Source organism: Anopheles arabiensis, chromosome X, assembly GCF_016920715.1.
Source record: "Anopheles arabiensis isolate DONGOLA chromosome X, AaraD3, whole genome shotgun sequence".
Taxonomy (NCBI): Eukaryota; Metazoa; Arthropoda; class Insecta; order Diptera; family Culicidae; genus Anopheles; species Anopheles arabiensis.
In genome coordinates, this window is record NC_053519.1 from 2611554 (window position 1) to 2863042 (window position 251489).

General features: G+C 47.9%; 11 protein-coding genes across 27 annotated transcripts; 6 read left to right on the forward strand and 5 right to left on the reverse strand.

The window, feature by feature from the left end:
* Positions 1–354: 354 nt before the first annotated feature.
* Positions 355–16201, reverse strand: LOC120905885 (RING finger protein unkempt). The gene is made up of 13 exons (XM_040317181.1): positions 16085–16201; positions 12242–13594; positions 11679–11888; positions 5368–5790; positions 5083–5285; positions 4759–4991; positions 4372–4668; positions 4167–4278; positions 3432–3563; positions 3095–3347; positions 2695–3010; positions 1561–1722; positions 355–1463 (listed from the first exon to the last, which is right to left on the reverse strand). The coding sequence occupies exons 2-13, from the start codon at positions 12304–12306 to the stop codon at positions 1269–1271; spliced, it is 2601 nt and encodes an 866-aa protein (XP_040173115.1). The 5' UTR covers positions 12307–13594; positions 16085–16201; the 3' UTR covers positions 355–1268.
* Positions 16202–16224: 23 nt separating this feature from the next.
* LOC120905890 (max-like protein X) lies at positions 16225–18529 on the forward strand. 2 transcript variants are annotated; one of them, XM_040317187.1, is made up of 4 exons: positions 16225–16490; positions 16572–16636; positions 16754–16947; positions 17072–18529. In XM_040317187.1, the coding sequence occupies exons 3-4, from the start codon at positions 16938–16940 to the stop codon at positions 17794–17796; spliced, it is 735 nt and encodes a 244-aa protein (XP_040173121.1). In that variant the 5' UTR covers positions 16225–16490; positions 16572–16636; positions 16754–16937; the 3' UTR covers positions 17797–18529. The 2 variants fall into 2 exon arrangements, with proteins under 2 accessions (XP_040173121.1, XP_040173122.1); XM_040317188.1 differs by lacking the exon at positions 16754–16947.
* Positions 18530–19093: 564 nt separating this feature from the next.
* Positions 19094–21230, reverse strand: LOC120905886 (tRNA:m(4)X modification enzyme TRM13 homolog). Its single transcript, XM_040317182.1, has one exon. It carries the CDS (start codon positions 21146–21148, stop codon positions 19850–19852), a length of 1299 nt encoding a protein of 432 aa, XP_040173116.1. The 5' UTR covers positions 21149–21230; the 3' UTR covers positions 19094–19849.
* Positions 21231–22205: 975 nt separating this feature from the next.
* Positions 22206–23384, forward strand: LOC120905891. Its single transcript, XM_040317189.1, has 2 exons — positions 22206–22927; positions 22998–23384. Exons 1-2 carry the CDS (start codon positions 22733–22735, stop codon positions 23349–23351), a joined length of 549 nt encoding a protein of 182 aa, XP_040173123.1. The 5' UTR covers positions 22206–22732; the 3' UTR covers positions 23352–23384.
* Positions 23349–25358, reverse strand: LOC120905887 (aminoacylase-1A-like). Its single transcript, XM_040317183.1, has 4 exons — positions 24963–25358; positions 24241–24729; positions 23974–24161; positions 23349–23890 (listed from the first exon to the last, which is right to left on the reverse strand). The coding sequence occupies exons 1-4, from the start codon at positions 25078–25080 to the stop codon at positions 23456–23458; spliced, it is 1230 nt and encodes a 409-aa protein (XP_040173117.1). The 5' UTR covers positions 25081–25358; the 3' UTR covers positions 23349–23455.
* Positions 25359–30929: 5571 nt separating this feature from the next.
* Positions 30930–36873, reverse strand: LOC120905888 (DDB1- and CUL4-associated factor 7). Of its 3 annotated transcripts, none has more exons than XM_040317184.1 (4): positions 36760–36873; positions 35400–35744; positions 34589–35020; positions 30930–32608 (listed from the first exon to the last, which is right to left on the reverse strand). In XM_040317184.1, exons 3-4 carry the CDS (start codon positions 34777–34779, stop codon positions 31765–31767), a joined length of 1035 nt encoding a protein of 344 aa, XP_040173118.1. In that variant the 5' UTR covers positions 34780–35020; positions 35400–35744; positions 36760–36873; the 3' UTR covers positions 30930–31764. The 3 variants fall into 3 exon arrangements, with proteins under 3 accessions (XP_040173118.1, XP_040173119.1, XP_040173120.1); XM_040317185.1 differs by lacking the exon at positions 36760–36873 and adding an exon at positions 36627–36753; XM_040317186.1 differs by lacking the exon at positions 36760–36873 and adding an exon at positions 35824–36585.
* A 1990-nt stretch (positions 36874–38863) lies between these two features.
* On the forward strand, positions 38864–67638 carry LOC120905520. Of its 4 annotated transcripts, none has more exons than XM_040316369.1 (4): positions 38864–39183; positions 54573–56415; positions 59659–59998; positions 62474–67638. In XM_040316369.1, exons 3-4 carry the CDS (start codon positions 59929–59931, stop codon positions 63118–63120), a joined length of 717 nt encoding a protein of 238 aa, XP_040172303.1. In that variant the 5' UTR covers positions 38864–39183; positions 54573–56415; positions 59659–59928; the 3' UTR covers positions 63121–67638. The 4 variants fall into 4 exon arrangements, with proteins under 4 accessions (XP_040172303.1, XP_040172304.1, XP_040172305.1 ...); XM_040316370.1 differs by lacking the exon at positions 38864–39183 and adding an exon at positions 39212–39330; XM_040316371.1 differs by lacking the exon at positions 38864–39183 and adding an exon at positions 53797–53812.
* Positions 67639–69027: 1389 nt separating this feature from the next.
* LOC120905521 lies at positions 69028–76282 on the reverse strand. The gene is made up of 4 exons (XM_040316373.1): positions 76231–76282; positions 75846–76127; positions 73425–75749; positions 69028–71111 (listed from the first exon to the last, which is right to left on the reverse strand). Exons 2-4 carry the CDS (start codon positions 75978–75980, stop codon positions 69531–69533), a joined length of 4041 nt encoding a protein of 1346 aa, XP_040172307.1. The 5' UTR covers positions 75981–76127; positions 76231–76282; the 3' UTR covers positions 69028–69530.
* Positions 76283–78960: 2678 nt separating this feature from the next.
* On the forward strand, positions 78961–104835 carry LOC120905860 (protein FAM107B). Of its 4 annotated transcripts, none has more exons than XM_040317105.1 (5): positions 78961–79328; positions 94995–95118; positions 100629–100730; positions 100956–101226; positions 101328–104835. In XM_040317105.1, the coding sequence occupies exons 3-5, from the start codon at positions 100667–100669 to the stop codon at positions 101596–101598; spliced, it is 606 nt and encodes a 201-aa protein (XP_040173039.1). In that variant the 5' UTR covers positions 78961–79328; positions 94995–95118; positions 100629–100666; the 3' UTR covers positions 101599–104835. The 4 variants fall into 4 exon arrangements, with proteins under 4 accessions (XP_040173039.1, XP_040173040.1, XP_040173042.1 ...); XM_040317106.1 differs by having other exon boundaries at positions 94995–95113; XM_040317108.1 differs by lacking the exon at positions 100629–100730 and having other exon boundaries at positions 78986–79328.
* Positions 104836–121789: 16954 nt separating this feature from the next.
* On the forward strand, positions 121790–129637 carry LOC120905939 (transcription factor btd). Its single transcript, XM_040317293.1, has 4 exons — positions 121790–124175; positions 124320–124512; positions 124545–124713; positions 126064–129637. Exons 1-4 carry the CDS (start codon positions 124104–124106, stop codon positions 128144–128146), a joined length of 2517 nt encoding a protein of 838 aa, XP_040173227.1. The 5' UTR covers positions 121790–124103; the 3' UTR covers positions 128147–129637.
* Positions 129638–185418: 55781 nt separating this feature from the next.
* On the forward strand, positions 185419–215068 carry LOC120905938 (transcription factor Sp8-like). 8 transcript variants are annotated; one of them, XM_040317284.1, is made up of 5 exons: positions 185419–185547; positions 186924–187702; positions 209041–209408; positions 210570–211459; positions 211520–215068. In XM_040317284.1, exons 2-5 carry the CDS (start codon positions 187595–187597, stop codon positions 212308–212310), a joined length of 2157 nt encoding a protein of 718 aa, XP_040173218.1. In that variant the 5' UTR covers positions 185419–185547; positions 186924–187594; the 3' UTR covers positions 212311–215068. The 8 variants fall into 8 exon arrangements, with proteins under 8 accessions (XP_040173218.1, XP_040173224.1, XP_040173221.1 ...); XM_040317290.1 differs by lacking the exon at positions 185419–185547 and adding an exon at positions 185567–185694; XM_040317287.1 differs by lacking the exon at positions 185419–185547 and adding an exon at positions 186178–186420.
* Positions 215069–251489: the final 36421 nt, after the last annotated feature.

Below are 251489 nucleotides of genomic sequence, written 5' to 3' on the forward strand. Positions count from 1 at the left end.
ACACACTTACTGAAAACGAAAACCAAATTATTTATATGCCCTTTCCCTTGCTGCCATTACTTTATACTCTATCTGTATCTCTCTCGCTCGCTATTCCTCTTACCCTTTTTTTTCTTGTTGCTCTCACCCTCGCCTCTATCTTCCTAATCATTTTTTGAGATTTTTCTTTATCCGTTTCTTCCCAATCTCTACCATTTGCTCATCTGCTCCTAATAATGCTTTCTTTCCTTAGCTTCGCCATACTCCGTTTCATAATGTTTAGATAAATTCATAATGTATATATATATATATATATATATATATATATATATATATATATATATATATATATATATATATATATATATATATATATATGTGTGTGTTTGTGTGTATGTATATATTCTACGTTTGAACCCTTAAAGTATTATACTGGAATATTTTGTTTTTAAAACATCTACGTCATATATCATCAATATCGAATTTTGCCATACTATTATGCTATGATCATTCTCATCGGTGTAATCGGTTTTTAGTTCGGCCAGCAGGTTGGTTTTACGTGTCAAAATAATAATGTAAGTATCTCACACCCATGCTGAACCGTGTGGCATTGGCGTCTTGGTGACAGGATTTTCCACGAGTTCTAATAACCGCGTAACATTTTATTGACTCTTTCCTATGTGAAATGAACTAAATGTAATGGGAATTTGACTCTTACTGTAATGGGAATTTCCAAATAGCCTATCTGAAAAGGGTGCCATAGAGTCCAATTATCAACATATGAAGTTCATTGCCCATAAGAAATAATCAAAGAAGTGTCCCACAACTATGAGAACCCCTGGAAAACCCTGTAAGGGGTTCATTGCAAATTTGGGTCATTTTCTGTATTATTAACCCGGCATGGTTGACTTTAGTTTGCTTACAAGCGCAAAGAGAACGAGAAGGTGCGTAAAAAAATAAAAATCGCTAGCACGATTGTAATTGTCGATGTGAGCCCAGTGGCTTATATAAAAAAATTAAAAAATATGTTACTGTACACGAATGAAAGACTGCCGTTAACTAAATTAAAAATATATGCCTAAATACAGGGTAAAATCAAAATGCGCGCCTAATAGTTGATAGAGTACCCACACTGTACGTCTCACCACTTCGCCTCAACTACTACCGGTTTTTTTTTTTTTGCTGCTTTGTTATCTCCACTCTCGCCCATTTCAAAATACTCCACTGCACTGTTCTCCACTGCAAAATACATGCGCGGGTAGCAAAAGGGTGTTCCCGCATTGCCCCCATTACGCCTTCGGCGTGACGGGCGTCTGACAGTAAGGACACTCGCGCTGGGTCGTTGCGCACGTATCACAGACGACGTAGTGATTGCACGGCACGAGCGTAACCGAGCGATTCTTCTCCTCGCACTTCATGCACTTGTTGGCCGTCTCTTGGTATAATACTATTTCTACCTCCTCGATCTCTTCGCGCAGTTTCGCCTGCAAAGATGCAAAAAGAACCGGTGTGTGTTAGTGCAGAAAGTGGTACAGCAGGACGGCTTGCTCCGCAGCATTGCCACCTGACTGCGATTGCTACCTGTATGCTTTTCAATTTGGCCAGCGGCATGCCGCGCAAATCGCACGGACGATAGTTCGGCGGGCAACCGTTGTTGCCGGACATCTTCATCTGCTCCAGCTTTTCGGTGAGCGCCTTCACGTGCGACAGCGCTTCGTCGCGTTGCTGCTCGGCAATGGCCGTCTGAAAAGAGGGCAGAAGGGGGCGAATGAAAAGGGGCTAGTGCTGTAAAATGTCATGAGCATCACGTAATGTCAACGAAAACAATAAACATATCCGTGGTAGCTTGTTGCTCATTGCTGATACTCAATGAAAGTGCGTCATGACATGCCGAACACGACATGCGAATGCTTGAGTCCAACGCGATACACTGACTGACAAGCTGAGTTTAATGCTGGTGCAAGCATAATCATGATTGTGTCAGGCTATGAACAGAGCTGCCAAATGCCACTATTTCAATCACCAACAATTATGACTGAAACGAATCTCAAATCAGCTCACCCACACAACTGATATGATCACCTAACTCTTGGTCACTCACTTGGTCACGACATTTTCTGTCGGTGATAATTACGACATTCTTGTCATATACTTGGGACCACACGCCAACAAAAATGCCATTCTTTCTCGCTCTGTCTGCTTTGATTGCCTGTCTGGTCAAAAAGAGCGAGAAATCATGCTAATTTTGTTTCTTGGAATCACTCGCAAGCAACGCATATCTCCCATGACTATCAGGATGATCATCGACTGAAAATGTCACGAGCAAGTAACTGACTAAGTGTTGGTTGCACACAATGTCTCAAAGCATGTGTCGCAACAGCTGTTTGAGCCTCACTCTGATCATCACTCTCATGACGCTGCCATTATCTTGTTTCATCCGGAATTTATCATGACTATATCAGTGACATTTTTCAGAATTGATCACAGTTAAAAAAAATCATGACATAATGACTAACCAAGCGTTGGTCGGAAAAATGTCACGAAGCATGCATTGGTCACACCAATGGCTTTGAGTATCACCATTGATTATCACAATTGAGTTCGTGACGCTGACATGGATTTTGTTTCAGTCAGATTTTTCTATCACATTGACAGTGACATTTTGCACCACTGGTTGTACATATCTTGACAGTTTTGGGAAGCGGCAGAACATACCTTTCGGTTGCTTTCCTCCATTTGTGCTTTCCATGCTTCGCAGGCAGTTGTCGCCTGTAGGACGCGCTCTTCCCAGTTGATCGCTTGCTGTTGCTGCTGCTGCTGCTGCTGCTGGGGGACTTGCTGAGCCTGTTGCTGTTGTTGCTGCGAAGGAGTTTGCTGTGACTGCTGTGACTGATGATGTAGATGGTGCTGCTGCTGCTGCGAAGGAGTTTGTGCTTGCGGACCACCCTGATGGTGCTGACCGTCGCCGAACAGCAAATTCGTTGTGTTACTACTTATCTCACTACTGAGCGGATTCAGGTCCGACATTCTTCTGCGGAAACGGTAACAGCCGAACGCGGTGGATTAGAAAAGGTGAATGCCAGCCGGTTGTCTGGTCTCCCCATGCAACATTTACCTAATTTCGGGGCTAGCGGACAGACCGTCGCCCAGCACGGGCGAGATGATGTTGTTCGAATGGAAGAAAAAGTTATCGGTATGGTTGTGGCCGTACGAGTTGTTGCTGAGCTTCGGTGCCGAACCGCTCCCTATGTGATGCGTGCCGAACGGGTCGTGCAGGCCGAACAGGTTCGAGTGGGACGAGGGGCTAAAGTTGTGGCCGAGAGAGCTGCCAGGAATGTTCACCGGTGCGGACGTGCCTTGCAGAATGCCTAGACAGGGGGCGACAGAATGCAACGGTATGATCGTGCTTCAAAAACAAACAAACAAAAAAGCGGCTGCAGTAGATGCCTTACCGGAAATTGAATTGCCCATGGATGAGCCTGGAATGTTTACCGGGGCCGAGCTGCTAGGCAGTAGTCCCGAGGACATCAGTCCGGACATTGAATTTTCAAAACCATGCATATTGTCGCGCCTAGCTTGTTCGTCTGGGGGGGAGGAGGAAAAACAATAAATAAATAAGATAGTTGACCTTAACGGGTGCACAAATAATGTATAAGCATTATTTTGATGATTCATGCACGTTGTTGTTTACATTTTAATCTGTCATTGGGTATGTTGCAAGTGCTGATGTACTTAATTTTCCGATTTGCGAAGTTGTATTGAAGCAGATGACAAAAATTAAAGATTTAATTATGGGAGCAGTTCGTGCCGTTTTGGTTTTGCATCTTTTTGAATAATACTTCTTTTCTGATGAACACTAATCGAAACTGAACCATAAACTAAACGAAATCCCTAAAAAAGCAACAGAAAACTGTCCTTACGTTGTCTAACAGTTCTTTTCATTTCGCACCTCTTTTGATGAATATTCTATCATAATTCAAAAATGAGAAGTAATGTGCAAATAAAAAAAAATAAAAATAGCATAACAAACTAGTGATAACAGTCTGAACTGCTGCAAATGAGTAAATCCTCAAGGTGAAAAGTCCAACATTTAGTGAACAGTAAAGTAAATAACCGAACCGGTAAAGTAAATAAGCCTTACTGGGGCACCCTGTAGGAAAAGCTATCATGCATATGCTAAAACTTACACATTTCGAGCGGCGAGCCTACATTAAACATATTAAAAGTCAAACACGTCATGCGCTTGCGCTGTTCGCGTTCGATAGGATTCAGCGAGAGATCATTGTCGATAGCAACCATCTGGAAATTGGGATACAAATGCAAAAAAAAAAACATTAATAAAAGTGGTTAAGAAAAAACAAACCCATTCCACAGGCACAAGCCCCGCCGCACCTGCTTGGATAGGTCCGGATTAAAGTCCAGGTTGGAGAGCAGCGAGCTGGCGTTCGCGCTGCCACTGTTGGCACCGGTCGGGCCGCCGTTGCTGAGCAGCCCGAGCCCGCCGAGCGGATTGCCGGCACCGCCGTGCCCGTTGCCGAGCAGGGCGGACGAGCCGTGCTTCTGCTGCTGCAGGTGCGACCCGGGCGCCTTGTTGTGCGAGCTGTTGTTCGAGCCGAGGCTGCTGGTGCTGGCCGATTCGCTGCTCTCGGCACTGCCGTTCTGCAGCTGCAGCTGGAAGTAGGAGAAATTCTGCCCACAAAAGCCCACCACCCACATCAGTACGCAGCGCTACACGGTGCCAAGTGCTGTGCGTTTCGCAACGCGCCAAACCACACTTACCGCCAGATCCTGCGCATCCTTTTTGCTGTGCGAGCCAACGACGGCCGACACGAGCGGCCCGCCGGGCACGTTGCCGCCCCCAGCGCCCCCGATCACGCCGGGCGCAAGCACGCCGCCGACCGAGACGCCGCCATTGCCGCTGCCGTTGCCCCCGCCGTCGCCGGACGACAGCACCGACGAGCGCATGTCGGACAGGGCCAGCGCCTGCGGATCCTCCTCCATCACCATGTACGCTGGAGAGGCGAGAAGAACACGGATTAGGGTTAGTGCAATGCACACATTTGGCTGGTGGTGGGGAAGCAGAAGAAGCGCCTTTCCACTTACGTTCCACGTGCGCGAATGCACAAAACACCGAGCGGGGACAGTAGCCCGCCTGCTGCACATCGTTACACTTGGTCGATTTGTAGATCTCCGGATGGAACTGCTGCTCCGTGCGCGTGTGACAGTACTGACAGTTGTCGCCGGCCTCACAGTTGGCCGGTTCGCCCCACTCCTCCCCGTGCTTCACGTTCGGGCACGGCGTGGAGCTGTGGCGCGTGGAGTAGCAGAAACCGAACGAATACAAATTAAAATCAATTCTCAATCACACCTGCTGCAAGTGACACCTACCGATACTTAAACTTTCTCGGGCTGCGCCGCTTGTCCTTGCTGTTGTGGTACTGCGGGCAGGCGTACCCCTGCCGGCAGAGCCGGGGCGGACGCTTGCACTGCTCCGTCTTGTAGTGGGCGAGCACGTAGTTCGTGTCCTGCCACTTCGGGTCCTCGTTCATCAGGTTGCGCTCCTTGTCCAGCACGTTCGGCCCGTTCAGGCCGCCGTCGCCCGCGTCCTCCACGTTCTGCAGCGCCTCCAGCTCCTTGATGTCGTACACCGGCGGCCGCTGGTCGTGGATGCCGTGCGCGAACGCACAGTGATGCCCGTTCTTCACGCAGTAGCCGCGCGCGTCCGTATCGTGCACGCACATGCACGTTTTGTAGTAGCGCAGATGGTAGCGCCGCTCGGTATCGCCCGCCGTCCGGTGCAGAAACGGACAGCTAGAAAAGCCACAGCACACACACAAATTAAACGTGTGAACTCGAACAGCGCACACAGCCACGGTTGGAGCGGCAGCGCAGGCGACGAACCCGATGGGTTGGATGGATTTATTTTTATTTGTTTATTTTCCCTGTATCATTCTCTTCTTAACTTCTGTCTGCAGCACATGTTTTTATGCATTGAAATTGGAGGCAGCATTGCCCTTACTGCTTTGTTTTTGCCGACTGCTCAGACCAATCGTCTGTGAGCTTTGCCTAATTAAGGTCTTACGGACATTCTTACGGACTCCAAGCTCTAATGAGTTGAAGTCCCAGTGCATGCTGAGTTAAGTATTGATGCGAGCAGAACCGGAACCATGATTGAGCGGAGTATTTCGTCGACTTAAGTACCCTTTAACACCAAAATCCAAAGATTCAGCCACTGACATACTGCAAGGTGAGGTGTATATCAATCGGGAAATTATTACCTTAGACGACCCTACACAAGACAACAATCCAGCATCGTCACACACTCTGATGTCTCAATTAAAGAGCAGCCCACCAGAGCAAGTAGTCATCACGACGGGCTAATCATCCAAGGCACTTCTGAGCTAATCAATTTCCAGAGGCATCATATCGCCTGGGTCTTATCACGACGATCACTAACATCACGGTTAACAATACACCTCCAACTCTACCACCCGAAGAGCGTGTCACCGTCGCAGAGGTTGAAAGTAGCATCCAACGACTTCAAAACAGGCGAAGGCCCCAGGCTTTGATGGTAGCTTCAATAGTTCCATCAGACATCTGCAACATCGAGCAATGACTCTGCTTGTTCACATAAGTGTTGGGTAAATCTGATTCAGTTTCACGAACTTTGAATGAATCGTTGTAGTGATTCAATGAAGCTGATGCTCAGTTGGAAGGATTCATGAATCTCAAAGATCTCGAAGCTCAAAAGATTCCTATATCTGGAAAGATTCATAGAGCTTGAGCTTCTTCATGTTGGTAATCTTATTCGTAGCGTAATAACCTACGTGTTTATGCCAGCCTTTACAGACATGCGAGACTACTTGGTACCACGCAGCCGGAGAGTCTGTTCTGCTACGGGGATACTTCCATGCAAGACTTAAGCCCACGACGGGCATGTCGTGCGAGTTAACCACTGTATCATGGCATGGCGCAAATTCAATATTTTTGAAATAATACGTATCTAATGATTCATGAATTTCTGGAGATTTATGCATGGATTCTGAAATCCTTGATAATTCATGAATCTTGAATCCTTTGAAATTCACGAATCTTCACAGATCCATGAATCTTTGGAGATTTGATTTGAGATTCTTATCACTCATCGCTGAAGACTCATATGAATGGATCCAATAGTAATAGTAATTCCAATCCAATCCAATGGAAATTTAATAGTTGTCTCTCAATCAATACTTTCCCGCAAGTCTGGAAGTGCGCTAAGGTGATCCCGAAGCCCGTTAAGGACCCCGAAGGGTAGAATACCAGCAGAAGGCAGCGCCATTGGAGCTCAGCGTTGCTTAGACATCCTCCAGGGCTATGCTGCTGAATGGAGAATCCGCCTTCATAACGCCAAGACCCAAGCTATGATTGTCCCACATCGGCTGAGGCATCGGCTACTAAACCCGATTGTTTGTTGAATTTTTTCTTTGTTGAATTTCTTCTCCATTTTTGCTGTTTCTTGCTCTTTTTTGTACTACTAGTGTAAAGTAGATAAAGTTAGTGGTGCTGCAAAATGTCACTGTCAATGTCATAAAGAATGTCAGCGTCACGAGCTCTACTGTGATGATCAGAGGTGAGACTCAAACAGTTTTTGTGACCATCACATGCCTGGTGACATTTTGTGCAACTAACTCTTGGTCAGTCACATGGTCGCGACTTTTTTTTTTTTTTTTTGGGTGATCATCACGATAGTCGTGGGAGATATGCGATGCGTGCGAGACGTTCCAAGCAAAAAGGGGCATGCATTCTCGCTCCGTCTGACCCGACAGACCATCAAACCGAGAAAAGCATGCTCATTTTGTTGCTTAGGACCACACGTTAAGTATACTCCAAGAATGTCGTGATTATCACCGACAGAAAACGTCACGAACAAGTGAGTGACCAAGAGTTGGGTGCTAAAAAAATGTCACCAAGCATGTGATTGTTCCACCAACTGTTTGAGTCTCACCCCTAATCATCACAGTTGTGTAGGAGCGCTGATTTGAGCTTCGTTTCAGTCATGAGTGTTGGTTACTACAGCCAGAAAAAATCATAATTATGCTGGCGCCGGCATTAAGCTCCGCTTGTCTGTCAGAATGTTGCGTTGTATCTAACCAAGCGTTGGTTGCTAAAATGTCACCAAGCAAGTATTGATGACACCAACTCTTCGATCACCTCTGATTATCACAATTGAGTACGTGACGCTGACATGGAATTTGTTTCAGACAGATTTTTTAATGACATTGACAGTATCAGCAATGAACATCTGTGCTACCACGGATATGTTCATTGTTTTCGGTGGTGATGATCACGTGATGCTCATGACATTTTGCAGCACTGGAAGTTAGTTTTCAATGAACTGAAGTCGCTTCAAAACACGAACCATCGCCAATGCAATTGTGTAACTAGTCCTTACCTTACCTGCTAACTATTGCTAACCTTAGGGTACATTTGACCAGTTTCGTTGCTTGCCCCCTTTGTGCTTTACCATATTGTCCGCAACCAACGCAAGACCCTGAACGAAGCGCCTTGCGGAGTGTTTTATTTCTATTTATATTGCCTGTGACTGTTACTTGTTTTCGATTGCCTCATCATATTAACCCTGTCACTGACCACTCCGCGCGGTGGTGGTTGTTGGAACCTGCCATACCAGGTAATTTACAAACAGCCCAAAGGTGCTGGAAGCATAATAAAACAAATCGACGACGACGATCGGTAGCCGCGCGCGCGCGCAGACGCCGCAGTTAATTGATTGATGCCAGTGGTGGTGGTGATGGTGGAAGCAATCAGGCACGATTGTTATCTGCTGCTGATTTGCACATTCCGTTTTAGCCGGGGGTCACACCATCATTTCCGTTTTCATACATAAATATATATATATTGTTTTATTGCTTTTGCAACTTTATATCACTACACACATAGACACTTTCTGCTGCGCTGGTACGCTGATTGCCGGGCAGCGCGGAAAATGCGCTTTTCTCTTTTCTTGTGAGACGCGAAAACTTGCAGATCGCGATGTTGCTGTTGATTGTGGATGGAATTGCCGCCATTGCCCGTGGTTGATTGGTGACTGATCAGTGAAATTGGCACGTCGTTTGAGCACCGGTAAGAACACTGCACTTCACTGTACGGCGTCGAGGAGAATGTAACGCCACACACCACACTGAGGTATATTTCCCCCCTCCCCCTCCCCCGCTCGCAAGTTCCCTGCCGGGCAACAAGTGGCCCAGCCATCGCCACACCTGCCCTGTGTTTTCCTGAAGATTCCTGCCCAAGGCAAGTCGAGTCTGCGATTGCTGAAAAATGTTTCTGAACAGTTTCTGGGCAAATAATAGTTCATGTGGTTCCCTTTTGCGTTTTAGCTGTCTGTTCCTCGATCGAATAATTTGAACCAACAAAAAAAAAAACGAAAATGAAACTAACTTGTATTTATTTTCCTTTTTTTCCCCCATTTTCCAGCCTACAATCTTGGCCCTCGCTCGCTCGCTTATATTACACACGCTTGCTGATATTGATGGTTCGCATATTAAACAAAATGACAAATTTTTGCCAATATATTTTAACCTTGCCAACACATGTGTGTGTGTGAATTGTTGTTACTTCTATCGCTCCCAACAAATGCCAACAAACATTAGCACATTTTACGCATTGAGTTTTGGCATGGATTGGATTCTCTCGCACACACGCACACAAACCAAAGATGCACATTCAGTAATACGCCATTTACGGACACAAACACTCACGCACACAGCTTGCATTATTTTCTAACACTCTTCTAAACGCACACACAGAGAGACACACACAAAGTCAAGAGGTTACTTTTATCTTATTGTGTGTGTGTGTGTGTGTGTGTGTGTGTGTGTGTGTGTGTATGTATGTGTGTGTGTGTGTGTGTGTGTGTGTGTGTGTGTGTGTGTGTGTGTGTGTGTGTGTGTGTGTGTGTGTGTGTGTGTGTGTGTGTGTGTGTGTGTGTGTGTGTGTGTCTTCGTTTTTGCTTGAACCGTTGGGAAGGGAAAGGAAAGGAAGAGAGAAAGAGAGAGAGGGAGGGAAAAGAGCAAGTGCGTCTCCAAAACAAAGATTACAAAATTACAAATAACAAAGATGGCGCACGCACACACAAAGGAGCGAGCACGCGCGCGCGCACGCACACACACGTGCTCATGCACAGTCTTTGACACACTCGGTGTGTGTGTGTGTGTAATGTTACTGCTGGAAGGAGGGTTTAAAATAGATGGGTGGGGGGGAGGGATTTAGAAGGGGACGGGGTGGTGTCCCATGTTGCTAACGTCGCAATAATCGAAACAGACGCAAAAACGAAGGCACAGCAACAACAACAACAGCAAAAACAAAAAGTATGTTTAACGTTAAATTTTACTGCCCCCTCCTTCTGTCAGTGCTTCCAATTATGCTCTGCTTCGTTCGTATGTTGATTGTAGGGGGGAGGGGGGTGTAGACAAAACAACAACAACAAAACGCAGCAAATTAAAAAAAAAAGTCTTGGGGGGGGGGGGGGGTAGGACATTTTCGCAACCAACCCGCTTTTGTCGTGGATTTTTTGAATATATCCGCACACACGCACACAATTTCGCCTCGCCTCGTGGTGCAACAAACATATGGTTGGGTAAGGGGGTGGGGGGAGGGGTAAATGCGGCCGCGCGTTGCTGCAATTGCACGCTAAGTAAACAAATCCAAATCACGCTCATTCCACCATTGGCTCGCTGCTGTGTGTGTGTGTTATTATTATTATTATTATTATTATTTTTCATCAACAATATGGAATGGTCCAACAACGCGACATGGAGCGTTTAACTTTTTTCCGCTGCCAAAAGTGCAAGTGTACCATTGATCACCTCCCCGCACACAAACACATGTGTGTCGCACATGTAGAAACAAAAGGCGGCGGGGATGCCACAAGTGTGTGAAAACGCATCCTCCTCCCATCCCCCCTTTGGTTGCTGCTGACGTCGTGATGGTGGTGGTGATGGTGTGTGGCACACCAAAAATAACGAAACGAACCCGAAATGTGGGCGAGGAGCTTCCCAAAGCTGCTTTTCTTTTTTGTCCCCGAAAATTAACTGCATTCCATCAACGTCTGTGTCTGAGTGTGGTACGCTACGTGGGAAGCACAAACACACACACACACACATGGCATAAAACATACAGGGGTTTCCAGCAGTTCTCATAGCTGTGGGACGCTTTATTAACTCTTTCTTACGCGAATGTAATGGGAATTGGACGCTCTAGCAACCTTGTTGGACAAATGCAATAGGATTTTCCAGGGTGCCTGTCCGAAAAGGGACCCTATAGTCCAATTTCCAACATATGGAGTTCACTGCCAATAGGAAAGAGGCAAAGAAGTGACGCACAACTATGAGAACCCCTGGAAACCCCTGTAAGCGGCCGATTTTTCACGGCTCCTGTGTGTTAGCGTTTTTTCTTGTGAAAAGGCAGAATGCTCTGGTGTGAAGCAAGCATTTGGTACCTCTTGCACACAAGAAAATGCAATTTTCTGACTGAGTGTGTGTGTGTGTGCAGAACCTGCTTCGTTTCCAAACATTGTTCCACGCTCCCGACCTTTTGCCTTCCCGATGCGCTTTTCTGAAGCTATGTTTTGTGCTGTTTTCTTTTTTCGCTCCTGTTTGCTCCTCTTCTGTGTTGCGAAGGAGCAGCAGTTTACTTACTCGTCCCCGTCCGGACAGATGCCGGTCGTCTCGTCGTACTTCGGGCAGTAGTTGTCCGCGCTGTAGTTGAACGAGCCGTCCCGCCGGCGGACCGGGCGCCGCCGCCGCTGGTTCATAAAGTGCCAGTTGAAGCAGACGAACGGCCGGTGCTGATTGCACTTGTGCTGCAGAAAGGAGGGGCACTGCTCCACGCGGAACTCCTTCAGGTAGCTGGGAAGGAAAACAACAAATACAAAAGTTAGCGTTTTTGTTCGAACGGGTCAAACGTGGGTTTTTTTTGAAGATTATGCACATTCACACACATGCACACAGGAGGATGGAATGCAATATCTCCTCCCTCCACCCCGTGTTGTTCTTTTTTACACACACACACACACACACACACACACACACACACACACACGCATGCACATCGCACTTTTTTGGCGTTTTTGTACGTTCGCCGTTTGACTCTTTCTTTGTTATTGTATGTGTATGCGCGCGCGTGTGTGTACAACTATGTGTGCATTTGTGTGTGCCAAAAAACGATGCTTTTCACACACACACACACAGTCAAAACTTACGTGTAATGGTTGGGCTTCTCCGTTTGCGTAGTAAACAAAGATTTCGTTGGATCGGTTGACGCCATTTTTTTGGGGGCTTTTGCTTTGTTTACGCTGTAATTGCGGGGGGGTGGGAGAGGCGGTGAGTGGTGGAAAACGTTGCAATCACTGGCGGGGGCCGCTCCAGCTCCCCCACATGGTGTGTTTGTGTGTGTGTATCAATACACAAAAAAAAAACAAAAAGGCAAGAGCGATCCAAAAATTGCGTCTTTTCCTAAACGCTTCTTTCTCTCTTTTTCTCTCTCGCTCTTTCTCTTTCTCTCCCCCTCTAATATCGGTTCCCGTGCTCGAAATGATGGATGAGGTGGATTGGTAGCGGTGGTGGTGGTGGTGGTGGTGCAGAACGCTTGCGTCGTCGCTTTTCCTCGCTGCGCTCCTTGCCCCGCAAACACGCAAGCACAAACACACGCGCGTGCACGACACGATGCTGCCTCACACACTAGCGCTGCTGCTGCTGCTTCTTTGTCACATCAGAGAGACCGCCGCCGTTCGATTGGAGTTCGCACCAACCAAATGTTCCCGCAAATGCATCCTCCACCAAAGCGCACATCGATCCCACACGGGGTGTGTGTGCGTATGTGTGTGTACAGCTACACAGCTACAATCACACACACGCGCGCAGCGCACGCACGCACGCACGGGTCAATCACGGAACCGTGGTGAGAGGAACGGGAGGGGGGAAACGTGCTAAATGGCGTTTTGTTGTAAGTTCACCACACTTTGCCCGTGGCTTCCTTCGCAATTCAGTATATGCACGCACACACAGGCACACACGCAGAGAGTAACACGAGATCAGTTGCGGGGGGGGGGGCACACTTAGCCACACGCGTACACCGAACGCGAAACAAAAACATGAAAACACACGCACAAAAACTGCTGTTCGTTCACGGTCACAGAATTTCACAAATGCATCGCTTGCACACAGTTAACACGCACGCACGCACGTCGCGGGAGGGGGATAGAAAACCGAATGCGCTCACTGCGCGCTGGCACGTCCTTTATTCCGTCGTTTCGCGTTTACTCTGTATCACTCTGTCTCCCGTGTCTGGTGGAGACGCTACTGTCTCTCCAGCCGCAAAAACCTACTGCTCCCAGCTACCGATGTCAGACTAATGCGTGCGTGTGTGTGCGCGCGTGTATGGATGTGTCGCTGAGTGCCAAAACTGCCCTTTGGGAAGGCCTTTTTTCTTGTTTGCTGTGTTGCTGTGTACGAGTGTTGCCTGATGAACGTGCATGTGCTAGGGCCTATTCGGCCAAGGTTGGTAGAGGGCCGGAGCTAGGAGGGATCCAGTGCGGACCTGCTACACGCGAGAACTAGCCGAGACATCGTTGGAGCAGGAAGTTGAAAAACATTGGGAAGTTCAGTAACGGGTCGGCAAATTTTATATTAAAAAAAAGTCGATAAAAAGGCCCAAAGTGATCATTCAACAACAGGATTTGTTTGGGGTTGGGTGATATGCAGAAGAAAACAGGCAACTATATTTTAAAATATTACTTCTTGGTTTATGGTTTGATCTGTTTGTATGGTTTGATTACAGGCGGTCCCCGAGATACACTTTTAATGGGGACCGTATTTCGAATTTCTGCGTTAGTCGAATTTCACGGCTTCCAGTCATTTTGCCGTGTAATTTTGCCTGAAGTAATAGATGTTATCCAATAAATTAATTATTTTATATACAGATATTCCCCGAAATACGCCATAATCGATATACGCGATTTCGCTATACGCTACTTTCTAAATTTGACAGTGCTTCCAGCAAATTGTACTGATTTGACACATCAAATGTCAAATGCAAAATAAAAACTCCCAGCCTTAAAGGAATCTTCAATATCGATTGTATTGATACCCAAGCGCCACAGATTAAGCTTAAACGACTGGAAAATTGAATATCCATAGAAAAAAATGAAAGCTCCACAGCTTCATTGGTTTGAACAATAGATGGCGTATTACAACTCATCATTATATTGCTATCCTTTTCTTGCAATGTGTTTCGACCTATATAGCCTTCTAACTTTCTGAGCAAAAATCAATATGGATGGTCGTGTGGTCAGATACGTGGGTATCAACACCAACGACCATTACTCAAAACTCATTCGCCTCAGAGCTGGTGGTTTCCGTTGGAGTTTAGTATTTAAACAATCGTATCGCTGTTCTAGTTCTAGCGATGCATAACTTCAATGCGAAACCAAGCGTTGAAGCTCAACTCGTTGGCTATCCCATCAACAGAGAGCGCCACCAGCTTTTTCGCTATTTTTAGAATGCATGAGTCGTTTGCCGTCTGCTAAACGAAGTCTTTCTATATTCCGTTTAGGTAGAGAACTTGAGTCGTTTAGAAGCCGTTTAGTGGTCGTTTAGTGGATTTGTGGCACTTGGGATAGTCGTATAGCTGACCAGACGTATTTTTTAATTATTCAACTGGAGAGGTTAGGAATCATGCAAGATATTTGAGGCTCCTCAAGCGCCATGCAAAAGCAAAATGAAAACTTTGAAGTCTGACTGGATTGCTCAATAAATACTACTTTTTACTCACCGACCACTAAATGGGTTCTAAACGGTTCAAGCTCTCAAACTAAAAGGAATCTTAAAAGGCTTCGTTTAGCACATAGTACACGACTTTAATAAAGCAACAAAAAAGCTGGTGGTGCCATCTGTTGGTAGAATAGCCACACAGTGGAGCTTTCTTCGCTTTCAGAGCTTTCTTCTCCCCTCTGTACTGGTACTGATTTCCTCCGCATTGGAACTAAAACGGTGATACGATACACCCGACCATTCTCATAGATTTTTCTCGGTTAGAAGTTAGAAGGATACACCATAGGCCATTATTAGACGAAGATAAGCGAAACACATGAGTTGAGTTATTAAACACCATCGATTGAGCAAACCTGTGGAGCTAAAGAGCTTTCGTTTTTTTCTATGGATATTTGATTTTGCAGTCGTTTAGGCTTAATCTGTGGCGCTTGGGTAGCTTTAATAGCCTTCTAAATTTCTAAACAAAAATTAATACTAATTACTGATAATCAGATACACGGGTAATAACACCATCGACCATCATTCAATTATCATTTGCTTCTACACACGCAAAATAATATCAGAGATAAGTATTTAAACAATCGTATTGCCGTTTTAGTTCCAGCCATGCATAGCTTTAACACTCTGAGTGCTGGCATTTTGCATTAGCCTTCTGCCGAGAACACACTACAAAATAAGAGAGCGATGAGAGCGTTTCATTGGTTTACAATCGTTAACTCTCTTTCCGATCCTCACGTACGATGCCGCTTTTGCCATATGCGCTCTCTCTTTCTTCCCATTGCAATACGCTCTGCTGAGAGTTGATGAGAGACCAATCACAGAGAAGGAGAGTGGACAAAGCTGTGATTCCAAAACGAGCCACACAGCGCCCAGATTGTTTATGTGAGATCATGCAACAGTACAGAGTGAAGATGAAAGCTATCAAAGCGAGAAAAGCTCCACTGGATGGCTGTTCGTCAATAGATGGCGCCACTAGCCTATTTTCTATCTATTTTAATCGTTCCGGCAAACGGAGTCGTTTAAGATTCTTTTCAGAAAAAAGGAATGATTTGAAAATGAGAATTTGGTAATCGGTAGCAAATGTGAAATATCGTTGATTTTAAGTTGCTCGTTTGTAAACCAGCAGAATGATAAGAAAAAATTGGTTGAACTACAAATAAAGCGCACGTTCTGGTCACCCTGTGGTTGAGAATGTTCCGAAAAGGCCTTTTTGCAGCTGCAAGCCTACTGTGGGTAGAATCAATTTTAATTTTAATTTCTTTAATATATTTTACCATTATTCCCAACCACGGCGAAAACAGTTTGGTAAAATACGAATCCTTTTTTCCTGCACCATTTTGTTCCGCACCATTTACGAACCGTTTTTTTACGCAACAAGCGAAACAAGCGCATCACAACAGCCACACACACACGCACACGTTGTGCAATCCGACCCGATCAGCTGTCAACAGCCGTACGGCAGGTTGGGGGTGTGCAGAATCCAAAACAAAGGCACTTTTCACTTGTTTATTTTTCTCCGCCTCTGTTTCCTGCTGGTGCTAGATTTGCGCACCGTAAAAAAAATTAAAACAGCACGAGCTGTTAGCCGTGATTACATCGGATAGGAGCATAGCAAGGAGCATAGGTCGTGTGACAACACGTATATCAACACGTAAAGAGGAACGTGGAATGGTGGTTCTGGTAAGATGAGATAAAAATTCAAACATTTGCGCGAAGTGTGTACCGTTTGCTGCAGGAAACGTATTTTTATTTTATTTTTAGTGAATCACCAATCAGTCGGAAGTGCCGCGGCAGCATGTAAGACAGAGCGAGAGAGTAAGAGAAAGGTAGCTGTTTATCAGCCCTTCATTGTATGCCACAAATAGGCAACCGTCCGTGTGTGTGTGTGTGTGAGTGTTTTTTTTTCTCACTCTTTCCCCCTCGGTGCGCACACGTCTTATCAGTTGTAGGGCGCCATCATTGCGTCGCCGTTCTGAGACACTGACAACAATCGAGGCGGTGAAAATTCATTGCTGCGTGATTATCGCACCAAAAGGTAACACTACCTGCAAAAAACCAGTGCCTGAACGCGGCAAAGCCTTCCGTCACGCCACACACCGAGGAACGCAGGAAAACGAAACGGTCCAAATGAACGACAGTAAGCTTGTCCGGGGCAGAGCTGCACAACACGTGCAGGCTGTTATCGTACACACACACACACACACACACCATACCATACGCTTTACTTTTCATCCGCTTTTCCCGCTTTGCTTCCCGCTCAGATATCAAGTACGAGATGGACATGAAGATGGAACCGTCCAGCCCGCCGGAAAAGGATCGCAACATGTACTCGCGGTGCTCGAGCGCGGGCAGCATCCACACACCGACCTCCTCCGCGCACAACTCGGAGGACGAGGAGGACTCGGGCGACAACAAGAGCAGCACGATGAGCTACAAGGAGCGCCGGCGGGAGGCGCACACGCAGGCGGAGCAGAAGCGGCGCGACGCGATCAAGAAGGGGTACGACTCGCTGCAGGAGCTGGTGCCGACCTGCCAGCAGACCGACGCGTCCGGCTACAAGCTGAGCAAGGCGTCCGTGCTGCAGAAGTCGATCGACTACATCGGCTACCTGCAGCAGAACAAGAAGAAGCTCGAGGAGGAGCGGGCCTCGCTGCAGAAGGAGGTGATGGCGCTGCGCATCATCAAGAAGAACTACGAGCACATGCTGCAGCACCAGCAGACGTCGCCGGGCCGGACCGAGGCCCGGCTGAGCGACGATGTCAAGTTTCAGGTGTTCAAGGCGATCATGGACGAGATGTTCGTCACGTTCGAGCAGCTGCCGATGAGCGACTTTGCCGAGCTGACGTCCGGCGTGATACCGTGGCTGGAGGAGCACTGCAAGCCGCACCTGCTGCGGGACGTCGTCAACCGGATGCTGGCCCACATCACCGCGAACTGTACCGCGGACAGTGGGGCGCCCGACCTGGGCAACCGGGAGATGAACTGAGAGAGAGCGAGCGAGTCATCGCACATTGGTTATTATGCACTGTTTGCTGTTGTACATGTTTTTTTTTCTCCCTATATCCTTTTTTTTTATTTTGTTACTCAATGCTCAGGAACAGTATTGGACGTGTCTGGGCGGATATATCTATACATCACAAACGTTATACGTGGGAGGGTCTTAGCTGCCGAATATGCAATGGGAAGAATAGATTGGTTAATATATACATATATATATATATATACAAACGTAAATCGCAAAGGATGTGGGATTTGGTATTGTAAGCTCAGTTGCAAGCGTTTCAATTTTGTGCGATATTCATTCTTAATAAGTTTAGTGTGTTGGGTCTGGGCTTAATAATAGTGTCGGGTCAATCAGATTCAGATTCATGGATCTTTGAAATGTTTCAATGAATCTGAATTGCAATTCCAATGGGATCATGTGAGATTCATGCAAGATCATCTCTACAGGTTCATGAATCTCTGAAGATTTATAAAACTTAATGGATTCCTGAATCTTATAGAGAATCTTTTGGAGATACATGAATCTCTACAGATTTCTTTGGAGATTCAAGAATCTTTAGGAATTAGATTCGAGACCCTTTCCCTACAGATACATACATAAGATACATAGGGTGTACTTTGTTTTTGTAGCACCCCCTCTTAGACCTATCGCAAACGGTTGTTTCTTAAAAAACTGATGAAGAGAACGGTTTCATAAACATGTCCACAAGTTGGTATTCGCTTAGAATGTACTTCTTTTGTGTTCTTCCATTCTGAATCCATTCATGAATGAAGATGTGTGAAATGCTTAGGCTCCAATGGAGTTCGTTATTCTTTCATGTTGGGTTCAGAGGTCCAGAGTTCTTCGATATCATCGATCGGAAATAACACGACCACGAAGATTTGAATTATGTTTAAGGAATACGTTAATATCCGCGACAAACGAAGTTAGAGACGTCAAGAGCCTATAATCTGATAAGTTTTGAATGTTGCTCTAAGCTTAATTGGTCACGACTGACACTAACTGAAGCTGCCTCTGTTATATCCTTTCCATTCGTAATTCACGTTCGTTCATTTAAGCTGTAAGGCAAGTGTTATAACGTTCTGTCCACGTGGTTTTTTATGATTGATCATCGCGCGAGGTCATCTTTCATGTCTATCAGACATATTCTATTCGTACAATCGAAACTTTTGGAAGTCGGGTTTGAAATATTGCCGGGTATAACCATTTCCTGGCGGGAAATGGATTGATAACGATGTGTTGGTTCTTTTGAGAAAAAAAATGTCTGCCATAAATGATGTTTCCTGATATGTCCGACTACTTCGGAATATTATACACAGATTCTAGTTAAAAGTTGTTTATTTGGAGTTCAACTTAACGGCGAGTATGTGATGAGCTGTCGAGCTGCTTATATACTCTGTATGGTTGCTATGAGATACCATTGCCTATTCGTTTTCCATTATCCCTGTGGTAACTGGGATCCAACATCTCCAAATCAGTTAATTTGATAAAGAGAGATAACCTTTAAATTAGATTGAAATTGCTTGTTGTTGGATCTCCGAGAGTTGGTTTGGCGAATTTGTAGACTACTGCGATCCGCGTAATGTCCATCTCTTTTGATGTTCCTCATCAGTCTTCAAAATTATTATGTTATTGCTAAGAGTAATGGAGAAATCTATTACGCTCACAAACTATTTCTCCTTTGATAGTTTAAATTATGAAAGGTTTTCAAATGATCTTAGCCTATAGACATGTTTAAGTATCGTGGCCATACATGTTCCGGCAACTCAACCATTATGCGTAGGCAACTTTTGTTAAAACGAGTTCTTTAATTTAAACTGTTAAACGTTCCCAGCGACACTGAATCTGGTAAATAAGACCACAGATGTCTTCAGATGATCTTGGGGATTCATGTTGTATGGCGCTAGCAGAAACACTGATTTCTTTAATCGCCCGCTCTCCTGACTAGTGAAGCCTCCCCAAGGATAGTCAGCATGACCAACAGTAACAATTCAAATGTAACCGTAACCGTTTTTTTAGGGTCGGCAGTACTGTTTTATTTCTTCACGCACACCAGACACACATTCTCCAGCGTCACGTCGCTCGTCACGTAGTACTTGAGTGACGCCTCGTACCCGTGCCGCTCCATGTACCGCAGCCGGGCAATGTCGAGTAGCCGTTTGCAGCGCCGCCCGATCGCTTCCCGCTCCGGCCGCGTCAACCCGCACCGGTCCGGCCTGTCGTCCTCCTGCTGCCGCTCCCGGCTTCGCCCCGTGCCACAAACGGCCCAGCTCACCATCCGCACGATGCTCTCGAACTCTGCCCGCGTAATGCCGCTCTCCAGCAGGAACCGCTTCCCGGCGAACGTGCGCCAATCGCACCGATGATGACAGCAGAGCGCAAACAGACAGCCCCGCACCGTTGTGCCCCTCGTGCCGCTACGTACCAGGCAGCGCAGTGCCAGATCGGTAGCCGCACCGCACAGATGCTTCCCGATGCCGACGACGCCGGACCGACCCGCCCCGGCCTCGACCAGCTCGACCCGGTGCAGCTCCAGATCGGCAATGTCGGCCCGCACCCGCTGCACGATTTCGCGCGTCTCGATCTTGTTGTCCTTCTTGTGCCGGTGCGACGCCCGGTCGACCAGCAGGACGGCGGAGCGGGCGAGCGGGGCCGTTTCCACGATCCGCGCCAGCCAGTACGCGACCTGGCCCTTGCCCGCGCCGAACTCCACGAACGTGGTGTCGGGCCGCAGAAAGTCGCACTGCTCGGCCAGCCCGAGCAGGGCGGACGACTGCACCAGATGCTTGAGCGTTTGCGGCCCGTACCCCTCCACCGTCAGCTCGTCCGCTAGGATGCTGTGGCGCGGCGACTCCTCCTTGATCAGCGGCCCGGCCGACTCGTACAGCGCACCCACCTTGCCGATCAGCTCGAGCAGCTCGCCCGGCGGTATGTCGGCCAGCTTCGTCACCTTCTCCTCCCTGCCCGCTGCCTCCGGCTGCTCGTCGTCCGAGGAGGTACAGTTGATGCCCGGCACCAGGTACGGCTTCTGCTCGGCCGGCGGACGAGCGTTGCATATTTTCAGATGCTTCTCCAGCTTGGCCGCCGACACCGAGTGCTTCGGATCGAACGGGCAGGGTATGCGGTCGGCACCGGAGGCGGCCACCGGCTCGGCGGCGGTCGGCTCGTGCTCCCCGCAGTACTCCTTCCCGGTGCCGACCGTCATCTTGCAGTAGCGCTTCTTGCGCTGGACGAAATATTTACACCGCACGGCTGATTGGGGCTGGTCGGCGGTTGATTGGAGTTTCGGCCGCTTGCTGGCCGTCGGGTCCGACTCCGGCCCGGTGTCACCCATGGCATCGAGCGGGACACACAGATCACTAGGAACACAGCGGCACGGGAACGTGTGTTTTGGTTGGCAATGTTATGACGTTTCCGCCGCACTGATCCGACTAGTGATGGGAAAAAGGGAGCTTTTGGTCGGAACCGATTCCGGCTACCTTCGAAGTTTTCTGGAATCGATTCCAGATAGAAGGTCCGGAATCAGTTCCCGGAATTGGCTTTGGAATCGGAACCGACAACGAAATTGGAATCGGATTTGAAACCTTCACGAATATAGCTTCGTTAAAAAGGACGTTTGAATCCCATTCGCTACAAATTAAGCTAAAACGTGCACTGAATTGCTCTACAGATGCCGTAATTTAATCATCGACATATTGCTGTCCTTTTCTTACAACGTGTTTCGCGCCTAGCCTCTTCGATCATAACTTCAATGGCCTTCTAACATTTCGAGCAAAAATCAAAACAAAATCATGATCGTGTGGACAGATCCCAAGCGCTTTAACGACTGGACCCAAATAACCAAATTGCTTAAGCAGCCAATTTTGGCAAGCTAAAGATCGCTGATTGAATTCGCCTTTTGCAGTAGATAAACAGCATCAAAGTTCCAGGTGGTCCATCTAAATAGCGCCTAAGCAGCTTCCTTATGCCAGGGCGCCGGGGATTATTTTGCTTTGTGTTTTATTTTCAAGCAAGACGTCATTATTGAAATAAACAACACATTTTTGGTTTTTGTTTTTATGTGCATGTTTATTTGTGAACTGTAAATGTTCTTAACGTTCACAGAATTTTAAATACTTCACAGTGAAGTCAGAACCACTTCACTTAATATTATTATTTCAAATAACTAATCTAACTGAGGCACAAACCACAAGACGGCGTCTGTTTTTGACACTTTGGCAAGAGCCACCTTGTACCGATGTCATGCAAAAGCTATAAAGTTCCATAAAGTTCAGTACGCTTTCTTAACAAGCCTTCAAGTTCCATCGTGAACGTGAACACACACACAGCAGGCTAATCAGCCGCAAAGTTCCAAAGAGTACCATGTGCCTGTTAAAAAGCTCCATAGTTCCGCAAAGTACTTCTTATCTCTTTATCAGCCACAAAGTACGACATCGGAACGATTTGTCGTTAAACAGCCTCAAATCAGCGATAGAGTTCGAGCTGGCTATTTGGGATGGATTTGTGGCACTTGCGATAAGGAAGCTGCTTAAGCGCGTTTTGAAAGACTCACCTCTGATGCTGTTTAACTACTGCAAAAGGCAAATTCGAGCTGCGATCTTTCGCTTAATTAGCTGCTTAAGCAAATGTGGCTATTTGGGGGAATTCCTCCCCCGTGTAATAAGCCCATCTTAGCAATTCGGCAATAGAAATCTACTCCGGAATCAATCCCGAACACGGTAGTTCCGATTCCGAGATCCCCACCACTCCGATCCGATCGGCATTTCAAAACAAACGCGAACAAAACTGACAAACGTATAAAAAAAGCCGGCAGGCTCCGCTTTTCGCGCCCTAATCGCGTGAGACGCTAAACAGTGAAGCATATTTCGTTTTTTGTATTTCGTACATTCCAAACAAGATCACACATAGCACGCTCGCAATGACCACAGGCGACAAGGGCAACCCGGACAAGCATCGTAACGTGGAGCTGAAGGCAAGGCTGGGCGGCGAGGAGGGCTACGAGCGTCGTGTCGCGATCGCGAAGCAGCTGACCGGCACGGACGGCACGGTGATCACGCAGAGGGATGTCTTTTTCCACGCCACTACCGGCCGGCTGAAGCTGCGCTACCTGGAGGTAAGCACAAGCGAAACGAGCCAGCGAAGCAAACTAATGAAATCCCCTCCCTCCCTTCCCAACAACGCAGGACAAACCGTCCGAGCTCATCAGCTACGACCGGTCGGACGTGGCCGGCCCGAAGCTGTCGCTCTACTCCAAAATGGACGTCGCCGAGCCAGCCCTGCTGGAGCAGATCCTCGCCGAGACGGTCGGCGTGCGAGGGCGGCTAAACAAGCGGCGCCTCCTCTTCCTGCACGGCCAAACGCGCATCCATCTGGACGTGGTGGAATCGTTGGGCCACTTCATGGAGTTCGAGGTCGTGCTGGAGCCGGAGCAAACGCTCGCCCAGGGCCAGTCGATAGTGGACGAAATGAAGCGCCTGTTCGAGCTTTCGGATGCGGATCTAATGACCGGTGCATACATTGACGAGCTGCTGAAATAAATGCTGGCTCGCTGGCTTCGCTGCTCCCTCCCATTCGAAGATTCGTTTATTCGTTACGGTAAATGCTGTGGGTGAAGGCAAACAGACGGGAAGAGGAACGAGCGCTACGCGTTCGCTACGTTCGCGATGATTTTGCGATAGATGCGGATGCCCTCGAGGTACGTGTCCGCTCGGAGAAACTCGTCGTGATCGTGCAGCAGCACGGGCGTGTTGTTCATCGGCGAGAAGCCGATCGCGGGGATGCCGATGCCGCGGATGTACCGGCTGTCTGTGCCGCCGGGGAAGATCTGCGGCTTCACCTGCAGCCCGAGCTCGTCCAGCGCGTCCTTGAACGCGACCCAGTAGATGTTGGAGCCGTCCAGCTTGGTCGGCTTCACGTACGGGCACTTCTGGTCGTACTCGAGCTCGATGCCGCCGCCCGCCTCCCGGCACCAGTCCAGCAGCTGGTTCTCAAACTCCAGATGGTTGACGTCCACCGCCAGCCGAATGTCGAAGCAAACCGACAGCTCCGGCGGGACCACGTTTTCCTGCACACCGCCCTATTTGGGGGGAGGGGAAACAAAACGAGACGGTGTGCGGTCAGTGTAAGACTCGCTTGCTAAAGCTGGCCACCCAAACCCACCTTCATGAGCGTGATGTTGACCGTGGTCACATCGCCGATCGTAAAGTCCGGATTGTTTTCCAACCGCTTCACCTCGTTCTCGCGGAACCGCATCAGCTTGTCGATGATGTAGTGCGCCTTCTGGCCCGCCGTACCCTTGAGCAGCAGCGACCCGTGGCCCGGCGTGCCGGATATGTTGAAATACACATCTGAAGCGAAACGAGGGGAAACAGGAAAACCCTATTTAAACTGCCCGTTCGACCCAACGGCGCTCGCCACTCTGCTTACGCCACACGCTGCGCTCGCCGTAGAACAGCGGGTAGGTTTCGCCCTCCCCGGCGATGCCCTCGTCGATCGAGAAGCCCGCGTTCAGCTCGCGGAACGATTCCTTGTGCACCCACTCCATCATGCCGAGCTTGCCGCCGATCTCCTCGTCCGGCACGAACGTGGCGTGGATGGTGCGCTTCAGCCGCACGCCGTCCCGGCGCATCGCCCGGATCGCGGCCAGGAACTGCATGCCGACGCACTTCATGTCCTGGGCGCCCCGGGCATAGATGCGCCCCTCGTGATCCATCTCCGCCCCGAACGGGGGGTGGGTCCAGCGCTCCGGGTACACCGGCACCACGTCCATGTGCGAGTTCAGTATGATCGACTTCTGCTCCGGTGCCGTGCCCTCCCACGTGATGATCACGATCGGTTTGCGCGGGTTCACCTCGATCACGCGCACCGGCAGATCGAGCGACGCCGCCTGGCGCTTCAGAAACTCAACGCACTCATCTGAAGTGAAAGAGCGGTTGGGGTAATAGTTTTTTTTTTTCTTCACAACTCAATTGCTACGGAACGAAGGGGAGAGAGCGAACGGCACTCCAGAGACGCTCACATCCGCTCGGAATTGTTTTAGATTAAGCGAATTAAGTTCAATTTAGCTTGCTGTGTGATTTGTGTCAATCTGACGGCCTTTGGAGTGCCGTCCGCCCACCTCTCCCTATTCCACCATGTGGTCCCCATACCGTAGTTCACATTCGGATGCACCGTTGGAATGCGCAGATATTCGCGAAACAGCTGAATCTCCTCATTCGACTCCCACTCCTGATACTTCTTGCTACAGTCGGAGCCGGCCTCACACATGGCGAAGAGGTTGATTGATCGTGTTTGATATGTTGCAACTGTGCACTGCTCTACTTTGCGGCCGATCAGCTACTAGACGGGTGTAATTATTAATAGAAACACAACAAAACACGGCACTGTCACCCAAAACCAGCTGAGCTGCGGTGATTGAGCGCTCGGCCTCACTATCGGCACCGAGAGGAAAACTGCAAATGGTCTGGATCTGGTCGGTGCAAACACGTTTTATTGGACGCAGCGTGAGGCGACACAATCCCTCTATCCTCCGAGTGTCTGCGATCGAGGCTCGTTATCTCGTTTTTAGAGCTAAGCGCTCCCACCAGCACACACCGTACCCACAGCGCGCCTTTGCATTCTCAAACAAGTCCTCCGCTGCTCTCGCTCACTCTCTCGCCTTGCAATCGTATCGCGCGTTATCTCGGGGAGCGTTGTTGTTTATCTGTTGTTGCGTTGGCGGCTACCCGCTTGCGCTACCCATTGCTCTCGAATTCTCCTCTCTCATCTGTTCAGCAGCAGTAGCAGTAGAAGAGGGGGTCCGCTGAGAAGCTGGAAGAATGAATCGCCCATTTTTCATGTGAGTGTGTGGGATGCTCTCCATCGCAGCTGATAGTAGAGGCACGGCCAGTACCTAGACTTTCTCCGTCCTCTCTCTCTTCATCTCGTTTACAGGAGACCTTACAATATCACTCGTTTTAGTGGTTTCGTGTGCAATGACGGTTACGGGCAACGTGGCGAGAGTCTCAGCCTCAGATATCAGATTGTATTTTTTGTTGTTGTTTCTGTTTGGCTTTGGCGACTTGCCTACCCGCTCGACCCGACCAGTGTTGGAGATTAAATTGTTTGAAGATATGCACGAATCTGAGGAAGCTAGTACGTGGTATCATGGTACAATCACAACTGGCTTAGGCTCTGGTATTCTGAACTTCACCAGAATTGACTCTACTTGAGCTGTGGAGCTACAGGCTAAACTCCTCCAATTTCATGTACAATATTATCTTCTCAGTCCTACCATACTGTATAGTACATGTAAGGATCTGAATGATCAGGAACCTTACAGAAACTATAAGATGAGGAAAACAAACCAGTAAGAAAGCAACAGCTTTACAAAAGTTCAGATCCTTCCAAGAATCACGACCTGTGATACCTTTTAAACTGTATTGCGTGGTTCCAGTCAACTTCAATGTCCTTGGTAGACGTGATGCTGCAAGGCTAATGTGTATCCCAAAATCCCTGGAGCCCTTCATTACTTGTTCCTCGTGCATGATTTCATTTATCCGAACCAAACCTTTTCGCATTGCCTTATCAAACCGCTTTAAATAAGTGTCAACGGATTGCTTCACCTATCGCCATGCAGATAGCGGTAGAACCGACGGTTCGTTTGCTGGTCATGATACCATCCCAACAAGCTGTATCTCATCCCACTCCTCCCGGCAGTCCCCAAACTCTCCCCCCCCCTCCCCTCCCTCCGGTGTGATTATCCACTCGCAAATTGTTGCTCCGTTAAACAAATGATAATCCACGCCGGACAAGTGGGGACATCTACACGCAGTAATCTCGGCTGATAAAACGCGTAACCACGCGGGACGGCCTGGGGGGCGCATATGTCGCGTAATATGTGTGTGGTGGCCCTCAACAGGCCCGGCAACGATCGTGAGAATTCAACGATCGTGTGAAATCGTTGTAAAAATGCATTGAGAAGACGAAAAAGTCACAAGCAACCAAATCAAAACAAAACCACAACGGATAGAGCGAAAATACAAAACCACAAAGTTGGAAACGGCCTTTGCTTTATCGCAGAACGGAAGGAACGATTGCAAATGAAGGTCTAAAAATATATATAAATGTATATACCTCGGGGGTCGCTATACACGCCCCACGGTGTGTATGGCATTCCGCCGCATCACACGCAAGCCCGTTGAGTTGCATTAAGAAAATCTTTATTTTAATCGTAAATTGTTACTCCTTGTTTTTTTTTTCTTTTTGCTCTCTTTCGCCCAATGTTCGTCCTCACCGTTTAGAATGCATTATTTTGTTTAGCCCTACCGTTTTGTGTTGTTTACTTTGTTTGTTAATGTTGTTGTTATGTTTTATTGCGTTATCTCTCTTTTTGTTTTGTTTTCGTTTTGAAGGACTATAGTTTTGTCTGTTTGTTGTTTTGCTTAGTTTTGTAAGTGTTTTTTGTTTGTTCTTCATATGTTTGTTTTATTTATTTTGTTATTAATTTGCTTACAAGTACCGGGTTCTATTGGTTCCTCTTCGTACCTACTTCTGCACATTATAAATTATTATTTGCTTGCCTGGTTTCACATACATTCAAATTTCTTATATTGCTATGCATACTACTGAGTGAGGGTTTCCTTTTTTTTTTTTCGTTTTCTTCAAGTCGGTTCCATATGTCAATGTTGGTGGTGTACTACTGATTTTATTTTAGGCAATGTACGAACTTAACATACGTTCCCTGGTGTGATCGTTAGCATCATATGTATGCATCATGGACGTGACCGTAGAGAAAAGGGATCAACTTTAGCAACAACAACAACAAAAAATCCACACGGCAAGTGGTCCAAAAAGCTGGATCCAGCCAAATCAGCTGTAGACTAGACTAGAGATTTAAGAGAATTATGACTTAAAATAGCGTCGAGGGGAAAACCGAATAGCCCACTCGCAGCGTTACGAAAATGGTTTGACGAAATGCGTACAAATGTGCCCTCTTCTCCCCACGTGAGGTGCTGTGTGCTATCGGTTAGATTCCGAGCGCCAGTACAGTTTGCTTGATGCTGTGCGCATTCCGTGCTCCGTGGGTCTACTAAGTTGTATAAGCAAAAGGTTACAATATTTGCTGACCACAACCACATCCTCACTGGTCACGCTTCGTCCGGAGAATTCGCCGCAATCCTTCCCTATCGTGCGATTGCCAGCTGCCAATTCCACTCTTACGGAATCTGGTGAAGCGGCACAGTCAGTGTCTCCTCTGTTAAATATTGGTAAATGACAAAACTGGGTAGCACAAAAATGCGTATAAACGATAAATACAGCGGGTGGAGGAAATCATCAAAAAAAAAAAACGGGGTAGACATGAGGGAGTCGTTGATTTCAAGATTAGTTTAAAATAACGGAGCCCTCATAACTCCTTCCAAAAAGGAGAAAGGTACAAACACTTTGACTAAAACACAGACTGTGTTTAAACGCAAAAAAAAATGTCAGTCAGTCAGTTGATGACAACAGTTATATGTGAAAGTACTTTCGCTACTGTAATGTAACTTTCAGCCCGGGGCCAGTACACTATAGGTATATGCAGGAGTACTTGTGAGTGAAGTGAACGTGAGAGAGGAAATTGATGACGAATGTGTAATGTCCTTGTTTTGCAATGTAAAGCCAACATTTGTAGCTGGTTCTGATTGGTTTGTTGTTTGTTGTTTTGTTTTCTTCGTTTTTTTCCCCCTATGTGTGTGATCAAAACGATGCCACCCCGAAAAGCATCATTGCTATACATTTAAGGCATAGAGCGCCCTTAGGTGTGCCCCTTTACGTTTTGCGCAGTTTTTGCTCGTTACAGTGTTTGCCCCTTTTTTCGAGCCGATTCGCTTGTATTTCACAACGGGTTTCTTCTTCTTCTTCTTCTTCTTCTTCTTCTTCTTCTTCTTCTTCTTCTTCTTCTTCTTCTTCTTCTTCTTCTTCTCCTTCTTCTTCTTCTTTACACAAAATCGTCCCTCTCTTTTTTTGTTGTAAGTTTTCTTTTTTCGTGAGTCCGTGGGTGCACAAAAAGCTGGCTCGTCATACTACCACCAGCATTGTGTGTTACCATTACACTTAAAGTAATCTTAAATAATCCACAATTATATGTATACACATAATCAGCTAGTATGTGTGTGTGTGTGTGTGTTTTTTTTTTTTGCCATCCTATTATAGCACAACACCTTGCCCACGACAGTATTATATTAGGCTATCCTTTAGGTTCCAGACCAGAGGTTGCATATCTGTGCGATGCACGGCATTACAGTGCAATAATAGGACGCTCTGGCCTTGATGGTAAAAGTAAAAAACAAAAAAGAAATATATTAACCTACAACACCCAATACTAGAGAAATATAATCCCATCGTTTGTGTTTTTTCTTCTTCTTCTATTCGTATTACTTTTCTTACGTCCATGTTTAAATAATTGAGTATAATGATACACCTTTACAGGGGTTTCCGAGCTACTTTCCGAGATGTGCACATCATTATTCGCCGCCTCCAAAATGTTTTTCAACAGCAGTCACATTGTTGCATTTGCTTCAGAATAGTTTTTCGGTTCTTCCACATGATTTTCAACACATTTTCAAGCTGGTTTGAGTTTGACAGTTCTTGGTGATGTGTTGAAAATCAAGTGTAAGAACTGAAATTTTGTTGTAATTTTGATACAACATTTGACAGCTGTTGAAAAACATCTTGAAGATGTTGAATCATTATGTGCACATTCGAAAGTGACTTGGAAAACCCCGTATGTGTGTGTGTGTATGTCCGTCCATCGAGTAGATGCGCTTATTGTTTGCTTCAGTATTACAAAGTGCAGTATTATACGAAAGGTACACCGTTTTTCCAAGTCACTTTCGAACGTGAACTTCATTATTTTACCGCCTCCTAGATATGTTTTTCAACAGCTGTCAAATGTTGTATTTCCATCACAATAAAGTTTCAGTTCTTCTACATGATTTTGAACACGTCTCAGCAAGTTGCATTGAGTTTGAGACAGTTCTCTTTGTAATGTGTTGAAAATTGTGTCTTCTTCTTCTTCTTCTATTTGGCGTAACGTCCTACGCGGACATGCCGGCCTACACAGGCTTTCGAGACTTTAATCATTACCACACACAGTCGGGATAGTCACATCCTTGCTACGGGGGGACGCGGTCCCCATTCGGGGTTTGAACCCACGGCGGGCACGTTGTTGAGTCGTTCGAGTTGACGACTGTACCATTGGACCACCCCTCAATCATGTGTAAGAACTGATGTTTTATTGTGATGTCGATACAATATGTGACAGCTGTGGAAAACATTTTGCAGGCGGTGAATAGATGGATGTGCACATTCGAAAGTGACATGGAAAACCCTGCAAGGACAGAACAGGGAGGATGAAACACCTGAAGCATCGAACCAAAACGGACACGTTTCGCTTTTACGGTGTGATTTTTCTATCGCTAGGCCGTCGAGTAAAGTATATAGCTTCAGCAGGGGGGAAAAAGCCGTTGCATTTTTCTGTTGTTTTTGGTATTCCTCCAACACTATCAACACACAGGCCGTTCTGAAATAACCCCAAAGTCGCTCAACGGTTTTTTTTTAAAGGGAGCGATTTGGCAGGTTAAACCGTTCTCGGCGTTGTACCAGCAGGCTCCACGTACACGCGTACTGGGGGAGTGCTGCCCGGGACACGCGATTGTCGAAAAATAGGAAAATAATTTAAAACAAAATAGCTGCCTATGCGCTTGTACAGTGGAAAGGTCAATTGTTTTCGGTGTTCATTTGCGCCGTTCAGTAATTGTAACTATTCCCTAACTGTACTACACCACGAAAAGAGGGCGGGCAAGGATATATGGGAATTTTTGCGATAAAAGTTGCACAATTTAATAAGAAAGTATGACAAAACATTTAAAAAAAATCCTAAACATACACCTAACAAACTATGCAGCGGGGGTAGCACAGTGAAACCTGGACTAGAGAGAACCCCCGGAAAACCCCTGAAGGGGGGCCAGTTGGTTCTCCTTTTTAGCACTACAAGGGAAGGTTTAGCTACGACTCCTGATTGCAGGAGTTGTTTTCGACAATAGAGAAATATCTCCATTTAAACAATAAGTAAGTACATAAAAAAAAGAAAATAATTACAATTGAAACGACACCCCCTTTGGAGGGAGGGTGCAGTGCATTTTTTCATACCTGATTGCGTATTCTAACTGTTGCACGATTATTCAAATTAGGCTCGTTTGAAGGGTTCACCGTTCGTCAGGTTTCCAGCGACTGCGGTATGTAAAGCTACCTCTGCGAATTATCGCCCTTGCCTTCCGATGCGTAAATGATACAGCGCAGTGTGTTGGAGGAGGAGTGGAAGCGTGAAAGAATGCTTTCCCGCCCAGCTGTGTAAAGCTAGCGCAGGAAGCTGCCTAACCTATACGTTCGTTCGGACACTCCGTGTCAAACATGTCTTTTTGCGTATTGATGCTGCGTAGCGGGGTGCGCGCATTGAGTATGTGGCGGTGCATGGCATGATGCCGTTGTTGGGTGTAAATAAAAGCTACTCTTTTCCAACAAACAATAAGTCGCATTCAAAATCATTAGCAGGTAAGTTCGAATCTCTCGCTACCAAAGCCAGACAATGGTGACACGACGTTTGTGCGCGCAGGTTGGAGCCTGCTGTAGCGCACAGGGATAGGGGGGGGGGGGGAAGGAATGGTTTAGACTCATCAAACCAAGCAAATGTACAATTTTCGTTCCAGCACCGCGTGTGTACCGCGGCGTGGCTGTAAATTAATCTAGCGTAAACTAACCAAAAAAAAAAATCTACCTACAGCATAAATTGGATAGCGAGTGTTTGGGGTTTGGGCTGCCCCGCTGTACCTTCTGAGCGTAATGAGTTTGCAATGGAAAAAAAAATTGTAAAAAATAAAAAAAAATGTAGAAAATAAAAACAACCGCTACAAGCCTAACAGAGGAACGGCCTTAGACGCGCAGTATTTCGCACGCCGTTTTGTAGCAGATCGCGATCCAGTCCGGTTGGGTGGCGCCCCACTGTATCTGGTTGACCTCGCCCTCGGCCGCGGTGTACGCGAGGATCGGGTCCTCGATCGGTCGCGGCATCTGCTGGATGTCCCAGATCAGCGCCTGGTGGTCGTCGCCCGCCGTACAGATGTGGCAGGAGCTGTGCGGCGCCCACGCGATACCGTTCACGCACGCGCGATGATTGCTGAGCCGGGCGACCGGGGTGCACGGGACGCGCACGTCCAGTATGATCACCTCGCAGCTGTCCATCGCGACCGTCGCGAGGTAGTTCGGGTCCTGCTTGTTCCACGCGAGCCGCAGCAGCGGCGTGTGGGCCGGATCCTCGTAGATGATGGTCGAGTGCTCGAGGTGGCGCAGGTCGAACATGCGCACGCTGCCATCGGCGCCGACCGACGCGAACATGTCGCGGCCGCCGCCCGCCCGCGAAAACGCAATGTCGTACACCTCCTTGTCGTGCGCGATCAGCTGCGTCTTGACGTGGCCGGAGACGAGGTTGACGCGCCCGAGCGGCTGGCTGGTCTCGAGGCCCCAGATCGTGCAGGTCGTATCGATCGAGGACGTGCCGACCAGGTTCAGGTCGACCTCGTTCCAGTCGAACGAGGTGAGCGGGGCGCAGAAGTCACTGTTTTTGTTGTTGTTCAGCACGCACTCGAGCCGGGTGTCGGGCTCACCGGCCCGCCACAGCCGCAGGTAGTCGCCGCTGGTCGCGAGCAGATCCGGATACACGCCCTTCGAGTCCGGTATCCACATGATCTTGGTCGTCGGATAGGGATGGTCGAACGTGCTGGGAGAGAGGATGAGCGTAAAGCGTAGATAGCAATGTGTTACAGATACAGCAAGATAAAGTGCTTACTTTAATCATTATAATACAATATACATTTATGATGATTTCAGTATCTTTATCCGCCTTTTTTAGCAAAGAAACAGTGATTTCGTGATTCAGTATCGAAACTCATTTGCCTGAGCGATAATCAAAATTACAGAAATGTTCAATGTTTCAAATCAAAACTCCTTTATCTTGTTTATGGCTCATAGAAAAATTCTGAAAAATTAATACAATACGTGTAACATACAGTTCGCAAAGCTTTTGGAGCCATTTTGCTGTGAAAATTTTGTAAAGTACTGAAAAAAATATTTTTCACATTTTATAATTATTTTCAAAAAAATCCTGCCAACTTTGAAAAGCTATAACTAAAAAACGGTAGCGAGTTGAACCAATCTATGCACAGTTATAGAAACTGCATTAGTTTTTTTAATTTTCATCAGAATATTGCATCAATATTGGATTACGCATTCAAAAGTTATAAGCTTCCAAAGTTGCTGGCTACCCGGGTAGCCCGGTTGCCTGGAATAGGGGTATTGAAAATTTTAATTCTAAAAAACAGTTTAATTATACTCAAAAAATTCTACGAAAAATTCCAGTGAAAGATGGCTGTGGATTACACACATATTCCAAATTTCAAGTCAATCGGATTCCTAGAATCAGAGAAATGAGCAATCAAAATCGATTTGGCTACCCGGGTAGCCGGTTGCCTGGAATAGGGTTAAGGCATTTGTCATATCCATCTTCAAATATCGTTGTTATTACGAAAGGATCACTGTTTTTATTGTTATTACGAAAGGATCACTGTATACAAATATATTTTATCCAATCCATCACAATTCACAATTCGGCTGTCCGGATTTAACAACAATAGAAAAACATCTTGTTTTGAGCTCTGGACAGTATTTAATACGTGCTTTAATGAAATTCAGAGCACAATATGTTAAAGCACAGTGGTTGTCACGTTGATTACTACTTCTGCCATGAATTTCGATGCACTTCAATGCATAGGAAGCAGATTAATAGGAGTTGTGGTACGGCAAATATAGCTACCCATCACAACATGATGACAAAGGTTAGGCAAAGATCGGATTAGATCAATCCGGATGGGATTACAACATGGAACAGGGAGCTGGGACGATGGACCATCTCTATAAAGAGGCGACATGATAAAGCAAGTTTGATGCAGGACGCGGACCGAGACGGACGAATATTAAGGGTACCACAGGAGTTATCGAAGCAAGAATGCCTGACGGCGGTAAAATGCCGACTGGATATGAAGATATTCAATAAAAACACGACGAGTGTCCGAAGTTAAAAGCTGTCCGTTATATGAATCATAATGGTACAAATGCGTCAACTTATCTCAAATAAAAAAAAAAGTTATATTCAACCACAAGCAAGAAATCACTGAGAACAGAGGCAAGATAAGAATATACGGGGTTTTCCAAGTCAGTTTCGTATGTAAACGTTGTTATTCACCGCGTGCAAGATGTTAATCCACATCAATCTGATCTTTCATTTCCATCATCATATTTTCTTCAGCATGATTTTCAACACATCTCAAACTGGATCGAGTCTGACAGTTGTTTGCGATGTGTTGAAAATCATGTGTAAAAACTGAAATTTCATTGTGAAGCAAATACACCATTTGACAGCTGTTGAAAAACATCTTGAAGGCGGTGAATAATGATGTGCACATTCGAAAGTGACTTGAAAAGCCCTGTAATGCAACTTGTTGGTTGCCAAACCGCGACAAAAGCTCGATGGAAATGCAAAAGAAAAAAAAAAAACAAAACATCTTCTACAATGAAATCATTTCTCTAAACGTTCTATTGCCTTTGTTCTATTGCTGGCCAAATGGATTTTGCACTACACAGCACTACAAAACAAAACAAAAACTCGATCGACCGCGTGTGGTGTACGTGTGTGTGTGTATACCTTTTCGCGCTGAACTCGCTCGTGTCCTCGTCCAGGCTGATGATCTGCACCTTGTTGTTGTACTCCTCGACGAAGCTGCCGAGGGCGAGCCGGAAGCGCTTGTCCGGCCGCACCGACCAGTTCATCGAGTAGAGCGGCCATGGGGCGAGATATTTGTAGATCTCCTTGCGCTTGCCCGTCGTGCCGGACATGCTTCTTGGCGGCGCGGGCCGTAACCGGTCGTGCACGGTTGGCTGCTCCGGTTGCTGCTGCTGCTGCTCCAGCTGCCGGCGGGCTTCTTCGCCCCGGTGTGCGGTAAAGCCGGAGAACGAGGACGGGGCAACAACCGTCCTCGGCGCGGAGGAACGGATGATGCTCCCACTCGCGGTGGTGCACGCGTCGGCTAGACTGCCCGGTGCGTCCTCCTGTACCGCCCCGTCCACCGGAAAGTCCCTGGAAAGATGAATGATACGTCGGAGGTTATCCATTTGGAAGGAGAAGGCTTTTTTCTGTTTTTTTTTTCTTTTTTGGTTCTAAAGCGAAAACCCGAGCCCCGATTGCACGACGCGACGTGTGTCACTGTGCTGCAAATGCACCCAAATTCCTCGGGTGCAATGTACGCCGCGCGTACCACCCAAAGTGCATTCGAGTTCGTGCATGTGTGTGTGTGTGTGTGTGTGTGTGTGTGTGTGTAGGTGATTTTCCTGCACTCCCGCGATCTGATAACTTTCAGGTTTTTCATCGCAACACAATTAGAACTGAAGGGGCAATGAGCGGGGAAGCGGGAGAGGATATGACGGAAGAGCAGAACGGTTCTTTTTTTTTTACTCACCCGGTAGCGCGCGCAAACCTATTTATATCGGGTTTTTGCGATCGGTTCGAACTTGGATTGGAAGCACCATAAATATCTCAACAACAAAAAACGGACAGACACACACACACACGCTCTCTCTCTCTGCCACGGCACGTCTCGGCTGCCCTCGGCTCCGCGGGTTGGGGGGTGTGTTTGTCAGGTGGGTGCGCGTGGTGATGTTTCACTGTTTCCTTTGCTCCCGTGCTGCTGCTGACGCATGCGGTGATGCCTACGCTTGCGGAGCGGTACAAGCGACGAACGTACAGCCGACGACCGGGACCGGGACCGAAAGGAGCAGGAAAAGCTAACCGGTCACGCTGCACCCTTGAATAGGAAAAGTTGAAAAAAAAACAGAGTGGGTTAATAATGGCACTGGCTAGAACAACAATCTTTGCATTTTTACAATATAATTCACAATGACTTGACACTATACTGTGCCACATCGAACGTGCAATGTCAGACGGACAGGAGTTGGTTACAGGCGCTGGGGGAGAGTTTTCCTTAAGTGCCTAAACGCAAGCAAGGGAACAAAATGTGTGCAGTGTCCGACGGCTGTTTCCTTTAAGCTCGACGGCAGCTTCGTTTGGATGCCGCTTTCCACCACCAACCAAGAGACGAATCGAAGCGCCCCAAAGTCGCTAGAAGCAAAACAAACAACAACACCGACCACTAACTGGCAACTGGAAGTAAATTCTCCGCCGGGCAAGAGCAAGCTGCCCCGTAGGACGAATAATGCAACACACATTGAGGGTGGCCAAGATGGGGATGCATGGGGTGGGGGTTTCACCGTTGATTCATCTTGTTTTGATCGTGCCGCCTTTGTCGCACACACACAAAAAACAACAACAACACCTTCACCAATGCGCTTGGTAACCGCGTGTGTGTGTGTGTGCGTGTGTGTTCGGTGGTGTTGGCTGATTGATTGTGACCAATCGGAGGAGGCGAGCGGGGTGATGGTGGAATTAGTTTTGCCGTTCTGTTGATAGTGTGAGAAACGTTGTCTGCCTGCCCCAGGCCAGACAAAAGACAGCCGAGCCGCAATCGATTCGCACTCTTCCCTCTCCCGGCTGCTGCGGTGGCGCATCCTCCGGGCGCATCAACCTCTCTCGGGCTGTCTCTGGCCGTGGTGGGAGCGGGTGGTGCTGGTGGTGATGCGTGTGTTTTCACCTTCCACCCCGCGGGGCTTCGGGGCAGGGCGGTACGTACCGGTGCGGAAGGACAGACACTGTCCCGGCGGGGGGAACGCTTGCACGCACGCACGTGTGATAGTTTTCATTAACTAAAGTAAGTTTTTCACTGACTATTTGGTTCCCTTTTTTGTCCACCCCCCTCTTATTACCTTTGCGCTCTAGTATGACTTTACCCAGCCGTACCGTGTTTTTGACAGATTTCGCAACGCTTGACGCTTCGCACGCAGCGGGCAGTGGTTCCGGGGATCCGCCGCTAGGGTGCGCGCACACCGTCTGCCGAAGCGTTGCCGTGAAGCGTTCGGTACGGCCAGGTGTGGTCACACCGATACGGTGGAGAATGAAGGGCCTGCTACAGTGCAGAAATGTAGCTCTGGGACTTAACCGTTCAAATAGACACAGAGCGACGACATCTCGCGCGACTTTTCTGTTTCATCCGAAACAAACGTATTATCCAGTTTGCTTACGACCCAAACTAATTTAAAACTCAGAAACAAAAATAATAACACATTTTGTGTTTTTAAATTAAAAACATATAGGTTGACTGGGTCCAATGGGGAGCTACTTTGATCTACGCGGAGTGAAAAGTTGAGCTACTTTCCCAAGTGACATTTGCTCCAAATTGTTTTCCCATATCTGCTCGATTAGTACTGGATACGCCTGAAATTGTGAATTTGTGTGTGATCAAGTGTGTTCAAAGCGCCAAGATTTGGTGTGTTTGTTAATTAGACTTTCTCCTATCGATGGATCATGCCGTTGAGCACATTTTTCATTCATAGCTATAGTTTTTTGATGAAAAACAGAAGCTTATTTTGTGTGACGTTATTCTATAAAAAAGTGGTATTTTTTAAGTATAAAATGGCTACATGACCAACTATAACGATAGGAAACATCATTTCCGAGCGAATGTAGAAGAAAGTAACGAAAAAGCCGCATCACAGTAGCCAAATTTCAAAGGACTTTTTCTAAATTCCCTTAAACTGGTGCAGTTTAAGGGAAGTTTAAGGCTCCAATTTAAGGGAATTTGCTCGAATCCCCGATTATTCGTGCTCAAAAATGTCAATTGGGTTTTTGTCACGCGAGACGTTGTCGTTCTATGTCTCTTTGAATGGTTGTCTGTCATTGACTTGATTTGACCGAACGATTCGCTCGAAATGTAAAACCGGGAGGAAATTCTGAATCTGGAATGTAAATCCCAATCGTAAATCTGGCAAATGTGGTTGCTCCAGAGCTGCGTGGGTTAAAAGTTACCGTAGAACTTCGATAAAGACCCTACTAGACGGAGGAAAATACTCTAATTTCTCGATTGGTATTTATCTGGCCGATTCGATTCATATTGCAACTATTTGGATGATTTTTAGAGTTTAACATTTATTATAAAATGCACATCCGACGTTATCTGCCAATTCCATAAATCAAAATGACAGCACATCCGATAAAATCCCTTCCACTTAAGCACAGACAGTACCCTGAGTCGAAGTTAATAGTTTCTGGTTAAAATATTACTTAATTTTGTGTAATTTTACTTGAAGTGATAGATTTTCGATACGTAATCGATAATTTGATGTAATTATGTTCGAATAAAATTGTATAAAATATATATAATTCAAACAGAAGGAAATATTTTGCATTACGTGTCAAATCAGCACAATTTGCTCAAAGAACTGTCAAGCTTATAAAACTGCGTGTTTCCAAATTCGCATTTGAAGGCACTATTGGGCTGGAAATACACGAATCGAGTTTTTCGCGATACAATGGATTGTCCGGGCTTATCGGGACTCGGCATCGCCCGGATACTTGAATCACACGGATAATGAGTCAATTTAAATATTTTATCACAAATTCCGGATTTAAAAAAAAACTTGTATTATGTTTTGGTAAATCCTAGCCAGTTTTTATTAACTTTGTGTCATTTCTATGAGAATATTTAAAATGCGACATGAATTATAGCGTATTTTGTTATGACAAAATGCTCTGGTAACCGTTATTTCAAATATCCTTCTCATCACGCATTGTCAGCTATGTATTGAACTGTCATTTCTAAACAGCACAGATAAACGGACAGCCGGATAAAAGGTACTCGCACAAACGGCGCTCCACTGTAATTAATAAAATGTAAAACAACCGGTTTCAAATGCAAGCGTAAAATCACAGCAAGCACTGTCTAGCGTCTGTCTGTTTCGTTGTGCCAAATGCCCGACCGTCCATCACTGCACCGTGCGCGACGTATGTACCAACCTGCCAGTAACGGCTGAGCCATTCCACAACGCATGACGTACGGTACCGCGTACGGAACAAGCGAGAAAGGAACAGTCCGAAAATGAAAAGCGTGTCGAGCATCTCGCTGCAGTAGCGCTCCGGTAGGACACGGACATCCCTGCGTATATGTGTGTAGTTGTTTCTCTGTGTGTGCGTTTGTGTGGTTGCAAAATTGAGAAGAAGCAGCAGCAGCAGCAGTCTCAGCCTCAATGCAGCGCGTGTGCAGCACCTCTCTGTTCCGCCCATAGTGCGGCCGTGAATTCACTACGTTGCAGCAGCATGAAGCAGCCGTGTGAGGAGTCTGCGTGAAGGAAGATGTAAGTGCTTGCTGGTGTAGTATCATTTTGTTGTTGCAGTTAGTTCGTTGTGCTGCTGTTGTTGTTGTTGTTGTTGACTTTGGTGAAATGAGCTCAGAGTGCTTTATGTGTGTACGTGTGGTTCGGTTCGGCCAGTCGGAGGCGAAGGTAAAAACGGGGAGAGAAAAAAAGAGCGGAAAAGGAAAAAGAAACGAACACCATTTTTTATTCTGCCTCGCGCAAGAAGGCTAGAAGAGGGCTCGCACACACCCGTTCAAGGTGCCAGCGAAGCCTGTTTCTTTTTGTTTTTTTTTTCTTCTCTGTGTATGAGTGTGTGTAGGCTACTTTCGTCTTTTTCAGCGTTTGCTTCTCTCTCTCCCTCGCTCTCTCGCTCTCTCGCTCTCGCTAAAGTGTGTAAGTAAAGGAAAAGTGCATGCTAAATCGTTCGATCAGCGTTCCCATCGCATCTGCTTTAATCCGTGCGTGTGTGCGTGTTCGTGACTTTGTAACATGGCTGTATGTGTGTGATGTAAGTGTGCATGCACTCGCCTTGCACACCGTGTGTGTGCGTGTGTATGTGTGTGTGTCACAAACTGAGCTCTGGGGGCTATTGTTTTCCTTTCGCTAGCCAACTGTCGATGACGATCGCGTTTGGGCGAAACAAAAAAAAAAAAAGAAAAAAAAAGAAACCCAAGAAGCTGAAGAAGCGCACCAAAACCCTTGTCTGTATGCGTGTGTGTGTGTGTGTGTGCGCAAGCCACAAATGCTGAAACAAAACGCCATCTGAACTTTCCTGCGCTGGAACGTCTTTCAAACACGCGCATACACGCACACAGTCACCACGTTGCAGTCGAGCTTTTCGTAAGGGAACACAATGTCCATCACCTTCGCCACCGCCGCCACCGACCGTCCCCCTTATTCACACACACACACACTCACGATCAACTATTCGTTCCGCTTCCCACTAGTGATGGGCCGGTGCGCAACAGAAAGCGCAACAGAGGAATCGAATCCGAATGCTTCGCTGTTCCGGAACTGCTTGCGATCGTCGCCGCGGGCTTTACAGTGAGGGGGGGGGGGAACCGTGTACCACTGGCATAGAGGTGGCATGGTTTGGAGGGGTTGGAAGGATCACATCGTGTTACTAGTCGAGACTTTGCGACTTGCGACCAGTGCTACAAAATGTCACTGTCAAAAAACGAACTGAAACAAAATCCATGTCAGCGTCACGTACTCAATCGTGATAATCAGAGATGATACTCAAACCACGATAGGTGAGATCAATGCATGCCTCGTGACATTTTTGGTCAATCACTATGTCATGACTTTTTTTGTACTGTGATCAGTGCGGCAAACTGTCACTGATATAGTCATGACAAATTCCGGCTGAAACAAAAGCATGTCAGCGTCACGTGCTCTACTGTGATGATCAGAGATGAGACTCAAACAGTTGTTGCGACCATCACATGCTTGGTGACATTGTGTACAACCAACTCTTGGTCAGTCACTTGATCGCGGCGCCAAGTATGTCCCATGAATGTTGTGATTATCACCGACAGAAAATGTCGTGACCAAGTGAGAGTTGGGTGCTAAACAAAATGTCAACCAAGCATGTGATTGATCCACCAACTGTTTGAGTCTCACCTATGATTATCACAGTTGTGTATGTGACCTGACTTGAACTTCGTTTCAGTCATAAGTATTTGTGGCTGAAACAGTGGCATTTAGCAGCACTGTTCATAGTGTGAAAAAAGTCATTATTATGCTTGCGACCGGCATTAAGCTCAGCTTGTCAGTCAGTGTATCGCATTGGACTCAACCATGTCATGACGTGCTTTCATTGAGTATCAGCAATGAGCCACGGATGTGTTCATTGTTTTCATTGGTGAACATCTCGTGATGCTCATGACATTTTGCAGCACTGCTTGCGACCGAGCATTTGCGCGCTTTCTCTGCGCCCAGGATTCACTGTTTGGGACGGGAACTGAACTGGGATCTGATCTTACATCTCTAAGTCGGAACTGCTTGTCGATTGCTTGCAATGAAAAGAACGAACCTCTGTGTTACTCGCTGCGTTTGTCCATCGCCACTTTCCCACACAGACACATACACACACACATACACACCAGCTTGGGAATGTGATCGGTATAGCGGATCGGCAAGAGACCACCCCACAAGAACGGCCACCCACAAGCCAGACCTGTTCCCCCTCACCCCTTCACCGATCGAAGGAGTGTTTTTTTTCTTCAATTCTCCTTTCTTTTTTTAATTTTTGGTTTCTACCAGCACCATGCACCGGAAATTTGTTGGCGCAGCGCGTGCGTCTCGCGTGCCTTTGACAAGAGACGACACGAAGCGCCGGCAAAGCGAGAAATTGGGGAACGGTATGTCCTTTTCGGTGTGAGCGTGCTTCCAGGCTTGCAAAAAAAAAAAAATACAAAAATAATAATTAAAAAATGCGCGCACGTGTCTTCTTATCGTTTGCTTGCTTTTTTTTTCTTCTTTCTTCACAATTTATTGAAGGAAGACACATACACACACACACTTAACACAGCACGCAGACACCATGTTCACCGTCGCCCACTTTGTTGAAGGGGGGGATCATGTTGCTCAAGCCGCCTGCAAGTGCGCGCGGAATGGAAAAAAGGAAATGTTGTTTTGCGCACAGGAAAGTGCACCCTTCATTGGGTAGCGAGGGGGAAGGTAAAGTGGGAAAAGGGAAATTGAATTGTGAGCCACTCCGACCCCTCCACCCTCCCCCAGCTGGAAAAAAATGATCCTCTACACCCGCACAAAGCGACGAGATTGTTTGTAATATGCGCGTGCGCACGCGCGCGCACATGGTTTAGGCGAAATGTGGTCGTTTGGGGGGGAGGAGGGAGAGGAAGGTGGGAAGCGACAGACACTGTTCGAGTGAAAGATTCCGTTTTCATTTCTTTCTGTCTTTCTTTTCCCCTGTTTTTTTGCACTGCACAACAACACATTCCGTTCCGTCCCCCTTGCGGTTCTCCGTGTCCCGTGGTTATGGTTAGGGGTAAGGGTAAGGGAATTTTTGTCTGCACCCTGGCTTGGAGGGGGGGAGCTCGGCCGACACTGTTTTTTTGCATGCGGGCCCCTCCCGCGGGGAAACGAAATTAACGCACGTGCGTGAAGCCGAAAGATGGACCAGACCCCAGACAGGCACATTGTTCGGGTCTTGCAACGTACGTAAAGGTTTTTGGGTATGTTTTTTCTCCCAGCTTCTTCTTTTTCTTCCACCTGACACCCACGGCTACCGGGAAACGTGTGCAATGAAGAAGCGAAGGGAAACAAAACAAAAACAACACGCGTGCACGATGCAACTGTCCAGGCGAAAAGTGTGTCCAAAGGATTTGTATGCACGATCAGGGGAAATGGGATGCTGTGAGGCAGCAAATAGTGAGGCGGTGATGCTCGGTGGTGGTCCGTGCTGCTATCATCGTGTCATACACATCTTACACACCCATACAATTATCCTTTGCGATCAATTCTGCTTGCATTTGAGGTCGTTCGTTTGTTCCTGGAGATAGTTTCTAGCAATTGTCAAGCTCAAGACGAAGCATGCCCCGAAGTGCAATGCCTTTCGATGAACGTTCAACGGGAAGGCGGGGCAAAATGACACTGTTAGGAATATTTGCATCTGTATTCCACGGATTCTTCATTCTACGTTGATTTTTTTTTACGGCATACGACTCTGGACGACTCCGGGAAACTTCGGACAACTCCGCACGACAACTCTTGACGACTCTTGACGACTCTGGGCGACTCTGGACGATTCCAACTCCAGGCAACTCCGGACGTCTCTCGGCGATTCCAGACAATTCCGAACGACTCCGGAAAATGCTGGGCGGACCTACCTTCCGGATTTGGTTCCGAAATTATCGAAGTTGGATCGGAATCTACTCCAGATTTGTGTCATTTGGACGACTCTGGGCGACTCTGGACGACTCTGGACGGCTCTGGACGGCCTTGAGTCGTCCTGTCGATCCTGAACAATTCTGAATGACTCTGACTCCCGACGACTCCGAACGACTCCGAACGACTCTGAGCGACTCCAAACGACTCTGGAATCGCCGACAGACGTCCGGAGTTGCCTGGAGTTGGAATCGTCCAGAGTCGTCCATAGTCGTCCAGAGCCGTCCAGAGTCGCCTGGAGTCGTTCAAAGTCGCCCGGGGTTGTTCTGATTCGTGCGGAGTTGCCTGGAGTCTCCCGGAGTCCAAGATGTCCTGAGTTGTCCGAAGTCGTCCGGACTCGCCCGGAGTTGGAGTCGTCTGGAGTCGTTCTGATTCGTCTGAAGTCGTCCAGAGTCGTCCAGAGTCATCCAGAGTCGTCCAGAGTCGTCCAGAGTCGTCCATAGTCGTCCAGAGTCGTCCAGAGTCGTTCAAAGTCGCCCGGGGTCGTTCTGATTTGTCCAGAGTTGTCCGGAGTCTCCCGGAGTCCAAGATGTCCTGAGTTGTCCGAAGTCGTTTGTTGTCGTCCTGAGTCGTCTGGAGTCGCCTTGAGTCGTCCGGTCGACCCTGAACAATTCTGAATGACTCTGACTCCGGACGACTCCGAACAACTCCGAACGACTCCGAACGACTCCAAACGACTCTGGACGACTATAATTTTTAGGTACATCAGACATTTGTATTCGATGTGTTCCAATCATTAAAAGTCAATTTAAACGTGCTAATTTGCCAATACTGCAGGTGACCATTTTACTCCGCATTCTCTTATAAATGTTTTTTTTTCTCAAGCTTTTTAACCTAATCGCGCCTCAGTGACACTGCGGTTTGCGTCATCATTTTTTGTGGTCTTTAAGTGAATGCATCATGCACCGCTTTCTGTACCATGGTAGGGCTAGCCTATGTCTATGGCCTGTTCGGTGTAAAAAAGTGTGAAAGAGCAACTGTAAGCGAATGTGAATGTAGAAAAACGAGCAAATTCACACACACACACACACACAAACACACGGAAGGTTGCAAAGGGCTGGGGCTGGGGTTTGTTTTTGTTTCTGTGGCGTGCGTTTTTTTACTGTGCGCTATTTGATGCGAACCTGCAGCAGCTGAGTTCTTGGGTGGAGAGACGGGCGGCGCGCGCATCTCTGTGCCACGCACGCAATGATCGCGGGCGCTTGCGTGTGTCTTGCGCGGTGCTGAGAATGCACTTTAAACTCCCTTTACAAAATTAAGAAAAAGGGTACAGAGGAGGAGGGTACACACAAACTCATATGTTTTGGAGAGAGAGAGAGGAGCAAATTGCTATTTTTTTATTCTTTGGACATTTTTAGGCAAATAAAGCTTACCTCTTTGTGGCGTTAAATGTTGAATCCTTTAAGTTGAAGAAGTCTCGTTTTCTTCATTGTATTTTCACTTTTTTATATTAATTAATTAATCAAGTCTTAACAGGTTGAGTCGAAAAAGGCTTTCAAGTGATTGACGGGATCTCTCCTCTCCAAGATGAGGAGAGATTTGATCCCACGACCTGTCGGTTAGATGGACCGTGTGCAAAACCACTGCACCATGCGAGCGCCTACCAATCGAGCGTATAATAGTCAGCAAGGTTCAGCCTCGTCCAGCAGCCGTCCGTTGTGTGCGAAACAAACAAAAAAACTCTCCTTGCTGTAAGGGGCGAGTGTGTGTGTGGTTTATTTTCAGACGGTGTAAAGCGTTCTTGCCGATAGCAACGAAGCTAGCAAAGCGTTCTGAACCACTCCAGTTACTAGTTAAACACCCAGTAATCGACCTAAAGGGAAATAGAGGGATAGAGAGAGAGAGAAAAGGTTAGAAGGACAGAGAGAAAAAAAGGCAAGCAGCTACCGTGGCCATGAAGGAGCATCCGACTAGTGCAATGATGGACTCTTGTGCATTACACACACACACACACACGGGCCAAAAAGCTTTTTTTTTGCGCCTGGAGGCTGACCAGGGGAGTCGCTGACGACCCAGTGGCGCGCGCGCGTATGTGTATGTGTGTTGTTGTTGGTGTTGGAGTCTCTGTAGCGCTCTGTGCGCTGTGTGGTATGGTGGTACTGGTGGCAAAACTCGCCCGGCGGTGGCGCAACCGTGGGAAACCAAAAACTCACCGTGCACCCCACCCCCCCCAGTCCACGACCTCGGGGAGGCCCACACGCGCGGGGCCTATGGGAACGACGGGCGGTTTTTCTTTCGGTCGTTTTTTCCTCACCACTTTTTTTGTTGTTGTTTTGGGCAATCGCGGTCGTTATACGGTGGCGACTGCGCGGCGGGTCGTAAAGCGAAGCCGCGCAGGGCAATGGTTTAAAAGATGCCTTTTTTGTGGAGAGGGGGGAGGGGAGGGAGGGGGTTTACTGTCTAAAGCCTCACACGAACACACCGCGCCAGGGCGCAAGAAGGGTGGCTAACGAACGTCGGACGATAGCCAAAAGACGCAAGCGATTTTATGCCCTCCCCCCCCCATATTCCCCCTTTCTATACTCCATCCCCTACCCATCCTCTTCGCTCGTGTCTCTCTCTCTTTCTTTCTCTCTTTCCTACTGGTTCGTGTATGCGTGTGTGTGTGTGGAAGTGGGAGGCTTGGGCGCACTGCGGGATGACCCGTTGATATGCCGTCGTGAGAAGCAGCGGCAAAAGCATAACACAGCGGCGGCACAACACACACACACACACACACAACACAAGACCCACAGATGGAAAAATGCCAATTGGATGATGGTGTGTAATTTGCGGCGGGTCTTAACCCAAAAGGCGCTGCAGCAGTCCACACATCACCACCAACCCACCATCCACCGGCAGTGGGATGCATTTATCCCCTCTCGGTTGGGTTGCGATGATGCGGGTGGATGAAAGGGAAACCTTTTTCTCTCCCCCCTGCTGCGTTGAGCCTTCGGTGCGGACTTCCCGAGGTAGAAACGGGCGGAAGGAATCGGAAATGGGAACTGGCCACGGGACGGAAGACCATTGTGTGTGTGTGTTCGTGGGTTTTGCTTCAATTTTTTTCTCGGTTAATTTGTGTGTTAACAGCGCACATTTCGGCGTTGGCGGCAGCGACTTTAAGGATTGCGGGGATGCTGAAGGTGAAGCGGAGCTTAGCCACCACCCTCCTCTCAACCGGAGCATCTCGTGGTGCGGTTCTGCCTGCGTTTGTTTTACCGTCTCATTATTACTCGACTGCCTATTTTTCACCCATTTTTGCGTTTTTTTTTGTGTGTTTGGTTATAATCGTTTCTGTCTATTTTTGGGAAGATTTTTCTCCTAATTTTTCTCACAAAAAGGAAATACACGCTGGTTTGGTACATGTTTCGTGCCTTTCTTCGGTTGTTTTTTCTTTGTGCTTTACTTTCTCTACGCATCACGTACAACTGCTGTGCTGACGGGACGGGTCCCTTGCTCTGCTTGTTGCCATAATGCTCTTTGGCTCGGTTGTTCTTCTTCTCTAGTTTATCTTCCTTGTCTCTTGCTCTTTTGCCCCTTTTTTGTACGATCGATGTGGGTGAAAGAGGGTGAAAAGTCACATTCTGAAAATTGACTTCAATGTTTGGCAAATGACCTTAGAACTCGGTACAGGTTCGTAAGTAATGCCAGGCCTGTCAAAATACACACTTGTTGACTTCAAACAACACATTTTTCTTCTTCTGCTGCTGCAACGAGACAGGTTTTACTCTCCCGTATGACAGTTCTATCATTTTTAGTACCGATCTGTTCCCAAGATTCGTGCGAAACCCCACGCTTTACACCTGGCATTTTTCTTCTCATTTTTATGATGAGATTGGTAGGATTGTGACCTCCTATACAGTCCGTTTCACGAGTTGTACATTGAGCGGTGTGTGTTTTACGTTGCCTAAAGGTACTTGGTTGATGACATCTGTCACGAGAAAAGCGTTACGTAAATAATGCGGTTGACAGCTGTCAAGATGCTGCCATTTTTTGACATCTGGTACAGGGTAAACAATTTTCCCAACAATTGCACCTGTGTCATGTGTGCAGGGGTTAAGTTGACAAAACACACGGAATCGACTCTGGAGAGCACGTCCAGAGTTGTTTGGGATCGTCTGGAGTCATACGAAGTCATTCGGAGTCTTGTGGAGTCCTCTGGAGTCATCCGGAGTAGTCCGGAGTTTGCCGGAATCATTCGGAGTTATTCAGAGTCGTCCGAAGTCATCTAGAGTCGTCTGGAGCCGACCGGGATCGTCTGGAGTCGTGCAGAGTCTTCAGGAGCCGATCGGAGTCGGAGTTGCTCGGAGTCTGTCAGATTCTGAGTTATCTTGAGCCTGTCGGAGTTGGAATTATCCGGAGTCATCCCAATTAGTCCGGAGTCATTTGGAGTCGTCTGGAGCCGTCCGGAGTCGTCCGGAGTCAGAGCTATCCGGAGTAGTCCAGAGTTTGCCGGAATCATTCGGAGTTATTCAGAGTCGTCCGAAGTCATCTAGGGTCGTCCGGAATCGGATTGGAGGTGGAGTTGCCCGGAGTCTGTCAGATTCGGAGTTATCTTGAGCCTGTCGGAGTTGGAATTATCCGGAGTCATCCCAAGTCGTCCAGAGTCATCTGGAGTCGTCTGGAGCCGACCGGGGTCGTCCGGAGCTGGAGCTATCCGGAGTAGTCCGGAGTTTGCCGGAATCATTTGGAGTTATTCAGAGTCGTCCGAAGTCATCTGGAGCCTTCCGGAATCGTCTAGAGTCGTGCAGAGTCTTCAGGAGCCGATCGGAGTCTGTCGGATTCGGAGTTATCTTGAGCCTGTCGGAGTTGGAATTATCCGGAGTCATCCCAAGTCGTCCAGAGTCATCTGGAGTCGTCTGGAGCCGACCGGGGTCGTCCGGAGCTGGAGCTATCCGGAGTAGTCCGGAGTTTGCCGGAATCATTTGGAGTTATTCAGAGTCGTCCGAAGTCATCTGGAGCCTTCCGGAATCGTCTAGAGTCGTGCAGAGTCTTCAGGAGCCGATCGGAGTCTGTCGGATTCGGAGTTATCTTGAGCCTGTCGGAGTTGGAATTATCCGGAGTCATCCCAAGTCGTCCAGAGTCATCTGGAGTCGTCTGGAGCCGACCGGGGTCGTCCGGAGCTGGAGCTATCCGGAGTAGTCCGGAGTTTGCCGGAATCATTTGGAGTTATTCAGAGTCGTCCGAAGTCATCTGGAGCCTTCCGGAATCGTCTAGAGTCGTGCAGAGTCTTCAGGAGCCGATCGGAGTCAGAGTTACCCGGAGTCTGTCGGATTCGGAGTTATCTTGAGTCTGTCGGAGTTGGAATTATCCGGAGTCATCCCAAGTCGTCCAGAGTCATCTGGAGTCATCTTAAGCCGTCCAGAGTCATCCGGAATCATTCCGAAACGGCAGGTGCAATATTTATTCTGGTCAGGCATTTTATCTGCAACTCCAACTCCGACTTCTACTAACCACGGTCGACCCAAAGCGCTATTCCGAGAAAGAAAAGACCGTTGAAGAAGTGCACGAGCAAAGCGAAAGACTTCAACTTCACCTACTTCGACCCACCTCGGACGGACCTGAGCAGGGGGGGTTTTGGGACATTGCTTTACGTAAACTTTGACACCTGTTAGAGGTTCGTCGCCTGCTGTCATAATTGAAGTCTCTTTTCTCGATAGTGCCATAGTACCCTGGGCTACCATTCCAGTTTCTCTCTCTCTCTCTCTCTCTCTCTCTCTCTCTCTCTCTCTTTTTCCGCCTCTCTTTTTCGCTCCGTCGCTTCCCTTCTTTCTCAGTGCAGCAGCATCCTCAGCGTGTTCCGGTGTGCCTGTGTGGTCCAAAGCTCGGGCTCCGAATATAGAAAATATTGTTAATTGCATTGTGTGTTTCCCAGCGGCAGCGGCGGATGTTTCGTTTTTTTTTTTTCACTGCTGCGCCCCTTTCCCTACCTAGTTGTAGCGGGCTTCCCACCTTTAGCCCACAGTTGCCACGGTCAGGAAGCTGAACGCCAAAAATTTCATTCCACCTTCAACTCGAATCACCTGTTTCTGCCCTCCTCCCCCCCCCTCCCCTTACACTCAGCCCTGGGAGGAGGGCGCGGGCGGCAAAAGGCTGCTTTTAAACTTATCGGGGCAGGCCCCGCTAGTTAGCGTAATTAGGTTGATTGTGATCGATTTGGCGGTGGTGGCATTCCCCTTGCTTTGCGGCGGTGGGGTGGGGGAGTTTGCTTTTCATTTTTCCCGATTCATCTTCTCCCCTCTTCGCGTCGGCTCTACACACTCGCCCCTCGCCAGTGTGTGTGTAATGCCGTGCAACAATTCCGAAACGATGCCGCCTTTGTCGAAGAAGTTTGCTTTCGTCCAGGTTGCGCGCACCAGTATTTTCACATAATGCTTTATTGTTTGGAGTTTGTGGGGGTGCGGGGGAGGGGGGGGTGAGTGGGGGTAGGGGTGTAGCCGTAACAGCACCAGCGGCAGCAAAATTTGCCAGATAGGTATCTGCTCGCGCCACGAACGCAACACGCCCCACTCCTTCCCACTCCTTTCGGAGGAGAGTTTATTCACTTGCCTGTTTTCTGTTTTATTTTTAGTTTTCTCGCACATTCACAGACACACTCCGTGTTCCCAAGAGATCATCCCCTTCCCCTTCTCCCGTTTTTTTTTTTTATGCTGCAAGAACAAGCGGTGTGCCGGATGGGGAAGGAAGGCGGGGGCTGGAGAGAAGTTATGGAGGATCCAGCGCTTTTTCCACTTTTTTTTGTTGTTGCTCCAAGTTTCTCCGAGCTCCCTCCCTGGTAAGGGTGAGAAAGGGGATTGTTGGAGAAGACACAGTGGGAAGGGGGGAAGGGTTTGTGTTGATTTGCTTTAGGGCGTTAAGCTTTGGAACCCCTTTTCTCTGCTGCTGTTGTTGTTGTTGAAAAAGCTTCGCAACTGCAACCTCCACCGAGTGACTTCAAACGTTCTCTTTTTTCTCTCTCTATCTCTCTTCTCTCTCTCTCTCTCTCTCTCTCTCTCTCTTCGTTTTATTACACTTGGAGCGTTGCGGGATCTTGCTTCCCACTCAACGCAATACTCCCTCGCAACTTCACCCTTCGCGACTCCCCCCCCCCGCTACCCGCCCCAGTTGATCGTGTCTCGCTCCTACACACACACACACACACACACACACACACACACACACACACACACACACACACACACACACACACACACACACACACACACACACACACACACACACACACACACACACACACACACACACACACACACACACACACACACACACACACACACACACACACACACACACACACACACACACACACACACACACACACACACACACACACACACACACACACACACACACACACACACACACACACACACACACACACACACACACACACACACACACACACACACACACACACACACGCACACAAACACAAACACACACACACACACACACACACACACACACACACACACACACACACACACACACACACACACACACACACACACACACACACACACACACACACACACACACACACACACACACACACACACACACACACACACACACACACACACACACACACACACACACACACACACACACACAAACACACACACACACACACACACACACACACACACACACACACACACACACACACACACACACACACACACACACACACACACACACTGGTGTGTGCAGTGTTTCTGTTTTTTCGGGCCCACCAAACTCCCGTCCTTCATCTACACTCCAAAACCCTAACCCCACCCACACCCCGATTTACCTCCTTCCCTTCCCCTGGCGCACCTCCTTTCGGTCGGGTTGGTTGTTGGTACCTCTGATGCGTGCCGCTTACTTCCCATTCCCGCTCCCCCCTCTTCTTCAAACCCTCCCCCCCGCCCACATCAAAACCACACGGTGTGTGGCAGTGTTGGCGAGGGGGTTCGTCGTCTTGTTTAATTTCCTCTTTTTTTCTCTTTTCGGTCAGTTCTTTCGGTTTTGTGGTGCGTTTCTTTCTTTAATTTCAATATATCCATTCTCTCTCTCTCTCTCTTTTTTACTTCTTCCCTTTTCTACTGCTTCGATCCCCCCCTTCCCCCCATCACATTGGTTTGTTTCTGTTTCTGGTCTCTTTTCTTATATGTTAGTTCTCATCTTCTTTTCTTCTGTTTTTTTTTTCGGACCGATTTTTCGGGTCTCACGTTCGTACGCGCGCTTTGATCTTACTTTTTTTATTTCTGTATGTGTGTGTGTGTGTGTGTGTGTGTGTTCATTTTAATATTACTTTTTCCTTCCTTTTTTCATCTCTTTTGCCCTTTTTGGTTGTTGTTATTGTTGTTTTTGCCTTTTTTGGGGGGGGTTTTCGGTGATGTTTTAACGTGCTGCTGCTAGCGACTCTTCTTATTTCTCGATTTTCTTACTCGTTACTCGGATGCCGGCTTTTATTTCCTTATTTTGTTTCCCTTTTTTTCGTTTTTTTTTGTTGCTCCTCGCATTTTGCGTTATATTCATTCGTTCTGTTTCCCTTCCCTTCCTTCCGTTTGTTTTCCCCCTTTTCTTTCTTTCTCTTTTCCTTCCCCCACGCACACACACACACATACACACACTCAACTGTGCGCATCCCATTACGCTCTGCGCCCGTCTTCGTCGCTGACGGCGGCGGCTACGACCAACGACCGTGAATGGACCACCAGAGGAGGCCTTAAACCAGCCCCGGGGATAATACCGTGCCGTGGGTAGAGGGCAAAACGAGTGACGAGAAGAAGAGCGAAACACAGCGAAAGAGAGAGAGAGAGAGAGAGAGAGGCAGAAAGGTACAGTAAAGTATCGGTCCCGAAACACGACGCTCCCTGCGGTGCTGTGTGTGTGATGGCGAGGGCGAACGGAACAAGGAAGCGTAGGGCGCAGCGGAAAAGAAACGGAAGAGAACGCGGGCGGGTGTGGGACGCATGCTGTTGCGGATCGCGGCAGCACACACTGCGGTCGGATGCATTGGATGGGAGCAGCAGGTTCATGCCAACGGTTAAGGTAGCTGTGAGCCCGTTGCGGAGTGGTGTGCATGGTTTGATTTAAAGACAGCGCAGCACTGCACACGGGTCTCGTAAAACACCGACATTTTTGGCCAGTGGAGAGTGTTGTGTGTGTGTGTGTGTGTGAGAGAGGAAGGAACAAAACAGGGGCATCTCTTTCGCTCTCGGGGTCGGTTACTGGCGAGGAACCCAAGAACCCCTGGCAAGAAGGAATCGAACCACCGGACACACATCGACCATGAGGTAAAAGGCTGGATTGTGGGTTGCATTTCGTAGCAGAGGGCTTCAAGAAAGGCACATTGTGTGTGAGAGTGTGTGTGGCGATGTGTATTACGTGTGTGGGAAGAAGCCCGAGCCATTTTGAGAGGGGCAATGCCTCACGTACGGAGGAGAACACTCCCGGAACAACGATCTCCGCGACATGCATGTAGTGTAGTTTGGGAAAAAAGAAGAGAAGGGGAGAAAAAGAGAGAAAGAGAGAGAGGTGAAAGCATGAGACGGAGGGACTCGGATTCGCCAAGGCACGAAAAATGTAGCGCAAAACACGGCTTCTTGCTGTGGAAGTAAGCGCAATGTTCCACCGGCTGTGTGTGTGTGTGGTGTGTGGGCCCCCAAAAGAAAAAGGTCTCAAGCAATCGAAAGAAAGAGAGAGAGAGAGAGAGAGAGAGAGAGAGAGAGAGAGAGAGAGAGAGAGAGAGAGAGAGAGAGAGAGAGAGAGAGAGAGAGAGAGACAATTCTTCCGACTTTGTGTGGGGTGGGAAAGCGTCGAGAAGCGCGCGGCGGGAGTGCATTTTATGGGACACCGGGGCCTTTTTTGTTGTTGTTGTTGTGGCGGGAGGACAGGAGGAGCGCGCAAGATTACCGATCCGTCAACCCGTCTCACCCCCCCTCAGAAGCGTAGGATCGTCGTTGGCGTCACGACGGTCTCATCATCGCCGTCATCACCAAAAAACACTTCTCGCTGGGGGAAGAGTGGCACAGAGAGCGAGAGATAGAGAGAAGGAAGGAGGCAAAAGGCAAGGCGAAAAGAAGGGGCAGCGAGCGAGAAATTGGCAGCAGCAGCAGCAGCAAAGCGGAAGAAAACAGAAGAGTCAGAGTCTGTTGGCTGTGTATGGGTGTGCGAAGCGAAAAGGCGAGAGGAAGCGAGAAACCCGAAACCGAAGTGGGTGGTTGGGAAAGGGAGACAGCAAACAACAACAACAACAACAACAAAACGACAAGAAGGCAAAGGGGAATCCACACCGGTCCGGGCCGAGTCCGGCCCGGCCCTGGACGGGGAAAACGTTAAGCGCGCGCGCGAGAGGCTGAGAGTGAGCGTTCGGGCTGACAGTTTTGGCAGCATTAGTAGTGCCGGAGCGACCGAACCTGCAACAATTCAATTCGCCCGTGCAGCAAGGCCCGTCGACCAAGCCCGCTCCCCACTTCAAAACGGCCGGGTTTGCTGGCGCACGCAAAAATACACGACCAGTGCAGTAAACAGTGGAGCTGGACGCGAGCGTAAGCGACGAACCCACCTTTCGGGTCGTCGAGAAACAAATTTTGGCCACTTTGCAGTGAAGTTTTGCTGTTGTTGGTGTTGCTGTTGTTGTGGTATTTGTTTGTCTGTCTGTTTCTGTGTCGTCGCGATGTGCAGTGGAATCTGTGGTGCGTGAAGGCGGCGTTCAAACGCCGCACAGCCGAACGCGTAGTGGCAATCGGTGGGTTAATAAGAGAGAGAGAAAGAGAGTGGTGAAGGGGGGGAGGCATGGAAAAGAAACAAACGGAACTGAAAGTGTAACACACACAAACACACACAAATCTTGTGTATCGTCATCTTCAAAATGACCCACACACACACACACACATACACCCCCAATTCCACCACAAAGGGGGGGGGGGGGAGGGAGTGAGCCAGAGAGCCATTTTTGTTTTGGTTGGGGGAGGAGAACCGTGAAGAAAAACGGAAACAGGAGGGTGGGAGGAGGTGGGGGGGGGAGGAATGGCTGGTTTCGCTTCTTTCGTTCTGTGCGGCGACGGCGCCAAGGGTCCATCTTTGCCTTTTTTTTTATTGCTGCACACCCCTCCTTCCCCTCCCCCTCCTACCCCCCACGCTTTGTGCTTTCCCACGGTCGGTGAATAATGCACCGTAAGCCGGACTACGAACATCCTGCACCGGGCCCCGGGTGCTTGCAGCTTTTCCCTAAACGACTTGGTGTGTGTTGTGTGGTTGGGAAGCGACGAACCCCAAAAAAATAAAAAATAAAAAATAAACTCAATCGAAACAATAAAAAATTTACGTGCGTGTATGTGTGTGTGTGTGGCGGTGGTGTTAGGAGCGAATGCCCACCCGAATGGGCACTATTTTTGCATGTTTTTTCTACATAAAAAAGCTATAATAATTTCTTTTTCTTCTTCTTCTTTCTTTTCATCCTACGACGTGTTTTTGTGTATGTGCGTGTGTGTGTGTGCCGCTTGCAGTGATTCCGTCAGTGCGTGAAGGATAGTACCGTACCCCACGACGGTGGGTGGGCGGTAGTGGTGGAGGAGGAAACAAGGGTTTGTCCAACCCCCCCCTCCCTCCCTCTCTCTCCCCCCTCGTTGTTTGCTACAACCGCAACAGGGGGGCAACCGGCGGCAGCAACAACAACAACAACCGAAAACCGCCAGAAAGAAAGAAAAAAAAAACGCAAAAGGAAGCACGCTGCAAGGGAGGAGGGCCAACCCCGAAAGGACCGAGCACCGGAGCCCCCTAAACAAGATGAAAATACAGCACCAGCGGGTACGGTTTACGAGCAGCGTATTGTACGATCACAACTTTCACGACATTCAACACCAGCAGCAGACGCGCAAGCAGACGGACGCGAGCTGCCACGACGGAGACCGCTACGAGCAGCAGCAGGAACAGCGCCACCGTTGTTGTCGTCGTCGTCGTCGCTGCAGCGCGTTGCAGCAGCGGCAGCAGCTGCCGGTTGCGAACCGCCGTCGCCCGGGTCCGTTCACCACCACCGCGTCCGGTGCACCGGCGAGCGGCCATCATTAAACGCGCTCGCGAGACGCAACACAGCTGGTGCTGTGGCTGACGGAAGGGGGAAGCGTCTTTTCTTCCTGTGTGTGTGTGTGTGTTTTTTTTCTCAGTCTCTCTATCTCTCTCTCTGTGGTCGGTGTGTGAACCCGCCGGATCCTGTCCCCTTAAATTCCCTGCCCACGCACACGTGTGGTGGTGTGACGCTTAGTGCGAATTGAAGGCGAGAAAAATGACTCTGCCCGAAACAGTTTTGTTGTGCGCGGTACGAGAGCAGCATCAGTGTAGCGACCGTGCAGGCATCTGATATCTGTGAAAAAGAAGAAGAAGAAGAAGAAGAAGCAAATCGAAGGGAAACCCCTAATCCTTGTTTTTTTTTTGTGTTAAAAGTGAACTGTTGTGTGCCGCTCTGTGCCGCGTGTGTCCTGTTGGCGGCATCAACAACGTGTGCTCCCGGGGGAAGCCTCAAGAAGCAGCAAAAGAAGCAGCAGGTGTGTGTGTGCGCGCGCGCAAGAGTGTGTATGTGTTTTGCGTGCATTTGCACCAGGTGGCAGTGTCGTATCGCCGGCAGGCTGAGCGGCTGACGCGTGCCGCGTCTCTTTGGCGTCGCGTGCGTCATCGCCGTGTGCGCGCGTGCTGTCGGTGGTGTGCCGCGTCCCCGCCACCAGGTGTGCGCTTCTTGTTGCATCAATTCAACCTCTCCCAATCAAACAGCAGCAGCAGCCGCCGTCAGCAGAGACCTCCCTTCTGTGTGTGTTTTGTGCTTCTTGTGCCTTACCTTTAACACTGTGTGGCCTTTTCCGTCGAGCAGGAGGAGGAGGAGGAGGAGGTGCCTTTAAAACCCCTCTCCACACACTGCAGCAGAGGTTCCAAACATCTGCGCTCGATCGTGTGTGTGTGTGTGTGTGTGTGCTTTCGACACAAGAAAAAAGGAAGAGAAGAGAAGCAAAAAAAAAAAAACAGTGAGTGAAAACAGACACCCGTAAACCCCGAAACCGCCGGCCGCTCTAATCCCCGCACTCTGTCGCAGGGAGGAGAGGACCCGAAGGCGTTTGTTCTCTACTCGATCAACCTGAAAAAGAAAAGCAAAAAAAAAAGTTCTACTCCAATAACTCAATCGACCGAGGGAGCAGCAGCAAAAAAACACGGTGGCACGCTTGCCTCCTGCCACATCAATCAACAGGTGCAGCGTGTGTGTGTGGTGCTTCCTTGCGCACTTACGGCAGGAGGATCTAATATTGCGAGACGTTAGACATTCCGAACCAGCAACAGTCGTCGTCTTTTACACGTTCGAGCGAGGTAAGCGTTTGGGGTTGGTGGGCAGGAGGTTACCAGGTTTACGGTAGCGCACCGGAGCCGGCTCGATCTGTGACCCCACCCAGATGGTGTGTGCCTTTATTTTATTTCATTTTTTGCACAATCAAATTACCTTCTTTGGCAATGTTTAAGGAGCGTCAGCCGTCGCCGTGAGTTTTAGGGATGCACAAAAGTGTGTACCATCACAGGACATGTGCAGAAAGCGGCGGGCAGCCCATATGTCATCCAGCATTATGGCAAGAATTAATCCAGACGGTTAGCTCCATTTATTTGGTGATTGGTGACACAAGCTGCTGTCTCTTGTGTGTTGTATTTCTGCAGTTTTTGCTGTAAAGGGATACGAGCGTAACGAACAAAACCATGCTGAGCTGTCGCTAAATCCTAGGAGGCATCCTAGGAGGGGTTTGAGTCTTTAAATTTCAAATCTTGTCGGGCTCCGACTAAAGTCGCAATCGAATCTTCACTTCAAGAGATCCGATCCTGTTCCAATCCGTCAAGTGGGATTGCCGATCCGATTCGAATATTGCTAGGGACTGAATCTTTGAGTCTTCCAAATCTTGTCGTGAATCGGAGATTCAACGAAGCCTAAATCTAGATGATCAAACGAATCCCAATTTTATCTCATTTCAATTCCAATTACATCGGAAACGAATTGGAATCGTATCCCAATGAAATCCTAATCTCAATCCCAATCTCGATCGAATTCCAATCCCAATCATATCCCAATCAAATCTTCACAAGAGATCAGTACCTATCCCAATCCGTCAAGTGATCCTTTCCCCGATCCTTTCTAAGGACTGAATCTTGAGTCTACCATATATTGTTGGGATGTTTGAATTCGGAATTCAGATGTTCGAATCAAACGAACCGAAACTCGATCGATCAAACCAATCCTAATTTAACCTCATTTCAATCCCAATTAAATTGGAAAAGAAACGTAATCGTTTCTCAGTGAAATCCTAATCTCGAACCCAATCCTAAATCCGATCAAATTTGCCATCGAATTACAATGCGAATCATATCTCAATCGTATGGCTTACTCTGATTCTCAATGCTCATGAATCTCTGAACGAATCTTCAAAGCTTAGGCCGTCTTTCAGTATGTATTAATTTAAATCTTCAGATACATCGACAGATCGCATTAACATAAAGTGAATCTTTGAATCTGGATCTCAAATGTTCAGATTCACGAAGCTCCAATGATGATACAAGAACCTTCAAAAATGTAGGAATCTCCAAAGATGCATCAATCTTCACAGATCGTTGAAGATGTATGGAATCTTTTTGGATTCATGATGGATGGATTTACAATTTCACAGCTCTCCAGAATAGGTTTGAACAGATTTTGAGATAAACCGTTACACAGTTATTTTGCACCGCGATTCTTGCCTTGTTGATTTTGTGTCTTAAGATCGCCTAAAGATCACATCGACACGTGTGATGGGTGTTGCTAACGTTGACGTTTTAGATATTGATTAATCTGTAGAAGCATATGATGAAATCTCCCAATGGTGTAGTATCCTCAGCGGGAATTGTTGCTTTAGGGATGACCGTTTCCAAAGTCTCGTCATATTCCATACATGAATTCTATAAACTTTACACACGATTTGTCTATCTCGATTCTTGGAGGGGAAGTTTTGAGTGACAGTTTTAAACATTGAATTGAATACTTCATGGCAACACGTGATTGGTTTTCCGTAAGATGCGAATTTCGCTAAGCTGTAGGTTCTTTGAAGATTAGAGCTTAGAGAGTTCACAGTACATCTATTCTTTGGAGATTCAATCGAATATACCCTTGGGTAAAGCATTGAAACACGGGGAGCAAACCTGCTCTGAGATCCTGAGAGCATCTGTCAATACCCGATGTATTGAAGATTCTTCCAAAGCCGTAATAACGTGAACTCAAATGATTCCTTGGAGATTCCTGCAGTTTTGAAGAATCATATTGAAATAAATCTTTAGTATTCACATCAGAGTCTTTAAATTATCAATTACTGATAATTGCAATCAGTGCATCCTTACGAAACATTCGTAAAAGCACAACACTCGCATAAATGTCTCATTTTTAAAATCTCCATACATGCAGTTGGCAATTGAAATGTCCATTGAAATAAATGGCGTTTTGCGGAAGACATGATGGCAGTTCTGTCCAAATCTGTAAAAGCGCAGCTGCTACGTGGGCTTCGCTTCAACTGGTCAATCTCCCGATCACCTTCCCGGCGCACTTGCGCTTAGAATACTGGCAGCAATAAAATGCATTCTTAGCATCGCTCAATATATTTAATCTCCGTTCCTCAGGGCCCGGGGTGGTCTCCGGACCAAACGGTGCGCATTCGAGCACTTTAACGTGGTCCGCGATCCAGTTCGTGTGGCGCCTTCGTAAGCCGCTGAGTCGTCCTGTGTGGAACCATAAATCGCATCATTTGCACAACGCTCAACTTCCTGCCGAGCAAAAGAGCTGTGCCGCTGCCAGCGAAAACTTCTCCCGGAGCCGTTTTGCATCGATCTTTCGTGTCGGGAACGCGCTTGGCGCGGCGGTACCTGTTAATGAGTTGGAAAATACCATTCGTGAATTTCGATCCACCAGCCCCGGGTCAGCCAGGACGCGGAGGCTGTAAAATCCCTCCACCCTCCCGCTAAAGCTCGCTCGTAAAACGGATCGGCCCGAACCCCGAAAGGGTCAACTGCGCAGTAATAAATTGGAATGTTCGGCACAAGCGGTGTTATTGCAGCGAGGCCGATTTACGAGGCCACACTAAAGCGCTCCGCCAGCTAAGCCCCCGTTGTTGCACCGGTTGGGTCAAACCGTAAACAAATCCCTAATGGGGGGGGAGGGGGGGGGACCATAACCGTCACGCCGGTGAGGACAAAGGCACCTCGGTCGGCTCTCGGTCGTAATAAAGTTCTCCCGGCGCGCGTTCTCGCGCACACTTCTTGGTGCCGTTTGGCGGTGAGCTCATCGTTCGCCGCGGGCGCCTCCGGGCCGTATTATTCAAGCGGCATTAAACCGACCCCGGTGTGTGTGTGTGTGTGTGTGTTGTGGTTTCACAAAACAAACAAACGAAGCAACAAAAAAACATTGCCAGCACACGGCCGGTTTAATTAAGTTTCGCTCATTACCCAAATTGCTGCAAAAAGCCCTTTTAAATCGCCCCGGTGCAACGTTTGCTGATTGCATTTCTCTGACCAGCTTACCTGATTGTTCGTTCGCTTCCTTTCTTGCAGATACGTTCCAGCCGTGTTGGCGGCAGCGTGTGCAGCGACACCACTCTCCTCGTCGGCCGACCACATTCGTTGAAAATCTTCTAAACTCTACAGTACGCAAAGCAAAAGGTGTAAAGAAAAGCAAAGAGCGCGGCAGTGAAGGACGAAACAGAAGGAGCAGCAGGACAAGGAGCGAGAGAAAGCAGGGGCGCCTAAACCAACCGTCCCAACCCCCCCCCCCCCCCACCCTGCGTGCATGATATACCGGCGGCAGCAACACACTTGGGAGCAATGAAATCAAGTGCAGTAAAATTTTGTGCTATACTATTAATTATGCTGTCATCAGTTGTGGTTCACACAGGTAAGTGGCGCGCTCTGTGGGGCTGCGAGGCATTTTTGGGGGAGATCAATTAGCCCATCCCAGCATTTGCTAATTGGGGAATTTTCTGCTTATTAAAATTAATACTAAAAATCAAAAACAATTGAACCGCAGGCGAAAGGTAGAGGGAAGCTTAATAAGTATAGGGGGGCCGTTCAATGTGTGCGCTCAGGTAGGCCCAAGCAAGGAAAAACGAAGGCCGGAAGTTTTTTTTTTGTTGGTTTTATGTTGTGCCCGGTTGTGAATTTTTGTCGGCGGCCGCAGCCGCCGCATCGATCTTGTTTGCAGATTAATTAACGATAGAAAGTAGGCACAGACCAATGCCAGGGAAGGGCTGCATTTATGCTGCTGCTGCTGCATCGTAAAGCCTTGTTGTCTCTCCCCCCCCCCGTTTTAGAGTGTGAAAAAAAAACCATCGGAACGGTGCCACGTTGCTTAAACTAATTTGTCACTGGTTTAGCGCGGTGGGCAACGCACCACCCTTGCAATGGCTGCCCTATCGAGTGGAGAAAGATTTTAATTGGAAGAGAATCGGTAAATTTGTTTGTGTCGCCGAAACAATGGTGTGATCGTCGTTCCCCGGCCGGTTCCAAAAATTCGTGGCGACACGCGTGTTTTGTTTTTTTTTTGTTTTTCGACCATCGGAAAGGAGAAAGATGGAGAAATTGGAGTTAGAAGAAGCTAATTATAGCAGTCCATCGTGTCGTCTGTAGCAAACGGGATTTGGATGGAATTGTGCTTTTAATTTTTTTTTAATTTGATTTTTGCCGCTCTCCCTGAAGCGGGTGGAAAAGAAATGTGAACTCTCCCCCGCGGCAGAACTGTGTCGCAATTGTGTGACCACAACCGATCGACAGACTGCAATCAACATAATCAACCCATTGCTAGTTTTCGGGGGGAGACTCTAACGGCCAAACACGATCGATGGGAATGGAAAGGGGTACTTTGAACGGTGGGAGCTTCATCGTGGGAACCACCGTGGGGGGGCAGGAGGCCGGTGGGAATCTCGCGGAGGGAAAAAGCGGGACTGGGGGGTTTTCACCCTCTTTATTCGTTCCAATAATTTGATGTTATTTTTTGGAAAATAAAGGTGACGAAAACCAAACGCTCTGCAATTGAGGCTGAATTGACTGAAGCTGTACAATAGTTCGATAGCGATTTGTCACATCAGTACAGTATATTTGGACATGAGGTCAAGCGTCTATGCAAATAGGCTGGCGCGCGAGCTCAACGAGATGTTTGTTGCGTCACAAATCAGTGAAAACGATGGCCAAAATACATGAACAAGGGCTACAGGGAAATGCTTTCCCACTCACCGTATGCTCCAGACCTGGCTCCCAGCAACCTATTACCTGTTCTCAGATATCAAAAGGATACTCGCTGGGAAGAAATTTTCGATGGGAAACTTGAAGTTTTGGTCGGAATCGATTTTGACTTGCTCCGTTTTTTTTGTGGAACCGATTCCGGATAGTAGGTTCGGATTCAGCTGTCGTATCGGTTCCGGAATCGAATCCGAAATCGGCTCTGAATTCGGACCTGGAATCGGCTCCGGACTCAATTCCAGAATCGAACCCGGATTCGGCGCGGGAATTGAACTCGAGGGCGGCTCTGGAACAGTATCCGGTATCGGTTCCGGCATCGGTTCCGGAACAGTATCCAGTATCGGTTCCGGCATCGGTTCCGGAACTGGATCCAGAATCGGTTCTGGAACTGGTTCCGAAGTCGGCTGCGCAATCAAAATCGGCTCCGGGATCAAATTTTGATTTCGTCATCTTCATGGCCATAGGCGTTTGGGTCCTACGCAGATACGTATGTAGACGATTCATTCTCATGGAGAATCTAGGACTGATTGCGTTTCTAAATCTTCTGATTTCAATTCAAGAACTGTATCTGATTCCGGAGAAAAAATTTCATTCTGATGCCGTAGCTGATTGCGAGATCCGGGTTGATTCCGATTCCGGAATCAGAGTCGGCTCTGAAATCTACCCTGGAATCGGATCCAGAATCGATTCCTGGATCGGATTTGGCTCCGGAATTGATTACAGAATTGAAATCCATTCCAGAATCAGAATTGACTCCAGAATTGGAATTGACTCCAGAATCGGAAATGATCCCGGAATTGATTCCGAAACGACTTCGGAAGCGGATAGTCCTATCATTAGTGGATATATGTTCAATAAGCGAAATAAATTGCCAAGAATATGTGTTTTACTATCACAGGCCAAACAATGTCCAGCCTACCCGTTAGATCAAGCACAGTAATGTATGTATATTAATACCAAAGCTACGACGAATGTTACAAATTTGATGCACAAATACGTGTTTGCTATAACACGTCGTTTAATTGCTGCCAACCAGACAAAATCCAACATTTTCGAGTTTGAGTTTGCAAATTAATAAAAAATTTCTTCGACCTACCGCTGATACTTTTCTCTTCTTCCCGTTCTCCTATTTTAGACTGCTGTTCTAGCAGATCGATGCCAAAATCAAGACCTCGGCCAGTGTCACACTTTCGCGGTGTGATGACGTCCGCCACCACCACCTTCACGGTGATCCGGCCGGATGCGACCTCCTCGTCGAACAACCGGGAACCGCCGGACACGGCGTCGACGGGGATGGACTCGCGTCTTACCGGCAGCGGTGGCGGACCGGGCACTGGCGGCCTCGGCCGTGGTATCAGCACAAACGGCGGTAAAGCGAACGACCACCAGCAGCAGCAGCAGCAGCAGCAGCGAAACGGCGACGGCACGGTGATAGAACCGCCGACCGGCCGCCGGGACGACCCGAGCGGGCGGGGCAACGAGAAGGACCAGCTGCTGATGCGCATGGGCAAATGTTCGCAGCTGTTCGAGGAGAACTACTGCCTGAACGGTGGCAAATGCTACAACTTCACGATCGCCAACTCGACCATGCCGACGTGCGAGTGCGCGGACGGCTTCATGGGTGAACGATGTGAGTCAAAGTACCTGGATGGGACCTACCTGAGCATGCGCAAGCCGAAGATACACATCGAAACGGCGAGCATGTATTACGGGGCATTTCTTGCCATGATGGTAGTGCTGGCTGTGTTCTACTATCTGCACTGGCTCAACCATTGCCGCTAGCGCACGCCGACCGTGCTGGAGGTGGCCGGGCGGGGTCCCCCCTCCCGGTCCCCGATGCGGCGGAGCGCGCGCACGCACGCCCTCCCTGACGGCGGAGCGCGTGCCGGCCAATGGTACCTACGGAGCCTAACCTCGTAATTGGTATGTCCCATCCTACCCCGAAAATACGATAAAACGCGGATTGCGATCAGAGAGCTAGATCGTGTGTGTGTGCGTGTGTGCGTGTGTGTGTGCGGAGGCGTGGGCGTTTGAAACCCGTCCACGGAACGGATTTTCCTTCAACCACCAACACACACACACACACACAACCACACACGGTCGAAACACAGCGTGGCAGTTACATACATTTGCACGGATTGATAATCCGACGACAAAACAAAGCAAAAAACAAACAAGAAGAAGAAGAAAAAATGCAACACTTAAGTCGACTTTATGGAGATGGAGCAGGCGACGAACCCCTAAATCCCTTCCAACCTCGAAACTTACTTTGCTTTGCTTGGCAAGGGGCTTTACCCTACACCACTTTTCGCCACCCGCGCCCCCCGCTTCATTGTGTGGCTGCACGTGCGTACCAGGAATGGGTTCGAATTGAGCGACGGAAGCTGTGCAAATCAAATGGAAATGGAGCGGAGAATGCAGAAAAGCGTGCGTGAAAGAGAGAGAGAAAGAGAGCGACAGCGATAAGGATGTTCCCAACTCTTCCGGCAGGCGTGTGCTGCTGGGTGGCGGGCGTGATTGGCGAGAAATGTACGGTGTGGCGCAGCATCGTGGCGCGTGAACGCCTCGAACGGGATCTGATTTAGAATTAACGCTAATATATACATATATACATATATATATATATATATACATATACAACACTTTTAAGCTAAGGTTAGTGTAAATACGCCGTCGCACCCCTCCCCTCTCCGCCGACACCCTTCCCTGTGGAGGGAGGGTGATTTGGGAAGGGGGCCTCCGCAACACGGGCGACAACGCGAAACAATTGTGTAACATATTCGAATGAGAATTTAGCTATTGTATAAGTAGGCAAGAACTGTGCGTGTGTGTGTGTGTGCAGCAGGCAACACGTGACGAACATCCCATTTGTTCATTTACATATACACACACACACACACACACATACTTTATGACGAATCTGTAATACGAACCCATAAGCAACGCAAAATTACACGAAAACTCGGAACGAAAGTGAGCAAAAAGCAAAAGCAACAACAGCGTTCCTGCCAAAAACCAAACCCGAAGGTAGGGGGGGGGGGGGGATGAAAACCCGCTCGAGGCAGGAAACAAAAAATACAGAATGATTCTACATCCAACATCCAACATACAAACACTCTCATCGATCACACACCTAACACAACATTTTCGAGCAGTATTTATTCGCGTGCATAGAGAGATTGAGAGAGAGAGAGAGAGAGAGAGAGAGAGAGAGAGAGAGAGAGAGAGAGAGAGAGAGAGAGAGAGAGAGAGAGAGAGAGAGAGAGAGAGAGAGAGAGAGAGAGAGGGAGAGAAAGAGACACAGGAAGAAGTTAAAAAAAGTAACAAGACTAAATATTGGCTGTGTTTATAGGAGCGGGTGGGGGATGGGCGCCTCGAGCTCGTTTTTCTCTCTTGCTCGGTGTGCGTGGCTTGGCCCGGAGTTTTCCTTCTGCATCTCGCTGCCGTTTTAAGTGTGCCCAAGTTTTAGCCTAGCTGGCAGACACTACACGAGTTGCCTTTTTTTTTTGAAGCAATTTCTGCTCTTCTCTCACTTTGGTCTGGCTCTGGTCTGTGGCCCGTTTTTTCTTTTTGGCATGGAATTTTTGAAGCAAATTTATTAAACAATGCAACTCTCCTCCTAAAGCTGCAAGGTGGCAAGCCACGTTCTCCCATTCCCCACCCCTTTTGTCTTATCATTCATCACATACACACACTCACACACACTCATACACACACACACTCACACACACACACACGCAAGCTTGCCGGCTATCGAAACCGAGTGCCTCTAACGAAATAAATACAGCAGTGCCTCTACTAAAACCGAAAAAAAAAATACGGATACATTCTGCAACGCAATGATTAGCAAACACTGCACAGTTTTTGCTCTCTTTTTGTTTGTTTGGTTTTGTGTTTTTCGATAACAACAGCGCTTAGGACAAACACACAACACGTAGGAATGCTGTGGAATGCATTGAAACATTGATGCTAGCTAGAATGATGCGAACACGCTGCAAAAACAAACAAAACACAGGGAAAACCCAGGTGCTAATTCCAATGTTTTCGAGCGCCCTTCCAAGCGGTCTTTCGTTCTCTTCTAGCTTGCTTTTTATTAAAAAAAAAAAAAATAAAAAATAAAATAATAATTATCCAATTAGATTCCAATTAAAAGAAACGAACGTGGCAGTGTATTAGGCTGTCGAGCCGTTCGCTTCCACCCTCTCGTCCCGTAAGCGAAGGAAACAGTCTGTTGCTAGACGTAAAAAAAAACACACACACACACACACACACCGTGGAAAAAGTGGAGAGGATCGTGAGTAAGTGTGTTGTGCACTTGCAAATAAGGCTGGTTTTGTTTTCGTGCGTGCCTCCCGAGGAAGCGCCCCTCCTGGCTTCCCTGATTAGAGTACGTTTTAGTACTTGCGCCACACGGTGTGCTGCTCTCTAAGCTCTGGGGGAGGTAACTCCAATTTGCTCTCTCTCTCTCTCTCTCTCTCTCGCTGGCTGCAGCAAAGCGTCCGGCAAACGTTTTTTTGTTTTTGTTTTAAGCAAGGCCTTATTAAAAAAAACGACAATGCAACCGCCTGTGCTGTGCCTTATCTTGCAGAAGGAGAAGCACCTTAATTCGAACACACACACACACACACACACTACTCATAGACACAAAACCATTCCAGCGCAGCATTGCATGATAATGACAATCGACAGGCGTGTGACAGACGGGATTGGAAGCAGGCGGGGCCCACACTTTGGAAGTGGAGGGCCGAACATAGGACGGAACGAGGCGGCGTCCTTTGGAAGAAAAGACATTGCGCTTTTACTAGCTAAGAGGGCAAACGGGAATTTCGCAAATGAATTGCCGCACACGAAAGCAAACGGAAAAGCAAATGGCATAATCACACATGGATAGCGACCGAAAGCGGCCGCTAAGGGAGGAGATGTATGATACAAGCATCAGTATTATTAAAAAAAAAACACACAATATACAATCGTAACGAAATGTAGCCGGGCGGGCGTAAACTATAACGAAATACTATACACTTACATATATATAAAGAAAAATGAACGGGAACGGTAGAGCTAGGTGTGGGCGCAACCGTCTAGGAAAAGGGGGTGTGGGCGTTATTACCACACCCGAACAACTCTCCCGCCTTACCCCAACATACACATCATTACCCACACAAACAAACACACACACACATACACCCACACTGCAACAGGGAAACGGCTCCATGTTTTCCATTAATTACGTATCTTATAAGAATCGCACCAAACACCACGACCTCGATGGGCGAAAAGACTGGAGTAGTGGTACTCTTGTACTCTTTCTTTCTTTCTTTTTTTTTTGTGCGTGTGTATCTAATCCATTAGAGAGTAGAAGAAGAAGAAGGCGAAGAGGAAGGAAAAAAACACGCAAATGTTAAGAAATTGCCTGCAAAAAAAAAAAGACAAACAAAAGACAAAACAAAAACCCCGCAAAAGCAATACAGGAGGACAGTTTTGTTGTTGTTGTTGTTACTGTCCCTGCTACTACTGAAACATGATAGAGAAGAGAACAAAAAAAAAAGAAGCAATCATACCATACCAACGGTACGTATACACACACAAACTCATACACATACCCTACTCGGAAGAAAGCGGCCTTTAAACAAAAAATAATGTACGTCAAATGCCATAATGCGATAAAATTCCATATTTTTTTGGATGACTCTTGATTTGTTTTGTTGTTTTTTTTGTGTATACTATGTACTTCCAAGGCGCTCGTATACAGGAAAAGAAAAAAAAAGACTACATGCGCTAGTAGTATAGAGGACAACGTAGAAGAGAAACAGAGAGAGAAAGAGAGAGGATGTTAAGAGAAATAGAGGAAAGTGGAGTTGACATAATATATAATGGCATTATTAATCTGTCCCGTAATGAACTATCTCTTATACGATCTAAAGCCTATCTAAAGCGACAACCGTACCCGAGGATGTTGAATTGTTTTTCTTTTCTTTTTTCGAATCGTTTTCTATTATATAAAGAAAGGGGCAAAGCTTATTCTCTCGGCGGTATTATGGCAGTGTATGATGGAAAGATGCAAAGAGGGAGGGGGGGGGCGGTGTGTACAGCTGAGAGGAAACAAAATGTGCAGCACAGGGACAGAATTGTAAGCAATGGCAGCACGCCGGACGTCCGGTAACGGTTAATTAGTTGGTTTTTAACATATTTTTCCCGCTTTTTTGTCGGAATTTATTAAACAAAAAAAAAAGAAAGCGAGAAAAAAACACTTTCACACCCCATCCTTCGGCGTTACAAAACAAGGGAGCAAAAAAAAAACAGAACTGAAATTATATTAAATAGGTGCAAATAAAGCGAACGACAGAAAAAAAGGAGTAACCCCCCCCCCCTTTTTTTATTAAGCAGCTGTGAAAAATCAGTGAGCCGCCTCTCTATTTTGCAAAGAAAATGAAAGCCACTCACGGCAAGTTGGTGCGACAAGCGACGAACCCCCGCTTTCCTATGGCACGATAAAAGCAATTGTCACTAGCAGGCGTGCCTTAAGGGTTGACTCCTCGGTCCTCCTCTCATGCTGACGCTTTCTTTCCCATACGCTTTCTTAGTATAAAATATAAAAAATTTAATTGCGAAACATATTTAATCAACAACGTAACCCAAGGTATTTAAAGCACGTGGCATTCAATACCAGCCACATACACACCGACACACAGATTATTCTCGTTTGGTTCCTATTGAAATGTTAAGCTAATCTTAATAATAGCCAATACTTAAATATACATCCGCACTTTTCCGTCTGAAATCACACGTACAACTTAGCTCCGTACATCGAGGCAGCATTATTTTTTATTTTATTTCTCGTGAGGTGAGTGCGTCCGCCAGGAGCACTGTGTGTGTGTGTGTGTGTGTGTGTGTGTGAGCTCCATGTGCAAAAAACTGCCCAAAACACCAACAGGAATGGATTTAGACTGAGCAATCGGAACAATAATGAGTGGAAAAGTGGAGAAAACGTATTTTACAATTACAATAAAGCCAGGTTCGTCGCTACAGACTTAGCAGCAGCAGCAGCAGCAGGTACAGCAAAGCGTCCATTGTTCCATTAATCGCTAACGATGTTGTGGGAAGTGTTTATACTTTAGCGTAAGAAGACATATTAATAAAGTCATACGGACAAACAAACCGCCGGTACGTTTGCGCAGCAGCAGCCCGCACAGTATCAGAAAGCACGTGAGAAGGTAATGAGTTTTTTTTTTTTTTTTTTTTTTTTTTTTTTTTTTATAGAGAAATTTATTAAGTACGTTTAAGTAGGAAACGGTAAAACAAACAACACAAAAATGCACTCTGGCTGGCTGGCGTTTTGTCGTTTTGAAAAAAAAAGTAAAATGCTACTAGCTTTCGTTTGCCTTTGTGTGTTTGTTCTTTTGTTTGTTTTTGCCAACCTTTAAATACCTACTGGTGGGCCCTATATGTGTAAACAATAAATACGCAATGGGTGTACGACGCACGTGCCGCGCGGCTAATTGGAAACTGTATGGTACAATTGGAGGAAAGTAAGAAAATAATCATACACCTAATGCACTAGAAATTATACACTGGTACCGCTACCGGTTCTGGCATGCTCGAGCGCTTGTCACTGTAATGCCGCGTAAAATGTTAACGCAAGACAAAAAAAAACAATCAACAATCCCTCCGCATACATTAAAACACATAAAATCGAACGAAATACATCGAAATAAATGCCACCAAAAGTCTATTAAACAAAGCGGCACTCAACTCGCGCGTTGGTGCATACTGCATGTTGCCCTCTCGAATATAACACCACTTCCCATCCCTGCTCTCCTGCTCAGGACCTGCCTTTATATGCCTATACATACACTCCACGCCGCGTAGTTGGCCGCGTGCGTGATTTAAATGTCGAGAATATTGCGATAAAAGTGTTTCCCCCACCGTCTGGCTTTACAAGCGCGAAGAAGGAAACCGGTACACTTTGTGTCAAGGATGATGCCCCCTAGGCAGATCCCCACCCTTCCCCCCCAATCAATGGTGGTGCGTGGGGGTGGTGGCTGTGTATAAACTGTTCAAAAAAAAAAAAAATCAAATTTAAAACTATTTACTTTTAGCTAAACTAGCTCGCACTCGCTCGCTGACTGTCTTTCATTCCTTCCCATGCCGTGCGCTTCCATTTGCCGTGCATCCTATCTCCCCAATCACACTCAGTCGTCCTCGGCCGCCTCGAGCGCATCCAGCTCACGGTCCCATTCCAGGCTGATTTCGTACGGCAGCGCGGTGGACTGGGCGCACGGTTCGCCGGTATCGACCACCGTCTGGTCGATCGACACGACGCCGGCAGGCGATACCGTGCAGGCGGCCCCGCCGTACAGCTGGTTCAGCTGCATCACAAGCACGGCCTGCCCGAACGCGTTCGGCGCGGTGCGGTTGAGCACGAGCGCCTCGAGCACGGGACTGTCGCGCGCGAACCCGAGATAGCGCAGCAGCCCGAGCAGCTCGGTCCGGTAGCGAAACGGTGCGCCGCCCGTCTCGTGGTGCCAGTGCCGCGACACCATCTCCCGGACGCGCTGCAGTGTGGCCGTGCGCTGGCTCGCTCGGTCCGTCTCGTCCCGCTGCACGTGGCGGCACAGCGTGACGTAGCGCTGCACGCAGGCCAGCACCGCCCGGCACAGACCGTGGCGAAAGTTGACGCTGCCGCGCGTACTGAACAGCTCGTGCACGAGCGGGTCGAGCAGGGCCGGCAGCTCGGTGGCGTAGTCGTGCAGCTGGGCGAAGCAGCGGGCGGCCAGCTTGCGCACCAGATCGTGCTCGTGGCCCAACAGCTGCCACAGAATCGCGCGCACCTTGCCCACCATTTCGAGGTGCGGCGGGCAGGGTGTGGTGCTGGATGGTGCGACCGGCTCCGGGTGGTGATGCTGGCCGTACCCGCGGTACTCCAGCTTGGACAGGAACTGGAGCACCAGCAGCTGGAACGGTATGGTCGGGCAGTGGTCGGGCTGCGTTCGTCGCTTGCTGCGCCGGTACCCGTTTGTCGGCGCCGGCAGCATCCCGTCCAGCTGGCGGATCATGTAGCGGATGGTGCGGGTCGCCTTGCAGGCCACCTCCTCGAACGCGGTGTAGGCCGGCGGCCAGTCGGCGCCCGGATCGCACTGCTGCTGGCCCTGCCCGGTCAGCTTCTGGGCGCAGGACGCGTACAGCTGCAGGGCCGCATTGCGCACGCACCAACGCGTCACGCGGATGTGGCTGAGCGCCACGATCAGCAGCTCGTCCAGGTGGGGCAGGATCGACTCGTTCAGGGCGGTTTCGCGCGCGATCAGATTGAGCTGGTGCAGCCACAGCACCTCCACCGTGACGCGCTGACCGCCCCGCTCGTGGTAAAGCGCACACTCGCCGAGCTTCAGCTTGTGGTGGAGCAGGTCGCGCAGCAGCGAACCCTCCCGCAGGTCGGTCGTGTCGTGGCGCAGGAAGCAGTGCCGCATCCAGATCAGCCCCCGGTTCTCCCGGAAGTCGTCCGGACTGGCCGGTGCGTAGTCGCGCCACCGGCAGTACACCTGCTTCACCGCCCGGTGCAGCGTCGGGTCCTGCTCCTTCAGCTGCACCGCGTGCCGCACGACCCGGCTGAGGCTGAGCCCGGTCGCCTCGATTGCGCCCCGGTGGCAGCAGCTCACCATGATCGCGACCAACGATGCCAGCTCGTGGCGGAAGACGTCCAGCTGCTCGCCGGCTGACCGGACCTGCCGGTCCATTATCCGGATCGCGTGCTGCTCGAAAAAGATGGCCAGCGCCTGCAGAAAACGCACACAAGAACAGGGATATGTTTAGTTATAAGTTTGAACGAATCAAGGGTATAAGCACAGGGGTTTACGATTGATTGTTTTGTTGTTTTGCTGTTGTACTGAATCAATTGATTTTTGTCCGGCAACGTATATGTTTGAGATAAAGAGGGTTTGGACAAGTGATGTGATCTCTGGAGCACACCCACGATTCTTATCCAACTCCGACGTCGGCAAAATGGGAACCACTAGTTCCGCGAGGAGTCGTAGTCTTCTCGGTCGGAGTCGTTCAGAGTCGTCCGAAGTCGTCCGCAGTATTTCGAAGTCGTCCGGAGTCATTCAGACTCGTCAAGAGTCGATCGGAGTCGACCGGAATCGGAGTTGGTCGGAGTCAACTGGACCCGTCCTGTGCAATGTTCATATTATCAGGCATGCGCGTGCACTTTGTATAAAGGCCTTTGTTTGGACTCCTACAGACTCCTGACGACTCCAACTTCAAGCGACTCCGGGAGATTCCGGACAACTTCGAATGACTCCGGACGACTCCGAACAACTCCGTACGACTCCGGACGACTCCGACTCTGGGCAACTCTAGACGACTCTGGACGACTCTGGGCGATTCCGGACAGCTGCTCACGATTCCGAAAGACTGGGCGGACCGATCTTCTGGTAGTCGGTTCCGAAATTATCGCAGTCGACTCCGGATTTGGGCCAACTTCATCCATCACTAGTTTGGAGCTCTTTAGGGTTTTGCCCTAAAGACCCTTTTGCCTCTAATAAGTTGTTTAGGTAACTGAAATCCTTCCAACCATAGGTGTATCAGACTAAACTGGCCTCAAGAAAGTGCTATTTCGAAACATGATTTGCGAACTGTCCAGCAAGCCTCAAAGTCAGACAATGGGTGAAAATATGAGAAGACCGACTTTAGGGTGCCGCCCCTAAACAACTATTAAACCACATGCTAAATGCCACCTTTGCGGTTACATTAGGAAGCTACTCAACTCTTCGTTAACCGAACTACCAAGACTGAAGGTTGAAACCTTGAAACCTTATAATCTACAATCTAATTCGGCTTTATTCAGATAACTGCCAAAGTTCTTCGCGGGTTGTATGTTTTACATGTCAAATGCAGACTTTCCTCATATATTCGAGAACTCTGCTCACTAAAATATGTATCCCCTATGGGAATTTCTTTTTGTTAGCCTTAGAAAGCCTTAGAAAACCTTTTGAAAGCCTTAGAAAACCAGAGGATGTGATCCAAGTCATGATAACCTACTCCACACCTGCAGGTCTTTGTTGTTACCAGGTTTATGTGCAGTCGAGACATCATGCGAATAAATGCTCTAGCTACAGCGAGTCCTCCAAATCATGAGGGAAGGGATACCTTTGGGGCTATCGCATATAAATGTCTTCCAAGAAATCATCGGTGTGCAGCGATCTTTGCCAGCGTGCCATGCAGAAGTTATTAGCCGTGCTGGTGTATTCATGCGCAAAAATTGGTCTCTAACATAGATCACCTCCTGCTACCGGTATTAGATGATATTCATATCAAACCAGATTCTGTTGTTAAATACAGGGTTTACCAAGTCAGCTTCGAATGTTAACGTTGTTATTCACCGCGTGCAAGATGTTAATCCACATCAATCTGATATTCTGTTTCCATCATCGCATAATTTCTAATTTCTTCGGCATGATTTTCAACGGTCAACGGGCGATGAATTCCGGCTTCAAATTTCGGTGAAAAAACCATGACAACAGACCGTTGAAGCGTTGAAAATCATACTGCAGAAATTAAAAATTATGATGATGAAAAGGAAATATAAGAGTGATGAGGAAAAATGTATTGTACGTGGTGAAAAATAATGTTTACATTTGAAAGTGTCTTGGAAAAGCCTGGAATGATCCCAGCACTTCCAAAGTTTTGTGTAGTGTTGGGTTTCGTGAATCTTTCGTTGAGATTCAATCATATGAATCATCAGTGATGAGTGATTCGAAGAATAAAAAGAATAAAAAGCTCAAGCTCTTTGAAAGTCTAGAGATTTATGAATCCCTTGAGATTCATGAAGCTTTCCAATCGAGATTCAGATTCATTGCATCATAGCCAAAATTGTACACAAAAGTGCTTGATATAACTTTTTGCTTTTGTATTCAAACTCTAGCAAGGCTTCAAAATTTGCGATTACCCCGGGGATGTTGCAACGGACAAAAAAGTGGAGCGCAAGGTATTCGCTAGAGGACAAAAATCGATTGTTGCAATACAAATTCAATCGCCAAACCCCCCTTAAACCGCTGAGCAGCTAAATGAAGCAGCAACGAGCAACTTACGCGTAATGTTTTCCACAGCGCGACCTGGATCTTCCGCTTGGCGAGGGAAACCTGCAAGCAGTCGGACGATCCAGCCTCCTCGGCGTCATCGGCCACCGTCCGCGTCCGGCGCCACACGTCCGACTGGTTCAGCAGCCGCTCCAGGCATCGGTCGAGCTGCCGGAAGTTCGTCTGTACGATGCACTGGTCGGCGAGCGGCGTCGTGGGACTGAGCGACCGCAGCATGAAGGCGCACACCGTGTCCAGGCAGCAGTGCGCATCGAGCAGGTCGTCCCCGCCCAGCACGGAGGAACCGCCAGCCGGTCCCGCAAACCCGAAACACACCTCCGTGCAGCGCTCGATCAGCCGGTGCAGCTGGCCGGACGGGTTATCCTCCTCCGCCGCGAGCACGGACGCGTAAAAGTCGCGCTCGTGGTCATCCAGGGCGGCCGCAAGCCGCGCGAGTGTCACGTTCAGCAGCAGCCGCACCGTGGTGCGTACCTGGTCCGGGGCGTCCGGTGTCGCTGCCGCCCCCGAGTGCACCGTGGCCAGCTGGCTCTGGAGCCGCGGATCGTAGCAGAACGCGCCGGCCCGATTGTACAGCATGGTGAGCGTGATCGCGCGTATGTCGTCGAAGTCGCTGCGCAGCAGATGCTGCAGCCCGTACACCATGGAGCGGAAGGAAGCGCCGAGCTCGGGCAGTGGCAGTGTGGCGGGCAGCAGTGGACCGATCCAGCGAACCGCCCCGTCCGCGCGGATCTGCAGCACGTACGGGCTGGTGGCGGGAAACTCGAAGCACTGCTCGACGAAGGCGGCAAAGAGCCGGAGCGCCGTCACGGTCGGCTGGTAGTCGAGCGGGGTCGAGCCGGCGGGCAGCAGGTAGCGATCGTACATGTCGTACGACATGAACTTGGCCAGGTGTGCTTGCGCGTCGAGCGGGAAGGATCGGTGCTGCTCCTGGTGCGTGGTGGCGATATGTGTGAGCAGCCGCTGGCAGACGGTGACGCACGTGCGGCAGGTGGCCATCTGGCCGGGCGCTTCCATCGCGCACTGGACGTGGCGCGTCAGCGCGACCATGTGCTGGAGCGTGTCGATGCGGCCCGTCGCCCCGCAAGCGACCAGATAGTGGCCGAGCGAGCAGATCAGCAGGTCGAGTGTGGCCGGCGCCAGCGGCTGCAGCGTTTCGGCGAGCGCACACAGCTGCACCAGCAGCGGTTGCAGCACGCCGCTCGACTGCACCTGCTGGCGGAAGAGGTACACTAGCAGGAACAGCTTCTCGTACCGGTTGGAGGAGAGGTACGGTGGCAGCGTGTCTCCGTCGGTCGGCCCGGGACGTTGCGCGAAGGAGGTGAGGATTGCGTCGAGCGCCAGCCGTTCGTACACGGTGCGGTACGATTTCGGGGTGAAGAAGCTGAACCAATACTTGACCATCGTCTGCACGATCGCGGCCGGCTCGGACAGGATGATGCTCGCGACCAGCCCGTACACGGTGTCGGCCATGTGCTGGTTGGTGTAGAGCAGCCGCACCAGCGTCTGCCCGCCCGCGTACAGATGCTTGTAGCGCAGCGAGAGCCGCAGCCCGTCGGCGAGCTGCTGCTCCGAGAGCGGCAACGCATCCCGCAGCTTCTCCCACCTGTAGCGATCGAGTAGCAGGGCGAGCAGGTGAAACTTGTTCCGATCCAGCCAGGACCAGTGGGCCCACTCGGGCCGCACGGTGCGCTGCGCGAACGTTTCGTCCCGCACGAGCAGCTTCAGCAGCGCCAGCATGTACTCGCGCGCCCCATGGTACGGCGACTCGAGGTTGGTGAGCGCCACGTGCCACAGCCGTTCGGGCCGCTCGTGCCCGTACAGGCCGGGCGGGCCCACGTGCCGCGCGATCGCCAGCACGTTCTCGGACGCGGTGTTGAACCAGCGGGTGTAGCCGGCCGCCGGCGACAGAAACAGGGCCAGATTGCGGTCCGCCACCATGCCCGCCAGCCCCGGTACGGTTTGTAGCGGCGTGAGGAACCGCGAGTGCAGCATGCCGTACAGCGCGACACTGTTGTCGTCCGGGTCGGCGAGATCGTGCACGCCCCACATCGTGTAGAGCGAGGCGCCGTCGAGCAGATTCTGGCACCAGACGTTGTAGTACGATTTGGCCACGATCTTCCGCTGGCTGTGCGTTTTCCTCCCGTCGAGCAGGTGGGCCAGCAGCCGCCGCGCCACGACCATGGGCGGCAGCTCGGGCGCAAACGTGTCGAGCGCGGCCGGATCGAGCGTCGCCGGTGGGCTCGGTTGCACCTCGGCCAGGTCGATCGTGCCGTACCGGGCGGTGGCAGCCTTCCGACCCACGGTGTTGCAGATTTCCTACAGAGCCGCACACGAACAGAAACCAAAACAGAAACAACCATCAATTATGAATGTGTGTGTGGTGGTAAAGGATGCAGCACATGCCATACACACCTTGCAGATGAGCGCCAGCCGGGTGAATGGCAGCTTCTCGTCCCTAAGCCGCTCGGCCCAGTCGTCGCACATCTCGTAAAAGCCATCCGGCACCTCGTCGTCGGGCGGCATTCGGTGGCCGCTCGTGTCCACCATCCTGCCCGCGTGCTGTTCACCGTTCAATGTCCCCCCAAAATGCACGGACACGCACAATGTGTTGCAACCCTCGCTATCAGACACTCGATCCCGCCACACGCGCTATTGTTTGGGCGGCCGGTGTTGTATATTGTTTGTTTGTTTCGCCTTTCGTTGCACATGCAAAGGAGGTAAAAATAAATGAAAAAACAAACACACACACACACACACACTAAACAAACAAATGCTAGCCACCCTGCATTACACCGACCGAATGTTGATTGTTTTTCGCGTGTTCGTTCCGCGCTGATAACAGGTTGGATATAACACGGTCTGGCATAACCGGGACTCAGGGCGAACGAACAACACCAAAACGCACATTTTTCCCCCGCTAGCCCTGCATTGTCGGAGCGTTCGGTTTACAGGGGCGAGTTCAGTTCTGGGCGGATCGGGTCGCGTCGAACGCAGGCGGATCCGCTTAGGCAGTGCTCTGTCGTTTTTTTCTTATTGTACCATGATTCACGAAACAAAAGCAAATGCAACGCAATAGTATAACGGTTATCACACACGGCTAAAAACTGCCTTGCCCGAATAAGTTTGGCTGTCAGATAAAGCTTGACAGATAAACGCCGCTCTGAAAATCGGAATTGGACTTGGACGATTCGGTTTTGCTCCAATTTGGTTTTTATCTATCGAATAGAATATTTTGATATGATGTCCCACGTGCCACAAATCCACTAAACGACCACTAAACGAGTTATATACGACTCAAGCTCTCTACCTAAACGGAATATAGAAAGACTTCGTTTAACAGATGGCAAACGACTCATGCATTCTAAAAATAGCGAAAAAGCTGGTTTCGCTCTCTGTTGGTGGGATACCCCAACCAGTTGAGCTTCATCGCTTGGAGGAGAGCTTTCTCATTTCCTCTGTACTATTATATGGTTTCGCATTGAAATTATGCATCGCTACAACTAGAACGGCGATACGATTGTTTAAATACAGGCGGTCTCCGACATACACGGTACCTCTTATATGCGGATTTGGAGATATGCGGATTCGGAGATACGCGGATTTCTTAGTTTGACAGTTCTTTGAGCAAATTGCTGATTAAGAGATAGACGGTACTTTGCGGAACTATGGAGCTTTTTAACAGACACATGGTACTCTTTGGAACTTTGCGGCTGATTAGCACTATGAGTAGGGTTCATAAGGAACTTGAAGGCTTGTTAAGAAAGGGTACTGAACTTGGTGGAACTTTATAGCTTTTTAATGCATGACATCGGTTCAAGGTGGCTCTTGTCAAAGTGTCAAAGACGGACGCCGGCAATAATCTCATTGCTGCTGCACAAGTTAGATTCGTTAATTGAAGAATGAATATTGAGTGAAGTGATTGTGAATTATCAGTAAATTGTGTAAAAATGTGTGTAATTCATCAATACAAAAGATTTAAAAATATACATATGTGTTTACACCAAACAAATCTTGTTGTTTATTTCATCGATGACGCTTGCTTGAAAATAAAACACAAAGAAAAATAATCCCTGGCATCGTGGCATAAGCAAGCTGCTTAGGCGCTGTTTGAAAGACCCACATAGAACTTTGATGCTGTTTATCTATTGCAAAAGGCGAATTAGAGCAGCGATCTTTAGCGTGCCAAAATGAGCTGCTTAAGCAATTCTGGCTATTTGGGAATGTTAAAAACTATTTCAAAAGCTTTGAAACCATTATATTCAGTCAGAATCATATGAAATAATTGAAAAAAGTGGCCAAAACGATCCCCTACTTGAAAAAAAAACACGAAATTAGTGCTATTTTGGCATTTTGGGAAGTCGTTTCCGGTCCACATTAAGCGTGTATCTCGGGGACCGCCTGCACTAAACTCCAATGTAATCTACCAGCAAATAAGCTAGTGAGATTTGAGTAGGGATCGATGGTGTTGATACCCATGTATCTGACCACACGACCATTCATAAAGATTTTTGCTCAGAAAATTAGAAGGCTATATAGCTCATGATTAGATGAAACTTGTCGAAACACATTGCAAGAATAGGACAGCTATATAATGATGAGTTGTAATACGCCATCTATTGAGCAAACCAGTGAAGCTATGGAGCTTTCATTGTTTGTCTATGGATATTTGATTTTCCAGTCGTGTAAGCTTAATATGTGGCGATTAGGAGAATGCAAAGAGATGATATTCGACTACAAGTTAATAGAGAGCCTGCTACATTTGCTTTTACTGTGCAGAGAGCTTCAATTTCCTCGTGGTTCAAATATTATATAGGACAGATATTGCAACAGTGGTGTGCTTACTGATCTGCTGGGTACTAAAATATTAAAAGTCTAAGATTTGAAGATAATATTGTAAAGGAACAGACTTTTCTATGCCAGTACTGGTACAATAGTTTTATTTTCGTATTGTTTCCCTCACATGATTTGCATACGTATGAGTATGATTGCCCTTATCATATCATTAACTTGTCAATCATGTGCCTGATGCGTTACGCGTTGCCATTCACCCACATATATCACATTTTCAAGCTCCGTTGGCTGCTCTTTATCTCATGTGGGTAGATGTTGAGATATTGTTGCGTATTTTTAATTCATCTTCAGTTTTACAGCGTATGTTGCAGTACCATACACACTTAAAACAGTATTAGCTAGACGATGTGTGTGTTTCTGAATTATCATAACTCGTCAAACTTAAATCCAAACATGATTTTTTTAGATTTCTTATATATAGATTCGCATGCGACCTCCACAGAAGGCTGCCGTCTAGAAACAGTATTCGTTTGAACATTTCGAAAATCAATCCTGTTTGCTGTCTCCGGTGTACACGGTGTACGGCATTCATACGCTTCCAACGCCGCAGTGTAAACTCGCCAATAGAAAGGCTTTATCGTTATCCCGCTCTTCCGCTCTGGGTGTAGCACGCTCACTCGTGCACTGGGTGCCGTGATTTCCAGCCAGTGTTCCAGCGATCGCTCAGCCTCTTTCCCTTGCTCTCATTCGTCGCTCACGCTTAGGAGAGCGAAAGAGAAAGAGAGAGGGACGAAAATAGTGAAAAAGAGAGAGAAAAAAGAAACATACACCGACAACGGCATCGCTCTTGTTGTGTTCACACGGGGCAACGTCAAACCACGCTTGCACACTTGTTCGCAGGCGGCATTCGAAGCGGTCGGACGCTTTCGCTCGATACGACAAAGTTAAAGTAAACCGAAAACAGTGCGGCGACCCAACGGACGGGGTCACAATTGCACAGCTACACGTTTTGTTACAAAGTGCTTAACGTTTATCGTGGTGTTGTTTGCAGTGGAGAGAGAGAGAAAACAAAAGCAAAACAAAAGACCGTGCTTTTGCCTGCAGGTGCGTGTGCGATTCTAAGATTTTAGTTTGGTTTGAATGCGTGTTTTTGAGTGTATGGTGACGAGAGTGTGTTCGAAAAAAAAACGTCTCCTCAGCGGGGGAGAACTATCTGTTGTCTGTTGGCGCTTAAAACCCCCACACACACACACGCTCACACTCGGCCTTTATTCAACAACTTTCCGCCCTGAAGGGAGGAAAAACTCCAATTCTCCAGCGCAGCGCTCGCCCCGGTCACTATCAACCGTCGTAATCAACCTTCTGCCTTAACAAAAAAAAATGTGTTATCCGTTTTCTTTTGCCCCGCGGGAACACCCGTTGACATCGTTGGAATGTGGCGCGCGCGTTGTGTGGACGGGGTTGGGGAAATAAATAGCAAACGTAAACAAATTCGCACAGTCGGACGGCAGACCTGGCATCCCGGGAAATAATCAATCACCAAACAGTTTTGTAGTGAAATATTTCCTCCAGCTGAAAAGTAGGGGATTTCAGTGCATTTTGTTTTGGCTTTAACATGTTTTTTTTTCTTTCTCTTTCTTTCTGGTACATTCTGCTTGCTTTTTTTGCCCCCCGGAACGGAAACCGAAATTTCAAGAACGTTTCAAAAATCGAACGCATCGCGCTTTTTTGCGTTCTTTCTTGCTTCCCCCGTTCCGTGATCTGCGCCGTTCGTTTTGGTTCTTTGTTTTCGTTGCACTACTCTAATGTGTGTACTTGTGTGTGTGTTTGTGTGTGTTCGTGTATTTGTATTGTCCTTGCGCATGCCACACGGACAAAAAACGCGCGCGCGCGCACACACACACACACACATACACAGGTCATTTACACGCATTTTTTGAACGGTTCCCGTACGCGCACCGTCATCTTGTAACGGCGGCGGCGGTGGCGGCTGCGGCAACCTGCCATGCTGGTCGATTCGTCCGGGGTGTCCGGGGTTCAGCGACTTTCCCGATGCCGAGGCGCGTTTGTTTGTGTTTTTGGCTTCCGACGTTCGGACGTTTCATGGACAGTGGTGGCCTCCCCATGGCCCCCGTTCCCCCCCGGAAACTAACCTTCTCGTACGCACGCGTATGGCGTTGCATGTACGAGTGTGTGTGTGTGTGTGTGTGGCGCGGATGCTGGAGGGATCCTTTAACGAGACAGAGGGGCAAAACGATATCGAATGGGGTACGGAGCGGAGGGAACACACACACACACACACACTCTTTGTTGTCTTCACAACCCGCTGAATATCCTTTTTTTTTTTTGTATTGCACTGTCTCTGTTCCTCATTTTCTGTAGCCGTGCTTTTGCTCTCCCCTATTCCTTTAATAAGTTTACGAGCTGTAACCATCATCATCATCATTTGCGTCTTCGGTAGGGCTTTGCTTGCCTCCGGGCTCCGGGCATTTCCACACTCGAAAAGTACTTTCAACTAAAAACGCAAACCACAAGTACCTCTGTACGTATGTGTGTTTGATTTATTACAGGGTTTGATGCATCTATTTTTCAAGAGGTTGTATTTAAAAAGCCAATCCAAATGTTGTTCAGTCACCAAATCATTGTGATTGTGAGGAAAACATAGTAAATATCATATTGCATTATTGTAGACATTTTTGCAACAAATTAAACAAAGCTTCAGAGGTGCATTGTCATGAAGAGTGTTGACAATTGACGGTAGAAAATAATACTACCCACAACATTTAAAGAACAGTTCAAGTCAACAATTAATATTTTGTTTTCGGAAACGATTGCGACAGCAAATGGTAAACTGCAGCGAACCCTGTAAGACGAAAAACATACGATACTACGCGGTGTAGCGTAGAACCGGTCCAGCAGCGCAGCATCTCACGTAGCACATCATCTTTTATAGAGAGCATCACGCACACACACACAGTCACACATACATACATCTAACTATAGATTGTGCACTCATTGCGCGTGCTGTGTTGTTTTTCTGTTTTGTTTTCAGCAGAAGAAGAAAACGAAAAAATAACAACAACAACAACAACAAAACCGGCCACATACACTCTCACACACCAATACCGCCGAGCGGACAATGAAGATAAGCGGGCAATGGATGGATGATGTGATTTAACGAAACGACGACGTGCTTCACATGGTGGTAGTGTTTTTTTTATTTAATTTTGCTGCGCTTCCGCCGTTGTTCCGGTGGTGCGCTGTACTTTTCCATTTGCGCTGCCACCTAATAGCACACACACAAACACACTCATACAGACGTGAGCGGTTAGATATCGGGTGCTGCCCTCAACCAGGAAGGATGTGTATGGGTAGCGCAAACAAGGGCATAACGTATGTGTGTGTGTGTGTGTGTGTGTGTGTTTCACTGTGACCGCGGACGGACATTGCCACAAGTGTTCGTCCTTGGGAGGGCTAAGGTCATGGGTTCAATACTTGGCCACCAAGTGCGCCGCGGTGCCACTTCTACGGTCGGTTTCCTTTGCTTCAGGTTCGCTCTTTACCCTTACCGGGTCACAATCGATCGTTTGGAGGTGAAGGATTTCTGTTGAGGTTAGAATCAATGTCTGGAGAATCTAACGCACCAGCTTTGTAGCATTACAGTCGACTCCGCTGGAAGAATGATGTGTTTAACGCAACCAATTTTGAATGTATTTATTGTGCGGTGCTTGATGCACACACTTCAGGATTTCAATATCTTATAAGATCTATCAACGACAGAAGATCCACAACGACCAAAGACTGGCGCAGAGACTGTAAAAGCTAGCCTCCTAAAACGTGACGCTATATTAGCGAAACTTCCTCAAACCAGAATCAGAACCACCTAGACTTCAATGTCAGATGGAGAACCCAAAAACGACGGAATGCGACGAGAGCATAGAACCCCGATTAGGGTCTCTGGAAAAAATGGAAATAGCTCGGCTTTGAAACCTTCCCTCAGTCAGGCGTGTTCAGTCGAGGCGAAAGCTCGCTGTGCTGTCTGAGTATGAAGAAGCTAGTCCTACAAATTTTGGATGTATATTTATTGTACGTACCAAAACGCAGACACTTCAGGATTTTAAGATCTCATAGCATTGGATATATCAATGACAGAAGATCCACAACGACCAAAGACTGGTCCGAGCCTTTCAAAATTACCCGCCGGTAACGTGACGCTATATTAGCAAAACTTCCTCAAACCAAAATCAGAACCATCGAGACTTCAGCGTCAGATGTAAGGCCCAAAAACGCCGTTAGGCTACAGTTCCAAAATACGGAATCCGTACTACGGAATGCGATGAGCGGCATAGAACACTGATTAGGATCTCTGTGGGAAAAAGCCCTCTGAAATAGAAATAGTTCGGCTTTAAATCTTCCCCCCCCCCCCCCCTCAGTCAGCCGTGTTGTTCAGACGAGACGAAAGCTCGCTGAGCTGTCCTCAGCGGGCCTGGTGATAAAAATACCTTTCCAATATTCTTTCTACCGCGTATCCGATTTCCTAGCACAAATGGCCTGAAAATGTCTTGCTCAGCCGCCCCTCTCCCCGGTGCCCTGCCTGCAACATCCTGGAAGCACACCAGACAAGACCAGGATGAGAGAGAGAGAGAATGAAAGAGTCAGATAAAAGGGAGAAATAGCTAGAGAGAAGAAGAGAGAAAAAAGCAACAAAAAACACATACACACTTCACAGCTCGTGGAACCGATTTCGAAGCGGATTTGAAAATCGAGTGCACTTTCCACGGCGGATCGGTGGCGATAAAGAGTAAAAAAAAGCAGATACAACTACGAGCAGAAGACGCAGGCGGCAGAAATTGGGTTTTGGCGTCGGAGCGGGGGTGGGTATCTACGGAACCTAGGGGAGCGGTGCGCCCGGGCCGAGCAAACTAATTTCCGTTCTGGTTATAATTGAAAATTGCATTTTCACCTCGGGATGCGCTCGAGACGCGCCCGCAGACAGCACGGGCTAAGCTTTTCGGGCGAGCGAGCAACGAGCTGGCTTCACTGTAGGTCGTGAAGTTACTTTTTCTTCTCTCCCTCACACACACACAGACACACACACACTAGAAAGACACACTAAGGTGTAGACCTTGGTGATGATGTTGGTGATGATGATGATGATGATGGTAATAATAACAAGAGAATCAAATTAGTGTAATTGAAATGTTCCAAAGGAGCTGTCGATGATGGACCAGTAAGCCCTGGTATGTAAAAAAAAGACGAGACCTGATCTGTCCCTGTGCGCATTATGCATAGGGATGGTTTATCGATTCGGTACGGGCTTGCAAACAATCCGTTTCTTCCGCTTTTTTCCAAATCAGTCGCGCGGGAAACATCTTCCGCTTCTGGTGGGAAAACTCTACAAGAAGAGGGAATCAATTCGGTGCGGATTTATGGGTGGAACGAGTGGTGGCATTTTCTTTTTTTTATTCCAAGATCTAACACAAAGAATCAATTAATTGATTCCCACAGCTCGCGTCAAGTTGTCACATCCGTTATTTGAAGCGTCGTAACGCGTATGTCAACTTGAAGAAGTTGAAATTCTGGGATGCAATTCATTGATTCTTTGCGTTTGAATCTTTGAATCATTGATATTTACCTCTTTCATGTCGAGCTGGAGGTTGAGTTATGGATCCGGCTGCTGCCCATGCCCAGGGTTTAAAAACAGATTTTCGTCAAACGCATTAAACTAGATGTGCCAGATTTCCGCCTCGAAAATCAATCCAGCAGCTTCAAACTGAACCATTACCACGATCCGTTTGATAGGTCTGCACGCCCAGATGTGTCCCCTGCGGTGGTCGTCAAACCGACGGTCGAGTAACTCCAGCAAACGCTTTGGGAACCTATTCACACACACTTAAAACCGGGCAGACATCACATCGAAATAATGTTGCCCGACCGTTGACGATTATGGCATCGTACAATTATTTCGATTGTAAGCCGAATTGTGCAAGCGAATCGCTGCAAAATATAGAAGAGTCAGCAGCAGCAGCAGCAGCAGCAGGCAAAAAAAAAAAACACGACACAACACCCCAGCACTTCTGTGTTAACACAATGTAACATGGGTAACGGGGTCCCACCACCAGCCTGCCCGGTTGGCTCCCCAAATGGATGGAAGATGATTTGTGTGCTGATCTCACTATTATTTCCCTCCCTGTACCGTATCGGGCCGTGGGGAACGCACTGTGAATTGCTCTGGGATGTATAATTTCATTTTTTTTTTCGGTATGTCTCCACCCGTAGATGGAATTGTTTGCCAGTTTTAGCAGCGTTTTGTTTGTACAAACGACCATTTCGAAGGAACAATTCTTTTCAGTTTTGCATGGTTGGCAGACGCTATGGCCTACCAAGAGCAGCAAAAAACACCCCCTGACTCGAACCTTTGCAAACAATCAAACGAAGCAGTCCCGCACACACACACACACAGCAACAAAATGGGAACAATCTACTACATCACACAACAAAAGAGAAATTAAGTATTGAAGTACAGTCATCTCGGTTTTTGATTGACATTTTAATGTGCTTAAAACTGGAGCACACTGCTGCCACTGCCCTGCTAGAGCCGGTGGCAGGGAGGGATAGGGTGAAGGGGGAAGGGGGGTTGCGGTCGTGTCAGCATTTCTGTCTCCATACATGCGGCAAGACATATGTTGGGCCGGCAGCAGCAGCAGCAGCATATACGTTTGGCCAGCTAGAAATCGCTGCACATCCTCTCCCCGTCCTCCCCCCCCACCCCCTCCTCCAACCCGCCCGAAGGAGGGTTAGGCGCTTTTCTTTTGCCGATGCGTTTCACTGCGATGCGCGAAAGTAACGTAAGCGCGGGCCGCACGCTGTCGGAGCGCGGATGACATAAGCGGCTCGAGGCATGCCTCGCTGTAGCATGTTTTCTTCATTTGGATTCCCCCCCCCCGCTATGATGGTCGGTGGCCCGCGCCACGGCCATGGGGTTCTGTTTTACATTAGCTTACGGAATCACCGTCCTCCCAATTGTTTTCGTGACACAGCAACAACTCTGCCGGCAGCGCCGGAGCAGTGCCCAAACATACTGCCCGTGAGATGACTGCTGTATGTCCGCCCTCCCCCCAAATGTCCAACGACTTTGGCCGTTTGCTTGCCGTTGCCGCTTTTCGCCCCAGCGTTTCCTCTTGGGGCACTCTTCGCGGGGCCATTTTTGTGCTAGCCTGGTGGGCTATTGTTGGCGAGGGGGCGTTATCAAGCGGTTTCTGGAGTGCGGGAAGAATGGTGGTTGAAAGCGGAGGTCAGTATTGTTAGGGGTACGTCGTTACCCAAGAAACGGAGCAGTTCGTAAACACCTTGGAAGAAGGCAGTCGGTGTAGGTACAGTAGTGTGTAGGGATTTGGGGGCAATCGAATGGTTCGACATGGTTTTTTGGAGGAGTTAAAACAGAATTGTGTTTAGATATTCTTTGCAGTGGAACAGGACTTATTGGAGGGTTATAGTCATTCGTATTGTTACTGTTAGGAACATACGAGAGTTATTTCAAACTACGTTACAGGCAGACAACTTTTAAATCACATGGAAATAGATATGTTGAAGACAAACTGTTGAACTTTGAAGGGATGGTGCGATACGTCAGTCAAACCTCGTTTTCTGATAGCTAGCCGAGTGAATATCTTTCGACTATCTCATATCTGTTTGTTTATCGCTCTTATGTAAGAAACTGTATGCTAATAGCGGTCAGACTAACAAAGGATCATTGAATTCTCACGTCGATTCAAATTATATTCCAAAATGTTTTGTTGATGTGATTGATAACGTTGCTATAGTGAAGTTTAAAACTGCTAGAACACAAATTACACTAGCTCTGAATAAATCAATATCATGTATGTGATAGTTGTACCTTAAAGACCAACGCGATCGAGTCATCCACATCACAAAACACTTTTGTGGTAGTTTTTGGATGCACCGCTGGTTGAAAACTGTCCCTGGACGTGGTATTCAGCTGGTCAGCTGTAACTTTCTACTGGTATAAATAATTAAACGTCATCCGTTTGCAGTAGACAGTAGCACAATGTACAAATGGATGTCCAAGGTTGCTCGCATGCAGGAACCTCTGAAGTGCCGACAAATTGACGAGTGGTGAAATGACCAAATTTCACACGATGTGTGTGGTTGAAGAGGTATAACCTCAACCGTCCCATTATAGAGGCACCAAACGCCTACTCGCTGGTTTTTTAGGTCTGTATAACCTAAAGATGCTTAACGAGGTAGAAAGGATATGGTTAATATGTTCGGCATTCGACAACAACCGCACACAGGCGTTTTTGTTGACATTACCTATAATTAATGTCATCAATCGGCTGGATATATTTTTACAATACCTTGAGAGCTCCTTTCCTTGTACATTTCGCGTAATGTTATCCCCAACAACGTACGCCGTTAACAGCATCAACGCTGAAGCTTTTATCCGGAAAATTCGCCACCGCTGCGAACAGGATCGATACAGCAGTTGGTAGGCGTATTGCTTATCGCAATACCAACAGCCCTGGAATCAAATCCCGTGCGGTGATGGTGGTGTGGTGTGGTGTACCACGAACAACGAGCCAGCGAGAGCGCGAAAGTCTGTTGAAGGGCGGCATATTGAAATAATTTAAAAATGCCAAAAATAGCAACATTGTGGCGTATCATTCCTCCCAGGACAAGGCTTTTGCCTCTCTCTTTCTCGCTTCTCTAGGCGCTCATATCTCATAGGTGTATTTACGGATCTTTTTATAACAGATACGTCGGGTCTAAAAGGAGAAGAACTCTGTGTTTGGGGGGATATAGGAGTGACCTGGAGGAGTAGCTTCAGCCACACAGAGCGCGATAGAGAGGAATACGGAGAGGTGGTAACCCCAGAGTGGTGTCTCGAGCCTCTTTTCCCTCTCTCCCATTTGTGTGTGTGTATTACCGTAACCGGACGGGAAGTCTCGAAAGGCGTGTTCATGTGTGTATGGTAGCTCTATGGCTCTAGGACTGCAGCAGCAGCAGTAGCCGCAACCAAAGTGTGTTGTGTGGCTGAGCCCACAGGAGAAGAGGGGCGACAAGCAGCAGTACACCAGCTTCTCCAACCCCACAACACACACCCAACCGCAATTTACTCTCGCCACCCATAGCGTTACGTGCAACCAATTTCGGTTCCCTTACTTACTCAGCCCCCCCCCCGCCCCTTCTTGCTGCTGCCTGCCACCAGCGCACCCACCGCACCCAAACGCTCACTCTCGATTTCGTTCGGCTGTTGCTTCCCGGGCGCGCGCGCGCTCGCCTGTTGCCGCCGGTGCGTTGTGTACGAGATTGGTCTGTAATGCAATTTCTAATCTCAGCCCACCGCGGCCAGATTGCAGCCGAAGATTGCTTCCTCCCGCCGAATGGCGGCCAACCACACGCTGTATGGAAGTTGACATACTTTGTGTGGTGTGTACCGTCTTATGGCATAGCTAGGCTACAGACACGCTCACAGCACGCCACAGCTGTATTAATTTATTTGTTAAGGCATCGGCATAAGATGCTGCAGCTGAGTAGAGTAGCGATGGGAATGATATAGTTTTCCACCTAGCTCCGAAGTTTTTTGGAATCGATTTCAGAATCGGCGCTAGAATCAGAAGCGGCGTCGGAATCGCAATCGGCTCCGGAATTGGCTCCAGAATCGGGTCTGGAATCAAAATCGGTCTTGGAATCAGAATCGGCTTCGAAATCGGAGTCAGATTCGGCATCTCCAAAAGAATAGATGTTTGGGTCCAATGAGGCTACGTAGTGATAGTTGCAAATGATCCAAATTTACTTGAAAACGATCCATTCTCATGAAGATTCTCGGATTGATTTCGCTTCTGTAGCTTCTTATTTCAATTCAAGAACTGATTCTCATTCCGGAGCTAATTCCAATTCTCAAGTTAATTCTGCGATTCGCAGGTCGATTCCGATACCAGAGTCGATTCTGATTCCAGAATCGGAATCGGATCCGGAATTGATTTTGAGAACGGAATTGGGTAGGTCCGATTCCGAGCTCTCACCACTAGAGTAGAGCTTTGCTCGGTTCCGAGGCTTCTCGCCACTGCCTCAAGGGAACGCCTGTGGGCCGGCACGAGGGGTGAATCATTTGATTTGGTGATAGCTGCTGAGGCGGATAATTGTTTGCTGCCCGAGGGAGCCTTGTACTGTAAACAGATACGATTATCCAACGATCCTTGGTAAACGGGCCCGTGCGTGTGTGTGTGTGTAAGCACCCGTGGGGGACGATTTGTAATCGCCATTGGGCGTACGAGACGCGAAAAGTGAGCCTCGCTAATCTCTTTTGTGCAGAAATCAACATTTCCAGCACTAACTTTGACGCCTACTTAGTTGACAGTGGTGGCAGTGCTTTTCGGGGGCTATTTTGCCTGATATTGATGTTGTAAAACGAAGCCTAAAAGTATGTCAACTGTAACCCGAAGATGCTCCACACAGAACCTTCTCAACAGCGGACCGATTTGACTGGTTTGAAAGCGTTCGCACCTCCTGGTGGCGCTGCAGTACTAATCCGATAAAGCTAATGATGGAGCTTAGCGGACATTCGCCTCAAATTCCATGCGGTGGGTTTTATTGCGCATCACACTGCGGCGCAGAGCAGCAACTTTCGCCCCGCGCGCTCTTGGAAGAGATGTTTGAAATCGATTTTTTCGTTGTTGTTGCTACCGTTGCTTCGTTGTCTCTGCCATTACACACCGCCGTCCTTACTCGGCCAATCTTGTTTATGGTGTTCCGGCTTACACAACCGGCGCGGTTCGCACCTATAATACAATAAAGACACAGAACCTTCGGAGGTTTTGCACTTGCTGCACTTCGTGCACGGCGGCTCACGCAGCCGGCGGAGGTCACACTCGGTCGGTGGGAGAGGGTGGCATTTCGACTACTTTACTGCTAATTGCATCAATTGCTACGATTAGACCTTCGGCAGTTCGGTGCTTCTCTTCTTTTTTTTTGGCATCTTTCTGTTGGGGGATGAAGTTTGGAGTTGCCAAATACAACACGGTGAAGAAGAACGCAAGAAATGAGTTCGGCATTGGGAGATTGGGACAGTTTATGGGTGCGAGGTGTCCGCATGGTTAATACATGGGGGCGAATGCTTAGGCTTTTTTTTTCGTGTTTATTGTTCGCCTCCGTGGAAAGCCGCACAAATGTGAACACTTCCGAATCGATTGCCAGCGGTTGCACCCGATCGGAAGAGAAAGTATTGGCCGGGGCCTTGAAAACCGCAACTATCAACTTCGGACATGAGCTCTCGCACAACCTCCCGTCCCTCCCCCCTTTCAAATTAGACCGTTTGTTTCGCGTCGGTTTGTCCGTTTTCCAGCTGGCTTTTGATCGTGGTGTTGCTGGTGCTATTTTCCGCGTTGGTTCGGCGTGTGGTTTCCACACTTGTGCGAGCCACCTTGGTCTTGGTCCCATTTTCTCAAGCCCCGCCGAGAGCGCTCAACACCACCCCATCACCAGTGGAGCAATTTGGTACACCATTTTGGCAATGTCTTTTTTTGTTGCTGGTTGGTTTGGTTGCTCTCACTCTCCGCTCATTAATTCCTTTTGGGAGCTGGCAAGAGTGTGGTCAAAACCCCCCTGGTCTGTTTGTGCCCGCGAAGGCCAGATCCCTTCAGACATCGAGCGGGCTTTAGCACGAGGTGTCGAAACCATCGGAGACGAGCGAAACCAACTGAAACAGAACTGCACTGCAGCGAAAGCCGCACAGAAACGAGCTGAGCATCTGAAATGTATAAAACAATTCACCCCCAATAAAACAACCCCAAACAAGAAGAAGAAGAAGAAGAAGAAGAAACGCGATAATTATTTGGAGGCCGATTCGCTTTTCTGATCTCTTGATCCGGCGACAGCGTTTCATTGTAGGCAACCTTCGGGCGTGCGTTGCGAGGTGCCGTTTTTGCTACCTTACCCTTGTTTTGGGCCCTGAACATGGTGTGCAGTTGATTGATTGAGTTTTTTTTTTTGTTGGCTACTATGTTTTCAGGCGCGTCGTTGCCGCATCAAACATCCGCCAGCGCGCATCCCGAGCGCGTAGAGAGCAGTAGCTCCAAGTTAGTTAGTTTTTCCGCGGCTGGTTGCCGGAATCGAATTGTCGATTTTCTTTCGTTTTCAATCGGCCAGCCAGCCATCTGCAGCCGGCGGAACCGGCGACCAAAAAAAAGGGATTGAGAAATTAATAACCTTACGAAAGTTGCTTGCCCCGGTGTCCCCCTCCCCCCCGCTTTGCCGTTCTCCCCCGCTCTAGTTTGCTGTTGTATCTGTCACTTGTTGGCGTTGTCATGCCGTTTCGGAGATTGGAGGCCTAACCCCAGCCGTCTGTGTCGTATCTGATCTCTCTGTGTCAGAGCGGGCCTTATCGTCGTTTGCGTGTTTTGTGTTTGCGGGCGGGGCATGGTGCTCTCCCCATGCACTAGCAGGGCCCGATTTCCAGTTTCTTGCCAAGCTGTCAGCGGCCGTGCACGAATGACCTCGTTCGTGAGAACATTGCGCCCTATTCACGCCCCGGCGTAACATTGTGTCTAACGCGCTTTCACACCACGCGGGGGACGGGGTTCTTTTCATTCCCCTCTGTGTGCGTGTGTGTGTGTGTCTAGGTCATTTCATACTTTCGCGACCTGTCACGTTCCCCATCACTCACCACCCGCTGGGAAAGAGAACCGGGATTTGCGCATTCCAGCGCGTTTGTTGGTTTTGCGCCAGCTGCTTGAGGACCTCCCGCCACTCTGTCAATTCCACCGGCTCTGCTCGGTTGACCGGAGAGGTACGCTTGGGCCGGGGGACATGCGGAGGAGTGTGTCAAGAGAGCTTCCAACCAAATTTTGCCTCGAACAAAAGCTACCGTTCGAAGATGCCGAGGAAATTCCGCAACGAGGCATCACTTTTGGTGCACGGTACGACCTAACAAACGCAGCTGGCAAAGGGCTCGGCGGTACTTTAATGCTTTATTCGGCACTTGCGGCAAACGATAACATGGCTTTCTGTTTAGTGCGTGTGTGTGTGCGTGTGTGTGTGTCTTTGCCCCGTACCTTACCCGCGCAATGGGCAATTCTCTTGGGGCGCTGCGCCACTTGATGATTCTTTACGCTGTCTGCAAGCTGACCGCTGGCTATTAATTTCCATCTGGGATTGTTGTTTTTTTTTATTATTATTAAAACAAGGGAGTTTCTTCTGCACCGCCCGGTCCGAGCAGCTTGGCCGAGGCATGTTTTTCAACACTCAAAAAACGCGCGTTTGCGAGCCGAGCCAGACGCGCATGAGATCTCCGACTCCGACGTTCCCATCCGTCCTCCGACTTTTGTGTGAGGTGTGCTCCATGTAATCTATCTTTTATTCCCCCCCCTCCCCCCCGAGACCGAGCGCACTTGGTTCGTTTAGTATGTTGTTTTTTACCTCCCTCCCCTTTGCTTCGCCCCATTTTCCAGTGGCCCGGGCTCGTTTCCTGTGGTAGATTTTCCTGCCTTTTCTTACCTTTTTTGGAAACACCGCCGATACGCCACCTTCTATCAAAGCACTGGGGCGGGGCGGGTTGTGGAGGGGGGGGGGTTGGGGGTGCGATTGTCTGGGTGAGCGCGAACCGTGAAGGCTGGTGCTGCTGCTGCTGCTGCTATTTGGCCGCTTGATTTTTCGGCGCTGTTATTCCACAATCTTCCACAGCGTGGGGTAGCAGCATCCGATACAGCCAGCCTCCTTCCCCTTTCCCCCGGGGGTGAGCGGGCGATTTTTGGAGTGCATACACACTTCCTTGAATTTTCCAACGGGCGCGAAAAGAAAACTCTCCGGACCGCCAATGGGGAGGAGAGTGCGGGTAGCAATGGTTGGGACCATCTTGGCGCCGGCTTCCAATGAATTCAATCACGCTCCGAACAAGGGTTGCGATCCAAAAGACCCCCGTGCTGAGTGGCGCAGGCTGCTACGGCCAGCAGAGCACCTATCGATATCGTGTCTAATTGGTTGGATGCGGAATATTTGTATCAGGTGGTTGAGTAATGCGCTTTGTGTGCGCCCCGTGTGTTACATATGCGTGGTTTCGAGGGAGGCCCGAGAAGAAGATGAGGTGGTTGGAGTGTGGTAGTGACGGACTGGCAGTCGAAAGACCGTGCCGCGATTTGCGTATCCCTCGGCGTAGGTATGCCTCGCAAGGGTTAGAATGTCGTAATCTCACAGATTATTGCTTTCGAACGATTTTTCCTGGAGCAAGGAGCATGCATGGTTCAGGTCAATAATTTGCTCATTGTGGTTATTTTTGGAAGTCAGCTAAGGGTTTCTGCAACCAACTCCAATGCCCTTTTTGCATTTTGTTGACTAGATATCAATGTTCAATATCTTGAGGATCTTTCCAGTAGATCTTCTCTCTCAAGAACACTTCAATATCGTCTGTAAACATGCTCAACTCGCTCATGAAGGACATAGTTGGCAGTTTGCGTCAAAGATTAGCTAAAAGTTTTATCTAATACATGAGTTGCTAGTTCCAAATCCAAAACGCTTGCTGCATTCCTTTGACTAGACTTCAAGGTTCAATATCTTGAGGATCTTTCCAGGAGATCTGAAGTCTTTAAACTTGCTCAGCTTGCGCATGATGGTAAATTGGGAGTCTGCTGTCAGAAACTAGACGAAGGTTTCGTCTGGTTTATGATGTCTGGTACCAAATCCAATGCCCTTTTTGGATTGTTTTGACTAGATATCAAGATTCAATATCTTGAGTATCTGTCCAAAAGATGTTTCCATGCGTCGTCTCAGATATACAGCCACATCTCCTTAAAGTACACATTAATACCGTCCTAACACACCAGTAACTAGCTGTAACTAACACAAGCAGCATTCTGAGGCAAGTAGCATTCAATGTTCTGATCAATAACATGCTCAAGCAGGCAATTCTTGGGTTTTTACTGTCAGAACTTTGCTAAAAGTTGTATCTAATAGATGATTTGCTGCTTTCAGTTCCATCACTCTTGTATTCCTTTGACTTGTATATATCAAGGTCTAATATCAAGAGGATCTTTCCAGGATATCTTTCCATGCGTCGTCTCAGATATGCGGAAAGACATCACATCGCTTTAAAGTACACAATAATTCCGTCCGTTAATACCAGTAACTAGCTGTAACTAACACAAGCAGCATTCTGAGGCAAGGCGCATGCAATATTCTGATGAATAACTTGCTCAAGCAGGTAATTCTTGGGTTTTTACTGTCACAAATCAGCTAAACGTTTTATCTCATACAGTTGCATTCCTTGCGCTATACTTCAAACTTCAATGTCTTGAGATTCCTGGATATTCTCCAATCGTTTCCCATGCGTCGTTCGATGGCATCACGGACATGCCGTCACATCTTTTTTAAAGAAGAGATTAATACCTCCCATAAACACCAGCAACTAGCTGACGTTGGGACCTGTTTTTGCTGACACACGACCGCATCCGCGTGGAATGTGCAACATAAACACCAACGTTGGATCGTTCCTCACGTACTTGATCGCATTTAATTCTGCTCTATGTCATGTTTAAACACACATTAATCGCTGCGCCTGTGCACGCTGGCAAACACAAAGCCACAGCCGGATCTAGTGAATTGTTGGATCGGAAAGTTCTAGCAAGATGTGGCTAGAACAACGAGCATCATTGTTCGATTGCAGCACACCGAAAGAAGTCATTCTTCAAGCTCCACTACCGTTTGCAGTTTCCTTTCCAGTTTACGACGCGCGTGGGGGGGGGCAGCAGGCCTGTTTAAATGCATTATATTTAGCATTTAGAATAGTGCTCCTGTTCTTGACTATTCCCAACGCTCTGCAACCACCCCGCTACCACGGCCGTTAAGATCAACAACCATCCGTCCCGGATCTAATGCTTCTTTCATCTTCGCTGGCTGCCTTTTGATCTCCAGCACCGATCATGCACTCCAGCAGCACATCGTCTCTCTCTCTCCCTCTCCCTCTGCTGCGTTACATTTCCTTTCTCCCAGACGATAATAATAATAACCTGTTTCTTCTTTCTTCCTTCTTCGGCTGCACCCGTCGTGTGGGATCGGGCCGTAATGCAGCTGGTGGGCGCACTGCTGCACTGTGCAGCCGTTGCGGGCTGCAATTCAAGAAACCTTTCGCCCGGCGCGGCACACAGAACGCTGCGATTGTGCCTTGTGCCGTGTACTCGCTGGTACTGCCGCGACAACGCCCAGCCCCCGTCCGGTTTGTTGCCGCGGTGGAACATCTGGAGTCGGAGTTGAGAATAGCGCTCGCGGCCTGGTGTGTTGCGTTGCCGCTGTACCAGGGCATCAGGGCATCGTAGACGAGGGAAACTTTCCCCGGTTCCCTTCGGGGCGACGGCTTATCCGAATGAATCGAATCTGTTTGTGTGTGTTGGGTAGAGCGAACTACAGAGAGTGACAACGGCGGAAAGCGATCGTACTTGTTTGGAGGAAGGAATGATCTAACCAACGGGTACTTACAGCCATTAACCCCAAAATCAACGGACACAGAAACGTGCATTGAACAGAGCTCCAATCGGGAGTCATTAAACTGCCAGCACAGACACGTTCTGACCCCAAAACGAAAGAAAAAAGCACAGGGCAAGAATTTATCTACCCCACCCTCCCTGCCAGTCCCAATTCTAGGCCTCGCCGTACCCCTTGGTTCATTAGAACCGCGCGCTTTCAATCGTGTCTGTGTGTATGCCCTGCATTTTCAAATCTGTTTCTCATGTCACATTCTTCCATTTCTCCATTTCTCCGTAGAGAGGGCGCCTCGCCTAGAAGTGAAAGCTGGAATCACGTCAACATCAGACACACACTCTGTCCGTGCCAACCCTTCGCAGCGGGAAGATCTACGTTCTGCGCCCAGGCCCAGCTAAGGGGTAAGGTAAGTGGGAGGCCGCGTGTCCCTATCGCATGATTGATGTGTCACAATCCGAATTCTCCCTCCCAAACCCCAAAACCAGCCAATCTGACAGCTCATTAAACAGCGCCGGCAATCAAAGCCGGCAATTTCTATTCTCCCACCCAAATGCCCGGGGCTGAAAAGAGGGAAGCTAGGGTTGTCATCTAAAAAAAAAAAAAAAAAGAAATAGCGTGGCAATTGAAACACACAAGCAGCGCGAACGGACGGGGGCTGTCGGTTTCGTTTATCTGCTCAAATTTTATGCAAGTGGGCCATCCGCTTCCGGGGCCGCGCCGCCACCGCTGCTAAGGGTGCATTATGATGCAAAAGAGGAAGAGAAGGGTTGGATTGGGGCAGGGGAAGCATCTCGTGAGAGGGGAGGGCACACAATTGCCCGCGGGAACAAACGAAATGCGGAAGCGATTTGGCACAGTTTTTGGTGCGGTTTTTTTTTTTGTTAGTGTGTGTGTGTGTGTGGGCATTTGTTTTGTTTTGAACTCCCCCGGTGCGGGGGGGGGGAGCAATAACACTCGCCCGACCCGGCTTTTAACTGCGACACTTAAGCAGCTTTTCATCACGTGCACAGGTGTGTTGTCGCCCACGCATTCGTGTGTGTTTGTGTGTGTGTGTGTGTGTGTGTGTGTTGGGTATGGCTTCCAATGTCATGTTCCGGCGTGTTGTCTAGTATGGCAGGCACGCGCGCAGGGCGGGGGAAGTCTCGCACGCCATCCGTATGCGTGCCTAGGAACCGAGGGAAAGTTGAAAGTGTAGACAGTGTGCTGTCCGCCATACAAAACCACGGTGGGTTGTTGAAATAGCGAGAATCTTGGATAATCCAGATGCCTCCAACCGACGAAACGTTGGCAGGGAGTGCGAGAGCATGGAACAAGCACGACAAAAATAGATGAACTAACGCTGCTAAATCGTCAAGGTCATGTCTAGCTTACAATGTTTTTTTTGTGTGTTTGTGTGGAACGACTTTGACACTGGTTCTCTTGGCGCGCGGCACCGAACCCTGCTAGAACCGTTGACGCAACCGGCGACGCCCTAAACGCACTTTGAATGGTTGCGCGTAAATGGCGCGACCACTAGCGCGCAAAGCGAACTCGTTTTGCGCCCAGCTGTTTTGCAGGTGTAACAACTGATCAAACAGGTTAGGTCGACGACGGCGACTGCAAACTGAAGTTGTACAGTGCTGGGCGTAAATACAGTGGTAGCGAGATAAAAAAGAGTAAATTATATGGGTCAGGGGTCGGCAAACTTTTCAAGCAAAAGGTCAAAACAATGGAAAAGCAAATGGAAAGAATCCTGCTGCGGGCCAATTGTCTGGTATGCGATTCATTTTTTACGATAATGACGTTTCCGTACGAACAAAACTGTATATATGTTGTGTGTTCTTTTTCATTGAAGTCTACATCATACAAGAATAGTCTAAAGTCATACAAGAAGAGCTAAAAGTATATTTCGGCATAAACACCATCGACAAGTCGGCTCTAAATCCGAAGAAACGCTCTGCGTACTTTTCAAGGTGCTAACCATTGCTGCAAAATGTCATGAGTATCACATGATAGTCACCACCGAAAACAATGAACATACTCAATGAAAGTGCGTCATGACATGCCGAGCGCGACGTGCGAGTGCTTGAGTCAAACCCAATACTCTGACTGACAAGCTGAGCTTAATGCCGGCGCAAGCATAATCGTGATATTTGCTGGCTGTGAACAGTGCTTCCAAATGCTCCAAATGAAGCTCAAATCAGCTCACGTACACAACTGAGATGATCAGAGGTGAGACTCAAACAGTTGGTGGATCAATCACATGTTTGGTGACATTTTGTTTAGCACACAACCCTTGGTCAGTCCTTTGGTCACCCCATTTTTATTGGTGATAATCACGACATTTTTGGAATATACTTGGCGTGTGGCCCAAGCAGCAAAATGAGCATGCCTTCTCACTCTGTCTGGTTTGATGGTCTGGCGGGTCAAGCAGAGCGAGAAAACATGCTCATTTTGTTTCTTTGAACCACTCGTACGCACTGCATATCTCCCATCACTGTCGTGATGATCATCGACAGAAAATGTCGCGCCCAAGTGACTGACAAAGAGTTGGTTGCACACAATGTCACCAAGCATATGATGGTCGCACCAACTGTTTAAGACTCACCTCGGATCATCACAGTAGAGCTCGTGACGCTGATATGATTTTGTTTCGGTAGGAATTTCTATGTCATGACTATGCCAGTGACATTTTACAGAATTGATCACAATAAAAAAAAGTCATGACATAGTGACTAACCAAGCGTTGATTGCTAAAATATCACCAATCATGTATTGGACACACCAAATGTTTGAGTATCACCTCTGATTAGCACAATTGAGTACGTGACGCTGATATGGATTTTATTTTAATCAATGAAAAAGTGAAAGAGTGAAAAAGTGGCAAAATAAAATATATTTTTCCTAGGGATTCGTTTTGGGGTTCAAATCAACCAAAACCACATATGAAATGATCTCAAAAATGAGTTAACAAATCCGCAATGACTAGGTAAAACTATTTATTAGGCTATTGATGTTCTATTGATGTTAACTTTGGCCACATCGCGACGTAATTAAGGACGTGCTGAAACGGTACCGATCCAAAAGTGTCCTGCTAAAACAGTAATTGAGCTATTTCTCAGTATATAAATCTGATCGGAAACCGCTTTTAGTGGGGAACTAGTAAGACATTCTGCCCTAGGGCTCGAACGGCATTCGAATGGAACTGCAGACTTCGAATCGAACGGCAAAATAGTAGAATCATTCAAATCAATTCGAATCGATTAAAGTATTTGGAGCTTTTGAAATATCCAACGCGCCTTGAAATGTAAAAAAAATCAAGTCTTCTTGGTCAAAATTTCGATCAATTTCCAAAAAGTTGCTATAGAGTCCAATTCTCTTCACAAATCTTCATTTCTCGATAGTAAAAAAAAGTGTCCCGCAGCTCTGAAAACCCCTGAAACCCCCAGTATGAATGTCGCTGTATCAATAAGTCATGTGCAATGAATGTTCTTTTTGTGCATCAATACTTATCGAGTACAATCAAATATCGTTTTAACGTTGTTTTATTTTGTATCCAAAATTTTATTCTGATCAAAATTACCGAACATTGCCGACCCCTGCTTTAAGGTTTTTTTTTTTAAAACATAAGTCGTTCAAAGAACCATAATGAACAGTTTATTGCGCTGGCCCTGACTTACTTGATACAATAGAAAAATAGAATTCATGTAAATTGGAGAATATTTATCCACAAAATAGAGGGTTTGTTGACTATTCTTGAATGTATTGAGGTCCTTATGTTTTCGGCCAAAAGAAAAATTATCCAAAATTGTCTCTTATTACTCGCTGCACTGTTGCCCTGGTAAACGAGTCTTTTGGGAACATTCCCAACTCCAGGGGCAAAAAATGGAAATGAAAACCCCTGTCACCCAGTTTTGATTGCAACCAATTGAGTGTTCCCCTTGGTACATATTTTTTTTTCTCCTTTTTTGACATTACACCACGGCACGGGTGTAAACACGCTTATGCAAATTTGAGCCAGATTTAGCCAGCGAATGCTAAACAACAGCACTATGCATGGGATTTTTATCAGTACCGTTTTATAACGAACCGTGCCCCGTTGCAATTCCTCCCCGTGCTTTCTCTCTCTCCCTTCGGTGTGGTGCGGCGCAGTGTGACGAAATAAAGAGCCGGTACGAAACCCGAGTTAAAGAGGCAGAGCGGAGGAGCTTTTTAGCATTACGGTGGAGATTAATGATTCAAAGTTATGCAACTTATCAATTCCACGCAGGACGCCCAGGTGATGTGCCTTTTTTTGTGCCTGTTGTTTGCTTTATTTACTCTTCTGCTGTTTCTGCTGCTGCAAATCGAGCGGCATGCTAATTATTAGCATCACCTACTCCGGCTGGTGCTGGTGGGAATATATCTAAAGCTGACAGGCGGCGGCAGCTGCGATATGCCGTTGGGGCAAACTCGTTCTGGCCAGGCGCTTGCGGCCGAGCACTTGTCCACGTACGCGCGGCGTGGCCCCCACGTACGTGCTGTTTAGAGGTAATAGGCAGCAACCAAAACAGTCTGGAGTTTGATAAGAAGTCCCCCCCCCGGGAGGAGTGTCCCGTGGCTGGCAGAGAGGCGCAATCGGTGTGTAAATCTAGCACGAGTTTCGTTTGCTAGCGCTATCCTTTCTAAGCGCCCCGCTGGCTTATCCATCCCAACGCGGGGAATGTACGCGGTGAAGTCTCCAGCCAGTGAAATAGGCAAAACCATGCCTGCACGTACGCTTGCTTGTGGTTGCGCGACACCGTGCGGATGTTGCAGCGCCGGTCAAAGTAAGGCGATGTGCGATGGAAAATGATGGAAATTGATCAGGTTATGTAACAGTTAACCAACGCCTCGAAACACACATACACCTGGCCTGCTGCCGCTCCGTCACTCGGGCGGAGAGATTTAGCTCGGAAGTCGGAACCGGTACGCAGCAATGCGCACGCACGCTGACTTACTTTGCACGCTGTGGTCGCACAGAGCTCGTGACGATCGTAACAAGCGTCGAAAGATGCGGTGCTTGGCAGACATTCCAAAGAGCGCGTAATTGCTGTCTGGATGCGTTACAGCGCCACGATGCTGGTATAATTGATGACGTACCAGAGGTCTCACGTGACTTATTCACCGCCACATGGCTCGTAAGGTTAAGTCGGTCCGGGAACATAGGTGGAGTCGGAATTTCATTGGGAATTTGTCAATTTGGGCTGTGTGAGACATCTCTAATCAGAGATTTACCCATATTCTGTAGTTTTCAAGAAGTTCCTTTAGCTGCCACAAATCCTGATAGAACCTAGTGATGGGTAAAGTTGGCAAAAATCCGAAGTGGACTCCGATCCGACTACGATAATTTCAGAATTGACTCCGGAAGGTAGGTCCACCCAGCGTTATCGGGAGTCGTTCAGAATCGTTCGGAGTCGTCCGGAGCCGTTCAGATTTGTTTGGAGTCGGAGTCATCCGAAGTTTTCCGGAGTTATTCGGAGTCGTTTGGAGACGGAGTCGGGCTTAGTCGGCCCTCGAAACAAAGACCTTTATACGAAGTGCACGCGCAAAGTGAAAGACAACAAAAACCCAACTAAATGATATGCTTGATCACAAGTACATTGCATCTAACGGCTTCTGTTGAGTCCGAGCGACTCTGGACGACTCCGAATGACTCTGACTCTGGACGACTCTGGACGACTCCGACTTGGGCGTGGTTCGCATTTTGCCGGAGTCGCAATTTGGACCAACAAAAGCCGGAGTCGGATCGGAGTCGTGAGTGCGCTCTGAAGAGCACATCATTAATCCTGCTCATACACTAACAACACGGACGAGTCTTTACAGCGGATCCTCCGGGATTTGCCCAACTTCTAAGCATTGGCGGTCTTGCACTGATGATACTGTGTGTTAACTTTGTCTACGCCTAATCCGTAACAGAGCACGCCGCATACGCACCCCTTCTAAGCACGACTACAATGTACCGTCCGCACTTTATACCCACCAAAACCATCCGTGAGAAAATGCGAATCTTCGAGCAAGGTGCGACAGGTGGTATTAATGCTGCTTTGGTGTGCGCTCGAGCTTGTGCTAAATGCGATAGAGTGCTGTAGGTGAAGTACACGGCTAGTAGTGAGGCTATACAAATAGTTTTGGGTAGTTGGCAGTCATCTGTTTTTTTTTTTTTCAAATCTTCTTCCGCATCTACTAATGTTTTGTTTTTTGGTGTGCTTCGGTGTGTGTTTCTTTAAAACCGTCTCCGAGCAGATGAAACAAACCTAGACGACCGGATCGTCCCAAACGGTAACAGTACATACGCGAGCGCACCAGCCCAGCACCAGCAACGCCGCGCATCGTCGGCCGAACTACACGCGCACCCTACCGGACCAGGAGCGGGAATGATGCGCCCAATCAGCACCAGCCAAAGCGTCATGACCGACGCGCAGGGACTGATCGTACCAAAGAAGCTGGCCAACCCGGTGCTCGAGTCGATCGATCGGCAAAATCTGCACCGCGAGATGATGTTCAACCAGAAGATGTAAGTCAATGTCCACCCCGTGTGTGTGTGTGTGTGTGTCGTGGACTCCGTTTTCCCACTCCTCTGACGTTGCTCTGTTTTTTTTTTCTTCTTCTTTTTAGTGGCAAGAGCGTCCTGAACCAAAAGTCCGAGCTGCAGCGGGCGCTCGAGAAGCAGAAGGAGCGCCAGGTGCTGGCGGCCCAAAACCTGGCCAAGCAGACGGAGCAAACGATCGCGACCGAGCTCGGGCGCGTCATCATGCAGCGCGCCCAGCGGCTGGAGCAGCAGAAGGGGGGCAGCGGGACGGGCGGTACCGATCCGACCGGCGGCTCGATCAACCCGGAGTATCTGAATGCCCGGGCCAAGCTGCGGGCCACGGTCGACACGAAGTGAGCGGTAGCCCCAGTAGCCGGTGGGGCCAACTCCAAAGCCAGCAAAAAGGGTTGCGCAGGAGCGGGTTGAGTCCGTGTCGTGTGGGGCACCAGCGTTTCGTTTTTAAGCTTGCTTTTTTTTTTACGTTTAGAACCTACTTTTAATCCCTCAACGTTGCTCTAACGCAACCTCTTCATAAGCGAGCATTAGCATTAGTTGTGCGGCACGGCATTCGGCAGCGGTAGCAGTAGCAGCCATAGAAATTAGGTTCGTGTTCGGGTGTTTGCGATTGGGTGCGCATGTAGCAGGCGAATTTCAGGCAGAATGGAACGTCCCGTCGGGTTAAAGGCTTCTGGGCGCTTTTACCCACGCGCGTGTGTGTCTGTGCCATTTGACTGAAAACCGTTAGAGCGTGAATGTGTGTTTGCAATGTGTGTCTGCGTGTATGTGTGTGTGTGAGAGTGTCTTTTTTACCCGCCAGTGATACGCGAAGAGCATGTACGTTTGTGGGAATGTTTGGCAGGAGGCAAACGAGCAGAAACATGGATGCAGTAGCGAGCAAAACCCGTAGGCTTTAAATAGGATTAGTAAAGAATGCTCTGCTGCCTGCTGCACAAATGCGCATTATGTGTTTTAAATCATCATCGAACTGTATCTCCCTCTGTGTATTGTGTCTGCATTGTACTGTCGCTTTTCGATTTGGCGGTAGGTTTTATGTTAGGTGTGTATCGTTTTTAAAAACTCCGAAGCTTGCCGGTGTCTGGGAAAGGCAATGGGACAATCCCTGTGTCACTTAAAATATGAGAAAAAAAACATAGCACACACAGACATTCATTTTAAACCCCGAGCAAGGAACTGCGTATTTGTGAGTGTGTGTGTGTGCATAAGAAGTACTGCTAGCGATACTGTTTGTATAAGAGAACACAAATTTACCACACAAAAAAGCCCCATTTAGCGAGAAAGCAATTACAAATACAAAATAGTCACTGATAGTTCTTCCAACAAAAACAAAATACAACAAAAAGGTAAACATAAACAGCTGCTGATATTTGTAACCCACCATCACCCAGCTCCACTCCCAATGTGACACATTCTAATAGAGACTGCGGTTGTAGGCACGATTGAGAGTTTTATTTATACACAATCGGATTTTAGAGTGGATTGTTTCGAACGTAGATAATCAAAAGGCCGATAGGGGTAGAACCTAATCTCTCCTCTACCTCCCTCTCAACCCCTTCACGCCAAAAACGAGTTGCATCATGATCAGTCTTGTGCATTTTGAAACCAAATTGTGGAGTGGTGGAGAAAAAAGCAAAAAAAAAAAAAAAAAGGATAGGAAAATGATAACAAGACTTTGCAAGCGAGTGGGTTAACAGGGCAACACTAAATGAAAGGCTGAACGAGCTCCACAGGTGGGTTTGGTGGGTGGAAAATGGTGTAAACTCAATTTATTGCATTGCAACCTAACGGATAACCACTGAAGCATTTCTACCGTATATACAGCAAAGTAGGGGAAGATATATAGATATATTATATTATATACAGAGCATTTTCTTCCTCCCAATATAAACCCGTGTTACTCAAGTTACTTGTTGTTCGTACGGTCTGCCAGGAGCGTATACGGACGGAGCGCAAGGATCAGAAGGACAAAGGAGGCTGACGGCTAAAGGCTATATTATTGCTCAAATAATGGGTCAACAAGAGGGTCGGGCTCGGTGTTATTTGCCGCTCACGCCACTCTCGTTCGTTTAAAAAAAGCGTGTGGACCTCGTGTAGAATTTAGCCCCGTTTCTTTGACAAATCTCGACACCGTTTTGCTCACCAAAACAAACGCCCCCGTTGCGTTTGTGCGTAGGAGTAGAGTAGTGTAACGCCACGGGGTAAGCGATACGCGTATCGCTCCGACCGATGCGCTGTAATCCTGCGCGCTTTGCTGTTTTTTTTGCAAAACAGTAATAGGACAGGAAAACTCAAGTGTGCGACGAGGCGACGGTCTAGTTTGTGATAGCAGCACCTAAACCCTACCGGTAAGGAGACAAACAAAAACAAAATTAGAAACGATATGAGCTCAGTCGACGAATGTCGATGGTATTGGAAACTGCGAAGTTAACACGTGCACCCAATGTAATGGTTTTTTCCTCCACTCACGATACTTTTTATCCATATCTGCTCCCCAAAAAAACAAACAAATATTTGTAACAAGCGAGTAGGAAAGGCAGGGTAGAACATTTATCAAAGAAACAATTTATTAATCGATTGGGAATTCATCTACCTTTATACATACAAAACAAAAAGCAAAACAAAACAAATTGGGCCTTAGCGTAAACATCTTGAAGACTAGTGGGAGTGGTAGAACGAATCCAGGAAAGGAACACACACACACAATCAACAAAATATATGTAAATCGTACAGATCGAAACCAACCACCGTTGTTAGACAAGGGACAGAGAGAGATCGAATGGAAAGGAGATAGAGGGAAATAGTTTAGCTAATGGAGAAGATATTTTAACGCAATGCAATGCGTCGATGCACGGTCATGTGCCGGTAATGGATTAGAATGGTGGCCGAGCAAAAAGAAGAAGAAGAAGAAGAAAACAATACGGTGCACAATCAATGTGATTATTGGGTGATTTGGAAATTAAAACAGAAAGGTAGTGCGTTGTGTTTTTTTTTTTACTTAAATTTAGTTGTTTCTCCTCGTTTTACTTGTTTTCGTGTGTCAAGGCGAGAGTAGTAGGGGAGGCACACATTTGGGAGGCGATTTAGGAAAAGGAAAAATTGTTAGAGCGAGAGGCTTTTCTTTTGTTGTTGTGTGCATTGGTTGTGCGAAATTTTATCAATAATTGCGAGACTAAATTTAGCAACACACATTACACAGCAGAAAGCGAAAGCAAAACGGTCCCAACCACCCCCCCCAATGAATTGTGCATTGTGCAACGAAACATTCTTTCCCCCTGACACCATTACAACAATTACCATTGCGTACTCCCCTTAGTAGTGTACCAGTAGTGTACAGTGCGGTGACATTGAAGTGTCTTGTTATCGCAGGGACATCGAGCGAAGGAAAGCATGTGGGCGGACAGGGATTAATTGACATGAATGTAGCTGTGGTTCTCTTAATGTACAGGCGTGCAAAGAAAGCAAAAATCGATCATCCACAAACCAGAGCCACACGCCGGAACGATCATTAAAATGCAAAGTATTTACAGTGCACACAAATTGTGAGAAAATAAACAGGAAAATTAGAGTTACACGTAACACAACGTAGCCTAGAGCTCTCTGGGCGCTGAATCATTGTGGGAGTAATGTGAGAAAAGAGGGAAACGTTTGTGCGGTGACGCATTGTGTGTACTGTTCTGGCTGCAACAAAGAAAAACGGAATATTCGTATAATTTTTGAGCCAGAAAATGGGATGCCGCCTCCACGGTCCCGTTCCTATCACACGGGACGCGGGTCCGCGGGAGCGTTTTGCAACGGAAAAAGCAAAGAGAAACGACCGGGTTGAGTTTAGAAATTCATCGTGAAACAAAGCTAGCGATTTAAAATGCAATCGTTATGCGACAAAGAAAGGATGAGAAGTGAAAGAAAAGTAGCACGATTTGGGGAAAATGGTGCAACACAATGCATTACGATGTACTTTTTTCTTCTCCGCTGCTGTATGTCATCCACACTCGATTGAGAGCGCATTTGATAAAATCCATATCTGAAGTAAAAACGTATAAATGTGTTTCAAAATACCGCAGCACGATTCACGACGAATTTCACACCCATCACCGGGCTCGCAGGGGATGATTAGGCGCGTGACGGAATGTATTAACCAATCGGCCCAGTAAAGACAGAAGGATAGGAAAAGTACAGCAGCCAAATTGGGTAGAGCTGTTTATTACGTGTAAGCATTTTTATTAGGTTTTAAAATATAGGGGATCAAAGCATTCTTCTCAAAACTAAGCAGTGGTTGTTTTATTCTGGTGTTTGGTACAAGCAAAAGCATTCTCTTTTAAATTCTAATTGTATTCAAATGGGCCGAATATTTCAGAGCATTCCTGTTAAGGTGAGAAAGATCTGCTCGAATTCCGCCGGAGCGTGAGAAGGTAGCTCGAATCGAGCGCTTGGACTAGCGTACACTAGGTGGCGCTGCAACGTGTACAATAAAAGAAACGCGTTTGGCAAAAACTCGTTTGCTGCAACGTTATTTTGTTTGTACGTAAATGCAACTTTACAAACACTGCGGAATGGAAAACTTACTGGTTTGCTTGTTACATTACAATAATTTGTGATGTAAATTATGGAATACAGTGTCATCAGACATGAACATCTCTTTTCAAGTTATAAAACACTGGGCAACATGTTATCTAAATTTAGATATTTTGTACATTTATTTAAAAAAGAATTTACATGTTATAGAGAGGCAGGAAAAACATTACAGTTTGTTTATATGTCATTTATTTATTTATCTACAAACTGAGCTTTAGCACTATCGACGAGGAAACGTGCGACAATTGGGTTTGAACTGGTTGTTGTGTTGAATGTTGAAGTCAAAAAATCTTTGGTATTTGTTGAATTTTTTTATTATTTGGTTTACAGCAGGCCTTATAGGAACGTGCAGATTTTGAGAATGAAGGTCTTAACAGCTCCCATGACCTGTGAGGTCGTTGAGGAGCATGAAAATTCAGTTTTTATAGAAGGCTCCGAGGTTGTTACAGAAGGAGTGTCTATGCCTCCGTTGATTTACTTCCCGACAAATAAAGCCTAACGTCTATGCTCTATGGTTTGCAGACCAAGCAGCATGCATCGTGACAAGCAATCAAACTGTTGCGATGACGGCCATCGTAGTCGGTACACTGCTATTCTGGAGAATCTGGAGACATATTTTTTTCCTTTCTGGAGAGCTTTCTATCCCAACCGTCCACACGTCACAGTTTTAAGAGAAAAGCGCTGTGTTAGACTCTAGAATGGATCCTACCAATGCGGAATATATTACTCTCAGACATTATGGATCTTTTATCTCAAGAGTTTACCTGATTACGAGTCCTAATCCTAGTCCTAGTCCTATTGGATTTGCTAGTTATAGAGTGGCAGTGCTCGCGAAACGATAGTGAACAATCAAGGATTACACCTAGAGAACCTGACTGATGACCAACGTACAACGTGTGGCCGTTAAAGTTTATAGGTTTACATTACCCTGGAGCTCGAAACAGTCATCGATTGTTCTGATAACTGAAAATAGTGCAGGAGTACAAATAACAGCGGCCCTAAAAGCCCTTGCGTAACATCTGAATGGTTTTGAATGGTTTCGATGTGATGTTCCCTATTCTTACAAAACATTATTTACGACAGGTATGATTTCAACCATTTCAACCTACAAGTAGTGATATTTTAAGCTGGGAGAGTTTTCCAAGAAGGATCTTGTGATTAGTGCAATCAAATTCAGCTGGAAAATCAGTGTACACAGCATCCATTTGATGTGACACTCAGTAACGAACTGAGCTATGTCAATATTTACATATCGTTTAGGTACGAAACCATGTTGATCAACCTGATATGTTATTGATTCATGACATGACTAGGTCGTCTTAGATTATGATTACCAATATATTTTCCAAAGCTGCTTAGAGATTTTATACCACGATAGTTGGGAGCATCATTCTTAGGCTCTTCTCTTAGGATGCGGGGTATTCATGAGGATTTCCAAAGTTCAGGAAATATCCACATTTGAAGCGATGTTTTAGAAAACAGTCTCCAGAGTAACGCTCCATGCATCAGCGTACTGTTTCGATAAGCTGTTCGGTATACCATTGGTTCCTGGGTTATATTAAGTTTTCAGCCAATTGATGACATTATGGAGCAACTCACCGCTAATCTCGTAATCATATAGCGAAAGAGAAAAGCATCCGAAAGGTGTATATTCCAAAGCACGTCTTTACGAGTATTTGCATGTTTCTCGTTCCAAATTAGATAATAAAGAACACCAACTAACGCTATTAAATTGTGCCTTTAAGTCATTAATTTTTATTGCTTAAGGCATCAATGTATTTCAATGTGACACAAATTTTACCTTTAAAGCAGCAATTATTCAAATGTTGTACTCAGTTTGTGGAAATGTGTCTCCTAAATCTCGTTAATACAAGTTTCTTTATAAATAATGTAATAAATAGTATTTAAACTTACGCGAATGCTATGCCGATTTTGAATGTTTTAATGGAGTCAAGTTCACAATGCATTTAAAGATACAAACAGTGTTGTCACAAGAAACAATGCAGTTCTAATGTGATGTAAAAATCATTAAACATCTGCCCAAAATGCCTTGTGAGTTTATCATTATTTGTACCCAAAACTTTGACCCAAAATCTTTGACTTGCAGAAAAAAATTGATGCACCTTTGGTGCCTTAGAGCAAACATTAAGACAAACGACAACCACTGTAACACACACCCACACACAGATACATCTACCTACTCCCACACATATGCGCATCAAACGAGGAGAAAAAGGTTCGGTGCGGACGGAAATTGGATTAGTAGCTTATTGTGACTTTTCACCATTGTGTGCGCCCTTCAGTGTAGCGCGCGTACTTTCCAACCCCTGTGTTCCCCCGTGCGAACCCAGCTCAACGCCCCGGACCTGTCCCGTACCCCGATATACCCGCCGGGTCCCCGAAGTTATCACGGTTTCCACGGCGGTGAGGTTTCGGGTTGGTCATCGATGGCAAAAGTCCATAATTTACAACGGCTTAAGGATGCGCCCTTTCGGCGGCCCGAAGTTAATCCCGAAAGCCAGTGTAAGGACCTTCGCTTTGGTCGGTTGCGAAAGTAAGCTTTGCAAACCCTTTTCTGGTGCGTTCGCTCGTTCCTGTCAACAATTGGCAGATAAGCGTTGTATCTCTTACTTGAGCAATTTACACCAAGCGTTATCTTATCCTGACATTACTGCTTGCGTCTATGCGAAAGTGTCTGCAGACCGCCAGCACAACCGTCACGGACGTGCGGTTGAGCAATGAGAGCCAGCGAAGCCCAATCCGAGAGGAAATCTTCACCACTAGCCATGCCAACCCCACAGTACCTGGGTTATTCCACCGGTCCACTCTTTCCGATACGGTTTGTTGGTTTTGCGGGAGAGGATAATTGGATTAGCAGCTTTAACCCGCAGCTTATCCGGAATCCGGTCAATCCGGTGTGTTTCACTCCCCGCAACTGGGGAACCTCTGTTCTGTCGGGCATTTGCAGCACCGAACTGCCGGGGCGGTTCGCGGTCGAGCGGTCGGAGCACGAAGCATCTGTGCCTGGATGTTGTTGTGTTGTTCGCACGGGCTAAGCTGGCGGATATTACACCGCTAAGCAGCCGTGCCAGAATGGAAAGGAGCGGGGCGAAACAAGGGGATCGGAATGGTGGGCGAGCAGGAGCGCTTGATTAGGAAATGACTTTTTGCTTCCAACGCTGTAATGCTGGTATTATGGCTTAGAAAAGGTAGCGTTGACCAGAAGTTGCCAGCTCTTCCTGAAGTCCTCAACATCGCAAAAGTTCTTGAGATGCATCGAAGGTTTCTCGCCGGCTTTTGGGCGAGATCTTAACGCAACATTGGAACCAGTTTTGCATGGGGAGTTGGTACAATCACCACAAAGTCTGTGCTTGTCACACTTGCTACGAAATCCCGGTGAACAGGCCAATGCCACTGTCGTCTTCACGCTTCCTGGCAAACTGCAAACGGCTGTACTCGTGTTCCCACTTGTAAAGATCTCCAATTCACATCAAAGGACACGGGAAAATGTATCCTTTTTTCGCCCGCCGCACCCATAATGCACCCTAGTCGGCCATGCCGTGAACGGGCTGGGAAATTTGACCTGCCCCGGGACGGCTTCTGATTTTCTTTATTCTGAATTTTTGTTTTTTTTTGTGTGTGTTGCTCCGCTATCAAATACGTTCCAGCTCTACGCTCGTCTGTCTGAGCCTCGGAATAATGCAATAACACAATAACTAAAGCAAACACACACACACACACACACCAGCCGCTCCGGTTTCCTGTTGCCTGACAGGTCGCAGCAATGGCAGCACCTACGATAAGGCCACGGCTGAACCCTGGCTGAAGGTGAGCAGAGGTACGCGAAATCGGAAACTCCAGCAAACTCCAGCAAAAGGAGATATCCCGGATGCGCATCGTGTATCTCACATATGTGTGTGTGTGTGTTTTGCTCTTTTTTTTGTGTGCCTCAATCTGTGTGGGAAAGTGGCGGGGGGTTTTTCGTACAGCACACACACACACAAAAAACAACAACAACGCAATCCAACGGCCTCTGATCCTTTCAGTGTCAGCACCCCGGGCCTCCGCAGGACCTTGCGCGCTCGGCTGGCCGAATGTTCCGAAACCGTATCGGATTACGCTAATTTTTCTCACCAGGTTGTTTGATCGGTTCCCAACAGGAGTGGGAGATACCCAAGGTTGCTTTGGTGCGCCCGCGTGCCATCACACTACTCGTCCTTCGGCATCCTTTCCTACCTCAGCAACTGGTTGGCCGGGGCACTGCAACTGGAGAAGCGATCGCAATCCGGAACGGAAGGGGGGGGTGGTTTTGTGCCACTGCTTCTCACCGGAAGCACCACGGACGACACGGCGAGCGAACATGAGAGTAGGTGGTTTATCTAGATGTTCTTCGTCAGCTGCCCGTTTGTGCTGCCCGTGAACAATGAGCGTTTCCATCCGAAGGCTCCTCGCGTACATATTCTCATCAAATGGTGGTTAGAATATTTTTTTTTCAGATCATGCTGTGCCACTTCCCAGACAGTTTTGTTGGAAGTTTGAATCAGTATTGTTTAATTTGATTGTTTGCATGCTTTGCATGGGCCTTTATAGTCGTTCTGTTTAATAACAACGCGCCGAAGAAGAAAAAAATCAACGTTATCTTTCACCACAAACCCAAACCCGAAGAGCCCTGGAAAATTGACGTTTGTATCGTGCAGAGGACCTAGGAACTCCGCCACAGGAACTCTTCAGGCTGCAATTCCTCAGCAATTAAAAGCAAAACAAACCCGGCTCGGTTAAACAAACAATCGACAAACGCAATTCTGGTTTGCGGTCTAGCCTTTGGACACCTACTGATAACTGCTGCTGGGAGAAAATCCCAATCGCACGCACTCAAACAGAAGTGAAAGAAGGAAGATACCACCAGCGGCGTAAAGGATTGACGGAACAATGCGACCGTTAAGCGCACCGCGTGGCCGCGTGTGCCGCGTGTTTTGCCAAGAAATCGGCATCGTCGTCATCGTTGGCCATCGACGCTGGAACTGCCGCGCTCGATCGCGCTCGAGCACGTGATTGTTTGTCAATAAAATCAGTGTGCGGTCCCCGCTGTTCCGGCTGTAGCGTGCAGCACTCCCCACGGAGGGCTACAATCGACGCTCGGCTCGACAAGGGAAAGAAAAACGGGGAGTAACGGTTTTACAAATTCAAATGTTTGCTAAAGATGACGTTTATTATTTGAAAGCAATTATCGTGCGGCGTTGCAAACGCAAAGGAAGCATTGAGCGAGCGTCCAATGCCGGCGAGGTGCTGCACACGCTGCAACACGCTGGAGAAAGCGTAACGAATTGATTACTGAAGCACAAATCAGGTCACATTTTGTGGTGCAGGAACAAGAACACGGGTGAAAAGACAAAAAAAACATGCAGAATCTGTTACACCATGTTCTTTTGGGATGATTATTGCCACTTAGCTTCGCTTTCACGGATATCCAAATACACCTTTAACGTGTGAAGGTGTGTTATTGTGTAGGTATAGCTTCAGAATATTCGACATATTCTAGATCACTTGTCACTAGAGTACTGATGGGAAGTTTTCTTTGTTCTGAGCGGCATGGAACTATACCATTTATGATAATAATTTGATTATTATTATTGGTTATTGTTACTATTTGTTGTAGTAAGTTCACCAATTGGTTTAGTTTACATTAATTTAGACCTATCATACTGAATAACACCACTAAAATAGCTAAAACGATTATCACAATTATGCATAGGATAAAGAATACAACGTGTTAAACCAAGAAAAACCACAAGACGTATCAAAAACAACAACTTTAACTAAAGACAGTCAATAGGATGAGAAGTAATTGTAAGAACACTATCGGCGCTTCAAATATTCCATGCATTGGTCGTAAGAGAACACATTTTGATGCAGCAAATTTGATATTTTAAAATTCCTAGGAGGTAATTCAGTTCGTTTTTCATAAAAAAGTGAGACATTGTAAGGTGTCCATAGTACAGTAGGTTTGAGTCTATTCTTCTCTTTTTTTCGGCAATATCTAGTTCAACATTAATAGCTGTTGCCTACGGGAAGCCTACAATATAGCGAGTTCTTCCTAATTTGTACAGAAAACACTGCTTCTAATAAATTGAACGTTGATTTTATTACGATATGATGAGTAGGAAAAAAGGAAAGTTGTCCCAATGAGTCTTCTCATAGACAACAACTCATCGATTGTATTTGAACCTAGGTTCGCTGCTCCATCGTTCCATTGAAGGCACTTAACTAGTGATGTGCTCTCTGAAGCATCTGACTACGGCTATTATAAGTTTGATTCTGACTTCGGTAAAATCCGAACCACTAGTTCCGCTCGGAGTCGGAGTCGTCCGGAGTAGGCCGGAGTCGTCTGGAGTCGTCCTCAGTAGGCCGAAGTTGGATGTGTTTATGGTCAGACATTCCATTTCGTGGTGTTTTTTTTCTTTTCCGCTTTGAACGTGCATTTCTTAAACAGACTCTGGCTGACACCGGATGACTAGGAACAACTCCAGATGACTCCAGACGACTTCGGACGACTCCGATTCCAGATAACTTCGACTCTGAACAACTCCGATTCTGGACGACTTCGACTCTGAACAACTCCGACTCTGGTCGACCCCGACTCCGGACAATTCCGACACCGGAAAATTCCGACTCTGGACCAACGCTCTCCAAACTTTTTAGGATCGCGGACCACTTGGCTCTGAAAATACATGGGCTCCGGATGGTGGGATGCTAGGCGAATCTACCTTCCGGATCCGGTTCAGACATTTTCGGAGTCGAATCGGAGTCGACTCCGGATCATTGCCAACTTTATCCATACTCTCACTAGAGCTGACAACTAATCTGAAAGCCTACGGTATACTCAAATATCACGTCAGTTGGAGAAAGATGCTACGAATAGAGTACGCGTCATTGCTCAAATGAGCAGAAATTGAGCAATTGGAGATTTCATGAATCAAGACTCTTTAAGATGAAAGTACCACACTAAATCTTCTTCTTCTTTGGCTCAACAACCGATGTCGGTCAAGGCTTGCCTGTACCACTAGTGGGCTTTGGCTTTCAGTGACTAATTGATTCCCCCCCACTGCAAGATAGTCAGTCCTACGTATGGCGGCGCGGTCTATTTGGGGATTGAACCCATGACGGGCATGTTGTTAAGTCGTACGAGTTGACGACTGTACTACGAGACCGGCTACGAGACCACACTAAATACTTACTAGAATTGATTTAATATCCACGATGTCTCATTGAAGTCACGGTTTCGGGAAGGGTTAGTCCTCAGGCGGCATGAACACAAATTGCCAGAATTCTCTCACGCACATTCTGCACAAGTGACGAACCCGGGCAACACAGCGATACCGTTACTATCGTTTTATTAGCCTTCCGTCACGCCCTGCCAATCCCCTTCATATATCCCTATATGCGTACATCAGGTCTAGGAGCGCTGCACTGGCCGAGAGCTCGGTGAATCTTTGTTCCCTCGTTGCACCGCTGACCGAGCAACCGAATCGAAGATCCTCGATAACGCAGCGAATACCTTCCTGCAAGCATCCTCGTCGTCCTAAATCTTTTCGAACCATTTCGTTGCGTGTGCAGGTGCAAAACTATGTGTGCGTGTGTGTGTGTGAATGCATACCTGCGAAATCAGTGGTTCCGATCAGCATCGGATCCGATTGTGTGCTGCGGCCCCTGTGATCCTTGATGTTGCACCGCGATGATGGTGTGTGACAACTGTTGTTTTCGCGCACACACACACACATACCGTAAAGGGACAGCCGAGATAACTGGACCGAAAATTCTCACGCACTATCGCTGTCCGGCTAATCGGCAAAAGGAGTCAAGTGCACTGATAGGTCCCATTGTTTTTTTTTTTTCTCTGTGGAACGAGACCGGGCGGACGGTTTTTGGGTGTGGAAAAGTTATCGGCACGGATTGCGTAACGATGTCCCCTGGGGTCCCTGGGCGCAAAGGCCCGGGGGCGTATTCGGTGGGTATTAATTTATTGTGGGCCGCAATTTATGATGGCTCTGTCCGAGGCCGACCGAACCGGGGGTCGCTTGGGAAACGGTCGGGAATTGTAGTCGGGCAAAGGGACATTAAAAGGTAACACCGTTAGCGCCGGTGCTTTTGGCTTTTTTACACAATTTTAACGATACAATTTGCCGTCCAATTCTTACCGTTGTGGTTTGTTTTTTTATCGATATGTCGGTGTGGGTGTGTGTGTGCGTTGGGTCCGCATACAAGCGCTGGAGTTTTGTGTACACGTTCGGCAACAACAACCGGCAGCGGCTCGTCCCGGTTTTTGATGACGTTTTTTTTATTTATTTATTGGAAATATTTAATGTCCTCCTTCCAGGATCCTACCGGCGACATGATTTAAATATGCGAGCGCGGTACGCTGCCAGCTTGAAATCTGAACCGCATCGAAAATGACCATTTTCTCTGGTCGCTGAGCGGGCTATTTTTCCTACGGTACCGTTGCGCGCAACTCTAGTTACTTCTTCGTGCGCGCCTTGTTTTTCCGCATCACTTGTTTCGCACCCAGTGGCGCAAGTGTACCAGAGCACAAACACGTGTGTGCAACAGATACGCGATACCGGGGCCCTTTTACTTTTTTTGTTGTTGGTTGCTGTAAAGTTTTGTTGTGTGCAGTAGCCGTCGACGCAGAAGAACAAACAGAAAGAGCGCATCCCGCGCCCGATAGTACCGATGAGGCCGTAAATCGCAAGAAAAGGGACACGGAACGGGTCCGGGTCCTTTGTATCGGCTTACAAACGTTTGTCGGCACCCAGCGGGAGGTCGCAAGTCATCAATTGCGTAAGCGTAGTTAGCGATCGAAATAGAGAGAAGACAACAGAAAAGAAAAAAAAAACGCAACAAGAACACTAAACGACACGGCTCCTAAAAGCCTTCCACGAAGCGAATCCCGGCAAATCCCGGAGCCCTTTTGGCGTTCCTGGTCCTCCGGGACGATGGGTCAAGTTTTTTTGTTTTACGTAGAACCATGGAACGCGGAACACGAGAAGGACTCCTACCCCGGTGATACAAGATGCACTTGATATGACATTGCAGAGAGTCGTGGTGCACGTGTGCTTCTTCCAAAGGTTCGTGTACTGCTTTGTTGTGCTGTTTTTCCTTCTTGCTTGGAGCGGAGAGCCCAAAAACGGCCCCGAAGGAAGATGTTCTGGGCGTGTGAAGACAATTACCGCGGCGGGCGGGTTTTTTTTTTCGCAACAATTACCGGGAGAAAGTCAACGGTGCCGGGAGCCGATAGACGACGAACCTGCGAAACAAAGTCATCACTCTGCTCATTGTTGTTCCGTATGGTGCCATGATCATGATGATCTGCATGAAATCTGTGACACGTGTCACACACACACACACACACGCACACAGTAACCCACTCACTGTCGGATTGTTATGATTTACGATGCGCGGGGACTTTATGGCGTGCTCTATAAGTGCGCTTGCTTTTACGGCCCTACCCTGTGGGATGATTAGTTTATTGCAGTGCTGTGGTGAGGGGGGTTGGCTAGACCACCAAACCGCTACCCATTTATTGATGCCCGTAACAAAAAAGGTAACAAAACGGTGCAGCATTGTTGCGAGAGGTCAATCTTTTTAACACGCTTGCCAACAATTGCTTTGCGAGGTAGTTCCAGCTCTCGACGCTTTGACTCTGCAAATCAAACCCGCTGCTGTCAGAAGAGTGCACGGTTCCTACCTAAGCAACATTTCCTAAACCTTTTACACCTAAACAGGTCTAAAGAATGTTTTATTATGAGTGTACTAAGCCACATAGGTTTAACATGCTTTTTGAAGATGCTAAACAGTATTTAAAGTTGTAAAACCTTTTAAACGTTCCGAAGATAGTTATAAGACTATCTGTTAAAACCAAAATTGGGGTTTTGATGGCTTGCTTTAATCAACATGTAAGCGTGTTCTTAAGCTCGTTTTAATACTTTTTATTTGAGGGAAAGGCATCAAGATCACCCAGTCCCAGAAGATATTTAATTTGCTTTTCATCTGGCTTGCAGTTGGTGATTTTATCCCCTGCATAGATTATTAGATATAATTCCAAGTGATGCAAATATCTTCTAATTTTTAATTGAATTAAAAAAAAATATTTTCAAAATCTTTTATTGTATAACATCAGTAAAATCTGTTCACAGAACTATCATATTCAGAAATTCGCGTATGTCCAGATATGCGTGTACCAGGCATCGCGTATTTCAGAGACTCGCAGTATGAGGAAATTCTTAAAAGTTGCTAGTCTGCACAGCTGCTTCCTAAAGCTATGTACTGTTTATAGCTATCTTAGCTACACAGATTGCATGATAAATGGTCTGAATAGGTGCAATCAGGAAAGATCCTCTTGATCTTAAGCCATTCGAATCCATTGTTATTGGAGCGGTCTGAGCAGCCACGGAAGGCCTCGGTCCCAGAGAAGCTTCCGGGACGTTTCATGTAGTTTTAATTTAACATTTAATGTAGTTTTTTTTAAAGAACTTCGTCGATGATCTCAATTGCTCCCCTGATCTCAAGGACGGCCAGTCTACAAATAAGCAAGTACAGGATAATCATTGTCGCACAGTTGTATTTCAGGCAATTTTCATGTATCTGTGAAAAGGGAAATCACACAAACTTTGTGCAGTGGCTTTTACCTCTCATATACACGATTGAGCAAATAAATGATTAAAAAATCTTCTCTACAAAGGCAAAAGCACAAATGAGTAAAATTCGGTTTTTTTTTTCAAATATGTCTTTTAGATGTACTAGACTTGTGGTCGGCAAAGTTTTGCGTCCGAAAGAGCCAAATTATACAAACATGTTCGTAGAGTTTGAAGTGAAGATCCAAATTGTTAAACCCAGAGCAACATTGTGTGAAAGGTTCTATGGAATATATGAACATTTAAGAGACATCATTTCGATATCAAAGAGCCGATCGCTGTACTAGACCAATTGTCAGGTTCTTACACTGGTCAAATTGGTCACTGTCAGGGCAACTGAATCAAGGTAGATCAATCTGGTGACCTGTAAACCTAATTACACGCAGATTAAAGATAGCATTAAAATAGGATAAAAAGGTATTATTAAAAATGCGAATAGTGCAATGTTTCTTCGTATTCTTTTTATAATTGTTGAGTGATTTTTTTTGGCATAGATGCTCGTACGCAAGCGATGTCGGCTGACAAATATCCAGTCAACATTTAGCAAACAATCTCACACATTGTGATGACTTCATTATCATGACCTAATTACCATCCCAAGAACACATTTATACACACAGCAATAAGCTGTCATTTTGATATTTTATTTGCGCTTCACATCTAAGGTTTCTAGAAATGATTCTAGCTAGTAGTCGTAAAAGAGTTCTGTAGATGGGCCCTTTCAGTCTTGAGTGAGTTTTATTATGTCTTATACAAGACATTCCTGTAAAAAATGAAAACATATTGAAGTAGGCGTAACAGCATCGTTCAAACTATGATAAGATTTATAATGTTCCTTGGGATATATTGTAAGTGACAAATGCTAACTCTCGGGTGGTTACAAGTACGTCTGATTAGCTGTGGTACACAGAAGTACCTAAAACGGGCAGCAAGCTTAAAAAAAGTTCCACCTTCACCCCGCGGGGTAGCAGTTTGAAGAGCTAAGCAACAATACTAAACCACTCGAACGCTAGGAAAGTAACAAGTGCTAGTAAGGGTAAAAAAAGGATAAAAAAGACAGACAAACTTTGTGCGGGGAAAGCTAGCAGCTCCCGCGATTGGGCAACACATTCTTCGAGTACCTTGGGTTTGCCTGTCCGCTGGAAGATCCTGTACCTTTCGTCCAAGATCAAGTTGTGTGCCTTGTTTGGATTGACTAAAAACAAAATGAGCAGAAGAAAAAAGAAATGAAAAAACTTCCAACTTCTTGTTGTTACCCAGAATTACCCCTAAAACCAATGCCTTGACTTGGTAGTTCTTTGACGTAAGTATTTTTGTTTCATTTTGTATTTATGTTGTGATTGTTGTGTCCATTAAGAAAGTGCTGAAAGAAGCATACACACACACACACGGGGCATTATTTATTCAAGCCACACACACACACACCTTTGAAAGCCATCCCTTTTAGCCGGCCGTCGCGACCAACGGCAAACAAACGCTTATTCGAGGCGTTATGATCTAATTATGCTCCATCCGTCCTCGGTTTCTCGGCATTACCTAGCCGTGCTTTCTCGAAGAAAGAAAAAAAGCACACACACACACACACGAAGGTCATTCTGGGTAGTGGCACGTTGCCACCCATTTTTATGATATTATTGCTTTGCCCTTTTTTTTTTTGTTGCCCGCATTTGCCTAGGAAATTGTTGCCCCCGTTCCAGCCCGGGGTTTGCACACACGTTCCGGAGGTAGCACCGCAGCAAACAAAAACTGCACTCCCCCCCCCCCCCCACCCTGATGCAGTTTGACATTCGCTCCCTTGTCGTTGAGCGTCCCGATTGGATTGGTTTTGGCAAATTTTGGGAAGCATGAATAATCGCGCCACATCCTTCCCTTTCGCCGGCTGTTTTATTGTGGAGGTGTCACCCGGTGGGCATAACGGATCGCTGATGAAGTTGTCATAACACCGGGCTGTCACCAATTGCTCACACACACACACACAGGGAGGAGGGAGTGGCGAAGGGTGAACCAAATAGCCGGGAAGAAGGCAAGAAATAGGCGGCGATGCTGTGCCAACCCCGTACGCCCCATTTAACCCCTTCGGGTTTTTGCTTCTTCTGCTGCCGGGGTTGCCGTTTGGTTTCTCGCTGCCCTTCCTCGCCACTGTACCCGAGCGTTTTTGGTTTTTTTTTTGTTTTTTGGGCTTTCGGGATGCTGAGCCGGACGATTAGAATCAGAAATAAAAACATAATTAACTCGTTTCGATGTTTGTCCCACTGAAGGAGGACGCGTTGGGCGCGCGAGATACAAAAATTCCCGCCTTTTTCCATTGTGGTAAACGGGAAAATGGGGAAAGGATTGGAAATTAATAAGCACGAGCGACGGGTGACGCTTGACTTTAAACCTGCAGGGAGGCTCGTTGAATGGTGGTGTATTTTGAGAAAATTGGTTTTAAAATCAACGAAAAACTTTGAGAATTTTAGCAATGCTAGTTGAAAACAAACCTTCAATTTATTCTACTAAATTGTTCGATCCACTCCAAACCACTTTTTGCTTCGCTTGGTTCGCTTTAGACCTTGCGTGAAAGTGAACGTAAAATTTTGTTTTTTTTTGCTGTATTTCATTGAATATTTATCAGGTTATGGCTTATCGTACACAAAACAAAAATATGACGGGTGTGTTCATTAGATTTAATTTATTTTGTTAAGCTGTAACATTTTTCAATAAAAGTAAATACTAGAATGAAAGAGAACCATAAATCACTTATTATCATAGTCTTTTTTTTATACATTATTCAAATAAAGTGACCTCAAACGGAATTGCTGATCCACTTATTCTTCGTGTTTTTCGAAACTCCCGCGGACATCGGTGAAAATTTGGCATTGCAAAGATATTGGTTCATGTGTTCGGTGAACCAATAACGACTGTTACAATAAATTATCGGTATGCAGACATCTTTTTATGGAAACTAAACCATGTAAAACGATTCAAAATTTTAATAAAATAGGTTTTTTAATGACTTTAGCCAATCTAAATACGTATTTTTATCCATCCGTCAAACTGACGGGTGTCCATAGAGATAGGTATATGCGAGACTCCCGTAAAACTAGTGATAATTAATTTTTTTTAGTTCTTGAAAGTTGAGGAATTCAATTTTCTTTCTTTGGTGTCTGATAAGCAATATTCTGATTAAGAAAAGAAATGCAGTAGAAAAACGAAAAATTACGCGTTTAATTTCACTGGGGCTCTAATGCGGGCTTTAGGTCTGGATTACAGCTCCAGTGAAATTGGACATTAAAATTTTGGGTTTTCTCCTACATTTCATTAAAAATTGCTCAGAATCCCACAGGAAATCACACAGAAATGCATTTTATTTATTCTAATAAATATAACATGACTTAAAGCAAAAACAACCCCGAAATTTCACGTTCACTTTCACGCAAGGCCTGAAGCGACCTTCGGCGGCGTGCTCATGGCTGCTGCACGAGGCACTCTGTTGGGCGTATTTTGAGAAAGAACCCAACGATCAACGCGATGTCAGTCAATTTGTTGAATTAATGTAACGTATCCCGCATCCAGTTCGATACAACCGTAAATGGCTGTGACAAATAACGCTGCCTCATGCATACATTAGTGTTGGAGCACGCCGAATCCCGAAACCCACGCACGTCCTGTTTCCTGTTACAGCTGGCTGGATTTAGTGCCGAAGATGCTGAAGTTGGATTTTTATTTTCCGATTCCAATATCTTGTTCTTGCGAGACACACAATGAACAATCCTTGGAATGTTGAACGTAATTATCGTTTCATTTCGGTTTGCCTTCGCATTCTTCCAGGACAGCTCCGAAACGACATCTCATTTAGCGGGACAAAAGGGGACAAAGGAAAGGATGGGGACGGTTTCTCGGTTGTTTTCTCTTGTTGCAGTGTGTTCTGTCTATCTTTTTCTATTATTTTTTGCTTTTTTGCTAAATACAGAAGCGTCTCCATTCGCTACAATGTCGTAATTCCCGCTGTCGACGCCAGCCAAGCTGCTTTGAGGCCGCGCTGGACCAATAAGGGGTTCCAGCCCAGCAGTAAGCCCATTTTTTTCATGTTAACAAAGCAAAACAAAAGTATGCAACGCGCACGCACGCACGATGAACATCGTTTTGTGTGTGTGTGTGTGTGTGTGCGTGTTTTTCACTTCGCCAATTTCCGCGTTATCCTTGCTGCAACGTTGAGCTCGCGAGCTGCGGAAAATGCGTGCCCACGAGAGCCCTTTGGCGTGTGATTGTTTGTGTGCGTGCGTGTGTGTGTGTGTGTGTGTGTGTGTAGTAATATGATGTTTTGGTGTCGGCTCCGCCCTCTTAAATACAGAGATTTGCGCGATTGGGCCCGGTGTATTAGCGCACGCACTCACAATGGAGCACACACACACACACACAGCCAGACATGGAAAGGGGTTGGGGGTCATGCAAGGGGTGGTGTGTTAGGCCTTTCGGGATTCATCACGCTCCCAGTTGACGAAGGCTGGCAGGAGGATGCTGCAACGGGCGGGAGAAGGTCACGTCATTCTGTCGCGCTAATCCTTCGCCACGAGTCCCGCGGCGCGAGCGAACGAGACAGCGAGTGAGAGCGAGCCCGAGCGGTGGTGAGAGCGCCCGTCTGCACGATCTTGCTTTTTTTTCGTTTTTTTTTTTTTTGTTTAGAGCGACGACGGACTTAGAAAACCCTCGTGATCCGCTTTTCCCGCTACATCTCGCTCACTCTCTCATACGCGCGCACACACACTAAAAAAGCACACCTCCTTAGCCTAGTTTTGGTGCGAGCTACGAGATAATTGCCGTCCCGTTTACCCGCTCGCAGCCTCTCGCCAAACCCCTGGAAGCAGCCGCGAGCGGGGCCACGAAAAGGGGCAAGCGAGATCGGGAGGTTCGGCGCGCACTCTCCGACGCACCTCAGCCGCTCTGTGCGTTAAAGCCTCGCTCTCCACCTCTCTCTCTCTTTCTTTCTATCATTCGCGCGCGCACGCTCTCTCACTCGCTCGCTCGCGCGCCCTCTCGCTCTCTTTATCTAACGCACACGCCCAAAGGCACGGGATAAAATGAACACAGTCCCTGCAGTCGCTCGCACCCCGGGCGCATATCTCACTGCGCTTATAGCGAGCTCTGTCTCGCTCCTTTGCGGCCTCTACGAGTAGAAACGGTGCCAAGCAGGGAGAAGAAGGAAGGAGGATGATGAGATAGAAAGGGACAACAAGCAACAAAAAAAATCCCAAAATCCTCACACAGTCCAAATTCGTCAGCCCCCGGATGAGCGAAAAGCGTTTTACGCTGGCAAACCTATAATTAGTCGAAACGTGCCCGTCGTCGGTTTCGCATTGCCTTCTCTCTGTCCGCTGCAGCAGTACTGGCCGTTCGCTTTTTTTTCTTCTGTCGCTACATTTGTGTGTGTGTGTGTGTGTGTGTGTCGTACGAGCACGCATACTTACGTACCTTGCTGGCGAAGAGACTAGTGAATATACGTAGACACACACTAACAAGCCCTGTTCCGTCCTAGCGGGTGTGCTGCGGGTTGAATTATTTTGGCGTGTGTGATTTTGTGTTTTTTTTTGTTGTCTCCACTTCAACCTTGTTGTGATACACTCATAAGTGGATAGACTCCTTTTACCAGTACGCGAAAGACTAGAAAAAAAAACAGTAAATCGACAAAAAAAAAGCAAACATTACCGTGAACGATCCTCGGGAGCGCCTTGGTGTACTAGGAAAATTCTAGGAAAAGAAAAAGAAACAAAACAACAACACAAAACCATGTGCGGTCCAACGACTCGCTCGCTGTTTCCCGGAGCTTGCCTGGCAGTGTGAACAAAAGGAGCCGGTCAATGCTCGCGTGTTAAACAAAAAAAAAAAGTGCACTCAAAAAGAACACCATCCAGCAGCGGAAAAAGAATGTAAACAACGATCAACGACGCACGGGGTAAAAAAGCAGAATAAGGAAAAGATAATCAACCTCACCCACTATCAAACAGACCCGCGTGTGCCATCCTGTGCGACAGTGCTGTGCCTGTGCCCGTCCGTCCATCCGTGTGTGTGTTTGTATGAAATGTGCGTTTAAATGTGTTACAACCGTGATTAGTGTCGATCGACTACCGCAAAAGGAAGAAGGACCACTAAGAGATTGAGCGGGAGCGCGTGTGTGCGGGGCAAAGTAGTACGTGCGTGCGTGTGCAAACGCCTTTTCAACGCCCTCCCCCTTAACATACACACACACACACACAGTGCTTCCTCCTTGCCGGAGGGAGGTGTTGATTTTTGTTTTAGGGGCGAGTGCGAGCGCGCGCGCGAGAGAGGAGGAACGAAACACACAACACGGCGACCAAAGAAGTAAAAATAAGATTTAAAAAAAAAAAAGTACACCCATCCCCATCCAATCTCTGCGAGTGCGCGCGCGTGTGTGCGTGCGTGCGTGGAAGAGAGATAGAAGAAGGACACAGGGGCAGGATTCTTTTTTTCGTCGCTGCGCTTGGCCCAAAAAGGGTCTGGGGCTGTGCGTACGCACGAAAGCACGTCCCGATTGCCGAACGGCCCCGAACCAAACGCCTCGCAAGTGTGAGCGAGAAGGAGAGAGAGTGTGTGTGAGAGAGAGAGAGAGAGAGAGAGAGAGAGCGCGTGCACAAGGGCGATCGTACGCGCGGGCAAGCTTGCCCGAGAGCGAGAGCGCTACTACCCGGTGCGAAAGAGAGAGCGCGCGCGCGCGCGCTCGCGAGTGAACGAGCAAGAGCGAGAGCGAGCGCGGGCCCCGAGAGCGTGCGATGCGAGCGCGCGGGTACCGGCAGCAGCAACTAATGAACGCCGTTCAGTGAGGCCTTAATAATAGTGTTTAGAAGTGGTTAATTTCGGCTTCAACCGCTCCGCGAGGCAGGTCACAAAATATCGCACCAAGCAGCAGCAGCAGCAGCAGCTCTCTCGGCAGCAGCAGCGCCTCATCATCAACTTTTCGGGTCACCACCGTTTGGAGTGTTTGGAGTTGTTGGACGAGCGAAGCAAAAAAAAAAAAACAGCCCTCCTTTCGGTGTTGTCGTCGTCGTTGTTGCAAATTACGTTCAAAGCAGCGGCGCTTTTAAAAAAAATAGGTGGGCGGCAGGGGAGTATACGTGCGTGCCTGTGTGTGCATGTGTTTTTATCGGTCCATGTGTCGCCCCCCCCCCATGTGTGTGTGTCAGCCGTATGTGCATTTGTTAGTGTTTTCCGGCGTGCTTCCGGTTCCGTGTGTCCTGTCCCGATCCAGTCGATCCAAAGCTCCTTGTCGCGTCTGCGTGTGAGTGTGTGTTAGTGTTTTGCAGTGTGGCAACGGGCAAATGTGTGTCACAGGGCGCAACCGAAACTGGAGCTAATAACCACCACCAATCAAACTAACAACCAAAACCACAAGTCGCCGCGAAGGAACTTTTGCCCCCCCCCGCCAAGCAACTGGAGGAAAGGCAGTGTACATGTAACATGCCGATAAGTGTGGGCAGTAGTAGTAGTAGCAGTTTGCCAGCCCCCGTTTAATGTGTGCAATTTAACGCCCCCCCCCCCCCCTGAAAGCGACGCGCGCACCCCAAAAACACACACACAAACGGCCACAAAATGATGGCATCACCCAGCTTCATGACGCAGTATCACAATCACCAGTGGAACAACGGCACAACACAAAGTCAGGTAGGTGTCCTTGGGTGGGGTGGTTTCAATCTGTTGGAGTCGGAGTTGGAATTTCTGGACGATCGTGTTTGCAGGACTCATCTTTCCAAAAAATTTCCACTAATATCACTCTCTCTCTCTCTCTCTCTCCCTCTTTCTGTGCAGTTGTCAGCCTTGAACATCCTGCCATATCAGTATCCGCCGCAGCCACCGTCGGTAAGCAGCCTCGGCTCGGTCGCGTCCGTCGGCTCGGCCGGCCTGTCGCCCACGCAGTCGATCGCGTCCTCGAGCGGGGCGGCCAGCAACAGCAGCAGCTTCAGTGCCGTCGGTGGCCCCGCCGGCGGCCCCACCATCACGGGCCGGCGGCCGCGATCGCGCTCAGCACGGCAGCGGCCGGCGGTGGCTGTGGCGCCGGCTCCTCCAACACGGCCAGCCCGGACGCGACGGTGACGACGGCGGCGGCGGCGGCTGCGGCCGCGGCGGCCGCCTCGAGTGCGGCCGCCGCCTCGTACGGCTTCGGGATGGTGCAGCAGTCCGGTGCGCTTGAGATGACCGCACGGTAAGTCACAAACAGACACACACACACACACACACACAAACACACACTGAAAATCCCAAGTCCTAACTCGCCGCGCAAAGTTCCCCACAAAAAAAAGACCTAACCGAAGGAGTGCTGGGTATATCAGATTCAGAGTCATACATCTGAATGAAGCTTTGAAATGATTCAAGAAAGCTGAATCTCGGTTGGAAAGATTCATATGTCTCCAAAGATTCAAAGAGCTTGAGCATCTTCTTATCATTCTTGTTGGCGCAAAATCCTACGTGATCATGACAGCCTATAAAGACATTCGAGACTTCTTGGTACCACGCAGCCAGATAGTTTGTTTTGCTACGGGGAAACGGGTCGATGCGAGAGTTTAACCCACGACGGACATGTCCTGCTTGTTAACTCCACTGGAGGATCGCACAAATTCAATATTTTGAAAATTATACATCGCTAAAGATGAATTCCTGGAGACTTACGAATCTTCATGAATTCATGGATATTTACAGATTCATTCAGATCCTTCGAGATTCGTGAATCTTTATAGATTCATGATGTCTTCGTGATTTATGAATCTTTTGATATTCGATTCGAAATTTGAAACACTCATCGCTGAATGTTCTTATGAATGAATCTCTACGAAAGATTCACAAAACTCAACACTAAACCACACTAGACTTAGAGTCATGAATCTGAATGAAACTTTGAAATCATTCAATGAAGCTGAATCTCGAAAGATGCATATATCTCGAAAGATTCCCGAATCTACAGGGATTCATAAATCTCTAAAGATTCAAAGAGCTTGAGCTTCTTCTTATTCTTCTTCTTGGCGTAGCAACCTACGTGGTCATGCCAGCCTGTAAAGGCTTTCGAGACTTCTTGGCAAGTACCATCCAGCCGGATAATTCGTTTTGCTCTTGGGGAGTCGGTCCATGCGAGGCATCAACCAACAACGGGCATTTTGTTAACCACTGTACCATGGGATCGCGCAAATTAAATATTTTGAAAATCCATACATCTCAAAAGATTCACGATTCTCTGAAGATTTATGAATCTTGATGGATGCATGAGTCTTACAGATTCATGCATCTTTCAACATTCAGGAATCGTTCGAGATTCATGAAACTTGGTAATTGATGAATCTTCAAAGACTGAGAAATCCTTGGAATTCATTGAGTTTTTGGAGAATCATGAATCCTTAGAGATTTTTATTTTTTTGGAGATTCGATTGATGATTTGCGAATACGAATTAATCTCAACGAAAGATTCATCAAATCCGACAACACTAAAACCAAACAAAAAACCCGCCCGTTCATTTCGTGCCTTTCTTTCTTTTCCTCTTTCCCTCCCCTCACACCACGGCAGACCGCAAGCAATGCACTACCCATCGTACGCATCGTACAGCCCGGCCAGCTACTACAACAACGTCAGCATGGCGACCAGCCCGTGGTTCGCGCAGGAAACGATGTACGGCACGGCGGCCGGCTGGCACGGGGCCGCGGCGGACGCGTACGGCCTCAAGCTGGAGGAGTACTCGCACCAGACGCAGGCCCAGCGCCGCTGCGCCCGCTGCACCTGCCCGAACTGCATCAACGAGCTGTCCGGGCTGCCGCCGGTCGTCGGGCCGGACGAGAAGGGCAAGCGGCAGCACATCTGCCACATACCGGGGTGCGAGAAAATCTACGGCAAGACGAGCCACCTGAAGGCGCACCTCCGGTGGCACACGGGCGAGCGGCCCTTCCAGTGCAAGTGGCTGTTCTGCGGCAAGCGGTTCACGCGCTCGGACGAGCTGCAGCGCCACTTCCGCACGCACACGGGCGAGAAGCGGTTCACGTGCACGATCTGCAGCAAGAAGTTTATGCGCAGCGACCATCTCGCGAAGCACGTGAAGACGCACGAGAACAAGGCGAAGAAGATCGCGAAGCGGTCGGAAAAGCTGGAGGAGGCGAAGCAGCGGCGCGAGGAAACGAAGCTAAAGTCGCTCGAAACGGCGGCGGTGGTGGTGTCGAGGAAGCTGCCGGCGGTCAGCAGTAGTGGCAAGCTGCCGCCCGCCAAGCGGCCGAAGCTCGCCGGCGCCCGCGAGGATACGGCCCGGCGAAGGGAGGACGACGCGACGGAGAGTGGCAGCTTGGAGCAAGGGCAGCAGCAGCAGCAGCAGCAGCACCATCACCACCATCATCTTCACAGCAGCCAAACGTCCGCCTCGACCATGCTGGAGGACATCAACGCCAACATACGCGTACCTGAGATCAAGTCGGAGTATGGCACGACCGGTGGCGGAGGAGGCGGAGGCGGAGGGATCGGTCTGCTCAATGTCCTGACGCCGCCCCCGACCGGCAACTCGCCCACGTCGTCGAGTACGGCTGCGGCGGCCGCTGCGGCCGCTGCCGCTGCCGCCGCCGCCGCTGCCGCGTACCAGAACTACCACCACCATCACCACCATCACCATCATCATGCGGTGGCGGCCGCCCACCACCATCACCACGCGTCCTACTTCCAGAGTCCCTTCTTCCAGGCGAGCGCGGCCGATGGTGGTGGCCCGGGTGCGCCCGGAGGGAAGAGCCACTTTGCCAGCTACGCGGACGGTGGCAGCTTTCACGGTGGTGCAGCCGGCAACAACCTCCGGTCCGCCATGGCGTCCTCGCTGAGCTGCGACAGCAAACCGGGCGTGACGGCGGCGAGTCAGCGAAGCGCCCGAACGACCAGCAGCAGCAACAACAACAACAACAACACGAGCGGTAGCAGTAGTACCAGCAGCAGCAGCAACACCAGCAGTGCCATCGCCGAGCTCAGCAACAGCCTGGTGAAGCTGGAGGAGTACGCCAACGGGCACGGGCTGGGCGGCAGCCGGATCGAAGGAGCGGGCGTCGCGGCGGCCACATCCGGATCGGGCGAGAGCGACGGCAGTTCCAGCAGCAACAACAACAACAACAACAACAACACCCTCAACAACCACGTACTACCTCATGGGGCGCAGCTGTACCAGTCGGCGTCCCACCACTACCATCCTTACGCGGCAATGAAGGCGGCCGCCGCCGGTGGAGGTGGTGGTGGTGGTGGTGGTGGTGTCGGGATGCCATCGTCCGCCTCCTACGGAAGCCTATCGCCGTACGAGCAGGAAGGAGGAGGAGGAGGAGGAGGAGGAGGAGGCGGCAGTCAACATCACGGATCATCGTCGGCCTCCACCTACAACATGATGATGAGCAACTACTCTCTGCATCAGCACCACCAGCACCATCAGCAGCAGCAGCAGCAGCAGCAACAACAGCAACATCATCTTCACCATCACCAGCAACAACAGCACCAGCAACACCAGCAACAGCAACTTCTCAATCAACAGCAGCACCATCAGCATCAGCAACAGCTGCAACATCAGCTACAGCTCAACCTGACGTCACAGCCGGCCGGCGCTAGTGCAGGTACCACAACGAACCCTCTGTTCAAGTAAGTCTTCAAGTAGGCAGGTCCCCTTAACACACCACCAGTGATATCAGACAGAGAGAGGAGGGAGTCATATGAGAGAGTTCTGGAAGGCTCGTTTCCTGCTGGAAGTCCTCTAGCGTCGATAAAGAGAGTTCGAAGGTACTACTAGGCCACTAGAGCTCTCCACTCTTACGCTCAGCAGAGTTGTGCTTCAGAGCTATGTGCTACTGATATCCCACACGCCGTCTCTCTCGCTTCCTCGACCTCGAACTCGACCTCTAGCTACTCTACCAGCTCTAGTTGACGCGTGTGCGCCCTCTCAGGGACTTGCCGATGAATGTTCAATTTTCCAAAATTTAATTCTCCCGAAGCGCTTACTAACCCAAAAACAACACTGCTCCAAAGTCGCTGGCCGAGCTTCAAATCAAGAAGATAGCAGACAACAACAAGAAAAACTCCTTTCCACACAACAAGTGTTCGATACAAATAATTTTGTTCCCAAAACAATAGAATAACTGCACACACACACACACACAAACAAACTGCTTTGAATGCTTGCGCTCCTCGAGAAGTCTTCGAAAGTCCAGGCAGCGAGTCTGCGATTACCATCCATGATGGTGTGTGTGTGTGTGGGGACAAGTGTGAAATGAATTGTAAATAAAATCCTGTACAGAGAAGAACTTGCGACGTTTTTTTAGAGTGTTAAGTGAAAAATAAACAAGAAAATTCTCGTCTTGAACGCGCATTTTTAGCGAAACGAAAGTCGTGGGAAGAAAGAAATGGGCTCTTTCTCTCGTTAGTGGTGGCAAGGTTTAAGGGTCTAAAAGATGCGATAAAATCTCAGTGCAAATTTATTATGTTTTTTTTTTTGTTTTCCAATCAACAAACGCGTGTGTGTACAGTAGGTCGAAAAGTTTGTAATGTTCGTACAGAATTAAAAGTAAATCGTGTGCATGTGTGTGTGTGTGTGTGTGTGTGGGAGGTGATAGGCAGAAGGAATGTTTATGCAAAAGGGCAGGGCAGAGCTACTCTAACCTAATACGCCTCAGATATTCTGACGGTTTTGTTTTCCAAAGAAATAGTGACGTTGAGGCAAAAGGGTCCGGTGCGCAAACTAAAACAAAACAAACGAGCAGCAAGATCGATGCAGTAGAGCCACACACCCACACACACGCAGTGAGACAGAGAGAGAGAAGGTCCTTTCAGTTATAATTAATAAAAAAAAACATATTGTACAGAGAACAAGGAGGAAGCATAGTAATAAGAGGAAGCTGAATTTGAACGCACAAAACGGTTATATTTAGACGGCAAACGAACAAACAAACGGGGTGAATTACTTTAAAGTTTATCTTATACATATAGACTATATACATATATTTATGGAATCACTTCCCCTCAAAAAACAACAAAAACCCCCTTCCTCAATCCCCATCGTCCCTTAGAGAACAAACGGCGAAAGTGCGCGCGCGAACAAACGTAAACACTGGAGTTTGCAAATAAAAAACACGCAACAAAACCTCGTCACCTTACCCGGGATTGATTATATTCTCAATGATGAAAAATAATAAAAATTACAATTTAATTTAAAAAAAAACATGAAAGCAAATTACATAAAAAACACTGTGTAAACACTTTGGTGGTGGTGTGTGTGTGCGAAAACGTCCGAAATGAGCTTTAAAAATGACACACTCTGTGTGGTTCTTCCGTAAGATGTTACCGCTTTAATCGCTATCAGTGTCAAGGACTCGATACGTATTTGTTTCCAATTTTTCTGTTTTCTGTTTTCCTTTGCCGTTCAAAGTGTTCCAGTGTCTCTTCTAAAGCATGGTTTATCTAGAAATCGGGAGCTGGCAAAACGGTTAAGTTTGCCCAAGTCGACTGTTGCACGAGTGATTTAAAAGTACAAGGAGACACAGACGACTCGTAAGGCGCAAACTAGGCGACGGAGTGGAACCGTGAATCATAAACTGCAATTGAGAGTCGTTCGGAAACTCAATGCTAACCCAAGCATCTCGGACTACGATTTTGCCAAAAAATTTCCGAACGCTCTACTGTACGGCGATTCCGACTCCGAGAAGATTTTAAGTGTTTTTGAGCCAGTAAACATCCAATTCGAAACATGAAGCAACAAACAATGGCCAGAAACCGGACTCGGAAGCTGTACGATCTAGTGCCTGACCAAACCGCATGGTTGCATTTTGATGGATGATGAAACCTACGTGAAAGCATATTTCAAATCCCTGGGGTAAAATTGTATAAAGCATTTTGCCATTTATTAGGTCACATGATGGCCCAGTCATGCTTTGCCCTGATTTAGCAAGCTGCCATTATCGCAAGGACGTGCTACAATGGTACAACGATGATGGTGTGAAATTCATATCAAAAAATGCTCCCAGTTTTGACCAATACAGCGATATTGGGCAATAATGTAACACAATAATGAAGAATTGGTGGAATTTACACATTGAGGAATTTACATACATCTAAATGATCTAAGTTTCGTCCAATAGAGCGATATTGGGCAATAATCTAACAAAAAATTAAAGAAAAAGTAAGCAATAACTAAAGAACATCAGATAAATGAAGAATTGGTGGAATTTACTGGCCAGATCAGTAACTGAAGCAGATGTGCGCCGGTTTTTAAGCGGCATCAACAGTACCGCTCGGGAATTTCTTCGAAAAAGTTAAGAATATTTTTTTGCATATATTTTTTTTAAATATATTGTAACAAAACCTATGATTCATTGAAACAAAGTTTTCCAATTGGAATAATGGTATAAAAGATACACACAGTGCAAAGGTGCTCCTATTTCTAAATGATCTAAGCCTTAGCAAACGGAGAAAGGACGACGGCCTCGGCGGATGAGAGTGGGGCGACATTGTGGCGTGTTGATGTGCATGTGTGTGGCGGGGTGCGATGGGTGTCCGTCCCCCGGCGGCGGAAATCAATGCATCGCGGTGTGACGCGCGTCCACAGCGGGAAGATGATCGCGAGGTTCGAAGGTGCCGAGAGACACCGGGTGCGGGCCAGCTAGTTGATGCATTTTTCATGCCGCTAGAAGCAAATGAAAAAGACATCAAAAAAGGAGAAGAATGAAAACATCTCCTCACAAACGCACAAACGCTTACCATTGCAAATTCATTCGCTGCTCCGCGATCGATCCGGGCGGTGTTTTTTTGGGGGCCCTGTGGGTGGCGGTGGTGCAGTCGTCGCGCGGGATATGATGCGCCGGGTGCCGGGCGTGTTTTATTAAATATTTATTTGTTTGCTTTCGTTCCCCATTCTGGGGAGGCTCATGCGGGCATTTGGCAAACGTCTTCGCCCACTATAGGGAGAGTCCGCGGAAACTGCCAACTGGTCCGAAAATAGCCGAGCCGCCCCGAACTGGCGGCCCCCATGTTCAATGTCCAGATCCAGCTCACTGTACTCTCCCATCTCCCTTCCTCTCTATGACATGTGTGTGTGTGTGTATCTTTCGTTCTGGATCTGGTGTTACGCTGGGAGGCCCTACCCTGTAGCTCACTCGCTCGCTCACCCACAGCAATGCCGTCAATGCCCCAAAGGCAAGGGGCCGTAAGGGTTGATCCCCATCGCCGGGAGAGGGGGAGGTTGGGTTTGGTTTTGGGATCGATCGATTGTGCCGGGGGCATAGGCAACGTTCTCTACCACGCCTACACGGGAGCCCGCTCCTAGGCGCCCTGTCTAAGGTACCGATCCTCCTCTGACCCCTTCCCCCTCCCCCACCGTACACTGATGCTGATGTTCGCGCGGTCACGCGGTTTCGGGCTCTCGCGGCACCGGCACGGCACACCGGTGGCCCGCCGGGCGAAACAAAAAGCAACCATTAGTTGGCGCTCGGATACAAAAACCAACGGGCGCGCGCGGTGCCGGTGTGTGTGTTCGCAACGCGGTTGGGTTTGCTTTGTGCGTCGTCGTCGTCAGCGTTGTTGTTTGCTGTTGCTGGTGGACCTTCTAGTTGGTGAAGGAAGGCTAGAGAATCCTTGATGCTGGCGCTGATCCTGAAACACCAACCAACCCCAACGTCTGGAGCTCGTCCATCAAACCGGAGCAGCGGCGCGGGTCAACCGGTAGGGGAAGGTGGGAGACTTTGGGATCCTCAACATCTGAGTGTGTGTGTGTGTGTCTGTTACACGTCCGTTCGAGTAAAGTAGTCAAGACTTTTGAAGACTCATGCTGCTAAATAAGCGGAGCAACGTGCGCAGCGGAACACTTTAACAAAAGAGTCGATCCCTCTATCAATTCCCTCCCTCTCTTTCTCTCTCTCTCTCTCTGTCACTGCACAGGAGAAGAAACCTGTTGACGGGCTGCTCATGTCAGTGCTCGTGTCAGTATGGTAGTTTAATTAGGAGTAGCACACACAGACACCTACACACACACAATCATATAGAACGCTCTGAGATTGAATGAAAATGATTTTCGACTCCTCAAAAAATAGAGACGGACACTCCGGACCTGTTTGGAGGTTATCCGTTTAAGCGTGGCCATTACAGACTGTCATCGAGCCCGGTTTGCTGTGTGCGTTGTTGCCCGCACAGGTTTTTGTACTGCTCGTGCGTGTGAGTGATAGTGCAGTGATAGCGGACACGAGACACCCGGTTTTGTAAGAGCGTGTTTCCTATTTTCTGTTGGATGCGAAGGGGATCAAGCATGGAGCGACACGATCCACGCCACTTCTACTACAACGAGGAGCTGCTCACGGTAAGTGCACTGTTGACATCCTGCTATATTCTGATTCTGTGTAGTTTTGGAGAATTGGATTTGTTTATGATCAAAACACTTTGTTTTTCGTGTCACTTTCCCTTTTGTAGACCCGACTGTTGATCGACGAATCCGTGTTTGTTTACATTTTTCTTTGACTACATTTCACTTACTTACTTAGTTATTCAACACTAGCGCGATGTTTTTCAACAGCTGTCATACTTTTGTGACAGTTGTGCTGTTGTGAGGTACTACTTATGAATAACGGTGTGGTAAACATTGGAAACTGACCCGTGGGACAGTGTAAATCAGTCGCCAATCAGGGTAGTAGATGAGCAAAAGACCATTTTTTGCAAAAAAAGACCAAGTCTTCGAAAAACTCATCCAACAGGAATAAACAAGTAAAACATTCTAACACTTTGGCACAGAGAAAGTACGTGGACAAACCCTGCTTTATGCATGGTTTTGTGTAATATGGATTAGAATGACTCTAATAGAACGATACGTCTGTCCAAAACATTGCTCTGTCCAATTTCTCTGTCTCAATACTCTTGTTTTTTTTTTCAAACCAAACACTAACGTAATGCCCAAGAAGCATTAAACATCTATTAAACCGTCAACTTGTTTTGTTCCATATTGTACATTCTTTAATTATTTTAATAGAGAGACCTTCAGAGCTTCAGAGCATCAGTTTATCCAACGGTCCATCTTCAAGTGAAACGGTTCTATAATGTGTCTATACTCCCTGTGCATTTTGTTATTCTCGAACCATAAATATAACTCTTTCCGTAACTCTGATCGGACGGAAAGCTGTTTGTAAAAACAAAAACCGTTGTCCGGTGGAGTCAGGTAACGCGAATGTTTGACAAAATGCTTCGTACAGTTAGAGATGTCAAACTAGAGACAAATCAAGTTATTAAACACGTATCATAATGCAAATTCAGCATTGTTGACGAGTCAACATAATTTCCCTTAGTAATTAAAGCAGACCGAGACGGTAGGCTATCGCTCAAAATAGACAAACAGGAATTTTTTTATAGTTTTTGCGTACTACATCTTCGCACACCAAATCTTCGTGCATCTTCGTAATCCAAATGGCAAGATGAATAACTTGTAGTTTATAGAGGATTTCTAAAAGTAGTAAGTTAACTCCAATTTTAAGTTACTCTTTGGCCCACGACGTCACGTGAGTTTCTGCTCACTGGTACAGAAGTTAAGAGCTGTTTCATCTCGGCATCAGATGTCTTCCGGCACTGTGACATCTCCGGGCCACCCAAGTCGTCCCCAGAAACTGCTAACCGTTTCGCACCGCCGACACCGAAAACTCGATAAACGAGCACGATGGTTTTGCCCCACACTTTCCTCAGAAGGTTTAAGTTTTCCCTAGTTCCATGTTTCTCGGACAGTCATTTCCGGCAGCCGCGTGATCGTGCGTGATCTTTGTCCGCTGGTGGCCTGTGTGGTCCGCGAGCGTGATTAATTCTTCGACACTCGAGCAGCAGCATCTTGCCCCAATCTGGCGGAAGTGTCATAAGAAAGAAGTGTTGAAGCGCGCGCCCCCCCCCCCTCAGTATCTGATTACGCTTCCTAAAGGTTGCCTGAAAAATGAACCCCCTCCCACCCGTCCGTGGAGTTTTCACTCTCGAAGGTGCACCCCATTATGTATATCTGCTCGACTGTAATTGCGCAAGGCATGTGAAAATTAGTCGCATTCGCGCACCAGCAGCATCAACATTCGAAAAAAAAGAAACCCGCGTAAGAACGCGACATCGATCGGCGCATTGGGTTCAGAAATTACCGCAACACTCCCCGCAACGATTCCCCTGCCTGCTCTACAAAAGGCATTCCAAACCTCATCGGAGCAACCTCATCGCAAATGGGGAGATAAAAAGGCCATAAAAAGTGGAAAACACCCCGGTGTACCGAATGAAATTAAATTCACTCCCCGTTTTTTTTGTGTTTGTGCTCTTTCTTTGCTCTCTGCTGTTGCTCCTGCCGTCTTTTCACCGTCCTGGTGGGGTGTGTTGTCGCGGTTTACATGAGTTTTGGGAACGGGATGGTGGGGGGTAGATGTCCAACATTTCCAACACGATTTGCGCGCTGCTTTGGTGAAAATTAGAGATGGGGTTGCAACGGGCGAGGAGCTGTGGCGAAGGGTGAAACGGCGTGTTGTGTCGGATGATGATGATGATGATGAGGATGATTGGAAAAAGAAACAGATTGTTATCGCGCGGCAAAAGCAACTGTCATAGCACTGCGCTTTCAGCGCTTTTGGGGGACGCTTTCGGTATGATAAAGAGCACGTGAAGCTTTTCTTAAATTGCTTGCAAACGGTTGCAAACGCCAAGAGCAACCACTTTGCGAGCAAGCCTCACGATTGACAACTGTTTCTGTCGATGCTGATTCTTTTCAAAGTACTCACAAAATAGATGTACCAAAACTGGGAAGATAAAAAGAAGAAGAACAATAACAAAACACTACTTACTCGATTAGTTTTAACAGCAATTACACCCCGGGTACGATCGCTAGGAGAGCGCGTGTGTTGATTGAGCCGGAAGATGGATGGCTTGATTAAAAACGGAGGGGCAGCAAGAGCCCGCAAACGCCGAACGCCCGGGCCAACATCGATAATGAGGGCTAAACATTGTAGGAAGCGCAGAAAGGGGGAAAGAAAGAAAGTAAAATAAAATAAATTTATAAAAAAAAGCACACACACACACGGGCGCGCGCGCGCTCTCGCTCGTCTGCAAAGGCAAGTGCAAGTGCAGTGCGCCGGCGTACACCGCGGTGCGATTCATTCATATGCGCTGAACCATCCTCTTTGCCTCCTCCCCCCCCCTTCTACTCTTGGCCGCATGTCCCGACCGTGTTGGTTAAGGCTGTGTGGCAGCGAAGCCACCTCATCATCACCTCGACAAAAGCGTTTATGGTTTATTTTGTTTTACTTTATGTTGTGGAAAAACATAACAATCATCCCGTCAGTATCACTATCATCAGCGTGATCATCATCATCATCAATAACATGATCGGGCTTTCGGGTATAGTAATCAACATCTTGCAGGGTGGAGGGGCGGACAGGGGGTGCGCATCATTCAATAGGGTACAATTTCGACCGAAGTGACGAAATGAAAGTGATGATAAAAATTAAGTGGTTGCTGACGAGGGGAAAGGGTCTTGGCGTTACCGGATTGATTGTATGTGTGTGTGTGTGTGTGTGCGTTGTGGGACTGCAGTTGCAGGAAGTGTGGCTGCAGCAGCTGGAGGAAAATAAAGCAAAAACCAAAAAATGTGCAATAAATAATGGAAAAGATGGGGTTGAAAAATAAAAATAAAACGCTTCAACCAAAGCACAAGCCCCAAATCACCCCTCCAAACGGGGCGGATGGGGTTGGGGGAGCGCGGGGGCGGAAGATTGCGTGTTGGGATCGGGGGTACGGATCATCTTTGCGTGCTTAACGTCAACCGCTCCGGGACAGTGCTGCGCGCGCACGGCTGTTCCGCCCCACGGTCGCTGCTGCGGCGTTTGAACTAATTTTGTACGAAATATTAATTTCATTTTAATTTAACTACAATGCTTTTATAATATGCTCGGCCGGCGTTGCGTAGCCACGGGTCGATGGCTAAATGCTGCTGTTTATTAACCATTCAGCCCGGCTAACCGTAACAAATGGTGCAGGATAATTTTATCTTTTCTCCGACCGACCGGTGCGCGCGCGCAGCGCTTCGATTAATATTGCGCCGGTACATGCGATACTTGTTTGCTTGCTAACGTACCGATCGGTGCGGCGGTTCGGTAGAGTGATTGGTAAATGCACCTGCTTTGCAAACGGCGCAGTGAGCGAGCGGTGCGTTACCGTTCCACCGCGCCTCTGTATGTGGTTCAAATCCCGAGAGAAAATGAGCGCTCGTGTGTGTATTTGTTAGTTGTGGGGTTTTAAGCTATTAGTAGTTGGCTTAACATGGGATAATTAAATTGATGCTGACAGACGAAAGACAGCTACATATATAATAATGATGTGATTAGTAAAGAGACGAACAGTCGGTGTGTTTATTTCCACTGATGGGCAGGGCCAATATATAGTGATGTTTTAGCAGAGGAATCCTACTTGTCTCTCGATGTGTTGTTCCAGTGCGTATTCTAATTTTATAGCAGCAATAGTGGTTCAGTCGTTGGTGTTGGCACTGAAGCGTTTGTTGTGTTTGTTTGTTCAGGGAAAGTCATGTTGAGAGTTAAGGTTAATTCTTCTTTGGCGCAACAACCGTCGTCGGCTTTAGGCCTGCCTGTACCACTAATTGACTTATTGATTACCGATAGCAAGCTGGTCCATACGGAGATTGTGATGTGCAAAGCCATACGTGTTGTTGAGTCGTGCAAGTTGACGACTGTACCATAGGACCAGCCAAACCGGAGCCGGATTTGACTACAACCACAATCTATATCGAAAAATTGACCTAACATACGCAATTCTTTGAAGCTTTCCATATGATGTACATTTCTCATAATGAAGGTATTTGCAAACACAAAATGTATTTTAAAGATCCGGGGAAACATTGCGGTGTAATTGTACCTCGGTGAACAACATCTTCATACATCGATTAATTTATTCTGTTTTCTTCTTTTGCTATGAGAGAGTGGTGCCATTTTACCAGAAATTCAAATGTGACCTAGTACCAATGATGTGCTCAACACTATCTTCAGTGAAATCTCTCTAAAATGATGTCTATAGAAGCCTTTGCGATGAACAGTTTGACAGTTGCTGCCATGGACACTCCAGAGCAATACGTGCATTTTATAAACCTTCTGTGACTAAACGGGAGGTCCCTTCAGAATTGACCTGAGAGAGATTTAACTATAGTTGGGTCAAATTAACTACATGTTGGGACAGTAGGCTACATGTGGGTTAAACCCTAAGTGTAAATATTGATTAGTTTTCATGAGTTTTTACTCAAAGACTACTAAAAGAAGGACATAGTATATTTTCTGTTCAACTCGTCTGCAACTTTGTCATGCTGGTATGGAAAAAAGCCTGTATGAATTAGAAATAGCAACTGTATCAAGCCTCAATGTTAGTTGCATATCTGAACTTCCTATAACTTTTCAAGAATTTGTTTAGCAAGCTACCGGATCGCTGTCGTTATCTTTCAACAATATTTGTGCTAAGTGTGTGTGCTATGTGATATCATTAGATGGTTATTTGATAATCTAGGGACTAAACCACTATATCTCTCCCCTAGATGGCTAGGGCTAGTAGGACTCTCGGACACATAATTAGAAGTAGCAACATGTTTCATGACCCTCTCTGTTTGAAATGACTTTACTGTTGCCTTGTTCGTCCTGTGATTGAAAGGCTTGAGAGGATTCAAAGAAAATTAACTCGCCTAGATACTAAGCGGTTTCCGTGGAGAAATAATGAGGTGTTACCATCTTATCGCACGAGATATCAGCTGTTAGCCAACGATACACTTGAAAGCAGAAGAATGAAACTGGACGAATTAATGGACCTCTATTGCTGAATACTGTATATTTGAATATCCCTATTAGCCGTTCAAGAACTCGACAATTTTTAAGGGACGATTTGCACTCTCGTCTGTTCTGTGCTAGGAATCCTGAATTATTGATGTCCACGAATTTGTTTATAAAATCTAATTGAATTGTTTTTTAGTGTCCCGAAATGTACAAGTGTCATACGAGGTTGACACTTACGTCAAATTTTGGGAGCTCATAGTTTCTAATACCTAAGTTGTACCTTAATAAATGAATAAATATAGAGCTAATATAGAGCTGAAATTAGTCAGAATATAGTAAGCTCGTTAGAAAAAATCAAAAACAAAATGTTCCCTCCTGATTCAGAAGTTCCTCTGTAGGACTGTTTCTCAGAGCAAAACGTACATACATTACCTCTAACAGTAGCCTTTTTATCAACTTCAGCTCATCACAGTACAATTTTCACCCCTAGAGAGAGAGAGAAGAAAAAAAACAACACCAAGACTTTGTGCCCACTATTCCAGCAGCCGGACAAACCGGGCTGGCGCCAGACACAAAATAAAAAGGAGGTAAAAGCACACACTAGCGCTCACCAGGCCCGGATCGCTCCCGATTCATTTTCGCATTATGAAATATCGCTAGATCGATGTTGTTGTTGAAGCGAACGAGCGGTTGGCTACCAGTTTCGGGGGCATCATCATCATCATCCACGTCCGCGGCGCACCGCGATATGGGTTTAATGGATTAGTGCAAGCCCAGTTGGGACGGTATGTGATGGGGAAGGGGGGAAAGGGGAAGAGAGTGTGGTTATATGCCTTCGCTCGGTTCGGTAGCCGGGTGCGCGAGGATGCGCGCGGCGGCTGCGCTTAAGTGGGTCCACCACACAAAGTGCACGACGGGGCCGTGCGCAAATGGATCCGATCAAACGATCGATAGTGCGCGATTGCGATCGCGCACTAGCCCCCCGCCCGGAGAGCCGTTAGAGCCGTTGCAGGGAAGCAGACAAGGGGTGTTCAATGTGGAGCAGCACTTAAACAGCCTGCCCAGCACACACACACACACACACACAGTGGCGTCGTCGTCATCGTTGCTGCTGCTGCTGCGGTTTTTGGCCGACAGTGTGTAATTGCGATGGGCGAAAACTGCTGCTTCAAATGCGTCCGTCCGGGGCCCGATAGTTGTAGCGGTTGGGGGAGGGACAGGGAAGAGAAGGGGTTGGGAAGTGCTGATCTAAGAAGGCGCAGTCACGAACTTCGGGGAGCCGAAGCGCACTGGCCCGGGCAAGCCCGTAATTAGGATAGAAATGCGAACGAGTCGGCAGCAGGCCCATGTGGCCCCGCGTAGGACGGTCCGGTCTTCTGCTTCCCATCGTGTGCCGCCTAAACGAGGCTTCTCAACCCCACGGCTACAAGGCAGCAGCTTCCTAGCGGCGGCACGACGGCAGCCTAGCCTTCCCTACCTACACCGAGCCACCGAGCCAGCCCGCCGTTGGGAGAAAGATGGAAAGAAAAACTGCCAGTTCATCGCGTCGGTGCCCGCTCTCTAGGCACACACACACACACACAGACACGGTCACAACTGTTCCCAAAAACTCTCCCAAAAATCGGAGCACCAAACAGACAATGCGCTTTGGCGAGCCGGGAAAGGACTCGAAAGGCCGCTAGGAAGATACACCGAAGGGGTCTTTGGGATCTAGGTCTAGCAAATTGATAAATAATTACAGGGCCTCCGGGGCCGGTACGTGTGTGTGTGTGTGTGTGTGCGTCTAGCGGGGATGCCGGAGGGCGCCCGGCGGGCCTTTTTTTCGGGCCTAAGCGCCACGGTCCGGGCATGGCCCGCGGCCCAGCGACCGCTGCCTTGATTTGCCGCCCGTTTGCTTTCTTCCGCTTTTCTTTTTTTCTGCACCCCGCCATCCACTCCCTCGCACCGACCCTCGCGGCCGGGTCAGGGGGTGCCGAGCAGTTCGATGCCCTTTTTCGCTAACCTGTCAAGTAAGTGCATGGTATCGGTGTGCCCAGGGAAAAGCCCGCGCGGCCGGCCCGCGTTCACTTTGGGAATCAGCTTGGTCATCTCTAGCGCGGTCATCATCGTCGGCATCCCGGTGCGGCGGCCCTTTGCCCAAGTGCGGGGCCCGCGCCCCCGACTGCCTTTGCCCGATGGGGTAGAGGCTCTCCTGCTGCTCTCCGGTCCCGGGGTATCGATGGAGCGCCGATCAATTTCTGAAGATTCATCGGATGAGATTACACGAGCGCCCGTAAGAGCCATCCGCAAAGGTGGGTTGAGGGGGTGATGGTGGCGGGGGAAGGGAAGAAGAGAGGGAGGGAAAAGTGGACGGGTTGCTTTCGCATATATGCGTAATGGCCTTTATTGAAGGGGTTTTTTTTTTGGTTGGTGTGTGAGATGAAGTGGATGTGATAGAAGTGTGCAAAGGAAAAGGCGGATGAATGGGAGCGAAGGGAGAGGATGAGGACCAGGAGAGAGAGGAAGCTGCAGAGGGAGGCTTGGAACTTCACTTCACAAGCAAGAAAAGTCACACAGCGTACGCGCGGGCGCGCACAGACCCATTCTGGTAGCTTAACCTCCGAACTTTTGGTGGACCGCAAAGGCACACCAGTTTGGCTAGTTTGCCGAGTCATGCTCGGTAGTTGTCCTGCGGTCTGTTTTAACTCCATCTTTTCTCTGTGCGTTTGTGCGTGCAGTGTGTGTGTGTGTGTGTGTGTGTGTGTGTATGCGAGCAGGTCGGATTCTGTGTTTACTTTACGCTCCTCTTTTCATCGCCTCGCCAGCGGGCCATGCGCGCCGATCCCACTTACGTCAGTCGAGGCGTGCGTGTGCGACAGTCCGTTGGAGAATTGGTCGGAGGCGCCGATCGAATCCTGCCGCTGACGGGAGGGCCTTTGAAAGTATATCCTGTCATATTGGATGATTGCATCTTCGCTGGGGGAATTCGCTTCGTGAAAGAGCAAAACTGCACAGGGGTCATTAGGGGATGGTGATGGGTTTGTCGTTTGCGGTTGTGAAGATACCGCGACACCTTCGCGATGGATATCATTAGGTGGCTACATACCCGGAGCAGCAACTCACCGTCAGCTCATTAGGGCGTATAATTTGGTGCTTGGAATGCTTAGTGTCGGTCTAGATTGGTGCAATTAGAAATTAGCAAGCACTATTTCGAAAAAAGACTCAAAAGTTCTAACAAACACAGAGTGTTATGAATCAAGACGTTATTATTGCGAGTACTTGGATGTTACATGTAATCCAGGTTTAATAATCACATCCAATTTCGTAATAGAGTTGAATTCACATCCAAAATACTGAAGTAAGTCATTTTATGACTGGACATTATAGGAAAGGTATATTAAATAAAGTTCAGGATTAGGTATTCACATTCAGGATATTAGTTATTCTAGGTATTTAGGTAAATTTAATTCTCCAACATCTTGATTCCGTAGTTGTCTAGAAGTGAAAATATCTAGGAATTAGGATGCCAGTTTTAAGATGTTTCGGGAGATTTCTAACTTCTTCTTTTTATTTGATGCAATAACTTTAGTCCGCAATATCTTAGGTCTGCCTAAGTTACAAAAGACCTTGAATATCTATGAGCATCCTTACGAATTTTTGGTTTAATTGTTGGTTTTGATGGACCTGGGTAGTTGCGGCTTATCAATCAACATCTTGGACAACATTTTCGTCTACATCTTGGTATTATTTCCTCGTAGAAGATGTACAGAAGTGGTTTAAAAGGTTAGCACCTTATCTGGACCTGCTATTTGCCGTAAGACCGAGCTTGAAGTGCTTTAAGGCCTTCCAGTCACTTCCAACAAGAAGTACAATGTGACACCTGCGACGACCCAAGAGACCTAGCGTTTGCACGCGTTATTTCGCCTTTCTTTTTATTTTTGGTGTAGTTTGGCAATCAGCTCCGATGCATTCAATCGCCGCTTCCCGACATCAAGACATAATTACCACCACGCTAATGTGCGGCCCTCTCGATATCGCGCTGCACGTTCGTACCGGTCATCTTCATAGACCGGCGCAAGGGGCTTGCAAACTGGAACGTCGTCGCCGCCGCCGCCGCCGTCTAACTTGTGCCGAAAACTGATGAGAAAAGGTTAGACGAGGGAAAATGGCCAAAGTCAATTCCACGCACCGGGCACACGGGGGGTGCGCGCCGGGGTCATTTTGCGGTTCACCCGTTCCCGATAAATGGCCACCAAAGCGCCGAAATGAAGAGGAGCTGCAATATCAGCCGTTTGATTAATGGTCCCCTCGAAACGACGAGGAAAAGAAGCAAATCCCGCCGGCCCAGGCTCCGGGGCAGAGCGTCGGGGCAAGTTTTCGGCAAGACCCAGAAAAGCATTCAAACCTGCCTGCTTCCAATGCGTTGTGAGCGCTCTCCTTTTGCTCTTGCCTCTCTTTCCTGTCAGATTTTCATCTGCGGACGTGTCGTTACTCTTTCGTTCGCCGGGCGCTGCCAAAAGATGGATGGATGGCCCTGGTACTGGATGGTTTGTTTGTTGCTTTTGTTGCTGTTTTTTTTTTTTGTTGCTGTAGTTTCTTTTTCTCCTGCTCGTGGGTATTGCTGCTCTTCCGTCCTTTCAGCTCCTTTTCTGGCCTTGATGGGAGTCCCGGAATGAGCGAAAATCGACTCAAGCGCGTTTGCCGAAACCGAAACCCAACCAACAAGGGCATGCTGGTAGTGCGGAGAAGTGCGCAGAGGAAATGGAAACAACAACAACAACATCAAAAAAACCCATAACCCCTGGGTCCCGCAGCCACGCACAGGACCGACGGGAACAGAAACATTTATTAAAGTAGATTGATGATGAGAATTGTTTTAATGTCTTGTGAACGATCTAATTTACTTCTGTCTGCCGAGTCTTTAACGCCGACGCCAACGCCGGCAGAGACGGGCGAACGATGACGAACGTTTCCAGGATATTTGACGAAACGGAGCAGGCAGCAACATCAGCAGCAAAGTGACTGACGGTGCAATTGGACGGCCTCGAAACGGAAGAGGCCTGCGCAATCGGGGAGGAATGATTGAGTTTTTGATTTATTTCGCGTTAGAGCCTTTTGATGGTGCCGTACGTTTGTTTTTCTCTTCCTTCTCGGGATGGGTGAAAGAAATCGGTGTGCACGCGGAGAGCTCATCGGGCGAGCGACTGGGAAAAGTGGCCATGACAAATTTCGGCAACAAAGCAAGAAGACTAAAATCACGATATCAGTTATATCCTCCTGGTTATCGAAAGATGGTTCTGCAAAGTGAATTAGCAATCCAAAAGTCTGAAGTCTGCCATGCCAGGATGTGAAATTGCTTTGCCTTTGAATATCTCAAACAAACATCACATGCATTCTTCGTTGATTTCTGATCCTCCAAACTATTCCCAAAAGTGTTTGACACGCAACCGGCACAATATCTTGAGCCACACACACACTCACTGGGCACCTGCGCATGCATGCCTGATGAAGTTGTCACACTCGCACGAGAGGCCACACCCTATCGCTCCCCTCCCTGAGGGCACAGTTTCGATGCGCCGTGCCGGGTTAAGTTAATCAATTTCCATATCAAATGAACGGGCTTCCCGTTTTTTTGGTGGAAGAAGCGTCCGTTGCTGGAGCTGATGCGAGTAGTTCCTGGGTTCCTTTTTTTCTGTGAGTAACATGTTGTGTGTGTGTTCTTTTTTTTGTTTATTTACACCACGCAAAAGACCACGCTCTCTTAGACGTCCGAATGCCACCCGCGATGTTACAAAAAGTGGGAAAGGATATTGGTAAAGCAGGCAAAAAAAACCCCCAACGATGCGTCGTCCCGATGTTGGGGCGTCGCCAGCCGTGGCCGCCCATTTTGTGCTACTTAATTTAATTATCTCTGCTGCTGTTGGTGGGGAGGACTTTAAAGCGACCAAAAGGAAACTCTTCTGCCGAGCTGGAATGTCTCGAAGGACCCACAGACACACACTGGTTGGCTATTAAGTTCCATGGGTTTGTACGGTGATTGTTGCGATTTAGATTTCAGGCAATACGGCTTGTTCTTATTCTTTGCTTTTGCTCAATATAATCTCGCTTCGTTCACCACCATAATCCAAACATCACCAAAAATCAATTGGTCGGTTGTCCGGGTGAGTTCGAGCGTGGGGGCAGTGGAAAGTATAATTCAGATTTACTGTACGCGCACTGCGCACTGTTCGCAACAGTGTAGCGGCGTTGTACGTTATAATTAAATTTACTGCCATTTCACACTAATGAATTTGATAACGACTTCCAATCCGCAATTGACTTTCCCCTGGTCCGCACCATCCCGGACGCGTTTCGGGTCCGGCGGGTTTCGGTTTGGGAAAATTGAAATGAAATTTTTATCTCATTACCGTCCCCGCGCGTCCCAGCCGTGCCAGTACCTCCTGCGGTGCGGATGCGCACAGCGCAAATGATAAGACGAACGACTTTTATCGAGGACGTCTAATGATGGTGAGCCCGCGGGAAAGCTTGGCGGAGAAAATCAATGGGCCCTACCTTTGCATGGTGCCTCCACCTCCTCCCCGTTCCCCTCTCTTCCCTTGTGCGGCCTCACCGGCTCTCGGAGTTGTGCAAGAATGGTAATAAATTTAAAAATTACTCTCCGCCGCTAGACGACGGGCCGGGCCACACCCACACGCAATTGGCAGTGAGGGTGAATCCTCGGAAAACACGGCCCGAATCACGGCGAGGGAAAAACTGCAACCGAATTGCTGCCTCACCACCCGCACGCACCAACCCCCGGTTTGCAGGGTGGGTGGGGGGTTGAACCGTGAAGTTTGCTTTATTTATTTTAATGTAACAAATGAAAAGCAATAAATAAATCGCAAACCCGGGGGCGGTCTGTTTTGATCTCTCTCTCTCTCTCTCTCGCTGTCTCTACCTCTACTCTCATCCCTGCCCCGTTTGGCAGCTACCTTCCCGGGGATCGTTTTGCGTGCGTGCGTGCATGTCCCTCTTTTTTCGGCTTTTAAACCTGTGCGAGTTGGGGTGGTGGGTGGTTTTAGGGGCAAGCACGAAGGACGAAATGGTGTGTGTGTGTGTGTGCGGTTCGGGAGAAAAGGGAATGTTTTTCCCTCGCACCCGCACAACGGTCTCGCGACGCAACCGCATATTGCACGATTGAGAGGGTACCGCCCTCCACTTTTGAGGTTGATGAAGTTGATGAAGTGAGCACCGGCTTTCTACCAGTTGTTTCCCTGTGTGTGTGTGTGTGTGTTTTTGCAGTAGCAGTTCCTCTATCCGTCTAACCGTAACGCGAGGGAGTTTTGTGAAGTGCCCAGATTTCCCGCTTGCAGGCTGATGAGATTAGAAGGGCTATTGGATTTGGTTGCGGTACAGCTTTGCTGCGGATCTCATCATCATCATCATCATCTACGTCCGCAAGAACGCATAAAAAAGGCATTTAACGCAAACAAAGGCCACATCTTGAGCGAGTGAACCGTTTGATGGTAGGGAGAGTGTTTTGTTGTTATGTTTGTTATTGTTGCTCGTTTTGCTCCTTAGAACAGTTGCGTGACGTAATGGGATGAATTTAACGCGCGTTACGTTCGAAGGACCCGAGTGCGAGTTCGAGCGGGGGAAAGCGTAACGAATTGTAAGGAAGATTGGAAAATCGACCCCCCCTCAAACGTGGCCCCGCTTTTAAGCGGTCAACCTCCTGGAGGCTATTGACGAGCGCACCGACGGCTCGATTGCTGCCATTTCCACGGAAGTGTAAAATCAATTTTCCAGCATCGTAAATCACGCTCTACACGACCGTCTCCCACCCATTTCCCGGGGTGGGGTCTCGTGTCCCATATGTCGCCCGCTTGGAAGGAAAAAGGTTGCTCCCGGGGGCCGCTGGTAGCTGGCACTGGCAATATATTTTTCCCAGGCACTCGTAAAACACTGCTCGGAAGGCTGGCAGCGGCCAGGGCGGCAGGTACAGCCTATCCTCTGCCGTGTGACGCATCTAGCGTACGTTTACACGCTTCGCCCTGTCGTCCCGTTCCGTCGTGCCGTGCCGGAAGTGTATCGGATTTCCGAAATCTCTCACTCCGGTTCCGAGTGCCGCACCGGGACCGCTCCGGTTTGCTTACAGACTTACGGTCCGCTGGAACGTCAAGTAGCTGCCAGCGTAAGCACACTCGCTCGGAACACACATATTCATGACATTGCAGGATGTACCGTAGGGCGTATAAATAACTCAACCTTCCACCCCACCGGTTGTAGTTGATTTTGCAAATTCTGGAATCGCATACAAGAGAGAAAGAGCGAGATAGCACACACACACACACACGCAGGACCAACAAAAAAACCAAACAGGAATAATGGCTTGATGATAAAAAATAGCTTCTGTGCAGCGCCGGAACGGAAGTCATCAAATGCGTCCTCGTTTCGGGAGCTAGGACGCTCTGACCCGTTAATACCGGAAGTAATGCTTCCCGTTGTCACACGAGACTCGGCGTCGTCCGTCGAGGCGGCAGGGACGTATGAAGCTACAACTATTATAATAGCAACAACAACAACAAAAAAAACTGTTCTAAGAAAGCCTACAAAGAAATCTGGAAAGGAAGAAGGAAAAAAAAGTTACCAGCAGAACGATACGATACGCCGGGATTTCTTTTGCCATTATTTTGCAAGGTTCGCGCAGGGGGTAATGGAGATGGAAAACGATGTATCTTTTCTTCTTTCCGCCTGTCCCTTTTTATGTTAACCTTACCGGCCGCTCACCTCATTGCGATCTATCCCATTTGCTGGCTATTACGACAATGAGTGCACAAACGGTTTCGGGTCCCCTCTCGGCCGGGCCCTGTTAAGTGTCCCTGTTTACGAGCGATGGTTCGGATAGGGTGCTGCCCGTCGCTCTGTGTGTGTGTTGTGTTTATGAGATTGGCAAACAAGACGTAAAGTGAAAAAATAAAACTTCTTCGAGTGGACGAGCGGGAAGGGGTGCGCCCGGGGTTGGCGGGAAAGCGGCCGTGCGTTGACAGCGTCATCTTTAGTGCCCCGAAACCGTGAAACACACAGTGGGACACCGTGCGGGCAATAAAACAGCTGCATAGCAAAAAAAAAACGAACCCGAACACACCGCCAGGAAGAAACCTGAAAGCGAATCTGTTCGGCAACAAGGAATCCTGGAGTAGCCGCAGGGAGAGGCGAGCGAAAACCGAGACGTGGGCAGAAGTTAGTGTCGTCTTCTTGGTTAATGTTTTTTTGGTTTGGTTTGCTGTTGTTGCCCCTGCCGAAGCGAAGTAGCCCAGTGGCAGTGGGCCATGCCGGCGGGGACATTAGAGTGTGGTGCTGGTTCTTTATCTTTGTTCGTTTGCTGCCCGTCAAATGGGGGTTCGGAAGCGAAGTCATCCGATTTTATGGCGAACACAATGAGGTTGTACTTACGGAGTGGCATTCTGCTGCTGCTGATGCTGCCGTGGTTTAATAGTTTGGTATATTCCCGGTCGTTTGTCGGCACCGTGGGGAAGTGTTTTGTGCGTCCGCTTTAGGGTCGTAGCCACGCGTCGCGGGTGTTTTGTTCTCATTGGTTGTCCGGTTGCGTCTATTGGAGCTGGTGTAATGTTGTAGGAAATGACAAGCAGCCCTAACAGACGGTTACTACTATTGTGCCTCTTTAGCTTCAGTCTATTAGCTTAAGAGTTACATCGGTACTTGAAATACAGGTATAAATGCATCCTACGATTAGGTGAGCATTTCATCTCCTTGAAGATCATAAGAAAAATAGCAGCTCTACAATTCTTTTTTTTCTGGTGGAAATACAAGCGACACAGAAGATGTGCGTGAAATCGTCACAGATTGTTGATTGGTACATATTCAAAGATCCCAAGGCCGAAGGGCTTCACACACTTTTAAGGATCATTGACTAGTTTTGTAATAATTGTCTGACTTGAAGACTCAAGCATCAATGACTCACGAGCCAACAGGTTCCAATCCACTTCCAATCCATTATTGAAACTTGTTTCATTTTATAGGAAAGGTTAGGATATCTAACAGACGGTCCCTACCATTGTGTTTCTTTAACTCCAGTTTATTACTTTTAGAGTTACATCGTTAACTAGAATACAGGTATAATTGCATCTTACCATTAGGTCATTTCAACTCTCACATTTCCTTGGAATATCTAAAAGAAATAGAAGTTCTACGTTTTAAAAGTTTTATTTTAAGGAATTCAAGTGAGATGGAAAATTATGATGGACATCTCTAACCACATATCCAAGAGTCTATTTTTGGCATCTGTGCCCAAGAAAGCCCAAGGATGAAGAGCTTTACAGAATTTTGAGGATCTTCGACTAGGGTTATCTTCGAATAATCATCTGACTTGAAGAGTCACATAGCGAAGATATCTGTAAAGGATATTTAAAACAGACAGAAGATGCTCGAAAATATCTATAACCACATCAGCAACAATCTATTTTCTGTACTTTTTCAGAGATTCCAAGACTGAGGAGTTTGAAGAGATAGAGAATCTGGAACTTGGTTCGTATTAGGGATCTGGTATAAAGACTTAAACAGCGAAGAGCCGCGACCATGTCCCAATCCGTTCCCAAGAATTTGGTCTTCCTTTAGTTACCGAAAGCCGGACTTCAGGAGATGGCTGATTTGAACATTCTAGATCTTTTAGTTTGTAATGTTTCTTTGCAATATCTCAGAACAATACGTTTTTGGGCTAGATAAGTACTCAGAAGTTTGCTAACTTGAAAATTCAAACTCTTTTTATTTCTTTGTATATTGTATTGAATTTGAATTTAAATTCATCTTCTAGCCACAATATGTTGCATTCTAGCAGGTTGTAACCACCCATCTGTCATCTGTCATTCTGCCAGCGAAATCTTAGCTTTCTAGAATGTCAATGTGCTACGGATACTCTGATCTGATTTGCTCAAAAATTCACCTGTAAAAGACGACCATTCACCCTACCGCATGCAGTAAGCCTTCCATAAGTTCATTCCCATTCCATCACCTCCCCTTTCTCCCCTTTCCCTTTGCCCTTCATCTTCCAAAACTACCCCGTGCAACAACAACAACAACAACACAGGTTGTTGGCAACGGGGGCAGCACACGATCGAACGATCGCCACCAGTTGTTGTACAAATAGGGAGCCCGGCCAGAGCCATTCCGTGCAGCCCCGTAACAGAAGCTAAGGCCACCGTACCCGGTAGCAAGGCGCACCCTACCCTTACCCGCGGCTGCGTGCCGCCACTGCAAAGAAGAAGGCAGAAATCCGCAAGTGTAATCATTAAAATGCGCTACCGCACGATCAAACAGGCGTAGTAGCGGGGCGGGCACGGGCGGGTACCTCGTTTTCCGTTGGCCGCACGAACGTGCTGAGTTTAAAACCGATTCCACCCGCAACCCCTGCACCGGAGGAGTGTGGGGAGGCATGTGTGGGGTGCAGTGGGCAATCGTATCCGGATCCGTAATAAAAAGGTCTCGCACACCACAGCGAGCGCCAAACACGATCCTGCGCCTGTTTACTTGCGGGCCGTGCGCGCGTCGCTCCGTCTCAGTCTCTCTCACGCACAGAGGGCGCGCGCGCGCGCACTCACATACCGCTCGGAGCACCCACACCATCACCAGCTGCTGTTGCCGTTGCTGCTGCTGCTGCTGGTTTGCAGTACAATTAATTCAATCCGCAGCAATTGATTACTGGCCGTGTAATAGTCTGTAATCAGTTTCGGAGGATAATTTGCTCTCGTTTGCTGCTTACGCTTACAGCCCCGATCACAGTCCCTTTCTACCCTCTGCTTCGTACAGCCAGCTATGTGCGAGCGCGTGTTGTACAGAGCGCGCACACACACACACACACACACGCACCCACACAGCTAGGAGTGTAGATCTAGTGCCGGCTGCTACACAGCCGCTACGCCGAGTTGGCAGCAAAATTGTCGGTGCTGTCGGTTGGTGCTGCTTTGCGGTGCCTTTATTTCGGTTGGCGCGCGCACTCACCCTTGCCCCCTACTCCCTGTTGCGGGAGAAAGCGAGACGCGCAGCCCTGCGCCGGAGTGACGTAAAGAATATTACAAATTGCTCCACAATCAATGGTTGGTGTGGCCCCGTGATTGCTGAAACGGTAGTTTCGTCTTCGCGCTCCGCGTCTTCGCCCCTGTTTTGCGAACGATCCTGCAGCACGCGTTTTGCGGTGGAGGGGAAGGGGAAGGGTCGTGGCCGCTAGCGATCGAGCCAGCTGTGCCAGGGCCCAGTAATAGTTGCGCAGTAGCAGGCGCAGGCTCACCAGCGGTGGCAAGTTGAAGGTTTAATGTTCCTGGACAGAGAGAGAGAGAGAGATCGAGATCTGCGAGGAGACAGGCGTCGCCCTGTTGCACCGGCAGGGAGAGACACCCCCGTGAACCCGTGAAAGATCGACGTGCATCTCACTCTCGGAAAGCACAAACAATCGCCCATCGCCCGTAATCGGCGAGGGCCTGGGTGTTGCATTCCGCGAGCGGATTATTTATTTAAATTCCAATCCATCCCAAGCCCGGCCCGATCGGTTTGCTTCAGGTGCACACACACACACACACATAGACACGCGGGCACACCGGAATAAAACAAATCAATTCCTCTCAGGCACCGCTTTTCCCTTCGGTACATCCCTGCGCACCAAAAACCGGACTGGCGATTCCACTATGGGGCGGCCTCGAAGAAACCGCGGTCATAAGTGATTTTTGTACGATTTACATCACATCGAATCTTGTTCAAAATGGTCAATTTACTTGTAAAACATGATTTTAAGCGTTGGGATCCAGATGGCGCCACTGTACACCGTTTTTACAGGGGTTTTCACTCGTTAGAAACAGTGAACACGCTATATAGACATTCGGCCCAATAAACAGACTGAGCAAGGGGATCATTGTGCCATGCTCTAGGTGTTGGTCTTCATATTCTAGAGAAAGTCTTTATTCCTAGAGAAAAGTGCCAAAATCTTTCTAACGAGTGAAAAACCCTGTATCCCTTAGCTGTACATCGCCACAGTCACATACTTCAATCCGTGAATGTAATCGTCATCAACTTAATTTGATATTTGAGAATCATTGCAATGGTTTTATTAACAAGACTTTTAAAATAACAAACACAAAATCAATTTTCCAAGTGATCATAACACCGTACAATAGTCAATCCGTTATTTTAAAAGTAAAATAAAATAATTATTTGAGCAACTGCTTTATCTCCGTGGACATTTTTGAAGAAAACAAAATATTTGTAGTAATTTGTTTTATGCACTTTTGTCAATTTTCTGTGATTTAAAGTCAACGCAACGTTTTCAATTCCTCTTATTGCCGCATAGTTCATTTGATATATCTTCGTCAATAATGCTGAAACCTCCCGGGTTAGATACAAAAAATATGTTTGAATGCATTTTTTCCCATTTGAGGTTAAATGATTGAGGTCAAATGGGGGTGAAAAAAGGTGCTAGAAATATAAAGGAATATTTTTGTTTTATTTTTCATTAAAAGTGAATAAAATTCCCTTTCCAATGATGTATTATTTGTCCACCTACTACAAATATTCACACCTAAACTTACTATGTGAAAATAGGACAAAAATTGGGGTAAAAAACGTAGTTTGGAAAGATTTTTCCGCTTTGATCAGTCATAACTTTTGAAGTTGAAATGATAGTGTTACAATATTACAGATTTTTCTTAACGCGATATTTTTGCAATCCGAGATCAGTTTTATGGACTTTTGACCGCTCTTGCCCCACTGTGGTTTCGTGGGTTTCGTCACTCTTTTTCCCCCCACAACACACACACACACACACACAGAGACGCGGGGCGCACTAGTAGTGACGTGCAAATGACTATTATCAAATGGCAGATAACGTGCAGCAGCAATGGGGTCGTCGTGAGCCGCATCCTGGTCTGGGGCGAACCGTTTCTCCACTGTTCTCCAGGAGGGCACAGGCTCTCTCGGCACAGGCTTTTTCTTTTCTTTCGTTTTTTTTTTTGCCCCAAGGTTTGGACGTGAAATGAGCGCAAACGGGCAACTCGCAATAAAGTGGCGGATAATCGGCACCGATTATGTGTGTCTGTGGCGGCCCACATCCAACACTCCCGTCCCGTTTGCGCGATCGATTCCGAGATCGAGATCTCCCCTTCAGGGATCGCTGGCGCGGCTTCCAAGTGGGCTTCCAAGTGGGCTAACGATCCACCCCTGCGAACGGAAGCATCGAAAAGCGTCCCCGGACGCAACGGGAAAAACAGGAGGGATGTTTTGTGCATGGAAAGCGCTGTGCGCGCTATTAAGCGATTTTCTCCTCGTTTAGTAGAGCCTGCCTGCTGCCCAGAATGCTGCCTCAAACGATCAAACGACGGACTGCGGGTGCAGAACTGGTCGGGAAAATTCCGGGCTTTCCACTGCCGCCCGGTTTCCCGCAACAGGGGCACATCATTTCGCGCTCGGGTTTTGTGCTCCTGCCTGCCTGGGCCGCACCGTGCTGCCACGGTCCATTATTATCCTTTCCTTGCCCGCTCCGTTTGCTGCTGCTGGTCGCAACGGCGGCGGAAGAAGTACACACAAACGGCGTTCGACATGAGACGTCACTACGGAACGACCAAATAATAACAACAAAAAAGAAGAAAAAGAAAAGAGAAGGAAAAGTCCGAAACCCACCCTCCTATTTTGGTAAAGTAAATGATGAGCCCTGATTATAGTAATGAGGAGATTTAAAATCAATTTGTCAGTTTACTTAGCTTCTCCCGCTCTCTCTCTCTATCTCTCTGTGTCTCTGTGCACCCAGTTCCTCTGTTTTGTCGACTCATTTCCCCGTCCCCGACCCGACCATTCGGTCCACGAGGCGTTTGTTGCAGCGTTTGCTCCAGTTTTAATGCTTTTGCAGGCAAACAGCATGCTGGCCCGAATGCATCCTGCTGCATTAGAGAGAGGGGCAGGGGGACACGGTACAGCCGCCGGCTGGCGACAATGTGTTTGGCTTTAAACTTTTGGCGGCACGTGAACAACGGGCGCTAATGAATTTTCCGCGCAACCATTATCGAGGAGCGTCAGGGCGGCCGGTTGCGGCACGTGTCGCCTTGATACTGCATCGGAACACATTTGTGTTAAAGTGTTGGTGTGTGTGTGTGTGTGTGACAGGAATGGTTGGGCTAAGGGGAAGCACGTGGTGACAGGCACGCGTCCTTGAAGTTGCAGCGAAGTTGTGACCGTTTGACGGAGGAGACATATGCTGATGGGCATTGATTTTCGCGATCGAGGACCACGCAAGCCCGTTTCGAGGTCACTGTGAAGTGCCGACACCTCTTGGACGGCTTTGAATCAAACAAGAGAGCCCCTTAAAAGATCCAGATCGAGTGCCCGCTGCTCGAGGTTTGGGGAAGTGCCAAGCCCGACGACGAATCGCTGGTCGCTGGCGCCATCGCTTAATTTGGCAGGTCTACGAAATGAAAAGCGGAGCCAACCCACAGCGCGAGAGAGGGAAGAATACACCGACAGCGGGCCGTCAATGAATGTGTGCAGCGTGGTGGCCCTTCTTCTAGCCAGGCCAGGCAAGGCAGGCCAGCCAAAAAAGGATATCGATCGATCGCAATCGATAAGCGGTCTGGGTTTTCGCGCAAAGTGGCCGTGGCGGATGGGCCGGCCATCGGTCCCAAGCAGTCCAGCGTGGATGAACCTGTACCTTGCCTTTGCTGCTGGTTTAGCCGGCCGCTGGCCTGCTTTTGGGAACAAAGCAGGAGCAGAAGAAGTAAGCAAACAGAATACAAAAAGCCCGCCTGACCTCAGCCGAACGCTGTAAATTGGGCAAAGGAAAATGGAATAATTGGGCGAAAAGCGCCGACCACCGCTCGTCTAGCACTGTGCTAGAGCCAGCGGGGAGAGAGGAGAGGGGGGGGGGGTGAGATGCAGAAAGTTAAGCTAGGGTCTAGGTAGAGGACCTTAAAAGAGAGAGAGAGAGAGAGAGAGAGAGAAAAACAAACATTCACCTCGCTTTGCGAAGAAAATCAAAAAACGCTACGACACGGCTGGTAAAGGTTGTGTGTGTGCGCGCCAAAGGTCTTTGGAGTTCGGGATGATAGCCCCCGGGGCAACTGTACATCCACTATCACCCCCACTCCACTCCACCCCATCCCCCCCTGTGCGCAGAGTGGTCAACAATAGCCGCAAAATTGCCACAAATTAATTAGATTTAATCTAGTGAAATCAATCGAAGCACCTATCGCTGCCCCCTATTATACCCCTCCCCCCCCCCCACGCTTCTCTGCTCTCCTTACCCTAATGTGTCTCCTCATACCCTCTTCCCCTTCTCCTCCAACCTTCCATTAACTGTTTCGAACGATCGGTCGTTTTTTGGAACCCAATCAACCTTTAGCGCCTTTACCGTGGCGTCTTGGTGTGTGTGTGTGTGTATTTTTCGCTCTTTTCCTCCCGTTTGTACACGCCACACCCCGTTTGGGGTGCATGAAGGCTGGAAACGCTGTGCCATGACGGCGCAGTTTCGGGCTCTTTGGCTCTTTCTCGCAGCCCCGCCGACTTCTTCGCTTGTGTGTGTGTGTGTGTGTGTGTGTGAGTGCGCGGGTGGTGGAGAGGTGGGAAGGGCGTCGATGATTTTCTCATTTTTTAAAGAGCCTTTACAAACGCTTCCGATGACGCAACGCTTCAAATGGCGTATAAGAAATTAATATGATCGTTAAAGGAGCTGGAGCGGAGTGGCTGGCTGGCTGGTGCACGGCGGTAAGGCGAGAAAGGGCAGAGAAGGTATAAAGAGTCAAGTGGCGTTCGTCGTTCGCGATGTGCCCGTGTGGGAAAGCAAAAAGAGAGTTTGGGTAAAATGACAGGGGAGGAAGGAGGGGATAGAATTAGGCGAGTAAATAAGGCTAGAATTGGGCTGTTGGGAGAGGGCAGGGGGGTGTGCGGGCATGGGTTAGGTTTAAAAATAGCTTGAGCCAGTGCGCCGCGTCGCTGCATCCAAACGCATATCTCCGGCCAGGCCAGGGGGCAAGCAGCACAATCACAGGGGGCGCTTCCTAATTACAATTAACTGTGCCGTGTGTGAGTGTGTGTGTGCTTGGATCTTTTTTTTAAGATTTCTCGTTATTTGCTGTTATACGGTTGTAGCTTTTTTTCCTTTTTTGTCGATCCCACTTGACAAACTAGCTCGAATTTTCCAGCAACCGTAACAATTGATTCGCTTTGGGGAGATTGTTTGAAGAGGGTTTTTTGGTTTCAATTTCTTGCTTGATTGTTTACCCATTAGAAATACATGGTCTAGAACTCGTTTTTATTGTTAAAGGATACATGTCATTACGACGAATGGTTTAAATTCATTCGCAAACATCTTTTTTTGAAGAATATTTTTATAACTTGTGTTCATTACAAGTTAATTACATTCAGTAAAGAAAATCACAGAAAGTTGACAGATGTTGCCCTCTGCTCATACACATACTTCGCTGGAAAGGAGTCACTGCTGTACAATTATAACTCCCACACCATTTTATTTTCTTTAGTTTGCCGAAGCATCCCGAAGTTCTTTAATTTACCGAAGCAAACAGCAGCGTACAGAACTTGGTCCTTCGAACCGGATGGTGCCTGTGACGCCCAATGTGTAGATGGTCCGTTGATTTATTATTACTTTTACAATTTTACCTTAAACTAGAATGGTTACTAGAATAGTATGGCAATTTCATTGGTATTTACAAAGGATACCAAGCTTGTAACATGAAAGTCTTATCAAATTATACATTTTTTTATTACAACTCTATTCATATGTTTAGGAATGTGATCTCGAATCATCCCGAGTTATTTGGAGTCGTGTGGAGTCCTCGGGAGTTATCCGGATTCATCCGGAGGAGTCGTTTGGTGTCGACTGGGAATGGAGTCGTCTGGAGTCATTCGACTTCGACTCTGGACGACTCCGACTCCGGATGATTCTTAATAACTCTGAACGACACCAACGTTGGATGACTCTGAAACGTTCCGGACGACTTAGAACAACTCCGATTACGGATGATTCCAGCCCTGGTCGATTCTGAACAACTCCGAATGGATACAGATGACTCCGAACGACTCCGGATGACTTCAAATGTCTCCGGATGACAAAGAGTCCGGACGACTCCGGACGATTCCGGACGGCTTCAGACGATTCCAAACTCGGAGTCGTTAATGCCGGATGGTTCTACCAGTTTTGGAATTATCGGGGTTGGATCTGGGTCCGCTCAGGATGTTTTCCATCTTTTCGCATCACTAGTTCTAATGTCTTTGAAAGATGTTTAAAAGATTTAAAAGATATCAAAAAAACGTATTGAGGTTATTTTAACGATTGCAGATTGTATGTTAGTGTACCATGTTTTTATCTTGAACTTCTTGTTGTTCCTTCTTAGAAGTACAGGTGAAAACAAATCGAGCGATACAAGAAATAACTGTCAACTTGTATCGCTAAAATACTAAAAAAGATAAATCACTGGAAGAACACAGCAATGTCCACCCATTGCTTTGGGTTGTTCGGCTGTTTTGGAGCTTGCAGACATTTGATACATATTATTCCTTTATCTGAATTCTTTTCCTTCAAAACATGCTTCGGCCACCAATTTCAAACGATAAAATTGTCTTTTTTCGGTAAAATAAATTATTTTCCTCATATTCCGCGCAGCAGCAACATGGTCGCTTACCTTGCGCCTTGTTCCCTCCCCACAAAAAAGCACGGTAGCATTCCCTCTTTTCCGATTAATCACGCTCCAAATCGGCCACACTGCTTCTCGCTGCGCCGCATCCTGCCGTCGGGGGTCGCATCGGTTTTTTCGGGGTTTTGATAAGCAGTCCGCGGCCAAGTGCGCGAGCCCGCGCACACACACGGCGATTGTTTAACGCAGCAAGATGGAAAAGCGAACGTTCCCTGCGCGCACAAACATATTGGCAAAAAATTAAACTCGCAAACGGGTACGGCAGCCCTTCCGACGTGGCCGCTCGGTGGCAAATCTTTGCGATCACACGATTACATTGCCCGCCCGGCCCCGGCCCTCGCCGTGCGTGTCCTCCCGGCCAGGTTAGTGCGTTTTTGTTTAAGCTTCCTTTTTTGCTGCTGCTGCTGCATTTACCAACGCACACACAATCCAAGGGGGGAGGTGTGCATGCGTGCGTACGTGTGCATGGGCTGGGTGGGAAAAGTTATTATCTTTTTTAATTATAATTATTATCACTAATAACAGGTTGCTGTAGCGCGATGCGTGGTGGTAATTTTTCCAATGTCCAACACCATTTACCTTTTCGAGCAGCGTAATCCAATCCAGCGTGCATTGAAGTGTTCACACTGGAGCGGGAGGAGGATAGCGCTGATAGCCCATTTGGAACTCGCGCCAACATGCAGTCCGGAGGGGAAGGGAATTGCATCGTACTGGAGTAGATGAAAGAGTCTTCTATTGATCAGAGGGAATATTGGAAGCAGATGGGAAACTGTTTGAAAGGAAATCTCAACATTTTGGAGCATCATTTGCGATGGACTGAAGTTTACGAAAAAAAAGATCAATTTACTTTAAGATAGAATCAGATATAGATATACTGAAGCTAGCTCTTATTTTTGAGCATCAAACACACAATGTCGTTTAAGAAACAACGGAAGACAAACAACTCCCTCAAGGTCCCGGACGCAGTCGGTTGTAGTCGCAGGCAAAGTCGCAAGTATCAGCCACAAAACCATTAGGTAATGCTAATAGCCACATGGCAGCCCAACGCTGTCATCATTGGACTTTGATAATGATGCGGCCTGATGATGGGTTTGCCGAGGTAAAAGCGTGACGGAATTGGTCGGCGGCCCGCTAGTAGTAGTAGCAGTAGTAGTAATAGTAGTAGTAGTGGCTGTGTGCGGCCAAAACCTCTTCGGCAGTCCTCATTACATGCGCTACCGCTACAGCTATTGAAAAATCCCTAGCACGTGTTTAAAGACATTGCAAGAAGCCAACTAAACGTACACCCAAACCATGTGCCGGGAGGAGGTTGGGGGGTGAGCACTGGAAAATAAATAACGAAAAAAAACAAGTGACTTCCAGTAACGGCGCGCAGTCTCCCGGCGCTGGGCTTGATTGTCGGTATGGCATCGCATGATTATGATATTTAGATAATGTAATTACAAATTACAAAACAAACAATCGTTTCATAATGCTTGCCCTGTCTCTCGCTCTCTCTCTCTCCTCTCTCCGACCCGTTCTTTTGCACCCTCCGGAAGGGGGTCGTTTTGCAATCCGGTGGGTTCCTGTGGCAGAACCGCAGAAATGTAGGCATTTTTAATGATAGTTTCGGTTTGGTTTGGTTCGTTTCGCCTGCTTTCGCATCGGCTGCGACAGACACAGCCGAAGAGTTTAGAGGGGGGGGGGGGGAAGATTGGTGGAAGATCGGCTCCGTTGTGCATGAGAAGCTGGTGCACTTGGGTCTTGCCAGCTGGCCGCATACAACCATGATTCCCTAACCGTTTTGTGTCGAGGGAGGGTAATGATAGGACACCCGGGTCGGAACATGTCACTTAGCAGTGACGCCAGAGTGCATGAGGAGGATCTTTCGGGAGCATAAACCAACATCGGGCGAGTCTCCGGGACCAACAGCTAGCGGGATGGAACTCGAGACTCGGATCGTTTGCGATCGTTTAGGGCAGCATTCTAATTGCCATTGTGGCTGTTGTTCGCCCACGGAAGAGGCGATGCACAACCGGTGGCTAAACGCTGCAGAAAAATAGCATTTTTCCGGCAGTGGGCAAGTGCCAACCTCGAAGATTGGGTGGTAAAAGAGTTCCCGGTAGCTCATTTTCCACTACGTGCGTAGAAAAGTCCACTTTCAGCTGGCTGCGTTAAAATTGGCTAAGCCTGAGCAAATTATATTTTGGTCCTTCGAACCGGATCGCCGAACAAACATCATTCGGGTGAGCTTGTCAGTAGTTGTTTAACACTCTCAAAACATCTACCCAATGTTGACACTTGTCAATTAGCACAAATGCACTTACACACACACACACACTCACACACACACACACACACACACAAACACGCACAATAGTAGAAGGTGCTACGGTGCTGTGTGGATTGGAAAAATGCAGCCCTGCGGTGGAGTCCCGATGTAGCCACTGCCAGTTTTTGCAAAGCCGATACAGTAACCAATAATTTAGACCCCACGGCATACCGTCAACAATCCCCCCCCCCCCCTCGCCTCCCCGCACCAACACCCTAGGTGCCGCTAGCCATCGGTTCTGCCGCAAGCACTGAAGAAGGGGGCGCGAGCGCGCGCGATAGAACGATTTCTGCTTTCTGTTCGCTGCTTAGCGGGCATTAGATAACACAAATTATCGCCCCGGCAAATAGGGCCTGGCGCGTTTCTGGCCGTGCAGCCACCACCCAGCGAAAACCGGTCCGGGGCGAGGGCGGGCGGGTCCGAGACGAAAAGAAAAGTAGCCACACGGACGGACAGAATGCGCGGTGCAAATTTGCATTTTGCCCGGCTGAATAATGAATTCGATAAACATTCAACGCAAACTACCAGCTTGGTTGCTGGCGGGGCCAATTGGACCCGCCAACAATCGGCGTGGAATATCGGCGAAACCTCCCACTGCGTCCCCCCGTTATCCCTCTTTTCTGCCCGTTCATCCTAGCGCTGCACACACACACACACACACACACACACTTGCAAGTTGGTGGTGATAAACCTGTCAATTACACCTTCCTTTTTGCTGTTTTGCCCCCTTTCGAAATGCATTCCTCTTGCCGCACTGTTTGGGGCTAAGGGTAGCCTTGCATTCTTCGTGCGTGTGCAACTTCTGCCCGGTAACGATGGCATCGAACGGAAAAATACCTACAAACACACACACATACACAGGCTGAATGGTCAAAGTATGACCATTCCGCAAGCACACTCTAGTTCCGCAATGTTCCGCACGGAGCAGAAGCGGTAACAGGCAACAACGAAGCAAAATCCGCCATCCTTGCGCGTCCTTTGCGTTCATTTTGTTGTTTTGTGTGTGCTTTGTAGCAGCGAACCAACCAAACGATAAATTGCGCACAAAATGGCATTTGCCACAACGGTGCGCTCCTAAATATATATACATGTATATATATGACAGCCGAATAATGCCGATTGGCGCGATATCGATCGTATGAATTATTTGCCAAGTGCGCTGCGCAACGATGGGGCTGCGGCTAATCTCGCGCTCTGCATCTTCGGCGCTGCTCCTCCCACACCGGGAACCGGGTCCGGGTGTATCAGACACACACACACTCTGTCCAGTTGCTTCACATGATAAGAATTTTATCGTGATCGTGCATTTGATGCAGCGCAAGAAACGAACGTACGAACTATATAAGAACGCGCTTGCTTGGTGCAGGAAAGAAGGGTTGTGATTATGTGGCTCGTTTGTTGTTTTTTTGTGTTTTGCTGTTTGCTGTTTGGACCTTCAGTTTTTGGGATACTGTTGCACTCATCCACACAGCAAGATGGGGCCAGTATTTTGTGTTGCCCGCGAAGAAACAAGCATCCAATGCAATTCGGGAAGCATGGAGAAACATACGACTTTGGAGCCTGGCAACGATCTTTTCTATTCTGTTCGGTGCCGGCAATCGCGGGCCGGCAGGTGGGGGAAGATTTGTAACGCTTCATTTTCTCTGCTTTTCAAGAAAATACTTTTCGCAACAACAACCACAACAACAAAAAACGGAGCAAACCATTCTGCTGGCCTCCGCCAAATCTTCCCCTTCTGGCTGCATCAAGATGGAAATGATCCGGTCTGGGAAGTGCATTGGATTGGCCCGAACGGGGAACGAGCAGTGTGTGTGTGTGTGTGTAGGTGGCGAGGCGGAAACGCAACGGAAAGAGAAAACCCTGCGTAGACGGGGTCACCTTGCCACCCCTTGCCACCCCGTTGGCACGGTGCCAGCAAGAGTCGTCTCAGCGGAGCCCGAGAACGGGCGAAATAGCCGGAAAGAAATGAAGGATATAAATTTAAAACAATATTTATATTTTTCGACTTGGCGCTAATTATAGGCTACGGGTGAAGCCATTTTTCATACACTTCTCCGAGCTCTGGTCCGGAATCACCCGGCCACTTTCAATACCGGAACCGCACCCACTCCGCTCTTCCCCCACAGCGTTGTGGCGTGTGTAAGCCAAAGGACCACGGTGGTGTTTGGGGCGCTTGGCACGGCAACAAACGAGCCAGTTCAATTGTGTTCCGAAATTCCGCAAGCAAAGAAGGAAATAAATTTTTGTACCGCGCGATCCATCCCAACCCCACCCCACCATCCATCCACCCCAGGTACTGCTGCTGCAACCCGGGGGATATTGCATTTGCAATGCACCCGCAGCCGGGGCCAGACAATGCATGCATATGTGCACCTCGTGCACAGTTCGTGCGGCCACTCCCTTGCTTGAGAGGGAAAACAGGCCCACAAACAGACACACCGGCACGAAGAAAACATAAACTAAGGCACATACAAACGGGGCATAAGATCTACTCGGAAGGAGGGGGGCTTAAAGGCTGGATGTGAAGAAGAAGCTGGGGTTTCGGTAAATTCGAGTCCCGGCTCACGTTGCATTTTGATGGATCAAGTACTCAAAGGGCGAGTGGAGAAAGGGGAGGAGGGGGAATTTGAAGATACAGTCAGCATGAGATCGAGATGTCAACAAATGTATCCTCTTTTATGATAGGCGTATGTATTTATGAAGGTTTACTCAAATTCAACGGATGGGTCGATTGTAATGAAAGCTTACCACATTGGTTTCCATCTTTATAGCAAGCGTTAAGATAACATCATTGCAGCTGTACAACAATTCAACCATTGATGAGCTAACCTGATCGAGCATGCGACGAATCGGCATATGTTTACATTTAGTAGGTTGAAAATCTGACGCTAGTGTGGCGTGAGGTTTTGATTCCAGCTACCAATTGTCAAACTCCATATGGAAAACTGGCCTCGTTAAATCCCGCATTATTAGTTCATGATGTAGAGCATGGGCAGTCCCGTAGTACAGTCATCAACTCGAACGACTCAATAACATGCCCGTCATGAGTTCAAGTCTTGAATGTACCATCCCCTCGTAGCAAGGATCGACTACCCGGCTGTGTAGTAATGAATTAAGTCTCGAAAGCCTGTATAGGCCGGCATGTCCGCGTAGGACGTTACGCCAAATGGAAGAAGGAGCGCGTCAATCTCGTTAGCTAGGCGTCAATCTCGTTAGCAATAAAAGGAACTTGGACTACTTGCCTCCTATTGTGTAAGGGTTGTTACCCTAATTAAGAGCAACGGTCGCAGTAGCTTATACCCTAATATAGTAGGGCCAAACCACGGCAGATCGGTTCAAGTATATCATATATCACATATATCAAAAACTGCAGAGTGGGGTGTCCAGGTTACAGAGTCAAACTCCAGGATTGAGCGAACTAGCGAGGAGTAGGCCGCGTTTAGGAACATCGGAACTCTAGAGTCTTTAGCGTTTCTACTTACGAAACTAAGCATTCGAATCGCCTTGTGTATCACAGATTTGTAGTGGTCATGAAAGGTAAGATTACTATCAAGAATGATGCCAAGATCCAGGCTCTCATTTTTCGCGCGCTCCTTATTTGTTAGAAATGTTCATTTTGGTTTTGCACCTGGACACTCAGATCTAGAGAAACATTGAGAATACCGCAAAGTTACAGTATTCATGTCTAGCATATGTCCCGACATCTGCAATGAGTAAAACGAATTCAATGAATTTAACAAGTTTAATGACCACAATGCTAGTTCATCATCATTTAAAAGTGAATTATTATACTCTGGGACTTTGAGGTTTTCTGTCAAACCAGGCTTTTGTGTCAATATGACGAGTACTGATTTCCAGATTAGTATTTACCTGTCAATCGTGATGTGACATAACAATTCCAAACGAAGGCAACAGTATTTTCCTTCTTCTAATGAGCCTATCAGTGAAAAATCTCTAGTTCTCTGGAAGAGACAGTGCCCGGTTCAAAAAATTTTGTTCCACCATCAAGGACTACATTTAACCACTCGCGATTGTGTTCACAATGGCTGACAATAATGAAAGCATTTTCGTTTCTTTTCTTTTTGTTCTCCTGTTTTCTGCCACTACGCGATGGTTCTGCTACCAACTGGACACTAACCTGGGGTGGACCCGCATTCACACACACACACGCGCCCGCTTCGATCCTAAAACAAACAAAAAAAGGTGAGTCATTCCGCTTTCTTGTTCCATTTTAATTAGAATCGATTTTTGTTTGCACGCGCTCTCTTTCGTTCTCGTGCTGTAGATTAGTCCTTGATCGACCTCCCCCTCCCCCCCCCCCCTCGCTTATCTCCCTGTATGTATGCACTGTGTTGCGACTGAATTCATTAGTACATTATCCTCGCGCAGCGGTTGGCGCTAAAAGCAAAATGGCTATCGTACGTCCAGTTTGGCGGCAAATTTCCCCGACATTCGTCGTGGTGGACCCCACACCGCACCGTTGCGTACGAAGATGTCTCTATTGTTACCCATTTTCGCTAACACTTGTGCACCGATGGGTTTATTCTTGAACGCTCGTAAACAGTGTGTCTGTGTGTGTGTGAGGGTCTGTCTTCTCCCTTGACCCCTTTCCTATTTGGTTTTCCATTTTCTTCTCCTGCGTGCTTCTATTTTGAGGTTTGGAATTTGCTGCTCGCTTTCGTTTCGTGAGTGTAATTTCACTCTGTTCAACTCAACTCCCCCTCCTCCCCTCCCTACCCCACACACCACCATTGGCTCCAGGGCGTGGTTCGGGCTCATAAATCAGACCGAGAAGTGACTTCTCGAGTGGAGTAGGGTACAGGTCGACAAGGTCGTGGGTATTGGCCTCCCCGTTCCACGTCGCCGGCCAAGAGTCACCCATCGCTCCAGAGCACTCACTCTCGCGTACAAAAACACACGCCATTAGGCGCAACTGCTAATCTGTGGCAGTTGGTCCACGATTTTCACCGGACACACACACACACACACCTTCGTCCCGTTAGTTTCGTCCTCGAGGACTTCCCGGTAGGCATTAAGAAAGAGCGGCACTAGAGCGCCATCTCCCTTAGGAGTGCCGTGTCTCCCTCTGTGATTGGATCCGAAGAATTGTTGGTTCCAAAAATAGAGCCCTTACGATCCGCCTTGGCAGCGGATTTGGGAGAAGAACAGGGGTGATGGGGGAGTGTTGCCTGCACGCAGGATGCCGTTCCTCAAGGGTGTACTACACGCCGTATCTGAAGCGGTCATCGCGAGGGTTCGCCTGTTTCTCGCGCCGAAAGCGAAAATCCTAGTCACTTCCGGTCGAGCGTTACCTTCCGGGAGGAGGGTAAGGGCATGGCCGCAGAGAACCTGCGGGCAGTATTTATGTGAACCGGGAGCTGGAAGGAACAGTTGTGCGTAACAGTCCGTAGCTAATGAAGTGCCCAATGAATTATCTCGCCCACTTCTCGGGCGTTGCCGGCAAAACGCACCGAAGAAAAGCGTACTTTCCCGTCTCGGGCTGGTCAGATCGCTCCGGCGTGTATGAGCGGTAGCGTTGATTTAGTGTGCCGCTTCACGACATACCGTACGCGTGGGCGTATGGCGCTCGTATGCAATCTGTGATAAGAAGACAAACGAAACAAAAAAACAACAAAAATCCGTGTGAGAAATGGCGGATTTGCTAGACGCGTACCGGCCTGGGAATGTCCGAAGCAACTTTCTGGAGTTGAGTTGAAGCACCGATTAAGCTTGAGCCAGCTGGAGCACGGCCAACAACACCGGTGGCGAATTCGCACGCTTGTAATCCAGGGCACAAGTCGTTCACACGCGGCCGATATTGGTGCTGGTGGCGCCCGCTAAACTCCCAGGCCAGGCTCCCGGGTCGGTACGCTACATACTTTGCCTAAATACGCCACCTGATTATAGTGTTTAGCCGATTATTTCTCCCCCCTACCCACATTTTTCGCAACCTTGCCCGCCCCAACAGGATCCCGGACGCTTTGGCCCAGCTGTTACCGCTCTTCACGGCGAACTGGCGCTTCACCTTGGGTACCTCCCAGTCCCTGGAAGGCAGGGGGAGAATCCTGCGAGAGTGGCGTCCTCGGAAACTCGCAAACAGCTAAACAATCGACTTTCGAGGCAGCCCGGCAAACCAAACGCACAGCGACAAACAACACAATTTCTTCTTCTTCTTCTTCCGCCTATTCTCCTCTTTGTGCGGGATAAATTATTGAGTGCAGCTTCGGGGGGGGTTGCCCTCCAGCTCCGGCTTGCTGGGCGGACGATGGATCTCTCGACGATGGCTCGCTTAAATTATTACATTTTGTTTAGCAGCGGCGTTGATGACCGGTTGTCAATATCGGTTGTTCGAATGTGAAAATTATAACACGTTTTTTTTTCCTTAGTTCTTTTCTTCGATGCCGTGCCGCTGCCGTGCCGATTTGCCCTTTGGTGATCATTAGCATACTTTCGGAAGCATACTGGGTCCAGCGGCTGGCTAATTGTGAAGTAGCCGGTGGTTGTTTGGTGATTGGCAACTTCGTCAACCGCTGTTCGATTAGGGCGCTTTCGTGCGCGGTGAAGCTTTCGAGCCGTTGAACACAGTTTACTCTTAGTTTGGGGCAATCCCAAGCCCGATAGTGCACCGCAGTGCGTGGTAGAGGATAGCGAACAGCAGAGTTTGATGAGTTTAGGTAAAGGTTGTCTAAACAAAAATGCGACAGAAAAAGATGAGAAACGCTGAACATTGGATTGATGTTTCGGAAGATATTCCGTACACCGCTCCCACTGTGCCACATCGTGCGTGATCCACTGTGCTCGTCGCTACGGAGTTGTGGCTTATAAATAAACTTCAAGCTCTCCTTGGGCTTCGGTTCTCATTACGCACAACGTTCTGCACGGGTATAATTATAGAGTCCCGAATTGCCACACACACACACACAGACGTAAGAAGCAGCCCGAGGAAGTGCATGTAAATCGGCCGATCTAAGCCCCGGCGAAGGTCCCGAGAAATCCAGCAAATCCAAAAACAATGATGACGCTGGGGTGAAGGTGTGCAGTACGAACCACGAACCAAACCGAAACCAACAAAAACGGCCATAACCTGGGCGCCCTATTGCATCGACCTGTGTCTGTGTGTGTCTGTGCATGTGTGCGGATTGTGGGGCCGCAAGCGGGGAACCCCTTTCGCGATATGATGGATTCGCGGAAAGATATAGGAGGAAGGAAACGGCTAACGCATCGAATCGCTTTGTTTTCCACGAAACACTAATGGATTTAAATGCATGGGGCCCTCGTTGCGGGATTGCCCTTACGTGTCCTGACGCTTGGGCCGTAAATTTGGTGCGAGGACGCGGACGCGAAACCTAGTGCCGGACCAACGGACCTTCCATTCCTTTTGCCGCATCCCCACAAATCTCCTCGCGGCTAGGGGAAGAAGGTGGAGGGGCGGAGGGGGTTTTGGGTGAACCTTTTTTTTGAATGTTGTTGGATGTTGGAGTTTTTGGATTTCCACTCACCGTGGGGATTTGTGATGTTTTTTCTTTGTTTCTTCGGCTGTTGTTGCGTGAATGTTTTGCGAGCGCAGAAATTGAGATAGACAGCACACCTTCTTTTCTTGATTCGCGTTACTAGACTTGTTCGAAGGGGCTGGGGGGCAGAGAGACAGAGGGAGAGAGATACAGAGAGAGGGTAAGGGAGAATCAAAAAGTCTGCTATTGCGTGCAGAATAGCCCAAATCAGCGCAAAAAAAATCTGGAAGATAAAAGTGCACAGACGCGTAGACCCTTCTCAAATGTAGCTGACCGCTGCTGCCAACTTCACATCACTTGGTCTGTGCATCGTATTTGTGTGTGTCTGTGTTCTGGTGCTGTCGGTTTGAAATGGAGACAAGCATCATACACGCCAATGACGCTCCCGATCTGCCAGATGACCGGGAACGGATACGCGGTGGTAATTTCGATCCTAGCAATCGACCGCCGTAGCTTCCCGTAGATCAATTACAAAAACATTCCACAGTCTAGAGTAAACGTCACCGACTGCCCGAAATTCCCTCGCCTCGCTCTGTGCATTCTATTAAAACACCATTAAAAGCTAATCGGTTCTTCGGTGCGCTGTGACGTCCAACATTCGACTTTGAACTGGTTCTAGAATTTCGGAGTGTCTGTGTGTGCGCGCGCGCGCGCGATCATCTAGCTTCCAGCAAATGCTAGAATTGTTACCGGGTTAGGATTAATTACAAACAAACGAGCGGAAGTTGATCGGGTTTGCGGCTCGATCCACAGAAGATATTAGTGCGGAGCAGAACGCAGGATAGGACGGTACAGCTTTGCCTGTGGCGCTCAAACAAAAAAAAAACTCCGGAAAGGGTAGGATCGGAGCAAAGTTTCGTGGGTCTGAGATTTGTGGACCGAGGTCTGCTGGCCATTGGAGCATTGCAGAGTCGGGGTGGTGCCGTGGAGCGCGAGCAAAATTAAATAGAGATTATAAGCTCATTATGATGATCTTATTAGCGCCATTATTTCGAGTGTGGCGAAGACGCTGTCTGACTAGCCGAGCCTATTGGATGTCAAAGTAGGAGAAGATGAATGGATGGTTTTGTGTTGTTCATTTTTTCAGAAGTTCGAGAGGCTCTGGAGTTCTTCAAACGGGGTTGAAGGTGAGTGCGTGATTGGTGGAAAATCTGTCTGGAGAGAAGGTATCATACAAACTGAAATAAAGGAAAGATTCATTGGGCATGTACTTCGGAGCATTAGCGGAGGGTTTGATCGATGATTGATGCGTCTTGTTATCTTATACAACAAACCTATTACATCTAGATAAAAACGATGTACTGTTAGGGCCTACATTCGATCAGTTGATTGGGAATAAATGCCACTATAATGACGTCATCAAAACACGTATTTGCAGAAACAAATGGATGTTACTAACAAGCACTCTTAGTATATGTGCACAAAATGACACCTTCTATTTCTTTGTTGGTGCCCAGCTTACCAGGATTCCAAACGTTCTTCAGGACATCTCTCTCTCTCTTTTTCTCTCTTGTTGGCTTGCTCACGATAGAGCACGTCGGTGTGACATGACCCGGTCAACAATCATTCTCCAGGATGCTCGAACACACTGCCAAAGATGGTGAAGAGGATGCGTCGCTCAAACACGTCCAGAGCGTTTGCATCCTCCGCTGGGATGGTCCAGGACCCATATCTATAGAGGATCACCGGACAAATCAATGTCCGATATATCTCACAATTCGTGAGGTCTCGAAGTCTTCTGGGTCTCAGCAGTCGGTGAATCTCAAAGTATACACGATTCCCCTGCACAATACGTCTCCGGATTTCGCTGCTGATGTTGTTGTCCGAAATCAAAGCATACACTGCTTCCCAGTTGGGCTCTATCACAGACTGAGCTTCCGGCAAGCAGGTCCTTCGTCTTCGTCACATTGATTCTCAATCCAACTCTTGCTGCTTCGCGTTTGAGTCGGGTGTACGCCTCACACACCTTCGCTGTTGTCGATGTCATCCGCGAAATCCAAAAAATTGGAGATATTGGTAGAGGATCGTGTCACGGATGTCGTCGTCTAGCCTCGCACTTCGAATGAGACCTTCCAGGGCGATGTTGAAGAACAGACAGGAGAATCCATCCTCTTGCCTCAGACCACTGTGAGATTCGAATGATTCCGACATCAAGTCTATATGATCTTCTATAATATGAAGTTCCTGGATGATGTTCTATAGCTCATTCCGGTCTATGGTGTAGTAGGTCGCCTTGAAGTCGATGAACAGGTGGTGCGTAGGGATCTCGCGCTCCCGGCACTTCGGAAGGATTTGCTGAAATGTAAAAATTTAGTCGTTGGTGGGATTGCCTCTAAGTGGGGCGCAAATTTGCAGAACATTTCGATATTTTATGTTTTTTCAGGACATTTGGTTCATTATTATTCTTAAACTCTGACAAATTCCGTTTGTATAACACTACCCTACTAAACCATGCATCTCTCTGTCTTCTGCCAGAAGGAGAACGATCGTCCTAGAGCGGAAGATGAGCATAGCAGTGGCACGACATGCCCATTTACAGAGAGACTAAAAACCTTAAATTGAAACCAAAGTTTGTCGTCTTTTATGAGACATTAAAATGCCTCTCTTGCGAATAACATTTAGCATCACGTAGAAACGTTGTACCGGGAATGTAGTTTCTACGACCAATCAAAGCTTTATCGTGTACAGATGATCTGTCATCTTCCAACCCTACCACTCGCTCGCCCTTCCCCTACAACCCGACAACGAATGCTACTTCGTTGATTACGAAAACTCTCATCCCCAAGTGCGGCGTAGAAAAGTGCATCGAGGGCCCCTCTCTTTGCTTGCGCTTTCATATCTGAAGGACGGCCACACTGGTTAGCTTAAATGAAAACTCGTGCGCCACCAACCGCTGGAAATGAACGATGGCTGCAATTTCGGCGCCACCACACCAGCCCAGCACCAGCAACCAAGGTGTCCGAGGGCAAACAGTGGTAGGGGTAACAAGGAACAAACATACGCCAAAGAAGGTAGAACTAAACCAAACGAATCGGGATGGTGGTTTTGGGGGTGGGGGAAAACGCGAAGATCGTGAGAACTTTTAAATTAACTTTTTCTACACACTCTGTCTCGCCGTTTACACCCCAATCCTTCTGCCCAGGGCTGGGTTGCTGCTACTCCCACCTCACATTGTCAGAGTGTTCGGACTCGTGCAAAAACGGCTTTCGCGAATCACACACACACACACACACACTGGGCGCGAAGGAAGCGAACAGGAAAACGGTCCTGTTCGGCAATCTTAAAACCATTAGGCGCGCTTGGCGCATCTCGTCTGGCCGGGAAGCTGACAATGAGTGTGCGCGCTTTTCGGGCGGTTTCACTTTCGTTCGATGCGCGCGGGATTTGATTCCGGGAAATTCCGGCACCAACTTGACCGACCGTAACAGAACAAAAACAACCACGACATCGAGAGCAGAAGGGTCCGCTGAATGGAGGTGGTAGATGCTTTCCTGGGGAAGAAAAATTGATTTACTTTTAATAATACGGTTCGCGTTTCATTAGTGCTTTAGTGCGAGCTATAGGCAACATTGGGAGGGGAGTTGGGGGGAGCAAACTCAACACCCTTGTTGCGGCGTTGGCGGCGGCGGCAGAGGGACTACGACAATAAAAATAAAAGCTTGCATTTAATAGGGAACCGCCCGCCGAAAGCCAAATCGAACCGGAAGGTGCGAACGTCGGGTATGCGCGAGTGCGTGCCTCATTAAAATTGGCGGCCCGAAAAGACATCTAAATTAAAATAATGAAAGTTCACATTCTGCCGCGCAAGCAAAGCGGAAAGATGGGAAACAAACAGCTCGCTGAGAGGCCTAAATTGCATAAATAAAACCACAATAAAAGCTGCACCGAAAAGCCAAACGCCAAAGCCATGGGGCAGTAAAAACCAAAAACCGTGAGGAATACAAAGCATCAGGCTATAAACGCTGTCATCGAACGAAATTTTGCAACCGACTAACCGCTGCCTAATCGGGACCAAAACCGGAGGGAAATAAACGGGGATTCGAGTAGGGTAAAGCAAACTGGAAACTGCAGCAGATGAAATTAAATTAATAAATGCAGCATCTTGTAATTAAATCGCTTAGCGGTGCAGCAGCGGAATCAGTGTTCGGAAAAGGGGATTTTCTTTTTCTTTCTAGATGCAGTTGTTGTTGTTGCGTCTGCATCATTCTGAGTGGCTGGGATGGAAGAATGAATTGCACCAAACGCAGCAACAACAACAACAAAAAACGCGCGCGCAGTAACAAAAATACGACGACGACGACCTGGCGGCGGCAAGCGATTGGTCTCGTTCCCAGGTTTTCCTTGCACGGGTTGATTCTCAGCACAGAAGTGCTTCGTTTTCCGGTTAAAGCCGGCCAGTCCCGCCCGCCGCTGTTGTCCGGTAGTTTGGTCAGCACAAGAGAAGCAAAAAAAAATATATGGACACATAACGCATTAAGCCACGCACCGGGTCCGCGAGACTTGCCCCGGCCCGTTGCGGTCCGCACCGTGCGTAAGCGTACGTTCGAAGTTAAATTAGAAACGATATACACGGTAAAGTATTTACCTTTGGTGCTTCTTTTGCTGGTGCAATTATGCACCGGTTTTTGCAATGGGTCTCCCCCCCCTCCCCTCTTGGAACTCCCTCTCGCCCTGCACCACCCCACGTACGTACATGCATTATCGATCTTTCGATGTTTTTCCCTAATCGAATCCGTGTGTGCGTGCGGCGGCGGGGCTCGAAAGCCGTCCACGGCAGGGCAGGCAAGGAAAAACACATCTCGACAGTCATAAAATGGGCAAACAGCGAGCAGAAGAGATGAAGAAGTTATAGCAACGAAATAAAAAAAAAGGGCAAAAAAAATATCGCGCCCGTTTCCAATCTTTCTACGACCACCGCGAACCGCGTGAGTGGAGCCGTCTTATCAATTAATTAAAATCTTTCCCATTTGTTGTTGTTGTTGTTGTTGATGCTCACTTGCTGTGTTGCTGCAGTAAATATGCACACATCCCTTACTTCCTTTCTTTCTTTCACCTCTCCCAGCGCCCCATCCACACACGTTCTCGTTGGTCGATTGATTTTGGGTTTTGCACCTTGGAAGCTGGGCAGCGCGGTTTGAGCGCGGGCACAGTTCGTCGCCTCGGTACGGTGCGTAATCGCTGATGGCCTTGCGCGTTGATGGCCGGATTCGTTCGGCTGCGATCAATCGCACCAGCCCGATTACGGAGGCTGCGTATGGGTGCGCTTCCCGCTCAGTGCCTCGATTCCGAAGTGAAGGGATCACTCATTAGGAATGCTAATGGCTGGTAAATGTTTTGCTGTGCAGGGACGCACAGTCGCACAGATATGATGCGGCGGGACTGATCGCTCATCCGCCTCGCATCCTGGCCGAAAGTGCTCCGGGTACGTGAGTGTCTGCGCTATCTCTGGTTTATTATCTGTGGAATGTGTAAAGATCGGAGATACTAGACGATATGGCCGTGCGGGTGGTTGCAGGGAAGGTTTTTTTTAAGGGTAAGATCGCCGATAAAGGATTCCACGCACTGCGTAGGCTACGGTCTGACCTCCGTGTCGATTGTTTTTATTCAATCAGGTTCGATTGTGTGCAAATTGTGGAAGACTCGTGTGCTGAGCATCATTTACTGCTTTTGATCATTCTCGATTTGAGTTCAATTACAAGATCCTGAGGTTCTGGGGCATGCGTTATGATCTAAGATATTTTTGATCATCTCTGTGTCTTAAAGTTTTACTTATTCTGTTTCGCAGGATATCTGTTCTGATAAAATTGAAAGTCCCAAAAGCTTCATCCGAAGGTCTTACGAAGGATCATGCGATAAGTTCCAAATCTGCTAGCACATAACAAGCTGTTTGGTGCATTCAGTTCCAAAAAATCCAAGATCTGAAAGTATAATTGGACATCTCATGGCATTTCTATAGCCTCTCAGTCTCCTCCATACATCTTCCGGGCTATTGTTGGACAAGATTTGAGATCTGTTCAAATATACTAGCTCATAAAGCGTCAGTAAAGATAGTATCCCAAATCTGATTCTTTCCAGTGAGAAGCTCCAGAAGCACAACACCATTACTTAGAACGCAGTTCATTGGCATCAACGGTGTGCATGAAGAGAGCGTGAGCAGGCAACACTATTGAATATTCACATTCCCTCACAGACACTCTTAAATTACTTTCCCGCACGTCAAACGGTAGAAGTCTCGACAAGGTTTAACGTCCGGAGACGGACAATGCAAATAAGCGCCTCGCACCGGACCTCCCCCAGTTCCAGTATGGTCCTGGGTGTGCGCCAGAATGTGTCGATTTTAATTTCAACCCAAATCTTCCCGATTCGCCCAGCCGCCTTGGCCTGATTAGCTGCTGACGCGGTGAATTAAATTAAACCCCGCTCTTTCAAACTATCCCAGGGGAGGGGGGGGAGGGGGAGGGGGGAGGGGGGAGGGGGAGGGGGGAGGGAGTTTGATACTTCTCCGGGAGTGTAATGACAGACAACAGGAGGGGGTAATAAACGAGGAAAGGAAGTATCGACGCTAATTGTTGCCTGTTTCGCTGTCTGCGCGCTTGTCTTCACCAATTATGGGGCATTATAGGGGGAGGGGGGAGGTGGGCTGGGTGGTTGGAGATGATGCGCCGTCAAATATGCAAAACATAAGTACACACACACACACACACTGACGCACGCACCTGTTTCGTCTGTTTGGGGGCCAGTTGCGTGCCCTCCACACTCTCGACTCTCTTTTTCACGGTGCGCTCAAGTGGTGTGTGTTATCAACCGGGCGAGTGGAGTGCGTGCAAAACATGATCGGTACATATGCTCGAATTCGTCCGTCCTCGGCACGCAACCCCACCTCCCATTCCCTTCCGGCCAACGCCTCCGGTACTACGAGGTGTTGAGGATGGAATGATCGATTGCCTAAGTACGCCACCGCGCGCGCGCGCTCTCGGCGCAGATCGTTTGATGTGTGTGTGTGTTGCTGATGGGCTGGAGAGCTGGTCTAGAACTCTGGCCAACCTAGCCCTGGTGTGTGCACGGGGAGGGAGGTGTTTGGGGGCTATTATTCCCCAAAAAACGCTCCAAGCGCTGTAGCGCCCTGCAGCACTACTAATGATATTTTAAATGATCGTCAAACGTTGCTTGGCCTGCGAGGGCCATGGCTCAGGCACCGAACGATTCTTTAATAGTGTATAAGAATTGCTGTTTATTTAAAAAAGGCCCAGCGAACCGAGCAGGGGCATCATTTTTCGTCGGAATGCGTCGCTGGAGCTCGTAGTGGTCTCCGGTTCCCACGGCCCGCCCCAGTCAAGGACATGAGTCATACACAGGGCTCCCCACACCACGTATGCTACCCGCCCCCCCCCCCCGCATTTTGAAGGCATAAAATATGACCACTGGCCTGGGACGCACCTTCGGACCGCTCCGGAGGCACCCACTGCCCGCCGCACACACCGACAAAAAGTTTTCCCGCCCGCCCGGATTGGGCCCCGACCCGAGAGCGCCAGAGCTTGCAATTGCTCGCCCTGACATAGACTTATAGCGTCTAAGTGGATTTAATAAATATGGGCGAATCGCATCGGTTAGCGATTCGCTGGGCAACAGCAACCCCCCGGCATCCCTTCCCTTTCGCCGTTCCCGGGGCCGGTGCGCCGTGTGCGAATGTGGTGTAATTTTCCTGTCAAATCGCCTGAATTTATGCGCACAGGAATGCACCGAGCGCGCGAGAGAGATATTTTGCTCTGTGCCTGTTTGTCGTCTGTCCGTTTGCTTTACCCTATACTCCCATCGCTTTAAGGGTTTGCACACACACACACGCACACACACATACATACACAGAGAGAATGCGAGTCCTTGCTTTACCGTAGCGTTCCACATCCGATCGTCGACGACTTATTGAATTGTTCCGCGGTGAGCGTTCGCGGATGTCGTCGGATGGTCGACCACAGGCTAAGCACGCCGAGCATGCACGCGGGGCTGGGGATGAATCAGTGCGCTTCGCTTGCCTTGGCACTGCTGCATTGAGCTGCATTCATTCGCCCCCGGAGGGGGATAACATCTGTTGATGTGATTAAAGCAGCCAACGCTAAAAGGCCCTACGTTTGGCGTAACAACTTGCGCATTATTCATGGTTATTTATTAGAATACACTGCTCGGACTTGCGCGCGGGCGCACAAACACAACACACATACACAAACACGTAGTTTAAACAAACGTGGAATTAATAAAACTTTATTGCTAGGCCAGTGTATAATGTTGCACATAATGGGGTCGTTGTAAGTTTGTATGTGCGTGGAAAGCATCAAGAATTCATCCAACCTTTAGGAACAACATGCATTAAATGAGACAAACAAACTCGGTGGAAAAATGCCATAGCTATGTAGTCGTGGTAGCCTTGACTTCTACATCGATTCCTTTTACTTCCCTTGACAAGAAATAATATCATTCAGAGTAGCAAGTAGATATCTGAATTGCCGGAAGTAACACATATTGACATAGAATTAGGCTCTAAGGCTCTAACAACCTATACAATAGCACATCTGCTAGTGGATAATAGATGAGATGAGATTCAAAGATTCTGGGTTCCCAATATTAGCCTCAATAAAATCTTATGGTATTGTTTACAACTCAACATTTCAGAAATTCTTTGCAAATGTTCAACAAATTTCAGAAATTTTCACTGGAATACATTTGCTTTTGGAATTAATATCAGTTCAATGCCAAAATACCTATTCCTGAAAGCTTTCGACATGTTTTGACCACAACCTTCCAACAACTTACAACATTTGAAATACGGCTGTGGAAAACATCTCTTGAGCTCAAACTCCCTGGTCTATGATATCCTGGTCGATGTGTCCCATAGGTCCTAGTCTATGATAGTGTAGCGAGAACATTTGTTGCCAAATCGTATGATCAAACGAACTATCTTCCAACATCTGAAATACTGCTGGGGAAGACATCTCGTGAGCTCAAACTCCCTGGTCTATGATATCCTGGTCGATGTGTCCCATAGGTCCAGGTCTATGATAGTACCGCGAGAACATTTGTTGCCAAATCGTATGATCAAACGAACTATCTTCCAACATCTGAAATACTGTTGAGGAAGACATCTCGTGAGCTCAAACTCCCTGGTCTATGATATCCTGGTCGATGTGTTCCTTAGGTCCAGGTCTGTGATAGTGTTGCGAGAATCGTATGATCAAACGAAATATCTTCCAACATCTGAAATACTGCTGGGGAAGACATCTCGTGAGCTCAAACTCCCTGGTCTATGATATCCTGGTCGATGTGTCCCATAGGGCCTAGTCTATGATAGTGTTGTGAGAACATTTGTTGCCAAATCGTATGATCAAACGAACTATCTTCCAACATCTGAAATACTGCTGGGGAAGACATCTCGTGAGCTCAAACTCCCTGGTCTATGATATCCTGGTCGTGTTCCTGGATGTGTTCCTTAGGTCCAGGTTTATGATAGTGTTGCGAGAACACTCACGTTGCGGGAAAAGTTGTGTTGCAAGAGAAACAAATCGATTGATTTCACGTTTATTTGGCTGCAGGAACATTTCCGGCCACGCTTGCATAGCACAACAAATACCAAATAATGTTGACTAAATTTTAAAATTTCATTTTTAGCAAATACCAGCACAATTTCAATTTAAAAAATATAGAAAATTTTTGCAAATGTTGCCGCAACATGTTCATAGACCCCGGTCCTTCATCTTGCGCAATTTGCTCTCCCCCGAGTCGTTCTGCATCTGCATCCCGGTGTGAATTAAATTGATTCGCGCGTGTAAGTGTAATGCTCCGGCGGCCCTCGGATGCGCTCCGAGCGTCACGATGCCGGCTTCCGTCCGCTGTCAATCGCGGGCCCAAAGTGTGTCATAACGTCACGAGATGAAGCAGCGGAGTGACGCTAATCATGGAGAAATTTACAATCGATACGAAATGTGTGAAACACGTACGAGGACCTCCCCAAACGAAGGGCACGCACACACACACACACATAGACAGCCGCGTTTGCCCAAGATAGGCCAAGGCTTTGGGGGCCGAAAGTTCTTGCGTTCGTTTCTGTTTCTTCTTCGGTCCTCCTTTTCCGCCCCAAAACCGCCGCGCAGGTTGTGCGCTAAGGTGTGCAAGTTTGCATCAAATTATTCAAATGTGCTCGTGTGTTCGCATTTACATAATTATGGTCCATTTGAATAAATAAAAGATTCCGCTGGAGGAATGGAGCGCGCAAAATCCGCACCGACCGGCGTGTGGGAGGCGGCGGTCGGAAAAATGGTGCCTGGTGGTGTAGTTTCATTGAAGCTACTCTGTTTGGGAAAGGTTTTCCGTTGCTGTTTTCTGTTTTTTGTTTGTTTCGTGCAAGCAAATCTCAGCAAAGGAAAGGGAAGAAGAAAACATGGCATCAAATTTGACCGGACTGGAATGTGCCAGCCCGGCGGAACGGAAAGCGAAAAAGATGAAAGGCAGGTGTATGTGTGTGTGTGTGTGTGGGGGTCTTTGGAACACGATCCTTAAAGCACCAGGATGGCAAATTACCCGGTCCCCAAATTAATCGATCAAACGATCGGCACATCAAACGCTAATTGAAGCGTCATCGCTTGCCAGCTGTCAAAGCGATAAGTGTTATCGTGTTTATAGGCACGGATCGGCCGCTGAGCGACATTGGGCCGATGTTGTTTTTTTTTTGCGCTTTCGAAAGTGGTGCTCGTTGCTTGCTCGTTTTTTTTATTGTTTTCCCCATTCGCTCCGCGATGTTTTGCTAGACGACGATAATTGTACAGTCCGTGTGGAGAGGGGGATAGGGGAGTGTTGCCTAACGAATGGGAACTGGAAACTGTGTGTGTGTGTGTGGTTTTCCAGTTGCTTTTGTTACATTTTCGTGGAAATGAAACGAACAGCAAAATAAATTTAGTTATAAAATAGAGCAGCAACGTAGTGCGGCGCGCGGGTGGCAGTCACAAGAGCGGGACTGGTGTTGGTTCAGTTGTTTTTCCGTTTTTCCAGTTATTCACGCGCACCACCGCCTCCCATTCACCGTAGCTAGCATTGGTATTGAAGCTGTTCCCGTGGTGGTCACTTTTTGTCCAGCTCCAGATTACAACTTCCACTTACAATTTCCTTTCGCTCGTGCACCAGCTGGGGGAGGGGGAGAGTAAGTTCAGGCTTGGTTGCACGGGATTGGAGCCGACGATCGGTGTACCTTCACGTTTTCCAAAGCCACCCCAACCACCACCACCACCGCGGTGCTTCCCTTTCCGCTCCGGCAATGATTTAATTGAAGGACGATACGGAATGAAGTTACAAACACAAAACGAGAAATGGAATACCAAAAACTCGAATGAATTATTCAATCATGTACAATTATAAACAATTTGCTGCCCCGCTTTTTTTCCCAGCCGCAGCTTTCCCTGCTCCCACCCGTACCTTCCACCGGCCAAACCACCCTTTCCTCACTATAGCCTCTCTGCGCTCGGCCATTGATTTCGAGGCATTTCATTGTTTTTATTATGATTTCGTCCATTGCCATCCCTCGCCCCGGGCCCCGGGCTGCGTGTGTGTGTGTGTGTGTGTGTGTGTGTGTGTGTGAACGTTTGTGTGCATTGCCGCAATTTGTTTGCCTTTCACGTGCCTTTTGATTGTCTTCTGGTGCAGGATGCACCCGATTTGTGTACGCGGGCGTGTGTGTGTGTGGGTGTATTTGTGTGTATGTGTTGCTCTGACGCACGGTGAAGAAGAATAATTTAATGTCAATTTTCGTGACAAACAGAGAGTGTGCAATGCTTGGTTCAGCAAAACAGCCATTCATTGTATTTCGAGTGGTATTGTGTAATATCATTTCAATAATATGTTAATCCTAGGAATTATAAATTTTACTAAGACATTTAACCTAGCAGAAGGCATGCCTGTAAGGTGAAATGGATCCACAACACTCGAAGGTACGTGTATTACACACGAAACACATATCCAGTACGTGTGTTGTTAACTAGAAGGTTAATGTGATCCGGTTCGAAGGACCATAAATGCCACGTGGTTTAACTATCATAAGTCTTCAAAATTTATATAATATTTGTTATACATTTCTGCTGGGAACGCCATGCTGTCATGTCATTTCCATTCAATGTAACCCTGTTTCCCTGAGTAGCATTTTCCACTGCGAAAACTCACCGTAGCTTTCCGCCGATTGCTCGCCCATCGTTCACTTTGCCATCTTGTGTTGCCGCAAAAATGTAATACAATGCCCACAGACCTGAGCGACCGTGTAGATGCACACACATACACACACATACACATACAGCCCAGGTTTGCTTCCATTGCTGTTCCACTATTTATCCACAACTGACAAGGAATTTTTATTTTTCCCATCATTACGGCACCGTTTTCATTATTTAGCACACACACACACACGCACATTCAACGATTAGTGCAAACTGTGACAGGTTGATTCTGGCCACGCTATCAAACCGGTTGTGGGAGGAAGAGCAAGCGCTACAGGACGGAGAAGCGGAGGAAGAAGAAGAAGAAGAAGAAGAAAAACGCAAAGGGGAAAACGTGCTGAGATTTTAAACATTTGTTACCTCGGTACAGGGAGATCGCCGAGCTATCGCACGACCCAGCTAGCGCCACCGAAAGGGAGTAACTGGTAACGTGTCATTTAACTCAATTGTAACTTCATTTTCTTCCACCGCTCGCCAGCGCACGCACACCGCCGAACCGGGCATTTGTTCACAGAACGCAGGGCTTTGGGGCAAGGGGGAGAGGAGGGGGGGGGGTGAATTTTCCATTTTCCTCACCGGAACGGTTCGTTCCGCAGTTCGGGCCAGGTTCAAATCGATTCACACCGTTCATTATCATTTTATGGCTCTATTGTGATATTCACCAGCTTGTACCTCAAACGCCCCCCCCCCCAACCCCCCTCGTCTGCTTAGTGTGGGTGAGGAAACGGGAATGACTTAAATTTTAGATTATTCCGCTTTTACAACGTAAAAAGCAGGAAGGCAGGAACCGGCGGTTCCGGCGGTGAAATATTAAAACAAAAGTCAGGTCTGCTTTTTGAGGTTGGAGGGGTTGGGAGTTTGAAAAAAAAAAAAATGAAGCCAACAAACGCTACCACAGCCGCTCGTCGAAGAGAAATTGTCGAACGGGTTATGGGTTATGCTCCTTGGCGGCTCGATGACAGGAAGGCGATGGTAAATCCTCGCACTCGGGGTAAGTATACGTCTCTATACGGTGCTTGTCATCGGTTTTCGACCAGTGGGTATCATTATTATTAACAATAATTGCTCGATTTTTTAGGATAGTTTTGTGTTTTGTTCTCTCGATTCTCCCACCCAGTAAATTGAAATTTTGTTCCGTATTTATTTGGAAGGATTTATTGACTTTGTGTCGTAAAGGACCAAAAAAAAAAAGAACGCAAACCAAATTTACTGTATTAAACTACCTATTAGTAGTGCTCATTAGAGGTTCCTTGCCGAAAGCAGATTGTTCGTAGCAGAAGGGAGCATGGGGATTTCTCTTCAGTCCGTAAATATTTAAATTTCAATCACCGGCTTTTGGTGGCGGCCCCCACAAGCTGCCGGCAGTTTGGAGCGGGAAATTAAAATTTAATCTAATTCGATGTCTTTCTTTATCGAAGACACATTCATCCTTTAATTAACGTTCAATTACTGGAGCTGAGGATGCTTTGGTGCGGTAGTAAGGTTTTTTTTCTTTGTTACGATGAAACGATTTGGCGTTTGTTTCATTTCTTTGCAAAAAAAAAAAATGGATTTAAAATAAAATGGATTTTTTGGTGTGTAAACTGTATTGCATAATGCTGTTTGAAATACATTCCAAAAAGTTATAGCATTTACATAAAGAGAAACTATTTGCTGTAGTGTTTTATTTGTCAACTTACAGTCGTTGTCACTTAATTTTGGAACAAAGGCATCCAGTTTTGATCATATTTCGACTCTAACGCACCTATTTTTGTCTGTAAGTCATCAACTTTTGACTCTTGTAGAAACGATGAATTTTTTTTTAATATTATAGCATATTCTTGCTAATTTTTATTTTAAATCACATAAATAATACAAAACCCGCATAAATTGATTTTTTTTAGATCAAAAATTGGTGCCTTTGAGACAAAAATAGGTAAGTGAGAGAGAAAATTTAGCGGCAATGGTTGTATAACTTACAAAGCATAAAGTATTCAATCCACACGGACATATTACGACGACAGAAACTGACGCGTTCTACTGTTTGCGTCACTGTTAAAGGATAACGAAATGCACACACACACTCACTCTATCGAGCCCAGTTCAGACAAAGCGACACAAAGCGAAAGGAGAAAGCGTTTCCTACGGACAACGACCGGATTCTATTCAGCTATGTGTGTGTGTGTGTGTGTGTGTGTGTGTGTGTGTGGTAATAAAATAGGACTGAAACGACAATATTTGAACAAAAAAATCTACCCCACTTTAAATAGCTGGAGAAGGAAGGAAAAAAACAACACACACACACACACACGAAATGCATAACATAAAACGGGAAGCTGTACGCCCCCTTCCGGTTTGTGGCACCCGGTGCTACCCTCGTATTGCATCCTTTTCCCACCCCCCCCCCCCCCGTCCTCGCACCCGCAGTGTACACGCACGTACAAAAGACGCACCGGAAACGCACTCACTTTCCTCCCGATCGCTCGATCATTGGTTGCATTTGAATAGAAATGCAATAAAAAAGAAAAAGAAGCACATCAAACACACACATTTGCTGTGTCGGTGATGTGCAGCGATGCGCTGCCTCTGCGAATGTAAAGGATTCCTATTTGACGCACGTAGTTTAGAGTAGTTGTACATTATTATTAAGTGCCAGGATAGGAAAGAAGGAATAAAAACCGCATGGCGTCACTGTCGGTAAATTGTGGAACGGTTTCATTGCAGTTGATTAAGCTCGGTAACATTTTGTGTTCTCAGCACACACACACACAAAAAACCCCCCCATTTTATCTGTGAGTGTAATGGCTGGAAAAATTATAGCTTTGAAATGTAACCAAATTGCACCACAACAGTGACGCAGTTTCACTTTGCCATCGCTTACAGTTGACCGTGTCCTTAGACCGTGTAGTAAATAAGTGGACCGAAGAGCTCTCAAGCTTCCCATTGAAGGGTTTGAATAGGCGCTCGTCAAGGCTCGTCCCATTTTCCCTACCGTAAATTGGCGCGTCCTGTGCCTCCGCTACCCGTCTCCGACTGCTCACTGCCTCATCTTTTTGTCGGAAAATTCAAACGGAAAGCCGAAAAAAAAAAACGACGAGCTTCTGCAAACCTATATTGGCACTCACTGACACTGTGTCTAAATATTTACAATTGGCCGCTCTTTGATGTTGGATGACACACTTCGGTCACAAGCACGATGCGCTGTGTGGGTAGTGTTTTTTTTAGACAGCCTGTGCGTGTGCGTGTGTGCGAGGGTGGGTGTGAAAAGTATACACCCTTATTGTTTTGTTGCTGCCACAGCCGTGTCCGCGCCACCCATTACCGGCCCCTGCGAACGGGTGAACCCTTTTTTCGCATCTTCTCTCACGAACCTACAGATACGACGCACCGCACAAGATGTGCGTAAGGGATGCGGAACGTGGTGCCAAACGGAAACAGGTGCCAAACGGTGGAACGTATTGCTGTGCCGGCCAGCCAGTGCGTGGAAGGGCGAAACGTGCGTTTGTTCAGCATCTTTTCCCCCCGTTGATCAAACTTTTCCAATAAATGTCACCCGGTTCAAATGACAGTGGAGCGGGGCGGGTAGGTTTGTTGCCATTTTAAAAGAAGATTAGATTTTAAAATTGAGTTCAACAGTGTGCTCTTTTTGTGCTGTTGCTGTTGATCGCAAATCGGTGAGTTGTGCTTTGTATTGCCGAGATAACAGAATAAAGTGGGGTAGGCAATCGAAATCAATCCTGTTCTTATCTTTACAGTTTTGGAGTGTAGAGTATCGAAATGAAGTGAAGTTGTACTAGCATTGTTATAACGATGGTTGCTAGGTATGGCTAAGAAGCTAGTTTAATACCTACAACTACTGCTACAACCTTGCTTGTAGTCATTTTACTTTTTTTTAGTAACAGAAGCGAAGTTTCAGTGAACTGATGAAAAATAAAAGACGATGAAAGAAAAACTGTTCCAGAAAATCTAAACCAGGTTTTGGTATAGCAGATCTTTCTCTATCGAATACAAATTGAAGAAAATGAAAATAAATGTAATTGAATTTCTTTTTAAAGAACGAACTTCTAGAAATTCGAACTAGCGCTGTTCAGGGTGGCCTTCAGAAATCGTTAAGGCGAAATAGGCAGAACTGAGGTGGATACTGCTTCGAACTGGACCTATCGACACTTGATCGTCCAGGCGATCATAGAAACCCTTAAGAGGTTTGGGAATCTAGAGGCTTTACCTTGTGTAAGGGGAAATAACTAAACTCTTTGAATGAGAAATCGATAGATGTAGGAAGGGGCATAGTCCTATCCTGACAGTCCGAGCGAATCTAACTTGCTATGGTCGGAGTTGTTTTTTTGTACCCAAAATGGAAGTTATGGATTTAGTGCATTTGACTTTGAGTAATGTTTTTGTTCTTATTGAAAGTTATTGCTTTCACATAGTTAGTTATGTTCATCTTTTGTCGACAAGAACGTTGGTTCTTGTCGCTTTACAGCCGTTGTGGGTTATAATGTTAACAAGAGCTGCTCTTGCTTTGGGTTCCGTTGAACTGAAGATTAAATTTTAAAATAAAACATACATTTTTAAACAACCTAATGGATCAAACACACCAGAGCCACCGATTGGACACTTTCAAGAGTAGGCCGCTTTTATTCTCTTTGCTGGACTCATGCTTCACAAAGCCTTAATAGAAATGACAGTGTCCAATTGAGGGGTTTCGTCGCCCGATAACGCTTTTCCAATGCCGGATTGGCTAGATAAACCCTGTAAGTTGCTAAGCGCTCTCAATGCACCTACTTTGCTATACGTTTGTCTCAATTTTTTTTTGTATGAATGATGTGACCTAAATTCTTCCTCAGTGTTCTAATGAATGTGATGCAATTAGCGTTCCAAATAGTATTACAATATATCTATACTTTATAGTAAGTATTTTAAAAGCGTCTATACAGCAGATATGCTACAAAAGGACATGAATAACATTGACTATGACCCTTACCGCTTAATGGTTTGTATTAAAGCCTAGCCTCGCCTATTTGCAAGTGCGCAAGACTCTGAAATCCTAGCTTTAAAGCTATGTGTCGTCAAAATAAAAGCAAATATTTCGAAATGAGTATTGAATTGTCTAGACTTTGTCAGTAGAGGGTCGTTGTATGGCGCTATTGTTCTCCAATATTCATGCTGAAGTGTACGTGGTTTTCTTCACAATTGAGAATGCTTTTTTGATCTTTTTGATCCTGTGAGGTATTCCGGTTTTGATCTGTAAAGCAAATGAAATGTTACTCAACAATATCAAATAGTTCATGTCAAACAAACAAATACAAGTTTTGAAATATAATTGAATTCTTTAATATCCTTTAAGAAATTAAACTCTTTTGGAAATTGCAAACACTGTTTCAATAATAAAGCTTATGGATTTCGACTGCCCATTTCAGCAACATAATTTCCAACCACTAGTTTCACATTTCAGCACACGGTAAGGTGAGGTCCTTCCCTCGTTAAGCAGTCGATAAATGCAGCATTCGCCCGCGATGGCGAAAAACGGCTTCAACGGCAGCAAGGATTTCATCTCGCCGCTGTTCCCTTGATTAAATTTGTTTTCGCTCCTTGTTCCTTTAATGCCGTGCGGCGTGCAGAAAGCAGCAGGACGCACGCCGCATGTGGCGGCAGCATCGTCCCCTCGGATTCCGGTAGCCCAACGGGTCCGAGCTGCGTGCCCCGCGTATAATGATTATATTTGTAGAAATTAGTCAATAGACAATAAGGCAGGCCGGAGATGCCCTTTCTCTTGGGAGTTGTTTTGTTTTGCTCTGTGTTTCTTCTTTTACTGTTGTTGCAAAAGCAAAATCTGCCCTGTGCTTCATTTTCCACTCACACACACACACACACACACGTATGCACAAGCGCCGCCATCGTTTTCCAATTGGCGCAGTCGGCCGGCAGAAAAGTGGGCGTACCCGTGCGTTTCGGGAAACCCTCCGGCCAGTACAGGCCCGAAGGGAAAGAGGGCGTTACCGAGCCGTGGTACGCGCGTGCTGTGCCGTGCTGTTTCTCCTTCCCGGGCGCATGCAAAGCCCGGCGTTTTCGCTGGCAGCGCGGTAGACGCTAGAGCGAGATCGGAAGCGATCGGGTGCGGTGGCGTAGCGTTCGTACTCGCTCGCACCGCTCGCACGAACCGCGCAACGGTGCCATCCAAGGAGCGCCATCAAAAGCATCGTTCGGGCGCTGTTTCTCTCTCTCGCTCTCGCGCGCTCGCTCGCTCGGGACACGCGGTCGCTCTCGACTGCGGCGAATGGCGTCGTCCCTTTTCAGCGCCGCTTTTGTTTCTGCCTTTCGCAGCCTGCACGCGCGCGCCTGTGTGTGCGTTAAGGGGTTCCGTGCGCTTGCCGGGCGCTGGGTTTGCCGTGCTCGGGCTGGCAGTGCTCCAGTTTGACGACTGCCGGCGATTCTCGGAGACGCACAGCGTGTCTCTCAGCGGCGCACACAAGTTCTCGCCACCAGTTTGAAGGCCTGCAGCAGCCTGCAACAGTAACAGCGTCACTTGCCAGGGTTAGTGGGCACTCCGCAACGGTTGCCGTGGTCCCCTCCGCTAGCAAACGTGCCTGCTTAGAGAAGCGATCCCTTTTCGGCTTCGTTGTTTGATGTAGTTGCGCGCGTGTGTGTGTGTGTCTGTTTGTGTATTCGTGTGTTTTATTGGTATGTGTGTGTGTGTGTGATACAAAGGAAAGGAAAGAGTTATGATAGGACAGCGCCCAGGACAGTAGCAATAGTAGTAGTAGTAGTAGTAGCCAGCAGTAGTAGTTGTAGTAGTAATAGTAGTATTTTTGAAGCGACTAGGTGCCCACACCCGTACATCGCGTGACGTTCGTGTGCGTGACTCTCTCCGCTTTAACCCCCCCTCCCACTTCTCCTCCCCTCCCCTCTTCAACCCTTGTCAAAACATGCGATGGGTAAACCCCTTCTCCCACTCCCCCCCCCCCTGCCATCCCCTCTCCTCTGCCCTCTGTGGAGCCATCGCCTATTGTTGTGCGGGAGTGGGACCCACTATACAATTCATCAATCGGAACAAGTTTGCTTCCCTTGCGCGCGCGCGCGCACGCTCGCCCTCGCTCGTGTGTGTGTGTGTGTGCTCCACAACAACAGCAACACAAAAAAAAACAACACAGCCCCCCATGCTGGCCCTCGCTGAGGGCTGTGCTGGTGCGCGAGTGTGTTCCCGAGGCCCTAACCGCACACACAACGCTCGCGCGCGCTCTACTGGCGCACGGTGGTTTTTTGCGCTCGGCACTTTGCTCTGCACCGTACACCCGTGCTGCTGCGGCGGCTGCTTGCTGGACAAACGGACAGGTTTTTCTGTGGTTAGATCTCCTCTGTGGTAACGCCGTGTCCACTCGGGGCTTTTTTTACCAGCTTTGCGGAAAGGTTTTGCGTTTTTCTTTTTTGCTTGCACCACGAAATCTGCATTGTGTCCTGGGTGCGTCTCTTTCTGTGTGTGTGTGTGTGTGTGTGTGTGTGTGTGTGTGTGTGTAGATTAAGTTTCCTTTTGTGTGTGAAAATATAGCTCCCTATTGCTGCTCGGAACACTTGCAACCCCAGCTATCAGTTAGAGCGCTTCGCGGTGCTAGGTAGCTTGCTTTCCGCTTCCAAGTGCGAACCTCGTTGTGATCCTGTGCTGTGCTTGGATGTGTAAATCAAACACATACACACATACTCAATCAAAACGGACAAATACAGACCAAAAAAAACACACATTCGCGCTTGATCGGACGGCTCGCATCAAACTCGCATTCTACAATCAAAACCCGCAAGGAGCTGCATCCTTGACAGCGGCCTTTTTTCTTCGTTTTTAAGATGAGCCCAGCCGCAGGAAGCCTTAGCGGGGTTGCGTGTCCCAGTCACTAATATCGTTGATTCCAATTTTTCAGATCTATTCCCAACAAGGCGTTGACACTGTTCGCGGTACGATTTTTGTTCTTCTGTCCGCAGTAAGTGAATTTCCGGCAAGTGTTTGGATGTGTTTCCAACTATGTGAATACAGCAAGTGCGTGAGTGTGTGCATATTTTTTGTTTCGTGTGTGTACGTGTGTACGTTCCAGATGACAAAATGACACTTGCAGTGCAGCGATAAGCCCGGCGCGCAACGAAACAATCTAACAGCAGCCAGATCAGTGACAGCAAAACAATTAGCACACACCAACACTCTTTCTGGAAGAGAGAGTTTTTAGAGTGTTTTAGTGTGTATGTGTGTGTGTGTTTTTCACTTCGAAGGATCTTCTAACTGCTAGCGCAGGAGCCGTCTACAATCAAACGCAGAAGGTGTTTCAGCGCGCTACGATCAAACAGCCAGCATTTCGAGCGGGGCTTTTATCGCCACCGTTGGGGTGAAGGCGAAAGGTGCCCGAGAGGTCCCAGGCCGCAACGCAGGCGGTCCACCCGAGGCTCCCACGTGCAGCACGGAACCCGCCACCCGGGCAGGCGAGCGAGCGAGCGGGCGTGTGAGGCGCTGGGTAGAGATTCATCTTCGAACCGCCCGTCCGGTGCTGCCGCCATCACCACGGACCATCCGAGGGGAGCCGGTTTCGATCCCGTGTTCAGCATGTTGACCGACATGAGCCCATCGGCCGGGGCACAGTTCTACAGCACCCAGATACCGGCGATGGGCATGAACATCACCAACATTGCCACCCACATGCAGAAACCATCGGTAAGTGTGCACCCTGCGAACCGTTCCCAGGCGGCCCAGTTTGGCCCAATTTGTGTTTCTCTGTACGTATTAGTGTGTGTGTGTGTGCTCGATTTGTTGCGGTAAGCCACGGTAGAGTGTTAAAAAATTAATTAGGAAGCCCGGTAACTGCATTTCTTTCGGAGCATTCAGGAGATGATCTGTAACGCCACGGATCCATTTCCACTGCTTTCCAAAGGTTCCACCACCTTCACTCTGTGTCTGCGTCTACGTCTCCGTGCGTTCTGTACCCAACAACCCTTGCCCCATTAAACTGCTCGCTAGGCGCTAACGACTTCCTGGCGTTACCGTCGTCAGCTCGGGCAGGCTCGTTATCGCTCGACACCATCGCACCGCGGGTCTTTCACTCCGTCGACAACTTCCCTAATACGATAGGCAAGCGTCGATAGACGTCCACCTTGCGACACACACTGGGTCCTTTATTATTTTTTTTATATTCTGGTTCTTTGCCACCTAGGCCTCGATCGTGTGCTAGCGCTCACGGCTTTATCGCGATGTGTTTGATGTTTAAAAATATATCAAACCATCATTAGCGCGGGCCCGGCCGTTGAGCAGCTTGCTGATCGGAAGCTTGGATAACGCATCAGCCCAACAAAGACACCTCCGACGCGTTTATAGCGTCACACCCGAACCGCGCGGCGATGCGCCCTTGCTGAAAGCTGAGCGCTAGGGCGGAATGTACGTCGCGAAGGAAATAGGTAAATAAAATTAGTCACATTAGGCCGGATCGGTCCGTTGACACTATCGCCACCGCACGATCGTGTGAGGCTGTGTAAATGAGGTTGTAAATGATAACGAGCCCGATCCGACCGGTGATCCAATTTTATGACCCTATCGCGCGGTGCGGGCTTCTTGGACGTCCGCTGCCTTTGTTGCATGAATGAGGGATAGTTTTCTTTTCTTTTCTTTGTGTGTGTGTGTGTGTGTGTACGATGACAGTGTTCACATGACGATGTGTCCCGGCTGCAATTAGTGCATCCAATTGGGATCGAGATTACAGTTTGGAAGCTTAAGCTACATTGTGCCAGCCGCACAATAAGCCGAACACAGGCGTACAAAGCAGCACGGTTCGGACGGTTTTCGCTTCACTATTGTTGGGCGCAAAAATAACAGCATTTAGAAGCATTTGCCCCGTTGCTCCGTAGCGTTTCAAACCTTCTCTGCTGCCTGCCTTTGTCTACGTTGAGCTCTCTTAGCAAGCGATAATTGCAATAATTGCAGCGCGCAAAGGCGCAAAACCAGCAACAACACGCAAAGCAACAAAAAAAGTTTAGATGAATTGTCATCATGTTCACACAATTACTTGCCAGTTTTAGGTTCTTGATCTACATTCCCGTCCGCTTTCCACCTCAACAGGGCGCGTTAAAAGCGGGCCCCCTCCTAGCGGCTTACCGTTGATCCTCGGAAAATCCTCTTGACCTCCGGCCGGGTTTACGCTCCGGTACTCGGGGGGGGGGCTGCGGTGTTTTTGTTTTGTCCTTCCACTTGCAGCGCATCGGATCTCATCGGCACGGCCAAACAAAAAAGGACCGTTTGTGGCCTTACCTTCCCCATGCACACAGCATCGACGGGCGAATGGTTCACAGGAGATTGACGGGAGATTAGCTGAATGTTTTTCTTTTCTGCTCGACTTTCTCTGCCGCGCTACGTGCCGCTGCTTATTGCCGTGCGCAAACTATAGGCAGTGTGTTTCGAGTGCACACCGTTCGAAACGGTACCGATCACCCGCTGACCTTTCGCGCAGCAGGACACACGCAGGAACCGTGCACTGCTGGCTTACGGTTTGCAGTCAGGCCGCTGTGACAGTGTAGAGTGCTCCTGGCAGCCCCGGGCAAGAAAGAGGCACCAGCACACAGGGGGGGGGAGTTCCCTCCGAACCGTACCGAATTTTGGCCGGACTTAATCTATTTAGCTTGGCTTTATGCTGCAGCGCAGTGTTTGGCAATGAAGTCAAGCCTTCGAGGATTTGTGGAGATATGGGGAGAACCACGAGAAGGGAAAGGGCATGAGCTGGCAAAATAGCAACGACGAGACCCTTTGGGTTTTGGGTGCGGTTTATTTAGAGCAAAATGGTACACGCCGTAGCAAATGCTAGGAAAAGGCGAAGGGAAAGCTGGCCTTAAATCTGAAGTGGAATCTTTTTCGTCGTATCTTTTTTTTTTTTTTTCACGTGAATAGAAGTGTGTGAAAAGGTGTGCTCTTGAAAACATGCATTTAGAATAGTTTGTTTGTGGTGGCATGCTTTCGGTGCGACGTATCTGTACAAGTTTAAACGCGCGCCTTTGCATCCTGATAAAGTTGTGTAATCGGTAAGTGATGCGTACAGGCACGTCGCGCGTCACGGATCTATTCTCAAAAACACTCAAAGAGCATGTGCTAAAAAAGCCCTTTTTCCTGCACTTTACAAGACGTGTAAAGATCAATCCTGTTAAATGGCACCACAATTGTGTTGTGTATTAACACCACACACACACATACACACCCCTAAATGTTATAACGATATTACTGACACGTCTCGGTAACTGAACTGTGTCGAACGACTTGAAAACGCTAAACAGCCGCACACCGCGCCTCGCTAACACGACTAAATCAAAAGAGCAACATTTTGGCTACGTTTCATTTGCGTCTTCATTCTCGCCCCACGCGAAAGGGACGCTTCGCCGCTGGAATCATCAGTCAGCGCCTAAGAGTCTTTTTGTCCGCCGTGCCGCCGTGCGACGATCTTTGCTGGAGAGTGGAAAGGTTACATCCCGCGAAAACGAAAAGCCCGCGCGCCAGCAAGACAAATTGTTTGCCCCGAATAAAGAACACAGCCAAACCGCGGCATGCTGGAATGTATCTATAATAGCTCGGGTACGGTACACACACACACAAAACACCTCGCGCGCTCGCGGGGGGAATTTATTCAATCTGCGCGGCCTGTTTGGTTCACATTTTTCCCTCCCGGCGGGCCCATGCTAAATGTCGCTAAAAATATGCCTCACGCTGTGCCCGTACTGTGTGTGTGTGTGTGTGTGTGTGTGTGTGCTTCCCCCTGGCCAGATCCCTTCGCTCATCCAGTTCATCCTAGACGCATTGGCAGAACGCATGGCGTATCGGTTGGTGAGCCGTGCAAACCAAATAATCAAACAATGCTGTGCAACCGAGCACGCGGTTCTGGATTCAAAAAGAAAAAAAGGTTTAATCTCGCACGACCCGTCGGTATTTGCTGGGTGACTGGAGTTAGGAGACGCTGCCGTTCGCCTGCTATTGGGCCGGGCCGCCAGGGGTGTGTGCTGGCTTTGCGTTCTTGCTCTTTTGCTTCGCCAGCACCGCGTTTACGGGGTTTGCATTTCTTCAACCAGCTACTGTGTTGGCCCGCTGCGCACGGTTGTGCTGTGCTTTTGTTTTGGCACCGCGCGCGTAGTGGATGGAATATTTTGCATGTTTTCCATTGACAAATTGATACCCCGAGCCGCCGCCACTGGCCGCCTGGTCTGGTTGATTGACTGCGTTGGAATAGCGAGCGGGAATGAGCTTAAAGTATTTTGTTTATTTATGTTGGTTGCATCAGAATCGGAAGTGAGCAGTTCGCGGTGAGCTGACGGGAGCATTTAAATAGCGCTCGGTGGTAGCGGCTGTTACATTTCCATGACAGTGCAACTGGGGTAGCTGCAGCAGTTCGGCTTTGACATGCAGTCTCAGACAGGCAACACATTTTCCAGTAGATGCGGTTTTGGAGGCTTTACTTTATCTTGGATCTGGACAGCTTTCCTAATTTAGAGTGTATGGATCGGAATTTTATCGCAACTGATGCAAATGGCATCTTTTCGAATTGTTCCTACAGTTATTTTTAATTCTTGGCGAACTTTTATCGTTTTGAAATGAGGATCCTCGACGTACAGGTGTTGAAGATGCTCTAGTAAAGATATGCCTCCAATGACCTCGAAGATGTAAAACATTTATTACGAATTTTTCGACAAATTGACCTTCAAAAATCTCGGACCACGGTGTGTCGGATCTCCACACATTGGTGCAGTTGACCGGCAATCAGCAAGTCCGAAGTAAGTGACATCACTCTGAATTCTAAGTGATCAACTCTTCCACAATGCTCAAAACAACCGAAAGCCACCCTTTACCTCAGCATCATCTGGCTGGTAGTCGGTTTCCAGAACGTTCTCGCACGTCCACCAGCCCCATCTCACGGGGTGTGTCGGGCACGGGAAGAAACCTCCCCAAAGGAGCACAACAACCTGAACCCATCGGCCAACCGCCGGGCCCATGGTCGCGGCAATTCAAATCAGAATAAAAATTTTAAAAACTCCCAGCAATTTCCAATTTCCAATTCCAACGCCCGCTCTCGCTCGCCTTCACTGCGTAAGGCATTAGCACCCGGTGATGACCTAAGACGACGGCGATCATGACGCCAACAACGGGCGGTGTGTTCCATAATGCAAATTCAATTCCTACCACGGGTAGGCACAGAGCGAGCGCTTCTTCGGCAAACAAACAACCGGTACACACACACACACACCGGGCGCTGCAGCCCGTCTTGCCGTGGTCCAGCGGTCCGCTAATCAGCTGCATCCGATTTCGGGTCTTGTCCCGGGCCAGCACTGGGTACGCACGTGTGTGTGTGCGCAATACCACGGGGCGAAATATGAGTTTGTGGCAATCAAATGAAATCACCATAGAAAGGATAATAACGTCTCCGGGCCAACGGGAGCGTGGCGGGTGGGCGACTGCTGCATGCGATTTGAATGTAAAATCGCAGTCAGTGACCGGGGCATCGGGTTTTCTAGAACGTTACCGAAGGTTTGTCGCGGGCACTGGGTCTTGGCCGCTTCCAAGCGTTTAAAGGTGCTGTAACGGGCGGGGGCCGGTGATCTGCGAGGAAGCTTCTCGTTCTTTCCAAGGTCTGCTGTCGCCTGGCCTGTCCAGCGGTAGGTCCCTCCGGGTGCCGGGAGCAGTTGAGTTTTGCCGGACGTACAAAGTGCATGCCCGCACACCTGATGCGCGTCGGTGCGAAGATTCGTCCAAGTTGCCCGACACCAAGTTGCTCAGTGGCTAGTACTCGCGCGGAAAACCAGAACTACTTTCACCGCTAGCAAAAGGTTGCCAATTTTTCGTTACAAATCTATGGTAAGAACAAACTACAGAACCAGTCTCCAGTGCCTGAACAGTTGATCTGCGGTGCTGCTTCCCGCAGCGCTTCTTCAAACAGAGCAATAAAAACCAAAAGACAGCCGGTGAGTGAAGGAAACCGTTCGCAACCGCTCTCAGAGTGCCGTTTTGTGTGATTTATAGTGGATTAATCGATTTGACGTGACGCGTTTCCGTTGCGGCTGCTAAACAATGCAACCTCAGCCGGTGGCGCACCACCGAATTGAATCCTCCGATCGCCATTCTTCCCGATTCGTCCTGCCCACTTGAAAAGGGAAAGAGCCAGGCCGCCGTTCTGTGCGAAAGGGTGTTTCAATTGTGTTTATGTGTGTGTGTGTGTGTGTGTGTGTGTGTGTGTGTGTGTGTGTGTGTGTGTGTGTGTGTGTGTGTGTGTGTGTGTGTGTGCTCAGTGTTTGCGTGCGTGACTGCCAGCTACCAGGCTAGACAAATGAACAGGGGAATCGCTTCTCTAAATAGGAAACCGAGAAGACAATCAAAAAAGAAAAATCCAAATCATCACCGCATCACACAACACAGCGGAGTGCCCGAAAGTGTCTGAATGAGAAAAAGGGATGTGCGTGAAATCGGGTGGAAAATTTTAACTCCAAAAAGATATACCCCGAAAAGGCGTCTAACGCACGCACACAATATACACACACACACACACACACACACACACGCGCGCACACAGTACTCTGGCGCGTAGTGGACGCCGTTGTGGATTTTACCAATTTCACGGCTAATTATGATGCGCCTCATTCGCAATGCGCTAGGAAAAGGGCGTCCCCTAACCACACCCTTCCCCTTCTAGCCAGCAGAACCGGGGGCATCTGTTTGAAGTGTAGTGGGAAATTGGGAAATTTTACACCCCAAGTACCCCTGCCGGGCACGAAACCTGTTAATGGCTATGATTAATGGAAGGTGCGCTTGAACCAAGCGTTTGCACGGACAGCATTTGCTGGTCGTTTGCTGGCGCTCGGTTGCGTTTGAAAGGAGCATCGAGCGTGAGCGTCCCTGCCATTCTGGAGGACATGCGGAATAGAATAGGAATTCTAGATTGTGTGTAGAAAGTGTCTGGCTAATGGGAAAGTGTTTTTAGTCGGGTTTGAATAAACATTTCCGAGCGGTCCGAACATCACGGGAAAGAGAGAGCATTTTGATTGTTAGGATTTTTGACAGCATCTACATATGCCAACTGTCAACGTTTCTTTAACTCATGTTAGGCTCTTAGTCTAACTTTCCTTGCAGACAGGAACTAAACTTCTCGATTTCTAGAAATCTGCAAGAGATTCCGTTCACTTAGACACGATTTGTTTACAGCATGAAAATGTCATCCAAAGTCCAAAGTATAGGATACAGGACGATGCATGCCTAAGGAATTGACAAATGAAAGTATGTGGCAGACGTCTCTATTTGACAGTTGCCTAGTCCAGTTCGTTTGTTTCTAATTTGTATCGGATGCTGCATTACATTCATAAATTTTGGATTTGTTTCCTCAATCGTAAAAGATGATTTTGAAAGAACGATATTGTTTGGTGATAATTCAAGTGTTCCAATTATTTATGAGTACCATACCCCGGGAAAAACACCCAAAACGTTTTGATATTCTCAAGAATCTGGTGCAACAAAAACTGTTCAAATTTAGTAGAACCCTTATGGTTGATACGAATTATCGAAGGAACATTTTTTCTTTGACTGAACTAAATTACAAAAACTAAAAAAGCACCTACATAAGCAAAAATAGTGGAAATTTTAACACTTGGAGCTTGTGTGCGTACGTGTGGGAATGAATGAGGCAACTGTCAAATCCAAGATCTGTGTATTAGTGCAAAACAGAGCTTTGCATCGACCTGTATCTTATGTGGGGTTTGATGTCATCCGTCAAAATCCACCTAATACTAAGCGTTTGACAGCTGTCAATTTGATTGTCTAGTACACTTGGGTCAACTGCAATGATATGCATATCCAAGCATCAACACAAACTAATCCAATTGTTGCACCGAGCAAGCAGAACATTATGCTTCATTTTGCTTACAGCTTTAGAATCTCTGTCAAGAGTACCACATCCTCCGGGACGAAAGGTAGGTTTTAGCGCACTGTGACTGTGACATTTGAGCGCTCACCTTTCACCTTTGCCCCAGTCCCACCCAGTCCCTTGCCCTTCGAGCTCTCTAAGCAAGGCGAAACCCATTCAACCTTTTCCGACCCGTCGTGTGAGGCGTTGTTGTGGGCTGCACTTTTTTCTTCGCTGTCGAGCTGTTGAGCTGGGGTGTACTGGTTGCTCGTGTCCCTCACCACCTCCTCCTCATACTCACTCCCCCTCCGCACTGGGTGTGGAAGTACAATCAATTTGAATAAAATTCAAATCACGTATCACACGCTGTCCACGCTCTAGGCGAGCATCAAATTCGAAATACAAAAAAAAAATACAACAACAACAACAACAAACTGCTCTCCCAGCCGCACAAGTACAAGCCTCGGAGAGCGCGAGCGCAAGAAGAAAAAAAAAGAAAAAAGAACCGGTGCGGGCAGCCATTAATTATAAATTATTCACGATTTATTATTAATCCATCCGTGCATCCGGGGTGCACCGGCGAAGGTGCCCGCGAGTGCATGCTGCTGCAGCGCACCGTGGTAGTGCCCTTTTCCCTCGGCCCCACTGTCGTCAGCCTTGCTGTCGCACCCTTCCAAGGCGCGGTGGGAGAATGTGTTGAGGGCAGCGGGCAATAAAAAAAAAGCACAAGTAAAACGGAACCACCTCAACGGTTTTGTGGTTTTGATTGCACACATTTTCACGGTACGGCCAGCGGTGTCCGCGCTGATACGCCAGCTTTTCCTGCGCTCAGTGTGGCACCGCCAAGGCCATCCTGCACCGCGAGCCTGCTGCTGCTTTGTCTCCAAAAAGGATCCCGCCAGCGGTGGATTCGCGCAGGCGCACTTACCTACGCGCTAGGAAGGGGGAAAGGGGTCGCTGTCTTGCCATGCATGCATCTGCATAATCTTCGATCAAGATCACGGCACCCTCGGATACGGTCACAACTCGACGGCTCACACGGGCAGTGATTTATTATCTCGCCGCACCGTGGGTGCTCTGTTTAACCTTCCCCTCCCATATTTATGTTGCGGTTTTTTTTCTGTTATTCCGATGCTTATCTATTGCGTATGGCGCGCAGCAACAACAACAAAAAAACAGCCACAGTGATGTAAAGAAAACACAAGGAGAAAATGTGAAGGAGGAAAAACAGCAACAAAACAGAGGAAAATCAAAACGTCCCAAAAAATGCTGTTTCGCCATTCAGCGTTCGTTCCACACGAGCGTGTACGCCACTAACACTTATCAAATCGAGCTGATCGAGCGGGCCAAGCTCCAAAGCGCTACAAGAACACTCAAAAACGCACCCCCACCTACCCCCCCTACCCTCCCTCTCTCACACCCTCTCGCTCTGCTCACAGTGCGCCCATAATGCACCGACCGACAACTGCTCGTCAAAGCGTTCGACATTCCGTTGCGCGTACGAGCGCGCGCTCTGCGCGAGAAAGGCGCGCATAATTTATGCTGCGAAATGCAGCGAAAATGCTTAACCGTAGCAAACAAAAATTCGATACGAGTTGCAAAAACCACACACACACACACATATATATATATATATATATATATAATCGCAAGAAACTGGGCAAAACTCTTGGCACAAAAGTGCGGAAAAGGTACATCTCAGCGTGGTGAAGGCGCACGGGATGGGAAGAAATGGCCCTGAGCTAATTTGTGAAACTTATTGGCCGATGAAGCAGCAGAAAGATTGAAATGGCAACAGGAATCGAGCGAGAAAGAGAGGAAAAAAACACAATTGCAAACTTTATGGACACAATTTTTTCCCCCGAAAGCGCTAAGCGACGAACGTCCGTCCCAGGAGGACTCCTTGAAGGGGGGGTTGGCAGCGGCAGCATCCCAGCAAACAACAACAACAAAAGCATCAAAAAAAGTGCAATAAACAAATCCTTCATCGCCCTTGGCACAGCAGGCCGGACCTGTTTGGCAGCAAGAGGTTATTAGATTGTCGCCGCGCGTCGCTGTGCCGTCCCTTTCAATTCGATTACGGCGCGTTGATTAGACCGTTAAAAGACCACTCGGACGCCCAGGGTGCGGTGGCGCTACTTGCCAACACCGAAACTGTTGCAGTCACAACAGCAACTGCACTCGCATGCGCGCTCTCTCTCTCTCGCAATCTGCAACAGCACACAAATGACTCCCAGCGGGAGCTCCTGCTGCGCCAGGCACAGCTGGACAGCGGGCGCCCCATCGGGCCCATCGTACACCGGTAGCGACACCAAGTGCCAAGTGCCCCGGTGCGTGTGTGTGTGTGTGTGTGTGTGTATTTGTCAGCCTGCTGCGAGTGTTGCCGCGCGGTTGGAGATTATAACGACCCACAAACACACACTATGAGCTGATCTTTTTAACGCATTTGCAACATAGCTACATCGTTGGGAAGTCCTTGATGTTCCGTTTGTTTCCTTCCCTGTTTTGGGTCCTGTGTGATACCTTTTTTTTAGGAGTACGATTGGTTTGGATTGAATGTTTGCGATGCGCAACAGTGGTAGCGTTTCGGTGGCGCAAGGGACCGCCAACTGAGAGCGCGCGCGCGCTCCCGACGCGCAATCTGCCGGCCACAAAAGCCGCAATTGACAATTGACACACCGCGGCGGCTGTCAAAAAAAAAAAAAAAAAAAAACGGTTCGGTCGCAGCCACGCCAGGACAAATGTCAAGGCATCGCGTGAATCATTAGCCGGTAATGTGGTGGTGCGAGATGTGGTGAAAAACGTGTTGCCCTTTTTTATATTTATTGCGTGCATCATTTTTGCTTTCTTTATTCCCTCCCGTCTGACGGTTTCCTTGTGTCAATTTTTCCAGCACTTCCCTTCGTTGTCAGTGTATGCCCTTCGCTTCACTTTCATTTGTGTGCTGATTATCACACTGTTTTTTTGTTTGCGGAGTCGAGTAGTTGGCGAGCAGAAACAGATAGGTGCGTGAGATAGATTCCCTCGGCTCGGTCGGTGTTTGATTGGGCCCGAGCCGTCCCTGCAGTGTCCCGGTTGCGTCTCGCACCCGCAAACCAACAGCAAAAAAACTGGCCCCGCTGCCACAACCTTCAACCCGGGGGTTAGAGATCTTAATTGCCCGGTACCCCCCCCGGGACCCGGGCCTGGCAATCGAGAATCAATTATGGAGTGGCACAACGGGCATTCCTGGAAGCCAAATGTCATTAGCGGACATGCGCGGCAGGATCGCCGAGGAAAGGATTTTTCGCCCTCTCAACCCCTCCCTTCCCTGCCTCATCCGCTCCTCGTTCAAATCGATGGGAAAAATCGTTCTCGAGGGTAAATAAATGGGACCCGGCGGTCGGTGTGTGCGGCTTTCGGAAGATCCGCGGAAGAGGCGAGCGAGCGCTGGGGAGGGACAGACAACTGGTACAGATCTCGAGCTATTATCGTCTTGCGAAGCACGCGATCCCTTTACTCGCCAGCGATTGGTACGATCGGCCACAAGCAACCTTGGAGCAAACGGAGCGAGCGGCGATCGGAAACGCTACAATGTTTCTGGGCGGTGGCGGCCGACGACGAGACCTTCCAGAGCCGACCCCGGGACACAAGGGTCCACGGTAATGAGCTCTGGTTGTGCCTCTTTTAAAATGTAAGAAGCACGTCGACGGGACAGGGAGACGCGCGCACACACACACACACGCGCTTATCAGCTTGACGGTTACGGATCGCCTGCCCGGTGCCGTGACCAGGATTGGACACGCCACGACGAAGCCGGTGGCTCGTTTGTCTTAGCACTCCGCACTCTGGAGTGGGGGAGGAAGGGCTGAGGTACGCTGCATAATGATTGAGTTTTCTTTTGCTTTACACACACACACACACACGTCACCACTGCTGGCTTACCTCGCTCTTCCCTCTCTGCCCCATCATCATGCGGGTGCGCGACCTCACGCACCAAAAAAAGCAGCGCACGCACCGGACGGACTTTGACTTGAGGCGGGTTGAGGAAGGCTTCGCCGTCTGCCGGAGACTGCCGATGCGGCTGATTGGCATATGGGGCGTGTGGCCCTCGATGCACAGCTTCCCGCACACCGCTCACTAGGACAACAATAACGAAAATTGGCATGCTACCGTACACCTATGGCTGCGGCACCTTCGCGAGCCATCGATAGGTTTGCGACGCATCTTCGCCCCGCTGTCCTCCACCTGTCCACGTGTGTGTGTGTGTGTGCCTGCTCTACTTTGTTGCAGAATCTCGGCCCCGAAACATTGTTTCGCCGTTCAGTTGCGGGGCAGCTGGGGTAGGGAGCTGTTTGCAGCATCGAAATGATTGTGTGCCGGACTGCAGTGCCGGAGGCGGACCGGGCTCCTTCACCGCGCACACGCAACCGAAACCGAACCCAGACCGTCCGAGGTGGTGCTATTTATTTATGCATTTCCTATCCAGCTCGGCGTCGTCGTACTGGCGAGGGGGGAAATTGCTTCGCTCACAAAATCGCTTCCAGTGTTCCCGGCTTAATGATTCCTTCGCTTTGCGGATGCTGTGGTGCATCACCTCCACACACTCTCTCTCGCGCTGATCGTTTGGCAACCGTCTGGTAAATGCTAATTTCTTGCAATCACATCTGTACACGCTGAAGGTTAGCTAAGATGGCTTCCATTTTTGCAGCAAAATAGCTCAACAAACCGGGAAACGAACACGCATGACAACCGATTTTCCGCGAAGCGGCATTACATTGTGACAGTTAGTATGTGGATCTCTAGACCTGGGAGTTGACGTGATCAATCAAAACTGGTCCTAGCTGGCCTAAACACCAACGACGGGACGGGAAGCGGGTGCTTGCTGTTGATTATCTCACGAAGAGCCATTTAGGTGCCGCACAAATTAGCGCAGCACAGTGCAAACAGGTCCCGGCGGGTTTAAATCAAAGTCTAAGGTGGGAAGCGTTCTAGTCACGAATGTGCCATCAGTTACAAAATGGAAATAATGATCTTGCCAGCTATCCCGATGGCACGTAGAACAGAGCAGGTTTTGGGGTAAGTTGTCAGTACCGAGCCTAGCTAGAGCTGTTGGCTATTAAATGGACCTGATCAGAAGCCTGGAATGTGCATGTACCCAGTCACAAAATACCCTCATAAGTTCTAAACTGATGCTTTTTGGGTCACACTTGAACTCCAGTACACACAATATTAGAACCTATTGAAGCTCCGATGTCAAAATTTGATGTCAAAGTCTCATTATGATTTCGTCAATAACAATGCAGGTTATCCCTACCAAGAATTCTGGAGGAATATATTCCAAAATGTAAAAGAATTTATGACACTTGATGACATGGACAACTGTGGATTAAATATATATTGAAAATACATCAAGAATTCACCACAGAATTGTCTCACAAGTTGAACTCCAAAAGAATCGGATATTTTGGAAGTGGCATTTGATGCTACGAATGATTCAAAGCTAATAGTACAGAAAAGAACTCCAGTACAGAAAATCTTAGAACCTATAGGAGCTCGTATATCAAAACTTGATGTCAAAGTCTCATTATGATTTCGTCAATAACAATGCAGGTCATTCCTACCAATAATTCTGGAGTATATTCTAAAATGTTCTGGAGTTGAAGACACCTGCAGACATTTTGGACCACTGTAGATTACATATATATTGGAAATACATCAAGAATTCACCACAGAATTGTCTCACAACTTGAAGTCCAAAAGAATTGGATATTTTGGAATTTCCGATTGATGCTACAAATGATTCAAAGCCAACAACTATGTGCCCAAATAAGACATCAACGTCTAAACCACCCTCAGATAGAGTTCTTGGACCTATTCTGGTAAAAACAACATCCCCATACCGACGCCAGCTTGTGATCACGAGCACATTTTAATTTGCTGCTAAGCGGTAACCACAATGATGCGATCGCACGCAAATAAGTCGTCAGTTAGACCGCACACAAATCAACAACGACAGCAACTACAAAAAACCCTGCTGGTCTATTAATCAAATGCAGTTGCTTCTGAGGGGTGAAGATCTTTTTTTTTTTTTTTTTTTTGCTGTATGGTTGATACGTCAGCGAGAACGAACACTAGTGATAGAAGTCAAATTTTGCGCTTCAACTAACCGAGTGATCGGTCGTTGGTTGGGCTCATGCAAATGGGCGAAATCCGCGGCCGGTTCGGATGCGGTAAGGAGAGCAAAGGGGAACGTACAGTTGTGGCGGCGGCATAATGACGAAAGCGCGTACATCCCTTTCGGCGCGAACGCTCAAACACACACACGAATCTCACCGTGTAGCTCGTCCATCGATCCTCTCTAATGGGTACCGGGCCGGACTAATGCAAAAGACGACCTGAAAATTACGAGTCAATCGATCGTTTGTAGCATTGCGTTGCTGCTGCCGCTGCTTCCTTGGCCTCACGCGACCGGCCCGCACCGCCTCACGCTCTCCGTTCCCTCGCTTTGGCGCGACGATCCCGGTAAGAAATCCCGGAGCGCCAGCGCCTAAGAACGGCAAGGGAAGTCGAACGGGCAACAAAACAACAACAACAACAAACAAGCAGCCAACGAACTGGCCAAATCGAACCGAGCATCAAGCAGAGCTGGGAGGGTGCACGGCGCGGCAGACGAAAGAATACATAAATTTGAAACCCTCAAGACAACATAATTATAGAGCATCGTTAATATGGGTTTAAGTAATAGTGTGTATGTGTGTGTGGTTGTGCGGGTGAGCAACGCAAGGGGGATTAACGCCGGGAGGGTAGGCGGATAGGAGACCTAGAGAAAAGGGAGCATGTAGTGGGCGCTTGGCGGCAAAGACCCTGGGGGGGGGGGGGGGGGGGGTAAGGGAGAAGGGGGAAAAGGATCGCGCTGTGTGCCACCGTTGAACCCCGACCAGTGAAACGACAATCGGGATCGCTGATGAAAGTGCCGAAAAGAAGTGATGAAAAGGGAAGGAGTGGGGAGAGAGAGAGAGAGAGAGAGAGAGAGAGAGAGAGGACTTATTCAACCAGAAAGTCCATCAACAGCAACTCCCCCGAAATGAGGCGAATATAACCAAAAAAAAAAACAGCGCCAAATGCGTTCAACCCTTTACCCCCCTTTTCCCGGTAGCCACCCTTCTATTGGGCCGCAACACCTTTCTTGGTAACGTCGGGAGCAACATTTTAATGAGTAGATGAGCTGCGGGCAGGCAGGCGAAGGAAGCGAAAGGGAGCAAACCCAGTGCGCGATTTTCCCGCCCGCCCGTACGTGCGCCTAAAACAAATAAAACCGCTTTCTCTCTCTCCCACAATCACACACACACACATACAGATAGAAAACAGGACGTGCAAGTCATTCTACCACTTCGGCAACAGCGCAACGGGGTCCAGGATTCACCTCGTAAAAACCCGCGTCACAAACAGCTCGCTAGCGGGTGGGAGAGAGCAGCAAAAGGGTTTATTTTTTCGGGGTACGGCTAGTGAAAAGCGTTGCAGGAAAATGGAGCTCCGGGATGTGGGAGATGGGGGGGGGGAGAGATAGAGAGCGTTTGGAAGTGCAGCGTAAAACAGTCGAAAGCCATTAGCGATCGCTTCGCCGGTGCGCCCGTTGTCCGCAAAAGGGAGCGGAGCGGGTGAAAAATGGCAGGAAAAAGCGACCAGTAGGCAAATGGATTCTAACTACTGGCACACACACACACACACACACACACACACACACACACAAACGCACACACACACACAACCACACATTTGTAGACGCGTGCTCAGGGTGCGAGAAAACCTCAAATTGGTTCAATTTTAGGTTTTGTGCTAATAAATACATCAAAAACAGATGCACCGCCGACAGCTAGCGCTTGGGATACACGGGGAGTGTGGAATGGACATTTGAGCGGGCGGGGGCGAGTTACCCGGGACTGCGGGTATGCCGGTAAGATTGTCCGAACGCTTCTTATCGATTTTCTAGCACCCGTTCGCTTCACCACCCAAACCATCGAGGAAAACGGGGCGAACGTGAAGTTGTTTTGTTGGAGCAATTTCCCATGACACCCTTGTACTGGCTGGTAAATTGAATCATCTTTACCAGTGGCAGTAAGTTTGTTGTTAGGGGAATTACCGTGTTGATAGTTGGTGCAGTGATATTACCAAGAAGATCCTCAAAAGTTTTGAGTTATTTAAAATGTTCTGTATTACCTTTGAAGAATTCTCCAAATTCTTCAAACTTTCGGACATTCAGGATATTTCTTTTTGAAGTTCCTCCAAAGTTCTCCAAACATGTTGTATATTGAAGTAACTAAACGAAACTAAATCAAACTTAACGATAAAAGACGTAAAATCAAAAAATATACATCCAAAGCACAGATCCTGCAGTCGCTTATCCGTTGTACATAAACCTCCAAAGGAAATTACATCGCTTCAATTAAATGTCTGAGTATTGAGCCCAATTCCGAACCGAAACGACCGCAATGTCCTTCAGACGTAAGTGGCAGTTCACCTACCTCCAAACTAGCTTCTGTTTCAGTAACTGCTTTCCAACTCCAATCGTTCAGGACTCATCGCCATGTTCTTGCTTATCCTAGCACCCTTGAAACTTGCTCGAAAGTCATCGAAAGTTTCCCGCTCCAAACGCGGTACCCACACACCAACACTTCAAAACTAACTTGTTTTTTTTTTCGCATGCTAATGGTGGTGTTTTGCACAAATAAATTTCCATTCAGTCGTAAACGCATCCGCGGGTAATTTGGCCCAAAACGCAGACCGTGCGCTTGGAAAGTTTTACTATCATAAACAAATTAAACACACTCCACGCACAGCGCCATGAGCGGAAAGGGGGGGGGGGAGCAGTTAAGGCGGCAAACGTTTTAACATTCCCAAACTGGGCTCCGTTTCTTGCCCTTCCCTCCAGTGCACGCCGACTTATTCGCCTAAAACGAACCCTTTACGACCGAAACACACACAAACACACACGCGCGCGCGCGTGTGTATTGTAACAGTGGAACCCGCTCGTCCGAGATAGAACCCCGCGCCAGGCGCCAGTCAGCGGGTGATTAATGCATCGTTCGCAGTAAAAGAAATTAATTGTTAAAAGATCAAGCGCAAAGGCAGCACCAACTACAACAAAAAAACCACGGTGCGGGATTTTTTTTCTTTCCTTTTCCTTTTTTTTTTTGGGGCGGGTGGCAACGAGCGATGGTTTCCTTTCCCGTGCCTGTTTTGCTGTTTTGTTGCGAATAATGGCGGGTTCGTTTTATTGTTTTCCACCCGGGCACCGGCACGTCAATCGCCGTGCGAACCCTTGCCGACGCGTTCGTGGAACAGGGTTTCGCAGTGGTTGTGGCTGTAGAAAGCAGCAGCGCCCAATTTTGTGGCATCAGTTCCCTGAAGCTGACTGGAAACCTCGATTTGTGAGCTGGTGAAGGTTTTGTTTTGGTTGTGGACTGTGGACTATTCTGGACAATTCTTCTCAAACGGTTCCTTCTCTGTTGCTTGTTGATTATCTCATCCGTGCGCCATACGGCCGTAGCGTAGGATTAGAATGTTAAATTTTAGTTACAAATTAAGACATAAACTTTGGAGAATTCCTGTTTCTGAAATAGCCGTTCCCTAACACGCATTACCTTCCCTGTTGCGGTTGGTGACCTCATCAGTGGGATTTGAGCTGATGCGTATTTTAGAAGAAATTTCAGTTCAAAATTTCAGACTTCAAACTTCAATCTCCAATCCATAAACTCCAAACTTCAAAACATCTTGAAAGATCTTTAAAAACATCAGGAACTTCAAAGGTTCTCGGTGTACTTGTCACCGAGGTCCAAAACCCATCATCCCCAAACCACTCTACCGGCAGCCGATCGTAGTAATCCTGCGGCTCCAGCCTCAACCTCAGAACCACCGTTTCGGTGGCAATGCTGAAGTTCCGTAATCGCTCAGCAACGATAGCAAACGGCAACAACAAACCGCGCAACGATGTAGCGTAAGATTACAAACCCACCGATATCGCCCGGCGGTTCTCGCTCCTCGCGTGGTTAAACCAGTTCGGGCGGTAAACCGGCAAACTCACACTAGCAGCAAGTTTCAAGACCCTAAATGGTACCGTGCGCGCGGAGTGCGCGGGCAAATTGCACGTTTAACGAGCGCGCCCCGAACCCTTGAAGGTTGTTTTCTTCCTCGTGTGTGTGTGTGTGTGTGATGGTGTGTTGAAGTACCAACATGTACAGTACCGAGGTGCACGATCTTGGCGCGATCGATGGTACCGATTTTCCGATCGGCGCTGCCCGCTGATGGCGGCAAAGGGTTTCCGCGGTGCCGGGGTCTTACATTCCCTGCCTGCCTAGAGCTTGGCACACACACACACACTCAGACTGGTAATCGCATTGATTGATCGGTTGTTTTGATAATGTTTCCTGGCGTCGTTTTTGCTAAGGGCCTACTCCGTCCAGCCCACCAGTTGGCCCACAAGCTTCTGCGCTTCAGCGTTTGTTGCTTGTTACACGCACAAGGTTCAGGTTTATTCCTCGAAAGCATGAAAGGGCCTTAGCGCTAACGCTAATGTGCATGCGCAGTTTGCGTCGATAGAGGAGTTCAGGGGGGGGGTCTGAGAAGCGGAGAGCAAAGGGATAACGGGTATGCAAGGAGAGGAAGAAAAAAAAACGGTATGCAACACGGCACAAGTGACGGCAGCAGTGTGTGTATGTGTTGATGTGCTGATGGAGCTGGAAACTGCTAGAGAAGCTGACGGCCGCTCTGCCCTTGCAACACCGCCAAACGGTGGCGCTTGGGCATTGTTTTAATGAAGAGTGAAATTAATTAATTGGACGATCGTGTGACGGAGCCACGATTAGCCCGGGCATGTCGCCGAGCTGTCGAAAAGCGAGATCCTATCGCGGATGCGGATGCGTTTGATGATGCGGTAATTCTTGGTAGCGGATATCCAAAGCGTCCGACGGGGGCCTCACGCTACTTTGCCGACATCTTCGCAGCGGGGCGATGCATTGGCGGTGTCACTTTTCGGAAACGATTTCCAGAATGTGTGCTCGCTCCTCATCAACTCTTTTTTGATGCGCACTTGGAGGGGGGTAAAGGTCGCCGAGTGCCAGGACGCGCTGCAGAGACATCGAGGCATCTTCGCGGTGGGTTATCCCTTCCGTAAGATCTTTGCAATGGTTGCTCCCAGACATTGATATTGAGCCACCAACAGTAGCTGACATCGATACTGAGCAGGAAAGCTAGCTAGTATCGGACAAACAACTCCAACCAGCGCCCCGTAATCAGATGTCCTCCTAGATACGCGGCGCAGTTACTAGTTGTGCCTAACCTTTAACATTCCTTCCGTGACCCACCGGGCGGCTTTGTTGCGCACGATAAGCCCTTTTGCCTCCATCCCCCTTCCCTTCGTGGTCCCCCATGGCCTCCGTGTACTATTCAAGGCTAACTACAAAACCAGAGCCCGGGAGTCGGCGACTGTTCCGCCTGCAGGCTGCCCGTTTTCCATACGTTTGAATATCGTACCTTTTTATCTTGCATGTTGCAATCTAGCGCGCAAGGGTGTGTGTGTGTGTGTGTGTGTGGGGGGGGGGGAGGGGGGTTTAATCGTCACCGCCGCCACCGCAGCCACCCGCAACCCTATTGCGAGCTCCCTTCCCCTACACTGGGGGGGTCGCAGTGCGCACCACTAATGCAATTATCGCGCGGTATTAATATTCTCATCCACCTTCTAGCGATTTACCATTTTTGCAATTAGAAATACATTCATCATTCGTCACAGGCGGTGCGCGGCAGGCTGGCCTGGCCCTGCCCGGGGCCCCTTCCCCACCATTGGCGGCATCTCGACGGTGCCGGGAAGGGGGCAGGCTGTGCATGGAAAGGACCGGTTTGACCGGGTTGTTTGTTGCCCATTTGGCCCCCGCCAGGCTCGGCACACGGATCAGCGTTACCAAGGGGGGGCGGGGAAGGGGAAGGGGGGGGGGCTACCCACACGCTCCGTACACTACCCGTACAGCCCCGTTCGGATGGAGGAATCTTGTGCAGCGAGCGGATAAAGCAAGGCATTTGGCGCGCCATTCACGCTCCGAGCCCTCCGGGTAATCTTCGGCGATTGATGTGTAATGGGGGCAACCCTGTTGGTATGCCAGTGCACCTTTGTGTGTGTGTGTGTGTGTGTTTAAGGGAGGGACTTCAACGTGACCATATGATGGTGCCAAACGTCCGCCTGATGCAATATTGGATGTACCCAAGTCCCCATGAGCCAGCGAACGAAAAATAAACCAAAATCTGAAAAACCTTTTCCAAATATTGATACCATTGTATGGTTTTGGACACACGACGTCCGGTCGTTCCGGAAGTGGGGTTCTTCGCGCGCCATTAAAGGGAGGGTTTCACATAATATTTGTGTTTTTTTGCTTTGTAATAAGGATCCTCAAACCTAACTATCAACCAAAAAAAAAGCAAACGAAAACAAAATAAACTCAGTGGAAGCAATTAAATCAATTTCTGTGCCTCATCAATTCCGCTCCGGGATGGTGTCAAAATGTTGGGAAAAATCCTTCCCGTCTCCGTGCGCCCCGAATGATCTCCGAGATCCTGCCCGGGATGGGCAGGGGACGCGTGCTCCCTTCGCCTCCCTCGTCCGATGCGACGATGGTTGGTGTTTATGATGAGTGTTTGAGCAACCCGGTGGATCAATTTTCTCCTCCGGTGCACCGATTTATAGAGTCCGGAGGTCGATGGTTGGTTTGAAGAAACAAAAAAAAAAACCCAACCTCCCAGCCTCCTCAAACAAACCGTAAACCGGGACCGGGGCTAGGGGCTCAATGACGCGGGGGATCCGCGCCTGATTGGGTGCGACGGTTTGGTTAGACCGTTTAGTTTTACGACCGTTTGGAAGCTGTAAATGAGTTCCGACGACGGCTCAACCAAACCCGCGCGCACCGGGAGGAGCGGCAGAAACGGGGTTTGATTTTGACGGGGACGAAATGAGCCCAAATAAACCAAATTGGACCATAAAAATCGAATACCTGTGCCCCGGCCGCGGCACCATACCCCACCGGCATCCTTTAATAGTGCCGCGAAGACGGTGCACAAAGCAAGCGGGCCGGTTAGCGTTGGTTGGCCGGTCGGGTTGGTTGCGCAGGGGCGAGAAATACCAGCTAACACATCCTCCCGGAGTGGGGGAGGAACCGCGGGGGAAAAGGATCCGAACCGGACTGAGCGGCTGCGGAGCCAAATTTTCTCTCGCCCCGTTCCGTTTTGGGCAGGGAAGGAAGTAGGAAAACAACAACAACAGCACACACCACACCAAAAGAAAAGGTACCTAGAGAAGAGGGAGAAGTGAGTAGAATGAAAAAAAAACACACACACACACACTGACAAAGAAACGACACGAAATCCCCATAAACTCAATGCTCATTGTGGCAGCGGGGCCGGTGTTAGATGCGACGGAAGCCTTGGAAAAGGGCACGGCAGGCAGCGGCACGGTTGCCCCGCGTCCACGATGATCACGGGGAGCCCATTAAATCACCTGTTTTCGGGCACCGTCATGCTACGGGTGGGTTCGTAAAAACAAAGACGACGAGCCCGCCGCTTGACGCCGGCCGCCACCGCCCAAGGAAGTTGTGAATTAAGGCCCGTCGTCGGAAACGAATTATAATCAGCCGACGAATTATGATGGACGGCCGGGGCCAGCGCCGGGTCTCACGGGGCCTTCATTTTTGTTTTTTGTTTTTCTTTTTTCAACGGGGCTCTTTTGGGATTGAAACCCCAAACACAAAGCGAGGGCCCAACACCCGAAAGCACCCCCCCAAAAGGTACCTCCAGAGTGTAAGAACGTGGCCCAAAATATGCCCGATATCCTTTTGTGATCTTGATAGTTTCCGACAATCTGTGCAGAGCGAAAGAGACCAAGAAGGAGCCTGTAAATGGTGGGGTAGAGTTTGAGTGAGTGCTTTGTTTAACTTCGTTACAAGCTGAATAATGTCCGCAGTACAGCCTGGGCGCCCTCAAATGTAACTGCAACGCGAGCAAGAGTCAAACCTTAGCCCTTTTCCTTGCAAATTTTTGCTAGCAACTATTTGCTTAAATTCCGCCACCGTCAACTAATGTTTAATTTGTGGTTTTTTCCTTCCTCTATTTCTTCTCCCTGCAGGAACATCCGGGATTGCGCGGCACACCGCTAGCGATGCTGGCGGCACAGTGCAACAAACTGTCCAGCAAGTCGCCGCCACCGTTGGCGGACGCGGCCGTCGGCAAAGGGTTCCACCCGTGGAAGAAGAGCCCGATCTCGTCCGGGCCCCACTCACCCTCGAACACACAGTCGGTCGGGCTAAGCGGTGGTGGCAACGGCTCGGGCGTTAGCAGCGCTGGCGGAGGAGGCGGCGGCGGCGGAGGAGGTGGCAGTGGAGGCGGCGGTGGGGGAGGGCTGGGTGGCAATTCGGTGCTGCAGTCGTCGCTTGGGCGGCTCTCGTCGTCCGGAAGCTCGTCCACCATCAGCCCGATGGCGAATCTGACGTCCAGGTAAGGGCCACTCCCCGATCTGTTAATCGTACTTTCGTTTGTGTCGTTTGTTTTAGTGTGCGTGGTGTTTGAGTGTGTGTGTGTGTATGTGTGCATGTAGAAAGAGAGATTGAAAACGAGAATTTACAAATTTTGTTTGTTGAGTAGAATTTTAAAGTTTGAAATATGGAGAGAGAGAGAGAGAGAAAGACAGTGAAAGTTTCAATATGTCAGTCAAGGTAGTTAGTATCCAAGTATCCAGGTTCAATATCCAATGCAAGACAAATGTAAGAGAGACATCAGTGTTATCTTGCTCTACGCTGAAGCTACACTCAATCAATGTGCTTGGTAAGCGCAAGCTTTGGCTCCTCACTCGCAGGCTACTTCTAGGGTTAGATCCCAAGATCCCAAGAAATGTTGCATACTGAAAGCCTCGTCCAAAGAATAACTGAATGAAGTACTTATGATTAGAGCACAAGTTGAGGAGTTTTGAGATATCTTGGGACGGTATCCTATGACAGTAACAAAGGTCGTCTCAAGTTATCTCAAGAATTGGGATGATCCCCAATTTTGAGGTAAGGAATTTTTCGCCGGAACCATTTAAAATTAGTTAATTTTCGTTGTTGTTGTAGTGGAAAAAAGATGATTTCACCTGTCAAACAGGAAGATTAGTGTCAACAGAAGGACAGACAGACAGAATCAGCTATACTTCTGCCATCTACTGGACAGACTTTTAGTAAAATGGCTTTTGACGCACACACAACCTCAAACCCACACACAACACACACATACACAAAGGTTTTCTGATCGATGCATGTTAATTCTCTTTTCTCGTTTTTCTTATCTCTCTTTCTCTCTCTCTCTTTTTCTCTTTTTCTCTCTTTCTCTCTGTTTCTTCCCTGTGCCATCGAACGTTCTGCCAAATGTGTCAACCTTTACACATGTGCATCTACACTTTTCCCTCTATCTCTCTCTGTTTATATTTCTCTCTCAATGTATCTCTCCATCTCTCTATCTATCTATCTCTTTCTGTTGTACACTTTTTTCTTCCAAACTCATGTACGATTGATTTTCCCTACTTTTTTATCTTCTTCGTGACCTCACCCCCCCCCCCCTATCTCAATTTATCTCTCTCTCTCTCATCCCGCTCGCCAACAAAAAAAACAACAACAAAAAACCCAGTGATCTTTACTTTTCCGGCGCGTCCGGATCGCCGGGTGGCTGCGGGGCGGATAACGCCCACCACAGCCTGCAGCACGCGCTCGGCGGCAAGGTCGGCGGCGACGGGGGCGGGCCGGGCCAGGCGAGCTCGTCGGCAGCGGCGGCGGCGGCCGCCGCCGCCCAGCTCGGCTCGGTGTACGGCCGCCACCCGTACGACTGGCATCCGTTCAACGCGGTCGGCAAGCCGGACGCGAACGGGCTGGGCGGCAACGGGGGCCACGGCACGCCGACCGGCTGGTGGGACATGCACGGGGCGGCCGGCAGCTGGCTGGACATCGGCACGAGCGCGGCCGCCGGCATGCACGCGGCCACGATGGCGAACTATGCCGCGTCGGCGGCGGCCGCCTCGGTGAGCGGCTCGGAGCATTACGCCTCGACGCTGACGCACGCGTCCCTCACCAACACCGCCCATCTGCTCGGCTCCGGCCAGCACCTGCTGCAGGACAGCTGCTACAAGAGCATGCTGCAGCCGGGCGGCGTGAGCGTCGGCCAGTCCGCGGCCGGCGGGTTCGGGCTCGGACCGCACGCGGGAGGTTCGCCGGCACCGCCACCGAGCGCCCCGCAGGCACCGTCGCCGCGCAGCCAGCGGCGCTACTCCGGCCGGGCGACCTGCGACTGCCCCAACTGTCAGGAGGCGGAGCGGCTCGGGCCCGCCGGCGTGCACCTGCGCAAGAAGAACATCCACAGCTGCCACATACCCGGCTGCGGCAAGGTGTACGGGAAGACGAGCCACCTGAAGGCGCACCTCCGGTGGCATACCGGCGAGCGGCCGTTCGTCTGCAACTGGCTGTTCTGCGGCAAGCGCTTCACGCGCTCCGACGAGCTGCAGCGGCATCTGCGCACGCACACAGGTGAGAAACGATTTGCTTGCCCGGTTTGTAACAAACGATTCATGCGAAGTGATCATTTAGCGAAACACGTCAAAACCCACAACGGCGGCGGCGCGAGCGGCGGTGGCAGCGGCGGCGGCGGCGGCGGCGGCGGTGGTGCTAGCGGTGCTGGCGGCGGTGCTAGTGGTGGTGGTAGTGGTGGTGGTGGTGGTGGTGGTGGTGGTGGTGGTGGTGGTAGTGGAGGTGGTGGTAATGCTGGACTTGGATCGGGCACCAGCAGTGGTGGTGGAGGCAGCGGTTCCGGAGCGGCCAGCTCGGCCAGTACCGGCGGCGGCGGCGGCAACAGTGCGGCCAGCGAGGGCAACAGTACGAGCGGCCGGTCCAGTGGCAACGGGAACGAGAGCACCAAAAAAGGCACTACCTCACAGGCCCAACAGCAACCGATGGACGCGCACTGCAGCGATGGGGAGGAGGGTGGCGCGGGCGGCGTCACCGGCGGCTCGGTCGCTGACCATCTGCACGGCGGACCGCTGGGCGGCCTGGGCGCGGCGCACGGCGTGATGGGCGGCGGTCCGCCCGGCATGCTCGGCGGTGGCTCCTGTCACTCGATGGGCTCGCCCGGACTGTCCCATCAGCAGCAGCAGCAGCAGCAGCAACACCATCAACCAGGCACCGGCACACATCACCATCACCCGCATTCGCATCATCCACATCACGCACATCATCATCATCAGCAGCAACAGCAGCAGCAGCATCATCACCATCATCATCAGCAGCAGCAGCACCACGCGCACACGCCCAGCCCGGGCCTGGAGCACGTCAGCCAGCAGCAGCAGCAGCAGCAGATGGACGTGAAGCCGGGCATCGTCTGAGGGAGTGCGGCGGAGTGGCACTGGCCACGGCAGAGCCGGCGGGACGGAGGCGCTGCAGGTAGCTCCCACACATACACACCCTTCGAAACTAGCTTAATGTCTAATGTCTAGGAAGTAGTGCGGACTGTTCACGGCCCCGAAACAGGCGGGACGGGGAGCAAAGCAGGGGTAGGGGGAGGGGGGGAAGAGAAGTACACAGGTGAACCTATAAACATGTTTACTTAAACTTAAACACACAGGCGCGCGCAAAAGTAAAAGCAAACACATTGTTATTTTATCCTCAACAGTAAGGACGCACGATTTCTTGAGGAACTTTGTCAAGAGGACGCTCGCCTACCCTTTTTTGTCCTACAGGCCTTGTACAGCATGCAACACATCAGGACGGCAGAAAGGTGAAAAGGTCACCGCACCGCTGTCGCCAAAGCGTAACGTCCAGCGCGAAAGGTAGCGTCAGTGCTGCAAAATGTCATTTTCAATGTCATACAAAAATCTGACAGAATCAAAATCTTTGTCAGCATCACGTATTCAATATTGATAATCAGAGGTGATACTCAAAACTCGATTGGTGTTACCAAGGCATGCTTCGTGACATTTTTGTTACCAATGCTTGGTCAGTCACTATGTCATGACTTTTTTTACCATGATCAGTTCTGAAAAATGTCACTGACATAGTCATGATATATTCCGGCTGAAACAAGATAATGTCAGTGTCACGAGCTTTACTGTGATGATCAGAGGTGAGACTCAAACAATTGTTGCGACCATCACATGCTTGGTGACATTGTGTACAACCAACTCTTGGTCAGTCACATGGGCGCGTCATCTTCTGTCGATGATCATCACGATAGTCATGGGAGATATGTGGTGCGTGAAAGTGGTTCCAAGCAAGAAAATGAGCACGTTTTCTTGCTCTGTTTGACCCGACTAAGCAATCAAAGCAGACAGAGCGAGAATGAATGCTCATTTTGCTGCTTGTCCCAAGTACACGCCAAGTATATTCCAAGAATATCGTGATTATCACCGACAGAAATTGTCATGACCAAGTGAGTGACCAAGAATTGGGTGCTAAACAAAATGTCATCAAACATGTGATTGATCCTTCAAATGTTTGAGTCTCGTCACTGATCATCACAGTTGTGCACGTGAGCTGATTTGAGCTTCGATTCAGTCATGAGTCTTGGTGACTTGAACAGTGGTATTTAGCAGCATTGTTCACAGCCAGCAAAAAATCATGATTATGATTGCGCTGGCATTAGGCTCAGCTTCTCAGTCAGTGTATCGGGTTTGACTCAAGCACTCGCACGTCGTATTCGGCCATGACATGACGCACTTTCAGCAATGAAAGCAATGAGTATCAGCAATTAACATCAAACTACCACGGATATGTTCATTGTTTTCGTTGGTGATCTTTCATCTCGTGATGATAATGACATTTTTGCAGCGCTGGGTAGCGTTATACGTAGACCGTTACCTAGCCGTTACCTAAATTCTGTGTGCATGTGTTTCTATCTTTCCTTTTCTGTTTTCCGGGGCGGTTGATACTTACGTACATCACCCCCTCCCTCCCCCCACACTCGAAACAATGTAACGCCAAACTACATGCGATGGAATGCGGCGCGGTACCACTTAAGCAGGCGAAGGGATGTTATTGAATATTATATGCAAACTAAATAGCAGCAAAACATAACCATTTAACAAAACAAAACAAGGGGTTGGGAAAGGAGACAAAGCGTTTGCGACGATGTAAGTGCTAGATGTAGAAGAACAAGAAGAAGAAGAAGTAAAGGGAAAAATAACGCACAGAAGGGGCAGTAAAGTTATCCGTTACTAATTTAACTATAATCTCACGATGGTCGATGTAAGTCTTGTTCGTTTGACGTGCCGAGTTGTTTGTATGTGCAGGGCTTCACCGGAGGGCCGCTAGGGAATGGGGGGGGGGAATTTTAGCGCTGTGTGGATCGACACGATCGAAGAAACGCTGTGAAGGGTGGGAGGACTGTACTACCCAACTACTTTAACAAACACAAAACAAACGATTTTACGGGACGGGTCGGGAGTCGCGGCTGAGTGAAGTCCGTAGTGCAGAAACAAAACAAAAACAAACAAACAAAAATGTGTTAAAAAAAAACAAAACAAAAAAAAGGTAACGCGAGTACGGCGTTACAGAGCAGGCGAGCATTAAAGGGTGTAATGTATTTGAACTAACTTTAACTTAAACAACTTAAATTACAAAATTCGACGAGACGAGAGCGGAAGCGGAAAAAAATATTGTAAAAAACAAACACACACACACAACATATGTAAGCACTATTATAAAATTATCTGCCACTGTTGCGCGGCAGTTTGTGTGTGTGTGTGTGTTCGTATTGAGATACACAGTTGGGGCGGACGTTATGGGGTCCTCCGAGGGGACCAATGTGACTACGTCACAACCGGTCACAACGCTGGCGCCCAGATTGCTATCTCTCCTTTTATTATTATTTTTATTATCATTATTATTTGTAGGTACTATTTTATTACCATTATTATTATTATTATCACTCCCATTCCCCCGTCCCACCCATTCGTCTAACCGTCATTGATCCTGAGCTGTCCCCTCCCACAGTACCCACAGTTGCATCAGTTCGTTTAATTAATTAGGGAGGAGGGAGGCGCGCAGCAACAACAAAAAAAACACATTTTCTCGACGGGAATGAGTACATTTCACGTAAAAACAAACCTATCGATGGATCGTAAATATACACGTAAATGACACCCAGCTGCTTGGCGTTGGAGTTGGTTTTATTTCCTTCGTCGCGGAATGCGTTCCAATATCACTGCGGATTAAGTAGCACCGAATGGAAAGTGGCCGGTTTTCCCAGCACAGGTGAGTTAGCTAGGGCGAGTACTGGTGTTGGACGTTGCTCCATGCTCGGAAGCGACATCCAACGAGCTGGCGCACGATCAAAGGCGCACCCGGGCACTCCCGAACCCATCAATCTTGGCCGACCATTAACCGAGGCAAGGAAAACCCGCCCATCGCACGGAGCGAATCCCTTATTTGACCCCCCCCCCCCCCCTCTCGAATCAATGCAATGCAGGGCGCTAGTTGATGAGCTAATTGGGATGCTGAAGACACAACGCTCGTAATCAATTACTTCTCGCGATGATGTCCCGCGCGTTCGATTTGCAACGGGCCCCGGGGTCGGATTTTCCGTCGTCGCGATGCGAAACATACGGAGACCTTCGTCGTCGCATCAATCATCATCCTCGTTTGCGTTCGCTGCTCGAAAAGCTGCTTTTGTTTGACATGCGTGCGTATGTGCTAGCTTTTCTTTTATGCAAATTGATGCCCCGTTAAACCGTATGGAGCTCCCCCCCCCCTCCTGCTTTGAAAAGTAGGAAAAGTGTGCTGTTGACACGGATGAAAAATGAACCCTACCTCGTTTCGCATCACACTGCTTATAGTGGATAAATAAAAACCAAAACCAACACACGCACACACTAAACTTCAAAGATCATTACTTTCTTCGTTTGCAAATAAAATGCTAAGCAGCAAACGGGTTTTGGACGAACTTGTCACACGCACCACACTAGTGTTGGATTTCATGAATCTTTCATTGAGCGATGAGTGATTTGAATCTCGGATCGAATCTCCAAAAAATCAAAAATCTCCCAGGATTCATAAATCTCCTCGGATTAATGAATCGTTTAATAAGTTTGATTTAAAAAAAATGATTTTCACGATCACATAGCACAGTGGTTAACAACATACCCGTCGTGGGTTCAAGCCTCGCATGAACCGTCTCTCCAGAAGCAAAACAAACTATCAGGCTTCGTGGTACTTGCCAAGATGTCTCCAAAGGCTTTATAGGCTTGCATGACCACGTAGGTTATTACGCCAAGAAGAAGAATAAGAAGATGCTCAAGCTCTTTGAATCTTTAGAGATTTATGAATCCGTTGAGATTCATGAATCCCTGCAGAATCACGAATCTTTCAAAAAAATATACAATTTCCTTACAGTCATCAATCTTTCAAACCGTGATTCAGATTCGTTGAATCATTTCAAAGATTCATTCAGATTCATGAATTTGAAGAAATCTTTCTAAAAATTCAATGAATATGAATTTCAGTTGATGCTGTAGATGCAGATGCATGAAAGATGCATGAATTTCAAAGATTCGTGTATCTTACGATTAAAAAATGTCAAAAGATATATGAACATCTGAAGATTCATGAATCTCTAGGAATTCAGGAATCTCAAAAGATGCCTAGAAGTTGAGCTTCTTGTTATTCATTCATGAGATTTGTGAATCTTAAAAGATATATGAATCTCTTAAGATTCATGAATCTCTAAGGATTCATGACTCTCAAAAGATTCCTAGAGATTGAGCTTTTTGTTATTCTTCTTCTTGACGTAACATCCTACGTGGTCATGCCAACTTAAATAGGCTCTTGAGACTTCATAGCAAATACCATGCCGTCGGATAATCAGTCCTTCAACCATCTTCAAAAGTTCATAAAACTTTTGAGATTCATGATTCATTATAGAATCATGGATCTTTGGAGATTCGTGAATCTTCAGAGATTCGTAAATCATTGAACATTCATAAATCTTTATAGAATCGTTAATTTTTGGAGATTTAGGAATCTTTGTAGATTCATTAATCTTTAGAGATTCATACATCGATGACGATTCGAATCGAGACTCATGTGAATCTCTAAGATTCATGTGAATGCATCTCACCGAAAGATACATGAAACGCAACACTAGTCGACACCAAACAGTGAACAAACGTCACCGTCTGCAGTGTATGTGGCGTGTGTGCTGCCAAATGCCGATGCGTGTAAAATTTGGCGAACCTATAAACATACACAGTGTTGCAGCGCGGCGGCAGCAGTGAACTGGCTCGCACGCTCGACCGGCTCTGTGTGTTTGACGTGCCGTGTCTTCATAAAATAAACACTTACCATCCGGCGGCACCGGCAAAGTAGACAGCCAGTGGGGAGAGCAAGGGCAAAGAGACCACTGTGGCGGCATCTCTTTATCACGGGACGGGTCTTTGGGGACGCGCGCGGCTCGTTAGAAAGAACCGCTCGGCTTTAACCCATATCTATCTGTCGTGCCTCTTGCACTAACGCACACACACACACAGAGGCATATTGCAGGGGTTGGCGGTGACGTGTTGAGCCGAAGTGTCAAAAACTAATAAATTAAGTGCAGTGCGGTGTGAATGCGGCAACATTATAATCACCAGTCTTCCTCACTTCCCTTCGGCGTACAATGGGGGAAGAAGTAGCAGCGGCAGGGCCGCGAGGGTTGTGGTTTGTGGCTTCAATGAATCCGAGGAATGATAAAAATCTCTTCGCCACTCTCTCTCTCTCTCTATCTCTCCCTACAACTCAGTTCCCCGCTTGCACACGTGCTAACGATGAGCCGAGCCGGTCGGCGAAAACGAACTCTTTCGCTCATCACAAGATGCACGAAATCCCAATACGGGTTGCCGCTGTGTCTCACGCTTCAGAACGGCAAAGAGAAAACGCACGATGTGAGAAAAATGAACCACTGCTCCTTCCCACCTTACCCACTTTCACTGCGTTTCCGTCTGAACATTAACGCTTGTCTTTCGCGCGTGTCGGTATTAGCTTCGCCGAACAAAACCAAACAATTTGGTTTCATGTTAGGCCGCAGTAACTTCACCCGCCGTTTGACAGCGTCACCGAAGCTCTGGAGTGCTGGTTTGGAGCAGGGGTGCGAAAGCAGCCCCACGACAAAGGACCGAATCTCGAAATCATTAATCAATCAGTCGCTTCACGAGCCTGAGCTGAGTTTGATGGCTCGGTTGTCGGTTGGTGTTATTTTGAGGGTTTTTTTTTTCTCATATTGTTTGATCCTGTAGATAGCTTTTATGAGTGTGCTAGTTAGCGGCACGGTGTATGGTTAACTAGCTACAAGGTTCAACAGCAACAACAATCAAACTCAACTGCTCAACCGTCTTTAGCATCCCGACAGCCTTCAACGTTATTACAGGTAAGGAACATTTGCTATTTAATTTCAATTTATAGAGCGCATCGCTTCAGACCTTCAGATTTGGAGTACACCTTCACGGTGCGTTTGCGGAATGCGTTAATTCAATTCGTATTCACTCCGAAATGCTCAGAAAACACTACTCCGCCAACAATACTGTGCGCTGCGTCTCAAATCGAAACAGATCCGTGCCGCTTTGAGGGCGAGCAAACCGGTACACGGGGGTGGAAAATAGCCCAGGGAAATTCGCATCGAAAAAAGGGGTTGCCGGCAGGAGAAATTAAAGTCACACATTTCGCACGATTATGCTAATTTCGAGACGAGCGCCTAAAATGTAGTCGTGCAGTTTATTCTTCAATTGGCCACGTGCGACGGCGCGTCGGTGGCAGGGAGGGCACTCCAAACGACTCCTACCCTCTCGCTTGTGAAAACCCAATTGAACAATGTTTTCCTTCTTTCCTCCTTCCTCTCGCCAGCCTCACAATCGTGCCGGCATCGGAGCGTTCGAACAAAAATGGGGGAAAAATAAAGCTGAACGGTCTTGATTGAAAAATCTGTGATAGATAATGCGAGAGCCGAGCGGTGGCGCTGGTGGTGGTGCTTCCCCCTAGACAAACGGCGGCAATTTTAGTGAACAATCACACCGGCCCCGACCGCCTTCCCCCAGTGGGTGCGGTGGCTCGTTAACGTGGCGTTCGTGAAAACAGGCCCGTGTTGATTTCATTAGGTCGGAGCGGGGTGTAATGTTGAAGATTATTCAATAATGCCACTAATGCACACGATGTAGTAAGCAGACGCTGGCTTACTGGCACGGGGGACTGGTAGCTGGAAAACCGCAACCGATTTGCGCTGGGATTGGGAATTGAAGATGGGCAGAGACGGCTCGTTTGTCGGCGAAATGTGACGGGCTATGGTTTGGTGATCCTTTAAGCAGGTTCGAGTTGGTAGGCTGAGCTCATAATGCACCCGGAAAATGTGTGCACAAAAAAAAAACGAAGGGGAACGGCTTTAACGTTTAACCCGGGAAAATACAACGGCTTTACAGCTTTTCCTTCCGCTGTCGGTACGTGCTCGTCAAACTCAGCGATCTGTGGCAGATTGTGAAATTATGCAAATTTCGCTGTCCGGCGTTTTTTTTCTTTCTCGCCTTTCCTTTCTCGCAAATACAGCTAGCTAGTGGCAGCTACGATTAGAGCGGCACACAAAGGCGTACGTGTGCTGTTGACAGGGTGGCATGGGGTAGGAGGACATGTCATCATAAGAAGCTTCAATCTACGTCTCCATTACGCGGTAATTGTGTCACACAACGATGGAATTCAGAAAAAAACTTGTCACAGGATGACAAATTGCAGGAGGAGTCATTTTTTTTAAATTTCGCATGTAAAAGATGAGAATTGGTTTTCTTATTTTATTATTTTGATAGCATTTTGTATGTGTTGTTTTAAATTGTAGCTGCAGCATCTGATTGCCTGTAATTTCATTCGAACCCACAAATTTGATTTCCATCTGTACTCCATGTCCGCTCCAATTAAATGTTTATTTACAGTACTTTGTTTTTTTTTTCAAAATGGTAATCGTTCTTCCACTGCACTGCCGATCTGGACCCTGCCTCACCAACACCAAAATCAGACCAATCGGAACAAAAAACCGACCCATTTCCGTTCTACCATTGCCACGTACCAGAGTGGTAGTGGACTTGGTTCTGTACAAACTTCTGCTCTAATGCCAACAGTCTTACCTTCCAACCATTGCGACCGACGGTGACGGTTGGTTCGCTTTATTTGCTTGCCAGCTCAATCCGGATGAGCTCCACCTTCGGGGGTACGCTCTTTACTTTGTACATAGCTGCCCTTTCTCCTGCTTCCCCCATATGCACCCAGCCCGGTACAGATGTGTACAGATTGTCTACTGAATGAGGCGGAAACATTAAATATTTATGACACGATTGCTCCCATGCGGAACAGCCGCTAACCCCGTCCCCAGGGCCATGAAGCGCCCCGGTGTGGTTAGAAGGTCTTTTTTTTCTCGACCGAAAGCATCCACCAAGCGGTACAAATTAAAAAGCATGCAAACAGTAAGGGGGTATGTGTTGGTATGTGTTTTTGTGTAGTAGTTGCTTTTGTTAATCTCTGCCGCAGCTTTCGGCTAGCATTCTACGTGCGTGTTTTATTACATTTTTGTGTGTATTGCACTAGTTATTTTTTCCCGGTTGCAGGGTTATGCAAGATAATTTCGGGATGTTTACGGGATATTTAATTACTTTAGGATGCGTGCAACGATTTTTTTTATGTAAGGGACCCATTAAGAGAAACTCAATTGGAGCCCATACCCTTCCTAGGACTGATTCCGAAACCATTTGGATTCTGAAATTTGACAGAATATATACTGTTGTTACCGGGCCTAGAATTGATCTTGAGCCTATATCGGTCCTGGAACTGATCCCAAAGCCGTACCGGTCCTGGAATTGATTCTGAACCCATACCAGAACTTCATTTGAACCCATACAAGTCCTGTAACTGATCCTGATCTTATTCAAATCTTGTAACATGCATTGTAGGAACTATCCAGTCCGGTGGTTTCCCTGTTTGTTTTGTTTGCTCATCGGCAGGTCCTGCGGTACTAACGCCAATTCGGGCGACTTAACTACAGACGCTTTGTAGGTTCACGCCTCGCACGAACCGTCACTCTAAACAAGCATTTACTATCCGACTGTGTGGTACTTAATAAGTCTCTAATGCCTTATAGGCCAGCATGACCCGTTACCCCTTGCCAGTATGACCCTGAAGCAATAACTGTTTTGTAGAAATATTGCCGCTATGTTTTCATACATCTGGACCTACAGTAATGGCCACCTACATTATGACACGTATCATCTGACCGGTGCTGCAAAATGTCATGATCATCACGGGATGCTCACCAACGGAAACAATGAACAAATCCGTGGTATATTGATGCTCAATGCTCATGCTCAATGAAAGTGCGTCATGACATTCCGAACACGACGTGCGAATGCTCGAATCCAACGCGATACAGTGACTTACTCAGTGCTCAGCTAACAGGGTTTTCCAAGTCAATTCCGAATGTAAACATTGTTATTCACCGCATTCAAAATGGTTTTCAACAGCTATAAACTGGTTTATTTGTTTTAAAATTATAAGCATATCTTCCATGACTATCGTGATGATTGCCGATGTAAAGTGTGTGACTGACCAAGAGTTGGTTGCACAAAATGTCACCAGGCATGTGTAGGTCGTACCAACTGTTTGAATCTCACCTCTGATCATCACAGTAAAGCTTGTGACGCTGACAAGATTTTGTTTTAGCCGAAATTTGTCATGACTATGGCAGTGACATTTTGCAGAGCTGATCACAGTAAAAAAAAGTCATGATATAGTGACTGACCAAGCTTTGTTCGCAAAAATGTCACGAAGCATGCATTGGTCACATCAATCGAGTTTTGAGTATCACCTCTGATTATCACAATTGAGTACGTGACGCTGACATAGATTTTGTTTCAGTCAGATTTTTGTATGACATTGACAGTGACAATTTGCAGCACTGCTTCTAACTTTGAGTCTTCTTGGACAGTATCCTAAACCACTCATTGGAAACCTTTCCTCACACGTCGTAGGTGCTATTCTTCTGAAGAAAAAAAATAGACCGTTAAATGAACAATTCTCAAAAAACCACACAAAAGCGTTCATCTATTGCATTCTGACTGTAATTTGTATCGTTCTTTCGTTACTTCTGGAAACACTCAAACCCTAGTTGGCGTTGCATTACCCACAGCAAAAGCGATTGCCATCGTATGGATGAAAACACAGCAAAAAGCATCCTAGCAACCGTTAGAAAGTAACGCTGATCAGCATTTACTAGAATTTTAATATTAGAGATGATGATTGTTCATACATCTAGTGATGGACGGTTATTTAACAGCCAACTTTTGATACACCGCGGGGAGGCGCTAATTTGGTTAAAAACGAATTTGACATTCTGCATCATTAAACGTAAACGGACAGCGCTGATTGAGCTGCCGTGCCCGCGCAATATTGACGTTTAATTGACGACAATTTCACCACATGATGGCAAATGAGCACTTGTGAGCGCAAGTGAGCTGCAAAACCCTGTAATTAATTGCACGGGCCACACGATCGAAAGTGGCGGCGGGCAGCACGCAGTATGACAGATGCGAGCACGGTGCGAAACAGCAACAGCGATGCTAATCTCCTGCTCGCATCACCCTTTCTTGTGTGTGTGTGTGTGCGCCCTTTAGTGTCCGATCGCTTCCGGGCACTGCTCGCACGAAACCGTGGCGCTTGTTTTCGTTTTATAATCAATAGTGAGATTTAGCCCAAATTTAATTTTCCATTCAACCGCGTACACACACACACACACGCACAAATACGGACAAATTATTCATTGTGTTTCTTTGTTGTGTGACGTGTCACACACGAGTCACGAAGCAAACAGTGCAAAGCAACATTTGACGACTGGAGCCCTTCTTTTTTTTATTCCCGTCCCAGTCCGGGCGAGTCCTAATCGTTCCCATTTCCCATGTTCCTTGCGTACACCGTTACACCGACAAACACAATGGTCGGCCCCCGGGAAGGGGGGTGGGAGAGGCGTCGTGTTGACACGCGTCAAACCGGCGTCAATAAATAATAGGACGACTAATTTAAACAGTAGCGTTGAAATTGGGCTGCTTTTTAAAGAAAATAGGTGATTGAGCGCATTCAAATTCGGCTCACAGACACACAAACGCGGGCGCGCGCGCTCGCCCGTTGTCCTAGGCGACAAATAGCGATTCGGATCGTTTGCTGCTGTCGCCATTAAAATGATATTGTATTCTAGATGCGAGCGCAAACTGCCCTGTATATGTGTGTGTGTCTGTGTGTGTGCATGTAGTGTAGCGTCCGTCCGGGTCGTTGCGGCACGTGGCAAATGGTGGAACGTTTGTAAACTAAATCCTGTCACACGGATTTCGCTCATGTATTCGTTTGATCTTTTTGGCATCTTATTGCGAGACACGGCGGTCACCGGGTTTTTGGCCATTCCGATAATGAGCGTCAGTAATTTGACGCATCTTTCATCACAATCAACAACAAAGATAGCATTTTATTTAAAAAAAAAAAACAACTGTTCTTTAGGATCGGCTTCCTCCCGCTAATCGCAACGCCGCGCCAGTTTCTAGGTCTAGCCCGCAGCCCGAGTAATTATTCACCTCGCTGATAGGCGTTTGATTCTGTTTGCGCCGCAGCGGCGCTAAATTAAGGGCACGAAATCGGTGCACCAAAGCCCGATCGCATGCAAAGCTTGTATTAAAAAAGGCAGCAAATCAAATTTAAATATAAATGAAAACGGGCTAGACTCCCGATCCGATTTGCACGCACTTTTGCCAGATTAGCCCTGCTGGAGCTGCTCTCTTTTTTTTTTCTTCTATTAAACGCATAGTTTGTGTGTGTGCCCATCAAATCGCGTGCGCAGTTAAAGCCTAGACCACCGCGACGATTAAAAACGCATACGTTCGGAAATAATGCATTCCCATTTCACCAGCCAGCTTGGGCGGATCGGGAAGGGAGGCTGAGGGTGCGGACATTGTGTGTGGATAAGAAACCACGCCGCACGCCTTTCTTTCGCAGGCGGAAGCCACCCACGGCACGGGCAGGAGCGTTCCAATATTAATTAATTCACAGCAGCACACTTCAATCAGCCGGCTGCAGCAAAAACAGCAACACCAAACAGAAAGAAAAAAAAACGAACCCGCACAGACACAAAAAGAAGTAATGCAACTAAACACAAGAGCATACATGTTTTCATGCACGAGAAGCAGGCAGATGAGCTGATTATTAAAATTGAATAATGAGCTAAATAAGGTCGGCCGATGGAAGGAGAGGGTGGATCGCAGTTAAAATCACGCCCCACCTGATACTCCACTCAGACCGTAAATCAAACGTGCCTATTCGCGTGTGTAGGTATGTGTGTGTGTGTGTGTGTGTGTGTGTGTGGTTTTATTCGTTTCGAAGAAAACAATTTGATTGCCCCGGTCAGCATAAATCTTGGCACGACACTCACCGAGCGCCGGTTTGATGGAAGCGAGCGCAGGTTTAAGCGCCTGCCTTATCACAGGCCTCGACACCCCCGTTTTTGTAGCCAGGGGCGAACCAGGGGAGGGGGGGGGGTGGGCTCACAAACATTTTTACACCCCGTTCGGTGTTTCGTTCGGGGTGAAGATTTATTGCCCCTTAGACCCAGCAGGGGCAGCACGGCAGTTTGCGGGCGGCTCATTAGGCAAATCTCGGCGGCTGCTTTCTCCCGAACGGTGCCACCGGAATTCAGGGAAGCGGCGATCGACTACGGGGACGAAATACGGGGACGGGTTGTGTCGTAAATCACATACCATCTCGGTAGCTGTATGTGTGTGTGTGTGTGTGGGAGAAAAGGGTGGCAAGGGTTTTGATCGCCGTGTGAGCTATTGATTTACGATTTACGCACACGGCGCTGGAAAAACGAACCGATGCGCTGTAGATGTTGCACTGCCGTTGGGTGGCTTAATTTTAACACCTTTATACTGGAATTCAGAGTTCTAGATTAACAAGAATAAACTGGTACCTAATGATGTATTAAGGAAAGTGATGTCCCATTCTAAGGCAATATCAAAGTACTGGAAGGGGCCTAAGCAGCTATCTTACACTTTTCAAAAGCGAAAGACTTATCAAGGGCTGGTGTCAGAACATTTAAAAAGACTAGTAGACAATTTTGAAACGGATAGAGAGATTAAAATCAAATTATAGGACAGGAGAATTTATACTTCGAGTAGTGGATAATGTTCATGAAAACTATCCGGTCGCATCCTTAAGTCGGCTCTTCATAATTCCTGATTTCATAGTCTGTTTGTTGGTATATTCATATGAAGTCTAACCAAGAAATCTAAGGAGTCAATAATGTTCAATATTTTTTATCAACTGTACACTTCAGGCAACTCTTCGTTTTTTTAGGTCTGGATTCAAGCGCCGTGTGTGATAAGAAGCATCGCGTCCGGGAGTGTACTTGTTTAATAGTAAACGAGTATAGTGGAGCCCATCATAACGAGTACCCCTGGATTAAGAGTTTTACGCAAAATGTGCAAATCTAAATGCACAAGTGAAGTTTTGCATTACGAGCAATATCATGTGTGTTTCTGATACATTTTTCAGTGCCGTTGGGAAATCAACATCACGATCGGTTAACATTGGGCATTTCTTTAATTTTGCTTATCACTCAGGCAAATGAGAGATTCGATACTAGATAACAATAACCAATGATTCGATACTAGATATCAATAATCAATGAATTCATCGCATTCCTTAAACAAATTATTCGTTCTGAAGAATATCTAACCCAATATATGTTCAACCCCGGTGAAACCCGGCTTTTGATCGACCAAGGGATAGAGGAACAGGTAGGGCTTTTTCTTACTCGAAACGTTGAAGCTTAAAGACCTTACCTTTTGTAGGAGGACATATCCAAGCTCATGAAATGAGAAGTTGTAGATGAGGTTTTCAGGAAGCGTAACGTCCTATCCTGACTGTCCAAACGAATCTGATCTGCCATGATCGGAAGTGGTTTTATAGTTTTAACCATCGGAAGTGGTGGTTACTCTAGTACATCCCGGACAAACGATTAATAGAGGGCCTTGAGGATGCAATACAAGTTGATTATAGTTTCTGAGAAAAGGTTAACGAAACCTAGCATTCTGTGGACTTTGTTCACGATCGTCTCATATTGTCTCATATCGTCTCAAAATGCAAAGGTACTCAGAAATCCCATAGTGACATCTTTAATATCCAAAACATGGTTCATAGTATCTACTTTACATCCTTTTGCAAACGCCTGATTACACAATGTGCAGCATTCCAGCAGATTTGTACAGACCGATCAAAGAGGGACAAAGCCCTTTTGACCAATGGAAATGTGCAAATCGCAACAGTGCACAAGTATCTCGAGTACCAGTAGTACACATCGTTGTGCTAGGCATCGAAAAATACTGTACAAATTCTAGCAACGATTGCTATCATTGGTGAATTATCAACGATAGATGAATTACGTTAATGAAGCGATTTTGTTCTTCTAAAACGTGCTAATTTGAAGAAACTCCAATTTAATGCAATAAAGATATTACCCAACTATGCTGATTCAATCGAAAAACACCACTCCACAGGCCGTAGAATATTACAAACAGAAAGCTTCTCTGTCCCACCGTCACACTTGTCTTGTCTGGCCGTATGTCAACCACAACAAGCGTGCGGTTAGGACCGGTAGCAGTACAAAAGGGCTTAAGTCATCCGTTGCTCCGGTGCAAACCAATCATTTCATTAAAACCACCTTACCACCAAAGACAAATAATGTAATTTCTGTTAAAAATAAAAGAAAACTCCCCCTCCGCAGATGGATGCCGTCCAACGACCTCCGTCCGGGGCCAGCGGCATATGGTCGAACAGTTCCTCTATCCCATACAAAGGATGAGTGAGTGTTTTTTAATCAGCAACAACTACACAAAAAGGAACCCCCAAAAGGAACACAAACTGGGGCCACAAAAAGCGAAATTGAAAACCGTTTTCACCTCCCCAGGCAGGACTTTAACCATCATACGGCCAAACCATTTGTTCCCTGCCCGCCTGCTTCGATGATAGCAGATGACAGAAGAAAGTCGCTCATAATCGTTTTTGTTTTGCTGTTTTAAAGACGGTACCAATGCGTGGTACTCTGCTGCCGCCTTCTCGGACGCTGGTTGACCAACTGTCTCCCCCGGGGTTTGGACCACAAGCGACACGTACCGATCGGGCGTATCAGTTAGCGTCCTGGCCATTGTTTGGAGGCCACAATCGGAAGCGCCGAACAGCGCTTGCGGAAAAGGGGTTTCTGGTGAGACAGGACAGGCGGCCGCTGCTGCAATAATGCACGTAATTGCATTTAATTAACTAGCAACAGGCGTAATCAGGAAGGAGCCGTGCGGACAAATCGAAATAATAAAAGGAACGGTTGGTGAAGAAATGTTACATCCTTTTAGCAGTGCTGGAAGTTATTTTTGTTTCGCCTAGTATCCTCTCTTAGTTTTATTTCTTATTGGTGAGTTGAATGAATTCAAAAGTCGGCTATTAAGACTTAACTTCTTCTATTTGGCGTAACGTCCTACGAGGACATGCCGGTCTATACAGACTTTCGAGACTCAATTTATTACCATGCCGGATAGTCAGTCAAGAACCTATGACCCAATGACGGGTATGTTATTACGTCGTTCGAGTTGACAACTGTACCACGGGACTGCCACCATGCTTAACTAAAGATCCTCAAAATAAGTTACGCTATTAATGACATAGGAATAGGAAAAGCCGAAAATATAACTAAACAAACAAAATGGAAACTTAAGCTATCAGAAAGAGCAAAAGAGAGCTGAAAAATTATTAAAAACCAAATATTTAAAGTATTTAAACCATTTGAAATAGGATAGGAAAAGGATATTAAGTGGTAAGTCGTACTTCAAGAACTAAAAGTGGATGTCAACGGAGACAGTGGGAGGATGCATGCAAATAAATAGAGCGACGCAAATTAGGAACATCAATACAGAGATCTAGTAGCTCGCCATTAAAATAAACCTAACTCACGCTTCAATATTGTAAACCAAACAGTTTTAATTGCTTTTCGCTGGGAGACGGTTGTATTAACCGAAACATGGGTCGAAAAACAACCCTTCTAAAGTGTATATGGACATTCGCAATTCTAGTGCATCTCTCGATACTAGATGGACACAGGAGAAATCCAGGTAATGATGAAGTGTATTATAATCAGTAGATAAAGAAATAGATTTAAAAAATGATATCATTCCATATTCAGAAGAAGACCAATAGGAAGCAATACGTCACAAACATCATTGTAAAACAAGTCTTAACAGTAAAGGACTAAGTACACTACCTTGGAGATTACTCGAGATGAAATGAAACCTCAAGGAACAAAGAAAATAAAGAAAAATGTGAGTTAAGATTTACTTTGAAGTCACTAGCCTTCACATAATAATCAATCCATGCTAGTACTGATGCCTCAAAGCCATTTTTCGCTATTTATCTATCAAAAGAAAGTGTTGTATGCTGTCAAAAATTGCTCTTAAATTGGGTCTATATTGTATTTTGCTAATATTTTGTTTTATCATTGAAGCAGGAAGAAATTTCGACACGACTATAAAGAATGGATCAACTGTAATTGCTCCTGGTGTGTCGTTGGAGCTCATTGGAGAGTTACCCCCTAACGGAAAGCAAGCGCGTATCACACAAAGTTGTCCAACGGTGACAATGTGTCAGTTCGATCAGCTCTGCAGGCCACGCACCCTTCCCGTCTGTGGCCCTAGCTAGAATGGCAACGCAATATGTTATTCATCATCTCACACCTACCTCGCACCTACCGGAATCGCCTACCCTTCACACATCAGCTGCGCCGCACAAAGGGCCCACCATTCAACCAATGCGCTCCGGTCCTCCATTCTAACAGCCCTAATAGCCCACAGAAAAGTCATCTCCCCGACAACAGCAGCACACAAACGGAAGAGCAAAAGAAGATCTCTTAAGGATCTGCAAACAACAGAACCCGCGTGCGGTTTATGCCCCTTGCGCTATTGATCGTTTCGCATAAGTGCGGGAAAAATTGAAAACGATCCTGCCATTCCCCTCCACCCCGGGACCGGCGAGTGGAGATCGATCACGCCAGCTGATAGATCACTTGCCTTCCAAGACCAAGGGACTCGTCGCAGTCGGAGGAAAACAAAACAAACAGCAGACAAAAACCTCCCAGAGGACACAAGAGAGAAGTGCACTGCAAACAACGCGCACACGGGCGAAAGGGTCGGACTCGATTGGCGGCAGTGCATCGGATTCGCATTACATAACGCCGCACGACAAATCGGCACAAATAGACATCTGCACACACATACAAAAACACACACACACAGACACACAAGGGACACGGAAAGCAGGACAATAAAAATGCGCTCCTTGGCCGCTTCCGTACCCGGCGAGGAAGTACCGAGACCAATAAAAGTTTAACAGCAACGAAACAACAGAACTAAACGCACACAAAACCTCATCCATCATGCGCGCGAAGGTAAAACAGTTGTCGGACGGGCCAGGGGCACGGGGGCAGAGCGCAGCCAAATAACAGAACTACAAATCCGTAAAGTTGTAAAAGATGAAAGCAAAACTGTGTCGTAAATTAATAATCACATACACGGCACACGGTATCTTTCTAAAAAGGCAGCATGAAACTGCGGTAGAATGGGCGTGAAATGGGTGACCCGTCCGGGAGTAGGGGACGGAAGGTTGTGGCAAGGGCACCGAGGTGAATAGGGAATAGGGGTGGGAAATGGTGGGAAGTCAGTTAGAGGCATGACTCTCAACTTTTTGTCCAGCCTTCGGGACGCGCGTGGCATAGCGGAGAAGTGGTTCTAGCGTGGCCAGGGGCAGGAAGCCCCTTACTTTTGTGTGCCTTTGACACGAGCTCTGGTAAGTTCGGTTTCGGTGAAATGAGGAAAATTCTGTACGGTTGTTGAAATGTATGCGAATGAAGTAGCAATGTTAAAGCTGAAGGACGAAAGCAGCACAACTTTGCCGACCACTGGCACGCAGGGAGCCGCAATGTTGCACCGGGCATGTACCGGGGCATGTCGATCTTCGGCTCGTCGTTCCCTGTTGGTCCCGCAGACCCAGAGGCCGAGCATAATTTTAATCTTACCGTCAATGAGTCCGTTTCGATGATGTTTTTCTTTCTTTCGCTCCTTTCTTTGAGACTCGAAAAGTGACCGATTCATGCTTATTGTGTTCGCTACTCTTCCGTGCGTACGCCTCGACACATCCTTTGGAGCATTGTTCGTTTGCTGCTTTTCCCAGTGTTCTTCGCTTCCCTTTTGTTGAGCGCGCCAATCCGGTAATACCTGCGTGGACCCGTACCGGGCGAGTGTTATACCAACGGAATCAAACCATAAATCATTGGCAAAACTGCTCGAAACAGTCAGTCGGCACAGGCAGTGAGTGTGTGTGTCCCTGGGTTTTTGCTGCGCGTGTGGACCCGGTTGATATCGGTGATGTCTTGTAATTGTCACCCGACGGTGTCCCGACCCGCCAAACGGGACCCAATCGATAAATCACCGCTGTGGCGATTTTTCCTCCGGCCGTGCGCAATCGGTACATTCTTCCAGGGCCCGAAACCCCGGAAGAATCGTTTGAGGTTTTTGCGGGTTGTGTGTGTGTGTATGTGTGCTGTATGAATTCGCGTGCAATGTAAAATTCATACGGCACTGACAGCGTTGACATTTTTGCCATTAAACCGGCGGACGAGAACGATCCCAGCTGGTTGCGTGAAGCGCCCCCTGGATGGAGTGGCGTAACGAAGCGCTCACACACATACCCACAGAGCGGAGCATGTGGTGTCCGATGGTGCTGCGGGGGGAGTAGGTGCATCGGCAATGCACCAACCTGTCCCTCTGTTACAGTTTGTCCAAGTCGCGATCTGATAAATTTTACAAAACGTCACGTACCCACTCTTTGCAAAACTGCATTCGGTTTCAGTCTCCGGTCAATTATATTTGCATGTATATTTGTGCGGCGGTGTGTGTGTGTGTGTCCGGCCGTAGCAACGACTAATCATGACTCTGACGTTATAATGATACGAGTTTCAACTCCCCCGCACAGGTGCACTGCTGCCCTGTTGCTATTCGCCGCGGACAGAAATTGCTCTACGCGCGGGCTCTTCCCAGCGCTTGACTTTCTTGGCTCCCAAACTGCAACAATGCCCGCAGAGGGGCGGCCAACAAAGTACTACTTTAAATGAAGACAGTCCACGCTGCGAGTGTACGGCACTTTTGTCCACTCCTGGGCAGCAGCAGGGAGCAACTTTTGCCGCAAACCTATAATCAGCCTGCTAATGACCGGCGAACCGGAAACCCGAACTCGGCAGTGTCGTTGGCCGGACTCGCACACGGTTGTCTTTGCCGGAGCCGCAGCGGGTCGAAACCGTCCACTGGTTGGCCGACTTATGGAAATTGGAGACAAAGCCCCGGCGAGCGACCTGCGAACGTCACCGTCACTGTGGTAAAGGCTGTGTCGCTCTACACTGCTTGCGTTTCGGAATTTGACCAGCTCCAAAGGGATGCTCAGCTCAGCTCAAGTGTTGCTGCTTGGGAGATGTGTTGAGTGAAATGTTTTCCAAAATTCAACAATAAAGTGAGCTCCTTCTGCGTACTTCATCGATACATCGGGCCGCAAATAATCGCTTTCGATCAACCATCTGTCAGGCGCTGCTGCTGAGGGGTGATGCATCCCTCCCAAGGTTTGGAATGGAGCGCTTGTTGAGCTGCTAATTGGGGGCCGATCGCTAAGCAAAGCAGCACTGCGCCCTGTTCCAACAACAACAAAAACCACTAATGGCGACGGTACACAACGAAAAAACGATTCCGACGAGTAGATAACTGAACGGCTTTATTATTTATAGCTGCCTCTTTTTATTGCTTCTGGTGGATAATTAATTTTCTTTCGCTATTGGACCGAACGCTTCTTCCTCTGGACCGTAAACCCGGTTGATGTGTGGTCGATTAGCACGCTTTAAAAGCATTCAGGTGTATTTGCAAATTGGTTAAGTTTGGGTAAGCCGTACGAGTCTGCCATTAGCAATGGAATGGTAGCTAAAGTACACTTTTATGATGCAATTTTTAGCATGTGTCAACAAATTATTACGAAGAATATGAGTGGCAATAACAGTTGATAGCATTGAAAAATGAAAACATTAACTCCAAACTCAACACATACAATTTTATTGCGTCCAAAACCCGCTTCATACGATCCTCTGAATGATGCTATTAAAAAAAGGACTCTCTTTACTAGCAAGTGAGTAATCATAGCGTTCGTTTGTGTACTACCGTTATGCTATCGTCTCGATGCATAATAGTTCTTTCCATGATCGGAGTAAAAGGAGCAATGATAAAACACTAAATTTACAAACCAAATGAATAATGCAAACGGACAAACAGCGGCACAAAAGATGACTGTCAATTGATACTGTACCTAAGGCGGTTTGATGAGTCGCTATCATACTCGTCCGGCACAGTATCAAGCACAGCTGGAGCAGTAACCGCCCTTTCCCACAACCACCCGGCGGTTTTGGGGGAGGCGCAAAAAATGGTCCACAAAAATGGTCATAATTCAACTCCACTCCACTTGGCACTGGGGTTTTTTTTTATTTCCTCTTTGGGGGAGGATGCAAAAAAGTGACTACAAAAAAGGACCTTCCACCTCCGACAGGACCGTGAGTCAGGCCAGCCAGCACAAAACCACATAATAACCGATCCACTTTCGGTTGCATTCATCCCCGTCAATTGATCACCTGACTGCCCTTACTCTCTGCCTGCCTCTCTAAAATCCAATCCACCAGGACACTCTTTGGCCTCGACAGTGATTGCACCCCGACCATGGGGGATTGGGGTGACCTGCAATTCGGCGTCGGAAGGAAGTTGGTTTGATGCTGTCGGAATGAACTATTTCTGTAAATGGGTATATTTTTCCCAACCACCAGCAACCGGATCGCAATCGTTGGCACAATCAACAGGAGACTGCAGGCACACTGCAATTCACCGACCGGGAGTGTTGGTCCGGGTTGGTGAGTGATAATCATGCTGGGCACAACAATCAGACAGCAGGACAGTGGAGCAATCACTAGAGAGCCGCTGGAGGAGGGAAGTGGAGCATGATGTCGCAACAACAATGAGGCGACACAGCACAAATTGCTCTTATTCAAATCAGGCGTCCGTTCTGCCGGTCCAGGAGACCAACCGTGCCGTTCGAATGACAGATGACAGTAAGAGAGAAAGAGAGAGAATGAGAGAGAGAGAGAGAGAGAGAGAGAGAGAGAGAGAGATAGACAGCGAGAGTTATCGTCACTTATTGTCATGTCCCGGCCTAGTTGAAGCTGATATTATGTTTGATGTCCGGCGTGTGTCCTGTGTCAGGACCTCTGTATGTGTATGTGTACAGGGAAAAAGAGTTTCTCACCGAGCTGGGTCAATCGAGCGCGCAGGTGGTTGGGGGTGGAACCATAAATTACCATAAACATTCAGCTGGCGCTTGTTCACCGATTTCAGCTTTTTGTGTGCTCGATTGAAAAATGGAAAACTGATTGTTCGCTCGTAAATGGCCCGTTTTCCAGAGCGAAGCAAAGGCAGGGGAACGGGTTTGGCACCTTTTTGGAAGTCATCTCGATGGACTCCAACAACAATGTAGTGGCCGAAACGGAATGCCTCCAGGCAGCCGAATATAGGTAGCTTTACTGTGCCCCGCTACGGAACGTTTCGATTTGAGCAGTTTTCGCCTCGTCCGAAGAAACTGTGACCGGAAAGGACATCCTTCGAAAGCCGTTCGAGCGGAACAGGGCTTTATGTTTAGCATAGCAAAACCGCACACACTCACAGAACGGCAAACCTTTCCCTTTCTCCATGACATGTGGCCGTGCAAGCGGTGTGGAGTGTTTGTGGTTTTTTTGTTTTTTTTTTTATTTCTCTTCTTCGCTTTTCCCATTTGGTACGGAAAAATCAACAACCAGAACATTCGCTCACACAAAAGTAAATGGAAACAATAAAGTTGAAGCCCCCGCACGTCCCGCGTGGGCCGTTTGCTCCTTGCGCACCGGGGACGTTCACTCGCTAGCTAATGACATTTTAATGAATACCTAACGAGGTCGCATCTAACTGCAATCTTTCTGCAAGCAAACGGGGCGAGTCCTTGGGGGGTAGAACAAACCAAAAAAAAAAAGAAGTGTCATGTGTTAACTACTGCCCGGCAGCGTAAGGTGATTTAAGTTCTTTCGTCTAAGATTGCCACTTGAAAACAAAAAAAAAAACAGGATATGGCATAAAATGTTGCTTTGTTGTGTGATTTGTAGTTCTTTTCGGAGCATAAATCACGTAATTCCATCGATGGGGAGCGTAGTTAGAATAAATACACACATACACACCAACTCGCCTGTCACGCATGGTGTCACACACATATGCAGAAGGCTACCATTATGAACGTGAAAAGGGAGCAAGCAAACGACTGTTTTAAAAATCATCCGTGACCGCATTAACAACAAATAAAACGCGAGACCGGAAGCCGGCCCGTGGACAAATATTGTTATTACTCCACTCCGCCAGAAGCATTTTTGTTTCACTCCCTTTGCTCCCTTCCCTTGTGGCGGTTGCTTCTACTCCTTGAGCTCCTCCGCCAACCAATAGGCGCAAATTGTCCGTTCCGGTGGTTTGTCGGAGGCGTTTTACACACACACACACGCATACAGAAGTAAAGCAACATTACCACAACTGGCGCACGTAACATGCAGCAAACCCAACAAGGTGCAAGGTGTCACCGTGTCGTGGTAACCCAAAACCCCTTCGGTCCGAGGGGTTTCGGTACACCCGAATCGGAAAGCCGACCTTCATCATCCGTCCGTAGGATGCAGCGAGATAATGAGGGCAAACAAAGCGGCGACCAGGAGCGGGAGTAATCAAACACCGCAGGACGGGGCTAATTAAAAGCTAATTAATATCGGGATCAACGGTTTGGCTCCCAATCGCTCCCCCAAAGTGCAACGGGTTGACGAAGACGCCGCAAACCGAAACCGGCAAAGCATCTGGAATACGAGTGCTGTTGCATGATGTGGCAGACAATGAGGTAAAAGGCTTTTAAGTGTGTTTTTTTTTTGTCTTTGACACGCCAGAAAAGAGTTGGTGTAACATCTGATGAACGCGTCTGGCGTTAAATCCCAACAGTATATCCTGGTCACGGCACCAGCAGCTTCGAATGGTTTTGTGTTCTGTTTGCCGGCGCGCTCGCCGATAAATGCTGCAGGTAGCAGCCTTTGTTTGTGTACAGATGGCAGAAGTGTGACTATCACGAAACGTTCTGCCCCTTTTTTGTTGTTGTATGGACAACAGGGATGAGCTAAACATGCTTCCTCGCGCTCGATCGCAGCAAACAACCTGCATTGGAATACAAATTGCTCAACTTTAGTGGCGTTTGGTTGAGTGATAAGCCGTTTCCCTCAAGAATAGCTGTCTTGCTGCAGTACCACGCGTTTCCCCTTTCTCGCTCCGTCTATCTTGGTCAAATTTGGGCACCCGCAATGCTGGTCCACCATAGCGGAACACGCGGCCGAGAAGATGGCGCAGCAGTGGCAGCAAATATGTATATAACTCTATTTCTCCTGTTCCCATGATGCAACACACTCATCCCAAATAGCTACCACCCGCAACCCACTCACACCCCTCAGCCCTTCCTTCTCTTATGGAAAACGCCATTGTTAGTGTCCGGGCAGGGCGCTGGCGGAGAGAGCAAATATGCCCTCCATCACTCCCCAGGCCCGAACAAAGCTCCGGGTGTAATTATCTTAATTTGTAAAATATTGAAATTTATCGTCGGAAACCAGACCGCGGAACCAAACTGACCGTGTGTGTGTGTGTGCCGGGTAGCAAAAACAACCACCAGTCTCCTCGAGTCCGGGAAACGGGACGGGGACACGGTAAAAGACGGGTCGCGCTACGCCAAACCCAAAAACCAGCCGACCATCGGTCCGGCCCCCGTGAGCGGAAGTCGGCAAGACAATCTAAGACCCGGTGCTCGTGAGTGGGGGTTTAGGGGAAGAAGGTTTAGTGTCCGTTTCGGTTTCTTTCATTTCGAACGACTCTTTCCGGCGGGGTCCGCCCGGGCCCTGAAAGTCCGAATGCCCGAATATAGACGACGCCGAAAAATAAGAGATAAAGATTTATTGCTTTAATTATACGTAAAATGATCTAGCTTTTTTGTTCTGTGCGATCGAACCCTAACCCCCAGCTGCCCTGTCCGGCGGTGGCATCGATTTCCGGGGATCGGAGTCCCGGCACCTGATGCGGTGCGCTATCCCACCAACGGTGCTGGCTTGGCCGTTCGCATGTTGTCTTTTGCCCTTTTATGCTGACCTTTTTTTTCGCAAAATTCTGAAGCAAATTGTTTCGCTCAGTTGTGTCCATCGTCAAACTACACTGGCGATTTGCTGCAAAGGGTTGCTGCACGCTTTGAAACGCTGATCCCGGGAGTGTCTTTGGATTACGGAAAATAAGCTTCTCGTTTTACCCCCCGCAAACCTCAACCGAAGCAGCCAACTAAATTCGGCTTGCGTCGGCAACGGTGGCGCTAATGGTGGCGTGAAATGTCATCCTTAAAATTACTTCCAATTACGCTCGAAACGATGATCAAATTAGGCTCGTAAGGAACTCCTCTCCCCACGCGAGTACTAACGCAATCACAGCAACAGGAGGGGTGGGTTTGATCGACCTTCAGGATGGTAATGTGATATTTATTCGGTCGCATAAAGAATAGACATCTAATTATTGTGCGCCTCGTGGGTGTAGTAGTGTGGGATAATCCTTAATTGTGTAGCTTGGCGATTAAACCATTCACACAGGCTTTAAATTTGTGCTGTAGACTGTACTTCAACATTAATTAACTGCAACCAGCCATTGAAATCTGCTAGCAGTGCTTTGTCCTAATACTAATTTCAATGGTTGAATAGTGACGAGCTACAGTTACGACATTATTTAGTTTTAAAATTTTATTAAGGAATTTTGAAATTCAAATTTTCTACATACTGCAGGAAAGGATGATAGTGTAACATGACCAGTTTTGTACAAATACTTTTTGTTTTACTGCTAATTCCTTCAAAATATGGTTAGGGAGTGCTCTATGACAAATCAGTTTGGTTTTATCCTAGACACCTCGTTAAACATGTGGATGTCTACATCTATGCATCTCTAAAACATGTCATAGATATGCAAATATTATTAAAAACATCTAAAAATTGATTTCGCAACCAATTCCAAGCGCTGAACAATACGTTTTGGTGCATACAATAAAAAAGTTTTTTAAAGGTTTTATTAAAGATTGTTGTATGCTGGTGTGTCTTGGCCGTTGCGTAAGAATTTTAACAGACAATGTTGCACGACAGATACTAGCGCACTCCTTAAAACATGTCGTTTTCGGTTGTCATTTACGAATTTAATAAGACAGACTCTACTCATAATGAGAATTGACATTTGTTTGTCACGTCTCCAAAAAACACCACACACTCACAAACAAAAGTTAGTAGCTGAGTGATTGTTATTTGTTCCCTTTTTTGCTTTTTACAAGTACTCAACTCTACGTGAGATTTCGCTTAAGCTGCTTGTTGGCTTCCTGGGAGTATTTTCTCTCTCTCTCTCTCTCTCTCTCTCTCTCTCTCTCTCTCTCTCTCTCTCTCTCTCTTTTATGTATCCTTTATTCAATGCCCAAATCCCAAACACAAACTTGTAATCCAGTGTCAACAAACATTGTCCTTTGCTGTGTCCTCGCACCAAAAACACCATCCATCCTTTAACAATGTCAATCAGTACATCAGGACCTATTCAGCTCAACAATGCGGAAGCACTCAATCGATCTCTCGCTCGCTCTCTCTCGCTTTTTCGCCCAGCGAACAGCCAGATTACGCGCTGATCCCGGCAGCATTATCCTGTCGGCCAAATTATCCGATTATCGGTCGCCTCAACCACCTTAATAAGCACGGCCATCGTTGCAGTGAATGATGATCCCGGGCCGGTTGATGCGCATGCAGTGCAGTCCCACACGAGCTTTCCCACACCGGGAGTTCCGCCGAATGCCGTTTGCGAAAATAGCAGCAGGGCCCACCCGTCGAGTACATTTATTATCCCTGTCATTTGTCATACATTCGATGTACTGCTGGTGTCGTGCTGCTGCTGCTGCTGCCCCTTCTCCGAACCGATGACAACTGATGGACACAAATGCACTTCACCGCCCCGGGTGGAGTGTACGCTGTAGCACCGAAACCGATTGCGAGGAAGCGTGGAGTGTAACGGCGGAATAAACACACATCGTTCGGCTGTCCAGGCACCGGAAAAACCAACACAAAAAAAAACTCGTAGAATCGTGGGAAATCGTGCTCCGACAGCATCGGCGGACAGCGGGCGCACTCTGGAAAAACTTTTCCCGATTGGCGCTGCCGTGGTTTGAGGTTTTTCGCACGAACGAGGTTGGAGCAGTATGGCAGACCGGAGTCCTTGTTCGATTGCATTGTTTTACATCGCGTTAACCGTTGGCTTTTTTATATTCTTTCTCTCTCGCCACCGCCTTTTTTTATATCCTTTCTCTCTCGCTGTGAAACAAAATGGAACTTTTGTTTTATACCAGCAAGACGTGTAAGCAATCGTTAGGATTACGGCTACCGGAACTATCGCTCGGCTTAGATCAACCTTATTAACATCATTTTTTTTCCGAAACAAAAAAACCCCAACCTCATCGCGCTATAAAATGGGGAAACCTGATGACTTTGACAAATGCCTCTGTTTGCGTCTCCGTTCCTTAATGTGTGGCTACTTTTATGGTTTTAAATAATGCTTTACTTCAAATGCCATTTTTCATTAGCATTCTCTTTTTACGATTGGATTGGAGGATACACACACACCCATACAGCAGCAGCATTACGTACTAATTGTACGCTCGCTAGGTATGCTTTCGGACGGTAGGCACGCGCGCCCTCTAGATGAGGGAAACGCTTTCTACAGCAGGAAACGCGCATTCGCCATTTCCCTTTTTCAGAGTCCTGGCCTGCGAACCCCGGGAGGATACGGTTGTTAGGGGCGGGAAATGGTAACAATATACCTGAGCTTGGCTTGCTTCGAACCGGCACACGGTGCGTACTTTTTTGACGATTCTGATTGATGGGTGTAGAGATGCGAGCAAAAGTAAGGGCCGGGATCCTGTCGGGTTTAGAGAGATCCTGCCAAGCGTAGGGATGAAGAAATTCAATTTTCCAACTTTCTACATTGAGTTATTTATTGGTAAAAGCATTGTAATTATGTAATTTATCGCAGCTAGCAACAGATGTAGCCATCCATAGGGGCGGTTTAATTTTTGTTTTTTTCTGAATCAAACTTTTTCCTTCAAACTCTCATTTCAGCAACATGCTTTTTTTAGGCAAACAAATTTATTAATATAAACGAAATTGGCATCAAATTACATTCATCTACAACAATCAAATTAGCGTCATAAATTAAGCCAATCACACACCAGAAGTTTCTCGGATGCATTGTAGATTTGATCCACCGCTGCCTGGATGTATTACCGTACACGTACCAATTACACTATTTGGCTAGAATGACACTGACATGTTCATTCTCGTACTATTTCTAGCTGTTCTGTATTCTGATCTACAGACAAGAACATTTACAACTTTGAAACATACACAGAAACACATTCCAGTTGAAAAGTTGCAACTATTGGCGAATGGCAAATAATTTCTAATAAATCTAACAATACAAACTGAACACATGTCTTCAATTAATGGCAAACAAAACCTAAAAATCACACACACATTCCAAGTCTGCACTCGTTGGCGGCTTTCCCACCGTGGTCAAATAAAAATCAAACCCGCGCCCCTTCCCCCCCCCCATCCCCCCCTTCCAGAGGGCGGCTCTCATGCCCGCCACCCGGTTGCGCTATTTTTGGTAGCTGCAAAAGGCGCGCCGCACCAATAATAGGCGCACCAGCGAGACGGGGCTGCCCGGCGCCACCAGCGCCGCTGATTCGGCGGCAAATTTTCAAATAGCCAGCACCACTCGATTCCCGCGGCAGAGCGCACCACGGATCCCACGCAATTATTATTTACGCGCAGTAGTCCACCCGGTTGGCAGCCGCAGCCCGGGTTTTTCGGCGTATCACTCGGCACCGCGGCGACGCTTTGCCAGTCGCCCAATCAAACCCTCCCCTACACTGTGCCCCACGGTAAATTATTCTGCTGCTCACGTTCTGATCTGCCTAACGATCCGGGAGCCTTCCCCCCCCACCCCACTTGGACTCGGACAAACAAAAGGGCCCAGAGGTCGTCCGAAACGGTTGGGCAGCACGCAGCTGCCGGGAATTGGGAACGAGAGCTCCAAAATTGTAGACAGCGCCTAGGTGACGCGCACGTTCACACACACACACACACGACCCGGAGCCAACTCCAAACCTCGAATGGGAGAGTGGGAGGGGGGGGGGTGGAAAGTAGAGACTTGGCGCGTTGGGAAACTAAAAAGAACTCTAATTTTCACTCATCAACATTTTCTCAATTTCACCCGACACCGCCACCGCCGCCAAAACCTCTCGCCAAAGGAAAAGAAGAAGAAAAGATGGGCAAAAAAGAGAAGGCCACAATAGAGGGAGCCTTCGCTAGCGCGCCACGCCGAGCGCTCCCATTTTCCTTGGTGCGCATATTTTCCCAAAATTGTTATTATTGCTGTTGGTTCGGTAAAGCTGTAGCCCCCAGTAGGGAGCGATCTGGAGGCTCAGGGAGGCATGGGGACGGTGTCTTAGAAACACACGCACACACACACACATATGGAGGGTGATTTGCGTTTTGCGATCGATTTGGTTCGATTCTTTCACCCGCGGGCTTGCAGGGACGGACGAAACTCCGGGCGCGATGATGAGGTTGGAGACTTTCATCCGGCGGCTCCCGAAGGCATTCATTAGGGAGCTGTGCCGGAGCCAGGGTTAAGCATTTTGGCTTCTCCGCTGCTGCTGCTGCTGCTGTCTCCCTTGCCTCCGCTGGCGGGTCCTAGGATCTATGATGCCCTACACAAAATCATAATTCCAGCGCCGTATTGTTGTGCCGCTGAAAAACGGGTACCGGAATGTTTGGAGCCCGGGCGAAGAAGCTACCGGCTGCCGTACCGAAAGAGCGGGGTCTGGTGATCGCCGGCCGCGAGATGTTGCATTAACTGTCGACTCATGCTCTCGTCGCGCAGGTCACCCGGCAACGGTTCGCCCGATCGATTCTCGTGCTAAGATTGAGCTCGGCGCGCGTTTGGGCGCTAAAAGAAGAGACTTTTTTTTCTCCCGCGCCTGGAAGGTTGAGAAAAATCGAATCAAATGAAAATTGTGTTCTTTCCTCCAAAAAACGGAATTGCTTAAATATGTCCTAGTAGAAAATAAAACAACTTCCAACCTGAGCCTGGCCCCACAATCAAACACAGAGTTCGAAAGGGTAACGAAACAAAATGAAAGCACTCCAAACAACAACAACAAAAAACAACAATTCAACCTATCGATATCGATGATTGAGCACCCCGAATCGATTATCGTCGCGCTAGACTTGAAAGAATCTGTCCCGCTGGTCTCCCCCTTCCCCCCCCTCCCCCACCGCTGCCCGAAAAAAACCCGCCTAATGATGACCCATCGGGCTAATGGGCTTTCGGGCAGGGCTGCTTAGAAGTTTTCGGTTTCGGTTTATTGCTGTCCCGTCCCAGGGCGCGTCGGTTTGTTTGCGTTGCGATTCATGAATAATCTAATACATTTGTGAGTAAACAACGCCCGCTCCCTCGAGCGGGGTTTGGGCTGGCGGGCCCGTGACCGAAGGGTGACCAATTTCAGCGTTTTGGAAGGATATTTAGGATAATTTAGGGCAGGCCTGTGTGCAGCCTGCAGAGAACTGAATGTGGTGATAAAATTGATCGTTGGCGCCAGGATCGATGGCCGTGATCCTTGCCAGCCGCCATGCACCGTTAGCTCAATCACAAAAATACCTTTTGCCAAAATTCCTGTCCCACTTTAATAACCAGTGTGTTTGGGTGTGTGTGTTTGCTGGGAAATGATTTCCAGCAAAAATGAGCTTAAATTAAGCCCTGCTCGGCGCATCCGGGGTTCGCAAATTTGGCTACTTTTAATTTTGTACTCGAATCGGATTATTATAATTTAGCAACATACAAAGCGAAGAACAAACGGAAGAAGAAAATCTTTCCAGGCTCCCCGCTCGCTCAGATGGGGGCTGGAGCGCACGCCGCGCCTTGCACGGAAATTTTGGCACCGAATGCGAACGTGCACGAAATGTGTCACCCGCGGTTGCGAGATGAAGCGACAAGAAAAAAACAAAGCCCGTGGAAAACAACAAACAGGCACAACAGCGCAAACAACAGCGCCAAAACCGTTTCCGAAAAAGAGGGAGGAGCCTATGTTTTGTTGTGCGTTTTTGTTGCTGTTGTTTTGTGTGTGTGTTACGCAAGTAGGAAAAAGGGGAAAAGCGTACACAATGCTAGGGGAGGAAGCTACTGCTCACCAACTACAAACTGCAGAGAGAGAAGAAAGAAAAAAAAACGTTACAACACGCTCGATGAGGGGGGAGAGGGGGAGTCATAGTTTGCTTTTACGATGTTTTACATTTGATTAAAAATGATTAGAAAAGAAGAGCCGAACCGAATCGAAATGACATGCATTCATTGTAACGGAAACGCATAAACGCGTTTGAAACTACTGCACGAAATACAAATGAGCTCCGTACTAGCATGGAAGAAAGTAGTTGTCTTTGTTGCCACGTGATAAGCACGCTGCAATCGCACGCCGCAAGGTAAAAACAAAATGGCGGTCCGGCCCATACCGCAAAACGGGGCCGCGACAATTCGTGCCAGTGTTTCGGCATTTTGTCTAGCTTTGTTGTCTAGCGACAGTGCAAAACGTGTCGGGCCGTGTTTGTTACTGTGTTTGATATAAGCGCAGCGCGAAACCATCTCCAATGTTTGACCTCAATCATCCCTAACACATAGGGGGTGACCTCACATCACATGTCGGTTTACCGAGACTGTCAAATGCGTCGGCACCTCCGGTACGCCAAGCTTTTTCCGAATGACAAATGAGCTACCTCGGGCGCGCGCGGTGCCGTTTGCCGCGGTCACGGGCCGTTGATAGGACGCATCGGTCGGGAATTATGACACTTCTTTAGCGTGCAAGTCGTTTGCAAGATTGTGCCGTGCCACTCTTTGGTTTGGCGGCGAACATTAAAGACAAACCACGTGCGAAATCGCCCATTTTACGACCCATTTTGGCAGGCCTGGTTGTCATGTGTTTTTTTCCCGCTGACGGCGGAACTCTGGCCGGCTTGGGGCTAGGGGTAATCCTCCTGCTTAGCGCGAAAAAACGGCTCTTTTTCTTTATTTCACAACCCGCGGTCTCTCTCTCTCTCTCTTTCTCTCCAAAGAAAAAAAAGAAAAAAATATCGTCAAACAACCGTCAACTCTTCCCGCGCGATCTTCACGACGAAGCACGTGCTCTCCAGCATCCGGTAGCGTGTTTGCAGCGCCCTCTTCTGCAAGGCCGGCAGGGGGCAGCGCAAAAGGGGTAACTTCCAACGAAGTCACACACTGCGACGCGTTTGCGTTCCCCCGTTCCGTTCCAGGAGCGTTCATTTTGCGTTTTCCAGCCCCCTGATTAGACGCCCGGACGCATCCCTCCCTTCGACGCGGGAGCAAATGGCAAATCTCCTCCCTCCCGTCCCAAAACCCATAAAATTGTTGACCCTGGAGTGCTGACACACAGACACACGCAGGCACGTTCCTTTGGTGATTTTGCTGCTAAAAGGCGGCCGGTTCACTACGCCGTTTTCTGTTACAGCGGTTCCGAGTGGGCTGAGTCCTAGAGCCGGGCGGTCCTTGCAGTAGTAACGGCACACACGGACTTTTTCGCCTGAGGATGGTTCACCTGTGGTGCGCCAAAAAAGTGGGCATAGAATCCTTTTCAAAAACAACATCTCCAATCGCTAAGGGCTAAGGGGTGCAGCTTCCGGTGTAGGGTGGCTCGCACACAGCACCCAAGAGTTGGCTTTGGTGTGCGCTTTTAACGGACATTTTGTTTGGGCCCGCTGCTCGCTGGTCTGGTCTTCTTCTTTTGTTCCACGTACGAAGCGTGTGCCCCATTGTAGTAGCATTTTTTTAAACCTTCACAATGGATCTAACACACAAACACACGTATATAGCTAAGAACTGTTGCTAGACATTTGTTAATAGTGTTCCTGGGGCAAAAAAAGGAATAAGGTTGGAAAAATTATGAGCGACCTATTAGTACCCGGGGTCTGGAAGAAAGGACCACGGAGCCTGTCGATGAGCGTTTTAGGAGCGTGTTTTCTTCGCTCTCTCTCTCTCTCTCTCTCTCTCTCTCTGTATTTTTCCCTTTCGGTGCCTTTGCTGCCAAACGATAAATCAGTCTGCCGGCCAGTAAGACGACCCAATTTTCCTCCAGGGTTCGGATGACAGATGAACGCAGCGAACGCTGGCGCCAGTGGACACCGACCGACCAACAACAACAACAGCGACGTGGCAAACCCAATAACGACCCGATTATTGATGCCGACCGCTGGGGCAAAACGGACGACCCGTTCGCCATGGGCACTCCAGCCCGCAGGACCAGCACGGCACCAGTTTTGGTAAAACGCTTTGGACAAATTTTTAATTGACCGGAACTAAAATAATCCTCCAGTGAAGGGATCGCAAAAAAAAAACAACGCACAGCACAGAGCTAATCGATGCTGACACACACACACACACACACACACACACACACACACACACACACACACACACACACACACACACACACACACACACACACACACACACACAGAGTCACACACACGGTCACACACCAAACATGCCGACCGAGAAAGCCGCAAGACCGGCAAGAAGAGAGAAAGAAGGGAAGAGGCAACAAAAAGGATCGTTCGGAAAACTGGCCACAAAACCCTTGGGTGGATGATTTATCGGGGTGTAATGTGTCGGTGGGTTTGTCTTTATGCCTGTTTTTTGTGCTTTACTTCGGGTGGTATCAGGACCAAACGGAACGTTCACCCGGCCGGCGTGGGTGCTGCTGTGAATCGCGACAGCTCGCTTGTTCGAGTGTTATTCCTATCGCCCGAGCAGGTGCTACAACCAGTACGCACTTTTAAACGTACGGGCAGCGCGCTGGGAGGCGTTTGGAAAACTAATCCTCCTTCCCAGCACAGGCCGGAGACGGTTGCGCGACGAAAAGTGTGCCCCGGAGTATTGCACAAAAGTTGGAAACAATGCTGATCTGTAATCCCCGTCAGCAAGGATGTATCCCCGTCACATCCTGTAAGGTAAGATGTCAAGTATTGTGTGCGCGTTGAAATGTGTTTCCGGGTGTCGCAGGTAAAGGTTGCCGATTTTCGTAAGCTGCGTGGTCCGTGCGTCTTCGACACACGGTTTGTACTGTCCAACGCAGCTTGGCATGTAAGAACAGCTGGATATAGACTCTGGCTATGTTAAAATCTCAATTTCAGGACTTTTTAAGTTATAAGCTCTTGGAATCATAGCTCTGATAGTTTGGACCTTACATGGAAACCTGCTCTAGGTAACAGTTTGAAAAATGCTAAAGATCTCTATGGATATGCTCAAAGTCAATCAAACACCTCACATTTTTCTTATTTGAATAATTAAAGTTAATTATGTATTCTTAGTTAAAAACTCTCAATGTTATTCGTACTTATAAGCTTAAAAACTAAGGCAGTAGACCACATCACAGACTATGAGAAAAAACGATAACACTGTTATAATAAAGAGGAATTGCGTAATATTCAACGCAAAAGGGTTATTTTGGCCATAACAGGTTCTTGGAGCATGAATCAATAAGGTGTTTCGGGGTATTCGCGAACGAGTATGGACTCAAATCTTGACTAAAAAGCTGGGACAATCAATTTCGCGTAGAAACAGACCAGTAATGAAAATAGCTTGGACTGTATTTCGTCGGCATTCTGATGTGTCTAGGTCCAACAAAAGACACCCAACATTTGTTGTAGATCAAACTTCGCTAGTTCGAAAGTCATAGAAGGTCTTCATAGTAGTCCTGCTTTCTATTTCCGTACAAATAAATGCTTCCAACAGATTGTGAGGCAGACATGCCTAGAAATGACGAGTTCCAAAGCCTGATGGGCGCGCTTCTTTACTTCGCGGTGAATATGAGACCGGCAACGCCATCACCGCTTCGATCCTAGATCAAATCCTCTCAATGGGATCTGGGATATTACTATTACTATTCAATTCTATCTATCAGAATATTACTAGTGAGATGTCAAACCATGCTGGCATATTCGAGAGTAGAGCGCACTAAACTGGAATAGAGCATCTTTAGGCATAAGTGATTAGAAAAGTCTTTGCTGATATTACGAAGAATACCTAAGGTCTTCATTGTTTTTCCAACAAGTCTCTCTATGGGCGAATGAAAAAAAGCTTACTACGAAAGGTACTTCAAGGCCACAAATAGAAGATACTCGGTTAAGTACAAACATTTGTACAGAGTAATCGAAATTCATGACATAGGAATGAGAAAACTAGAAAAATGAGTATTAATCTGGATGCAGAGATAGCAGATTTGATACACGTCACTGAGATATCGAAAGCAACAGTTGAGCTTGAGCTAAAAAGGAAAACAATCAGAGGTAGAGGTAATAAATAGGATAAGAAAGGTTACTATCGTCTGCATTCAGAACATGGTTGTCTACAAAAAGCACCAGACTAACATCACTAAGATATAGGAGACTAAGAGGGACCAAGCACTGTTGTGTGACCACAATACAAATCAAACCTTTTCATTCATCGCTGGCATAGACTCGCAACAAAAGTTGCCCACACGATCGCGAACAAAGTATGGCCGGGTTGATCAAGGGCGCGCGCACCGACAAACCGAGGTGGGCGTCAAACGATCCGCGACACACTCAATTTGTCAACGGCACTGCTAGCAAAAATCGAAAGCGAATCCGACACACACAGCAGTGCAGCAGTACGTGTGTGTATCAAGTCCGGATCCGCCCCCGGTATTCGCCCTCGACACGGAAACGGCCCACTTTTCGGAACGAGCTATCCGTTTTTCCCCTCGGGGGTGGTTTTTTTGTTTGCATCCTGTGCTTCCTACCCAAAAACCCCCTGGTGCACCTTTTGGACGCACTCGGCATCTCCATCTCCGGTGCGCTTTGGTTGCCTTTATCCAGTGCAGGATTTTTTGTTTTGTTTTGTGGGATAAGTCCTCTCTTCCTGGCAGTTTTCTAATGTTTCCCCTCTTGGTGACGGCGTTGCAGATGCATACTATTACCGTGTCTCGCTCGCCTGCCCAGAGAGGATTCGGCGAGCCCTCTGGTCAGGGATATGGCGCTAATCCATGTTTGACCCCCGAAATGGAGAGACGCACGGACGGATGCAGCCGCCCCGAGCGCACCCATCGTTCAGCACCCTTAGGCGGCATTTTTCATTTCATATTGAAAGTTTTTTATTATTATTTGTTTCGTTTTCCCCTCTCTCACACCAACGGTCTGGTTCGGTTCATTCGCACCCAAGAGTCCTGCCCGTTTTGGGTGCTTTATTAATAGACTTCCGACTAAACTGACTGCACTGAGCGGGACGGGCTCGGCTGGCAGAACAGGAGGAGGAGGAGGAGGCAAACCTAGGGAACGCAGTGGTACGCAGAGCGGGCCCAAACGGTGCGCCAACCAGAAAATACATTATCACATCTGTCACTTAATTATATGGTTTCACGCATTGCAGCCGCTACTCTCCGGTGCCGTAACGGCTTGGCCGGGGCGACGATCGGAGCCTGCGGAACCGATGAATGGGTGCACCGAGTGCCGGGCGAGGGCGCCTTCTTCATAACTCTTTGCTCTCCCTCTCTTTCCTGCCCTTTGCTGGCCGGCCCGATAAAGGCCCTAGCTCTAGTTCGCCATTCAAGCGCGCTCGAGCAATTAAAAAGGTATCATTTTTCATGTTTTTTTTTGTCGTTGTTGTTTCCATTCATGCTTACACGGAGTTTGCCAGCTTGCAGCAGAGCTTGGCACTGTTCGTAAAGATCTTGTTAGTGGCAGCGATTATATTTTCCAACAAATTTGTTCTCTATTTTTTTTCTTTTGCCTCCTCTTTATTTCACTAATTGAAGAAGACGCGCCACACTACATCGTTTAACATTTGGCGCCCCTAAAGTTAGGCAACGTGCATGTGACAGCACCTTTAAGCGCGTTTTGTTCGCAACCGTCTCCACTCGACACATTTCAATCTCGCCGACCTGTCACCTCGAGTCTTTAAGTAGCAAACATTGACAGATAGTTTCGATGTTTTTGACCGTTTGACGGTGATTGATTTGATGGCGCTGAACAATTGCCGAGCTCTACCTGAGTTGCCTTTTTCAATTTTCACAATTTATCCTCCTTTTTTATGGCTATGCTCTTGCAAAATATTTCGTCAATCAATGCAGCACTTTTTTACATCTGTACGACGACTTACAATGATGCTGTTTTGTCCTATACCTCTTGATTTATTTGATTAGGTCTTAAGGGTCTGATTAGGTCTCAGGATTTTGGTTAGCTAAGTGTAGATTATCTCTTTACAATCATCTCCTCTCGTCTGCGTTGAGAAGAGTTTTCCGGTTTAGTTGATTTCACCTCTCGAGTCCCGTTGAGAATATGTCTCAATACGGTTCTGCACTAACCACTACGTTTACCAATGACTCTATGGACGCAGCTACAAAAGGATTCTGTAATACTGCTACTTAATGAGGATTGATTTTGATCAGAGCTAATGTAATAATTTAAAAAAAAAAAACAACAATAAAACCTGTGAACTTCCCAGTTAATCTGAAAACAATTTAATACTCTTGATGGTAAAACAACATCCGCATATACTCCTTAACGCCTTTGCGAATGCAATACCCGCGACCATCTTCTCTTTTTTTTTCACCTCAGTACCGCAGCACCATTACGGAACCCGATCCCTCGCCCAAACCGGAAGCTGCGCTTTGTGCAGAAGGGTGCGCACACTACCTATTGCGCTTTATGTGCGTTGAATGACGCGCGATGCAACTGCCGATCGCTGCTACCGAACTTCCTTTGATGGACTTATTTTATCGTTTCATCTGTGCTCAAATTGAATAAAGCAAAAACACGCTGTCTTCCCTGATCGTCTAGCCTACGCTTACGTTTTGGCTGCGTAAAATAGGGAAAAAAAAGAACGGTGAGCCCGCGCGGCCCGACGCGAACCTACCAAAGGGTGCCGTTGTGATTTCCCTTTAGCATCCCGGCGCAACTGGGCACGGCACGTCCTGGGGGTACGGTGCGCTGCACATTTTTGTCTGCGTCGGGCCAAGGGCGTGTCCTTTTTCGTCCTGGGTGACAAATCGACTCGATGTCGCTAAGTTATATCCCGTTTTGTTCGCTTCCACACCTCAACAGCCCTCTGCCTGCGACCGCCATCCTTCCCCCATCATTCCTAGAGCACCCTTCGACAGCATGATCGGGCACAATGGGTATAATTATATACAATTTTTATGTTTAATGTATGCAATGGCTCTCGCAATGCTCTATTAATTACATGTCCTATATTAATAATAATAGACTGCTAGCATATTAAAAATGACAGAGCGTCCAGAACCAAAAGAAAAACACACACACACACAGCCAACGCAGAACTGCTTCTAAGAACTCGTCCACGGAGCACCCTCCGGCTGTGTGTCAACGGTGGCTTTTTGGTCAGCTTTCCTTGGCGTGGAGTGAATAACCGATAAGGCCCCGCTGGCAAAAGAGCCTCGATCGATATGGTAAGAATTGCCGGTGGCCTTGACTTTAAAAAGAGCATAGGCAACGGCTGGTTCGGCTGGGCGTTACGGGGCAAAATCAATTGTACAAATTGAATACCTATACTACGAATCTGAATAATAATAATACCTGCTGTGGATAGGGGACAGTCTTAAAGCAACTGGAACCATCAGTCACTATATAGCACTGCGAGTGAAAGCGTTCATTGAGCAACTGCTACTGCTCAACGCTACAATATTCTAAAGTGTAGACAAAATAGCATACACTTTCTCTGTAGATTCTACGTAAGTGGTCTCCATCCAGTGGGGAACGAAATAATTGATTTTTTTAGACGATATTATTGGAATATTGTACAGAAAAATATGTCACAATTAACCATAACATTTCAGAAAGGCATTGGAAATCAAAGTATATAAATGTTTGTTCGTGTGCGTATTGATAAGTAGTATTATCTTCTTTCTCTATTTGACGTAACGTCCTACGCCGACCTATACAGTCTTTTTATATTTAGTCCGTATCACACAGCCGGATAGGCAGTCAAGTTCTTGCTATGATGGGGACGGTCAATTCTAGGCTTGAACCCATGACGGGCATGTTATTAAGTCGTACGAGTAGAGGCCCACTCATAGCCTGATGTTTGTAATTCGTGGAATTCAGGAATTCATAACTCGCGGAATTCAGGAAAACATACTTTACGAAATTACGAATAGCAAAATGCCAGAAATTCATCATCAAAAGTGATATTTTGTCCTTGATCGAAACGGTGAAAAATAACGAAAACAATTTGTCCTTATTTTGAGTAGACCAAAATCAAACAAATTAGATGTACAAGCATCAGCCAAAATCTAAAAAATAGTTAATAGAAATAGAAATAAAAACTACCGTGGTCGGTCAAGGCCTACCGTATATCATTAATGGGCTGAGCTATCCGAGACTTATTGATTGCTTAAAGCAGGATAGTCAAGTCTTACGTATCCGTACTGACGTACCGTAGCGCTGTATGGCTTGAACCCAAGACGGATGTATTCTATTCTGACTACATAGGATACATCAACTTAAATGTAACAATTAACTAAGTATTTTTATATAGAGACGTTGAGCCAGTAAGTATCCTAAGTATCTCATCATCTAAGTATCCACCATCTCTTAACGAAACTTCGCATATCGAGCAATATCATTCTTGTTCACGATACATTTTTTGAAAGCTAATCTCAAATCTAGATCACAATCGGTTAACATTGAGCATTTCTTTAATTTTGCTTATCGCGCAGGCTAATGAGTTTCAATACTAAGAATCGTTTAATATAAAACTATTCCCAGGAGAAGAAGTGCCGAATAATTGTGCAATAGTGTGTGGTATATTGACGAGTGTTTTTGCGTTTAGATACTAGGATTTGTGCGGCACGTGATCTACCAATTGCTAGTATTACGAAGACATTGTTCAGTTTTTCAACTGCATACAGGAGCTACATTTTCGGGTGAAGATGTCTCGAGAGGACCCGAAAAAAGGAACCCACCTCCCGCTCAGAAGTAAATTTGCTTCTCAAATCTTCCCTGGTTTAGAATTCCTCCTACAACTTCTCACTCGCCACTTCATATAGGCCTATATCCGTGTGACCGCTTAGGGCCTCCACGCGTGTTAATCCTCCACTGGTTGCATATATAGCTTATCTACTAGTACATCTTTGGTCTTAAGATCAATTGTTTAAG

Coding starts and splice junctions, on each gene's coding strand:
- LOC120905885 (XM_040317181.1), bottom strand. CDS start 12,306: ATGGCGTCAACCGATCCAACGAAATCTTTGTTTACTACGCAAACGGAG. Junction 3,348..3,431: donor CATGGGCAATTCAATTTCCG/GTAAGGCATCTA, acceptor CCCCCTGTCTAG/GCATTCTGCAAGGCACGTCC. Junction 1,464..1,560: donor CCAAATTGAAAAGCATACAG/GTAGCAATCGCA, acceptor GCATCTTTGCAG/GCGAAACTGCGCGAAGAGAT.
- LOC120905886 (XM_040317182.1), bottom strand. CDS start 21,148: ATGGGTGACACCGGGCCGGAGTCGGACCCGACGGCCAGCAAGCGGCCG.
- LOC120905891 (XM_040317189.1), top strand. CDS start 22,733: ATGACCACAGGCGACAAGGGCAACCCGGACAAGCATCGTAACGTGGAG. Junction 22,928..22,997: donor TGAAGCTGCGCTACCTGGAG/GTAAGCACAAGC, acceptor CCAACAACGCAG/GACAAACCGTCCGAGCTCAT.
- LOC120905887 (XM_040317183.1), bottom strand. CDS start 25,080: ATGTGTGAGGCCGGCTCCGACTGTAGCAAGAAGTATCAGGAGTGGGAG. Junction 24,730..24,962: donor GCATCCGAATGTGAACTACG/GTATGGGGACCA, acceptor CTTTCACTTCAG/ATGAGTGCGTTGAGTTTCTG. Junction 24,162..24,240: donor CGGCGAGCGCAGCGTGTGGC/GTAAGCAGAGTG, acceptor GTTTCGCTTCAG/ATGTGTATTTCAACATATCC.
- LOC120905888 (XM_040317184.1), bottom strand. CDS start 34,779: ATGTCCGGCACGACGGGCAAGCGCAAGGAGATCTACAAATATCTCGCC. Junction 32,609..34,588: donor AGCGAGTTCAGCGCGAAAAG/GTATACACACAC, acceptor CCTCTCTCCCAG/CACGTTCGACCATCCCTATC.
- LOC120905520 (XM_040316369.1), top strand. CDS start 59,929: ATGAAATCAAGTGCAGTAAAATTTTGTGCTATACTATTAATTATGCTG. Junction 59,999..62,473: donor ATCAGTTGTGGTTCACACAG/GTAAGTGGCGCG, acceptor CTCCTATTTTAG/ACTGCTGTTCTAGCAGATCG.
- LOC120905521 (XM_040316373.1), bottom strand. CDS start 75,980: ATGGTGGACACGAGCGGCCACCGAATGCCGCCCGACGACGAGGTGCCG. Junction 75,750..75,845: donor GGCTGGCGCTCATCTGCAAG/GTGTGTATGGCA, acceptor GCGGCTCTGTAG/GAAATCTGCAACACCGTGGG. Junction 71,112..73,424: donor CGCTGTGGAAAACATTACGC/GTAAGTTGCTCG, acceptor CGTTTTCTGCAG/GCGCTGGCCATCTTTTTCGA.
- LOC120905860 (XM_040317105.1), top strand. CDS start 100,667: ATGTACCGTCCGCACTTTATACCCACCAAAACCATCCGTGAGAAAATG. Junction 100,731..100,955: donor AATGCGAATCTTCGAGCAAG/GTGCGACAGGTG, acceptor GTCTCCGAGCAG/ATGAAACAAACCTAGACGAC. Junction 101,227..101,327: donor ATGATGTTCAACCAGAAGAT/GTAAGTCAATGT, acceptor TCTTCTTTTTAG/TGGCAAGAGCGTCCTGAACC.
- LOC120905939 (XM_040317293.1), top strand. CDS start 124,104: ATGATGGCATCACCCAGCTTCATGACGCAGTATCACAATCACCAGTGG. Junction 124,513..124,544: donor CGGCGGCCCCACCATCACGG/GCCGGCGGCCGC, acceptor TCAGCACGGCAG/CGGCCGGCGGTGGCTGTGGC. Junction 124,714..126,063: donor GCGCTTGAGATGACCGCACG/GTAAGTCACAAA, acceptor ACACCACGGCAG/ACCGCAAGCAATGCACTACC.
- LOC120905938 (XM_040317284.1), top strand. CDS start 187,595: ATGTTGACCGACATGAGCCCATCGGCCGGGGCACAGTTCTACAGCACC. Junction 187,703..209,040: donor CCCACATGCAGAAACCATCG/GTAAGTGTGCAC, acceptor TTCTCCCTGCAG/GAACATCCGGGATTGCGCGG. Junction 211,460..211,519: donor GCATCTGCGCACGCACACAG/GTGAGAAACGAT, acceptor GTGATCATTTAG/CGAAACACGTCAAAACCCAC.